The 262,643-nt window shown below is 45.6% G+C and overlaps 1 protein-coding gene across 3 annotated transcripts; it reads left to right on the top strand.

Moving 5' to 3' along the window:
* Positions 1-20,778: 20,778 nt before the first annotated feature.
* Positions 20,779-257,836, top strand: FGF12 (fibroblast growth factor 12). Of its 3 annotated transcripts, XM_030028511.2 has the most exons (6): positions 20,779-20,909; positions 21,075-21,235; positions 175,186-175,296; positions 183,423-183,526; positions 248,253-248,451; positions 257,104-257,836. In XM_030028511.2, the coding sequence occupies exons 2-6, from the start codon at positions 21,223-21,225 to the stop codon at positions 257,220-257,222; spliced, it is 546 nt and encodes a 181-aa protein (XP_029884371.1). In that variant the 5' UTR covers positions 20,779-20,909; positions 21,075-21,222; the 3' UTR covers positions 257,223-257,836. The 3 variants fall into 3 exon arrangements, with proteins under 3 accessions (XP_029884371.1, XP_029884370.1, XP_029884369.1); XM_030028510.2 differs by lacking the exons at positions 20,779-20,909; positions 21,075-21,235 and adding an exon at positions 109,237-109,540; XM_030028509.1 differs by lacking the exons at positions 20,779-20,909; positions 21,075-21,235 and adding an exon at positions 151,906-153,158.
* The last annotated feature ends 4,807 nt before the right edge of the window (positions 257,837-262,643 follow it).

The raw sequence follows: 262,643 nt of genomic DNA, 5'->3' as shown, positions 1-262,643 counted from the left end.
GCTTTCAGGAAGAGAGGCTGGATCTTATCTGGCAAAGATGGCTCTCGGGGAAAGCCTGCAGCGAGCCCAGTGATTCCTGTGCCTCCATACTCACTTAGGGAAGTCCTCAGTGCCTGCAAGGCCCTTCACTGTGCCTTACACCTTCTTTGCAGCCATGTAAACTAATGCAGAAGAGTTGGGGCAGTGAGGAGCAAGTACCAGCAACAGCGTCTCTGCGAAGGACACGGTTCCCTTCTACCTCCCATGGTGTCCAGTACATGCGCATTCAGCTGTGATTGTCCTGTGAGGATCCTCCAAATCTTCCTCAACTATTAATGACTGATACAGGGCTCAGAGGAGCCACTTTAGTCATGGAATTCAGCCACCACTGCAGTCAAAAACACCAACACTGGTGGTTTTGATGTTTAGGCTCCAGACAGTGTCTAGTCCACCCCCAGCCCCACTCTTGTTAATACCCTGTAACAGGCAAAAGGGCTGTAGCAAGAAAAACTCAAAGCTGCAACCTTCATTTAGTTTCCCTCAGAGGCTCACTCTATTTTCTAATGGTTCTGGCTGGTCTTGGTTGATGTACAGAGTGCTATATTCATTACATTATTTTGTTAACCGCTGGTGGCAAAACTGGGATTGGCAAGTGTTGTCTTTAACCCCTGGACTGCTATGAGTACATGTAGATGTTATCTTGCTGAATACTTGAACTGGTTGCACTAACATCATCTCTGCTACTCATTAAAATGGAGGGAACAATGGTGGGAAGTCCTTACAGAAAGGTTCCAGAAAAAGCACGAGCCCATCCATTAAAGGAAACTCTGGAAACTGAACCCAACAGGCCTGAATCTGACCAGCCCGTTGTTACTAAGGACTGATAAGTCCACCAAGGCATATGTTACCAGGTCAGTAGTAGAAAGCTAGTTTTTCACTTGTTCTTTGCCCAAGGCATGGCTCTATTCAGCATCAAACCCCACTGAAGGCAGAATGTGAAACCCAGCCCCCGAGGAGGCATGGAAAGAAGTGATGCTCAGCTGGTTCCTCCAGTCTGTTTCTCTATTGCACCCAGCCTGCCCCATGCCCCTCTCCAAAGCATCTTTAAATAAACTCTCCAGAGGTGTTCTGCTACACAGTAATGAACTAAAATGAAATAAAATGCTGCTGAAAGGAGCTGGATAAATGCCTTGTCATATTTTGTTATAATCACCTAGAACAACCTCATCGTCTGTGTCATCTGTCTCTCTCGCTTACTTGTGGAGCGGCAAGCATCATAGTGACTGTGCAAAAAAGGAAGAGAAATGCAAGTTCATGTGAGTTGGAGTAAATAATTCAGAGGCACTGGCTTGTTGTTCTGATACACAGTGCTACCCAGGGCTGCCAGGGCATCCTGGTCCAGCATGCACAGAAGTCATGCTCTCCCAAGTAAAAGCAAGCTACGGAGAAAACTAAGCGAATCCTCCAGCCTGTTAACGTTCCAGCTCATTGATCAGGTGGAAACTCAGCAGTGTGACTGTGTGGAGGGCTGGAGTGAGGCTGCAGGGTGTGGGAGCAGTGTAAGTATGAGCGGGCTGGTGGGCTCTTCAGCTGGTGCTGCTGTACCTGCACACGGGCACCTGCGGTTGCACTACTATACACCACTGTGCAACTGACTGAATACAGTCAGTGCTTGAGTTTGAAAGCCATTTCTGAACAACAGCTCAAGAAATGAAGGGCCAAAACAAAAAGAAGACCACCTAAAAAGCGGGACATCATGCACAGCCCTTCCACAGAGCAGAGAGTGAAAAGGAACTTTACGTGATCAGTTTCAATGTTGAGGTAGACTTGGATTTCCTGCCCAGCTGCCAGCTCACAAGGAACCTTACTGTATTGTGCTCTGCCTGGAAGAGAATTTGTTCTAGCTATACAGCTCTGATGATGACTTTGGAAAGATGCAGTCTTGGAGGCAAATGCAAACCCGTGTCCCACCGCTCCAGCTCAATGCTGAGCAACGGGCACAGTGGTGGTTTGTGTGTGGCTGCATATGTCAGGCACTTGAACTTCTAGTCTTCCAGTTTCTTGCTATATTAGTGTCTCAGAAGTTCTCCTGAACAGTAAAGATCTCCAGGAGCTGTTTCCCACCTTGATGCTTCTGTCTAAAATTAGAAGGAAGACAGTACAGTGCAACAGTCCAAGCACAAGGCACATTAAGTAATTCCCATACAATGTGCCAGGGCATCTTCATGGTGTTGTAGAACAGGGTCCTGCCTGGTTTGCCTTTCCTGCCCCTCTGTGCCTTCACACCCGTGCACACAGAGGAGAGGTCTCAGGTGTGGTCTGGAGGTGGTGGGGACAGCTCCAGCTCCCCCTCCCTGACTGGTCAGCTCGGGGTTCAGGCCAGCAGAGCAGTCAGTAGGTCTGGGTGATCATGTCGCTTTGGAGTCCAGCTGTCACAGTGGCCAAATCCTGTTAACTGCTCACCTTTTATTTCAGGCGTGAATAACTCCAGCTATACAGCTGCATATGCCTTGAAGAACTAAACATAGCTCTGCACAAAGCTTGGGGGTTATGAATTGCTGCGGTTTATGACTGGGGGTGGGATTTATCTATCACAAAGGACTGAATTAATTTGACTATTTGTGCAACCAGACCTGAGGTCTAAGGGACCAGCAAGGTATTTAGACATCTGAGTCACACCCCTCCTGCACCGCTGGTGCTTGCTGGCACAGACCTGGTCCTTCAAATGCTTGTTTAGTGGCATGATGCCACCATCATATAAGAACTTGGCCCAGTGGCTGGCTGGATCCACATGTAACCAGATGTATGCCTCTGACCTGACTGCAAAAAGGTCCTTCAGATTCAAATGCCATTTCTCTTTCAATAGTTAGCACCCTCTCACTGAACACTTCCCTCAACAAGTGCATCAGCAAGGCACCCTGCAAACCCAAAGCGCTCTGACCAGGAGCTGAGGGCCATCCCCAGCCGGGAGGAGACGGGGTGCATCTTGCTCCCCCTTCCCAGTGCCCTGTGCTTGGCTTGGAAATAAGACCTGGATCTTTTACTGACGACATTCAGCAAGCAGAGCTGATGCGCCTGCACAGCATAGCCCTGCACAGGACCAGCCCAGCACTCGCAGGCGAGGCAGCTCTGCACACAAGCTGATTTGCTCTTTCCTTCAGTGGCACTAATTAGACCACATGCAGCTCCTGTTTCTGGGAAGAGCTCTTTTAGAGCCGGCTCAGGTATCTCTCAACTGCATGGCATTTGTCAGTTTGGAAATATCGACTCTGCTTAGAAAGCTAAATAACATCTCACAGCAGTATTGCAGTCTCCCAGTTCTTACTGGAAATAACCTTCTGGTGTCATCTGCCCATGGCCTTGTCCCTTCACATGTCTGGCAAGATAAAACATTCTTTTAAGGGTCAGGGTGATGATAGGGAAGGTATCTGCTGTTCTTAATTTTACACACAGTACTTCAGCAAATGTCCACATTTGCCAGTCTGAATTCAAAAGACGGAGGGAGGGATGTGAGCATAGAATAGCAGCAGAAGTTAATGAATGTGTTTGTAAAATAATCTCTTGTATGCATAACTCACTTTTAGTACCTGATTTTCAGTCTCGTCACAGAGAGATTATGTTGATTTACACTTCTGCAACCACTGAAATTCCTTTGCAGACAGAGACAGGAATTTCTGTTAAATATATATATAGAATTTCTCCAGGTTCATTTGAAGAGAGTGATAATATATCATTGCTCCCAGTAGGGACATAGGTGCCTCCTAGCTTATGTCTGCTGACATGCATTAGAGCTGGGCTTGAACGTACCAATCAATAGTGGGAAATGCAGCGGCTGAAACTGCTAAGTGCAGCTCTAATGTTCCTTATGCAAATGTTAACACTCACCCAGAGAGCACACCTGCTCAAATGAGCAAAGAAACAAGATTGACTGCTCTATTTGCTAAATGATTCCCAATATTTCCTGGGGGGTTTTTTGTGGTTTGCATCTCTTATGAAAAAAAAAACCCAACCAGTTGCTGAAACTGCAGAGGGTAGTACCAGCCAAAATTAAGAAAAGACCACCTCTCTTTTTGGGCCAAACGTGTGTTGCCCACACACTCAAGGGCAGGTGGGCTATCCTGCACTATTGCCAAGTGCATCAGGGCACAGCTAGCTGGGTTCTGCCCCTCTCATCTGCTTAGTGCCTACTGATTCCTATCCTGATGCAGACCAAAGTGGACACACATGTCCCTGACTTGACTCTCAGGCAGAACTAGTGCATGGGTGTTACACCCTTTGGTGTAGTTCCTGGGAACCCCATGCTCCATCCAACCTTGTTATCCACTAACCAGCCGCTCAGCCTGAAGCTAGACCTGATTGCCCAAGTAGCTGAGCACCTGCTGCTCGCACCAGATTAACAGGAGCTGCATGTCCTCAGGAATGCCAGTGGCTAGACCTGGAATTTGCTTATGCTAAAAGCCAATTCATTTGCCCTGAACACACAGCTGATACATGGAGCGAGACCACTGTTATGACAGGCAGGCCCTGAGGGTCTGGGATCACCTTCTTATTCCATCTGCAAGCTGGAGTAATTGCAGCAATGACTGAGCTTCATAGCAGTATTGACCTCCTTCCCCCTCTGTAATATACAGAAAAGTGGAATAGGAGGAGAGAAAAACCTTAGTTTTCTTATTTCTTTCTGCACAGTAACCCTGACCTTCGTGGCACACCTGGCCATTGCTGTCTGGGAAGGTTTACACTTACCAGCTGGCCCCAGCACAGCTAACTGACTGCTCAGCAAGGCTGGGTGCAGCAGCAGCCCGGGTGAGGGGCATGTGCGTTAGCAGCCGTTTGGCAGAGCAAGTTTATAAAGAAGGAAAGGAGGCTACTAGGAAGGTTGGGCTGATGGGTCCCTGTGCTCTGAGGGATGATTGGATGGGGGCTGCAGTCAGAGGAATGTCAGTAATGGACTTAGAAGTAAGCAAGCCTTTATGTGGGACTAGTCTAAACCTGTGCATAAAGTAAGAAGCAGCTCTGGGTCTGGTCCCCTGAGGAGCTTCGGACAGACCCTGTGGTCACGAGGGGGCTAGATCCTGGCTGTGAAATGGTGGAAAAGGTGATCCCTCCTTTCAGGGGATGTGTGTCTTCACCTTTTCATTTCCTCTTATCATCTAGAGGTAACAGTAAAGCTGCAAGCGAACTTGTGAGCTGACTAAGATGAAAGGCCAGGGTTTGCTTGTGTGTGCCAGGAGCTGGGGTGCCTAGAGAGCCTGAGGCAATGTTATGGGCATTTAAAGCTGCAAGTGTCCTGCTGGCAGCTCTTTCACTGGGAAAGGATCAAGGTAAAAAAAAACAAGGAGAAGTTGTTAGTGTGACTGCCTTGTAGATGTGCTATCTGGAGGAGTTCGTTTTGGGAATTGCTGAGCAGGTGAGATCTGCTTGATCTTGAAGGCAAGGAGTCTTGGAAATGCTGCTGGGCTCAAGTTGTCTGAAGCTGTTGGTTCCTTGTGTGATAACACTGCCTTGGCCAGCAATGCCCGCACGCATTCATCCCCAGGGAAGTACGTGGTCAGACTGTAAAAAAAGGACATATCCTGGCACGCAGTCAGCTTTGTTTACTATTATCACTGGTAAACTGCACACCAGCAGGTATTTATCAGTGATTGTAAACCCTTGAGGTGTCACAGAGGGAAGGCAAAATGTTTCCTTGGCTTATGCAACAAATTGCTAGGAAGGGTGCGTTCTTTTACACTGTGAGTTGAGGGAGCATAAGCTTGCTAAGCTTTGCTGTCCATGTGCTTTGTATCTGTCCTATGGGGTGCTCACCTGAACACAGTTTAGGTGCAGGTATGTGTGAAGAGCCGTTTCTGCTATTGCTGGGTGCGTTGGGCTGCAGCACTGTTAGCCTTGCAGAGGGGTGCCTGCTGTGAAGCCAGGGGGGAGCCCAGCTGGGAAGACAGCTGAGCTCTCTGGGTCAAGCAAATTCAGTAGCTTGGTTAGATCCTTACCTGAGGAATGTGTTGTCTGCATGTTGACTTTGGATTATCCCTGCCTGAAATGCTTGCAGTAGTGACTTCACTGACCTGAACAGTATGAAAGTCATCAGCAGAGAGCACAGGTGTACTTTTTTAATGTTAATGTGTGAGTGTCCCAGGCTGTGTTCTCAAAGTCCTTATTGCCTCCACAAAGTTTCCAGCTTGTTAAAAGAAGAAACTGTGCAACAATGTGCTCTCCAGTGTACCACCACCAGTGAGTGCTTACCCAGTGCAGTGTGATTTTTACCCTATTGTGTTTTAAAGGTTATAATTCCTCACGATGCTACACCACCTCATTTCTCTACCTTTCTGAAGCAAGAAATATAGCCTGGAAAACCAATGTCCTGCTCTTGAGAAGGAGTATTGTTTAGACCACAATTTCTATCCCATTGTTATGTTGTTACAGCTCTGCTTGCCTGTGAGCGTAGCTGAGGGGTATGATTGTACTATCCATCTCTACTGACCCTAGACATGGAGATGAGAGCAGTTGCTGCCTAATTTCTTAGTAAAGCCTTCATGTGAGCTGTCTTGAGGGTGTGAACCCAAGGGAGAGCTTTTCTATGGGTATGTGACTTGTTAAAAGTGCAAACAAAACCCCAGAGAAGTAAAAATACCAAGTGCTGGAGAAGCTGGTTCTGTTGGTCCTGAAGTAAGAATTTCAGGCAGGTCTCTAAGCCACAGGTGGTAGGTGTGCTGTCATTGCTCTGTGCATAGCCTGATTAGCACATCAGTGGAAATAGGCAGAAGTCAGAGTTCTCAGCTTCAGAGTTTTAATGATAGAGTATGAAAAGAAAAGCCACCACCTTCTTTCTCCTGTACCTCCCTCCTATGAGGCTCTAGCAGCTGCCTTGAGACATTTTTTTAGCAAATTTTTAATCTTCTGTATAGGTATTTCTCTTACCTACTGGTTTCCATCACAGGTGGTAGGAGTTTCTTTCCTGGAGTCCAACTTCTGGATGAATCTGAAAATCTAATGGGAAGAGTGTTTCTTTATCTGCTCTTGTTTTACCTGGTGTGTATAAATGCATGATGAACAGTCTCACTATAAATGTGCTCACTCCTCAGTGTCTGACTCTAGCCAGCTGCTGTTCCTGTTTCCCATCCCTGATGCTTAGCAAATGAGGGCTGTTGATTTTGATATGGACATGGGCTAAATCAGCAGGGATGATCCAGATCTTGTGGCTTTTCATGATTGCTGAAGGATTTGGCTATTCTGGGTAGCAAGCCATCATCTCTGGTGGGAGAGAAGATTGTTTCATGCAACCATTTATATTCTTGAAATGATAGTGCCCTTTTACCTTTGAGATCTTTAACAATGCAGAAAGATAGTATTGCATGACCTTGCTTTTGGCAGTGAGTATGAACTGATGGCAGCCAGCAACATTTTCATCTGTTCTCAGCTCTAACTTCTTCCTTCCTGGTCCTCCTCTCTCTGTTTGCCCTTGTAATTGGAGATAAGCTGAACCCATATAGTTAGGCAGCATCAGAAATGTAATCTAGACATCCCTTCTGTGAATCGCATTTCTAACGTGCCCTTCAAACAGAAGTCAGATGCCTACAGTCTATTTTCTATGAGCTGCTTGGAAAAAATCTGAACTGTAACTATTGATAGATACATGTTTGAGGGACACCTGGAGGTGTCTGGTGTTCTCACAAAACCAGCACAATACTTGACTGAAAAGCAGCTTTGCTCCAGGACAGCTTTATCCTGTTCCTAAAAGGAGATCAAACTCTTCATGGGAGGGAAGGCAGGGGCCACTAGGGACTTTGATAAGGTGATGAAAGCCTCTAAGTGATTCAATTTTTGAGCAGAACAGGAGTTCAGGCTGTGCAGGTCTGCAGAAGAGATTTTAAAATACCCTCTCATGCTGTCTGGGAACAATGGAGGACTTGGTGAAAGATCAGGTGCGTTTTCTGTCTTTGTGCCCTATCCAGGCCATTTTGCTGTTGAACAAAACCCTGCTTGCTGTGCGATGCAGCAGCTAGCCAAGGCTCAGGTTCCCAAAGCTGGGCCGCCTTCTCAGAGCATTGCTCCTACCTTCTGTTCCAGAATGACAAACTTGTAGAAACATGGGGAGAAAAGTCTCAGCTGAGGGGAAGAAAGAGTGGAGGTGAGGAATTACATGCAGGTGATAGGCAAGAAATTCTGACAATTCTTTTGTTGAGCTATTGAAGTCCTCCAAGAGCAAGTTAATCCTTACTTCCTGACCCTGTCCCTGTCCTTGGGATCTCCCTTTCGGGAGACCTCATGGCTGTCTACAAGGACATATGTTGTTTGGCTAAGGAAATGGAAAGCTTGGAGGAGGGTCACAGGAGGTATCCAGACCAAAAAAAGCTATTTGGACAATGCCATTGTTTTTAGACAGATGAAGCTGCACCTACCTGCTCCTGACAGATGGGTTGAGATCTTGAGGCTTTATTAAAAAAACAAAAGTGTAGATTCTGGAGCCTCTAAATACACAATGAGATGCTCAGATAAGTGATTGCTCTGAAATCCTGGTTGTGCTGGAACTGTGCAGAACCACAGCAGTTAAGAAAACTATTGCATTTGACTGAAATTGTGAGTATTCCTTAGCCTTCCCCTCTGCCCAAGTCTCTTGGATGTTTGAATCCTTTAAGTGGTGGAAATGAGATGTAATGCTCTGGAATGCCCTGGCTGGGTGGTCAGTGAAATCCTGTGTTGTGAGGCCCAGTAATGCTGGGTTATCCAGATTAGACACTGCATCTGATTATCTTGCTGATAATCCTACCCTCAGTAATTTAATCAGGATGGGGATTGCAAGGCCAGGATCAGGCAGAAATAATGGGTGATTGCCCCCTTGCACATCTGTAGTACTTGGAACTCCTTGTTTGTGGCAATATCTGTAATGCATTTAAATAAATATACATGTGTGGTAGTGCTGTGTTGCCACTGGCATTGCCGCTGGAGTCTCCTGATGATTCTCACTGTTTGTAGGTGAGAAGTCAGTTATTTAGTGGCTTGGGGTGACAGTTTCCTGCATTTGCTTTCTTTGAATTCTCACAAAGAGTGTGTGTGGGAGGGAACTGATATGTGATACCAGTTTAAACAAATTGGGATGGCAAAGAGAATGATCCAGTCCAGTAAGAAGAACAGGTGCTGCTAACCTGCCTGTCAGAGGCAGGACTCCTTGCCTACTGCTATGGGAGAGCTGGGTGAAGTGATCCATGTCCTGATCCCTTCTCTGGCTTTCCCAGTGTGGGTTGGGAATGAAGCTCTTTGGGCATGTGTTTGCAGAAGTGCTTAAAGGGGGACTGTGTTCATGCTATCTAATTTGGTCCAAAAGGCAGTGATTTAGACTGCCTGACACCTGGAGCACCACGTCCTACAGAAAAACTGGTACCCAATGTATCCAGCTTCCCCAAACCTGAAATAAATTCAGACCTTATTGTGAGACCCACCTAAACATGTGCACATGGGAATAAGAACTGCTAAAGGGAATTCTTCATGTATGCAATGAACCTGACCCTAGTAACTCAGGAGAGTCTTATTCAAGGATGATTGGTAGTGCCTTAGGATTTGGGATGCATGCTGCAAGATACAGGCTAGAGGATAATGGGTGCGCTTGGAACAGCTCCGCGCGTAGCTGAGTGTCACAATTTATGTTGGGCTTTTCCCACAGTGCATATATGTGATCTATTGGAAAGGCATTTGAGAAATGCTAATATGCTTAGAGGTATAAAATATGTATCCTATGCAGACCTGCAACTTTGAAGGGGCTGTTAAAATAAGCCTAGAGTGTATATATTAACACTTGGGAAGTGCTCATGGTGTGTACAGCGCAGGGGATGGGGGGAAAACCGAGCTCGGCATTTCTTGTTCCAGCCAGGAGAGGGCAGAGGTTCATACACAACCACATGTGGCCTCGGGAGGCTGCTGATATTTAATGATGGCATTTAATGGTCACTGCCAGGGGGCTGAGCACTTACAGCTGAGGTGGTGTTTCCCTCCTAGATCCTAACAGCGGAGGGAGCATGGGGCAGCTGTGAGACAGAGCAATGCTCAGCTGTGCCTGGGGAAGGAGGCTCACCTTAGTGCAGGGATGAGAAGAAGCTGAAAGCAAGGGAAGGAGGCATGAAAAAAATCAAGGGAGAGAATGGGTGCTGCGGGAAGGGGAGGAATAGCAGATGGCAATGGCAGGCCTGGGTGCTGGGCAGGGAGATGAGAGCTTTCCTCTATGTGGCAAACGTGACTCGTGTCTGTGTGCAGATGCCAGAATTGCAATGCTTCGTGCATGTAGGAGGGCTGCAGCCAGGGAATGGGGGAGATGGCTTAGCTGGAGCTCACGGACTGGAGGGCTGCCTTGGGGAAGAGTCTGCATGCACTGGCCCAGAGTGTTTCAGTTCAGTGTGACTCCTACCTGGTGCTGTCCCCTTAGAGGTGGCACCCTGAGCACTGCATTGAGGATGTAATTTTGTTGCTTAGATATTCATGACATGGGGAATCTTCAGGATCAAGCAGTTAAGTGTTTCCAGCAAATGCTTTTGTTTTGGAGCTGTTTGCCAGTTGGTGCTTTCTTGGTGCTGGCGGGAAAACATCTCCCCACTGGAAAACAACCCCATTGCTTTTCCTGCTTGCTGTTGCTACTGGCTTTTTTTTTTTTTTTTTTTTTTTTGCTGCTGCCAGTTGGCTGCACATCCCATCACTTGGTGTTTCTACTGCTCTCAGCCTTGACATTGCATCTTCTTGTTTCCTTGCTGTCTGTCCTTTTGCTACAGCTGATCCCCTGTCATCCTGAACCTCTTGCCTTCTCATCCCACTGCAATGTGGAGCTTGTTGATTCCTAGTCCTGATTCACTCCAGCCTTGGCTTTCTCTGCTCCTGTTACTTTGGAGGGTCTCAAACCCTATTGCCGTGCTGACTGTGCTAAGCTTTTCCAGTTTGCCACCTTGCTGACTAAATAGTTTTCTTTCTCTAGCTTTCTTGCTGGCATGGGATTCAGTCACAACTGGCTTCCTGCCACCTTGAGTCAGTCCAAACCTTCCTCCTCTGCCTTCATTTCTTTTTCTGACCAAAATCTCTTCTACTTCTAAGTTTAAAAAGAAATGCAAGATTATGTGCTCTCCTTTCTTGTCCTTGTCTCTTGGATGTGAGCGCAAGCACCTTCTCCCATCTCCCAGACTCCCTATATCTATTCCTATCCATGCTGTTATTCTTCCCCTTCAGTCCACCCTCTCTTCTGGCAGCTCTTCCTTACAAAACAAACTTGCTATTCAAGCCCCCACATGTTTCTCTAAATACAGCCCATCTCTGCACCTTGACTTGCAAAGTGACTTCATCAGTCAGCCCTTCTTTCCTCTCATGTCCTTACTCTTATCACCTGGGCTGTTCCTCCTCTGTTCTTCCCTTCCCTCCCTAGACTGTCTTCCACAAAGTCCCTTGGAAGGTGCTGTTCTTCCCTTTGGCCTTTTCCAATCTAAATTTGTGAAACTGTCCCATATGACTCCGTCCTTGGGCTCTTTCTCTCCTCCCTTTACATCATATCTGATTGATCTCATCCAAGCAGTAGATTGCCTTTGTGGATGCCTTGTCACTTCTCAGTCTGAGAACAGGTGGAGACAGGTCTATCTTGAAGACCTCTGTGCAGATCCGGCTATCTGCTTCAGTCTAGAGCAGAGCTCTTCTGTTTCCCCTCACATCCAGTCCATTCCTGTTTCCTGCTTTTCCAGTGACAATGGACACTGCCATCAGGCCCCCAACCTGCATGTCACTTGCCTTGGATATGTCACTGGATTCTCAGGTCACAGGTATTTTAATGCATACTACTGTGTAAGGTTCCCTCTTCCACACTGCACAAGCCCTCCCTGGCACCTCTTCCATTACTGACACAGGTTGGTTTTTTTTTCCCCTCCTTTGATGGGAGTTATCTCGGGCTCCTCCTGTCTATGCTGAAAGTTGCTTCCAAGGTGGTCCTTTCCCTAGCTCAGAAAAATATCTCCTGGAGTTGGTGTTTCTGCAAAGCCAACTACTAATGCAGCAAACACTGGAAAAAAAAATGCCCATGGACCTGTTTTCTTCTTCTCACCATTCGTTCTCTGTGCAGCTGCTCCTCTGACGAGAGGAATGTCCTCTTAGCACCGTTTGCTAAAGCTGCTGCTTGGTTCTGGTATTTTAGTTTTGAAAGATAACCACTTTGACTAAGAAACAGAAATACCCTTTTACCTTGCCAGTCAGCTAAGAAGGTTCTAGAAATGCAGGGGAGGAAAGACTAATTTTATGTGCATTGGAAGATGAGATCCTCAGAAATGGCAATAGTGATTCTGTTCTGACTCTCCTGAAGCACATGGAGATCAGCTTTGGGCATGGCTGGGATGGGTAGTGGCAGGACTGTGCTCCTTGCTATAGCCCCTCAGCTGGCTATCATGCCAGCTCTCGTCTGCATGGCAGATGTGTGCAGCACTGACACAGCTAAAAAACTCTGCTAATTCCAGACCTTCTGGGCCAGAGCAGAATCTTCAAGGGCAAGGCTGGAAGATGGGCAGAGAAACAAGTCTTTCTGATCCTGTCTAGGTGGTAAGTTGAGTGCTTTCTGGACTTGGTTCTTGAAAAGACCTCTGAAACCCAACCTGGACAGCTGTCCATCATGGGAAAAACAACATTTAGTACTTGACGTGTGTTGGGTTCTGTAGAATAAAGGAAGAATCTGCCCAGGAGCATGTGGCTCTTCCAACTCGGTGCTACGTTTGCTGCAGTCCATTTGACTATCTAACTAGCAGCAGGTTACAAATGCTGCCTATGATCTCAGTCTTGCTTCATCCTTTGCTGAAAGGTCTGCAAAAAGAGCAAAGATGGAGAACTGCTGTAGAGTGAACAGGATTTTAGTAATTTGCTGGCTACCCAGATTCTTCCTTGAATCTCCACTGTTTTCTAAGTTTATATTTAACAGTCACTTGGAAGATGCCACTGCAATGTTTAGAAAATACTATAGGTTGCTATGTCTGCTCCACCTATGGCAAGAAGGAGGGTTGTCCTTACCAGGTAGAGCTGAGCTCCTTCTAAGGAGTCACGCTTTGAGAGTCTTGAGTTAAAGGTGTGTGGTTTGGTTGTGTGGATGGGTAATGCAGCTGAACTCCCCTGCACCTCGTGGCCACAGCTGCCAAGGCAGGAGCAAGCAAGAGCCTCCAACTGCTGTTCATCCTTTCAGGGTCAGGCATGCTGATTTTCATACTGTTTGGGTTGGTTGCAGCCCAAGCTTCTGGGATGGATATCAATCAAGGAAAGCAAGGCTTAAAGAAATTGCTATTTATGTATATAAGCAAAGCAAACAAACCAACCAAGATTTTCTATAAGCAAAACCTCAGCAGAGAAGAGCAGAGGCAGGCAGTATCTTGGCAGGCTTATTGAATAAGCCATTGAAGACTGCCTGTGCCTGGTGTCCAGCAGATCTGGGGACAGGTGGCAGGTCAAGTCTATTTCTGCATTCTGTGCTGACTGGAAACCAGGGTTCCCTCAGCTTTAAATTAGAGCCATCATGCATATTCTCGGCCTGACTGGTGCTTTCCTGTTGGTGCCAGACCCCTCTACCTCCAGGGGAAGTGTTATCCTTGCAGCTCAATCTAGGTTGCCACAGGGGTTAGTATTCTCACCACATAGTTGATATCCTACTTAAAGACACTGGAGCAGAAAGCAGCAGCATCTCTTCCTGCTACAGAGCTGCTGGAAGCTGGTGTGGGTCAAAATGGCTTTAGGGGTCACACTTCACCCAAGCAAGGTAGAACTTACAAAGTTCACTTCAGAGATCAAGTTTTTCCTACAAGCATGAACAGCTGTCTCCTTAGCTTGCAGCCTTTCATGTCAGGGATGAAGGTGCTCTGTGGATGCTGTCTGTTCCTGTGGATTTGATTTGGGGCGTGGAACTGAGCTTTTTTTCCTCAATTTCTCCCAGCAAAATGCATGAGTTTGTATTTCAGGTTAAGCATGTGAATATTTTTTTTTGCCTTTACCATGGCTGTTCAAGTGCTTAAGGTTTGTGTCGCTGCCTGATGTAACTGTCTAGTGTGGAGGTAGATAACTTCACACCTAAGGGTTGGTATTACCATCTTTGCAACTGAGAGTGAGCTAGTTTAGTTAGGATTCCCCTCTGCTTTTGTCATGCTCCCTTCGTCACTCCTCTTCCCCTTATTTTCTATTATATATCTCAATTTTATTTGAATTTCACTTCTGTTCTCAATATTTTTCATGATATCTGCCAAGAGGAACTCAAGCTCTGAACTAGTCTGGTCAAATGGCTGTCAGTGGGGCTGGTATCAAGCAGCACTTATCTGCCTCTTGTATTTGGACAAACTCTGAGTTTCAGCTTAAATTATCACAGGAAGATCCAATTCTCTGAAACATGGGAAAGCTGCACTATGAATACACTGATGCTGACGGTCTTGGCTCTGCAGGTTTTATTGCTTTTGTTATTTTCTAATGTTCTGGGAAACAGCATTAAAATGAACAGGGTAAAGATAAGCAAGTGGAAAAAATGTTGGAGCTGGATAGGAGACGATTCTTTGTGCCCAAGGCTCTGCTTGTCCCTTACCTCAGGGACACTGGAGCTGTCTGACATATACTTAGGATTTTGGTGGGTGTCGGTTGGCATTGAATCGCTGCCTTAGTGGGCATCTTGCAGGACTGTGGGGTCTGAGGGCAGAGTTCAGTGCTCTAGAAATGGCTCTTACATGGTAGGAATAAGGCAAAGAAATTGCCTCCTGGGATTTGGACCTTGGCAGAGGTCACTCTGCTATGATTTCTTGAAATAGCAGATAAAGAATATGAATGTTACACAGCCCTCGTGGCTGTAGAGTAGCGATGAGCTAATCATTTTTTGTTGTATGAAATAGGCATAGGCAAGTGGGATTTTAAGATAAATAGTCCATTCTTTGCAAGTATTTGAGCACCTGGCTCTTAGGAGGGCTGAGCTGCCAGCAGGAAGCTCCTTCCTGCCTCTGCCCTGTAAAGTTCTTTTTCCTTGCGTAAAGCATTCCGAATGCATGTAATTACCTTTTTTTAATCAGGTCAAAAAGGGGTTAGTGCTTAAGTAGCTCCATTCAGCAGCTTATTTTCAAATTTTCTCTTTTACATGAAAGTCTTAAGCTTTTATAATGGTATAACAATCTGACTTCAGACATCTTCCTCCCTGCCCCCACCTGCTGGAGGAGGTGACAAATTTATTTACTAAACTGAATAACTAGAAGTCTGTGGTGGGGCTCAGAGGGTCTGAGAGCTAGCCCTGAAAACACAAAGCATTTTGCTGCAAGGACTGAGAACAACCTCCAGGTTCCCTGGACTTTGAGGAGCTCAGGGTGCTCAGTACCCCACAGAAAACTAAAACTGGGAGTTGAGCTGTTTGGGTCAGACCCAACTAACATTAAAGTCAATATCAATACTCTTGTTAATGTAAATGGGTGTATATGGATGTTTATGAAGTATAGTAGCAGAAGAAAGCTGGTGGTACTCCACCAGCCCAGTGCTGGTGCTCAGAAGGACCTTCCTCTGTGTCAATACAAGGATGGTTCCCTCAATCCATGATTTTCTTCCATAGTAATTTTTTACTTACTTGCAAGTAATTGCAAAACTACTCCCTTGTTTCGGTACTTTTGTGACTTTAGTGCTTTTTCCTTTATTAATATAATACTGACTGATTAATCTCAACGTTTGATCAATAATTTTATGTAATTAAACTGACTGTGCTTGCTCAAAGGTTGTGACTTGCTTTGGTCTTTATTCCACACACCAGCTCCTAATGCACTTATGCTATGCTTCTAGCAACTACTTGGGTGATGCAAGAAAGTGACATCAGTTGATGATGTAGTAGTTATTGTTTTTCTTGTTCATAATCAGAAGCTATGCACATCATCCTCAGGGTGATGGATTACAGCTTGTAGAATGCCCTTTGTATTTTACCCTTCCTATATTATTAAAAACTTCTAGTCTCTGTTTACTCCCCCGTTCCCCCACTGTGTTCTCTACTTTTTCAGTAGTGTTAGAGGTCCTTCCTGCTGATGCTGTGTCATGGCCTACTTTCCTGGAACCTGCTGCTTTGGCTTGTGCTTATCTGAGCAGAGCTCATGGCACGTGGACATCTTCTGAGCATGGTGTGGTACAGAGCTGTTTTGTTTTCTGTCTTAAAGGAATCTGTTCCGCTGGCTAATGGCAGTTAGCTAATGATGCGCATTGGTTTTTGGGAATAGATGCTTCAGAGTCCAAAAAAGGACTTCTAGAAGCACTTTGAGTCCTGCTCCCCGTTGCAGCTGGTTTCAAGGGTAGACCCACACTGAACATCAAGGTTGGTAGTTATTCCTCCCCCTTGGTTAGAACTCAGGGCAGGTCCTTTCTGATTGGGCTGTTCATTGTCTTTAAGGAATACTGTTTTTAATTCTGGGCAGGACAAGTGCCTTTGTCACCTGCAGGGAGAGCAGCTCTGTCTCTAGCCAGGAAGTCTGGTCTGGATGCTGAAGTTGGCTTCTGGGCAGTTTGGGAATAGGCTGAGACATTGGCACCTAGATTCACACTCCCTTGAAATCAAAGTGAAGAACTGAAGCTGGCTTATGGCCAGTTTTGTGCAGAGCTTGGTACAGAAGCTAGGTCCCCTGGCCCTTAAGATCGTGCCTCTGTGCCTGGGTTTGTTGCCATTTTGGATGGTCATCACCAGAAACTGGCACTGAGCAGATGAAATCCCACCACTGGTGATCTGCTCCCTCCCGGCACATCCAGCCTCATGCAGAAGCGCCCCATGCAGACATGGCAGCATGCACGTGGCTACAGGCACAACCTTGCAGGCTGGCTGGTGCCTCTGCCTTTGTGAATGGTGGTTCCCTCTAGAGAAGGAGGCACTGTGCCAGGGTAGCAGATGGGCAGGAGCAGCAGCAGCTGGGAGACCATGTATGATCATCACGTGGCTTACTGTATGCAGCAATGCCAAAATGGCCACTTGGCTTTATCATGTCTGTGCTCAGGGTTGCTCCTAAGCCAGCTGCTTCCAGAGGCAGGGTGTGGAAGGGGGGCAGGCAGCACCGACTGCAGCAGGCAGTGGGCTCTGCCCACCATCCACCATCAGTGGGGGAAGCAACAGGTTCCTCAGGGGCTGGAGGCCTGGGTAATATTTCCATCTCTGTCCGGAGCACTGCAGGAGAGCAGCCAAGCTGAGCCCTTGCTGTTCCCTCTCATCTGTACGGGCTGAGCTTTTCTCTGCCGAGTAAAAGCCTTTCCTCCATATGCACTGTCCTGTTACAGCTGGGGATAGCTCTACAGAGGATAGAGGGGATAGCCCTAGGGACTGCTCTTGATGAAGTGAGTTGGTCTGGTGGGGTGGGCAGGTCTTCTGTAGTGCATGCTGGGCAAAAGGCCTGCTGGTCAAACAGCAGTGCAGGTGGCCCTGAAGAAGCCCCATGTTGGCAGCCCCACAGAAACCACTCAGGACTAACATCAAGGGTGAATAACTTTCCCAAATAGTCATGTCCTTGCCATGACTGGAGCCAAGGACACACTGAAGCATTACGAAGAAGAGGGTCTGCACAGGGTGGTTTGTGCTCGGACTGAGACACCTTGTTATTTGTACTGTGATTCCAGCTTACTCCCAAAGCTTGAACACGTGAGGAGAACAGCTGACAAGTGAGGGAAGCACACCTGGCAACCCTGTGGACTTGGTACAGGGTAGTGGTGCTTCAGAAGCTCTCCTTCCACTGTGGCTCAAAAGGTGTGCATGGGAAGGAGTCCAGGCTCAGCACATCAGCATCTCCTGAGTGCTGCAATGCTTTGTCTTACTGTGGTTTGGAGAACAACTTGATGCTTTACTGAGATGCCATTAATGTGTGTATCTTCATTTGATGTTTGTTACTTGCAAAGCCACAGTAGACGCACATCTGACTTTCCTGAGGGGCTAGAGGAGAAACCGTGATCTAACTCAAGCTGGTCCCATCTTGCTTGATACTTTAATGCAGGATGCATAGTTGAAATCTAGAGTAGAGCACAGGCAATATTATATTCCTTTCTCCTGATAAGTAGTTTGAAAGGTGACCTGTAAATGGCAAGGGAGGGAAAATATCCACTGGATTTGTTCCCTTGAATTTGCTGCTTTGTATTGAGGAGAGAAGCCCTGAAGGGGCTTCATCTGTGTTCTGCATAGGGAGGGTCTTCTCTCTTCAAGCTGGCTTTTTATTTTAAGAACATATATCTTAAGGCCTTGTGATGCTTTCAGGATCTGGAAGGGAAATTCTGATGTCCCAGGTGTGACCCAGAAAGAGATCTGATAAACTGTGATTGAAAATGAATGTGTGGATTGGTGGGTCTGGGTGTTTTGCTTGAACTGTGTTCCTACCTGCTGTTACCTCAGAGGAAGAAATACTTCAGCTCAAAAGCAAAACAAAAATTAACAGAAATGGCTTTTTGCCTTGCTCCCCAAGGGCGAACCCTCTGAACTCCTAATTCATGTCCTTCTCTGTTGAGAGGACGTCCACAAAGAAAACAAACCCTAGAAGAAAGCAACCTACCTTTATTAATGGGGAGCATGTTATGGCTGTCCCTTTCAGGACATAGGAAATATTTTTCCAATGTTTGGGAAACTTGATCTTTGTGTATTCCCATGGCAGTGGGGCTCAGCCTGATGCCTGCAGCTAGGAACTGTTCCCCAGCTTCTTCTGTGAAGCTGAATTATTGATGGCTGTTAGCTTACCAGGCAGCGCACAGCTTTGAAAGGAGTCTCGATTCCTTGGTCTAGTGCCTGGTATTACAAATAGTGCCTCAGATTACATTCTTGGTGACTAGCCTGGCTGTACCTTAAAAGTTAGGGTGTTTTCTTTGCCCTCATTTCTTCCTGTTGAAAGTTGTTCTTGAACTTGGATGCCAGGAACCTTAATGTCCTCTGAGAGTTTGCCTGTTTTGTGGGTTTGGTGTTTGGGGTTTTTTTCACCTGGTTTGGGTTGGTTTTGGTTTTTGTTTTTTGGGTTTTTTTTTTGTTTGTTTGTTTTTCCCCTCCCTTATCTGTGGGAGTTGATAACTTGAGTCCAAGAGTTTTAAAAGAACTGGCTGAGGAGTTATTGAGCACTCTGGTGTATATTCTGATTGCGTTTTGGAACATTATTAAGGACTAATAGACCTCAAAAGAGTTATTGTTTCATTGCTTTTCAGAAGAAGCACATGGGTTGACCCTGGAAGTGCAGTCTGGTCAGTTTGGCATTGATGGTGGGTAAAAACATAGCAATGGGGAAATAGGATCCCACCAGTTGATGAAAGAAACTTGAGAAATGACAAATTTAATTCTACCTCCTAGTCAAATCATAAAGTCTAAGTCTGCTTCGTCAGTTCTCTAGTGCATTTTGACTCAAAGCTTACCTACAATACCTGAATATTCGGTCCTGAAATAAAATAAAACTAATGTTATTTTTCATGATAATGTAGAACTTAGTAAATGGGTAGGAGCCAGTTAATATGTGAACTTTACATGGTGGGTCTTCATCCAGCTGGGCTGTTCCTAGCTGCTTCTCAGGGGCATTCAGTTCTTGCACTAATATGCCATCTTTAACTTAAGTGCCCTGCCACCTTGTGGGGTAGCAGCTGAGATTGGAGCAGGTGGTGTTCAGAACTGCCTGGACCATGTACTGAGGTGGGATCATGTGCACAATGTCCACTTCCATAACCAAGTTCAGGGTTCTGCTTTGGGAGGGGGAAGCCTGTAGGCAGTGTCTGCAGGATGGGTTACAGTAGCTTAGAATAAGGAGCATTAGGAAGCCTGTATAACCACTGACTGGTTTGCCAGTACTGGGCTGTAGGTGAGAAGGTGAATATAAATGCCAGGATGTGTGAAGAAACAGCAGGAGAGAGAAACTGCTGTTCCTGTATTTAGAAACTTACGTAGTGCCAGAGCCATCTATCCTCTACGTGTGCAGCTCCCAGCACAGTGGATGCCTTGAGCTGCTTTTTCAGTAACACAAATCATAAAAATAAGCACAGAACTGGGTTTTACCATCCCCACCATAGCAAAGTTGAAGAATCTGGAAAAACTTAAGAGCTACAGGAATAATTCCAGTGCGGAGAAACTTCCTTACAGGGATGAACTTAAGGAGCTCAATCTGTGTTCTCCGAAGAAGTGACTTGATCTTGGTATGAATGTTTTATCAACTTCGCATTAGCAGGGGACTGCTTGTTTTATTAAGCAGTGAAAGGGAGAACAAAATACCCCAGTGGCTGGCTGCAAAAGCAGAAAAGCACAAACTAGCCATGAGGTGGATGTTTTATGAATCAGCATTAATTAATCTTGAAACAACATACCCGGAGAAGGCCTGAACCCGAGAGCGGGCATCTCCGAAGAGATCCTCTCCGCGTCTGCAGGTGTCACGGGCTCAGTCTGGCTTACGTGCTGCGGGGAGGCTAGCTAGGGTGAGCGGAGCGAGCCCTCTGACCTGACCAACTCGAGCGTTGCGGTCCGGGGGCTTGCCTCGGACCATGTGCAACGCGCGCATCACCTGCGGAAACCCGCCGGTGCGTATGCAGCGGCCGGGACGCGTTCCGTGTTGTGCCGCACAGATGCCATCTCCGCGTACCCGGGAGACGATTTCCGCGCCCGGCTCGGGGAGGAGGACTCGGACTCCTCCAGCAGGACTCCCACGATAAATAAGCGGGTGCTTGCGCCCGCGTTGCGTAACCCAGCGCTCCCGCTGGCTGGGCGGCGGGGCGCAGCCCCCCGGGGGGGGGGGAGCGGGGTCGCGGCCAGCCCAGCCCAGCGCCCGGCGGGCGCCGCTCCTCCTCCGCGCCCCGCGGAGCCCGCAGCCGGGGGGGCCCCGGCGGTGCCGCGGTGCGGGCCGCGGAGGCGGGGCGCGGGCGGGGCGCGCATGCGGGCGGTGCCAGGCAGCGCGGCGGGCCGCGGAGCCACTCGCCCCCGCAGCACCGCTCCGCCAGGGACAGCTCCCGCCGGCGCCCAGGTAACGCGCTCCCCCCGCGGCTGCGCGCCGCTCCGCGCCGCTTCCCCCGCGGCGGGGAGGGGGCGCGGGTGGGTGGGGGGGGTGCGTGCGTGTGTGTGTGTGTGGGGAGGGGGGGGCGGCGGCGGCTGACGCCGTCTCCCGCGGTGGTTGCTTGCTTGCTTGCAGCTCCGAGGCTGTGACGGCGCCGTCCCCACCGCGGAGCAGGCAGCGGCGGCCGGCTCTGCCCGCCGGGCTTCTCGGGGCCGTCGGCTGAGGAGGGAGCGCGTCTTCCGGCAACTTCCCGGCAACTTCCCGGCGCTCGCAAGGCTCCGCGATGGAAGGGAAAGGTGGGTCGCAGGGGGGGGGGAAGAGAGGAGAGGCGAGGGGAGGGGGGGGCGGGCGGCGAAAGGACCGCAGTGGCCGGGCCGGGTGCGCGGCGCGGCACGGCACGGCCCGGGAGCAGCCGTGCCGTGCCGCTGTGGTAGGTACATTGCAGCACCGGCAGGGAAGCGGGCTCGGGGAGGCGCTTCCCTTCCCACTCCAGCGGGTGGTATTCAGTCAGCTGCGTAGTGGAGTGTGGGGAAGGGTGGGTTGTGGTTTGGTGCTGTTTTGTGGGGGGTTTGTTGGGGTTTTTTTAATTTATTTATTTTGCTGTAGGGTGAGACAGATGTTAGTTGGTGATTTGTTTTCTTAATGCTAAGGATTTGCATAATAAATGTGAGGTCTGTCCCGTGTTTTTTAGTCAGTCAGCGACGGGGAGATTTTTAAGAGATGAAAAGCATTTCATAATTAGAATGGCTTTTAAAAAAAATCTCGATTTTCTTCTGAAACGGGAAGAACAGGGCTGTAGAGCTCTGCCCTCATTACGTTGCATATTTAACACATTGGAACATCCTGATAAATTGGGAGAAAAGCAGTGAGTATTGTGCTATTGATCTATCCACCCTAGAAAGAGGAAATCATTAAATATTGCCTGCCCAGCTTGTGTGTTTGCATACAAAGAGACATATATCTAATCCAAATATATCCCTTCATGTTGGGCAGATATATTTTGGTTCCACACGTAGCTATGTAGTCCTGCACGGTTATTTACCTATCTACCTCTACAATTGCATCAGACATCACACATTCAACTGGTACGTGAACTCAAAATCTGTAAATGTTAATTGCCGATGAAATACTGACGGTAAATCAGTCCACGCAGCGGAAAGGCTAGTTGCCATTCCCACCTAACCCTAGCTGCCAGCTCTCCTCTATAACACAAATCTGGTAGCTGTTTAATTGATAGAGATCAAAGCAGTGGGAGAATATGGACTATAATAATTCAAGGAAAATGATGGTAGACTTGTATAACACAATACTACATACCTTCCAGGGAGCCGAGCAAGCTATATTTAAACCTCAGGTTTATTTTTGTAACTATCTTGTCAATCAGGGCTATAGTTCTCCTGTGTGGGAATATCTGATTATATGCTGATTAAGGAAGGAAGCTATTTCAATCATATGGAGGCAGTCCTATAAAGTACAGTTTCTTGTGGGCAGTGATCAACAGAATTACCAGGGCTTGAGGACAGGTAAGTACCTTTTTTGAAAAAGTGTATCTGCAAAGACTTGGCTTAGAGTAAAAGCTCACAGCAGTCCTGTTAGCCTTGATTTTTTTTTTTTTTTTTTTTCTTTTGGGTATCCACACTGTTTTCACAGTTAACCGGAGATGTGACACCTTTACCTTTTTGCATGCCCTACTGGTACATGTCTTGGTGTGAAACAAATAGACTGTGACTTTAGTATAACATTATGTGCCTTGTCATGCACTACACAAGCAGACGAAAGGCTCTCCGTGGAACTTCTGATGGACCTCATGTAGCTGGAGTTGTGTAGGGGGCAGAAAGGTAACATCTGCAATAAAGTAAAAGAAAAAGGGTCCAGCTAGCTGATGGCAGAAGCAGCACCTGCGAGAGGGTTACCCAATTCCTATCTTGTGCAAACGGATAGCGACTGTTACAATGCAGTCGCTGCTGGAGTTGACAATGAGCAGGTGAACAAGGAAGCCTTTTGGGCCACCGGTACTTGTGTTAATTAGTTGCAAGACGGGCTCCGCAGCAGTTCATGTTCCCAGGCTCTTGGCTTTGGTGGAAGGGTTATCAGGGGGTGAGACAACCCCAGGAGTCACTACTCTGTTATCTTTTGCAAAAAATTCTCAGCAGTTTGCTCTTAGCAGAGTTTTTTCTTGATGGGGTAGAGGTAGGGAACAAATACTCTCTGGGTTTCCTCTATCTGTGCAGAAAAAAGGGCTGTTCAGAGCAAACCCAGCAGAAATCAAGGCACCAGAATGGGACAGGTCCAAAGTAGAGATGACCTTAAAGGAAATACACAAGCAACTTTGGCATCTCAATGGGAAAATGAGAAGGCAGAAGTCCTCTGTTCACGGCAGGGGCCCAGCTGTGTCGGTACTGAAGTAATTCTTGAAACTCGCTTATTGTTGGAGTAGCGTGAGAAGGCCTGTGGTGCACAGATCTAACAGACTAATTTTGTGTACATGTATAGTGAGGCACAATGCAGGATGTCTCCCCAGAGTGGAGGTACGAGGCAGCCTAAACCCTTCACATCTTTAGCTTTTGTGACTAATCCTAGATGGACTTGCAACTGCATTGCCTTACTAGGGACTTGTTTACGTTTTATTTTCATTACTAACCAAGCCTCTGCATTGCAAGTCCTGTGTTATGAGATTGCTGCTTGTATACAGTGTTTCTCTGAAGTCATCGCTTGCTTTTTAAATGCTTCCTCCTGCAGCCCTTCTCCCACCCCTCCAGTCTTCCTCGGTGCAAATCTTGGAACATTTCAAACTCAGCGTTATGCAGATACTGGGGAAGGGTGTGTGCTATATTAAGCAACATAAAGTCTGTTTAAGAAAACCTACCTTCTGGTTCCTGAATTCAGCTGTCCCTGGTGACTGCTGTGGACGTTTCTGCCTACCATTTGCCATCCCAGGACAACTTGGTTGTCTGAATGTGGCCGGTGCTGATGCTTTGCAAAGCCTGCAGTCCTCTGTTAAAAAAACCGCAAAAACCAAAACCCAAACAAACCGAAACCCAAAAAAAACCCCAAACGGCTAAAGGCCCATCTCTGTTGCTGCTCAGAGCAGCCATAATGGATTGCACTGGTTGGACTTGTTAATGAGAATGAGGAGAGAAGGACATATCCTAGTTTTTGTGCAGGGGGGTGCACGACTAAGGACTTCACTGTTGTTGGGACTGTTGCAGTAAGAGTGCAAGCAAGAGAGTCCTGGTGTGGGCTGAGGAGGAGGTGGTGGTGCAGCCTGTGCCTCCTTCCAACAGTCAAACCCGGCTAGAGACAAACGTCTCTATCTCCTCCAGACTCCTAAAAGATAAATAATTGTAGCATTCTGTGGATCTACAATGTTACCAACACGTCTTGGTGGTCTAAAAGTAACATTTGGCCTCATCTAACTTGCAGCTTCTTTGACTTCCTCTGTTCTGCACATTCACTGTCTCCAAACCTTTTCCAGCAGTGAGAAGCTTAAAAGTTGTAGCTGCTCCCAAAGCTCATTAGGCAATGGGGGAAGGGAGGGCATCGTGGATGAGGACTCTGTTTTGCATCCGCTACCTGATCCCTGTTCTCTGAATCTCGCCGCTACAGCAGTTCCTGTAGGCTGCAGCAGTAAGCGATACCACACCAGGCATCCCAGGAGCTGGGCTTTGCCAAAGCTAACAACAGTTAATGTGGAGGTTAAAGAATACTTGGTCATTTGCCAGATTCTTCAGTCACAGTTAGAAAGACGCTTAGCAGCGGAAGGAACGTCACACAGTGATGTTCAGACTCGGAGGCTGGGAAGCAAGACTCAGCCAAGCGAGAGTCAAGCTGCACAGTGTGGAATGGATCCCTGGTCTTCTGGATGGAGCGGAGAGGGACTGCAGGCTAGCCTTGCTGCAGGGAGGGCTCCCTTCCCCTGAAGGTGCTATGCCCTTTTCTGTAGTCCTGAAGACACAGGGAAATCCGTTTCTGGCAGTGAGGCAGAAAAGACATATTACTACTTCTGTCTTGTCTGAGGTGAGGATTGGGAACTTGATGTGTCAATGCTGCATGGGAGGCAGGGGCGTGCTGCCTGCTGGGCCCTTCTGCAAGGGCCCAGCCAGTTCTTGATGCTCTCTGCTCTCCCTGGAGGTCAGTGCTGGGCACTGGTGGCCCTGGTGAGGTTTCACTGCGTGGGGGTGGGGCAGGCTGCTGACAGCACAGGATGCATGCTGTTAGCTGGGAGATACAGTGGGACTTGTCCCAGTAGACCAGCTGGTCTACTGGGACAGCAAAACTACAGCACGTTGTTGGCTACCCCACTGAGATCTGGAGGTGCTCTTGGTCAGTGCTGGGCCATGGCCCTCCTCTGTTGGATAACAGTGTCAGGCTGGGAGACATTCTCCATGCAGTGGGTCTTCCCTCAGGAACACCATCCTCGTGCTGAGAAGACTGTGTGGTAGAAGCCAGGGGACCTGGCCTTACGCCTCTCTTCTGCTGGAGAGTACCAAAGCAGCAAGGCTTTGAGGAGATGTCTGCAAAGGACATCTCTGCAGAGTGGCTGTCCCAGGCAGATGCTGCCACAGTAGTGCTATCTGAGTCATGTTCTCTTTCCAGTCACAAAGGCTGGGAGCAGGCTTTTTGCTTTTGCAGAAAAGCCACAATGCTGTTGTTCATAGACATGCAATGTTCAGGCCTTTAAATGAGGTCCTGTAAAACAGCAGTAAGATCCAGTTTGCCTAGGGCACAGAGTTGCCCTTCTTGAGACTGGCGAACAGGTCTGAGCTCTTTGCATCTTCCTGTCTTGTGGATATGCGAATGGGTAGGGTGGTTTGATCAATCTCTCCCCACCGGAGCTGCTCTGAAGTTTCCTTGGCCTGACCCACTGTTGTGGGCCAGCTTCCTCTGCGCAGCTGTCTGCGTGCTATGCCTGTAAAGGACAGAATCTTCACCTTGAAGAACTTGTGATCAAAACCCAACGAGAGCCGATGAATGTTAGGATTGCAGACAGGCTTTGTGGACAAGGTGAGAGAGGGTGGCAAGTGAGAACATGAAGTTCTGGAGATTGCTGTGCACTGTTCCCACCTTCATGGCTTTCTTCAATGATCAAAGAAAAGATCTTAGTGATCCCAGCTGTAGTTCATGTCCTGAAGCTGTTTGGGATGCTCATGTCAAAACCTACCTCGTCATGCATCTTCCTGACACGTTGTGTATTTGTTAGGGGTGAGTCTGCAGCACATACTGTTGAACACGTGTTGAAGAAATGCAGATTGCTTTGGTAAAGACTGGGTCACGCAAGTCATCTTGGTTACTTCTTTGTAATGGAAACCAAATAGTGGCACAGTTAGTTTTGTTATGAAACTGTTCCCTTTTTTGGGGAACACTTGCATCTCTGTCAAGATCGTCAGAGGCTTCTCTAAGCAGCTCATTTTCCATAGAGGAGATAGCTGCATGCTCTCTGCCTTTCACAGTGATGTGCACTGTGAGATCCAGGACATGTTACTGAGGCCAGCAGTTCTCAACCTGGCTGCTTGAAGTTTGACACAGGGGAGTCGTGTTTGGGGATGTAAACAAATGGCCTGATATTATTTTTTTTTTTTCTTAGTATCTCCACTGTGCCCAAGGCTGTGCATTTCCATATGGGTACCAGCTTTCTGTAGAGCAGGGAAACACTTTGGTTGCCTGACCTTAACACCTTATCCCTGAGGCTGGAGTGGGGTGCTGTGAAGATTGCTTTGTTCCTGTGCCTCAGACTCAATCTCCGCTGAGAGATGCGGGAGGGGAGTGTAAGGCACTAAGCTAGCACCTCGTGCATGCTTTTCTTTAATGCGTTTCAGAAAGCAAGTGAAATGTCTGTTTCTCTTACATTAGAAATCACATTAAACACAACACAAATATGACTGTGTCTTGGGAGGTCTCAAAGATGGTAAAAGCTTAGGTTGCTGTGTGGGTCTAGCAAATGAGCAAACCTTGGCTACGTGCTGCTACCTAGAAGAGCAGATAACAGTCTAATACCTTTATTAACCATTGGTTGGTAGCTGCTGAAATACTGTGGGCAGGCATCTGAAACTTCTGGATGAGAGGATGATCCAAGCCTATCTGATGCTGGGGGAAGTAGACATGGCACCTCAGAAAGCATTTGTGCTGTTATGGGCCTTGTAATGAGAAGGGAAAAGTAAGTGGCCATGCTCGTATTCCTTCATACCTATAAACCCACCATGTTACTAAAACAAAGGAGAAAGAAGACCCTAGTAATAGGTTTAAATGTTATAAAAATGGGAGGAGGACTTAGTCATCTGGCTAGTATTAAAATACCCAAGAAGCAGACAAATTCCTCCACCTCACTTCCACAAGTTACGTGGGAGCTGTGGAAGTTGCATTTAGCCTGAATGAAATGCTGGAGTAATTTAAAATGTTTTTTTTAACGCATTAAGTTGTTCTGACGTACCGTTTATACGTATAGTGGCTGGAAGCGTAATCTGTGGATACTTTGAGTAATGACCTGCATACAGCTGTTTCATCCTTAGTTCATTTAGGGTCCAGAAATTTAAAAAAAGAAACTTGATTTTTGTAAGCAGGTTTTTCAAAAGGCTTAGCTTACCGCAAGATTTTTTCTTATCTGCTTTTATCTCTCCCTCTCTATCTACTCAGCTATTCAAATCCTGTCTGAATTGCATTCATTTCTAATGTGCCATAACAGTTGATATGCAAAAGCTAGTTATTTAGGGAGAATTGCAGAAACTATTTTAGTCTGTGTCTTTTGACCTATAAATGAGATAACATGATTAATTTTTACATGCAAAGCTTGGTGTTTATTAGCATGGTAAAAGGCAATTTGACAATGAAAAATATTCCTGATGGGCATAATAATTAATGCTTTCACTCAAAGTATAAAGATTTTAATAATGCTGTTATACTAAAATGATTGAAGAAAGAGTTTACTATTTTCCTGTCAGTGATACAAGGATGTTTCCTTTTTTTATAGCTCCTATATCCCTGCTTTTTCAAAGTGTTCTTTATACTCAATAAGAGTACAAATCATCACGCTAATTCATTGAGTTTCTTTTCCCAGGTCCCAGGTTTGGATGAACCTTATGATTTGATGCTTATGCAGGATACACATTGAAAGCTACAGCTTTTTTCTTCAGATTGAATTAAACTATTTATGGTGTCGTCATGTTTCAGTAGAGATCTTGTGGCTTGAGATGATGGCCGCTCAACAGAGCGCGGGAGCAATACTGCGGCGTGCCTTGAGCCACGCGGCCGAGGGAGGGCTGTGTGTGCATCAGGATCTGTACTTTCAGAAGTAAGGCGTTTTACTTGCTATTTTTAATAGCATGTGCAAAACAAGAAATCAGGAAAGTACGGAATAGCATTTCTAATTTGGAAAACTGTTTTTCTTGAGCTGTGCTTCTTCCTCGTGTGTTTCACCCTTCCGTTGGAAGCTGGTTTAGACTGGCTTTACCCACCATCAGCCTTCAATAGGTAAGGTTAATTTACTGAATGTAGCTACTTGGAGGATTTATGAAGAAAAGCTAGAAGTGCTGAATGTTTTATTAGTATAATGAGGGAAAGTTGCCTTGCTTCTCAGTCATTGAGAATGTATTATTAATGCAAAAACACTTTCCTTGAATTTAATGCTATCTCCAAAAGAGGCTGACAATCAAGAAGGCCTCTTCAGGAAGATTGAAGCCTACCTGGTTACTAAGTCTCTTATGCCATACTTAGTCCAACATAAAGTGCTATCACTGATTTTTAATTCTATTTTTCTCTCCAAGTCCAGCCAGCCAAGGGCTATTGGTAGGATGGGCATGCTGAAGTGTTGTGATACTCCCTTCTCAAGCAAATGTTGGACTAGAGACCCTGAGGTCTTTTCCAGCTGACATTGGTCTCCAACATGACCCTACTGAGGAGCTTGAACTCTAAATCTGGTTCTGAATTCTGTATCCTGCCTCTTCCTCCTCCCATTCACATACTGGTCTGTACGCCCTTCTCATATCTGAGAGTTTATCATTACTTGGGCCATTGAAGAGCTGGGTCCAGATATTGTGCCTGGAATTTGGCTGTGATTTATTGGGGCAGTGTGTGTGTGTGTGTGTGTAAATTACAGGTTGCTGTGCAGTCTGAAAGATCAAACTTGTATGAAATTCAGCAGTGGAATAAAATTCTGCCTTGAAGGACAGCCCTTGGAGCTTCATCCTTTACTGATGTGCAGTCCTGAATGTGTATTTTGGGGGAGAGCTTTAGCGAGTATAAAACTTGGCCAACTTTCAGTTAAGAATATCTTGCAGCAATGGCTTTAGAATGGTAGGAAACAAATGCAAAACACCAAAATATTCCAGATGTCCAGAATTACTGTTTCATCATAGGTGATATTGAGATTCAGCTTAGTTTTCTGAAACTTTGTCTAGGAAAAGATGTACAGTATGAATTCATTCTTTACTTGAGAATCCTTGCACCCACTGTGCTTGCTACTATGCAAAAGTATCCATTTCACTGCCACTTCAGAATAACTCTAAATTCAGTCTTATAAATGCTAGTGGCTCCAACATACTGTAAGCGAGAGGGAAACAGCAGTAATGCCAACAAAATGAGAAAAAATGTAGAATCCAGCACCTTCTAGTATATGGAGAAAAAAAAATTACTTGTACATAAAGGAAGACTTGGATTTTCTAATTTGATATTAACAAGCCGTCGCAGCATAACTGGGTTGACTGTAGAATAAGCTTCCTCAGCAAGACCTGCTTTCTATACTATTTCCAGCTTATTTGATCTCTTTGAAAGCTGAATCTGAGCTATTGAGATTTTCTAGCCTGAAATTCATATTCCCTTTTAGTATTGACCAGTACTGCTGGTATTCTGAGATTGCCTGCTAACCAGTGCCATATATTATCAAATAATTACATTGATTAAGTCAGCTGTTAATTTTTAAACTTTTTACTCCTGTCAGTGTGTCCCAGTGGAGAAATTACATACTGCAAATTGTAGCCATTTTGTTGCCATATGAGAAGTGAGGGAGAAATCGGCAGAGAAGTTTAAAAATTGCTGTCCTGAGTCTCCTCTTCCAGTCAAGATTTTAAATAAAGTCTGTGGAGCTACTCTGGATTTGCACTTGTAGAGGTAAATGCATCATTTGGTCAGTAGGCAAAGGCCAGGTCTCTAATGCCTTACCTAACTGAAAACACAATGGAAATAATACTGATTATATGGTGTAAGACCTATTTAATTGCATTTAGACCTTCATTATTAACTACTTATGACTTCTTCAAACCTTTACTACTTCTTTTTATATTGGTTCAAGGGGGTGTTAATATAACAAACAGTATGGCTTATTTACCTTTTACTTTCTTCCTGCCACTTTGAAGGCAGTTTACTTTATTGGTACAAATTATATGACTTTGAGGCTTTTGTGTTAGCAAATGCTACTAAATTTACTATATAGTATCTTCAAAAGTCAGAATATCCACCCCATCTTAAAAATGACTATTAATTACACTTATAACAAGTGGCTCTGTGCTAAGACATGTCTCTGCCATTACTATTGAACAGAGTACCAGACATCTAGAATTACTGTCAGTTTTATTTGCATGATTCATCTCTCAGTAACATGCATTTCAGGCTTTCCTACCTAAACTGTATTTATAGTGCATTGCCCTCCCAAAAAATCAACATCCAGCAACAGCAAGACTTCGGGGGGGGGTGTGAGGGGTTTTTTGGGGTTTTGTTTGTTTTTTTTTTTTTTTAAAACCTAGGGTTGAGTTTTCCATCTCCTTTGATTAGAAGGTTCCCAGAAATAGTGAGGACAAGCCTGAAATACTGAAGCAATGCAAGCATGCAGCCGTGGGCAGTATACAGAGACAAAGAACAGAATGTGTTTTAAAATCTTCATTATTTATCGTAAGAAAATACTGGTTTTGATTAAATTGTACCTTCTGTGGCACCTATGGCTGACGACAGCAGAACTGGATGCAGGACTCGTGTTCTGCTGTCTGTGAAATTGAGAACAAGGTATTGCGGCTGATGCTGAGCTTTGCATGCATGGGGATCTTCTAGTACAAGCAATGCTCTGTGCTCTGCAAGTCAGTCAAATGGTAGGAATTTTTGGATTGGTGGCCTGTTATAGACATACTGCTATACATACGAAAACACAGGCAGTTCCTTTTTTTATTTAAAGGTTTTCAGGAACAGTGAGTCCAGAAGAGTCTCGCTGAATCTCAGCACTGTTAAAGCTGGCATCACCACTGAAATGAGTTTATGCTCATGTGGAGCATGAGTTTATACTCTCTAATCTCAAAGGCAAGGCTGATGCACAGCTACTTTACCGCTCTTGTCTTCCTGAAGTCATCTTTATTACCCAGAAGCTGCACAGCAATTTGGTCATCCAAACCAAACAGAGCGTGTCCTGAATGCAGCTTTCCATCTTATCTTGAAAGTGGCTGTGGTGGGCCATTGGCTTGGAGAATATGAGGAAGGACCATGTAGGTGGACATGTCCCACTACTGTCCCTGCCCTGTACCTTCATATCAGTTCTGTAAGTTGGACTTTGGTTTGAAGCTGGGGCACCTAGGAGGTGTGTTTAGTGCTTTGCTCTTCTCCCTGGCTCCTCAGATGTGTGAAGGCTTTGTCTTCTGCAGTTTCCCTGCCTGTGAGAAGTCCCTCTTCTTAGTGTCAGGGATTTCTGTTCAGCCTTAGGGGTAGTCTGTGGTCTAGCAAAGGATAATATATGACACTTCTGGGCTGTCCTCTGCCTGTCAGGAACACTGAAGTAAGCATCTGCGTCTTCTTCCTCCTGTTTGCAAAGGAGCTACCTAAAAATCAGGTCTCCTGTTTTGCAGAAAATCCCATTTCCTGAAGCTTCTGTGGTGAATTGGATTGAACCCAATATTTTTCTCACCATTCGGGCCAGTCAAGGGCTTCGTGGACTCTGCACTTACTGATGGGTCCTGCCTTGGATCCATGAGAGTTTGTCAACACCTGTGATATTATGAACAACACAACCGAGCTTAGAGACTCGTGTTTTTCAGCTAAGCAATTTTACTGTGTGATGTTTTTGTAAGGAGGTATTACAATAGCCAACTCTTACTGATCTCTGAAGGACTGTGGATTTCATGGGATGCTTTTAAGGCCTTTCCCGGTGGAGGTACATATGGACCATAAAGCTTTATCATTGTTTTTAGTTCTTGTATTATTTCCCTAATCAACCTTATAGCTCTTCTGTCTGTTGAAGTATGGAGGTTAAGTTGATGGGAAAAACGGTGGCTTCAAGCTTTCCATTTTAACTTTCTGTGTAAAAAAAGAAACAGTGCTGTTTGCCAGGAAAGGAGAGCCATAGAGTCAGGAAAGCCTGTATTTTCTTCTCTTCAAAAATGCTGTATTTCAGTCTTAAGTAACATGTTTTAGCTTGAAATTGGTTTGAAATTATTTCCTTGGTGGCAGGGGTGGGGGAGGAATATAGAACAAAAAAAACATTTTAAGCAGAACAAACAGTAATGCTTCATTTAAAACTTTAAAATTTATATTTCTCTGTGGAATTCCCCAGGGCAGTTCAACAGAACTGGTCATGAAATTCAAGTGTTACAATTGACTATATCAAGTGTTTCTGTTCAGATGTCAGCTGCAAATGTTCTGCCCATATTTTGCCAATGGTTACTGGCTCAAATGCCTTGCAAAGCCATGTGAAATTGTTTAGTTCCATGAAGATGGCTGATCTGGTCTCACCTGGATGGATTATCTTGTTGCTTTACCAAAAAAGCATCGCTCAAACCAGACTGCATTGTCTTGGTTTGTAAACTACATGGTTTTCACCCCATGTCCCAGAATAGCCCCAGTTGGCACCAATACCTATGAACTACGTATATTTATAGTGATGCTGCAGGGCACCTGAAATAGTGACCAAGGTGGCTATTGGCCAATGGCTGCTGAATGCCCTGAGTCTAATGAATTCAAAACCTCATGTGTCTCCTTGAGGGGAAAATGCAATCAGATTGTCTCTAGTTATGACCCCAGATGATGATAGAGCAATCCAGAAATAGCAAAGCATGGGCAGTGAACTCCTTTGATATAAGACAAACCTGGATGGGTCTAGTATTGGATCCTTCTTTTTTCACTGAAAGACCTATTTGACTGTAGGTTCTGTTCCTGGAGGGGCTAGTTACAACTAAATGAGGCAATAAATCAGCTCCTGCTCCTCTGGAAAAGAAACCCCTTGGCTCTTGGCTCAGCCCCTGCTGGCAAAAAAGTGTGGGGATGGAGAGCCAGAGTTTCACACAGTTGTGCCAAGTCCCAGACACCAGCTTGTAAATCACTTGGGTTCAGCTCCTTATGTCTGTACTCTGCAGTGGAGAATGGCTACAGAAACCTCTGGTTAATGGAGTTACTGTGCATGGGGACAGTATGTCTGTATGGCTCTGTACTTTATGCTAAATGGGAGGTTGGCTAGTGCCCGGACAGTATGTGTTTATGTGTACACTCCGGGGTTGAGGCATATCTTTATTACCTTATGTAGGAATTGTATTAGGAACCCAATGTGGTTTTAGTGTCTTACCCTGCTGACCTGAGACCTTGCCTGGGTAGCATTTGCAATTTGGGAGTGGTTGGATCCAGACCTTGATGTTGTGTTGCTGGCCAGAGAGCTTAGGGGGCTTCAGAAGGAGGTCTTGTTAGTGGTAAGGAAGTGGATGGTACAGAGCAGCAGGACTCCTGGGTCAAATCCTACCTCTGAATTTTCATGTATTGAAATCACTTTTAAACCCTCTCTGTGCTGCAGAATGGTATGAAGATTGGTAAGGTAACACAGCCCTGAAACCATGGCACTGATGTTTTGTTTTCTCCTGCTAATCCGAAAGGTTTTGAGCCATTTTACTACTAAAGTATCTGTTTAGCCTAGTAGGGTGCTGTTAGCTTCCCTTTCTTCCTTTTTCTGAAGTTCATAGCTCAAACGTGCTCCCTGAAACTTCTCAGATGAGTTTAACTGGAGATGCATCCCATGCCAGCTGCCATCATGACTAGCAAAGTTATTTACTGGTTATTTTTTGGATGACGGATCCTAATAGCTCTTCAGCACTTTAGCAACAAATAGAGCAGCAGTGTTTAATAACAGAAGGTAAGAGCATAGTGTCAAGCCTGGAGGCATGCATTAATGCTGCAGCATCCTAAATGGTGGTCAAAGACTGTAGAAGGATGAAAGCACATCCGATCTCTTTGGCAGGATAGACAAGGACATTAGGAAACCTCTGTTCTGTTGGGTTTTTTTTTTTTCTATTCCAGGTGATTGCTATTGTAACATGTTGTCTTGTTCTGTTTTTTCCTCTTAGCTGTTGTCAGGCCTGTATGTTTAGGCAGTAATCTGATGTGGGTATGATATGGTAATGTGTCCCTCCTGTGCCTCGGACAAAGGCCCTAATCTTGTCCCTAGTAAAGATGGTGATGCAGAAAGCATTGAAAAAACTAGTCATCTGAGAACTGTTTCTGTAAGTGTGCCGTATCCTATAGACTGACCTGTGTCCTCTATCCCAGAGGCTCATCCTTATAGAAACAAAGATGAAGGGACTGAAGTAGCAGTCTACATAACTACCACTTTTTTTTTTTTTATAATTGCCGATCACCTGGCATTTCATAACATCATCTTCTCTCCCTATGCTGTCAACTCCAATACCTGCTTTACAATCTTCCATTCGTTGAGATGGCAGAAGACTGGGATCCTATAACTGCTTTATAGTTGGTTTGCTGTGAGACTCAGCAGATGGAAGTTATCTTGAATGGTAAATGAAGTTACAAGTGCATGTGATCGAATGCCAGTGTGTGTCACTGCCCTCTTCACATTTTATACTGCACATCTAACGTTTCTATTAGCTATAACTGAAGGACGTGTTCATTTGTTTGCACCATTTTGCAGGATACATTAGACTTCTGTCTAAAAGATAATCCTAATATTTTTCCTACTGATAAGGCCTGATTGATGTGTACTTTCTGGTGGGATCTAAATCCTTCAGTATAAGAAATATTTCACTTACATTAAGCACTTCATACTTTTAAATATCAGAGAATCTTTAGAGCTATGAAAATGTTATGAATCTTGCATATAATATGACTCTTAATTTTAACATCTACAGATGTTTCATAAAATTATTATAGTAACCTTATTTTATTAAGCTTAGTATATTGTAGTTGGTTTGGAGTAATAACGTGTAAAGTTTCCATGCACAGTAAATCTCATTTTTCATGCAGAAAAAGATCTTCAAAGACAAATATTTGCAGTAATAGAAAAGGCAACATGGAGAAATGGTGTCAAAGAATATTATTCTTCGTATAATTGTTTCCTTTCTTCTCCTTATGGATCTTCACTGGAGGAAACTACCCAGGGCTGTGTGTGGATGTGTATGCCTCTAACAGATGGCTAGTTTTAATCACCTTTCTGTGAGAGGAGGGGATTGGGAATTTTAAATGACAGGATTTGAGAGTTGTGCTGCTTTAATGTTTGAGGTATCTCAGGTACTAGTTGGCTTGGTTTTGTGGGTGGTGGATGCATTTGGGACTGTTCCAGAGACATGAATGAGTCCGCCTCACCAAACCCTGCCAAGGGCACACCACTAGTTAGAGATACTTGTATAAAAGTGTCCACACCATTGAGGAACAAGGGACCTAAGTCAATAAGCATCTGTATCAGTGAGTGCTTTTCCTGTATTTGCTTTGTCATGTTCCCTTTGACTTCTTCTGTCATACCTGTCCTGGCACACCTACCTCTGCTAGTCAGTAGAACTGGCACATCTCAGGCTCTTATGCATTTGTATTTACACCGCTGGTACTTAAGCACAGATGCCTGTAATGCTCTATACCTGATATTGTCTGTTTGAATAACGTAACCATTTCACAAATACAGAGTAGAGTCCCAGGAAATCAAAATCCTTTTCTGAAAATGTTCCATTTTGTTCTTTTGCAAAGCCCAGTCGGGAACAGGCAGTGTCAGCTCCTTATGGTGTTAGAGTGCTTTTGGGGTAACATGGCTCACCTTGTATATTCAGCAACTTTCCCAGCAGCCAATTAGAAATATTGGCAAAGGCAAAGCCTTTCAGGCCTGGTATAGACTTGAATAGCCTTTGGAAGACTCATCTCCTGGAAAGTTCAAGTGTTTCAATATTAGCTTTCGCCCAGACTAATAAAAAATGGAATGGGAATTTGTGGGACATGGAAGAAGTCATTTCAGCAACACTGAATTGCTTTGTTTTGATACTTCTGTTCAAAACCAGCTTAACATATCAAGAATGTTCAGGTGACGTGTGTTCATATGACATTTAATGTTTTGCCAAAAGAGCTCAAAAGCTTCATTCTCATTGACTTCAGTATTTTCTCCTAAAGACAGATGGCTTCTGGAGCCGAGCCTGGCAGCTGGACTCCACTCCTCTGTCTCAAGTCAGTCTGCCTGGTGAAACACCAGCCTTTGTAATGTACAACGCTTAGGTTGTTGCATAGCTCTTTGCATTCATGGGTATCAGTGTTATAAAAAGGAAGCCGAGAGCTTTATTGGTGTTAAAAAGGAAAATGAGGCGCAGAGTAGAAGCAACTTGCTCAAGGCCACCCTCTAAAGTGCCAGGATAACTCTCCTTCTAGCACAGTTAACAATAAAACACCTTTTCTGTGACACTCTGAGTTAGAACATCAGAAAATTCATATCCTTAATGAAAGACAGGGAGACTCCTTATTGCAATGTGGAAGATGTAGTTCTCCAGGGACTTTCCCTCAATAAGAGAATGGGGGTATGAACCACAAGTTTGAAGCAGTGTGTTAGTAGGGAAAGGCAGCTGAATTAATTAAAAATATTCTTCAACTATTTTGGGTTAGTTGAACATGGCAGAACACTCTTATTTGGCCCTGTACAATAATTCACTGCAGTTACCCTGATGAGAGTGTCTCAGTGTTGAAAATGCAGGTTTTTTTCTTGCATCATGGGGAAAAAAATCCAAAAGACAATTCTCAATGGTGGTAATGAAGGAAGCCTGGGGGCTTGTTGAGGAAGCATCTGTGGACCAGGTTCATAAGCAGATGATTTCTCTCTGAGTGAGGATGGTATTTGCCCTCCTTTGGCATAAAGAAATAGCAGAAAGCTCAGCTTAGAACAGCAGGAACTCAGCACAGTATTTATGCCCACTTCTAGCACTTAGGATTCCTGGGGTTTAGGGCCTTTGAGGAAATGGGATGTTTTCCACTATTGACCCAGGTATGTAAATATCTCAGTGTATGTATAGAGAGATTAGAGGATGCAGTTATCCATCTTAAATGAAGATTTTTGTGGCGTTAAGAGAAAGCTAGATGTCTAAGGTGTTCTCTTTCTGCCTCCACCTGCCAGCATCCTGATCATACTCGCAGGAGTACTGTGGTCCTTATAAATCGGAGTTCAGTGCCCTACCTGCAAAGCTTTTGACTGCCTCCAAGCATCGGCCTCCCCGAAGGAGTAACACTGACACAGAAAAGGAGTGTGCTGAGGACAGAGCGATGCCTTTGCTCAGGGTGGCAAGCATGGGGGTTGTGCTCTCGGAGGCATAACCCAGCCTTCAAAGCCAGCCTTTGAGTTGCAACTTCAAAAACAAGTTACCTGCTGGAAAATCAGGGAGTCCAGGGGAACAGTTACATAATGCAGACTTAAATCTGTATTTTTTCCCAGAGATGGGTGTGAGCTGCTCAGTGATTTAGAGGTGAGTGCATGTTCTTTAGGATGTATCTTTCAGTAGGTAGCACCTGGGGTCCCAAGAAATTAATAGAAATGGAAGCACACGCAAGTATCTATATGTAGGTGACACTGCTGTCTGTTATGGAAAATGTATCAAAATACAGTGTTTATTTCTGTAGCCTACACATACAAAGATACAATTTGTAAAAAGATAATACTGCTTTCATGTTCCCCCAGTTTTTATGAAGTGTAGCAATTTAGTAATTTGAAAGCCTAGACTTCTCCGTTCAGAAAATAACATACATCTGTGTGGTTTTGGTTTTTGCTTTTACTCTAAATTCAAACTGTTCACTCTCAGTGGTTCAGTGTCTCATGGTTGATCGCTCTGTGTGGAAGATGGATATTTCTCAAAGATCTATGTGTAGTGTTCACAGTATCAGCTGCCGTCTAATCTCTGCTCAGATAGTACTGAAAAGCAACAAACAAATGGGAAGACACTTCTCAACACTTGAAGAAAAAGACTCAAGATAAGGACTGTTTTATCATGTGTACTTTCTTCAAAAAGCAATGTATGCCAGAAGAAATGATTTGTTAAGTTTGTGTAAATCTGTCCTGCTGGCTGGTTATCTTCAGGCATTGTACCCAGGTGACAGGCTGTTCCTTGTATAAGTCCAAAAAAACCAGTTAAATTCCACCTGGAACCTAGTCAGAAGCTCAGGGTGAACATGAGAATGTTATTGTAGTATATTCCCTGCATGAACTATTGCTTAGTAGGTTGGCAGGACTATGTGTCACGAAAGGAGAGGTTTCGATCACTTAAAGAATCACCATCAAAGATAGTAGCAAAAGTGATTTTTTTTTTAACGTGAATTTGTGGAAGTGCAACTCCAGTTTGATGGCAAGTTCACCCTTACTATGTGGAAGAAACATACAAAGGAAATCTGAGTTAGAATCTATTTAGAATGATTCACACAGAGACTGGAGATGCAAAAGGATAAGGGAGACCCTCCCATTGAGTCATGAGGTTCAGAACGGACCCCCTTGCTTTCTAAACTCCATCTCAGACAGGAGTCTAGGTGCAGCTGCATCCACGCTGAGTCTCAGACTTGGACAATGGTTTATGCCTAATGGAAGGGATACAAAGGGTAAGGAAAATCTGTTGAATTACTATGCCAATTTGTTGGGGAATGAGTGCTTATGGATCCTACATGACTTTGAGGTAGCAGCAATTTAAGATTTATTAACACTATTACAGTAAATCACAAGATTAGGTTATATGATTTTTAACAATACTTAATCATCAGCCAATTATCAGAGTGATTTAATAAAGTTTGCTATCGGCACTACAAAGTTTCCCAAATCAAAATGCATGCACACAGATATAGAGGTTAACCTGTAATCAAGATTTTTCTCTCTTGGCCAATTATAGTAAACTATTGGTACCAAATGATATTTTAAACCTTGTGAAATCTAGTTGTAGTGAATGACACACTTTTCTCCTTCATCCGCATTTGTCAGAAGATGACCTTTGTTGGCATCTCTCAGCAGAAAAATCTTGGACATCGTCACAAAATTCTACTATTAAAATTCCTTGTGAAACCTACCCTGAGAGGTGTCCCAACTCAGGGGGGGATACTGGGTTACAGCCTGCTCTAATCCTGGAGAGCTCAGAGGGTCTCACTTAGGATCCACTATTTATAGGATCATGAGATGATTTACTTTGGTCAGTGTATTTCCATTCTGGCCATAATTCTTGTCAGGTAGTTCTGGCACCCTTCAAGGCAGGCCATGATCCAAGCAGCAGGAGTTTTAGGTATGGTTCCAGGCCACAGAAGTTTCAGGTACGGTTAGGGAGTGCCTAATCATGCTAACTCACTGTACGGAATCCAGAATAAGAAAGTACCAGATTGTCCCAACTCACTGCACAAAACACAATGTTCCCTGGTCCTAACAGTGCAACGTGGGCTGGGGGCAGCTGCACCACCACACCACGGAGTATTAGTTTAAGCCCTGGATGCTTTCTTGTGATGGTATCTTAAAACAAAAGGGTAGTGCTCCCCACTCTGAGTGTGGGTGGTAGTCCTTGCTCCATAGGGACGGATGAAAACAAGCAGGTTTATCCTGGGCTACAAACTGAGCTACCTGAGTCAGTGCAGAGCTCCAGAGTGTTCCTGCTGCTGCACAACTAGTCATACACGTGACATGGTCCCAAAGCTGGTGCAATCTCACTTTTGCGGGGTTGTGCCTGCCTTTTCCCAGCCCAGAGACGTGTGAAACAGTGGTCAGTACTTAGCTGCTGTGGAGGCGTATTGCACTGTGGCAGCCCCATGTTGCTTGTGGGAGTACCTGGTTGGGAGCCTCTAGAGCAAATGCTGGGGTGTGCAGATAGAGACTGGGATGCTCCTGGGTTTTGGAGTTGTCTAGCTCATGGTTGGGTGAGAGAGCTGGATCCATGGCCATGCTGTGGAAGGGTTGTCTCCTCCCAGATCTGCAGTCCTGGTGAGACAAACCATGTGCGGAGCAGTGGGAGAAAAGCTATGAAAAGTGTCAGCTTGCTGATATGTGCTGTGGTACAGTGGAGTCCTGCTTCCATTGCTGTCTTGTCTTGTGTCAGCACTACTTTTGGAAAGCTATTTAACCATGTAGGGACTGATTTACTCTCCTGCCCCACGTGAACAACAAAAGAGGGTGCCAGCACTCCCAGCCACTGGGCACCAGCATTATAGATTAGCTTGCCTTTACACTTCATCCTTGGGCTTATTTTTGAATATGCAACACTACGTATAGCTATTTATAGATTTGCCAGGCCTTTTCTGAAGCTCAGTCAACAAGACATTAATGGATGTTTCTGTCATCAAGAAGTCCCTTCCTCTGTTGGTTACTTGGGTTTATTGAGTTATTTTGAGCCACTGCTTATTAGCATATTACATGAAAGGATTATATTGAGTAGTATCTGATAGATCTAGAAGTTCTCTCCTTTCAGTCTTTGCACAGTCTTTTGAGGCAAGAAGCATGACAACTCCAACCTTCACTCATCTGTAGGTCATCCTGTTTGCTAGCATGCCAGGCAATAGCAGGGATGCCTAGTGGGATGGGCACGCAGACATTTGGTATCCCTACCTGTCCAGTCCAAGACAGTTTCTTCCCAACTTGGGCTTTATTAAGGTGTGGGAACAGCTTGGCTTCTTTGGGGAGAGCCAGAGCCCTTTGGATGTTCCAGAGGGACCTGAAGGTTACTGACCAAAACCAAGCTGAGTTGAGGGTTGTAACCAGTAGGAGAAGGGACATTTCCTTTTAGTGAGAACCTGCAGCCCCACACAGAGCAGCAGTGCTCATAAGGTCTCTGTGTGTGTGGCTTTCCTTCAGCACATTCCTTGAATGCACAGAGAAAGGGGGCCAAGGTTTGGTTGCAAGGGGCAGGAATTACTGCATTGTTTGTTTTTTTTTTTATTGCAGGAATTTGAGGGTGAGAAGGTCAAGTAGATGAGATTTAATGGCACACAAGTCATTGCAGTTAATGGTAGGCTGGACAAATTAAAAACCCTATGTATTTGCTGTGCAGCTTGAGCAGCTCATGAGTTGCTCTTGGATGCATTTGGCCAGCAGAGTTTTAGAAATGACTTTCTATCTGTTCTTGAGGTAACTAGAGAAAGAACAGGATCAAATCCCTACCCTGAGTTTGTATTGCCTATAAGTCTTGTATGCACACATCTTGAATCCTTTTCAGATGCCTTAGAGGAGCTAAATGAATAATGTACAGTCTTGAGGAGAGTGGCACTAATTGTTTAAGAATAACTCTTGCTAAGGCAAATATATTTTAAGTACAGTCTCAAATGTCTGCCTCGGCAAGCAACTTGCTGTTGTGGTTTAACCCCAGCCGGCAGCTAAGCCCCACACAGCTGCTTGCTCACTCCCCCTGGTGGGATGCGGGAGGCAATTGGAAGAGTGAAAGTGAGAAAACTCATGGGTTGAGATAAAGACAGTTTCATAGGTAAAGCAAAAGCCACGCACGCACAAGCAAAGCAAACCAAGGAATTAATTCAGCACTTCCCATGGGCAGGCAGGTGTTCAGCCATCTCCAGGAAAGCAGGGCTCCATCACCCGGAACGGTTGCTCGGGAAGACAAACGCCATCACTCCGAACGTCCTCCCCTGCCTCCTTCTTCCCCCAGCTTTATATGCTGAACATGACGTCCTATGGTCTGGACTGTCCCTTGGGTCAGTCGGGGTCAGCTGTCCCGGCTGTGTCCCCTGCCAACTCCTTGTGCCCCCCCAGCCTGCTCGCTGGTGGGGTGGGGTGAGAAGCAGAAAAGGCCTCGGCTCTGTGTGAGCACTGCTCAGCAATAACGAAAACATCCCTGCGTTATCAATACTGTTTTCAGCACAAATCCAAAACATAACCCTGTACTAGCTACTGTGAAGAAAATTAACTCTATCCCAGCCAAAACCAGCACACTTGCCTAAGACAACCTGATGGGCAAGTGCTGATCTCCAGTAATTCTTTTGTGTGGATATGACGAGGTTGCTTAGGTCTGCTGCAACTCGCAGTAGGGTGCGGTCAAAGAAATTACAGAATCATCATTTGTCCTATGGGCTATGGATCTGTGAAAGCCTATTTTCCAGCTAGGCACTTTGGAGAAGTTTTAATGTGGATCTGAACACTGTCTTGGCATTGTATGTGTGTTTATGCTTTTGCACCCCACAGGTTTACCTTTGCTAAGTAAATTAGTGTCCCAAAGGTGACTCTTTGGAAAGTGAAGTCATCCCTGAGTGGTCAAAACCAACCAAAGATGCCCTGAAATAGAAGAAATCTGTCCTCGTTGTTCTTGGGTACTTCTGAGTTTCTTCCCCTCAGAGTTTTGTGCTCCTCTGGAAAGTCCCAGGGACTAGGGTACAGCATTATTGACAGTGACAGCTTGGCTTTTTTCAGAAGAAGGAAAAATAATATTTTAATTGATTTGTTAATTGCAGACCAGGGTCAGACACTGGAAAAGTCTTTGGAAAAGTAATTGGCTTATCTTGATCTCATTCCATATCGGACAAGTGTCTCTGTTCCAGCATTCATTAGCTGCTGGTACCCCTGTGCTACGCAATGAGACAGCGGCTTTAGGGAATGAAACAAGCTGGGAGGGGTGCATGGGCAGTGCCTATTGCTGATGGAGTACATGGTACCTGTCCCAGCAAGAGGGGATGGACTTCAGTCTCGGGGGGCTGCTGCTCAGACAGGCTTTGCCAGCACAGGATTCACACGTTTCCAAGGTGTTGTTTAGCGGAGTTTGATTACCAGGGATAGGTGTTGCTAAGCCTGTGCGGCTCTGATTCAAACAGCTGATGTCAGGACAGGCAGTCACAGTGTAGCTGTAGAGAGGAATATAGGAGGGGGATGGGGAAAGGCGACCAACTGATTCCCTGGTTTGAACTCCTAAAATAAGCCTGAATTCTATTTTATTCTGCTCTGAAAGAATATTCTCCTTGCCTGGGAATTAACATGGTTGTGATGCTATTCCAGCACCTTAAGTGGGATTGAGGCTGTGATGTTCTGTGCCCTAGAGAGTCACTGCCTCAGAAATCTGCCAGGGCTCTGCAGTTGTCACTTCCACATTGTATTGCCATCCTCAGCCTCATCAGTGTTTCAGTTTGAAGCAGCACGGGCTTTTGATCGCAAACCATTTTACTTTCAGGACAGCATGAAGGGAAGTGCGTTATGCTTTTCTTGGAGGATGGGAGGGAGAGGACCACGGCTTTGTGCGTGTGTATTTTTGCAGCACTCTGAGCCCAAACCTTCTAAGTTAATGGGACAGATTTGCAAATTCACACCTGCAAATTCCATTTTCCCAGGGTTTTTGTGCGTAAGCTCTTTATTGGTGCCCCAGAGAGCCGCCTGCACCTGCTTCATCTCGCCTGTGAGACAGGCAGCTCAGATCAATTGACAGTTTGCTCTCTCTGGTAATAAATGCCTCATCCTGCAGCACTGACCCCCTTTAGGGGGTAGCGAGGCTCGCGCAGGTGAGCAAGGGCCAGAAACGCAGCCCTGCCCATCCATACTGCAAATACTGTCACAGCACAAGTGCAATAGAACATGTATAAAGCACTGCTGCTAAACCCACAGATCTCCAAGCTGTCAAGAAAAGCTTTTTTTTATTCTGGTGCCTGCATGTAAAACATCAAGGAGCTGTAGTACACAGCTGCCCATAAGTCTGGCCTTGTTTCTGCTTCTTCCTAACAGTGGTTCGTGCATTGCATTTTTCCTGAGACAGGAAGCTCAGGCTCCCATAACCATGGAAACCTGGTTTGTCTTCCCTAATAGCTTCAGCTGTACTCAACATCTGTCTCCCTGGGAAAAGGAAGGCTGCAAGCTACAAGTTAGTTGTGTGCACTTCTAGGGATGCTAAAACCCTTGAGCACCTGCAGCAGGCTCCTGGCCCACCAGAACGAAGCAGCAATGCTGAGATAATGCTTGAGGGGCTTATAAAAGATATGCTAGGCAGGAAGGGAAAGTAGGGAGTGAAGGAAGGCTCTCCTGAGGCAGGAAGGCGTTACAAAGCTGAATAAGAAAACGCTGCTTTTTGGTTGTCTTGCTCTGCATGTGTTGGCTTGACGTGCTGGGTGTGTGGAGCTTTCTGTTGTGACTTTAATGCTTTAAAAAAAGCCGCTTTCCATTTTAAGTTAGCAACCCTTTAAAGAGCTCGTAGCAGAGAAGAAAACCTGGGTATAAGCTGGCGAACATCAAATAAGCTTTGAGCTGTGGTAAGTGCCTCTCTTTCGTAACTGCATCTCTCCACACAGCCCCTCACTTAGTTATTGGAAGAATGATTGCTGATAAATGTGTCTCATGGCTCTAATTTGGTGCTAGCAGTGTTGCCAGACTGATTAATGTGGGGAGAGGTGGGGAGAAGTGTTTTAAAAAGAGGCTTAAAAACTAATTCAAGAGTATTTTTTCTGCTGCATTTCTGCATAGACATGCATGTATCTCCCATGGGCTGCAATTTAAACTTTCCTCTTTCACTTTGAAAGCTAGACATGTCAAATAAAAGCTAAGCACAGTTATAGCCCCAGACTCCAGGCTTCCGGGAGAAGCCCTGCAGACTGCCAGGCTCTCAGAAAGGCATCGCAGGAGCTGGCAAAGCTGTGCTCCTTTCTTGATGTGCCGAATCCCGTGGCTCTGTTAAATGCAGGAGCAGGCCTGGTGCAAGCTTTTGGAAATGTGTGGAGAAGTGCTTTCCCGCACCAGGGAGGTGTTCGGTGCAGTGACCTGTGCCAGGGCACTCTGTAAACTGGAGGCAGAAGCAGAAATAGAAGCAACCTTGTCCACGGGCAAATCACAACCTCACTGTGTCCATCTGTGAAATGGAGGTGATAATATTTCATTGTGGATGCTTTAAGGCTCAGTTAGTGTTTATGAAATGTTCTGAACTTTTGGATTATACCTGCTGTAGAGGGCACTTATAATGGTCCCCAAATGTCTTTGTTGACACAGCAGACACATGAAAATACCGGCATCTTCCTAGTATACAGTATACAGAGATGCTGGAATTGCTCACAAGTGAAAATCAGATGTTTCTAAAACAAACCTATAATATTAATCTGACAGCTATCACCTGGAGGTGTCGTGAGCATGAAGAAAAGGAAAATAGTGGCAGGCAAAAATCCAGGGTTGAGGCTAGTGCCTGAACAATAAAAGCTGTTTGGGAAATGCTTTGTTCCTCTGCTTAATGTAGCTGTTGATGTTCTACATCTGAGCACAGAGTCACTGGTCTGTGTGATGGGTCCACATTTCTTCATGGACATGTGTTGTGGTTTAAGCCCAGCAGGCAACAAAGCACCATGAGACCACTCGCTCACTCCTCCCCCTCAGCGGGATGAGGAGGAGAAAATACGACCAAAAAGTTTGTGGCTCGAGAAAAGGACAGGCAGGGATCACTCACCAATTATGGTCACAGGCAAAAAACCAGACTCGACTTGGGGGAAAAAAAACCCAAAATCAATTTAATTTGTTACCAATCAAATCAATACAGGGTAACAAGAAGTAAAACCAAATCTTAAAACACCTTTCCCCCACCTCTCCCTCCTTCCCAGCTCAACTTCACTCCCGATTTTCTCTACCTCCTCTTCTGCAGCGGCGCAGGGGGATGGGGAATGGGGGTTGGGGTCAGTTCATCACACGTTGTCTCTCCTTCTCCTTCCTCCTCAGGAGGACTCCTCACTCTTCCCCTGCTCCAGCGTGGAGTCCCTCCCACAGGAGACAGTCCTTCACAACTTCGCTGGCATGGGGACTTCCCATGGGCTGCAGTCCTTCAGTCACAGACTGCTCCAGCGCAGGCTTTCCCATGGAGTCACGGCCATCTTCGGGGGCATCCCGCTGCTCCAGCGTGGGGTCCTCCCCGGGCTGCAGGTGGGCATCTGCTCCCCCGCTCCCTTCCATGGGCTGGGGGGGACAGCCTGCCGCCTCACCGCGGGCTGCGGGGGCATCCCCTCCTCCCCCGCTCCTCCTCCCCTCCTTCCTCACTGACCTCGGGATCTGCAGAGGGGTTCCTCTCACATTCCAATCCCCCTACTCACTACGGGTTCCCCTTCTTAAATCTGTTCTCCCAGAGGCGCTACCACCGTCACTGATGGGCTTGGCCTTGGCCAGCAGCGGGTCCGAGCTGGACCCAGGGAATCTTCTAGGAGCTTCTCACAGGAGCCACCCCTGCAGCCTCTCCCCCGCTACCAAAACCCCGCCGCACAAACCCCATACAACATGACAAGCATAAATCGCTGCTTTCTCCACAGCAGCCTGGTAGGGTTTTCATGCCATTTTCTGCAGTGTTAGAAGATTGGACCAGATCAGGGAGCCAGTGCTCCAAACTCGCCCTCTCAGTAGGGACTCTGGCCAGCACAGCCGTGCAAGATGTAGCCTTGTAATAACAATATGCTTCACTGAAACAATTTTTAGTTTTCTGGCTCCTTGAGTGTTTGGTGAGCAGGTAAACAAATGCCTGTGTCTTGTCTGCAAAATCCAGGTAAAGATCTTGAGAATTGATCCTGCCTGTGTGCATCCACATGCACAGCAACTGCTGTAGGTTATTTTACTGGCTGTTAGAAATAATTTTTCTTCCCTACAGCTTTTTTGGTATTATAGATGCTTTCCCACTCCTTGTCTACACAGAGTGAAATGAACTTTGATCAGGATACCTGGATCCCCATCTGTTCAGAGTACTAGTCCCTATTTCCAACCTGGACCTGAGGAACCTTTTCCTCAAGTAAACTTAATCAAGATTTTTACTTCCAATTAAGCTTCAATTAAAAGGCATTTATGACCACCCCCCATTTTTTTTAATGCAAGAGCCAGCTGGGAGCACTTTTTCCCTGTAGGAGCTCCTGGGAGCCAGCAGTTCCAGCTGTTGACTGTGTGAGATGTCAGAAGTGCACCAGAAGTACACTGAGCTGCTTCAGTGCTCAACACCGCTGTTGGAAGGTACCCTGAATTGCTCTAGGTTTGTAGTTGTTTTGTCCTCTTGTAATAGGGTTTTCTCTGGTAGTACCAAATAGCAGCTCTAGTTGTCCAGTGACTATGGACTAGAATATACATGCTCTGTGCATGTTTAATATATATATGTGTGTGTACATATATACACACACATATAAAAAAATGCACATGCTTATTAACTTTGCTACAACAGCAGCCTTTTACCACACTGTCTATGCAACCAATGGGATGTAGTGATGGCAAATGTTACCTGAACTATCTTTGGTAGCAAATTAGCTTAATTAGAGCAATATTGCAAAAAGTGCCTTTTTTGCTCTAAGTTGACTCTGGCATTTATAAATTAACACAAGTAAGTTCAAAACTAATCTCTGTATCAACATTTCAGAGTTGAGATTGTAGCTCTAACAATATTCAGCTGATCTAGCATAGATATTAGAGGGGGTGTGAGAGAAATAACCCCACCTGGAAGTAGACACAAAGTTGGACCTTCTCTGAGTTGTGCTAGAAAATATCTATTTTTCTGTCTCTACTTAAGTCAAGATTTGTACAGTGACTTTGATTTGGGTCTTAACAATGGAGATGAGATAATCAGTGGAAGGGCATTCATGATGAACAAGTCAGTATCGGGAACTGGGCAGGTGTTTCTTGTAGAACCATTGATTTGAAGTTGCCGGTGTGATTTTGGTTTGCTGGGGCTAGTGATAGGTGCTGGTTCTGTCTGCTGATTGCATTTTCCTGGTGACCTGTTTCTTGCCAACCCAAGTCTATTTATGGATCAAATGGTGAATGAGTGACTAGTGTTTGGGCTACGTTTGTGGAGCTGAGGACCCCAAATGAATGTGAATGCAGAAATGACAAATCATCCTGTAGCTGCTGAGGAGAATATCTGATGATGACTGCAGCTGTGGTGCAGGCTTCACTTGCTGTTAATATTTTTGCGTTGATAAGATAGGTCTGCAAAGAAGTTATAGTTGAGGGTCAAGTTCAACAGGCTGGCAACTGAGCAGGGAAGGAGAACAAGCTGCTGGGGTGGTTTCAGGACACCCTGGCATAAAAATCTTGCCTCTGCACTTATTTGCTCTGCGACCTTAGTCAAGTCTTGTCCCTTTACTATGCTTTTGATGTAGAGTCAGGTTTTTTTGATTTATGTGTTGAGACTGTAAATCCTTGACAGGCACTATCCCTTTTTGTGTCTGTGTATGATACTTAGTGCTTTCAGTCCAGATTCCAATCATTCCTTCAGGGTATTACTGAGCTGGAAATTATCTAGTAGCAGTTATGATATATGAAGGAGCTGAATGTGACCGTCTAGGGCAAGTATCCCCCCCTGTCTTTAGAGAGGCTGTTAACGGTTTCCATGTTTCTGTAATGTCTAGTAAGAAGCTCTCTAAAGCTGAGGGAAATCTGGAGGCAGTGGGTTGATCTTATTAATACATGAAAGAAGGGAGCATAGAAAACAATTAGGAACTGGGCAAAGCTGGACACCTTTAGCTTCCAGAACTGGTGCAAGGCTCAGACCTCTTCACTCCAGTAGCCTGAGGCCAAGTAGAGGTGGCTGTGGCTCATTCAAAGCAGCTCTAAGCAGTAGTGGTTTGTAAAGCTCTGCACGTGGCTTGGCTCCTCCTTGCAGATGTGCTGCCTCCTTTCAGTGTCCTTAGAGCTGCAGCACATGATTACATGATACTGGCCAAATATTATTGTTTATCTTGAATTACTACCTCTTAAATCATACTAAGAAATGACGGTGTAGTTACAGATGCTAAAGTGGGTGTGTCGCATCTGAGCCTAAAGTACGCAGGTGGAGCCACATGCAGAAGGGTGGAAACCTGATACTGTCCACGTTAGAGAGTGAGGACTGCAGAGAGCTAAGCAGGTATGTAGCCTTACTTGTGCAAAAGTTAGTGCTGATTTCAGGCTAATGGGATCAAAACACAGCTTTTCTTAAATATGTACGATTCAGAGATGCTGCGCTATGCTCTGTAGTCCAGGTTAAAGCAGATTACTGCAGTGGCTTCTTTTGGACTCTCAAGCTAAGAAGTGACTATGGGTTGGGTTTTGGTGTGTCATAGGCTTTCCTGCTAGAGGAGCATGTGTGCAGGTACTTACTATGTCAACACGCTATGTTGAAGGAGCATCCTTGAGTTGTCAGGAGACCTTTAGCTGGATTCTTGATCTGGCTTTTCAAATGATAATCTAGTCTTGATTTCGAAAGATCCAGCCACAGACAGCTTAGCTTGTACAACACACAAGGCAAGGAGAAAAATGTGAGAGCTTCTCTACTTCTGCTCTTGGCTTTCAGTTCCCCCAGAGTTTGGAGCTCAGCTGGGTTGAAGCCACACCTCTCCCAGGAGTGAGATGCCACCGATGGGCTGCTTGCCACTGGCAGCGGCGCATGGCTTTGCAGCATGGTAAGATCGCATGTGCCGTAGGGCCTGTGCTGAGCAGATGTAAAAAGCTGCTTCTCTAAGCAGGGGAAGTCAGGGAGTGAACCAAATGGATCTGAGTTGTAATGCCAAACTTTTGGCTGCTCTGAGATTTGAATTTGGGGTTTGGTTCCAAATGTAGAGATGCTTTTTTAGGAAGCAGGTCTGAAAAGTCTGAACTACCCTGTTTTTAAAGCTACCGCGCATGTCTCCATGGGGTTACTTCTGTCATTGCTGCCCTGTGTGACCTGGGTGTGAAAATGTACAATGAAAAGGTGGCAAGAATATGGGCAGGAATTTTCTAGTGGTTGGGGACTGTAGTGCCTCTTTTTAGAAATGAAATTGAAGATGCTTTGAAAGTAATACATTTGATAAATGATTGCACACTATTTTAAATGCAATTAAAAGCCATATGAAGAGTATCAATTTAAGGCATCCTCAATCACCAGTAGCTTCTGGAAAGTAAGTAATGTTTCATCTCATTAGCAGTGCATACAGAGCTAGAGCTATATAACTAAGCCTGGAAAAGGGCCTGATAAAAATCTCTGTATTGCTCCTTCCCCAAATCCAAAAAAGCCAGAAAAATGTCTCTCATTAAAAGGTTCCTCAGCTGGCCGGTTGCTTGTGTATTCCTTAAAATGACAGATTCTTTCCATCTCTTCCTCTGATAGATCTCTCACTACATGCTGTCAGTACCTCCCTTGCTTTATTCTCTAAGATGCTTAATATTGGAGAACCAAACCCCTATTTTCCTATTTGAGAAGGCTCCTACAGCAGCTGATGTTAATAAAAGTGAAGAGGATGTAAACCTAAGCCTATAGAGCTTCCATAGCTGCATAAAAGCTTAGTGTCCATGATTTGTGAAGTATATTTTGCCCATGTGTTTTGAGCTTCTAATAGTTAAGTTGCACAAAGCAAAACAGACCCTGAAAGCCCTGGATTTCCATAATTAGTGTGGAGGCTTCTGCTCAGACCAGCACCTGGAGGTGACAAGCATCCCTTGCAGGAGGGAGATCTGTTTCATGTTCTGTCCAGCCCCATGGGATGTGCTAAGGTGTTGCAGACCTGCATGGATCTTGGAATAAGTAGAGGGTAGAGTGGGCTCTAGACTGCAGCCATGCTGATTCAGCCCCTCATGTGTTTAATTGGAGTAATTTCTTCAGGCCAGGTCAGGACTAGGAGTTGGTGGTTACTCCAAAATAGAGGGAAAAGGATCAGCTCCAGCTGATCCAGCACAGCCTTCCTCTTCCATGAAGAGCTGAGGGTTGTGCTGTTTCAGATGACTAACAGGCTCACATGGACTGATTGCAGAAGCTGAAGCTTATGTGGGCATCCAGTGAGGATGCTCCAGTTTTGTTTCTAGTTATTTATGTCTGCTGGTGCTTTGGAAACATCTTTGTGGGTCTCAGCTACTATGGAGCCTTATCAAGGAGACAGATTTGAGTCTAAAAATTCAAGGGCTCTAGAGACTGAAGTCAACTTCTAAGGGAAATGCAGTTTTCCTCAGCTTAAAATAACTTTATTTATAACGTCCTTTACTCTCCAAGGTCTCTTTCAAGGCTCTGCCTGGGTTGCATTTTGACTTGTGCAGAGCAAAGCTCCTGTGAGGAAGGAGGGCCAGGAAATTCAGGGAAGGCAGTTTGGGGCAGGCAGGGGAGGGGAAGGGAAGGGGGAAATGCTGATAAGGGTGATGAACAGTTTCACCTTCAGGAGCGATGAACTGTGGGAGAGTTGGCTGCATTGAGGGTCTGGCACAGCTTCAACATGCGCACGTGGGGATGGATCAGCTGAGAGAAATGACTGCATTTATTCAATGAATTTACATGAGGTGCCTGCGTTGCCAGAAAGGGACAGGCTCCCTCCCCCTCCAAAACATCAGCAGCTCCATGCAGGAACGGCAGGAGTGGAGCAGCAGGCTCGGCAGAGGGACAGGGCTGGGAATTTTTCAGCAGAGCCTTTCCCGTGAAGGCTGCTGAATGAGGCACCCACACGCAGCATGGGGTTCAACTCCCCCCTGCTGTTCCTGGGGTCTGGCTCTTATAAACAGAATCAATAAATGGTTACGCATAGCCAGCCTGCTGCTGGCTGCTCTATAGGCTGCTTCTGCCTCTAGCCAAACTGTCTCCCCTTCTCTCCCAGGCCTCCATCTCTAGAAATCCACCAGCAGCTTCTTGCACATCTGATTTGAGGTATCAGCTTCTGCTCTGTAGTTGTGTTTCCCTTAAAAACGGTGCCTATATGCAGGGTGTGGGGCAGGAAGCCTTGATTTGCAGTAAGTGTAAGGGACAGAAGAGTAGGAATAGGTCTGTACGAAAAGGTTGGAGCCACAAGTGCTTTCATAGTATGTGGTGAGAGAACTGGGGCTTGAGGTGGGGCATGCCAAGGCACCTCATGCATCCTTTGAGGGAGCCCAAAGTATATCACACTCTGCAAAACAAACTCCACTTGCTTCTGTGCTCTTATTCCTGGCCCCGGGGAAATGTCCTGCCACAAACCTTTGTCACAGAGGAGTCAAAGAGCTTGTTAAGAAAACATGCTGAAGTGGTTAAATTACTTGTTCCTTAACCCTGCTGTGTTATTAACAAGGTGACTGTTAAATAGGCTGCCCAGGCCTGTGATTGGGGTGCAGTTATCCTAAAGGCCCCCGAGTGGCTGTTCTCAGCACAACCTGTTAAGCCAGAAACAGCTGGTTGACACTGGGACTGGGAACTAGTGGGGATCCTGCAGCTGATGCTCTGCTCCCTCAGCTTCCGGAGCCAAAGAGCGTTAGAAGGAAAGCCATCTTCTCCAATCCTTCTAAAAGAATTAAATAATACACAATAAACAATGAATATTTAATCTTAAATGGGATTTCTTTAAGTAAGGATTGGATTCTTCACTTTATACCTGGTTATAACTGTTGTCTTGCTGTGCATGGTCCAGGGTACTGCAGGATATGGGCCAAGCTGAAGCTCCATGGGGTTTGGGCTCCATGTGAATATGCATGTTCTACCCCCAGTGGTCATGTTTTGTGGGAGATGCTGAGGGATGAGGTACTGTGATAAATACCGGCTTGGCGGGGGAATGCTGGCCAGCCCATGGTACAGCAGAGGTGCTTCAGTCTTAAACTTTCATTCCTGAGAGCTGCCAAAGTGGCAGAGCCTGTCCCCAGTGGCACGCCACAGTCCCCACCTTGGAGCAAAGCTCCTGCTGTAGGCGCCTCATGGGACACGCAGAGCTGCTCATGCAATGTCGGTGCTATGAAAATAATTCCCTGGCTGCTCTGAATTAATTCATTTTTTAGCTAGAAAGTTGCATCTGAATAGGAAAGAAAAATAAAAATCCCATCATGTTTTTAATGTGTGATGGAGAACCCATGACAGCTGTTACTGTCCTGCATTCAGCCTCACTGACAGGTATCGGTACTGGTAATGCTGTCAACATGGGCATTAACTGATAGAGTTAACCGTCGTAAACGTGTATTGTTTTGGGCCCGAGTTTGTCTGGTTTTGTATTGCCTCTTGTTAGACTGGATTTGCTAAAGGACAGAGCTCTTTGATCGAATTTCTGTTCCTTATGTAGGTACTTGCAAACTGTGATCAGATCGTCCTATTAACCTTCTCCCTTCGTTAAGGAGAACAGATGGTGCTCCTGGAGCCTTTCTCTAAGCTGAGCTTTTGGTCTTTTAATCATCCTGTTGGTGGTTCTTTGCACTGGATCCAGTTTTTCAATATCCTTCTTGAATTGCGAGCATTAAAACTTACCATAATTTTGACGGTATTAATGTTAAATGCCACACACTGATTATTTTTTTTATTATTCTTTTAATTTGAGCATCCCCTACCAAAGCCTCTCTGAGCTCTCTTGACCATAGGACCACTCTAGCACGGTGTACTCAGCTGGTTTTTTTTCCTTGTTGACCAGGAACTTCCTGCCAAAACCAATGGCTTCAAGGGATGCTGTTCCCATCTTTTGTGTTGCTGTGTGTGTGGCAGTACTGAAGTCTATACTGTATTCTTTGGTGCAGCTTATTTAGCCACGCAGATCTGTTGGTCCTTTCTCAGTTATTTAGCAGTGCCACACTGTTTGTCATCTTCAGGCTTGATAAGTAATTATTTTAGGCTCTCTTCTACTCATTAATATATGTGTTTACACTATAGGCCCAAGCACCAGCCTCTGCCAAGTCCTCAGTAGGAACACACATGTATACCTGTGACTATTTAGTCACCGCTGCATGAGATTATTTTCATCCATTAATACATGTCATTATTTCCTCATCTTAATCAAGTCATCATGTAGTGTGAAGCTAAATTCTGTATGGAAAATCAACTGTGTCATTTTAATCAGTAAAGTCATGTTAGGTAGAAGTTTAATTGTTATTTTATGCTTTTTTAAAGTCAATAATGCTAGATAGGGCCAGTTCTGGACATTTTCCAGTTTATACAGATTAATTTTGTCACTCTCTTAGTTTACCGGAGATCATTGTTAGGATTTTCTATTTACTTCTTAAAATACTTGGCACATCAGCAGGTTTTGTTCCAGCCACTGCGACTTCCGTGTGCCCAAGATATGTTTAAAATTGATATCAATAATACAGAGTGTTTCAGGATGTTCTTTTAAAACTGGTGCAAGTCATCCAAACCTGCTGAATTTAGGTTCTGCTTAATTAGCTGCACTTTAAGGTTCTGCTTAGTTGGTGGTAGAATAAGGAGTGCAGAACTGATGACATAACATACTCATATACCACCTAACTACTGTCCCCCTGCAATGAAGAGTGTTAAAAACCTCTTGTAATTTTTTTTACCCCTGTCATGCGGAAATGGTTGAAATAGCGTTGGAGTAATCTTTAATTGCCTCAAAACCCATCTATATGGTTCTTAATTTTACTGGCTAGATCACCCCTGTGCCTGCCTTTATTTATAAACTTACAGTTCCTAGCTTTTGGCTCCTTGTCATCACCTTTCCCTTTCTCCAGGGTGATATGTGTTTAATCCTGTGCTTCTAAGTGGCTTAGTGTTGGACACAGCACTTTTGAGTTAGTACATTGTCATCTGGATGGTGGTATTAACGTTTGGAGGGCATTTCAGTAACAGCCATGTGGGATCTCCAGTTTTTCCATGCTGAAATCCACTGCAATATCTCAGTTCTTATTCTTATCCATTCTTGATGATGGTTAAAGAACAAGAGTAACATCTCAACTTTATCTTTTTCTGAGCTATCATTGACTCAAGGACAGGAAATACTGAGAATTGTTCCATTTCTTCTCTATTTACCATTTGCAAGTAGTTTTAAAGCACTGATTTATCCGTATTCTTGTTGTGTGACTGTCTGCCAGGATGCAGCAATGTTGAGTAGTGGAGTTTTCAGAAATGAGCAATCCTGGCTCCTCTGATGTGTTGTAGTCCTACTTCTGCTGTGTAGACAGATAAAACAAATTAACCTAATAGGGGACATGCAGAGAGGAAACAAATCCTGAGGTTTATTTGCTTCAGTGTTTTTTTTCTCAGGTATCAATGTTTTGCTATTGGTTTCTCACTGGTCTGGCCAAACCCAGAAAAAAAGATCTTTCTTTTGCCAAGACATACATCCCACTTCTAACAGTTGGTGGAGCATTACTGCACAAAGTCAGAGTCCTCTGTGCCCCACAGGGTTCCCTGGCTGAGCACTTGTGAGCTGAGAAAGATACTTTTGAAGAACAGCGAGGAGTTCTCTTCCAGTGAATTGCTCAGATGCGACTGTATGCGGTGAAGCACTACTCTTAGTCCCTCAGGATATTTGCCAGCCAACTTCAGAAGCCCTGAAATTTGCATCTTGTCTTGGATCTGGGAGGACAGCAGGCCATCCTGTTGTTCTCTTGCCTCCCTGAAGAAAGAACACTTTCCATCCAAGGTTCAAAGCTGTCAGTGTGGAGGGCTTCTGGGGATGAAAATCCCTCCCAAATGCATGCATTATGCACCGTTTATAGTTAATAGCTAAAACCAGAATTTGTAACGCTTTCACAAGGACAGAATAGTTTATTCTTCCCCAAATACGTAGCTTGAGCTCACCTCTATGCATAAGTTAGCGTGGTGCGTGGTGCAAAAATCAGCTAATCCATAGCATCTACTGAGTGCACAGCCTTTGGGGGCAGAGGAACAAATGTAAAGCAACTCAGGCATGCTCAGCTTGCTTTCACTGAAATCTGAACTGATTCAAGTTGTCTTGTGTTGGGCTTGAGCTTAGGGTTTCCTCAGCTCGGTGTAAACAGGGTTCCTTGATTATCTTGCTGCTTTGTTGTGCCTTATTTGTCTCAGTCTTATTCTTTGAGAAGGGAAGGAATTCTTTGATGGTTTGCGTGGCACTCAATTAATGGGATTTTTACAACTAGAATCAGCTGATTTGTAGAAACAAATAGAGAAAATATTTTTAAAAGGCTTCCTTTGAGAAAATGGTGTCTAAGTGTTATGAATGACCTTGATATCAAAACAACAGATACATCACACGGCTTCTAAGTTAGCCTTTCTGAAATCTCATCTGTACTCTGCATTTGAAGTAGTTCTTTCAAGGATTATCTCCTCCACCCTTAGCCTCTCCCCTTTGTAATTAAAAGTTTATACAGCAGCCATGTGATTTCGATATGGGCTGTTGGTGAATGTGACACCTTTAATTCTCTCCCTATGCTGCGATGCAGTGGGAATGAAGATGTGTGTTGTTACACCAGATAACTGTGCAAAGACTGTTAATGTGGAACAGCGTTGCCAGCTGAAACAAGTGTTCAAAGTTGCATGGGTTTTTTCCCCTATCATTTTGACCCTCCCACCTGAATCGGGCAGAATTGAGATGAGCTGAGCTCAGTAATTAGACCTATCTGCTTTTAACCTGCTTGATGTTGCAGAAAGATACTTATAAGTCTGAATGTCCCAGGCTTGGAAATTTAAGCGTTTGCATGTGACAACTGGCAGGTCTCTGTGAGGTGGTTAGTTCTGTATTATTGGTATGTATGCTTTCAACCTGTGTTCTGCTGTAATGCAGCTTTTAATCAGCAACTATATATGGAATGAAATATGGCCCTTGTCAATGCTGCTAGTGAGGTGTGCCCGCAAGTCGGAACCCTTGAGGTGTCACCAAGCTCATGCTGTACCTGCGGAAGGGAAGATGTCCTCTGCAAAACACAGTCTCAGATTATGGGTGGTTAGGAACCGATGCTTTAAATTGTAGTCTAGTGCAGATGGGAGTCACAAACAGCATTTTTCTCTCCTTTTGCTTTTTATTGTTTTTTCTGTGCTGTAAGTCTGCTTCATCTGAATGTGCCCTAAACTTCCAAAGCAGTAGTGGAGAGGGTAGCTACAACTGTTCTGTCTCCTAGCCATGGACTGGAGGTACTGAGTCTGTATTAATTAGAGCAGTGTGGCAGGATCTCTTCTTTCCCTGAATAGTGGCATGCACAGTAGTATGCTGTCGGAATCTTTCCTTCTACCAAAGACATAGCTACAAGCTTTAAACTTAATGTAGCAAACCCAAGACTTGAAAGATACCTTGGAGGTCTCATTTGTTATCGAAGATGCTGCCTCTGGTGTATGATGATTTCTGAGAGATGGCTACTGTCTGCTTTGGAGAAAGTACCCTGTGCCCATGAGCAAGTCTCTTTCTGAGACCCTGTTAGCAGTGGGGTGTGAATTCATTGCAGGGTAGATATTATTTGTGTCATCTGAGAAATGACTTATGGTAAATGATCTTGACTTAAGCTCGCCTTCCAGAGCTGTATTTTGCCATGCTTAATGCTATGTTTGAGATGAGATTTTCAGGATGTTTCCTGCTGGAGCTGAGAGCTGCCCCGGGATGCTCACAGGGTGAAGGCCGAGTGTTGTGCACAGGACATGCCCGGGGGCCAGTCAGCCCCAGCTGACGGGGCTGCTGCCTGCCTTCCGCAGGGAGCAGGGACGTTTGGTCCTGGGGTTCGGTCTCAAAGCTGCTGTGTGCTTGGTGTCACAAAGCTGCCCAACAGTGATGTTTAGAGGACTCTCTTGCTGGAGCAGCTATCAGGTCCAAGGACAGATGTCCTGTCAGCAGAGCAGCTGACTTTGGGGGTGACGCATGTTTGTCATCCCCTGGATAGAGTGGGTGTCTTTGAGCATCACCAGGGCTCTTGGTGCAGACCTGTGCTGACTATGGCCAGGAAACTTTACTCCTGTGTCCGCCGTCTCTTCTGTGCTTCTAAATCATTGATGCTACAGGGTGATGTTGGAGCTGAGATCCTGGTCTGAGATTGTTCTGGAAAATGGCTCAGGAAGGAAATTCAGCTCCCTGAGCTCCTTCACAGAGGGATGTGGGCTGACCTGTGGGACGTGATGTGGTGGTGGCTTCATCCCTCCTAGGGCAGCTGCACTTGTCAAGGGAGGTGTGGACGGGGTTAATGAACACTGAATTCCCTGAGTGTTGTTAAATAGAAATCATTGGTTCAGGAAACCCTGAAAAGTGGAAAATGATCAGTGAATATGAGAATATTAGGGGCAAGTAGCTAGTATTTATGGTGTGTACCTAGGTACCTTTCCCTGGCCCTGCTAATACCCTGTAGGAGACAGGGTACTGGTCTATGCAGCCCATCTTTTTGTTGACAATGGAGAAATCTAAACAAACTGGAGTTGTTTGTGACAGTTCACACTTTGTGTTAAACTTCATGTTCTTCCTGTGGTAATCATTAAATCAAATACCATGATGCTCTGTATTTTTATTTTAAGTATACCAATATCTCAGTTCCTTCTTATCACCCCTCCTCTTTTGTTCAGAAAGACAGTTCTTAGCATAAAGGATACAATGTATTTGTTCTTATTGTTAATAAACATCCAGTTATGTTCAATGACAGGACAATGAATCAGTGCAGCAACACACTGAATATGGTGAGGCCACTTCTCAGATACGTGATGCTGCAGTTCACTGTGGACCGAGCACAAGTTCCTCATGGGTGTATTGTTTTCTGCTGTCCAGCTCAGTGAAAATTAATTACAGAGGATGATAAAGGGAACTTTTCTGCAAGCTACGAATGCTGTGAGCAGAGATGAATGGAAAAAGGATTTTGAAAATACCTGAGTCCTCATTTTGGAAAAGGTGGAAAAATGATGTTGGCTAATTCATCCCTGGTGGAATTCTGCTGCTACGGAGTTAATCACAAGACAGATTTGTCCTTACAGTGTGATATTTCTGTAACAGCACAAATTTGCTTATTTGCTGGATAGAGAAGGTTTTACAGCTTAGCTATTAAAGAGGTTAGAACCAACCTGGCTGCACTATGAAAGAGACGTGCTAATGTGATTTCAGTGTGAAATGGTCCCAGACACTGTGCGCCATGAAAATATTTTAATGCTTTGAAACAGTTTCTAGCTTTAGGATTTGGGAGGAAAAGGTGACATTTTTTCACCTAGGTTCTCTTTCTTTCCTTTTTTCACTGTTCACTTGAACTAGACTGTAGGAGAAATTAAACCGTTTTGCTTTAATTGACAAAGAGGCAAATCTCTCTTCCATTTTGTAATAGACTTTTTCTTGTCATTTGGAGTAATTACATTAATTTATTTTTGTTTTCAGGCTAAGAATATTCTCCTGTAGAGAATGTAGATGTAGATGTATGTAGGTCCTGGAGTCTGTGTCTGTTTTTCAGCTTTTTCCCTATGGGCAGACTTTAGCATCAATAGGGCTTTCTTCCACTGTGCTACTTTGATCCACACACAGGTAATGATATCTAGGGCTCACCTCCCTTACAAACTGGAGCTTCTCTCTTCACAGAGAAGAATCCAAAAAATTACTTGTAGTAGGGAAATAAATTCAGTGAGGAGTTTCATGTCCAATTTCTTTTCAGCTGTGCAAATTGTTATCCTAGCAAAATTGAAGTGACTATAATTTGTCCTTAAAAACAATTACTCTAATTATTTTCTGCTATGCTGCGCTGTTCTGATGGCATATGTGGCCAGTGGGACTTATTTAAAATATGTATGCTCTTAATATCAGCTCAAAAAGAAAGCTATCTCAGCTGGAAAAAATTAATGTAATGTAAAAAATTAGATTATTTTTTCCATCTGACCTTGCTTCTATTTAGTTATCTCTGCTTTTGATGTTGAAATTTACAAATTAATAATTGTAGCTGCTTGAGCAAAGTCAGGGCAGAGAACAATTACCAGCTGCAAACAAATCTCTCTTCTGCTTTGCCTTTCTCTCTGTCGGAGTGCAGTGTCTACAGCACTGTTATAACTGTACACACGATTACTCACTTTCCTAATAACTCAGGGAAAACTAATTACTTTTTCGGGGCTGTTTGCTGCCAAAGGAGGGTTTTCCATTATCTGGCGTAGCTGAGGTCTGCCGGGTATGTTTACACTGCATCATTGTGATGTCAGGCCCCAGTTTATTTTATCAGAGCTGCCTCTGCTGGCAGCAGCAGCCCAGCCCAAGCAGTGCAGGGGTCTGGTTAGGGCTACACGGGTTTTTCAGGCTGGTTTTGCAGTCTGTGCTGGATTTTACTCAGTCCTTGCTAACCTGCTGTGCATCCCTCGCTCGGTGCTTTGAAGCTAGTTTGTCTCGCTCTGATACATCACAGTCGGGCTTTCGGTGCTGTGCAAGCGCATGCCCTTGCTGTGGCTGTGCGATACAGCATCCTGTGACAATACCGGTAACGCCAAGCCTGCTTCATCCTCAGAGGCATGTGCTTTGTTGTCATGGAGCTCTCAATTCATCTGCCCCTGGGCTAAGTTTGGCAAATACTCTGGTATCTGATTGATTCAGGAACACGGACTATAAGATGGTCCGGTTTGTATGAATAAGAGACACTGTTGCAGGTGCTGGCATGCTGTGGCTGAGCTATGCTTTGGCTACTGCATAGATAATGTTTAGAGATTGAAGTCCAGAGATATTGCAGTTATTGAGGCCGTTTAAGAGCTATAAAGGTCAAGTCCATGAGACCCTTTAACAGCTGATTGCATGTGACTGTAGGCGTGACTTCTTGGAGGTGCTGTTGCAGACTAGACCTTGCAGTGTGCATTGTGTTTCCAGGGTACATGCTGTTCTTGGAAACTAGACCTGAAACTGGCTTTGCCTTCAGGGTTTTGTAGTGGAACAGCCTGTTACAGCATAACTACCTGAATTTTGGACTTGGAAAGGCTCTTAATCATCTCATAAATCTAATCAGTGCTGTAATTTTCTTAAAACTCAGGGTTTAGTTTGGAGCTGAAGCCAAGTGTTCTTGGAGAAGACCTAAATCTGTTGGAGAAAAGGTGGATCCTTGAGCTAGAAGGGTGATAGAGAAGAGACACGTCCTCACTGTTGCTGACAGGAATCAAAGAGCTGTTCCTTATGCTAAGCTGTTTTTATTTTGCATCTGTAGGTTTGAGGGTGCTTTTAACCCAGAGCACTGCTCACCAGATCAAAATCATGATTGGGAAATTAGATGTTTATTGCCTTGTTAGATATATGGACCTGCTATACAGAGCCTCCCTACTCTGCCCCCAAACTTGTTTCTAAAGCTCAAACCTTTAAATATAGTGGTCCTCTGGCTACTCTAAGGTGTTTTTTAGAATTAAAGACCAGCTGATTTGCCTGTGCAATTTGCAGCCCAGCTCTCTGTTGAAGGCTAGTGGAGTTTCAAAGCTGACTTAGTGCTCTATCCAAGCAGGAGTGAAACCCTCTCAGAGTAAGGGGAGTTCTCCTGAGTCTTTCGTGCCTGCCTCACTTCATCTCTCCCTGGATTCCGTGACTGCAAAATGACTGATAAATTGTGGAGCTGTGAAGGTGTAGGTGCAAATAACTGCAGTGCTCTTTGAGAACCTTTCCTGTGAAGTGGTAGTGAAAAGCAGTTATACGGCTATTGCTCCTTTGCGCACACCAGCTACAATTACCACTACGCCACAGATAGCTGCAGTGCTTCTATAATTAGCTGATGACATGGTGAGTGCTGGTGAAATAAACTTTCCTTGGGAATACACCAGGTACTTACTCAAACATATATTGCCTTTTAAAAGATATCATAAAAGGGGGCTTACTCAGTCATAACTAGCACTATTTTACAGGTTCTGTATGTGAAAGGATTTCCATTTTCTAATCTAGTGATATAGCCAACTAACCACCTCACTAATAGAGCAGAAGGGAGTTAAAGCAGTGAATTTAAAATATCCTTTAAAAATACTTTTGTCTGATAAGTCATTCCAGGAGCTGAATTTTGCCATATGCCCATGTTCCTGTTCCTACGAGCAGCCTGTTGGATCTCACATAAATGTGGTTTTGCATCACGTCATACCCTGTCACAATGTATGACCCTTCTGTCTACCCAGTCCTATCATTGACTTCAATGTTGCTTATTCTTCATACAAGTGTGAATGGCTCAACATGGAGGAGCTCTTGGAGATGGGGACGAAGCCTGAACAGAAGGATGCCCGCTCTCCTCAGCTACTGACAGCCAAGCCATTAGAGGAGATACAACCATTTTTCTTTGCCCCTCTATTTGCTCTGAGTTTGCCTGCACTATTTCAGTGCAGCTGATCCCTGTGCTGAGCACACAGCCCTGTCCTGCCTGCATCTTGCCTTGTGCTGTTGGCTGTGTAGGGTTTGGGGCTGTGGAAATGACCGAGCTTTGATGCTGGAGGAAGACATTGGTGCTGGCATGGGGACTGTGCATCACTTGTGGAAGGCTGATGGTTCAGGAGGATAGAAACGTAATGTCAGCCCTGATAATCACAGCACTGCACTCCCCAGGGCCTGGGAGGATTCCCCATAGTCCTGCACCATCCACCTTGCTCATCCAAAATGGGCCCTGGGCATGGGCAGCAGCAGCTCTGCCTGCCCCTTGACTGGATCTGAGGGAAGAAATGAGTTTGGGTGTGAGATTTGGGTGGGAAACCCCAGAAGTGCTCACAAGGCAGTTAGCATGGCTATCTGCACCAAAAAAATACTTGGTATTCACTTCGATCTACTTCAAAGGGTGTTTCTTATTGAAGAGATGAACATGTGAAAAACATCGCTGTCCTGGTCAGAGGTCCCTTAACATATGCAATCAGGAGATAACACTACACATGGGGATTGAATCGCATCTCTGTCAGGAGCTGCTCAATTCTGAGGTCTGTATTACACGCCCCTGTTTCTGTAGCTTCCGCAAGCCCTAGCGGAGGCAGGAACTGCAGGACACAGAGGTGCTTGAGTTGGCAGGCTGGTAAAACACTTGAGTAAACACTTGCTCCTTCATATGGTCCAGGAGAATCTCTAATTTAAATGCTGGTGGCTGCAGAAAAGATGCTAATGAAGCGCACCTAGCAGCCTCATTTACCCATGTGAAATCATTACCGGTGGATAATTCATTCTCCTGGAAAATACAATAATAGTAATGTAATATACAGAACACGATACTACCCTCTAATAAGTCTGACAGGCAGATTGCAGTGTCTATTTAGACTGTATTAGCCAGCCAGCAATTTCAAATGCTTTTATGTGCAGACCCTTGTTGCTCAACTCCTGCTCTTTGCTGGTTGAGCTAAATTAATTAAAGAAAAAGGTACTATAGCTGGGAAGTCCCCCAAAAGCTAAAGCAAGCCCTTATAAACAAAATAACCCACCCAAATGAACAGCTTTCAGTTGTTTTTGCAGAAATAAAAGTCGCTTTGTTTTTCTTTGGGAACGGACAGGGCAATTATGCTATGTTTAATAATTTTGTTCAGGATCTTGGGTTCATAAATGTGGACCTTTACTGCAGGCTACGCACTCAAAAAGACTTGTATTACCTGGCTCACTTGCTCTTACAACATGAGGTGACAGTTCTGCTGAGACAAATGGTACTAGCCATTTAGTGCATGATATATGGACTGTAGCCTCTGAACACCAGCACTTCTGATGTGTGTTTAAAGCTTATTGTAGCTGAAGCTTGCAACGCCTGAGGGCTGCCTCAATAGACTTCTTAGAGCATGTAACCTCCAGACTCTCCTGCTTCTCCTTTGACTTGCATGCAAAATACTGCCCCTCTGCTTATGCTGATGCAAACTGCCAGGTAGAGGACACCCATGTCCTTGATGGCTGTGGTGGGAATATCTCCAGTTTCAGGTGCTGGAGGATCTGCTTTGCTCCAGGCCAGCAAACATATAAGGGCTTTTGCGAGGAGTGTGTTGCCAGTAGAAGTAACGCCAGTTGTTGGAGAGCTGTATTTACAGGCTGCCAATCAGTTTGAAGGCTTTACAACTATGGGACATAAGTTGCAGACCCTGAGGATGTCCTCTCCTCACTTGCACAGCTGCCCAGGGACCAGATACGGGCAAGGAGCATGGGTGGGATTGGGGTCTGTGCACTGAATTGCTCAGCAAAAGCACCATCCTGATCAACCTATTTGTGAAAGATGGTGATGGCCTCATTGGTGCACCCATATACCTAGAGGAGTCCTTTCTGCGTCCTGTGCCATCCCATGGGTTGGAAGAGAACCTCAAAATCCTGATCTCATCTGTTTATATGAAGATTGCTTGTTTCTTTTTTGGATATCTTGATCTGAAGAGTAGTTTATCTTTCTGAAGCAGTGAACGTGTGCTTTTGTCTCTCCAGATTGCAAACACTGCATGTAGCTGGGACTGTCTTGATGTGTTCACTGTTCATCTGGGTTAAACCATCGCAGGGAAGCTTGGGCAGGTTCAGGCTTCCTCTTGGTCTGTTTGAACTTGACTCGAGTAGCCTGTTCTGTTCATCTCAATGGTGAAAATTGGTCCAGAGTGGGAAAACTTTGTCTGTGCGTGTAATGTAGAGCCAATAACTGGTTACTATCTTGAGCAGTGCTCGAAGTCAAAACTTAGAAGCCGCAGCGTTCAGCCCGTTCACTCTGCAGCCCGAGCTTGAAAGATGCATACCTGTTTGGCGTTCGAAGAAATATTGGCGCAATGTGCTGTTGAATGCTGGCCCACTTCAATTACTGACGGAAAGATAAAACACATTTTGCTCTTGGCTGGCTTCCTTGCTTGCTGATGCTAATAACATCACGAGCTCAGCATTTCAGGGGTCATCTTGAAAGAAGCAGAGACCTAAACTCCCCTGGTCCTGCCTTCCTGCTACTGTTGCCACTGCAGGGAAACATTGCCGGGTCAGAGACCAGTGTTTGCACTTCAGCAAAGTGAGTGCCAGGTGACCGCAAGGGCTTCTGCGCAATGGGAGTCATGATCCAAAGCAGGGTGGTGGTGGTTCTCCTTCTGACTGGCAGGTTTCTCCATGCACACCTCTTCTTTTATTTTGCACTTGTGCTAAGATCAGTCTGGAAACCTGCAGGACTTCAGCTTTCACAACTACCTTTATAAGATAGAAGACTGAAGAATACCTGGTCATGTATGTGTATGTACATCTTTCTCGTCCTCTAGCAAGTTTTGTAGTCTTTTCATCATTTTGTAGCACCCCAGGAAGCTTCTCTGTCTCTGCCAATTAATTTGCTGTGGTTATTTCAATTTTGTTCACAACCTGCTTGACAAAAACTCTTTAAAGCTAGACTCTTCACATTGAGGGGGAAAAACATGACGCTGGTTTGGATCACAAGTAACAGTAGGAGACATAATGCTTAGCCATAAAAACTGCATACGTGCCTATAAGCTGATGCATGGAAAACTCAAGTGCTTCCTCAGCTGCCTGCCACTATGAATGATAAAGATGATAGAAATAAACTTTAACTTGTTCATTAGTGTGAAAATCAAACAACTGCAAAGCCAGCTTTTACTATACCTCGTTCATAGAGTGGTTTTGCTACAACTGCTTAATGTCAGTTATTTCTTTGCATGTCATTGTCCCACAGAAAAAGTGATGGCTTTCTTCTAGTCCAATAATGGGAAGTTGTGCTTTTAGCACCTGATGATGGAGACTTCAGTTTTGCCTGGACACCCAAGAAAGATGGAAGAGAAGGGGCAACTCGTGGTGTCACAGTGGGAAGTGTTCATTCCCGCTGAAGTGTGGTGGTAATTCTGAAAACATTTCGTTGTGAAATGAACACACAAAGTAGTGTCTAAATGTTCAACTACATGTATCCACTGTCTCACTTTTGTCCCTGAAAGAGGAATATTGAATAAAGAATTGCTTAGGAATTCAATGTGTATGCTGCTTCTAGCTGCTTTTCAGCAAATTGCACAAGCCCGCAGGTAGCAGAGAGCCAGGGAGGAGAGCCGCTGCGTAGTGCTCTGGCTTACCTTGGGGAGGCTGCTTCATCTCTCCCTGCTCACACTGTCAGGCAGGCTTTGACTCATGGATGTTAATTAACCCAAAATTGTTTTTCAGCCTTCACTGTGGAATTTTTCTTTCTCAGCACTTAAACTTCTGCATGGAGTTGGTTTATTTATCCCACATCCCCCCAGAGTGGAGAATTTTAATTCTGTAAGCACCAAATGTCTCCTTTTCCCCTACATATGGCCTTTTATTAGCCTGCTGCTGTAGCTCGGTAATTAGCTACACAAGTGATGTTTGCAATCATATTTTCTACCTGGAGAAGTTATGGTAGATGCAGTATGGCAGTCATTCAGCCAGTCCATATACAAACATTATATCGCCAGCTCTGCTCCTGCTAATGCCCTATCTCCTGGCAACTTTCTCTAAGGGTGCTGCATAATTGCTTTGCTGGAAACACTTTCATTAATAATGGAATTTAACTTCTTAACGTGCTATTAACTATATTTCCTTCTTTTAGGTTGACATCAGCTGTGGTGGTTCATGTGGCTTTTCATATGCATGCAAATGTAATTGTGTGCAGAACTTGGTCCTGTCACTCGGGGTGATGATTCCCAGGGCCTTCAGTGAACTTTGCCAGCTGATCTGAGGCAAGGCACTTGGATCCTGTAAATCTGATTTTTGCAAAAAGACTCCATGTTGTTGAACTTAAAAGTGTCAAAAAAGGCTGTTCTGGGAAAGGGTAGATGTCCTCTGCCTCAGTTTCCTCTAGTAATTTTAGTCCAGCTGATAAAGTAACCTCGGTCACCTGGAAGTTTTGATGCTTCAAGCTAGTCATAGCAATTTAAAATTGTATCACCTCTGTTGAGGATTTGCTACCATATAAAGATCAGCAAGCTCATCTCCCACCAAGAAAAGCTGGCTTGATAAAGCTTTCCCTTGCAGACCTGAGGAATGGTGAGGATGACCTGTGAATCCAAGGGGACCTCATGTCCCTTCCTGGGAGAGCAGCAGTAGGGAACTGTCCGAGTCCCACCGCAGCTGCTTGGCTCAGTCCCCCAAGGGAGTTGGTGTTTCTTAGAGAGCTAAAAGCCATGTCAGCTGTGCTTATGAGAAAAGGGATTTTTGACTGCTTTAAAGTCCTTTAAATTTATTAAAATCTGTTTTCCTTCTCCTAGTTATAAATTAAGGCAGTGCTTTCAAGACTGTTTAATTTGGGCTGTAACAAGGCTCATCATATCTTGCAGTGATGAATAAAGGGTTTGACTGGAGCATATGTTAATGCACAGAAAACAATGACACTTAAAATAAATGCCCCCAAAGTGCCATATTTGGCACTGGCTGCAGGAGATGTGTAGTAAATGATGCAGTGCTGCCGCTGTGCTTATGAGGGACAACAGTAGCTTCTGGCTGGTTCAAGGATTTAATTCTGCTGAGCTCCAGCAGTCGTGCGGGCAGTGACCTACAATGAGTGTCTTGCAGCCAAATTTTCAAAAGTAGCCACTGATTTGAGCTGTGTAAGAGGTTTGTTGCAAACCTCCCTGAAAAAGGCTGTGAATGCAAGGCACCTCCAGCAGCAGATGCAGGGACTTTGGGGCTCTGGGAGCTCAGTGGGTTTGAAACCTGGGCTGGAATTTGATTATTTCTTTGAGGTTTCTAGGCTGAATGTGGTCAAGGTGCTGAGTTGGAATACAGACCTCCTCTCTGCCTCTGCTACAGGGTACCACCTACCAAAAGGTGTCCCTACGTATTTATTTGCATGTGTGCTGTGTAGCTTAAATCATTTGGGTTGAAGAGCAAAGTGCCATTTGCACTATGACACAGGTTTTGCAGTAGCCTGGTGTTTGTACCACAAGCAGAGCTATTTAAGCATAACAGATGACGCTTTCTTTTGCAAGATTGCTCTTTTTCCTCTCTTTTGTTGTTATTTTTCCTGCCTTAATGTGTAACTGAAACAAAAAACTTACTTGTCACTTGCAAGCAGTATGATGCCCCTGGAAAAGCACATGTAGTAAAAGCTTGGGGGGGTTGTACGCTTTTTGATTAGTAACAGACATTTCTTGCTTGTGGGCACAAAAGTTTTGTTACACGTCAACTCATTAATCAGCTTAAAGAAAGCCAACAAAGTTTGCTAGCAAGTATAGTGCTGTTTTGAAATGAAACGAGGTCGGGGGATGCACAGACAATTAATTTACCATGTAGTAGGCAGCCTGTAAACTTCACCAGAAGGCTTGTGCCTCCTAGCGCTGCTTTCATTTTAGGTAGAGAAAAATAAAACCAAACCTGAAAGCACAGGTAAAGTCTGTAACCTCATTTCCAGAAAGGGGTTAATGCCGAGGTCGGGGCAGTACAAGGTAGAGAATAGGGCTGATTGAAGTGTGCAGGAGGAGTGGCAGGCTTCCCGGCTAGTGCATCTGGGGAAACACATCTGGGCACCAGAGCTGCAGGGCTGGAGGCTGAGCAGGGTGAGGGGAAAGGGAAGGGGGCTGCATTGGGCGTGCCGTGGGGGTCTGTGCTACGCAGCAGCTCCGTCACGGTCGATTTTGCCATTGCATAATTGTGTATTTGCACTTGCGGCATGACTGAGGCACGTGTTGGGCTGGACATGGGCAGGCAGCTCTGCCGTGGCATTGGAGCAGCTCCAGCACGCCCATGGGAAGTGGCATATGGGACAGCATGTTGTTGGATGCTCTCACACAGGGTGCTGCGGCTGGGCCGGGGTCCCGTCCTCCCAGGGAAATAAACATTGCAAACTGCGTGCTGCGGCTTAAACCAAGCCTGCTCGGAGCCTGTGTTTGCTGTTGTATTCAAGCTTTTAACCAGACTGTGCAGGGGCATATGTGACGGTGCTGAGAGCCAGCCACGTTTCTCAAGCAAGCGTATCCAAGCCCCGTGGCAGGAGCAAAAAGTGTGGCAATTATTTCTTCACTCTGACAAAGCAAGGCTGTTGCAGATGCCACAGAGAAGACCAGTGTTAAACAACTTGCAGCAACCCCCTTGCCACAACTAGAAGTGGGCTGTGGAAAGCTGGGTGGGAGAAATATCTGCATGTCTCTGTCAGGGAGCCCTTTTGCTTAAAGGAGTCAGGGGTGAATTTTTTCCTGAAATGGCTACAAGTTACTTACACAGGTAACTCACACAGTTATGGAAACAATTTGTGTCACTACCCTAAAGAACTGCTATGCTGTGGTTGAGAATAATGGGAATTTAGGATACTGTGAAGAATAGGAGAAAAGAAAAAAAAAAAGAAAAAAAAAACCACCAAAACAAAAAACCTGGCTGGTAGAGGGATTTCTGTTTCCAAACCTCAGCTGGGTGTCTTTGCATCGTGTTTCTTGTTGCTCTGTGTTCTGGGAGGGCTTATTAAACCAGCACAGTGCTGCAGGAGGTCTGGCAGACAGGTCAGATCTTCCTGGACCTGTTAACTCAGGCCAAAAGTCATGACAGTTGTGACAAACCCAGCCAGACCTGAACTAGCCTCCCAGGAGGAATCGGAGGTGCTGGTGTTGTTGATCTGCAGTCTAGGGAGCCTGCCCGTGGCAGTGGTTGGGTTTCTCTAGCGCAGCTGTGCAAACGCCAAGGAGACAGAGGCGCCGTTACTTAAGATGATCTAGAAAAAGAGTCTTTTTTCATCTTTTCTGAAAATAGATCTTCCATAAACAAACTCTCAGTACTTTAAAGAACACCTGACAACCAGCCTGGCTTTTACAGCACACTGGGATTTAATGCCGAATGAAGGCTTGGTTCGCTTTCAGTAGTTGTTTTCTCATTAGAATTGTGCTAGGGAAGTGCACTGTCAGTTCAGCAGGGAGAGAAATTGACTAATCCTTTGGGAATTTTCCCATTTTTACTCCAAGATATCACTTTGTTAATGAAACAGAGGAAAATACAGGATTTCAGAATTTCTTTTACAAAAACACTGATAAAATGAGCTTGTAACAACTTTTACTTTGAATGAAGAACTGATATGAATTAATCAAAATATTTATTCAATAGTCTTGATTTTTGACCTGTGTGGGAATGGTAACAAATACAGACCTATTTCAAGACTAGAAACCTGAGCTGGAAAATCACCTTTAAGAAAAAACCAATTTGTTCCCTAAGTTAAGCTTCCAACCCACCAAGGCTGATTAATAGCAGAAACACGAATATGTGTTTGTACTTGCCCACCCAGTTGCCTCTCACCTGTTGGTATGACATCTGCTCCCAGACAGTTGCTGTAAGCTGAAATCTCTGGTTTTCCTCATGCTGTTTCTAGCACGTAGCTCTAAGCAGACTTCACTGGCAACTTACATGTTTAAAAGCTTTTGCTGTAACTTATCTTCAGTTGTATTAATTGACAAAGTTCTTTGGTTCTTGCTAGTGTTTCACTGAGCATGGGCTGCATAAGAATGAAATAAATGTCACTGCCTTCTCTAGGACAGCGGGACTTTGCGAGCTTGCAGTTGAACTGAGACATCCCTTGGGATTGCCTTACAGGCAGAAAAAGTCCTACAGACTGCATATTAAACTTCCTATTTTTAACTTTATGTCAGGTTTAGAGAGCATAGCAAGACAACCCAATTTTCCCCTGAGGATTGAAGTAGAAATATCAGTCTGTCATTTCAGTTCACTACTTGGGGATAATTAATTACCGCTGAGGACAATTAATCATTTTAAAGAATTTGTTTCTTGAGAAGGACAGGGACAAATACAAGATAAAAGTCTCTGGCTGACCCCACGTGAGGCCAAGCCAAGGCACTGTGATATGTTCAATGTAATAGTTATTTGCTGCCCTGAGCCTTGGTGATTCAGAGTGGCTTTGGTGGTGTTTGGGTTCCTTGGTCCTGTCCTTGACGGATGAAACTGTAACTCAATTGGCATGGACAGTCTCTGACCAGTTTGTTCAGTACTGGTTCCTGATTTCGAGTGACTGTGGAGAAAGCTCAGCCAGTGGCAAGAGCCAGAAGAGCTCAAAACCATATGAGTGACTTGTTCTGCTGTGCTGTGTGGGCAGTTGAGGATGAAAGGGCCTTGTGCCTCCTGGCTTTCTTCTCCGTTGGGACAGCACCATGAGCCCATCTAGGAGGAGGTGTGACAGCAGCTGAGGTTGGCTGAATATTCTTTGCTGTAGGCGTGATTGGCTCTAGATTGAAAGATCTCAGAGTACTTAAACTTGTCTGATATCAGTTGCTGTTCTCCTACCTGTCATCCCATCTCGTACTGATGGCTAGATGCTCTGTGCGCTGCAGAGCCAGCCTCCTAATGACATGGTAAAAAAGGAGCTTGATATGAACTGCTTTTCCTCAAGTTCAGCTCGCTCTGTGGTCTTGGCAGGCCTCATTGTCATGATGTTTATCCCCAACTTTATGAAGACAGGGGAGTTGAGTGATTCTTTTCCCAGGGCTCTCCACCATTCCATAGGTTTGCTGGAAGAAAACACCAACCTTCACAGAGAGACCCTGCTCCCTTCCCCACACCACATCTGAATGTATGTTTGATCTTGGCAAAAGCATCTTTCCACTGGTGCTGCTGGTACAAATTTGATGCAGGTTTGTGGTGACACGGTCATTATAATCTGATGGTAGTTTTGAGCCCTGACAATCCTCCTAAACGTCACATCTGACACTTCTAGACCATGTTGGCAGAGCAGAGGGCACACTGATAAACCAGAGGGCACACATGTTCTTAGCTTCAGGGTTTTCCCTCTGAGCTCAGGACCACCTGCTCAGATCCTGATGGTGTTGGAGTCTGTGGAAGTTTTCCCTATTGTTCTTGCAAATATCTACCAGGGGTTTCTGAAAATACTTGCCATTCCTTCTCTACTGACTGCACTCGGTGAAGGTCAGGCAGTGCTGAGCAATTTTACATTTTCAGTGCTAATAAGCGCAGCTTTCACCCTGCAGCCTGGTGCCTTTAGTTTGGGGTGGCTGCTGTAGGCTAGGACAGTTTGGAAAAGTTGGCTGGGACGAGGAGAAGCAAGAGTCCATTCCTGATGCAGCCAATGAGACATTTGTGTTGTAAGAGGTAAAAGGAGAAACGGTTGGAAAACTTTCCTGAAACTCTGGTAGCTCTAGCTCTCCAAGAGGATGCTAGAAGGCATCTATTTTCCTGTCTAATCAGTGCATAGCCTCTATGTTAACCCTTTTACAAGCCCATGAAATCCACAAAAGCGTTTTAGAGTTTCTCAGGCTCTGTTTCACAAAACCTCATCATCACCAGAGGTTGCACTGTTGGGAACTGCTCATGGGGCAATCCTTTTCTGTCAGGAAGTGCAGGGAGCAGCAAGCACCAGCACTGCTGGTGACCCTGAGGAGGAGGAAGGAGGGGAGGCAGACAGGCATGCTTAGTGTGCCCGCAGAGGCTTGTCAGGGTCAGGTACTGCCCTTGAGTCATCATGGTGCCTGTCCTAGGCAATGTCACTGGTTTAATGGAGGATTTGCCCAAGGATGATGTAAACCCAGATTTTTTTCTGATTGTATATCCATCTTCTCTGACCTACTTGTTCCTGGATATCAAAAGCTACGGTATATACACAGGAGAGTGGGGAAAAGCAAAGGGTCAGTGAAGCCAATAGTATAAAGACTTGTTTGGTAAAAGTAATATTATAATTTATATAATTTTTAGACCATTGGCCCAGTTGAGCACTGGTCTGATCCAGTAGTGTATCTACAGTGTTTCAGTGCATGGCCCAGCCCATCATTCCCAACCATCCATGTTGTGAGCTCATCCCAGGTCTCCTGCTGAGGAAAAATATCATTTCCCTCAAGTGGGAGAAATCAGGTGCTGGTGGTACTTACCCAACAGGCTTGTCATGGCCATGGTTGCTTCTTTTTCCCTCCTTAGGCCATGATGCAGGCGTTAATATAAAACCACAAATCTCTCAATAAGTGTAATAACAGGACTTCCATAGGTATGTACAGGGCAATTATTATATATATTGATTTCCAATAAACAGATGTTTCAGAGCTAAGTGGAACATATATTGGAAACACGTCAGATCAAGTATGCTTTATAAATAAATCATAGCTGTGATACGTGGTATGAGACTATCTTATGAATAAGTTAGACTGCCTGGGGTCAAGCACACTTTCTTTAGGTCATTGTAAATGTGACAGAGAAAAGTCAGTTTTCTGTCTATACTGTAACATGCCTAGGAAAGTGGGGCAGACTCTACGGTGGGAAGGAGCACCAGCAAGTTGCTAATTGTAAAGAAAAGTAGTCAGATAATGTTGCCCTGACATTTCTTCAGAGAAATCTCTCTCTGGACTTAATAGGCAATACTTTGGTTTCTCAGCACAAGTCCCACAGGCTATGTCAGTGGTCAAATGAACTTATTTCTCAGTTTACTCTGTCCCCAGTTAACCTGTTTTTGTCCCAGTCTGGCTTCTCCTAAGGAGAATCATGATGGAGCTGTCTGATGGTTTAAATGTTCTCTGCAAGTGCAGCCTGTCGTGCAGCGAGATCAATTGCAAGGAATATTTGGGATTTTGAGATCCAGGTGTTTGGAAATGGTTCCTGAGGAAGCACAGAGAATAAACCTAGTGTGAAAGCATGTCTCCAAGTGGAAGATCCTTCATCTTGCAAGCACTTAAGTAGAAAATATGACCGCCTGCGTGCCCAGATGTCTGTCACATACCATGCAGCTGGTATCCTCTCTCTCTCGGGGAGAAGACTGAAGTGGTGCTTTAGCACCTGACCTGAGTTAGAGGTGTAGTGCTCCATGGGCAAGGACAGTGTCATAGCTGGGTCTTTGCTTCATTCATGCAGCAAAAGTCTGGTACAGCTCTTCTTGCTGCAGATGACTTCCTTAGCCATGGCTGCTTTGCTGCTGGCTGCCTGTATTTTGCCCAGAGCCAACAAGTACTGCTAACTGATGCAGCGCCTTTTTTTTTTCCTGTACAGGATTGAGGACAGCTGAGCTTTTACATAAGTAAAGTTTGCTCCTACATGCATGCATGCAAGCCCCAGTGCTGGCTCTTACTTGAAGCCGGCAAGTTTTGGCTCTAGCCCTCCATTAATCAAATTCCCTAGTTCCTAGTTTGTTCTTTTTCCTGTCAAACCTTCACTGAGCTGAGTGGGCATTTAACAAGAGTAAATCTGTAAAAAACCCTAATAGGAGCAGCTGTTATTATCTCGAGAAAAACATCAATGTGAATTTTCCCTCAAGGTATTTGTGTTTCAAAACAGAGAGAAAATGTTTAGACAGTGGCTGGCCCATAGGTGGGAAAATGAAGTATGTTTGGAGAGAAGAGACTGATTAAAATCCCCCTCTGCCTTAACAACCTGCCATTCTACCAGGCAAGGAGGGGCAAAGACCTCTCTGGCCAGCTGGCCTGGCTTCCTCCCATTGCTGAAAACCTTGTTGTACACCACATTCATGAACTTCAAGTGCCCTCTTAAAAGCCGTATTTCTGCTGGGAAACTGTTTCAGAGCCTCCCTGTGCCGATCAAACCTTTCCGATTTCTAGGTTATGTGTATTCTTGGCCATATTTATCTGCACTGGGCTCCAATGCTGTCCTATAAATACCTCAGGGATGATCATATTCCCTCTTGCATTTGGTTTTGCTAGGTTTAAATGGGCCAAGCTGCTTTAGTCTTTGTCACGCACAGCTCCGTTCGTTGGCCAGTCCTGCTGACCCTGCTCTGTACCTGTTCTAGATGGACTTCATCTCGCTCGAATGCTGTAATGCAAGCAAGCCACTTTCTTTAAATATACAAGTCTTTCAGGTTGACAAGCTTAAAGATCAACATCTTGTCTGGCATAAGGCTGGAGTCTGCAAATTCAGCATTTGGACTTAAATAGTTTTTCATTTTTCACACATTTTAAAAAAAATGCAGTATACACACTAAACAGATGATGCTCAGCAGGGCACTGTATAAGCTGCTTTCTGTTGTGTATTGCTCTCAGTGATGGATGAAATTAGGTTTCAAGAGTCACTGGCAACCTTTCTGCTGGATGTGGTGTATCCAGATCTATGGCAGGGGACATTTTTTGGTGATTTCATTTTCAACTCTTGTGCCAGCACTTCTTAAAGTGCCTGTTTAGCTCTGCCAACCTCCAGAGAGGCTGAGGAATGTAGAAACATTTGGATCCAAATACCTTGAAGGGTTTATGAAGTTCAGATCCAGCTATGAGCCTGGCAAGTGCCAACTAATGGAAGCTATCACACTGGCTAAGATTTATGGTTGGTTTTGTCCATTATCTCTCTGCCTGTGTCCAAGGGCCAGTGCTTCACAGGGACCTCTCACAAAGCAGCAGCAGATCAATGCTTCTGTAAGAAAAGTGTCTTCCCAACCTCCAATATTTGGCTTATTCCCTAAAGCACGAGTGTTACATTCCTCATAAAATGTGTCAGCCAGTACCAGTGGATGTTTTTTTCTTATAAATAGATGATCCTTTGTGGATTCTTGCCAGTCTCTTCCAGTATAAGGCACCGTTACAGTGAGTTTCAGAGGTTGTTATAGCTGAATTGTGCAAGGAGAAAATATTGTGAATTTTGGAAATGTTGGGATCCAGTTACATGTCAGGCTTCTTTGCATTTATGAATTGCATGGAAAACAGAGCAACATATGCAGTGAAGGCTGAGACTTTTGCAATACAAGTTTTCCTCTGGTCTTCAAATAGACAGTAGGAATTACATGAATTTATTAAGGCTTGTATTAATATCCTTAGTTCCACTTTGTTACTGAACCTTAAATTAAGCTCAAATAAATGGTAGAATAAAAGATTACCAGGAACATGGGAGTTAAATGACGTCTGATACATTTTTGGAATGAGTGTGGATGTGAATGAAGCAGCTGAGCAGCAGTTTTGAGGTGACTGGTTCCTGAAGCTGGTGTAAGCATGCTGTTAATTAACATTTTTGCAGTGCTTTGAAAATGTAAATTACTCCGGGAATGTTAAGTATCATTATTATGGCAGTCTTGAAAAGTAATAACTTAATCTATGAAATTATGAGTCCATTCTTCAGAATTACAAGTGGGACCATGATGGGGCTGCTAGAGTAGCAAACTGCAGTTCGGGACACTGGGTTCAGCTCTTGCGGCTTTTTAGTGCGGTCTGTCTGAGGTCAGCTTGTGGCTGTTCGCTGCTTAGTGATAAGTGACCTGGAAGAAGGTTAAGGAAGATGAGGACAGATCATTCATGGGGAGCCGTCAAGTTGCTTGGTGAATTAGCACAAGCAAATGATATGTAAATTGTTACTTGTAAAAGCAGGCATTTGGGTACAGAGAATTGAGACGGTGGCCTATTTCTGAGAAGGAGCAAGTCTGAAAAGGTGCAGGGCCAGCTGAACCAGAGCTCTCAGGGTTTAATTTGAGCACTCCCTGTTCCCATCCATCATGCCTGCACTTACAGGTGCAATATGGGTACAACTGCTTCCCCAGCAGTGAAGACCCAGCCCAGGGAGCTCCTTGCTGGTAAATGAATACAGGCAAATGCTGTCTGTGGGAGGGCAGACACAGAAATTTGGAGAAGTAGTAAGGTGATAACATTTTCTCTGAAATTAGCACCGGTGTGACCACTTGTAAAATACCTGGGGCAGTTTCTGATACCTGCAATCAAAAGAAGATATTGAGAGGAAAAACATATCAGAGGTATGTCAGAGAATATCATGAGAATGACCAGAAAACATGACTTACAATGAGAGGCTCCAGGAATTCGATTAATCAGAGTGATTTGATCTATCTGGTATCTAGATGAAGAACAGCTCTTTAATGTACAGCAAGATCCAGTAGTTGGAAATGAAACGTGGGCACATTCTGACCAGAAATAAATTGAAGTTTAACTGTGGAGCTAATTAGCCATGGGAACAGTATCTGATACTGAGGATTATAATGAACTCTCCATCAGTGGACGTGTTAAAATCAAGATTGAATGCTTTTCCACTTCAGCTTTCATAGAAATTGATTCAGGGCTATGTCTTGGTCTGTGTCACATAGAATACCCAAACAGATAACAATAGTGGCCTTACTTATTCATTCACTGTGCGGCTTTGGGCAGGTTTAATGGGAATGTTGCAATTCTAAGTACTATCAATGAAGTCACATCTCTAGGGGTGTTCAAAAGCAAAATTACGACTGAATTTTCCAGGGCCAAGGTTTCTCCTATGCTGACTTTTAAGACTGTTGAACACTCCAAAGTCTATTCATTTCAACTGGAGTTTGCTCAGCAGCTGTGAAAATACAGCAGTCAGCTGGGAAAATGAGTGTCTCCAGAAGTGAGGGGCAAGAAGATCTATGTCTTCAAATTTTGCCTTATCCTTGCTGTGAGGATGAGGTTAGTTTCCTGTAAAACAGGAGTTAATATCGACCATTATCTCCCAAGGACATATATGTGACCTAATGAGCATTTGGAACAAGTCTCACAGGAAGGTGCGTGCAGTTAAACCTGTCCCCCCCGGTGCTGCTGGGCGTCTGACGCTCACTGTGCTGCCTGACGCAGGGCGGCCAAGCTGACCTACCGTCTGGCCAGAAAACACGAGGTCTGTCTTGGGGAAAGAAAAAAAAAAAAAGACCTCAGGATTTGGCGCGTGTTGTCTGTATCTGAAACTTTTCAAACTCCCTTGTGTAAAACCCCGAGGAGAGGCTGTGCAGGTGACGCATCCGAGCACTGCTCCAAGCTGGGCAGAGCAGGACTCTGAACAGGCAGAGCTGCAGGAGGGAACGTGAGCATCACCTCTCTCTGTTTTTTGTTGGTTTTGTTGTTTTGGGTTTGTTTGTTTGTTTGGGGGGGGGGTGTTGTTTGTTTGCTTGCTTGTTTGTTTTTAAACCGTAAGCTCCATTTTTAACAGCAACTCCATTGAAAGAGTTTAGTTTGAATGAGTTGGTGTTTTCCAACAGTGGCATTTTTACCTAAGCAGTTCTTGGTAACAGCAGAATGATCCCTGGCCAAGGAGGACCCTTTGAGGTATGCTGCCTCTCACAGGGCTGGAGATGGGTTTGAGGCAGGTCAGCTGGGCAGGGATGGGAAGGTTGTTCCTTGCATTAGTGTGCATGTTCCCCAGTGCATAGTGAGGGGATAAAGGGGATTTGTGTTCTTGAGGTTTCCTTGGTCTGCCTGAACTCATCTCTGTCATCAGGATGTCTAAGTGAGGCACGTTGCTGTTAACTGCTCTCTGGTGGGGTACAGCAGACAAAGAACTAGTTGTCACCATTAGATGACAGTATCAAAACGAGACCCCTGTGCACAAAATGCTTATATTTGCATACAAACTGCCTAACCTGTTATTAATGGATACATCTTGCATATATGGGGAACCTAAGCAGGGCTAGTCACTCCAAATAAACAGGCATCAAAATTTGACCTATCCAAAGTCACACGTTGAAGCAGGAAGCAAAAGCCAGGAATAGATTCAGGGTCCTGAACTTCTCCAACCTCTAGAACGGGAGCCAAATTTCATCTCTCACTTGTAATTATGGTCAAAGCCTGGGCTGGAAATGAGAAGCACTGATTTCTGTTTCTGCTCTGCAGTAGATTTACTGTATGACCTTGGAGGAAAATACATGTCCTTCTGTGTCTCAGTTTACCTCCTCACTAATGGAGATAATTGTACTAGTATGCAGTAAGCTTTAATGGACTTTGTTCCTGCACCTACTGAAGTTAATGGCTCTCCTTGCAATGGGAAGACGACCAGATGCACCATTTGTAGAGTGTCTGGATGAAAGGATGTTGCAGAAGCGAGACAGATATTATTTGTTTTAACATATGGGCCCAGATAATAGCCACATATGCTTGAGAGTCGATTGCTCACATGGATAGTAAGGGATAACAATTCAGTCTTGAGAAGACCTGCCTCACCCCCCCTTGTGCTGCTGTGTGCACATGTGGTCTCACCTGGCCTGGGTGCTGCTGGAGCACTGGGAGGCTTGGGGGGGATTTATAAGAAATCCAAGACCCAAATCTGTCAATAATTCACTGAGCCAGGTGAGTGCTACACCTTGATGCTTACGCGTGGTTGTTGTGAACAAATACAGTGTGCAGAGAGTTCCTGGCTGAGCAGGGCTCTGCCTTGTGCCTTGTTTTCCTCATTAGGAAAACCAGCCCATGCATTCCTCTAAGCTAGCTGATTTTCAAGTATACAGAAATGGGACAACTACTTGCAAAGATAAAGCTGACACTGACTCACCATGGTTCATAATGCTGAGCTAGAAAAGCTAGCAGTCCCGGCACCATGGAAATGCATGCAGCATCAGTTGTTGCTCTGCATTCCCTCCCGTGCATTGCAGTGGTCTGGGTGCCTCTTCCAAAAACACTAAGCTGATGTTGCAAAGTGTATCTGATGTGTTTCCTGGTAACTGGTGTCACCACATGGAATATTTCTGGCAAGCGGAACCACATTTCTCTGTTCTACTGTTAGTAGATGAGGTCTAAGCACTACTATCAGTTTATATACCTTTTGTGCTGATTTTCTGTTTCCTAGGCCAAGGGGAAATAAATCACCATTCAATCTGCTGACCAACCAAAAGTCTGTTCAAGTAAATTATCCCACAAAGACTCTTTCTGTGCATTTTACTTTGAAGTTTTTGAGAACCTGATTAAGATGTCCCTATTTTGAAGTATATAGGTTGGACAGGTTTCAGCATGTTAATATTTCCTCAATACTAGCACTGGGGATCCCTGGAGCGATCACTTACTGATGAATACTTGGTTTCCATGCTCAGCGTGAGACTGTGGTTACATGATGGAGACATGTAGCTACATCCAAACCTGCATTATCGCCCTAGTTTGTCAGTAACTGCAATAGGTTCCTTTGAGATTTCACTAGGTGAACAACTGCATGCTAAAGACAGCCTCCATCCCAAAAAGCTTATAACTTGGAGAAGACAGAGGGAGATTTAAGTCTCCAAAGTTCCTGTGTCAAGTCACAGTCACAACGCTCTCCATTCCTCCTATCCAGGAGGAAGGACAGAATCATTTGCTTGCCATTATGAAGCTTTACACATTCACATCCACCCTCACCACCACTTTTTTTGATTCTGAAATGATTTTCTCATAAAATTGCCCTTGATCTCTAGCCTGAGACTCTGATGCATATTTATAACCCTTCCCCTTGTACTTTCTTGTCACTTGACTTTACCAAATCCCAGTCCTTGTCTGAGTTGACGATATAAAGCACAAGCTGCAGCCCGAGTGGGGATGAGGGCTGGAAGGACTCTCTTGCTTTGCCTTTACTTTGTTCTACTTTGAGCTCCAGATGTGTGAGGGGGCATCATTTCACTGCCTGCTAATGAAAACATGCAGTGGGATGTAACCTGTGCTTAGTCAAATCCCTCCAACTCCAAGACACCTGGTTGACTGCCACTGCACAGCTAGCTGAGGTCCTCTGTGGGCAGGCAATAAGTGGCAAAATCCCCCAACAGAGTCCTTCTGCTTCGAGATCCTTTCCAGATATATATCCCTACAACACTGCAAAGCAGAGGCCAACTCTTAGCCAGTGTTAATTGTCACAGCTCTGTCACCTGATTCAGTTTGCCCTCACAAAGGACTTGTGCCTTGCTGTTCAGCAGCAGCCAAGAGAATTCAGGATTTGTCAGACAGCTCCCAGTCTCTGGAGCCACACTGGGGAAATCAGGCATCTTGCACCTCAGCCCAAGCAGTGTGCGAAGCCTGCACACAACCTCCGAGGCTCAGACCACAGCAGTGAGTTTCCTTTGAAAGGGTCTCTCTTTTCCCTGAGAAACAGAGCACAAAGCAGGATGGCATCGGATCGCCAAGCTCTGGGGGTTATAATTCAGCAATTCAGTGCACCGTGCACCATAATTCCAGGGACTATTAAGACAGTGCAGCAAGCTGAAGGAGAGATTGTTGGAAAGAGCTGGAAAGAGCTGTAAAATGGCAGCATGTTTTACACTCTGTCCTTGGATGTGAGTCATGGAGATCTTTGTGCTGAGGGTAATGAGCATATGTGTTCAGATCATTTCCCAAGCTCTGTTGTTGAACGCTGGGGAAGAAAATGTGTTTACTGTTGTTTTCCAGGCAGGGACAAAGTGCAGGGTGGTCTATTGAGCTGCTTTCTGAAAACTGCTCTCAGAGATGTGTTTATTGGGCTCTTTTGCTTGTTCTCTTGCATGGAGACAGTCAGAGCTCTCCGTGCTTTTTCCACCCGCTGTTGGTGTGAGACAAAACATGATTCTCTGCACAGGTCTCAGCAAAAGGCCTAGTTATGGTTGGACAGATGGGTTCCTACCTGCTGATCTTTATAACTTAGATACTTCTGGTCTCTGCTAGATATGAAGCATATTCAGACAGAGAAACACTAGCTGCCTTCAAGTGTTTGTATTTTGGTTTTTGGGTTTGGGTTTTTTTTTTTTTTTTTTTTAAACTGCAAAATAGGGATCTGCTATGGCTTGGACAGGGGCATGACTTGTCCTTCGCTATCTGACCTGTCAGTGTCAGGGCCCTGGCGTCCTGTCTTCTGGGGATGAAAGAAAATGTCCCTCATGAGCTGTTCTGCAGAGCTGTCAGCCAGGAGATGCTGCATGGGTGTCCTCTCCTCTGCTTCTTTGCATTGCACTCTGATGGTGCCCCAGCAGAGCTTCTCTTCCTGGTGAGCCTTCTCAAGAGGTACTGAAAGAGCAGGGAGATCTCTGAAGGCATGGAGAGCCCTTTGTCCATTGATACAACACATCTTTTGATGATGCGGTGCCAATTCAGGTCTGGTGCTGAATGGGATGCTCCAGTGGGTGCCATGGGTCAGCTGTTGACTGCTGGCTGAAAGCACAGCTAAGGCCACCCCACTGAATTCACCAGCTGTGTCAGTTAAATGATGACTGCATGCTTCATCAGAAGCCACTGCTTTTTGAAAGCCATAGAAGCTATCATCTCTGCTGGGAAGACTATTCCTGAGCTTCTGCTGTAGAGCAGGTGTGAATTTTAAAGAAGTGGGGTCATCTTTAGTTAAGTGCCCTCAGCATCAATCAGTTACCAATATTTCAGCTCCCTTCCCTGGTGCCTTTGGAGGCATCTGACATCCATCAAATAAAGCAGCCTCCAGATGGCCCCAACATATGGTCCATGTCTCGGAATAGCTGAAATCTAAATGCTTGCCTCCTTGGGAAGCTGCGGCCCCTTGCTGAGTCTCGGCATCCAAGGGAGATGCCTGCTGCTTTAATCAATGTGTGTTCTGTTTTTTTCTGCTTTGTCATAGTCGTAATAATAAGCAAGTCTTGCTTCGGCATCCCTAACTGCAAGAACCTTTCTGTGCTTGAAATACTAAATGCCTATCAGTCCCTTTCTTTCCTCTTGTCTTTTCCCTTGTCACTAGGACCCTACTGATCCTCTCAATCCTAACAGTGCTAATTATCCTTCTCTCCTCTCCTGCTATTACTGCCTTTCCTTCCTTCTTCTAATCTCTTATTTGTATAAAGCACCAAGGGTGAAGGAAGAGTAAATATCAATAAAGCAATTCAAGCCACTCATGATGTTTCTAAGGGCTGTCCAAGCTCCCACCTGGGGAATGGCAAGTAGTGATGGCAGTTATTGGTCTGTCATCTCTTCATTCCTTTGTGCTCGCTCTGCTTAGCATTGTGAAATGGCAAAGCAATTTCTGAGCCTCCCGGGATATGCCTCAAAACTTGTGCTCCCTTAAATCTTCTACCTGCTGTTGATGCTGTAGTCCTACTGTGCCTAGGAGTGACATGGCATAAGTGCTAGGAGCTGGGCAGTACCATTGGAAAAGTAGTCTTCCAGCCTTTAGTCACCATTTTCCTTGTCCCTGTTGAAACCCATTTGGAGGTGAAGTTTCCAGAGGATGATGCACTTCTGTAACTCCTGCTCTCTGCCAAAATAGCAAGTAATTTGAAAATATTGTTTAAAAATAAGTTAAATTATGGGAGTTGGATGGGAAAAAGTGCCTGCACAAAAATTCAGACGGAAACCTTCCACCAATTCTGTAAATATGTTTATAGGACAAAAATATGGTGTTCCTTTAGAAAGTGGCACATGTGACTAAGCATGTGACAGTGTTGCCACATTTAGGATAGGTACAAATCGTAACTACTTACGTATTTGCTTTTTGTGCAGAAGTATTTGGCCAAGACTTACCTAAATCAAAACTTCAGTTAAAATTCCCATTGATGAAAAGTTCTATCTCTGCAAATACAAAACGTGAGGAGCAGTTGTTACTGCAGTGGTAGTTCTCTGTCATTCTGCAAGGTTCATAAACTTTACAAAGTTTACCTTGTGAGTGATGTAACTTTGTGTTGCACATGTCAGAGGCTGAACAACTTGCCTGGAACTCCAGCGTCCAGGTCCCTAATGGCCTTGACCCACTGAACTCTGCACAGGATCATTATTGCAGAGCTGCATTCACACACCCTCCAGACTCTGAGATTGTTATTCAAATGGTGCAATCTACTGGTATGAGATCTAGCCTTGTGTACTCGTCTGTGTAATCTGTGGCTCAATTAATTCAGCCTGTGGCATCAACTCAGAAGACCATTGCTTTTTATCGAGCTTGGTGGTAGTTCTCTGCCCTGTGTTTGAAAACCAAGGCAGATGCTTCCCAGACTGTAGCTTTGATTTTAAGTTTTTGAAAGTGGAGATGGGAATGAGATTCTGCAATGCAGGAAGGAGTTACTGGTACCGTGGTTTCTCTTTCACTTTCCATGAACCTTCATGCTTTGTGGAGCCCAAAATTCAAAGAAAGAACAGTCTCACATTCTGTGGCCCAGGCTAGCCTTGGGCTAGAGTCCCAGGCTAGAGTCTTGGGTCTTCATGTCCCACCAATGTGACACCGGACTGACAGCAGGTAATGTGCAGCCTGTGTCTGGGCTTTCTCTTGGGATGAGACCTTTCTTCAATCTGCCTATTGCTGATGCTTGTCCTCTCTGCTGCGCCTGCCAGCAGGGATTCCTGTTAGCCCCCACTGCTTTGGTAGATTAAATTGGATATATCAAATTTACGTTACCAAAGTCACCAAAGAGCCATCACGTAGCAACAGCTTCCCAGTGTGACTTTACAGCTGCCCCCACCTCACCCTCTCCCTTCTCAGGTGTAGCAACATATACACATGTGCTGTAGAGTGAGCAGTTCCTTTGTGTGCAGATGGCAGCATATTCATGACTCTTGTAAATTATTTACAAGTCTTGACACTTATGTGCAGGAGGTATAGGGCCTCATATTGTGCCAGTATTGGGATCACATTAATGAATTTAGGTTTGAAATTAGAACAGATTTTGCGATGAGGAAAAGGGCAACATTCTGGAACAGCTTCCTATAGGAATAGTAACCTGCTTGGCTTTTTCAGATGGTTTTTAAGCGTTTATGGTGAGCCTATGTGAAGTGATGATCCATGCCAGTGGGTGTGGGACAGGGCACTTGACGTTTTTGGGCCATAGCAGTTGTCTGTGGGCCTCATTCAACGTCATATTTGCAATGGCTTCACTTACTTTCTCTTTCTGAAATGAAGTTTCAGTAATCTCAGTTATCTGTGATCACTTTTTCCAGCTCACAGAGTAACTGTGTCTCAGGTGCAGTCACTGGGGTGGCTCTGTGCAGAGCAGCAAGGCTAGAGCCTAGCACAGAGCTGTGCAGACATGGCCGTTCAGCTTTGGAAATTCTTTTGTACCTGGAAGCACCCCGGTAGACATTTGTGTGAGCACAAGGCACTAAGCTCTGTGCGTCTGCACTGATGGTTACCTTTGTGCTGTAGACACCTGGGCAGGTTTGACTTCAAGGAGCCCCTCCTTGGCTGCGCGGGGCAGGCAGGACTGGCGGGGCGGCTGCTGAAGCAGACCGGGAAAGCGCCTGGGGTGTCTCTGCATCCCTAATCCCATGTTTTCCCTGTACCTGAATCCGCCCTCACTTTCCCCCTGCTGCTCCCAAATACTCCATCCCTTCCCTTTTCCCCCCTTCTCTTGCAGCTCAGTCGCACCTCTCTACCCGGCACCTCACTGCTGGCAGCAGAGTTACATAAGTAGCTCCTTTAAAATGTGGTGGTGCCCTCTCATCAGCGAGCAGTGGGAACTGCAGTAAGCACGGGCAGCCTGGGGCGCGCCTTCCTTGCACCTCATCATACCGGTCCCAGTTCTCCGTCATTGAAGGCAAATGCCTTTTATAATTGATGCTGATAATGGTCGTAAGACATGTTGTTTACAAGATGTGAGGCGGTAGCTAGCAGAGGGAGAGAAAAATCTTTCTAACCATATGGTTATATCAGCAGTCGTTTGATGCCAAGGTTGGCTCTTGGTAAAATTGGGATCCCACTTTGCATGCTTACGTCTGCTGGAGGGAAAAAAAAAGTTTGAGTTGGGGCCAAAAAATTATTAACTTTTTTCATAGTGTTATTTCTACGCTCTCTTTCTATATGCAAAGCATACAGTATTAATAGCATACAGCATAAAAAACACTTCTAGGTGTAATATTTTGGACTGACTGTGGTACTATACTAACACAAGTCAGTTCAGTCTCCACTGAGAAGTAGAAAGAAAATCTCCATGGCTGTCATGCTTCATCAGCTTTCCTAGTCACTTTGAACATGTATTTCTGAAGATGCCATCCCCATTGTCTCACACACCAAATAATTTATACTGTGTTTTGAAGACCACTGATGTTGTATGGGTGTAAGGGAGTGCGCTACATCTCCAGAAGGCACTCAGGAAGGTTTCAAGGGTGGCAAGCTCCTTATTTCTGTGGTTATTCTCTGTGCATTTGTTGGTAGGTTGATGGGTATGGATAAAAGCTTGTGGTTTTTTCATTGAGACCTTGTTGGGTCTGTTCAAGAAGATGTTGCATTAGGAGAGAGTAGCTGTTGTTCTTTTAAGTTCACCCTTGAATAAGAAAACATAAGAAAGTTGTTGCTTGTAGAAGCAGATACTGGAAAAGATAATGTTCTGGAAAACCTCATGAAGTAAAACTGGGACCTGGGGAGAAGGGGTGATGGGAGGTGCAGAGGGACTTTTGGCACAGTTTTTTCACATAGGTGTGGGGTCTGGGACTGACTTCCCTGTGAATGCAGTGCAACCAGGAGGTGCTTTTCCATGGATGCTCTGCGTCAGTTTTATGCCCACTGTGTGGTGTGCCAGACTGGCTCAGTATTCCTGGGTGGTCAGAGGTTGAACTGTAACTCACATTTTAAGTGACGCAGAGCCTTTTGCCAGTGTTTGAGACTGTGTTAAGCTGTATGGATGTGGCCAGTGTGTTTTATCGTCAAATTTTGGATTTAGGTCTTTTTCTGTCCCACTTTCTCTTTAAAATCTTAATTTACAAAGCTTTATATCACAGTTTTTATCAGTTGGAAAGTTATATTAAAATCAGCTAGAAAAAGAAGAGAGTGTGAACTCTCAACGCATCTGAGATGGGGTAAGCTAGGGATACCAATCACTTTAAGACAAAAAGGTTTTAATACATTAGAAGAACTCTTTGGGTGCGATCGGTCTCAGCCTGTGGCTTCTCCACTGCATGATGTGAATGCACTGAGGGCTGGTGTTGAAAGCATGCTCACAGCATGATGTTATTGTGGAACCTGGGGTCATTGCACACCAAACTTGGTACATAGATAGAATTGTGAATTGGATGTTTTTTTTCCTTAGGATGCTCTGTATCTTCATTAAAAATACATACATCCCTAATGTCCCCAAATGACAAATGTGTGAATCAGAAGATTATAGATACCACATTTTGAGGATACTCCATTTCTTATGCAGCAGTTAATCTGAAACACCATAGGAAAATCTGTATTCTCTCCTCTCTGAGAATTTGCAAGTAGGGCTTTGAACAAAAATAGAGGTTTAGTGGAGGCAAGTATCAGTTCTGCAGGTAATCTGACAATCCTTTCCTGTTATGCCACATGCTCTGCAAATACTCTTTTCCCACACAGTTTTTCTTAGTGGGAAATGTGAACTTTTTTCCCCAATCAGCCAAGCTACTGTACTTCTTCAAAACTGGGAAAAAAAAAAATCAGGCCCAATGGCATTTTTTCTAGAGAATGTCATAATGAAACAAGTTGTGTGCAGAGGAAAAAATATTCAACCTGCACTTGCCCACAGCTATGGCAGAGTGCAGACTAGGCACGTGTCCTTATTCCGCAGCTTGTGTAGCCCCCAGGCAGGCATTCTGGAGCTCCAGCCCTGAGACATGGGCTGTGCTCTTCTCTATGTGGATACCAGCCAGACCATGTCAGAAATGCTGGACTATTAATGATTATGGAAAGGAGATCCCTCTGTGAGAAACTGTATTTCAGGCGTTGCAAGGTCCCTATCAGTGCTGCTATTTTGGTGCATACAGAACAATTGAGAGAGAACTGCAGTGTTTTAGGGCAAGTACTGAGTCTCAAGGAGTACCCAGCAGTCGTTATTCCACAGCATGTCATCTGGCATGTCTCTGGCTCATTTCAGGGAAGGTGTTGGAATGGATGGGGCAGAGAATGGACGATAGATTTCTGAGGTGATGCTCTTAAAGACGTTTGGAGCTGGGCTAAGAACCGATATAGCAATTTACTGTTCAGCCTGACACAGGGCTTTTAGCTGGAGCAGAAGCATTTGCTGACGATGCTGGCAAAACCGCTGTAGTTGCGTGTTGTCTGACTTAAGGCAAAAACAGGCCTGTCCAGAAAGACTTTATGGGTGAGGTTCAGTTGCCAAGCACTGGTGTCTAGTGCCATTTCAGTCTCTCCAAGAAGCCCATGATATCCACAATAGTGCAGGCAGGTGTAGCACCAGTGCAGGCAGAGCTAGTACAGCCCGCAGGCCAGGCAGGACTCCTTAAGTGGCACTGGATACATATATTAGGTGATATAGGTGCTTGATTCCCCTTCTCTGTGTGTGCCACTGTGCAAGGGTGCGTCTGAATTTGCTACCTAATGTGGTCTGCCCCGGGATTTGGAGAGTAACTTGTGATGGCTGACAAGGCTTTCAGCCACAAGAGAAAGCAGAGCTGAAGAACTGAATGAATGAAGTAGAAATCTCCAAGCTCTGTGTAGACAGGAGCACATTTTTTGTGACTGTGGAAGCCCACCAGCAACACTTACACAGATACGATAGGAGCCAGAGGGACCAAACTGAGTGGAGAAGTGGTAATGGTGGTGGTGGTTGTTCATCTGCAGGGGAATGGCAGGAGCAAATGGGTAAAACCCCACCAAGCCACACACAATGCTTTATGCTTATGTACCAACCTCTCCCCAAAAGGTCTGTAAGCCATGTATGGCACTCACAAGGTTACCTTATGTGGTCCCCAAAGAAGGGGTGTGTGTCTGTGAACACTTGCAATGGAAAATACCTCTCAGGAGAGGAGGGCGCTTGCCCAGCCTCAACTCCCTGCTAATCCCTGCACCACAACTCTGGTCAGTAGGTGAGAAAAAAACCCCTCTTTTTCCTGGATAGCTCTTTGGGGATGAATATCCAATGAACTGAAAACTCATTGAAACCACATAGCTTGTTTTGTTTTTTTCTTGAACCATAACTGAGTCTGAACCACTGTTTCAGACCCTGTTGAACTCAGTCTGCAACAACACATGTCAAAACTGAATCTAGAACTGGAGTGAGATATTAAGCTGCTGGTAAGAGTTTTACTTGGAGAATCTTTATTAGTACAATGATGCAAAGGTGCAAAGACCAAAGGAATTGCACATGCTGTTTTCTTGCTCTGTGTTGTTTTGGGATTTTTCTGGTAGGATAACTTCCATTACGATGGGATCTCCGAAGTTTTACAGGGGAGGACTCCTATCTTCTTAACTGTGTGTCACTGTTTCCAGGACGGGGTCTAAGGGCTGAATGGGGAAGGTACAATACTGTATAGGCAGTGCTGTGTGTTTTATCACAGTCATTTTTTCTATACTAAGGCTTCTTCTAAGCCTAAGAGTGTTCTCTTTGTCTGAAATCTTGCCATCTGAGCCACCCAGGTAGGCTCCATGTGAACATGTGCGATCTAACCACTGTCAGCAAGCTTTTGCTTTTATTAGCCTTTGGTCCAGATTTCATATAGTTCTCACTTATTCAGATCTGAAAAAGAATGCCTTTGTCTTCCCACAGCACTTCTGTGTGTCTTCTGTCTATGTAAACTTGGGTTTAACTCCTCTGTTTCTGTTGATTTGATCATCTTTCCCTGCACTGCCTTGTCTGTATTTGCCTACTATTGATTTTCCACTTGGCTCTGCAAGAACTAAAAGGAGTTTAGGAAAAAATAGGTGCCTAGAGTGGATGTTTCTTGAGGGAGAAGCCACAGCTTACTGTGTTTATTAGGACATCATGAATATTGCAGGCAAGGGGTAGTCTCATCTCTCTGTGCCCCTAGAAAGCCATTATGTCAAGCTTGAGCCATAAAATTGCCAGTCAGTTGTGCAACAACACACCCTTGATCCTCTATAGAAAGGGATTGTTTTGCCAAGAGAGGGCATCTGCTGGGCAAGGACTTATTAATGTACAAGCACCTTCTGGCCTCTGTCCCTGCCTTCAGGGCTTGACGCAATGTCCTGCAGAAGTCAGTAGCAGCAAGACTGGAAAAGGGCTCTGGACCTCCTGACTAGGTTTCTTGTTTCCTGAGCTAAACTTCTGTCAGGCTCCTTTCCATCCCTGTTGTAATTCTATGTTTGTGCGGACATGTCAGTGTGGGGAAGGTCGTTACATAAAAGACTGTCAGTGAGGAGCTGTAACTACTCAGAAGTTTTAATTATGGCCTGACATGATGTTATTGTCCTGGCCTTACACACCTCTGTGGGTGTATTTCTGAAGGAGGTGGCTTTTGTTGCTCCAAGCTGACGACTCCTCCCGAGAATTTGTTCTCTCCATCAAGGTGACATTCAGGAATGGCAGTGCCACACGTCACCGAGGAGGAGAAGAAGTGCTCGAAAGGGAACTGTGACTTTGATGTGATGTTTCCCCATATCACCACAGTCTTTTCCAAAGAGGATATTAGTGATCCTCCAGTTTTTCCTGTGGCATCATTCCCAATAATAATCCTCTTGATCATGAAGAGAAGTTGTATCCTCCTAAGCCACTCTGTGAGCAGCCATAAAAGTCAGTGACGTGCAGCTTCCTTGTTGCAGGTACATTACCAATCTAGGGCTCCCAGAGTCCAGGGAAACTGAACTGCATCAGTAAACACCCGAACTGCAAAGAGGATGGACAAGGGGCTGAGAATGGCACATGGAGCCTTCTGCTTTGATCAGCTGATAGTAGCTGTCTCTGTTCTCTCTCCCCTCTTCAAACAGAGGTCCAAATCACATCTACTGGAGATGCAAAGTAGCATCTGCAGTTCCCCGATCTTGACCGGCCCAGTCTATCAAGTCTTTTAAGTCTGGACATTCTTCCCAGAAGTTGCATAGAGCTGCTGTCTGTATTCACACAGTAACTTCAGTGGGGCTCACCACGGTTTGGAAAGTAGAAACTTAAGACATGGGTTGAACCCCTCAAGTTAAGACGTACTGGCAGGAATACTACAGATGGTGCCGTGATAAGAAAGTAGCCAGGAGAGGACTTGGAGGGCTGCCCATCATACCCTTTGCCCACCTTTCAGCAAAAGGAAGATTTTCATTTGTGCTGTTTGCAGGCTAGAGAAGGGAGAGAGTTACCTTGTGTAGGTGTACTTAATTTGGTGTAGCAAAAATTAAACAGGTTGTAGCTTCCCACTGAAGGTGCTGTGCCTGCGACAAGAATGCTGGCAGTGAGATCAATGCAGTGCAACTGTCATGCAAATGTATAGCAATGAAATGCAGCCCTCCTTTTTTAAACAGGTGCTGCAGCTTGTTTTGCCAAGTATTTGTGACATTTTGGACTGTCAACAGCTTGCTTGTGTGTTATGAAACACACAAATATTACTGGGGCAAAAATTAAGAAAAGGAGTGACTTTGTAGTTGGAACCATGCACACCAAACAGTAAGATTGAGGAAGGGTCTGTTTTAGCTCAGTCTTGTCCCAGAATGTCTCATACTGAAGGTCAGGGAGAACTTGATTGAGTGATTTGTAATAACAGATTAATGCATATTAAACATCCAGACATATTGGACGGACAGTGGGGAATCTCAAACTGAGTTGCCCACACTCTGACTGTCCTATCAGGGATGCTCAGTGCTTCCAAAATACGTTGTCCTCTTGAGGTGTCCTGACCTCAGCTACAAGAAAATGAAAACATCTTTATGTATTGGATACTTTCTTTAAAATGGTTTATGAATGGATCTTGCCCAAAGTGTGCTCTTGCACTGAGTGTCTGCTGCTTCACATTTGTAATTCATGCAGAAGATGTAATGGAGGATTGAGCTGCTGGACTGGATTTAGGTGCTGCTAGAGATTTTTCATAGTGCTACAAGGTGGTGGTGCTTCTGATGTCTTTAGCTTTGATGTCTGCTTGAATGAGCCTGTGAGCAAAGGTGTCTCTACTATTGATGGGGCAGGACTGATAATCAAGTTCTCTGCAGGGGCAGAAGCTTTTCCCTAGAACTGGAAGTCTGAAAGAGCCTTTCCTCTACCTCCCATTGCTTCCTGAAAATGTGGCAAAGGGCTGATCCTCAGGTGTGGCGCAGCACCTGGGTAGAGCAAGTAGGATACTCCAATTTGGGGTACAGTTTGTGGAAAAAGTATTTAATGACTTCCATCCACCTGTAATAGTTAGTGAAAGCAGCTGCACTGAGCAGACTTGACAATCTTGTAACTTGACAATCAGTGCAAAGTGTCAGCTGCACTACTGTGTTAACCTACTGGGTGATACATACCTGTATTAAATAAATAGGATAGACAAGGGAAGGTTAGTTTGTCTTATTTTTTAGCAATGGGCAGATATGAAAGAATTTCTGATTTAGGGGCTTGAACGTTTCTTTGAACTTAGGTCTAAGTGAATGGAAATTTTCAACTCTGCAAGTACAGCTGGATGAATAATTTGTAGTGAATAATATATCTGATGGCTTTCACTGCATTTGGGATTGACAGCAAACACATCACAATTTTAATTATTGGGAATGATTTGCTGAAATATTCAGGAGCTATTTTTGGTTCCTGCAGACTGTGCATGAAAAAGTTAGCTATTTAAAAGTCAGACTCTTCTTTTTTTCCTTTTCTGAACTCCTGGCTAGTCTCCTTGCTCCATATAAGCTTCTCCAAACAGGGCAACAGGACTCCTTGGCATCCTGGCTTGAGAATTTAACATATAGGAACATTAAAATAAAATAATTATTAAAAAAAAAAAGTTAATGCAAGTTGTCCTACCCTAACACTCAGCAGAAAGCATGCGAGAGGGATCAGGATGGGGTTGGTTCGTTGGCTTCTTGAGGTGCTTGCAGAGCTCAGGGCTTTCCATGTATCTGGCGTGGGAATCTGCAAGATGGAGAATGGAGACTTTTGGAGAGGTGAGGAAAGCATTACAAAAATGTTATGTCTCTCTCCCTCTCCTGTACTTTTCACAGCTTTGAGAAAGTAGAAACCTCAGGACTGGCCATCAACAATTCAGGCTGGGTATTACTTGAATGCTGCGTAAGCAAGACTGTTGGGGTAATCCTGACACCTAATGTAGGGAGTTACTGACACAGCCCGTTTCCCCAAACCGCTCCAAACAGCTATTTACCCTTCTGACCCTCTTCACCTCCTGACACCTCCCCGTCATGTGGTACTATATCATTGTACTGTCGTGCCATCCCAGTATGATATTGCATGCTGCCCACTGCTGCAGGGGAGACTCGGCCTGGGGGGTGATGAGATACTATGAAGAAAATTAGGGAGAAACAAACTTGTTCCCAAGGAGCAGGGCAGGAATAATGTGAAATATAAATTTTCCTTCTCATCTGCAAAGAAATCAAGGCAGCATTTTGAAAAAGGAATGGATAGGGATGAATAAAAATGTGACTTTCCTGAAGAACTGAAATAACAACCAGAATGTAAGGAAGGTGATGCAGGTACAGAACACGCTGGTTTGCCTGGGCTTCTGTTAGCTGCTCTCTAAAATGTTTTGCTACCCTCTGGTGGCTTTCTGGGGATTTGTGCAGTCTAGTTTTCAGTCCTTGTACAATCTCCTGCCAACTTTTTGAGACGGATTGAGAAACCCAGATCTACCGATGGAGTTTTTTATTTTCTCCAATTCCAAAGCAACAGTACAATAATAATGGAAAGCGAGCTTTGTTTGTTTGTTGTTTTGTTTTGGGGTTTTGTTTTTTTTTCAATTTTTTCTTTTTCCTTTTGTTCATATGAAGTCTCTTTTGGTCTAGAGTTATAATCATAAAGGCAGCTTGGTTAGGAGGTTAAAATGAAAAAATAATAACTTTGTACCTAGGTTGGCTGTGTAGAGGGACTGTTCAGTGTTTGGGAACAACACAGGCTTCGCAACCCTGCAGAATGCAAACCCGTGTCCTCTACTTATCTGCAGAGGACACAAAGCGAGTACCAGTGAAGTCAATAATAGCAAAACTCCCATGATCTCCAGGATCCCAGAATAGGTCTTATTCAGCCTGGTGCAGGGGCAATGCTCAAGCCTCCGTCATCCTTTCACTGTGCCTTGGTCTCCATTATTCAGTAACTTCTTGTTTTTTCCCTCTTCCATCTTCCGTGCTCTTTAATTGATTCTGCATTGTGGCTTCATAGCAGAGGAGCTGTAGGTAGGGATTTAAAGGGCAGTGGTTTGATAGATTTTACAAGAAACTCCTCCCAGGCATTAATTCCTGGGTTATGGGGTCACAGAGGCTCTTGTGATCTTCTCAGTCTGACCTCCTGCAGAGAGCAAGTCACAGGACTGCCCTCAATTGACTCCTGCTTGAAGTGCAGCACTGAATATAGGAAACATCCCCTCTTGGTTTAAAATTTTCCAGTGATGGAAGATTCACCTTGTTAAATCGTTCCAGTGCTTTATCACCTTTGATGTTAAATACTTCTGCACTTTACTTTGTTTAGTTTCAGCTTCCAACCTTGGGTTTTCTTGTTACTTTGTGAATTTGAGAAGTCGTGTGTTGCTCAAACTGTGTCCTGTGTAGGGACTCATGGGCTTTATCAAGTTGCCAACCAGGTGGAGCTCCGAGAGGCACCTTGGTTGTAAGAAATGAAAAGTTGTTAATGTTATTGACTGAAAAGTTGCAGGGTGTGATGTGAAATCACAAACTCATTGCACAAAAGGCACAAAAAAAGCAATACAAGGGCACTGCTGGAGCATGTGCGCACTTCTCCCTAGTGCATGTCTGCACTGGATATTTCTAGGGTTCACATACTTAAACCATACAGTTAGTAAGGGAGGATTTATACAGGTTTTCAAATGAGATCTAATTGTAAAAGTCCTGCAGAGGTTGGGTTTCACAAGAGATGACTTGAAATATAAAAGCATTAGTTGTTTTGGGTGCATTTTTTTGTAAATCAGCTGTGCTGAGGTCCTTTGGGACGTAGGCTGCTACATTCAGCAGAATGATTGTTGTTGGCTTCTTACGCTGTTCCAATTCACGATACATTTTAAAACCAGCTCCATCCATCTCACAACCTCGCAGAGGTTTGGAGTGGAGAGCAGCCAGTGGCTTTTGTGCTGGATTAGCCTACAAAAGCCCTGAGAGAGAGTAAGACCGCAAGCCTGGTTGGGCAGTAAGCACAGCTAGAAGGCCACCTTACAGGAAAAAACAGTTTTTTGTGGTTCAGGCAGGGGAAGGGGATGCAGTAGGTTTGGGTTACCTCAACCACAGAATATGCTGTGACAGCAGATGACCCAACTCCTTCTGTGGTTTGACCTCCATCAGGCCAAACTTGCTGGTTTTAAAGCCACTCGAAACCCCACAGGAGATGATGGAAAGGCAGTCAGTGTGGAGGTGTGGAACATGCTTTTGGGTTTCAAAGTCTTGCCTCTTCTTGGCAGGGTGTCTGAGCCCAGCACGTAGGACCAGCAGTCCTGAGTGCAAAGCCACTTGTAATACAGTTCCTTTCACGGCCTTGTGGGCTGCTCGCGTGAGGCTCTGGGAGCTGCTTATTTCAGTCCTCCTGCAATATCCTGCTTGTGAAGAGGGGATGGAAATGCCAACCTTAGCGTCTCTGCCAAGGCGTACTGTAAGGATTTGTTAACGTATACAGCTGTTGTGGGAACAGCTCTGCTGTTGATGTTCAGCATCCCCAATCCATCTTCTGGCATTGATGCTTTCTAAACCAAAGAAGTGTTTTGAGCTGATGCCAGTAGCCATGGGTATGTTTTACTACACGATCTTTTGCAGCCAGATGCAAACTTGTTTGGGCTGTGTTCTGGACTGTCTGGACAAAGTCTGGTTCAAGACTGCAGGCTGTGTAATTGCCTGGGTGTCTGAGCTGTTAAATCCAGTCTCCCAGCAGACCTAAATAGCTAAGTGTAGTGCTTTGCTGACATGGTTACAAGGCTTTGGGACTGGAGACAGTTTACATCCATCTCTCTCAGGGAAAGTTCTCACCTGCCAAACAAAAGAGAGCGTAGACCCTTCTGAAAAGAGAGCACATGCACCAGCTTTTGAAACCCCTGTACCCTCTTCCTGGGTTCAGTGACCAAGTGGATGGCAGAGAGTGTGAAACTGAGGAGACTTCAACTGAGGCATTTTGCACTTTAAAATCACTTTCCACTTCCAACCTCCACCTCGATCCTGTCAGATCCACAGCTAGTTCTGGAGGAAGACAAGATGCAGACTGACAGCCTCAAAGTAAGGCAGTAAGGGAGATGCCAGGGATGTGTGTGAGCACCTCTGCAGCGGGGACCCCAGACTACTGCACTCCCCCTTATAGAACCTGCCTGTGTAGTAACAGAAGATTTTCCTGCAGGAAATCAGGATTTCAGGAAATGGGGATTTCTGCAGGATCAGCAGGAAAGCACTTTGCCAGCTGGGGTGAGGGTCTATCTGTGATCACTGGAGCTCCTGGAAGCTGTTGCATTTCCATGCACAGAGACCCTTTTTGTGCAAGGTAACCTCTTCCCCAGCTGTCTATATAAGAGGCCTCAAAAATGGAGGTGTGAAAAAGCAAAGAAAGAAGCGTTGCATCACCTACTGCTCCAAAAGGAGGGAGAAAGAGACAAAAGGGAAAGAGGCCTCTATGTCCTTAAAAAGTCAGTCTGTCCCACCAGTTTTGGGAACAAAACTGACAATGGCTAGGAAAGAACAATCCCATCTAAAAGCTTCACCACTGGGGTTTGGGTCCTCAGTAGTGAAGGGAAAAATACACTCTCTTAAAGCTATGCTCCTCCCTGTTTTCCAGGGCACTGCACCCTCAGCCTGTGAGCGCATCAGACAACTTTCCCAAAAAGGCACTTTGGGGATGTAGCCTACATGTCTGGAAGGAACTGAATGAATGGGGAGCATGTCTCTGCTAATGAAAGCTGCAGCCAGAAATAAGAGTTCTGGAGGTTGAAAACTAGGTTAAAAGCAGCCAGTAACGGAAAGCAGCTGAAGATGGAGTGGGTTAAAGAGCTCTTGAGTGTTAGACGGTGGATGGTTTTGCTTCACTCCCAGCTCCTGGGTAGTGCAGTCCTGGCAGACTGACAGGGCTTCTGGGGTGAGTTGTCACAAGATGCTTCAGCTTGCTGGGTTTTTTTCCCTTAGGTTTTTATTTTTAGTTGAATTCTCCCACTTAACGCACACTACAGTGACCCCTACTGCCGCCAGCAGTCAAGGGCCCATCTCAGTGCAATTATTAAACTATGGGAAGGTATTGCCTGTAGTCTTATAAACAGAGAGTATCATTTATAACCCTTAACTATGCAGAAAGTCTGCTGCTCAACCCTACGCCACCGAAGGGGAAAACTTCTGTAAACCCTGTGATGCTTAAACTGTGGTCATAGTGGTTGTGTAAAGAATAAGAATCAGCCAAAAACTTCACAATAAACCTTTTCTCACTTTTCCAAGTAAGCCTGGAGAGGACATGCTGACCAGTTGGACCTCCCACACTATAATACTGCTGTACTGCACCACATGCAGAAACAGCATCCTTGTTGCTCCTGCTTGGTCCCAGCTGCCAGGGCCCTCTCCCATTTTTCAAGAGCAGTTGTAGGGTGGGAAGATCCTGACAGCAGTACTAGCATGAAAGGGCATTCAAAGCTACTGCTCTTGTGAAAGTGGATGGCAGCTGCTCTACCTTCTGTAACTTCTTGTGATGAGTTAAGGGAAGAGCCTTATACTAGTCTACATGTAGCATTTTGAGTCTGATAACTACCTCTGATCATCACCTGCTTATGTGATCCCACTCTTTTCAGCATGATTTTTCTTAACAGGGACATGGAATTACAAAGAGATCATGAAAGAATATGAAATGTGCAACATGGAACAAAAGGAAGATGGAAAAGCTGAAATATTAAATATAAACAGCAGGGTCTTGGTGAAGTGCAGTGCAAACACAGCTGCTGTGCAGCACGCTGGCCAGGCCACCATGTGCCCATCTACATCAGTCCTAGTCGGTGTAAATGCCTCTGAAAGAAACGATAACGGCCTGTCGTGGTTTAACCCCAGCCAGCAGCTAAGCACCACGCAGCCGCTCACTCACTTCCCCCCCCACCCAGTGGGGGGAGAAAATTGGGAAAAGAAGTAAAACTCATGGGTTGAGATAAGAATGGTTTAATAGAACAGAAAAGAAGAAACTAATAATGATAATGATAACACTAATAAAATGACAACAGTAATAATAAAAGGATTGGAATACACAAATGATGCACAGTGCAATTGTTCACCACCCGCTGATCGATGCCCAGTTAGTCCCTGAGTGGCAATCCCCCTGCCCCCACTCCCCCCAGTTTATATACTAGATGTGATGTCACACAGTCTGGAATATCCCTTTGGCCAGTTTGGGTCAGCTGCCCTGGCTGTGTCCCCTCCCAACTTCTTGTGCCCCTCCAGCTTCTTGCTGGCTGGGCATCAGAAGCTGAAAAATCCTTGACTTTGGACTAAACATTACTTAGCAACAACTGAAAACATCAGCATTATCAGCATTCTTTTCATACCTAGCTCAAAAACATAGCACTATACCAGCTACTAGGAAGACAATTAACTCTATCCCAGCTGAAACCAGGACATGGGCCTCAGCAGGCATCCTGCATTAAACATCCCTTGGTGAGAATGACACTAAGAAAGAAATCATGGGGTACCAGAGACATGACCCAACAGTTTCTACGAGGCAAGGACCTAACTGGAAAGCAAGCTGGAGAAGAACAGAAGGAAGAAACTGTAAAATGAGATTATCCAGGTACTGCTGCCTGCATCCCTGACAGACCAGTGCAGGCTTTTCCCTATGACTTGTTCCCCAGGAATTGCTCTGTTCTAGTTTTAGCTGCTCAGAGACTATCCCACAGGCTGGAGCAGACGTCAGCTCAGAGATTGTTCCTGATTATTAATTTACTCTGTCTTAATGTAGGCCCTCTACCAGCCACTTCCCCTGATGGTGTGCAAGTAAAGCTGGTGTCTGTTCTGCCTCTCATCAAAGGCAGCTGCACGTTTTACCTGGAGACCGGGGGCTGTCACGCTTTCTGTGCTTGTGGAGAAATGCCCCCAATTCTTCTGGTCTGGATAAATGGGCAAAGAGGCAGCTCCAGTGCCCTCCTGCCTCAGCCCAGAGGTGCTCTGCCAAGGGGCAGGGTGGCAAGCATGGAGGTGGCCAAGCACCGGGAGGCATCCCCAGGTCTCCCCATGAGTGATGCCTGCTCCTCTGCATGGACAGCCTGAGTCACGGCCGCGCTGCATCTGGTATGCATCTATGGACTCTGGCAGCAAACACCCTTCTCCCCCACCGCCCAAGTTAGTGATGGCTTGGGTCTGGGAAACGGCAGCCAAATTACTGCAGCTGGGTAGAGGCCCAAGAGTCCCACTTATGCGCTCTTTCAGAATTTATCTTGGACAATCTGTCTCCTGAGAGCATCATCCTGAGGATGACCCTTCTGATTTTGCCTGCTTTCCTTCATGTAGTTTGCTGTTGGCATTAACCATCTTGGACATTTGTGGTCTTGCCTGACAGCTGTCACTGTAACCAGGAGGGTGACTGAGGGAGCAGGGTGAGGGGCAAGGCTTTTCTCTGCCATGCCTCGCTCTCGCTTGCCATTGCTGCAGTTCAGGGAGTGTAGCAAATAAAAATGGGGAGCCAAGTTCTTGATATCAGACTCTTCTCCTTCCTGCAATACTTCACACTATGCACTCCAGCTCTGCAGAGCTGGACCAGAGTGCTTTTGTACACTGCTGAGTGATGCTGGATTCCTTATGGTTTCATTATAGCTTGACACTGAGCACAAGGGAATGAAAAATAGATGATGTGGCTGTGACACTTGCTGTAACTCAGCAGGGGAAAAGGAAAGATGGCCCCCTGGGAACCTGCCTTTCCATTCCTCGCACCCTCAAATGTCGTGTGCTGCCTCACAGTGTGCCTGGCACCGCCCTCGGGAGCTTGTGGCTCTGCCATCATGAAAAGCAAATAGCTAAAATTGTGTTTTACAACAAGCTGCTCCCGCGAGACTTAAGCAAGGACAAGCTGAGACTGTGACAGAGGGAAGCAGCAGGAGCTGCGGTTCGGGCAGGAGGTCACCTGTTATGGGTCTCTTTTTCCTCACAAGGCAGCCATTGCTTCCCTCTCCCTGGCATGGCAGCCCCAATCCAGACCCATGAGGACCTTCTGGAGATAGGCAGTGATTGCTCTATAGCAGGAGAACATCGAGCTGGCATTCCCTAGGTCTGAGTCCTCCTGCTACACCGCACCTGGGTGAGAAGGGGAGTGGGAGATGAAGAATCCCCTATGGGATTGGGATAACAGTGAAGGAACCAAAGTGGTGGAGGGTGACTCAAGCCTCTGAGTGTTGGGATTGGAATGTGGGGTTGGCCTTCCAAATAATTAGGTAGAGCAAAGGGAGGCCTCGTTGATCCTTTCACTGTTCCCGGGGAGGGATGTAATATCTAAGGAGGGTTTATGTGAAGCCCAGTACCGCGTAGTTGAGATTGCTTCTGTGTTGGGGGTTTAAGCAAATGCCAGCTGGAAGGAAATAATTGTGGCAGTGGTCTGGGGATGGATATGTGACATGCAAGAACTTGCTCAGAACAGTTTTGCTTTAATTAGACATTTTTCCCCATCATAACTGCTGTTTTACTGCTGAATTGTAGGACACAGCTCTTTGGGAATGGAAAGTGATGGCTGTGTTTCCACTTGCTCATGAGCCCAGTATACCTGGTAGGACCACTTGTGCAGGGACAGAAATGGTACGTGGGGCCAGGCAGCACAGAGGACTCGGGAGGGCTCAAGCCTGCACTTGCGTTTTTTGATTGGGGCTTTCTCGTCTGAGGGTTGCAAAGCACTGGACAGATTTCCTAAAATTTTTCGCTGCCATTGTGTGGCACTTGTTTGGACAATGTCTGTGACTGTCCCGATGTAAACAGGCAGAAGGCTAACGCAGGACTAGCTGGAGGTCAAACATGTCCTGCAGCAGAGTAGATGCAGCGGCTCTGCCAATAGCCTCAGCAGATAACGTGCTGTGGTGACTTTTCTCCAGTAGCTGGAGAAGGTGCGTTGGCCACATGCCATTCACAAGCTAAGGTGAGAATTAGAAAAGGTGTGGTTTAGTGACTCATAAATAGCTTAGCACATGCTGATGGGGTAGCGGCTCAGCTTTATTATTCCAGCTTTGAATCCTTAAAGTGTCTGTAAAAAAAAAAATAAAAAAAAAAAATCAGTGCCTGAAATGTATGGGCTAAATTCAGACCTCATGGAGCAGTATTAGTTTATAGCAGGTCTGAATCTGCCCCCAGCTCTCTAACATTATTGGTAAAACCTCTGCAGCCACCTCTCTCTCCTCTAACCCTTCCTTGGTCCGTTCTGCTGCTGCAGTTACAGCTTTAGCTTGTGCTGAGCTGCATTTTGTGCTGTGCCAGGTCCATCACACGTGCCTTGTGTGTGGTCCAGGTTTTGAACTTTGCTTGCGGGAAGTAGACAACCACTGCAGTGATTGACCTTCAGGGCCTTTGGTAATACCTTGTGCATGTTTCCCTGCTGATAAAGTAATGTCTTGCTGATTTATCTGCTCGCACACAGAAGTATTTGCCTCCCATATTTTGTTTCACTCTTGAAATTTCACCCATTGCTCATTCATCTTTTGTGATTTCCTCTTTCTTGCTGTGCTCCGTAGGGATTTTCGTAGAATGGTGCTTCATCTTTCATGTGAACACTTTTCATTCCTCCCCAATTTTGCCAGATTATGCATGTTTTGGAATGGGACTTGCTGGAATTTTTCTTCCAGCATAAGTGAATTATCTTCAGCTGCTGAGGAAAGAAGGATTTTTGCCTTCTGATAGGGGAGCAGAACTTTCCAGGGGCTGATAATCAGTCTAAACTGCAATCTGGGCTGGCACTGCTCTGTTTTCAGCAGAAGCAGAGTAAGGCCATTACCGAGTATGTCACAAGTCAGCAATGATTCCTGTCTCTGGGAGCCAGCCACGTTACCTGTCACTGGTGTGATTATTGCAAACTGATGTTGCGAACTCTTAGAAGATTTGGGGCCTTTCTTAAATCCTCAAGCCATTATGTGAGAATGACAACTTGGTATATTTAGATATTTTCTGGTTCTAATGGCTGCAGAGAAAAGCTAACAACAGAAATCTTAAAAGACCCTAAACCATGAGACAAATGCAAGAAAGAACTCCAGAAACGTTACTTAGGTTCGTTTTTAATGTCATAGAAGAGTATGGAGGAAGTAGGTCTGCCTTGTAGCTGGCAGTGTTCTGAGCCTGGTAATATCAACTGTCTTCACCATTTGTACTGTAACTATGAACAGTGAAAAACCTCCTCTGTCCTGTGAAGCCAGTCTGTGGTACATGTGTGCATGGGGCTGGGGCTGCAGCAGCAGTGTGGAAGTTGTGGCCTAATGGGGTGGGCGTTAAGTTCTTCTCTGTTCACACCAGTGTCAGCCAAACACTCCTGGTATTCCTCAATTGTCAAATTTTTTTGAGAAACTTATGGAAATATTTGATTTTGATAAGGTCAAAACCTTTCCTTGCAACTTTATATTCATTATATTGTCAAAGTATTTCAGCAAAGTTGAAATACTTTAAAAAATGTCATTTTAGGGAAAAATAATGAGTGTATTGATTTTTTTACTTCTTTGGAGCATCTGCCCAAAAGCAACAGTGTTCTCTGAGAAAGAAAATCTGAATACCTTTTTCTTTCTTGCATTCTGGAGAGAACTACACTGTGTGAGACAGTCTCAGAAAAGGAATTTTCCCAGACAAAAAGTCCTCTTAACTAAGTTCACCTGGAAAAAATGTACCCAGTAGGAAGTCCTGTCCTAACAAGCCAGGATTTCAAGGTTGGCTCTTACAAAAGTCTTGTAAATCCAGTCTTCAATTCTCTTGAAACATGAATTTTCCTTTACATATATAGACACACTGTAACTACTCTGTAATATTATTATTTAATGCCTAGCTTTTGTCATTTTTTTTGCCTTCAGAACCAGCAGGGACAAACCTGTGTGTGGCTCTGGTAAAGACCCTGCTGCCTTAGCGATGCTACACTGGAGGACCTGGGAGTTACATGTTCCAGAACAGCAGTCTTGCCAGTGCAATCTGTGTCTCAAACATGTCTTCACCTGCTCTTCAGCCACGGTGGCCACTTAATGAGTTGAGGGTCTGAACCGTGGTGCCCCAGTAGTGGCTTTACTGTGATCGGAGCAGCTGTGAATTGGAGCAGAAAGCATTTCTTGTACCGTCATTCCCAAGGCAGGAGGTTAGGTAGGCAAGTACTTGCTTGTCTTGATGAGACTGTGCCACACGTGTTGTGTTAGTATGCCAGAATAAATACGCTTCAGATCTGGATGACAGTAAAAGGATCTGTAAGCGTCACTGGGAGTAGGCAGATGGGCAGGTTCATACTTCCACAGATGCTGCTTCTGACCTCAGATGCACTCCTGAACATTAGGAGTGAGTTTGCTGGAGGGGAAGGGGAGTTGGCTTCTCGCAGAGCTGGTCCTATTGTACTTGCCCTCAGAAAATCTCCTTTATTAAGCCTCCCAACTTTTCCCTGTGAGATGGATGGATTAGTTGCAGGCTTAGATGAGGGAGGTGGCCTGCCAGTTGTTCATGTTTCACGCAGCGAATCGGAGGGGAAAGCCAAGAGCAACCCCTGGTTGAATTTGGAAAATGCACCTGTTCGGTGCTGGCTTTGCCTCGGTGGCTGCCTGCTGCAAGCAGAGGAGCCAAGGGGCCGTCCGGTGGGCAGAGCCCGGCAGCTCTGCTGGCCAGCAAGCTTGCTTGCCTGCCTATCTCAAAAGCCTGGCACAACTGCAAGCTGTTTCCCTCTAAACCTGGGTCATGCCTCAGGCAAAGCCATCATTGCCTACTGTGGATTAATAACCTCAATTACTGGGGCCCTGTGGGTCAGATCTTCCCCGTGCTGGCTGCATTACAGCTCTTTTAATCTGCTTTCCTCTCTCATGACCCCTGACCCTGGAGGGATCAGCAGACGGGGAGATCTTCTGCCTTCCTGCATGTTTTCCCTTGTGAGGGGCTGCAGAGACTGGTCAGATGTGAAAGAGCAAGCAGAGCTGGCAGGGGAATTGTACCCGCCAAGGAGGAGCGTCTAGAATGTGCTTCTGCCACTCTCAGGTGCAAAGGACAAATGTGGCAACATCTGGGGGTCTGCCCTGAAATTCAGGAATCTGCAAAAAATCACAGCCCCAGGGGGCCTGGCAGTCAGGTTTGGTCATCTGGGGAAGGGGCTGCACGGCTCTTGCGGGGGGAGCATGCCCCCCAAATCTCTTGGCATTCCCTGAGCATCTGGGTAAAGGTGATGCAGAAGAAGTCATGCACTTGGATTTCTAAAATGCTTCCCTAACTGGGTGTTTCCTTTAAAGAAAAAAGATAAGGCCTCATCACTGGGGAAATTGCTAGTGGAGAGGGACAGGATGGTGCAGTCCAGCATGCTCCTAAATGATCTGCAAGAGCAAAGGAATGGAGAGGAGACAAACAAAATCCTTTGAAGTAAGAAAAACAGAAGTGGACAGGAAAGAGTTGCAGAAGGATCTCCTGATACAGAGTGTCTGGTGAGCTAACAGCAGTATAAACTGGAGGAGTTCAGGGTAATGCACCCATAGATAAAAACCAAAAGAATATGTATATATGGTCACTCATGGTAAGGGCTGCTTCTGGGGCCATTTTCTCTCTGGAAGAAGACCTCAGAGACAGTGTGGATCTCTCTGAAAGTGCTGGCTCAGCAGATGCAAGCAGAAATTATTGGGAAAGGTACAGAGAGCAAATAGGAGCTATCATCCTGCCGTGCTAGAAGTCCCTGGTGCACTCGCACCTTGAGTACTGTGTGCAGCTCTAGTTATCCTGTCTCAAAAAAGATGTGATAGAACTAGAAAGGCACAGGAAACAGACACAAGGTCGGTGGAGCGTGCAGAATAGCTGCTGCCCGGGGAGCCATGGAACACATTAGGCATTTTCAGGTGTCTTCAGAAATGAAACAATTGAGGAGGGAAATACGACAGAGGTGTATAAAACCATGACTGTCATGGAGAACATAAAATTACCATTTCACAGTATATCCGCTAAGGTGAGCATTAAATGGAACTACTGAGAAGCAGTTTTAAACTAATAAAAGCTTTTTCCTGGCACACGATTAACCCATAGAACTTCTTGCCAAAAGAGTGAGGAGACCAACGGTATTGCTGGCTTCAAAAATCAATTATAAAAATTTGTTGTGGAGAAATCCATCAAGGGTTCTTAAACATGTTGCAAGACATCCTGTGGATGACGAAATCACAAAGCTGCTGGGCACTGGAAGCAGGTGGAAGGAACAACGTACGGCTACCCCTTTTTCCAGAGCATCTGTTCCGAGCTGCTGGTACTACTACTACCAAAATACGTTTGGAGAAGTCCTAGAAGTTCCAGCTCCTGAGGAAGGGTCACTGTGCTGAAAAATATCCAGAACAACCGCTTCTCACTAATTAAGATTGGAGACATTTGATAGAGAAAGCCTTCTTTACACGTAATACTAGATTTCTTCCTAATGTCTGGAAATGCAACTACTAAGTACTCATTACTATGAGCTTTTTATGTGTCTGAGGATAAACCTATTAAGATGTCTCATAGCCTTGATCATTTTTCTTTTTCTCCTGAATCTGCTTTGGTGAGCTGAGAGGAGGCTGAGATTTTACCAAGTCAGTCTCTCCACCAGGAGCTGGAATAAGTGGTTTCTGTTCCTTCTTGTTCATATGATAGCATTGCTTTTTGACCACAGAAAGGCAACCAAGAAATTAGTCTTTCTCGTCTGATGTATAAAATCAAACTATGGTTTGTTTTTTTTTTTTGTCTCATTTTCTATTTGCTATCAGAAGGTGTGCAGTATACTTTTTCCATGGTAGTTTCCAGCAGAATCTTTGCCTTAGAACGAGTGCAATTTTATACTGATCAGGAAGAGGCTAATCCTCTCACTAAATCACCAGAATGAGGACTGACAGATGATTCCCTACTTGGCCACAAATTTATTGTCTGACCTTCAGCAAACCCCTGAACTTTGTGCTGCAGCTCCCACTGGCTCTGGTGTGAGTGCTTTGGTGGAGCTGGATGCGATAGAAGCTATACATGGTTACGATGTCTGTGAAGCAGACCCTGCCATCCTTCCTTGTCAGCAGTGCTCTGCTTCATAAAGAAGGGGCAGAGGGTAAGCAGAAATACTCAGAGAGCACAGTCATGACAGTGGGATAAGTACTTGTTTGTGCTGAAAAGGGCTGTATTTTTTGGCCCATTCCAGGGTAGATTTTGCTCAAATGCCTCCTGCAAATAAAGGTGCTTTGAAGTGGTTATCTGCCATCCCTGAAGAATATACCATCCCTGATCACAAATGGATCCATGGAGTGAGTGTCAAGAAATGAGCACCAAGTGCTCGCATAGGAGTTTTGTAAATTTACAGAGAAGGACAAGGTCTGAGATCTGCATCAGCACCAGCTTGGACAAAGCTGTCGAGGTTAATGGTCCATTTCTCACCATACCCACCTGCATTTAGCCAGAAAATACAAGGGCAAAGACTTGCAAAAAAAAAAAAACCCAACCCCAAAACCAACCCCAAAAAACAAACCACCTGCACAGGCTGTTTATCTGTGTACCAGTCACAATGTTCAAAGAACTACAGGTAGTCAATAAGGGTGAAAATAGGAACAGAATGGGCTCAGCATCTTGAAAGATTATTACTTGCTTTTGTCTGAATACGAGGAAATTACCTTTCCTGACTAGTGTCTTCTTCGAGCTTTCGTAGATTTTCCTTCTTTTTTGGCTTTTGTAACTGATGAACTCATGCACATTATGCTATTTTAATACCTAGCAAAGAGCCTTGTCTGCTAAATCACCTTATTTTTCTCTGATCAGAGCACAGTGCATTCCTCTTTTTAGTAGAAGGTATTAATTTAAATTCCATAATCCCAAACATATTCTCGTTTCTGTTCTGTGCTTCAGAAGGCCAATGGCATTTTAATTTAATAAGGGAGAAACACACATGACACTGTGTTCCCTGTAACTGTCTTCTGACCTCAATGAGTCTTTCACAGCTTTCTTTGTGTTCCAGTAAATGCAATCTCTGCTTTCAGTCAAGAACACTATCATTTCTAATACCCATGTTCTACTGATGGGCAAAAATTAAAATATCTATAGCATTTTCACAGTAACTTTTGAGATGTTATTTGCATTATTATTTAGTAGCACAAGCCCATCAATGGAGCCATAGCAAGATTTATGTGCCACTTATGTCTCATTGAAATATTGTTTGGGTACATGCTGTCTCTTTGCAGAGAAATAAATTTTATTTTGGTTTACCTTGGGTTTGGATTAAAATGAGTTAACTCATCTAACAGTGTCTTGATTTATGTCAGCTCCATTTATCTTTCCAAGTTCCATAAGCTTTGTTTACTGGGTTAAGAACTACCTAATATGGTACATGATATTACTGAGTATTTTGTGGCATGTAAACACTTGAGTCATCACAGTTCCTAAAGAATCATCCTTTGCCATTTTCATGCTTCCATTTTGCTCTTTAAACTTAACTTAAACCTACTCAGTTTGAAAGAAGAACATGTGCTTGTTGTAGTCCTCATGGCCCTTCTTTGGAAATGTCAAGTAACACTCGTTCATTCTTTTCACTGGTTTGATTCTGCTCTCCTTTACTCTGATGTGAATCAGGAACTGACCCCTTGGAGCCTTCCCCACAAAGGCAGAAGTCCTGGCAAGTTAAGCCTGGATCATCAGCCTTGCTGCAAGGTGATGGAAACCCCCCCAAAGTAATGGGGATTATTTTATTAGTGTTTTGTGGGTTATTCTGAGTAGATTTTCCAAGATCAGCTGCGTTTAGTGAACAGAAGTCTCAAAATTCAGCTGCCTGTTGCATTCTCATTTTTTTTCTTCTTACAAATATCTGTATCGTGTCCAATACACTTGCCCTTGCACATCCAAGTGATAATGCCTGCCGTTCCCATGCTAGCTTAATATGTATAATACCTAAGTGCACCTCTGTCCTTGTACCTGGTGCTGCACTTCAGTACTGGCATCTCTAAATCAGAGCCCCCTCATTTACAGCTCCATGTTGGCTGCTAAGGAAGGAGGGCACCTTGACTTCAGATCTCACTGTACTGTCCTTGATCTGCCAGATCCAGAATTGTTCTCATCTCTAACATGCTGCTGATGCATTTGCAGAATGAGGACTATTATTTTTTGTGCTATTACAAAAGTACCCAAGAACCACCATTTGTGTTTTAGGGCTTCACTGTGCAAACTACTTCTGGCCTTGTTCCAGAGGGGCTACAGGCTTGCTTGTTGATCCGATATAGTGGAGAACTGAAGGAAACAACTATGGGTCAAGGGGAGAGGTAACAGCTGTAATCTCAGTTTGATATCTGCCCTGACATGGCACGGTAGTCTTCTGTGATTGCTGTAGAGCAGGTATTGCTAAGGAGTGTAGCTGGAACAATGATCCTGGGTAAGTGGGGACATGTAGAGAGGAGGGAGAAGGGCAGTTTCCTTGAGCGTTTTGCTGTGACTTGGTGCATGTGCAGGGTCCTGTGTAAAATAGCTTATGCATTAAGACATACAGAGTGATGATTTTCAGCACAAATCACAGCAGACAACAAAAACTGAGTTTAGCATGGATCCCAGGGATTAGTTGTTAAAACCTTGCATCCTTCTAAGAGTCTTGAGCTGTATGCTAGTGGGTTTGCTTCCAGCTAAGTGCTGTTTTCAGTGTATGAAGTAGGGCTGACTGGAAAATAAGAGTTTCCATTTCATGAAACATTTAGCATTTTAACTGTTTTTCTTTTTTCTTTTTTTTTCCCTCTTCTAGGGGAAAGCTGAAACTGTAGGCTGTTTACTGAGGGCATGAAAGATTCCAGGTGCTCTCACAAATACTGGTTTTGCCACAAATCCTCAATAGGTTCTCATACTAGAATAGCATTTCTTTTGTTATGCCTGGTTTATGTTCCTTGGTACTGTGATCTCCATGTATTTTATAGCTTTTACTGTTCCATCCTAATGGAATTCCTAGTGAGCAAAGCATTCACCCTGTATCATGCTGACTGTGCCTCTTCTTTTTGTATGGACTTGAGAGACATCCTAGCAAGTGTTAACAGCAAAGTCTGTATCCCCTCTCTCGCATCCCTTTAGAGTGTTGGCCAAAAGCCTGTTAACATCCTAGACTGCGGTCTCTAAAAAAACTTCCATCTCATGCACTGGTCAGAGAAGCCTGGCCACTTTTGCCAGGTGCCAGGAGAAACAAAAGCAGAGAAGGCTTTGAAAGGTGGTGCATGGGTAGGTAACCCTGCTTGAGCACAAGGTAATACAGGTAGAAACTCACGCCGGTGCAAGGTTCAGATTTGTCCCAGAGGCAGCTGCTTTTTAGTGCAGTATCGGAGTCTACGCAGGTGAAAGTTCATTTGAGTGGTTTTTATATATACTAATATTATTTCCTTTGAGGACCTTTCTGTGCTCCTGTCCTTTCCAGCCTTGTGTTGTGGGTTTTGCACTGCGTAGTTTCATGAATCGAAGACGGCTCTAAGGTGACCATCTTGCCCCAACCTTCCTCGCGTGTGAAATATGGGCCCCACCTTTCTCTGTGCGGCGCAAAAACTGAGCCGGGACTTGGGTCTGCGACACTGTAACCGCGATAGTATAAAAGCGGGTAAGAAAGAATCAACCTTCAGTTTCAGTGGAGCGACCTTTGCAAGAAGCCGTCGCCTTAGGGTCTGTAAGTGTTAAGTAGGGAGCCTTGCTCGCTTAAAGCGTGCGCTTATAGGAACACCCCTGCTTCTAGCTTCTAGGCACACACGCTCCCACGGGTGATTTAAGACAAGAGGCGTGTCTTCTTCCCAGCCACGTTGCAGGTCCCGTGGTTTCTGCCAGGCAGGGAGCCCCGGGAGGGCCGTATTCGGTGCCCCCCGCACGTGGTGCCGCCTCTCGCTGGGAGCATCCGCGGCGCCCCGAGCCTGCCTTGCCCCGCAGAGCAGAGCATCCCCGGCGCCTGCGGGGGGCGGCCGGCGGGGACGCGGGGCCGCCTCCCGCCCTCCCTCCGCTCCCTCCCCGCCGGGACTCGGACAACTTCAGCGCGGCGGAGCCCTGCGGGCCGGCGGGACCGGGCTCTCCGCGGCGGCGGGGGGAAACGGCGAGAACCTCCGCCCGCCTCCCCGCCAGCGGAGCGGCGCGGCCGAGCCTGGCGGCAGCAGGGGCAACGGGAGGGGGGGGTCCCGGCGGCGGCGGCGGCGGCTCCCCGCCCCGGCGGGGGCTGTGCCGGCAGGGGGCAGGGCTGGGAGCCGGCCGCCCGTGTTTCTAGGGCTTGACGTCCTTCCAGCCAGCCCGCCCCCCTTCCAGGCAAAGCCTGCCCTCCCCCAGGCCAGAAGTCCCGAGAAGTGCCGGCGGGGTCCCCCACCCTCCCCCGGGCGCGGCGGGGCCGCGGCGATGGGCCGGGAAGTTTGGCGGCGAGGGGGGCCGGCGCCCCGCCGCTGAGAGCCGGCCGCTCCGGGGCCGGTCCCTTTTCCGAGGAGCGGGAGGGCGCCACAAAGTGAAATCCATGAGGATTCTCGGGCTTCTCCTGGAGAAAGGCTCGCATATGCTGCAGTGTCTCTGTGGAAGGCGCCTGAGATCCAGCCACAGCCCAGGTGGGGAGCGCGCGTCCTTGTCCCCGCCGCCCTCGCCTCCCCGCCCGGGCGCCGCTCGGCCCCGGCTGGCCCCGTTTCCTCGCCTTCCTCCTCTCCCCCTCCCTTCTCCTCCTCCCCCTCCCTCCTCCTCCTCCTCCTCTTCCTCCGCCGCAGCCGGCGCCGCGCACAGGTGGCCGGGATGGGCCGGGCGCTGTCCGCGGTGCTGACCCCGGTGAGCATCCCCCGATCCTGGTTCCCCATCATGCCGGGATCCCCCAAACCCGGGTCCCGTCCGCCTCCAGGTTCCCCCCCCCCCCCCCCCCCCCCCGTGGCACCATCCCCAACCCGGACCCCCCATCCACCCGAGGCCTCCACCCTGCCTGTCACACCACCTGCAGCCCCCACCCAAACAGAATCCCCCACATGGGTCCGTACCTCACACATGACCCTCACTAGAGTCCCCCATCCCACCTGCAGCCCACACCCGCACAGGTCCCTCTCTCCATATGGGACCTCTGTATCTCCCATCCCACCTGGGACCCCCAACCATGACCTCCATCACCACCTGGTCAGGATAGGGATAACCTTCCGTAGAGTGCCTGTGGCCCTGCGCAACTCTAGGGATTGGGTTGGACCCACTGTAAGACCTCCCTTGTGTTGTACCTTGTGTTTGTAGTAGCAGTGTTGCAACACTTTTCTGGTGGAGGGTGTTAAATGCATTTTTGAGTGGGGATGCCCCTAGAAGTGAAGGGAAATCCCCAGCTGCTCCTGATGGGGGGCTGGGAGACTCCCAGCACCTCTCTTGGCTCCCAGTCTGTTGCGGGGGGGAGCATTGCACCAGGATGGGGAGTGCAGTGGGGTGAAGGGCTGAAGGATGTGCTTGATCTTGAGCTGTACCTGAGCACTTTTTGAAGAGGGGAATAAATGCGTGAGTGCCTTGGTTTGGTGTGGCACCGCCCCTGAGTTTTAGGGTGATCTTACTGAAGCTTTTTAAGTGCTGTCTCCACAATTTCTTTTGTGCTATGTGCCTTTCATAAGTCTGACTTTCTTTCTACAATACTGGGTAAACACCTGTGGAAAGAAGCCCCATGTTATTAAGATCTACAGAAGTTACAGTGCTAACCCTACTGCTTTGAGCTTAACTGGGTTTCAGTTCCTACTTGGCTTTTGAGTAGATCTGCTTATCAAACCCTGACTATTGTAGTCTTTGGGCACCGAGTGTTTACAAGGATGTCTTTTAGAGTATTGCTTGCTAACACTTGTGTTGTTTCCTTATGTGAGATCTTGGTCTTAGAGGAGAAAAATTTCCATGCCTCCTGTGTAAACACTTGGTGTTGTCCATTGAAGAGAAAGGCTGTGCTTGGGGGAACACTGTTGCTGGGGTAGCCTGGATTCCCTTTTGGCCTTGCTAAGGAAAATTTGTTAGTGGTTATAGCCACCTGTGTATGCCTCAGTATCCTCTTCCCTCCCACGAGACTCGTTTGTGCAAGTTGTCTGTGACTGGCTCGTGACAACAGTGGACGTGCTGGAAATCTTTGAGAGAGTAGGCTTGGCTCCCTTGAAAGTATTTTCTGGCCTGCTTTGAAGAATGATGTGATAAATAAATAGAGCAAATTGTGGCTGTGCTTGGAAGCATTACACATATTGTTCTCTTTTCAGTGAAAAACTATACTGGAGTTTTCTTCATAGTGCTATGTGTGAATGTTTGCTTTGTGCCATTTGGAAACCTGGGGCAGTAAAGAGTACGATAACCTACTGGTAAAAATGGGGTGATGCTCAGGCCATAGGGCATGCCAGGCTGTAACTTCAGTGAACCAGAAGTTGATGATAGTGTCCTAATAGTTGCACTGATGAGCTGGGTTGGCTTTACTTGTGAATCCTGTGCTGAAGCATGCTTGATGTATATGTGGTGACTGAATATTTCTTTATCTCTCCCGCTCTGACGGACTGATACTGAACATTGCGTACTCTTTGTATTTCATGATGTTGTGCTATAAAGAGGTAGTCCATGGGAATGATCTCCTATTGTTATCTCCAACTGACCTTGTTCTCCAGGTACTAGCCCCATGCCACCACTAGCCTGAGCACTCCAGATGTGGTCTATTGCTTTGAATCAGGCTGCTAAAATACGTTCCCTCTTCTTGGCTGCATTTGTTTCTTTCCCGTTAAGGTTGGTCTTTAAGTTCTTGAAAAATGTGCAGTAAAAATGAAATCTTCCACCTATAAAGGGGTCACTGTGTGCTGGGCCTGCTGGAGGAGAGATCTCCTTCCAATATCTTCGAAAGGTAAGCATGCTTCAGGAGATGGGTATACACTCCTGCAACAGCCCTAAAGGTATAATGCTATGCCCAACATGGCACTGTGGGGACTAAGCCAGTCAGAGATGTAAACCAGAAAAAGGATTATAAACTACAGGAAAGGAAGGACCATGGAAACATGGACTACAACAGTGGTGGCATAGAGTGCTATGAGCTACTTACGTGCCCTTCATCCTCTGAATCTGAAGAGTTATCCTGATAGTAGGTGATTTATGCCAAACTATTTGGCACTTTGTGCACTTAAGTTGAATGACAGATTGGCCAAGCCCTTTGCCCTCCTCCTATCTAAGTTTTCTTTAATGTAAACAAGTCATAAGGATGTAAGCACATGTTTAAAGTCAGATTCATAATTGTGTGTTGTGCTGACTCAGAGCCTCAGACCACTCCTGATTCTGACAAACTAATGCATGATAGTTCAAAGAAAAACAGTGAAATATTGAAGATAGTTGTAGAGTACTGTACAGCTCTGTTGTGATGCTAGCAAAAATATTAACAAGATATTTGTTATTGTTATGATAAGACCTCCCACGTTTTTACTCTTAGCTAACTCTAGCCTGTTGTTTTCTTATGCTCCACTTCTGAGGTCTGCAGACACTCGTCTTTGTGCAGAGGCAGGCTTCTTTGGTTGTTTGAGCAGCACCTTGCAAAATGGGGCTTAATGGGTCTCTAAGGCACCACAAAAGTGCAAGTAATTCATAGTAATACAGAGCAAGAGATTTATTCCTAGTCCTTTGTGTATTCCTTTGCAAGTATTTTAGCACAGCAATTGTCCTGGTACTTCACTTGTTATCTTAGTTTCAGAATTTGTAAGCCGACTGATTGTATGGCACGTGCAGAGATATTTCCCTTCTTGGTGGTACAATTGACATTAATTTTGTTAAGTATTTTATTTTCTCTTCTAACACCTTTTTCCCCTCTGCTTGGGAGATGTGGTTTGTCAGTCCAGAATCTTTTTTGCTTTTGGCTTCTTCGTCAACGCTATGAAATAGATAGCTAATACACTGGTAAGGTTGAGGTAAACATCAGGTAATGATCATGTTGTTGATATAACTATGGATGGAGTTGTGAAAAAACATTTCAGGTGACCTGTACCTGGTCTGCAGCCATTTGGATGCAAAAGGCCCTGTACCCATAGACTACGTTAATAGCAGCATGGAGATTTCTGCTAGCGAGTGTTTCAGTCCTCCTTCGTAAGGACTTCCTATTTGTCTGTATGAGTGGTTCTGTCTCATGCCTGTTCTGCCTTTGGCTCCTGTACAGACCCTCCTGTGGGATGCAGCATTGCTAAAACCACAGATATTTCTCACATCATCACATCAACTAGCAACAACATTCAGCAGCAATGCATTTTCAGCTTTGTTTTCAGTAGTAGAGGCTCTGGTATCCAGAGACTGATCTATTCCCAAACATTCAGATACGAGTACTTCACAGTTTAAATCCCTATTCTGCAAATTGATGCCTTCAGTAGAAATTAAGCTCATATTGAAAGTGAACCCTGAACTTGGCTTCCCTGGGACTCTCACACTGGTAGAATTTGGAGATGGTCCTGGAAATATGCTGATTGATACTGGCTTTATGGCAGATTAAAATGATGTCTGGCACATATTTCTTCATATTTCTCTAGGCATCACAACACTGTGTTTCATATTTGGGGCAATAGGAACAAGCATTCTGTCGAGGTAGGCAGGGTCAGATTGTGGCTCTGCTATTAGCCTGTCTGTTACTGCCAATACACATCTTTGCATTTGTCCTGAGACTATCTGGGGCACTGTCATAATGTGTCTGCAGTGTCTGCACATGCAAGACATCTTATCTGCAGATGCAAATGGAATCACACAACTAAGAGGTACAATTGCATGTTCAAGATTAGTATTTGGCTTATGAGCAGAACAGCATTCCTTATTTTGCTTGTGCAGTGATCTATGCATTCATGTACACTTTACTTACATAAACCAGTTCTAGAAAATTTTCCCACTGCTATTGATTCAAGTAGACAGTGGGTTAGAGTGTATAGCAAATACCGTACAGTCAGCTTCAAATTAATGGAAGTGTACGTAGGGGACAGATAGTAAAACTTGCAATTCCTTGCTGAGTTAGGTAGCACTTCTGGTCTGTGGCAGATCAGAGTGCGGTATGTGCCTTGCTGCTGGGAGATGGGAAAGGTGGCTTAATGCCACTGAACTGGAGATGGGAGTGGGTCGCAAGGCTGAAAAGCAGTGGTGTTGCACTGGGGGGTCATCAGCACTTTTTCCTTCCTGCACCAGGTCCCTTGCCTGCTATTCTCTGCTACTGTTCAGAGTGTGTCAGTGTTCCTGTGTACATTTTGCTCAGGCTTCCTCTTCCTGTTGTGTGTCTTTAGAAAAGTAACGCTTGCTGACCAGTAGAAATTAAGTACGTGCTGTTCCAGGATAATGCCTGTTGTTGACACTCATATGCTAGTGGAAAGAATACCTTTGTCTGATTTAGTTTAATTCACCTGGGAAATGAATTAAGCAAAACTCTGAAAAATCTTTTTTATTGTAATAGGAGCACTCCTCTAGGGTATTATTCAAGAATAGCTATAGCATTTTAAATCCACACTTTCCTTTATTCTGAAGTAACCCTCTCATGTAGACATATGCGAAGCATCTCTCCTGGAAGTCCATAGTGCTTGTGCATCTTTGCAAAAAAATCTCTTCTAGCTGAGCTAGAAATGATGGATTTGATAGAGTTTTTTCTATCATAGAGAAGTTCACAGATACAGATTATAATGAACTTAAAGTTATACGCATATAACTTTTTTTAAGTGCTCACAGCCAGTTCTGTGTAGTTATGGAAAGGAAAGTCTTTGACATTATGCAGGATTTTATTGTTCAGTTTGCAGTAAAATACTTCATAGATCTTCAGAAGCAAATGCGGGTCCGGGGGCTCCCTGTGTGTAAGGTGGTTTAGTAATGCATAGTTGTCAGCCAGAGGTCTGGGCTTACAGAGCTGGGCATCTGGAATTGCCGGATCTTCACTCAGTCTTCCGAGTCTTGAAACTTGTCTGGGTCCTACCAGAGCGTCACTGATAATGAATCATATTTGTGAAATGCTTTACTTTCAGTGAATGAGCAAATTCAGGCAAAATAAGCTTCATCTGAATTTTCTTAAGTAGCTGTAATCAGGACAATAAACAGTACTCTGAAGCAGAGGTTGGCTGGTTTATGGCAATTCTCACCTGGAGGTTTACGTGGTTTTGCAAAGGAATAAAGTTCAACTTCCTTCACTTCCCAAACTAAACCAAGGAAAGAGGAAGAGTTTGTCTTGGTTTAAACACCATGTGCAATTCTGACACATTATGAACTGTAAGTGTGTGTGGGAAATGTTAATGAAGAATTTAATGAAAGATTTTTCCATTGGTTTTCCTGAATAACTCTCTATATAAAATACTGTCTTCTATGTTATTGTTTTTCCAATTGAAGAGTAACAAAAGAGTCCAAGTTCATAAGCAGATATTTAAAGCTGATGACTTTCAGAGCAAATGCTTTCAGCTTAAGAGCTGTGTGAAGATCGTTAGGTCATGTCCACTCAAAGACCAAGGAGTATTTCCGGAGGTAGGTCTCAGTTCAGTGAACCGTCTAAGTGCATATTTAACTCTACGCGTGCACCTAGTCCCATTTTAAGATGATCATGTGCTTGAATACTTACCAGAATCATTGTTTTAGATGAGTGGCTTTCAACCTTTTTTAACAGGTATCATCCCTAAAATTCTTTCTGTTTTCCCTGTCCAACAGATCATTGACAGCAGGCTTGTTTTCTGTTTCCAGCAGACCCAACTGGAGGTATTCACAGCCATCAGTTCCCAGTTGAAAAGCCCTGTTCATTAAAGAAACTCAAATCCTACTGCTTTGTTTGTGAGAATGATCTACTTCTGGCTTACTGAACTTTGTCTCCAAACCAGTCTACTTCTCTTCCCACAGCCCTTTCTACTGCTTTCCAGAAGTAACCTGTTCCTTTTTTTACCAAACTGATGCTAGTTGTAAACCTTTTAAGCCAGGTGCTACAGATATCATCAAAAGTTCAGCAGGCTCTGAAAGCTGGATGAGATTGCTTATAGAATCATGGAATCGTTTAGGTTGGAAAAAACCTTTAAGATCATCAAGTCCAACCGTTAACCTAGCACTGCCAAGTCCACCACTAAACCATGTCCCTAAGTGCCACATCTACATGTTTTTTAAATACCTAGAGGGATGGTGACTCAACCACTTCCCCGGGCAGCCTGTTCCAATGCTTGACAACCCTTTGGGTGAAGAAATTTTTCCTAATATTCAATCTAAACCTCCCCTGCTGCAACTTGAGGCTATTTCCTCTCATCCTATCTCCAGCCACCTGACAGAAGAGACCAGCACCCACCTCACTACAACCTCCTTTCAGGTAGTTGTAGAGAGCGATAAGGTCTCCCCTCAGCCTCCTTTTCTCCAGGCTAAACAGCCCCAGCTCCCTCAGCTGCTCCTCATAAGCCTTGTGCTCCAGGCCCCTCACCAGCTTGGTTGCCCTTCTCTGGACACGCTCCAGCACCTCCATGTCTTTCCTGTAGTGAGGGGCCCAAAACTGAACACAGTACTTGAGGTGTGGCCTCACCAGTGCCGAGTACTGGGGAACAATCACTTCCCTAAATGCAATAGTAGTACACAAAGCTTTCAATTGTATGAATAGACGTTTGCTTAAAAGGCCTTTAAATAGATTCTTCCCCTTGGAGGAAAAGAGATGTGTAACATTTAATAATAAAAATAGCGCTTCTTCCCATAGCCTGAAATGGCATGGAAGGAGGTAATCATGTTTTGTATGGCAAAGCATTTTTCTAAATGGCATGTTTATGCCTTTCTAGTATTGTGGCTGCGATTGGCTGCTGGGCCTATTTGCATGTGCTAAATTGCAGTCCTGGGGATCTGTGAAAACAACCCAGCAAAGCCAATCTCAGCTGGGAGCATAGAAGCTGCTGCTAATTTTGTGATGAGCCACCCACAGGCCCAGTGTGAGTCATTATCATTGTTTTGTTTTCCAGAAGTCGGCACTGAATGCTTCCAGGATCCAAAGTATGGATTATCTCTGGAATTGTATTTATTCCCCCATAGCTTTGTTTGTTCCAGATAAGAGGAAAGAATAGGAAAAAAATCCATTCTAAAAAACATGAAATAATTAATTGTTTCCTTATTAGTGTCTTCTTCCTGCTTTAATGTGCATTCACAGCCATTTGTTCATTTGAAAACTCACTTGTGCGTAGCCCGGCAATCACGCTGCTCGGTCCTAATCAGCTTGCTTTGTGCCACTGAGGGGATGGGTGGGCAACAGTAAGTACAGTGAGATGAATCGACTTGACTGAAGTCATTGCTTGGCTCTGGCAGAGCTGAGATGGGGAGTTTCTGCTCTCTCTTCTTGTATGTGTCCCAGTAGTTTCTCAGTAAGTCTTTTTATAAAGCCACAGCTGTGCATGGGACCAGCTGGGGCATCCGTTTGCTGTAGGTCAAGAGTCTTTCATGTGAGAAATGCACTGGCCTTATCCCCAGGGTCATAGACCTGATACCCACTTGCTGAGGTTGCTGGTCTTCCTGGAGATAGAACAAGGGGTTGAGAGAACAAGAAAATCTCCTGCCCCCTGCTGGGATTGTGGCAAACATAGTCAATTTGGTCCTAGTTTTTAGCCCTTCTTCCAGGGTGTCTTCTCAAACAGACTTCTTTGGTGTGCCACTGACCGTGCAAGTGTACCTGCAGGGACTGTGGGCAGGATGCAGAGGAAATGCTGGGTCCTTCAGGGAAAAGGTCCAAGAGTAGGAAAATGCATCCTGTGGGCATTCAGAAGCATAGAGAAGCGTTTTAATGCAAAACGTGGACACACAGTGGGTGGAAAAGACATGGACAGTGTGGGAGAGCTACATGAGCATGGGAGTGGAATAAGGAGCTGAGAGCACTAAGGAAGAGGAATGGAGAAGGGGGGACTTTTAATGAAACTGGCTTAAAAAGTGTAGCTAGACATGCTGCACTTTCTTTGTGGATAAAAGTACCCAAACGGCGCTCCCTGCTCTGCCTTAGTCTAGTGACTTTTCAGGATAGGGAATTCTGCTGGGAGGACCCAAAGTATGCTAGGAGGGAGGGACAGGCCATAGCAGTCTTCCTTATGGGGCTTGACGTATTGCTGGGCATACTTAAAACAGAGCATTCAAACTGGAAAAGCACAAGGATCCAAAGTGTCCATGATGCTCCCACAGTGACAATACTCAAGCGTCTCTATGAAGTTGGTGTGTCTACAAATGACCACTGGAAGGGGATTGCCAAGTCCTCCAGGCTGCAAATTCCTTCTCAAGTTCTGGATTTCCTCCTTTGTGGCAATGTGAAATGAAAACCAAACCAAACAAAATAATAATGATTATACTGCTGGTGGGACTGGGCAGCCAACGTGCTGCCACTGCTTTTCTGAGTTCCTGTGACTTACTGTTGCCGTTGCTTATTTTCTTCCATAGTTGTTTTTTGCCGGTGGAAACAGAAGCTTTTAATTTTATATGTGGCTAGCCCTGACAGGAGCATGCATGTCATGGGCTTTTATAAACAAAATCAAGTAGCAGTCAGAGCATCTTTAAGTGTATCTGTCCCTATATGGAATCGCAGCACTGAAAGTCAAGCACAGACCCTAATGGTTTGGGGACTTCCTATGTCCCGGTGCACAGTGCTCTCCTTGCTCCCATCTCCATGTGCCCAAGCCCTTTACTTACCTGCTTCTTGAGTTTAGAAATAGCTTAGGGATATTCTAGGTGGTGTATTGGTGAGGCTGGAGGAACTCTTAGGTGTTGCTTTTGAAAGGCTGATTTCCCCAGGTATTTATGTTCTGTGCAAGCAGGATATAATCTTTGTAAATATTCAGTTGGTCAATCAGACAAATATGTATGTAAATATTCACGTATGGCTTAACATCCTGCAGCTGTGCTAGGGTGTTCCTCTCTAATAACTGGGATCTACCTTTTATGGATAAGACAAAGAAACTCAATTTGCTTTTTCCTCTGTTTCTGCATTTGCTGGAGTTTCTGTGATGAATCCTTTACTGTTCTCACCCTTAACCTGAAGAGGCAGTTCTGGGGGTATAATTCATGTCTCCCAGCCACTTGCAGGCTGCTCAGCACGTGAAATGCACCTTCCCTGCCTCCACCTCGCCTGGTAAATGGCTGACACACACATTACAACATCTTGCTGGAGATCTGTTACTGCCCTGCAGCTCATTCACAGCACCTCGGCCAAGAAGGTGACGAGAATTTGGGTTTTAGGGTTGGTTTGGGGCTTTTTTTGAGCTTAGAAAAGGTCAATTAGAGCAATCAATTTTTTTCAGATGGTATGTGAAGCATGAATAAAAAGCACAGTTAAGTGGGAGCATGTCCTTTTCTGAGGAAACACTTTAATGAATGAATTTTGCACTTGTTTGGCATCCTTGGCAAGTGGTGGGTCTTGCTGAGAGCACTCCCATGACAGCTTCTCTCCTGCCCATCCACAGCCTGTGCCCTTCGGGTCAATACTTCTCTGTCTAACGTGCTGGCTGGCAAGGCAAGCTCTCCCCTCAGTGAGGGGTGCTCCAACCTCCCAGAGAAGGTGAGGAAACACTGGTTCTATATGATAGTCTGCTAAATATAAAAACACTCAAAACAGAGGCTTTCATTTTCAGTAGTGGAAAAAAAAAACAAACAAACTGGAAGAAAGATCCAGACAGGCACACTGCTTTGCGGAATAGCCAAGGGTGCCTCTTGGGGACTGTGCTAGGGGCTGTACTGGCACAGGGTGGCCCCTGCACTGTGGGGAGAGCTCATTGCCTATGTACAAGTCCACTGAGGAAAAAGGGGTTTAATATGAAAATCCTGTTTTGACAAGGGCCTGACAGGGTGCAGAGAGAGAAATGCAGATCCCTGAAGCATGCTGGAAAGGCAGGTGTGGGTCTGACACCCACCCAGAGCAGGGAGGAAGGGCTGGGTGCATCCCCCTTGCTCAGCCTGCAGGTGTCACTTCTCTTTCTCTCCTGTCCCCCTGCTCACTCGGGTGAGCTCCAAATTCAGTGCAAGTATCAAACTCACTACCCTTTCCCCGCTGTTTCGTTGCTCCCAGGCTGTAGAAGGGGAAGACAGTACAGTGCTGGGGAAGAGAGGAAGGCATCACGTCTCTATTATTTATGGGAATGTTCATTTGGCTGGTAAAACACTGCTGGGATTACACGTTAGAGAGGAAAGATGTGCTTGCTACTCAGTGAGCACGTGTTGCCCCACTAACTGCGAAGGGACAGTCTTCTGTTTGAGCACTTTTATAAGCCTTGAGACCAGGAGCCAGTGTGTCTTACTGCCTATTTCAGCTTCACTTTATCCACAGCACCGTTGTGTTATAGAGCCAGATCTTCACTGGGTTTAATATAGACTGGAGAGGATTATTTGGCAAAAAAGAAGCCTCTCTGAAAGAAGTCACCAAAAAAGACATATGAAGGCAGCATCAATTAACAGAAAAATATGAGAGCAATTAAACTGGGACAGAATAAAGTGTCCATCTAGCCCAGTAGTCTTTCTCCAGCCACGTTAAACAGATGGAAAAAAGTAAGAAAACAGCAATATGATGTGCCCCCCAAATGCTCTCCAGCTGCTAGCTATTTTCAGCTCAGAAAATTTTCTGAGTCAGACATGGTTCAATGTACTTAGAAATTCTCAGTGGATTTCTCTTCCATGTACTTGACCAGAATCCCCTTGAGTTCACGTACATTTTTAGCATCATAATGTCCTGTGGAAAGGATTTCCCCAGACCTGTTGCATGAAGAAGCTCCTCCTTTCCTTTGTTTTGAACTTGGTTCCTGCTAGCTTGGGTTGATGCTTTCCTGAGACCTAGTACGGAACGAGCTAGTGTATAACAGATCCTATGCTCCTCTCATGCTACTTGTGATTTCATGGAACTCAAGCACACCCCTGCTAAGCTCTCTCTCTTACAGTCTGAAGAGCCTTTGATTTTCTTTGTTGCCTTTCGCTAAACCATTCCCAGTTCTAGTAAGTGCTTGTTGCAATGAGAGGAGCACAACAGCACTCACAAACTATAGCTCGAACATTGCAGGGGTAAATGGGAAAAATGAATTGAATATGCTTCTTTCTATTTTTTTTTTCCCTTAAATGATTTTCTGATTCTTGTGCATGGAAGGGAAATACTCTCGGGTTTACTGGTGGCTCAGGTTTGCTGTATGTGTTCTTCCCCGTGACTTCTCCCCTCCCTGTGGCTGTCAGCTCCATGCCCAGCTCTCCAGCAGAGGCTGAACTAGAACTGAAGGGGAAAGTGGTTGCACCGTCAAACAGCCCATCTCTGAATTACAGTTCCATCAAAAAGCTCAAGTAGACATCTCACACAAACCAGTTTGCCATGGAGGAGAACTGAATCCTAGATAAATCCAAGTCGCCATGATTGCCTAAGTTCAGTGTGTCCTCCAGAATGAGAAGTCTCTCATTTAAAGAGCAGGAGGACCTGAACCAGACTGGCCTTCATGGCATGCCATGTGCAGTGGCACCGCCCTCCCCATCCTCACCTGGCAGTGCCAGCTGACAAAAGCAGCTCTTCCATTCTTTTCCTGGGGCCATAGGCAGGCATCTCACTCCTTCATTCCTTCTCTTGCCTCAAGCACCAAGAAAAACAAGGCATTTATTTGCTTTGCTTTCATTTACAATGGACCGGATGGGACCCTGCTCCCATCCTCAGGGGCTCACAAACAGTGGGGTCAGTCCAGCTGGAGAGATGGTAGTTGTCATGTGCGGTGGAGAAGGGAGAGCAGGCTGGTGAAAAGGCTATTATGGCCAAACGATGAGTTTCTGTAGCTGTCAGTCCCTGTGAGCCTGTGATTAAGCTGGTATCTCAAGCTGCGTGTGGACACAGCTGCAGTCAGCCGTTCAGCCACGTCAGGAGATGAGGATGGCTGTGCTGAAAGCTCTGTGTGTGACGAAGCATAGGAGATCACCTTGAGACACGGTTTTATCTTTTGGATGCTTCGAACTCCATTCTGCCTGACGAGCTGCGGTGGCGGTCGGCTGCCCATAGACCAGAGCAAGAGTGGGGGAGCAGGTTCCGTGCTGATGCGAGATGGTGGGGTGAGATGCTGCCCCTCCTGTGCAGATCTCTGCAGCTGATCTGGGCTTGCCCCGCAGCCAGAGGAGAGGAACCAGAATATCTGGGGTACAACTGAGCTCCTTTGTAGTACACTTCTCCTGCATGGTGTGATGAGCTGCAGCTTAAACCCCATTGATTGTATTGACAAGATCTCCACCGAGTGTAAGGGAAGCCAGGGAGAGTTGCTCAGTCTGACATTAAGGCTGTGGGTGTCTGCACGTAACTCCACTCTGGGTGCCACCACACCTCCTTCTGGCTTGTTCCCCTGTCTGTACGATGGAGACGATACTGCCTTCTTTGCAAGGTAGCTGTGGGACTAACCCAGGACCTGTATGGACCGCTGAAGAACTGTGAGTTTCAAAGCAGTGTAATATTACTCCATCTGGACACTGGAACTGGGGGAATGGGTTAGGATTTTAGGTATTTAGCAGAAGATGCACCGTGAGAATTTTAGAGTACAGTTGAGATTCCTCATTTGTGCTTTAAGAGGCATTTGAGACTCCCAGCCATTCAGTAAGTTCCCATTAAAAGCCCATGCATTATAAATTTCTCATGTAAAAGTATTTAAGGTTCAGTAGCAGTGCAGCTTGCTAGGGAGAATATGTTGGCTTCCTGTTAAAAGAAACAGATGAAGGCAATTGCTTTCTAAGGGTTAAGTGTGACCTGTAAGCCAAGGCCTGCAGGGTTAGCAAGTGGCCAGCCAGCAGCTGGGATAGTGCAATGATGGACGTGTGGATAACAAATGCCCTGTCCTTCCATCCCTCCAAAGAGAGCCTTGCTCAGTGAAGGTTTCTAACACTGAATCAGCAACAGCACTGATTTTAAAGTGCTCAGTTACAGCTTCTGCACACTAATGTTAATGGAAATGTCTCAGGAGGTAGATTTCAGAGAAAACAGGGTTTTCTCTGTTGTTTGAGGCTTACTTATCCTCTATATCACCTGCAGCAGTGTGCTAACGCATGGGCAAAGTGGGCTGTGACCTCAATCAGCTAGTTAATTTTAAGCCCGTGCTTAAGTGATTTGCTAAAACTGTGCTTATTCAGAGAAGGAAAGCAGACTGTATTTTCATTGCTCAAGATAGGTGAATTATAACATATAAGTGATTTTAATGATGAAAGGGTAAACTGCGCTTTGAAACAACTATTTAAATTTCCATAAAGAATATTAGTAGCAGTCAGGATGTCAGATGGTAGATAGTCATGTTTATACTTCGATAATAGCCCCTTCAAAGTTACTTGAAACTCTCTATTGTGCATTTACATTTTTATCTCTGTATTTTTAAGATGAGAGGAGCTCATTAAACCAAAGTCTTTTTATGGCTCATGTCAATAGAAAATGTTCTTTTTAAATGTTCAGAAGGAATTGGTTACAGAAGCGTGGGAAAGATGGGGAAGAGATTGTTTTCCTTTCCTGTTCCGTATATTCTTCGTCCTTTTGCTTTTTGATGACTAAACTGTTCTGTATTTGCGATTGAAAACTGTTGATTGGAAACTCTTGTAAGAGTAACACAAGTGGGGCTTGATTTTGAAAAATGCATTCGTGATTGTTTGCCTAATCTGTGTGTGCAATTAGCATGATTGCCACTGGAAATGGCCATCTGAGAACAAACTTTTGGAGATTTCTCTCTTCTTCTGATCTGTTTTCTCTCACTTCTTCTTAAGGTGCCAGCTTCTATGATGTCTGACTATTATCCATGGAGGTTTAATTTGGTAATATGTTTATTGATCTCCTTTCATCTCTTACGTCTCCACTTTCAAATGTTTGTTAAAAGGCTGAGGATGATTATTCCCTTCTGCTTCCTTCTCAAGTCCACTTGACGCAACGTAAGAGGTTCTTTCATCTAAGTGGTTGATCTTGCTATTTAGAGAGTCAGATCCCACCGGGGTCTCTATAGCTTCTTAAATGGCCATAATAATATTTAAGCAGTTTCCAGGCACACACAAAGGATTATGGCTCTCATCTGTCAAATCTCTTACTCCCTCCTGAGGAGACCTGTGCATGCAAGGGACATTTATTGGTAACAAGGTGGGATTTTTGTTTTGTTTTGTTTTAAATATGTGATGAATTAAAAAAGTAAGATAGATGAGTCTCTAGAGTATTCTCGTCAGGGAGGCCAAGAAATGTGGTTCAGGTTAGGGATTTGCAGGGCACATTCAATCTTTGAGCTGACTTAGAGGTTGTTCTTGTAGGAGCATGGTACCAAGGCTGCAGTTCCTCAGTGGCTTCACTGCGGTGCAAGAGAGGGAGACAAGCCTGTGTTCCCATCATCTGTTGGCACATACCCTTATTCCCTCCCTGTGCTGATGCTAGTACTGGGGGGGGTAAGCCAGAGCAGGAAACTAGCTCCCCCCCCCTTTTTTTTTTAATTATTATTTTTGGCAAGGTTAATTTTCAATCAAATCAGCCTTACCTGAGTCATCATGTGGCCACACAAGCACTGCTGCTATTGGGAGGGAAGCAGCAGGAACGGTGTAGCAGGAGGCAGGGAGAGGAATGGGTGGAATTGCCCCTGTTAGCAGCTACCCACACTTATCTGGGTTTGAAGCGATGGGGTACTGCCCCCCTCCTGGTGACATTTGCATCACGTTCATTGCTCCTGAAATATTCTCCATCCCAAGATAAGTCAAATTGAAAGATTAGGTGCCCCTCCCTTTTTGGGATGTGACTCAGACCTATAGTTGCAGAGGTGGGAGAGCCATGGTAGTGCTGCAGAAGACAAATATTCCCTGGATCATTAATCACAGGATGGAGAGCACACTGGCTGATTGCTTATTGGCTGTGGTCTTTCATTAAGAGTAAACTCAATTTTCCCAGTATTGACAGCTGCCTGATGGAGGGGCCGTGCTATGTGGCAGGCACTGAACTGCCAAAAGCAAACACCCAGCTATAGCCATATGTCAAGAATGATACCAGCAGTGTATTTCCTTCTTTTCTTCTGTTCTCTCTCTCCTTGTTGAGAAGAAACAACTTCTAGGGATGAGATGTTAAATATGCTAATCCTGGCCTGTCTGTTAGCTAGGAAATGCTGGGACGTTAATGTACTTTAAGTGGGGAAGCTGGTTCTTGTTTGTCCTTGCTCATTCCTGGCCTAGGTTGGGACTGATTTAATTATAGAAATGTAGTACCATTGTCAGAAGGTCCTACAAGCCAAATAAAACCATCGTTTTCTTCCTGACCAGTCCTTCTGATCCTTCCCAAAGCACAAATATTTATTGTGCTGTGAGGAATAACTTTGGAAAGAAACAAGCAGAGCACGTTTTGCTAGGGAGCATCAGTTGCTGCTGGCCCCAGCACTGCTCTTCCCCCTGCCTTGTCCAACCAAGGGCCCTGTCCATCAGCACAGCTCGCTCGAGCATCTTCTCTCCTCATACTGAGAGCTGCTCCAGGCCCTTTCAAACGTATAATTATAGATGTGAAAAAATAAACTTGTTCTTATTCAGCACGTGATAAAATGGTGACTCAGCCATTTTCATTTCGCATTGGAAATGCAAGTTCTCGCGCATTCAGAGTGCTCACCAGCGTGCCGTCTGAATCTTAAAAGGAGCTGTGTCTGCCCACTGGAAGGGCAAAATGGTTACAAATGCAAAAGGCCACATGGAGGCTTTCATAAGTAACTTCATTTGGCCACATGATGAAGCAAACCAAGGTCAGTTACCTGTCTCTGCACTTAACTATCTCTGCACTTACCCATCTCTGCACTTACCCTTGCAATGTAGTTATCTCAGCAAGACCCCGACTTGCACCTAGCAGTGGGCTGTGGAGATTTTATCTTCATACATTTATCCATTCCTGATAGTCAGGATAAATATCCCACCCTTGATATCGGACAGCCTGCAGTGGGTTTTGCCAGGCAGACCCCTGCTAAAGGCATCTATATTCTGCCAGCTATGCAGGAGAGCAAAGAAACTTGGTGTGTGCAGGGAAACACAGCAAAAGTTGGTAACTCGCAGCCCCTCGCTGTACCCACTAGACAGCACTTGTGCAGTACTTTTATCTTGGCAGGAGGGAGCACAGCCTGAGCTGTGGGAGGTCTGAAGAGCATCTACACTCCTGGGTGATCTTCTGGGCAGTGGGACTCCTACCACTGCAATGTCATGCTTCAAAGAAAGATGCCACATAAAGCAGAAGAGCAGGAAGAAGTCTTGGAGAAGGCAATTCCTGGCTTGTCCCTGCAGACAGCTTCATCCAGACTTCTGGAGGATTTACTTAAGCCAAACCTGCACACAACCTGTGGGGTTTCATTTAGGACTGCCTACGTGCAGCTGCGTGATCTTTTGTTGCATTGGCTATCAGGTTAAACACACAGGAACAAATGACAGGATTGAACCAGGCCAACCTGGCAGCTAGGAGCTCTCTGGCCACTGGGGCTGCAGGTTCAGCCCAGCGTTTGAGACAAATAGCGGAGCAAAGACACCTGATTAGGTTTAGGATGGCCCTTGTGAACAGGGTGATGACACCATGTTCCTAAAATAAAGATGTTTCTGTGCTGTGTCAGGACATCACTGGTATACAAGCTGGAAGCAAGGTACGTGCTGAGAGGCATAAATCTTTCTAACCAGCTTCAGCTGAGTTATTTTTAAGCTCAGGGCAGGCAGTGCTATGAATCCCATCCCATTAGGGCTGGAGGAGTATCAGCCAGCAAGATGGTCTCTCTGGAGCACGAGTCCCCTCTTCCTCCTGCCCACATGCCCTGTGCCATGCAAAGAAAGTCCCTGGGCCGTGTCAAGACTGAAAGGATAACAGGGGCAGTAACTGAAGCAGCCGTGCCCTATCTCTGCCAGGCTTTGTGAGGGAGGGCTTGAAAGTCCTCACGGTAAGCTAGGTAGGTACAGCACGTTATTTGATTTTGGTTTAGAATTAATTCATTAAATGGTATTTTACTCAATGCCTCTAGAGCAGCCAGAGTTGTAGGATAAATATCTATATAGAACAGGTGCTGGGTTGAGAACAGATGCAATAGATGTACAAATACATGGGTTTGCCCTTGCTTCTACCTGAAGGACCATGAGGACTTGACCCGATGATCTTATGGGTCCCTTCCAACTCAATATTCTATGATTCTATGACTTTTCTGGAATCAATTACTCCTTATACCCCTTCTGGACATGAGGCTTTTTTATGTTTTCATATAATTCAGGAAACAAATGCATTCATGAGGCAAAAACTGAGTCTGTACCTGCTTCTCCTCCATCTTGTGCCCAACCTGTGCCCAAACACAGCACCTCCTGGCAGCTTTTCACAGGAATATACTGAACTGAACCCAAATTGGTGGCTAGTCCCTCTTATTCCAAGCATTTGCACTTGCATCAAATGCTGATGTAGCTGAGTAAACAGGACCCCTCATGGGAAGCACTGTAACATCTCTGAACATGAGCCAAAATCCTTTAATCATAAAGAGATAATCCACTAAGTAATTTGAGCCCAGCAGTCTGCTGGGCATGGGGGATGCTTTCTGGCTTTGCTCCCAAAGATTCAAAAAGTTCTTTAGAAACTGCTACCCTAGTGAAGGGAACAGAGGGAGAGCCAGTAGAAGATGACATTTGGACTTGGAGTTTTGTTTTTTCCCATGATAATGTAACTTGCTAAGTAAAAAAAAAAAAAAATAATAATCTTTCTTTGTTCTTTTTTTTTAGTCTGTTGGGGAAAAGTTGACATTTCCCGTAGAAAGAAGGATCTTTCCATGGGATATTGCCTACATCTAATTCTCCTCTGACAAAATGTGGGTGCATTTTTACTGATGAAAAAGTCTTTCCCTAAGTGTTCAAGGACGTGAAAGCAGTGGTGCTTTACAAATCATAGTCTGTCATGAAATGGCAGGTGAGCGTGTGTGTATTTGTGCATGTGTTCCCACTGCCTGTAGTGCCAGGGGTGAGCTCTCACCGGCTGTGTCGTAAGCCCAGTAGCATTAGCAGAAATGCCTCCCCAGCTTGGGCAGGGGGGGATATATTTTGGAAGTGCAGGAGCCCAGGTTATCTGCCATGCGGTCCAGTCCAGGTTAATGGCATGCAGGTGATCTGTCACTGTGGCTCGTGTGACATGGAGCTGCAATAACTCTGTTGCTTTGGCTCTGGTGATTGAACACAGAGTTTTGTCCTTGTTTCTGGGAAGTCAGGTGGGGCTCACAGTGCGTGATCCAGCAGCAGGTGGGATGTCCCTGGTCCCTCTACAGACATCTCGGCTTGTCATGCGGACCTGCCCTACACAGCAGTTCAAAGGAGGTTTCTGCTTTTGCAGGGCCTAGCAGGAAATTTGCAGGCAGCCTTGCAGGAAAACTACATTTCAGCAGGACAGCTGTGTCCTTTGAAAGGCTTACAGGGTGGAGGAGATGTTTATCAGTGGCCCAGTAGCAGGATGTTTGTCAGACCTACAGTTCTTTGCAACTGTCTGGAGTCCCTTAAACTGCTGACAAGAGGCTGATCATGGGAGAAGGGATAGAGACTTGGGATGGTGCTACGGTGGGGTAGGGCCTCCCTTGACCCTGAGCATTGCTGCAGTCCTGTTAGGAGAGCAGCACGTGTTTGTCAGCAGGGACCTGAGGGCTACCTGGGGGTAATCGTGCCTCTTGGTTACAAGACAGTCCTTGCTGTTGCCCTCTGTCAGAGGCAGTTGTGGTGGTTGTACCTCTTTCTGTCGAAGGTTTTTGTGTTATGCTGCTTTGGGTGATCTTAGGTCAGCAGTGACAGCCTCCTTGGAGGCTCTGTCCCTGAAACCTAACCAGCCCCTCATGGTGCAGAGCTGGGACCTTCAGCCTAGGACTCTGTGTCACCTCTGTCCCCTCCTTGGGTGAGTCGCCTTTGTGAGTAACATCTCATGATGATGCTGTCTCCTGGAGTGTCCATTAACAATTGCTGGACTCGTTTCTCTCCCCATCTTTCTTGTAGTAGTAGTCCTTTTTTTCTTTTTTTTTCCTTTAGGATGTTTGCACTGAATTTGGGGAAGTGCAGAGCAGAGATTTGCATAATTTGCTTTAATCTAGCTAGGTCCGGCAGCAATAGTAGTGTTGATGTGTTCGTCACATAAGCACATACCCAGAATGGCCAGTGTGCTGGCATAAGTTATGCTGCAGCTCAAGCATTTTATTTTTTCTGCTGTTTTTATTATCCAGGATAAATAGGTTATAGTTAGATGTGCCTATCAATATCTCAAATATACCTTTGGTTCCTTTCAGTAACACTCTACCTCTGACCCATCCTCCATGGGACTTTCCAGTTAAACTTATATCTCATAAGAAGCATCAGGATTATTCTTGTCTTGGACCATAGTATTCTTCCAGTTAATGTGATCATCCCCAGAATAGAAAAATTTTAAGCAACCAGCTATTTTCAGCCAAGCCCCTGACGTGCCCAGCTTCTACCACTTGAAGTGAATGTCACATATTTTCACTTCTTTGACAGAAAAGCGTGGCCGGATTCTTTTCTTAAAAAATATTCTTAACTTTGTGGCTATTGTTTCTTCTCTACTGGATTTCAATTTCTACTTATTCTTGAAACTAGCAAGAGATACATATCCAAATCTGCTAGATAGTTTTTCAAACTATAACTTAGTTTAGACACATGTATGTGCCTTTTATTTTAATGATAACCCTCAGCAAGCTTGAAAATCAGTGATACGGACTGATAGCTATTCCTGGAGGCATCCATAGCCTTAAAATATCAGCCCATGTTTCTGTCTTTTATTTCCTTGGGGTTTTTTGTCTGTACAGTCATATTCATAGAGTGAAGCAAAATAAGGAACTGAAAAGAGCATTTTTATGTAATTGGTGATACCTGTTAAAGTGCTTTGCATGGTTATCTGAATCAGTTGTGCAAAATTCTGTGTTCGTTCTGCTTTTTCTGACACTCTGCAAATATCTACATAATCGGTGTAGGGAACCAAAGTAAGTACAATATAGGAGCAGAGATGCAGATGGGGAATATCTGCTATGAATTCCTGTGATGATCAGGAAAGAGGAGGCCATCAAGCCAGTTTTGAAGAATGTCCTGTCAGAGCTGGACTGAACTTGAATGTGTCCTGGTACATTTCCATAACGAAGCAAAAAATCCTGCAGCGAGGCAGACTGATCGAACCCTGCCGATGGCTTGCTCAGCCCGCGCAGGAGCAGCCTCCGCATCTCCCGTCTGCGAACTGGGTTTGATCAGGGTGTGAGCAGCCGTGGCTTTAAAATGTTCCTTGCCATATGTTATAGTGCTACTTGTGTTCGCCAGCCTAACTTGCAGCTGTGCGTGACGCAAACAAAATCTGAGTCCAAAATCTGCGTGCCGGGCAGAACATGGGATCCTTTTCTGTCTGCTCTCCAAAACACTCGTCACGTGCTTTTTGCCTTTTTGTAGTTTTCAGTTTTTCACCACCTGCAAGTCACTGGTGTTTTCTAAAGGCTGGAAAGAAAAAAAAAAAACCAACCAACCACCTTCTGATTGCAGTCTGTACTGTGGCTGCTGGCACCACGCAGGCCCACTGTGGGCATTAAGGCTAACGTCGCCTACACCATTACCCAGCCGGGAGGCAGCTGCTGGCAGGGAGAGCCGCTTTCTGCAGAAGCAGGGAAGGGCTGAGGCTTCTCAGTGCATAGATGCTTTCTGTGAACATATGCTTAATTAAGAGGCAAACTCGCTGCCTGCTCTGCAGCATGGGTATCTAGGCTCCTTTCAGACAGGTATTTGCTTTGCCGGGTGCTTGTGCTTTTTAAGGGGTCTGAAAACGCTGGTGGTTGTGTTTGTGCAGCCGCGCTTCAAACCCCACGCGTCAGGTGCTGTTAGCACGCCGAGCTGCCAGCTTCATTAAGGTAATTGCGCCCAAGTCCTTTCCTTCCTTCTCCCGGTTTAATGAGGAGCCAGAGCATCCCCTTGATGCCTCCCTGTGGCTGCTCGGCCGCACGGCTTCAGGGAGCTGCAGGAAGGTGGGAGCTGGAACCAGTTTGCCCTCTGCCCCTACAGCCATCACCTACAAAGGCCAACACCGGGAAGGGCAAGGTGAGCTCCTAAGAGCACGTTTTGTTGCTTAAACAAGTATCTTGGCTTCTAAAGCCGCAAAGAAATTTGTCGCTCCCTTTGGAACGCTCACCCCTATTAGAAAGCTGTGCAGGTTTGGAACCCCTCATCAGCCCTTCCCTAAGCCTCGGTCTCTCAATCAGCGGCCAAATCCCCGGCGGAGCTGGCAGCTGCGGCAGACCCAGCAGGGATAAACGGGCCATGCACTTTGCAGCGCGTTGGTGGCACGGCACGGCGGCAGGGACAGCTTAACCCTCTTTTGCAGAACGGGTGCAGCAATGGCAGCTGGCGGGCGGCTGAGAGCCCCCTCTCCCTGGGGGGGGACGGCCTGAAAATGGGCACGTGGCTCGGGGAGCTCCAAATACCCGTGCTTAAACAGAAGTCGCTTAACGTATCTGCCAAGCCCGGCCTGTTTTCTTTCTCTCCGCTCTTCTCCCTGCACCCATCACAGGAATGCCTTTTCCACAGGGAAATGCATTTTCTGTGCCCAGTTTGTGATGCATGTGACATCTTCAGTGAAAAATGAACATTTCTCCTGCAGCATTTTCAGGTTTCTGCATCCCAAGAGGAGGTAATGAATGGGGATTTCAACCTGCAGCCCCAGGATGTCTCACTAGGGAGTTCAGAGAACACCTGCAGAAATGCACATCTGTGCCCCAAACACGGAGCTGTGTTCTTGTGCCCGGCAGGTTTCCAGCCTTTTCATTCATTAAAGATGATCCAGGATGAAGACAATTAATTATTCACTAAGAGTAATTTTGAATTTTCACTGGCTGCAAGAGGTGCCTGTGGGACCACAGGAAAACAAGCATGGCAGCAAGGCACGGGCTTTCTCCACGCTGGCACACTGGGTCAGAGCCCCCCAAGAGCCTGCCAGACCAGTACCCTACTCCCCAGGGCTAGGCAAGCAGGCACTGGGGGGGTTGAAGCACCGTGCCAGCCTGTCATGAGCTCGCAGAGGCAATGACAGCAGAGTGTGAACCCTTCAGGGACCCCAGGAGCCTACTTGGGTTGCTATGCTGTGTTGCAAAAAGCAAAGCTGTCCCGGACCCGTGTTTTTCCAGCTGTGCAGACACACAGAGGAACCAGGGGCTTACTGTACTGCAAGACACATTTTTCCCTGCTGTGAGACAGAAACCACCAGCTCAGGTACTGCAAGGTGAGAGGAGGAAAGGGAAGCCCACAGCCAGCTTGTATTAAAGGATGTGATAAAGACACCACTGTGGTTCATACCTGAATGAGTTTTAGGCCAGCTGCTGAGAGCAATACCAGCCCACGAGGCTATGCTGAGCTGCAGGCTGCATGTCGGCGTTGCTGCCGGCACTGTGTCTGCCTGCACCAGACTCAACAGCATGAGAAATGTGAGCGGGGCTCGACTCGCTCCTGGCAGCCCCTCTGTAAGGCCAGGGTGACTCCCCAGATTTCAGCGTAAGTAGGAGAGGCATTTGCACCTCCTTCGCTTTTAGTGGGGCATTATGTGCCTGAGTCAGGGTTCTGCTCAAGCAAAAGTGGCTGCACTTTTTTTTACATTGGTGTAACAGCCATTGGCTGGGAAGTCTTTGTAATTAGTTAGCACCAAGAAAACTGGAAGAATCTTATAGAATGAAACTATCTCATAGAAACCCTAATTACTTCCCTAAGCAGAAAGCTAACAAGGTAGAGCACTAGCTGTGTTCTTTTCAGGTCATTTTATTCCAAATGGAGTTAATCTTATACCTGTGCTGTGCCCAGGGCTGTGCTGCAGGTACCCAGGAGGCTGTTCTGGCTGTTCTTACACCTTGTTCAAAACAAAATCTACTGGAAAAATTGCTAAGATGAGAGCTCAGTGTTGGCCCACCGAGACTTTGCAGCATCCTGCATGTACTTATTATTTGCTATGATCAATGACACTGCAAAGGCTGTGTCCCAGGGTAGGAAATGCCTAATTGTATAAACAGGCTATACTGGGAAGGAAAACAGTACCCAGGAGAGAAAGCAGTGGTGCATTAGAAATAATGGGCTCTATCAGTGTGATTTTGTTGGGCAAGGTAACCTCGAAGATTTATTTAAATAGGCCAGAGATGTGAGTGACTGCTACACTCTCACTTTGTAATACGTTTGCCAGTCAGAGAGCAGCTAGCAATAAAGCCACTGCTTTTTACAGCGTAAGTTCATTTAAACCATGGCTCTGCAGTACTTGTTCTGTGGTGAGTTAAAGCAATACCTAGCGCATTTCTCTGTGTAGGAGAAATGGGTATTCAGACAGGAATAGCTGCGTTTGTGGCTTTTTTCTGTTCGTTTTCTGCAAATTTCGAAGATCTGCTGAAGAACAAATATTGAATAGATCTGTTTCGTGAGAAAAAAACTTAGAAGATTTGCCCCTGTGATGTATTCTCAGTTCTTGCTGCGGAGTCAGGATGTGGGACCAAGAGGATTGTGGAAATTTCCTGTTCCCAGGCAAGCAACTAGCCCATAGAGCACAAACCCATTTTATTCTGTTAAAATAGAATATAGTGCTTGACATTAATGCTGCAGTGGAAAGCTGTATGCAGCCTCTTTCCTACGTTAATTTCCTATTTTATAGGACAAATTACAAATGTTGGGCTTGCATGACTGGCAGAGCAATAACTGCTCAAGGCAACATAAACAACCAGCTATGAATAACAGCGAGCAGGGACTTTCACAACTTGCTTGCAGATAAATGAACAAGCAATACAGCTAAGGCCAAACTAGTTAGCTAATGTTTTTCTTTGTAATGCATGCACCTGCATTACCCTGCAGGTTGTAATATCCGGAGCTGATGTGGTAGTACATCTGTGTGAGTGGTGTCCCTTATTGCTTGGCGGTTTACCCAGAGGCACTCACTAGATTTTGCTGGATGTATATTCAGACAGCTAAAGTGCAGAATCTAATCCTCCCAGCTCTTGCCATTTGTATAGGATGACTGTGCTAAAATGGATGGTCAAGGGGCAAAAGCTGCCTCCTTTACTGTAAATTTTGTGTATGAAACAACCGCAGGTCTGGATTTGGACAGCTGCCTTCTGCTTCTGAGTGAGTCCTGGCCTGCAGCGACCAGGACCAGGCAGGAGGGACGGAGTGTGTAAGAAACTGTTGTGTACCCCTTATGGGGTAGAAAAAAAGCACTGAAACCCATATGGTGTCTCTGCTTAGCTGTAAAACAAGGCCAAGGTGTTTAATGATGCCTGCTCCAAGGGTCTAGTCACCTTCTGACTCGGCTGCCTGTGGCTTGCTCGACAATCCCTGTCTCCTTTGCTGTGCTGTCCCCTGGCCGGCCTGGCAGGGACATTGCAGGGTGTTGCTCTGCACTGTTAAATGGGTGATTTGTTCCACCTTGTTGCTGGTTGCATTTTGAGCGGGGAGTGAAGGTGACCTTGGTACGTACTCAGTTTTCTGGAGTCTGTAAAGCAGAGCAAGATCAGTGGAGGCAAGTAGGCATTTCCAGTGTCTGTTATAGACCTTTGCATTTAGCAGCAAGCAACTTAGCATTTGCACTCGGATTTGCTAGGTACAGTGCACAAGGGCTGCGTGCTGTGAAGGGGGGAGGCAGTTTAACTTAGTGCTGGGAGGACAACAGATCTGGGGTTTCGTGCAGTGCCAAAAAATTTGGTGGGAAAGAATGAGATTTGAAACACTTAGTCCAAAACTCGAAGAGAAAGACACGCACTCTGTTTCTAACTTGTTAAAAATACTTAGAATAAAGCACCCTGAATAAAAGAATAGGCAAACGTTCGACTTGCAGAGAAAAACCTTTTCCTTCCTTTCAGTTCTCTCAAGTGTTTTTCAAACTAGTACTGTAAAATGGCACAAATTCACCAAATACTCTGGTCAAACCACATGCAGGTGTCTTTTTTTTAAACGTGGAGATGATGAGACAGATCACTTCATTGACCTGTCACCTGCAGCACAGGACACCTGCTGCCAGACACAGAGCTGCCAAGAGCGCAAAGGCTCAAGAGCCCTGCGTGAGCTGGAAGGGAAGAGCCAGGCTGAGAAGGACGCAAAGCCGACACACTTGAACGGGAGCGAGCGGTGGCCCCGGGCGGGCAGAAGAGCCGTGGTATTGCTGGAGAAACTCTTGCCTTAGGAAACGGCCGAGGATAGACGGGTCCGTCAGGGCAAGGTCTCGTGTGGGTTGCGGATGGGTTGCCGGACCGCTGCTGAGCCGTGCCACGGGTGAGAGTGTCCCTGTGAGCGCCAGGTGGCAGTGCTGTCGCAGGGAGAGCCGCGGCGGTGGCAGCAGGTCCCGTGTGTCCCCCCCCGGTGCCCCTGCAGGCTGGCGGGGTGCTGGAGAAAGTTCTGCTCGGGAAGCGGCCCGGCTTCCCCCGCAGCCCACTCCTGTGAAGGTGCTGAGCAACAACCTCTCCTTTCACTGATCTCCAGGGCACGCGTATTTTCCGAGTTTGAGCCGAAACTGTCTTTTTTCAAGTTTCTGTTCAACGGGAAGCCCCCAGCTTGCAGGGCTCGAGTCCGACAAGTTTTCCCTGGGATGTGGCGAAGGTGCTGATCTGCTGCACGCAGCGAACCGGGGCTGCAAATTCTGCCCGGTGGGAAGCGGGGTGGCGAGGTGCCTCGGCTCTGCCCCGGCTAGACCTGCGGGACCGGCGTGGATGCCCCATTTCCCTCCTTCCTCTTGAACACGGGCGTTTAGAGCAGCATTTCTTGGCTGCCAGCAGCCCCGTTTCCCTCCAGCAAGTCCTGGGCCCTGGTAAAATCTCCTGGGGCAGCTTTGCTGCCTGCGTGAGACCCAGCTCCTCGCTGCAGAGCGAGCGGACAGCAGAGGGGGGCCGGGGCCCAGCAGCTGTGCTAGCACATTGCTCAAAAGGTGAATGCTGTCAAGCTACCAGAGTGACTTGGGGGGGGTGTTGCTGTGCAGAAGTCCCAGTTTAAATGAATAAAGGTCTTCCAGACAGCTGTAAAAAAAACCCCTTCCTCTGCATTTACAGTCTGGGGGGGGGGGGGGGGGTGTCTTCTTTTTTCTTTTTTTCCCCCTTCTTTTTTATGTTTTCTTTTATCTTTTTTCCTTTTTTCTCTACTTTTTTGCTCTTTCTACCTTTACCCATAGTGTTTTACTTTTTTAGTATTTTGCTTTTTTCTTTGGTGAGTTTTATTGTCTTTTTCTTTTTCTGTGCTGGTTTTTCTTTTTCCTTTTTTCCTTTTTTTCTTTTTCCTTTGTTTCTTTTTTCCTTTTTTCTTTTTTCCTTTTTCTATATTTCCTTTTCTTGCCTTTTTCTCTTTCCCCTTTTCTCCCCTTTTCTCCCCTTTTCTCCCCTTTTCTTTTTCCCTTTTTTCTTTTTTTCCTTTTTTCTTATCTTTTCCCTCTTTTCTCCCTTTTCCTCCTTTTTTTTTTTCCTTTTTTTCTTTTTCTTTTTTTTTTTCTTTCCCCCTCCCTTTTCCCTTGAGTCGGGGGCAGGCCGCAGGCGACTCCTCGACCCGGGATGTTCATCTTCGGCCCCGCGGTGCCTGCGCGGCTGCGGAGCGGCAGTGCCGCCCAGCGGCGGCTGAGCCGCCGCTGGTCGGCACTGCCGCTCCGCAGCCGCGCCCCCCCATCGGCCTATGTGCTTGGTAGCTTTTTTATATGCTGTTTATATATGCTGTTTGATAATTGGTGCATTTTTTGGCAAGCATTTGCAGACGTTAAAAATGATGGAACTAAAGAAAGGGTGGGAGAGGGATGCTTCAGAAAGGGCATAGTTTAAGATAAAAATCATTAGTGATGTCTTTCCTGTGTAAATTCAGGGGTGCATGCCCTTATCTGGACTGATGTAAATAGGTAGTGATTTTTATCCTAATTTTCTTAAATTCGTGTGGGTTTGATTGTGGAGCCTCAGCATCTCTTACAGCATAAAGAGTGCACACTGCTGCGTAGGGTACAGGACTGGCCTGCTGCCAGAGACATGGCAGCAGGCTTTTTGTGTCTCTTGGTGCGGTAAAAGTACGTAGTACATGGTCAGCCCCAGGGGGACAGCATTGTAGCTTGGTGAAAAGAAACTCAAACTTGTTTTTTTCCTCGTTTCATTGGTGATTCCTGTATTTTTCTCAGTTTCAGGAGCAACGCTGGTGTGGTTGGTTCACCTTGCATGGCAGGCTCTCTCTCTTTCCAGCTCCCATAGCTGGCTGCTGTCCCCCTCTGTTGCATGTCAGTCTCTGGATCCTCGTGCCATGGGATTGTCCACCTTCATTATAAAAGGGATTAATCGAGCCCCTTCCAATCTTAATTGTAAATACCTGATTTGAACTATTCCATATGGAAAAACGAAAAAATAGACTTGCTTTAACCCGTAGACCACTGGAAACAAAACTGGGAAAGCTTTGGCTTAAATGCAGCGGTGATCAGGATGCCCCAAACAAAACCCACGTTGGATTTATGAGGTTAAATGAGGCAATATGAGATCTTCTCCCAATTTTAGGAAAAAAAAAAAAAAATCATAACCTGGGGAGCTTTACTATGTTCCAAATCATTATCTAATTCCACTTCAAATTTTTCCATGAGAGACAAATTTCAAGATATTTTGCAGTCCCCCCCAAAAAAAAAGATATTGGGAAGTTTAAAAAGTTTTGGGGGTTCCTGAAAATTAACCTTTTAAGGGTTAAACAATGTGGAAAAGAAACAAGATTAATTTCAAGCAAACCAAAATAGTTCTGTGAACCTAATATTGTTTTCCAGTTTTTTTTAATTCATTGTAGGAAAAAAAGATGACTCAGTGCAAAGCTGTGTATTTTTTCTTATTTTTGTCACTCTCCTCACATGCACAAAAAAAACCCTGAAAAAAATTCTGAAGTTGCATATGCTGAGAACTTTAATCCTACAACCCTGTGAGGTGCAGTTACTCTTGCCACGCTGCTGTAGTTGAATTCCTCTGTTGTTTATGCAGAAAGGAAAAGGATCTTTCTGAGGGGGAAACATCTCTGTGAAGCCGTGGTGCTTCCCAGGAGCTGGATGGAGGCTGCAGGACCGACCCCGGTTCAGCATGCTGGCAGAACAGGGCTTCCCTGAGACCCATGAGCAGTGTCTCTTGCCGGTCAAAATGATTTTGTTGGTGCAGCCCTGAGGCCCGTGGGGGTTTGGGTGGGATTAGCAGGTCCCTGCTGCTTGCCTGGTGGCTGTTGGGGCACAGGGTCAAGTGTGCCCGAGCCTTGCTTGGCACCTCCATCTTCTTCCCTGCTTCTGGGCTGCCGAGCTCCTGTGTCATGGTACTGGGTGTAGAGGGACTGTGGGGCTAAAATAATGAAGTCCTGGAGAAGCAAGGTGGCAACCTGGTCATTTATAGCAGTGCCACAGAAATCCTGCGAGCTGTAAATACGCTGGAAGAGCTGGTGAGGGGGGTGAGTGTGGCTGGTGGGGTCAAGGCTTCTCTGCAGCAGTGGTGCCAAGCCCTCTCCTTATGGCCTTGCAGGGGGAGGTAAGATATGACAGGGTCTCAGCTCGTGGTGGAGAGGAGTTGAGCTGGACGCCGAGGGGACACTATGAAAGGTGGCACCTGAAGAGTGTGTCGGTCCGTTCAGAAAGGAGGGGCCCTTCTTGACAGCTCCATCTATGCGAGCATGGGGAAAGTGGGGGCTCCTCCATCAGCACCCCTTACCTGCATTGCTTGAAAAATCCTACCCTGAAATCCGTCTGACCCCCTGGGAAAGTATCTTTGCAAGCTTTCCTATGGTGGAGACTCACAAAAGCAGTATCATCGCCCTCCTTTTGTGGATGGGAGGAATTCAAAGCCTGGGAGGAGGGTACGCATATGTGGTCACTCTGCAGGTTGGTGGCGGACGTGGGAGGTAAAATGAAGCCTGTCAACTCAGTGCTTTGCTCTTGGTATTGAGGATGATCTGCAATGTTTTTGTCTCAAATGCTTCAGTGCTGTGCTTGTGAATCAGACAGAAAGACTGCTTTAAAAACAGGCAGTCTAGTTTTAGAGCTGGCATAATCATAATTCCTATGCCACTAGGAGCAGGAGGGGAGGAGCAGATAAAAATCAGAAAATTAGAATTTATTACAATAAAAGCCAAAGTGCTAGAAGCCGAAACTGTCATTGTAATGCGAGCTCTATTTTGATAGTGTGCTATTACATCGTATAAGAGGTTGAACATGCGTAAGAATATCTTGGTTGGTAATTATCTGATTTGTGATATGTAGCTAATGTGTATTTGTTGTTCTGCCGTACATTATGCAGCAGCAATTCATTTCTAAACAACATTAACTGGCAATATAGCAGTTCAGTGCAGAAATTACAGGCATAAACATAAGTTTTACTTAGGCTGAATAATAGCTAAGTTGAGAGACCAGCAATCCTGGTCAGGGGAGATCTTCTGGGGTGAAGAGCTGAGGGTATGTCTCTCCCTAACTCACCCTGCCACCAGAATACTCCCTGCCAGATGATACTGGGTATCCCCAAAGTATCCGGCAAGCAGAAAAGACACATGCAGACAGATGTGGGTACCAGCTGGCCGGTGGACCCCACACGCGGGAGCTGACAGCTTCCCTATTCTGGAATAAGTTTGTGGAAAGTCGTGTCTCTGCAGACTGCACCAATCGATAGCAAAGATCTGCAGGAGTTGCTTTCAAATTAGATAAGCTTTGGAGCTGATGTCTGAATGATAGTAACAATATAAACACTTGACTGAATGCCCTCCTGTCATTGCATCCCTAACAACACTTACATAAGACCATTTGTATTTTATGTGATCTTATTTTCTTTCGCTTTATTTAACGACACCACTAAATAAAAACACTCAATAATTGCTGTTGCTTACCTTAATTCGTCAATTAAATGAGTAAGGCTATTAGGATAGATATATTTTAAGATGGAACAATTAGCAAAGGTTAAAGGGACAGCTCGTATTAAAAAAACCTACTGAGTGCACATCAAATGTCTCCCCATCCTTAGTGCATTAAAAAGGGATTTTTTTAAAGACCAAAAGTATTGGTGCTACAGATGAGGGAAAGGGTCTCTCGGCTCATGTTATTGCAGGCTGTGTCACACTGTCTTTTCACAAATGCCTGCAAAAATCCTCACTGGAAAGGAGGGAGCAGAATGACAGCAGAGATGTGCCCACTGGTCCTATTGGAAGTGTCTTACTCCTCTGATCGCTAGAATCCATGTCTAATTTCTAGTCTAAATTTATTCTTGGCCAGTTTCTACCCGTTTGCTCTTGTGCCAGCATTGTCCTTCAGCTTATCTGTCCTTTGGCTGCTGTAATTTATGCCCTGTTTACATTTCTTTCTGCCTGGGCAATGAAGATCTATGAAACATGTCCATTCTGCTTTAGTTTGTAGCCAGTTTCACTTTCTTGATTGCTCCAGTGCCAGGGTTTCAAGCAATACAAGGCAGCATCCTTTGTTTTAAAAAGAAAAACTTTCATTCAAGCTGTACAATATTGTGGGTGTATTTTCTGTTTGATTGAAGGTTTATGAATGCTCCTTTTTTTTATTTTTTTTTTTTTTTCCTCACAAAATTGAGAAGCCGGGCCAAATTCAAGCTGACAGAGTCCATGTGAAATAGTTAAATAAATAACAACAGAAAGAAGACTTTTCAGACTCTACATTTTGCCAGGGGTCAAGAAAGAAAAGTGAGAGGATTGCATTAGCTGCTGGAGCCATCCAAGTGCACGTAATAAGGCTGGAAGTAGCATGTAGCCTTTTCTAGAACAAATGCCTGGTGCCTCCTCCTTACGTCAACTTTTTTTTGAAGGGGAACTTTGCAGGAATCAGTCTGGCATGTTTAATTGGGGCAAGAGCTGGTTCATGCTGCACAGGGATCTCTTGCATACCCCACGTTCAGCACAGAGCATCGGTAGTGCAAGGGGCTGAGGCTGGAGCTTGCAGGGGGATCCCTGGAGCATCAGTGAGAGCTGGAAGTCTGGTTCATTTGTGTCCATTTTGATAATCCTAGCCCATGTTTTTTGGCTCATGACAGTTAAGACTTGCTGATGAATAAGCAAGGACCTGAAAGTTGTTGAAGGTAATGAAGTGTCTATGAAATATGCTCCTTCACAAGGACATGTTTGTGTTGCATATGCTCCTTTTACTGCCACTGTCTTCAAGCTTCTTTACCTGCATTTTTAATAAGGAGGCAGACACTGCCCTGGTAGCTACAGATCTTCACACTGAATTTCCTAAGTGCCTGAGTTTGTCATGAGGAAGTTGCTGCAGACTTAAAAGTAGTTCTATTTCTCAGTCACTTCATTGTCAAATCAGTCTTTTCATGTGAGGGCACCTTCTTGCATTCCACGTTTTACAGCATTTGAGGTGGGCTAGAGTGGGTATTAGAGGCACTGGTTTCTAGAAGTGTCTGCTACAATGAACTGAAGAAATACTATATTTGCCTCTTAACACTGGGAAAGCATTCTTCAACAAACAGAAGGATCCCCAAAGCCAAGCAAATGGGAGACAAAGCTTGCATGAGGCTTAAGAAAACAAGTCAGCGAAGACAGAGAGAGCATCCTTAGAGCCAGGTCACAACTAACCTGCCCACGCCACTAACAGGAGGCATAAACCAACCCTCCTCCAGGCTGGAACTGCCCAGCACATTTTGCTTCACTTCCTTTGGGTGGGGAAGTTTTCCAGGAATTCAGGGTCTCTGGGGCTGCTGAAGACAGAGACACCAGCAGGACCCACCTCTGCTGAGGAGCAGGGACCTTGAGAGCTAGGTGGCTTCGTAAAAATAATTTTGTGCATCCTTTTCCCTGGTGCAGAGGATCTGAGACAGGGAGAGTATCAGGATTTCAGCCCCTTTGTTGCCCTGGCCCTCTTTCCACTCTGAAGGATGCTCTTTGGGCAGAAAATCCTAACACGTCTCTGCAGCTAATGGATAGCCGGTCATCTCTGTGTGGAGTGCTGATGCTCTCCGTTGCCATATTGCCACCTGTACCCAGCACAAAGCCATGTTCTCCTTAAATACTGACAAAAATGTCTCTTCAGAAGCCTCCCAATAATTACTCAAGTACCCACTTAAGTGGCTTTTAATTTAGGCTCCCCACCCCCATATGCGTACATTTTGCAATTGCCAAGCACAGCTAGTCTTATGTATAAGCTTCTGCCAAAAGAAAATGCAAATAACTTGCCCCCTGGTTTATACTACCTCACATGAAGTATGGTGAGCCCATAGCATCTCAGAAGATGGTATTTCCAACAGGCTAGAGCAGAAGCATTCAATCATAATGAAAGATGAAAGCTCTTATTGTGAGTTTCCCTACATCCGACAACACTTGGCAACACTGCAGCATCTTTTGTTGGAGTGCTACTGGCTGCCTTGCCAGCTCGTCTCATTACCGGAGGCTGCCCCTTGCTCCTGTGCTGGGGCAGGAGTGTCGCACAGCAGACAGCTGCCCCAGGAGTGCCCATGGGCTCCTGCAAATGCTGTGGGGCAGGTAGTAAGGATAAGCCATGGCCATTGTGCTGGGTGCCACAGGAGGGGCAGCTGACATTGTCCCTGGGGCGGTGGGGAGGGAACATTCCCAACTTTGCAGTATTCTTTATGGTGGTAGAAAGGGAAACTCAGGGGAACCTGCCCTCTCATCCTGAAGGACCCAGCTGCATTCAAAAGGGAAGACTTTAGGACATGACTTTGGTGGGTAAGCAGTGTCTCTTGCCTGTTTCTCCATGCCTGATGGAAGGCATTGCGCTCTCTGCTTATTTCTACTGTTTTACTGGGGTAGTCTCTGGACGCCAGGTTCAATCAATGACTTGCTTGTAGCAGGCTCCAATAGCCCTTTAACTGAATTATGGGGTTTTTGTGTTACATCATGGAATAAGACCAAAGAGATGCTAACTCCCTGAAGTGGGAAAAGAAACATGCATATGAAGGGGGAGGACAGGCAAGCATGACCAGAGAGAAGGAGAGAAATCACCCTGTACAGGAATTCCTTGTCCAAGACAGGAGCTGTAGGAAGGTCATGAATAAAGGATATGAGGAAACAGGGTTGCCCATGTCCAAAAGCTATTCTTGGAAAGCCCCAGAAGAGCCCTACAAAGTTGCTAGAGCAGCTATTGCAGCTTCTGCTTTAAGCATTTCTGGAGTTCAGCAGCCTGAGGGCTGAAAAGGCCAAAACTGTAATTCATGTCAGAAAGATACGTATGAGTGATACAGGGTGGGAGGCTGTGATGGATACTTGCAGAAGGAGCAGCCAAACAATCAGTAGTGGTGCCTTTTTCCCTTGAAAAATGCCATTTTATGAAAACTGTGGGAGGGAGAAAGGAAATAGTCATTTCAGAAGAGCCTGTTGCACAGGGATTTAAAGACCCAGTTTCATGCTGCTGCTCTGCCTAGTGCAAAAGCAGAGGCTTGACTCTTGGTCTTGAAAGTTGGTGAGACTGCCAGTTCTACCACAGCAGTGTGCTTTCTTGCTCTTCTGGCATTTCATAGTGAGCTCCAAAAGGTCTCACTTTTATTCCTTGTGGGGAAGAAACATAACTTTGAACCCAAGATTTTCTGCAAAGTGGATTTCTGTTCATATTAGCTCTAATACTGACTGATGCCGGGTGAGTCTCAGAAGTAAGACGGAAGGGACTATTTGTGATTGTGCAGTCTGGTCTCCTGCTTCACTCAAGTCAGGACTGCACAGAGCAAGCCCATTAAGTCCTTTGTGGCAGGCATATCAATAGGGCAAGAAACTATAGATAAGTGGGATTTGGACTAGATGTTAGGAAGAGCCTTTCTTACCTGAGGGTGGTGCAGAGCTGCATTCCGTAGGGAGCTGTGGGATTTCCACTGCTGCAGGTCCCTAAGCAGCAATCGGACCAACCTTGTCAGCGATGATGAAGGTACTGCTGGCACAGTACAGGGGTGACCTCTCCAGGGTCCTTTGTACCCTGTGCGCTATGATATCAGTTCATCTATTTTTGAAAGAAGTTGGCTCTTAGGGTGAAATGATAGAGAATCCATCACAACTCTTGCCATATCATTCTCTTGATGAATTACCTTTGCTATTAGCAATAAACATGAGCCTTGCCTTGACTCATAGCCTCCAGATCTCATTCTGACTTTGCTGGATTGAAAGAGCCCCTCCTTTCAAAAATGCTCTTACTGAGAGGTGAGATATTTATCAGTCAGGGCCAAATCTTCTCTGTCATTCTCTTGGATACAAAAGATCGCAACCATTTTTCTTCTGTGGCCAGATATTCAGCAACAGCAAACTATCAGTGGTCACAGTATTAACAGGCTAAATACAACTGAGTACCAAGAGCATTTTCACAGGGTGGCCCCATGTGAATCCCCTGTAGATGTGCTTATTACTGCAACAAAGAGACTGAACTGCTCAAGCCTCTCACTATACCCGTATTCTTTGTAGCCCTCAGACCCTCTTGAAGCTATGTTCTGATACCTGCCACTTCTGAAGTGTAGCAACCAGACTTTGTGACTTTCATGATACTGGTGTTTACTGCACTGGGTACAAATGTGACAGAGCATTTCTGCTTCTGCTCCCTATTGCTCCACGCATGCACCCATGGGCTTGGGCTCTCCTAGCTGCAGTTCTGTGGAGAAAGCTGCTGTTCAGCTCACGCTCTCTTTCATGGGTCTCAATTCCCAGTCACTGCTTTCCAGGAAAAAAGAGAAGTGCCCAGTCTTGAAGTAATACGGACTGCACAACTTATCCCAGAGGTTTTATCTGGCTGCATTAAAATGAAACTTGTTTCTATAAACTCAGATGCCACGTCAGTTCAGTTTAGCCTCTTCACCAGACCTGCTGTGATCATTAATTACTACTGCATTAGTCTTTGTATCCTTGGCAAACTTAGATTTGCTTCCAGGCCACTGATACCTTTATTGGTGTCTGGATTGCAGTAGCTGTGTTAGTCTGGGGAGAGAGGACATGGGATTACATTTTACTGGGGAGATAGAAGAGTTGATTTATTGCTGGGGAGGGAAATAAATTACAATGGCAAGAGGTGTGTTTGGAGGCCAGGGGTATGTGGGGGAAGTGATGTATTCACTCAGGTCCTTTTTACCCAGCACTTCAGGTCAGCAGGGGATGAAGGAGTCTTCAAACCTTCTCCTAGCTGTATGACAGCTGTAATCTCATATTTACATTTAGTGTTGAGTGTGCCCTTGTAGTATGCGGGAGAAATAAGCAGGTTTGGTTAAATAAGATGCAATCTGGATGCATGTAACTTCAGAGGCGTCCTGAGGGCAGGATTAATGTCCCAGCACTCCTGTTCTGCAGAGCTTGATGGCAGTGGGACTACCAGGTTTTGTCAGAGTCACTGCATTTCCTGCGAGCTCTCCGAACTCCAAGGAGCCTTTGCTGAGTGACAGAGCAATGGGCTGCTCCTTTGAAGCATTGCTGTTCTGACCCAGCAGTATTTGAGATACGATCTGGCTCAGGCTGCAAATGCTGGGCTTCTTAGGGATTTGGAGGCTTGATGAAGGGATGAGCAAAGTTTGGGGTCAGGGAACTTTCCAAGGCCTCTTTAGGTCTGGCAGAATCCATTATGTGCAGATAGATTTCTGGGTCTGGAGGGAGTTTGTTATTTCTCCTTAACAGCTTCTCTCCCTTCCTCCCCTCTTGGCCTATGCTAGTGCAACACACATGCATTAAGGAGGCTGAATATCTTCAATCTCCAAGCCTTGACTTGCTGTGGAGCAGACAGTCCCACAGCCCTGCTGGACGAATGCGATAGGGGTTTCGTTCTCCCGCTCTTCTTTTTTATCATTCTCAATCACATAACCGGGCTGGTTTGCCTCAGCCAAGATCTAATCAGGAAGGATCTGTTTGACTTTCAGCAAAGTCAGCTTGATGGAAACTTTAAATTTTTGGGGCTTTTCCTGACACGCTTGAAAACGGTTTTGGTTGGAATCAGTGTCTGGCTGCATAGTTACAACGTGACGAGGTTTCACAGCTTGAGCAGCTTTCCTTCCTCCCAGGGTGGGGGAAAAAGCATGGGCAACCCATAAGACTTCCTGAGCCAAGGGGTTTGGAGGCCCTGGGCCTGAAACTGCGCTGTGGGGTCACACTCCCCTCTCCACCCAGACCACATCACCTTCAAGCAGGTGAGATGTAAAGCCAGACACAACTAGGTTCAACGTCCATGGGAATTGAGCACCTCTTGCATTATTGAAACTGTAGGCCAAAACGGGCTACAGGCTGTCATCAAATAGGATTCAAAGAGAACGATGGGGATGGCTGACCTGCCCTAGGGAGGGGAAGGTTGTAGTTGTCCTCTTGTTCATGACAGTGCCACTACCCTGAGGTCTGAGGACTAGGTCTCTGCTTCAGACAAGAGAAGGGCACGATGTGTGTGTATTCAGTCTCAGGCTCACTACTGGGGTTGTTCTGTGGTGGCTATTTCACCTATTTCAGCCTCAAGCTCCTGCTCTGCATTAAAAGCACAAGGGACGTGGTCTTTTCCTCTTTCTCGCATGCCGTGAATGCAGATGTAAGACCCGGGATGAAATCTCAAGTCACGCCCTCCCTCCCCTTCCAGTTCCTTGCAGTTCCTGTGGCTTAGGGCTATTAGATGGGTTGCCATGGCTGAAAAACTGCCTAAGGGGCGGATGGAGGGAGTTGCTGGATGTTCTTGAGAAGCCCAGTGAGGAAGAGGAGGTGGAGGAAGGGAGGTAGCGGTCTGTCCTGTCTTTTAAAGTCAGCTATAGTACGAGCAAGAAGATACTTGAGGGTTTTTTTTCTATGTGTTTACATGGGCACTTTTAAGCCTGGAGCAGCTGGTTGGCTTTATGTCCCTTGCTCAGGAAGAGAGGGCTCCTTGCCTTGCACAAGGTTATCTGCAAGTAGAGTACCAATCCTTTCATTGCTCCTTGATTGGAGACCCTTCAGTGAGGCCTCCTCCCTGCATTGCCTTAACGACTGAAGTGCCGTGTGGGAGCTGTCACTAGACAGGTGTTTGCAGGCCCTTTCCCTTGGACTCCTGCCACTAATGAAGCCACAACTGAAGCACATCACTGCAAGGACAGCAGTTTTTCATGCCCTGATGCCCTTGGGGAAGGCAATGGCAGAATGGCTGATGAAAAGGACTGGTGGGGTGGGGTGGTAACAGCAGCTTTGAGGTAAGCCCCATGTTGAACAAGCCCCAGGTCTTGCTCTGGCATGTGGGACAGGCACTGACCTGTCTGCAGGGAGTTCTCTCTTCATATGTGGGAACAGTTTCAGATGCCCCCTGCTACTACTCCTTTTCAGGCTTCGTTTCGGGGAGATGACTTTTGCAGCAAGGTGTAGGTAGCAGAATCGACCCTAGACTGTGTACCTTCCTGCTGTTCCCAGCAGGTGCTTCCAGAACCCAGGAGACAAAGTCTATTCAGCCATACAGGAGGCTTCTTGAAGAGAAATGCATCATGGCATTTTCGTTCCTAGACAGCTACAGTTCCCTTCAGTGAAGCAAAGCTTTCTTGTGTTCCCGTGGCTCCACCTGGTATAGGCAACAAGTCACTGAGGAGAAATAAAACCTTCTCTTAAGTAGAAATCCTCTCTTAAAAAGGAAAAAATGTATGTGAACATATAAAATCCAAGTAGAATTATTTCTTTTTCTGGGCTCCAGTTGGTTTTGTTGTGTTGGTGCTGCTTGTGGCCTGTTTTTTGCAGCAGTGGTTTCATTCTGCAATCTGCATAACTGCTTACCTGCCACTTGCTTTAAGACACAGGCAAGCCCAACTTCTCCCCAGGCTAGAGCTGTTTTTAAAGACACCGGGTAGGCTAATGAATACTCCTCGTGATGAGTTGCAAATTTTGTTTTAATTGAATCTTTGAAGCCAAAAAAGGGAGTGAGGGGCCCATTAAATAAATTATTTTAATATAGTAATCAGATGATACAGGCTCTTCTGTGTTTATTAAAAGGCCTAGTCAGCTCAGAGCTCAGCTGTGCGAGAAAAGCCCAGAAAGCCAGCCAGTTTTCATACTCCGCTGCTGTTTTAGGGCCAGATCTCTCTCCCCGAACAGCATATTTTTAAGTGGCCATATGAATTCTTATTAGGCATCCAAACATAGATATAAAACCATGCATTGTAAACAGAATTACCCTGCACATAAAACGAGCAAAATACTGTAAGGTCTTTTCTTTATCAGGTTACCCAGGCATGTTTTTTTTTTAAAAAGTCCACCCACGCAGAGAGACTGGGGAATGCCAAAGCTGCATGAATTTTAATTATGCTAGACATGCAACAAGGGGCTACCTTGTAAAGAATAAAGTTAATAAAACATGGATATGGGCTTAATTCTGCTTAATAAGCAGCCCTGGCAATGCACATTTTAGATGTAATTTACACAGCGTGGAAATTGGGTACAATTCTTAAGAGGTGTCTGCATGCAGACTTTCAAACTCAACAGTGCTTTCCTATTGGAAGAGATTTGTTGCTATGCTGCTGTAAAATGGTGAATTAGGCCATTCATGATTATTGGCCAGAGATGGGCGTCTTTCTTTTCCCCATTCAACTACAGCAATATGCATATACATTTTAAAGTGGTATTAAATTTAAATCTTTTCCTCAACTTTCATGCATGCATTTTCAGTAGCTATGCAGATAAAACAGCAAAAAACCTGCATACACTTCTATCTGTAGTTAGCTCTGTCTGTACAGAATTAGTTAAGCAGAGATATGCCTAATGACTGAATCTACAGAACATAGCCCATGGCTTTTGAAGGCTCTATGAAAAATAAACAGGATATTCTGTTAGCAACCCTGCGGGAATTATTGCACTTCACTAAGGAAAGATGCCAATAATCTCCGTTTTGACCTAGATAGATTGTTCTGTTTAGGAAGGTAAGGGAGTGCAATTCTAGATCTCTTCTCTGTTCAAGCCACCAAAGCCCTGAAATTCAGCCAGGCCTTCATTTTAAACCTCAGCACTGAGGACAGAAGAGTTTATTTATCAAGTGAACAAAACCTCAGAAATGACAGTGTCTTGAAATGTTTATGTTGGCCTCTTTCCATAGCGAGTGCCTAATGCATAGGCTCCTGTATGCTTAGGGTGGGGTGGGGATATTTAATAAACACTGTGAGTCTGATTCTCCAACAGCAGTGGGGAGCCTGACCCTCTGCCTGCTCCTGTGCACAGGATGCGGCCTTTCTCCGCAAACTGCAGGAGGAGCATTGGCATATCGCTCTAGCGTGATCAAAACACTGTCTTGCTTGTTCATTTTATGAATCAGTGCTATTCTCTCCTTCCCTCTTCATAGTGCCCACTGTGCAGCTTTCCAGGCTGGGACTGGAGGTGAGGAGAGAGCCCAGGGTAGAAGAGGCAGGGGAGAAAAATTGTCTTAATAAACATATAAGATAGAGATTATTTTATTCTATTAAATATAGCTAGATAAATATGTTAAAAAAATTATGTGCCTTAAGGAAAAATGCCATATTGGCCCAGTTTGGTCAAAAAATTCAGCTTCCATTGGCGGCAACGAGGAATGCAGCCCCTGGATTCAACAGGGGCTAGTTGGTATGGAACGGGTAGGCTGCACTACCCTCGAAGAGGAGTAGCTGACACAGATGAAAATGGGAGATGTTTTGAGCCCTGTTTACCCAAATGGAAGTTGAAGGAGAGAACTTCCACTGGCAGAGACCAAAGCACATGGAGGCTTTTCTGTTTCACTTGGCAGCCCACCAAAGGTAACATTTCACCTGCAAGAATGACAGTGCAGGAGCATGATGAGGTTGGCCTTCAATTCTCCAGCTCAAGACCGCTCTGGGCTTGCTTAGTGTTTATAAAAGCACGGGCTGTTCAGAAAATTGTGTGAAGCTGGGGCATGATCCAGAGTGGTGCAGAGCAGATGCGCATGCCGGTGATGTCACCAGGAGTTCATGGCACTGGGCCTGCGTTCAGAACCAAACCCTGTGGACTCCTTGGCCATCTATAAATACGGACAGACCTGCATGTTAACAAATGCAACATTATATTCAATTTCACAAGCTCTGCTTTAATTTAATTCCATCACTGCAGAAGCAGAGAGACCTGGGAGAAGCATTTCTTCTTAGACTTGCAGCAGCTCTCGTTTTAGATTCACAAATCACCAGAAAAAAAAAATACTGTGACCAACTTTATCACTGATTAGGATCATTTTTAAGCGCAGAGCTGCTGCCTCTAGTTTACAGCTACACAAGAAAACAAATTAGTCACATGTCAAAATAACTGAAACTTATCTAATATGGGGAGGGGGATAAAACAGCATTCTTTCACCACAGATTTGAAGACTACAGGCAAAAAAATATCTTTATATATAGATGGAGAACCTCTTTCTCGGGCAGATATCAGGTTTGCTCACATCCTTTGAAGATGAAGCTTTGGATAATTCACTGGCAGTTCAGACAGTGATTCTCTGATTGCAAACAGCTTTCTTTAGGCCATGCCTGTACCTTGTACTGCAGCATTCTTTGATGTCAAGTGTAATAATCCGGCAGAGAAAATTAAAATATGAAGCGTTTTAGTTACAGGAAAGGGAAGAAAAATCTTTATTGATTGGGACAGTGAAATCTGCTCAAAAAAGTTGGCAGCAGTTAAAAAGAGATCAACAGCCAAACATTTATATCTCCCAAATGGTTTTGAATATCTTTCTCCCCTGTTCTCTCCCGGAGAACCTGATTCTACCTTGTTTTGGCATGTGTAGGGATTAAGAGTGAAAATCAGGAAGTAATGCCAGAGTTTAGTTAATCTTTATGGACATAGTCGGTGGTTGTTTCAGTTGCCTTTTTTTCCAACCCATTAAAATAGTTTAGAGCTGAAGTTCTTGCAATGAAGTAGTTACAGATTATTTTGCTGAAGTTAACAGTTCCCAGGGGGTGTCACAAACTGGTTTAAAGTGCCCTCTTCAGCTGGGCACTTGATTCACCCCCACACCTTCAGGACCGGATTAGTCTTGTCCTGCCACTGGTACTGGCCAAAGCGCAGCTGGGCAGGTCTTCTCTTCCCAGCCGAGATCCCCTGTCCCTCCACCCTGACTGACTGCTGTATGCTCCCCCAAGTATCTTGCTCATCACCTCCTGCATATACACTCATTAGCTGTTACTTGAACCCGAAATCTGGAGAGCACCATTCTTATGGCAGCAACAGCAGCTACTTATCTGGATAAACAGGGATGCGTATCCGCACCTTAAATTTTGCTCGGTGCAGTTTTGTGGCTGGAGATACAAGGGAGCCCACCCAGCTCCTGCGGGCTGGCCCTAGCAGAGCACCTGCTGATAAACCGGCGGTCCGCCTTGGACCGCTCTAACCAGAGGCAGCCCGGTCGTGCCCACCGCTGCAGTCGGCTTGCACGCTCCCCAGACGAGGCACCGACCCCCCCCGCGGCAGCGCAGCCCGTGGGGGGCCGGGGGCTCTCGCCCCGTCTCTGCTTGCACGGAGAAGCAGGGAAAGCCATGGAGATGCTCGGCTGCCGAGGCTGGGTGCTCGGGCACCCACAGCAACGGCCGAGGAGGTGGCCGGGGTGGCTGCACGAGTGGCGGGCGGCTCCCTCGGAGGGGACGGGCGGGGCTGCGGCTCCGGGGAAGCCCGGCTCCCCGCGGGGGCGGCGGGCCGGCCCGGGGGCCGCCCGGTCGGAGGGGCAGAGCCGCCGCGGAGCTGCAGTTGCCTCGCTGTGCCTGCGCGATTTTTCTCATCCAAACCTCGATCACGTAGGATTGCGTAGAGGAGGGCGAGCGGGAGCAGCTGCAATTCTCCCCCAGCCCGGAGTCCAGCTCCCGGCCGGCACCGACCCGGCCCGACCCGGCCGCCGCGGGGCTGCGGGGCTCCCCGACGCCTTGGCAGCAGCCCCGCGCGGCGTGGGCGTCCGGGGGGGGGCTTCCCCGGCCCCTCCCTCCCCTCTCCTCCCCCCTCCTCGCCTCGGCCCCCCTCCTCCCGGTTCCCGGGCCGGGCCGGAGGATGCGGGCGGGCGGCGGGCGCGGCTCGGCTCCTCGTCGCCCCGCCGCCGTCGGGCGGCACCGCGGAGCATCCTGAGCCCCGCACGGAGCAGCAGCAGCAGCAGCGGCAGCCGCACCCCCCCGCCCTCCTCCTCCTCCTCCTCCTCCTCCTCCTCCTCCCCGCCTCGCATCGCTCCTCCCGCCGCCGTCCCCGCCGCGGCAGCCGGGCCCGGGGCCGCCCCGGTGCCGAGAGCTCCGCGGCCTCCCGCCGGGCCGGACGATGTGGGTTGCTGCTGTCGGGGAGAGCCGCTGCCGGGGCAGAGGCGGCGAGCAGGGCTGGGGGAGCTGCGCCAGCCATGGCGCTGTGAGCCCGGGGCGCCGAGCTGCGGCGATGTGAGCCCGCACCCGCGGCCGGGCCGCCTCTTTTTTTTTTTTTTTTTTTTTTTAATTTAATTTTATTGTATCGCCTCTTTTTTGTTTGTTTGCTGGCCTGGTGCTTTTTCCCGTGGCTGCTTTTTCCTTCCCCTCCCGCCCTCTCTGAGAGCAGAGTGGGGAGGGGGGGAAAAGAGGAAGGAAGAGGAGGAGTGCACAGAGAAATGCAGCGCGGCTCGCCCTGAGCCCGGCCGCGGGAGCGGAGCGGAGCCGCGTCCATGTGCGCGCACTGCCGCGCCGCGCCTCGGAGCCACCGCGCTGGGGCCGGGGCTGGCCGCGGGCCGGGGGGGCTCTGACTCATCCCACGGCCCCTCGCCGGAGGGCGGCCGGCGGGAGGAAGCGCCGCCGCTTGCGCCCGGGCGGAGCGGAGCGGCACGGCACCGCGCCGCAGGGACCCGCGGATCCTCCGCGCCCCCCACCTCCCCACCCCACCTTTGGACACAGCTGCCGCCGGCGGACCTTTGCAAGCGGGGCAGCCGCCTCCCGGATTTACAAGGCGCGGGGCCGCTGCCGAGCCCGGCCGGGGGTCTCGCCGACGGCCGCCCGCGCCGGGATTTGCGCTCCCCGGGGACAGACCCATGGGCGGCGGGGTCCAGCGGCCAGCCATGGTTGTTAGCCCGGGCGCCCTGCTCCGCCTGGCCGGCTGAGCCCTCCCCGGCGCCGGGACTCGGGGCTGCAGCGCGTTAAACGGGGCGTCCCCGTCCCCCGTCCCCGCGGGGCGCGGCGGCGGCTCGGCCCCAGCGCGCCCGGGCGGCGCCCCCCGGAGCGGAGCGGAGCGGCGCGGAGCGGCGCGGCGCGGGGGGCCCATGAGCGGCGATGGCAGCGGCTATCGCCAGCTCGTTGATCCGGCAGAAGCGGCAGGCGAGGGAGTCCAACAGCGACCGGGTGTCCGCCTCCAAGCGCCGCTCCAGCCCCAGCAAGGACGGGCGCTCCCTCTGCGAGAGGCACGTCCTGGGGGTCTTCAGCAAAGTGCGCTTCTGCAGCGGCAGGAAAAGGCCGGTGAGGAGGAGACCGGGTGAGTACGGCGGGCCGGGGCCGTGGGGACCTGCTCCGCGGGGGGGGGCGGCCCCGGACCCCCCGGGATGGCTGGCCCCGGGCGGGGGGGGGGGGGGCGGCCGGCCCCGGGGCTCTCCCGGCGCCGCCGGGTGCCGTGTGGGGACGGGCTTGCTCCGCGCTCAACTTTCGCCCGGGTCCCGGCGGGTCTCGTCCCCGGGCTGGTGGGATGGGTGGGCACCCACCTGCCGCTAGCATCCCTCCACCGCTGTCCGAAGCGTGGGCAAAGCGGGTGCTCCGGCAGGAGAGAGCCAGCGGCTTAATCTGTGCTAGCTTAACCCAGGATTGTATTTTTCCACCTCCCTGTAGATATGCTTTTTAAGCAGTCTCCTCTTATTTTCTGCATAGTGACAAGGAAATCGATAAACTGAGGATCAATTAGAATTGTGGCCATTTGATAACTAGATCCATCAAGTGCTACTTCACGAGCAGAGTTGCATAGGGAATTTCATTAGCTTAGAAGGCTTTCTAGATGGCAGCTGCACGACTGTTACACCTAATTCTGAGCTTGCAAGGACCTGGAAGTGCTTTTTAGGGCAGTCTTTTTTTCCCCCTTTCTTTCCTTTATCTTTTTGTGCGTGCGTGTGCTCAGTCTTGGTTCCTTGTGGAAAACTTCAGCCCTAATGTACGTGTTGCTCACATTTCCACAGTGAAGTCCCACCACCCACAGTTTCAGTTCTGAGCGGTGCTTTGTGCTCTCAGCTGTCCTTGGTAGGTGTGAAAATTCGGTACCTGGCAAGAGTAGGCCCTCCGTGATTTCTTAGTGGAATTATTATTTACTTCTTCCTTTATTTTTTCACTCCTATAAATCAACACTAAGGTAAGAAAACAGAGATTGGTTTGAGAAGCTGCTGTGAACATGTACTTTTCTCAGGTGTCCCTTAGTTTCATAGTTAAAAAAGAATGATACTTGTTCACTTGGCTCTTCGGGATGTACCATCAACCTGTGTAATCCTCCCATGTTTTCCATATACGTTACTATTTTGTTTGTTGATTAGTCTCTTCATGAAGCCCCTTCTCTGCATCTGAAGTCTGTCAGTCATGACTCTACAGCAAAGGTGTCAGAGCTAGCGGAGGGCTGCTCTTCTGTTCTGTAGATTGAGGTACGTGACCTGTACTCAAGTGAGGAACAAAAAGAAGTAGGGGGAAAGCCTCTCATCATAGAAGGCCTGTTAGTGTTGTCAACAAAGGGGAAAGAATAATTACTCTGGATTGCTGTCGGCACCCCTGATTCACAGGCTGTGGGGCAGGGACTATATTTAGCTAGCAAAATGCTTCAAGACTTGCAATGCACAGGTTAGGATGTGAAAACCAGACTCTTTAACGGTCTGTTTTAAAGCAGTTAACCAAAAGAGGATGCAAAATATCTGAAATACAGCATGACTTGAAATATTCAAAGGGAAAAAAGTTGCCTTTTTTTTTTTCTTATTAAGTTATAATGAGTGTTCTCTTGCTGGACCATCCTATGTATTAGTTAACCTGTGAGCCCAGACCAAAAGATGGTTCTTGCCCAAAAAGTGTGGACGTTCTGTCTCAGGAATCGCTCTTTGTGGGATAAAGAGTGGGACCTGGGAGACTCACTGATGAAATATTTTCCCATTCCTCTTTCCTCCCCATCTCCATCTGCTATTGAATGAGGTCCCTCAAGGACTAAAGGAGCTGAGAAGTCTAGACCTGTTACCTAGATTTCAAGATGCTTCATCTCATTAAAGTTTGAGTGACTTTTACAGCAGGGTGTGGTTGGTGAGGCTTTTCGTTGGTCCTACCACAGCACTCCCAGCTGCACAGGTCCAATTCTGCTTCCTCTGGACTCACTGAATGCCTGTGAAGAATTGATGAATTCTAAGAATTCCCTCAACTTGCGTGGACTTTCATGATGAGGAAGGTGTTCAATAACTTAGAGACCAGAGTGCTTTAAGGAAGACTTTTTATTGTCTTAGAAGAAGGATCAATGCTACTCACTGCTGTAAAAATAGAGCTGTTCAGTCTTTAGAGCTGTGAGTCAATCACTCATAAACACTACTGTATTCATTTTATAACATTAAAGAAGTAGAGAAGTTGAGTTGCTTTGAAAGAAATTCAAGTGTCCTTTCCTATACTAGGGACTGTGTCTGCTTTAGTTCCCTATATCCATCTTCTAAATAGAGATTTGTTTCACTGGTACATCCTATTCCTGGACTCAGGTGTGCTGCTCAGAAGGCAGCATGCCACTGCGTTTGCTGCTGCTTAGATTGTTTATTCAGGGAGTGTATTGTGCCCAGATAACTTATTCATTGCAGAGTCGCTCTTCTGCATAGAAAATGACATGCAAATGAATTGAAACTGGTTTAAAGAAACGTGCATACATTGTGCAGTGACCCACAACCCCAGTGATTATGTGCACTTAATGATATGCTGGCTCAGTAGTTTGCAAGTCAGTGAAAGGAACGTGAAAAACATCCATGTTCAAAAGGGTTACAATCTCATTTGGAAATGGTACAGTGCTAGGGGAACTGTCTACCTTTTTAAACATGACCTCGTTTTATGGCTATGAGGAGTAACTGTCAAAATACTTCACATTTACAGAGTGATTTTCATCTGTAGTACCCAACAAGCTCTACCAAATGGAGAGGATTCTTCCCATTTTACAGAAGGCGAGACCAAGGCACAGAGCAGTTACCTGACACACAGACCTAATTCCTGATGCTCCTTCCAGCGCTCTGGGCTTTCAGCCCCTCGCTGCCATTGAGCTTACAATGTGGCAGTGGTGGAGCTGTAGCAACTTGCACCATTACAGAAATATAACTCTGATGGTGGTTTGTGTTCCCTTTGCTTTTGTAAAAGTAACCGTGTGAGCTTACGTCAATTAAGTGTTTTTAATATGTGACTCAAACAGTGCTGTAACTAAAATATTCAGTAAAGATGTGCGTGAGTGGAGTTACATTGCACTGGTTGGCACCTTGTGCTCCACTTTGCAGCCTGTGCGAAGCGAGAGTGAAATAATCCTGCTCTTGTATGGGAAGGGAGAATTCGCACCCAGTAGCAGTTCAGGCTCGCTTGGCGGTGGGCATGAGTAGTCACAGGTTTTGGCAAGCTATGGGAAACCAGGTCTGCGCAGGGACGTCTTGTATAATCAAAGCTATCAGCTCCTAGGGAAAACAGACTGCAGAAACATCTCCTTTGTTGGTTGCAATAAGCACCATGTTGTAAAATGAGCACTTGTTTTATCTGCCTTTTCAGTGGGCAAAGGCAGCTCTCTCACATGCGCTCTCTATGTTCTTTTATATCTCTTGCATGTGTTTGGCTCTAAGATGACTTATCAGTTTAAGATAGGCCAAATAAGGACGCTGAGTGCTGTGGACTAAGCTGAAAATCTGGACACATGGGCTTAATCCCGTTATCGTGAATTAATACAGGTCATTGGCCGCAATTGTGCAGGTGCCAAGCAAAATATGTTGATGTTGAACAGCACTTAAATTATATATTTTGCTCTGACCACAGTAACTTGGTAGAGGATTCAAAAGAAATTGCTGAATAGCATGGCTTTTTGGTGCAGGTTCAAGAGATGGATCCTTCATCAGAGAATGATAGATCGAAGAGATGAATGCAGAAGACTAGACAAAGCAGCTCTCTTTACGTGACTTCTCTGCCAACAGATGGTTGAACCAAGTAGTTTCATCCCCTTTGTGGCTGAATTAAAGCATCCAGGCACGTCCCTTCTTCAGCTCTTTTGTAACAGGCTGGAAACCCTGGGCTGGTGGGTCCAGCTTGTTTGTGAAAGCTGTGGCCGTTGCTTCACTGACCATGTTCTCAGGCAGAGCTCACCCTGGGGAGCTGGGCTGGAGGTGGCCTTCCATCATGCCATGGCCACTCGATGGCAAAGCTGAGGAGTCTGGGGGCCTTGCACAGAGGGAAACAGGCTGGAGCATCAGGCACAGTATCTGTGGGGGGTGGTGGAAATTTTATCTCAGTGAAGCCCCCTGAAAGGGTGTCGTTACTTGGGGAAATCATATTTGAAGTCAGGCAGCTCTGGGTCAGGCTGTGCCAGGCACTGTGTAGCATCGTTTCTGTCCCTTCAGGCATTGCTTCTGTAGATGAGTTTCCAGCTCAGAATGCAGAGCTCAGTCTCAAACAGGTTTTTTACCCCAGGAAAGAAGAAAAAAATTCTGCATTGTTTTTTTTTTTTCCTTTTTTTTTCCCCGTCTGCTATATTTTGTGCTCCTCCAGGGATAGGATGCTTTTCCTTAAGGAGATCTAAAGGCTTCTTCCAAAGTGAAGGAAATGGTTCACACATAGAAAAAAAGCAGTAACTTAGAACATGTTTTCCCTTTGCGGTATTTCTCGTTTTGAATAATAAATGGAGATTTGGAATTTAAAATACACATATATAGATATTTTTGCAGCAGTATAAGTAAAATATAAGAGCAACTTTAGTTGAAGGACACAGAAGGACTTTGTTCATTCGGAGATTCATTTAAAACATTTGAGAAGTCTGTCATCTCTGCAAGCTGTTAAATTCCCCGAGTTAAATCTTGAAGTCTTTTCTGATTTCATGCAGGGTGAAAATGATGATTGAAGCTCATGGTAAAAACCACCTTTTTAGCTCCCCGTTAAATTTGTCATAGCCCTTGCCTGCTTTTATGGAGTGGTTCATCTCAGAACAGCTGTAATATCTGCCTAACCTGTGGAATTTGGCCCCTCTGTTGCTGTCCTAATGGCCCTTCTGTTGCTGTAGTGTCCTAATGCCGGCTACATTATCTCAGCGCATAGCTGCCGTCTGCAGTAGGATTCAGGCTGGACGGCAGCACTTTTCCATAGTGTGTGTATGCGTATCTGGGTGTGCGCCCAGCCAAGGGGGGTCCATCACGTTCTTCTCCTGCTCCTCTGCAGGAGGTGCTGTGCCCCATCTCTAAGGAGTGGCTGGAGGGAATGGAACTGCCTGGAAATCCTGGCATCGCCTTGCCAGCAAGAGCTGTTAGAAGTGCTCGCTGAGATGAGGGCATGTACGCCAAGTGGCCAGCCAAACATGAGCCTAGATAACGTCAAGGGGAAGGGGCACAGCCTCAAGGGTATGTGTCCTCCTTGTTTGGGGCAGTCTGTCATCAGAGGTCTGCTGCTGGTGCTGTAAGCTCTTTCTGCACCCGCCAGTGCTAATGAATGCCAAAATAATCAGGAGGGGGGAAAAGGCTCCCTCCTGCTCATGACAGCTTGGCAGATGGGTTTCATTTTATCAAATCGATCCCCGGGGGTGGTATCGCACACGTTCGTGACTTGCAGATGTGGTGACTGTCACGGTGTGTGTCTGTGCTCGGTTACTAGCGGGGGGGGTCAGATAGCAACCCTGAGCTCTCCGGCTCTGAAATCTGGGGAAGAACTGCAGGCTCCCGGCTTACTCCAGAGCGTGGAAAACTCAGCTGCCAGCCTGCTTCACAACACAGCTTGCGGGTGAGCATGTGAGTCAGTAAGCCACTTTGTACTAGTTCTGGACTGGATATGGTTGATGCCAAGAAAATCCGTGGAAGTCATCCAAGCTCCTAGAGGGATGGATATCTTCTCTCCCCATGGCCTCAGGGGTAGCTGTGCTTGTGAGAGCAGTGAAAATCGTTAGCCAGCAGAGGAGGTTCACCATTAGAGCAATACAAATGATTGATTCCTCCGTCACCAGCCGAATGGAAAAGTCAGGGTGAAAGGAGGTTCGTGAGTGATTATTTTCCCTCCCCGTAAAATAAAAGATCCATATAAATCAATTTATTATTGACTGATATAACGGGGTTTTTTTGGAAAAAAAAAAGTGCAATTTCGTTTGGAGGATTTTTATATGTGTATTTTTCTTTAACTTTCAGGTATACTTCTAAATGAAATGTTGCTTTGAAATAAAAAGCCAAAAGTTTGGGTTCCAAAAATACCCAAATGAAGACAAGATATTCTTCCTTCCTTCCTTGCTTTGATGAATTCAGCATGAATTTAGAATAATTTCAGTAGACCAGATACTGCATATTTTAACAGATAAGATATCTATTACAAAAAAAATTCAACAGCTTGACTCGGGCAGCGTGGAGAGCAGAGCTGCCACGGGAGCTGAAGAGATTGTAAGAATCTTACTCCTGTGAGAGACAAACATGATCGTGAGTCTCACTATGTTGAGGAGCAAGTGCAAACTCACTTGGGCTTATCTTCTTTCCTTCTTTCCCCTCCCCAAATGGGCACACCGTGAACTGCCAGATAGCACAGTGGCCAGGTAGACATTTATTCCATCCCTCTGGCGTTTGTTCCATTTGATCCATCCCTCTGAACAGTCATGTGCACATTATTTCTGGGAGTTTCCTACTCCTGCATGGTTGAAGCCAAGCTGTGATTTATTATTATTAAAATCAAAGCAAGAATTTTAACAAGCAAAACATGTAAGAGATTGACATCCCTTTCATATTTGCAAGCTCCATGGCTTGGCAGAAGGTGACCAAGAGTACAGAACAGAGCCGTTCAGGGAAAGCAGATCCAAAGAGCTAACCTTTAAATACCTGTACATTTTCATATGCTCCATGTGCTGTCGTAGCATCATTGCCATGGCTGCATTATTGTTGTGCCTTAATCTTGGAAGTCTCTTGTGAAGTGACCTGTAGCAAAATCATGTACCCTGTACCTAGGCTGCACACACTGCAGTCTATCAGGGAATCATACCTTTATACTCTGTTCTCCTGTTTAATACTTGGTTCGTCTCTATTCCCTAGCTAACACAGTATTCTTTGTATTAATACATTATCCTTTCTAAGCATAAAGCAAACTACTGCATCTATTGTTTTACCTTTGCCCTGTTCTGACACATAGCAGAATCCTGAAATAACTTGGCCTTTCCAGAGGCTGGTTTTACTTTGCATCTCTATTAAAAGCTGTAGTAGAGCCACGGACACACTTTGTGCCCCTCACCCAGCGAACACCACTGGCAGGGGCTCCTGGAATAAATAATTTTAAAGCAGGTGTTGTGCTTTGAGGGGAGTCAACGTGGACACTGAATTTTTGCAGCATGGTAGCAGGGCTGTAGGGCTACAGCTTCCTGAATGTACTGTCTCTGAAAATAGCAGCTACGACACATTTTCAAAACGGTAAACCAGAAGGCAGCTTTCTAGAGAGCTGTGGAACATGACTGTGGTATTCACTGTTCAGGCAGACCACTCCAGCTTTTCCAGCCCCCACGCTGCAGCATAGACAAATAACTGTGCGCTTGTTCCAAGCACTGAACTGGGGCTCTCTGAAACCCTGATGGAGCTTATGTGGCTGCTGAGAAAATTCAGATGGATGTGCCCTCACACCTGTCAGACACCTCTGCTGTCCTGTGCTCATTCCAGGATGTCCTGGCTGAAGGTGACAGAGGGACAAAGCCACAGGCTTGGAGGCAGGGTCATGGCCTGAGCCCTCAGCCCTTCGTGTCCTCAGGGACGAGCTGCTGGCTGGTTCCTGGCGTGATGGGGAAGGCTGGCTCCATGCAGTGACCGTGGGCATTTCTGATCTCTGCCCTTTCCCCATGGTGTGGGCTGGGCTGCGAGATGAGGGTTAATGCTGGAAACAGCATTATCACCAAATGGGGCTTTGCAGCTCTGGCCCTGCATCCGCTCTGTGGCTTTGGGTTTATCCCTTTCTGCCAATATCATGGGGGAGATGACTGCACCGCTGTGCCTGGGGTCCCGCTAAGGAGATGCTGTGTGGGGTTGTGCTGCTCCTGGCAGAGCTCTAAGTTTGGAGAAGTATTAAGCTCTTGTGCAGACCATGGCTTCGGTCAGGGCAGGGGGAAGTAGCAATAGAAGCTCCTCTCTCTTCTTGGCAGCATGGATTTTGTCCAAGGGACACCTCCTTCAGAGTCTGCCTTGGGTCGGTGCCCCCTTCTACTTCAGCATTACTGAGCACAAGGGTGAACTCTATTTTGGATGGTCCTTGGCACCATCATCTTCCCAAAGAGAAATGCTTAGCTGGGGAACTGTGACAGTTCTCTGGCCAGAAGGTGGGCAGCCGTGGTGAAAGGAGGGGAGCAGCTACACTGCCACCTGCCTGCGCTCCCCGTCTTTCTTTCTGGGGCCCTTTCAGTGCGATAGTTTGTGTTCGGAGTGCTTGACTCCATTGATAGATGTCAGAAAAGGGGAGATGTGAAATGGCTGGTTGCCTCCAATGGAGGGGGCTGGATTTGAGGATGAAGATCCAGGGCTAGATACAGCCGCTACGGTGATGGAGAGCACAGAGCTTCTCCCTCATCCTGCAGCAGCATCCGTGGAGCGCACTGTGCGGAGCTCTCTCCCTGTGGCACTCCTGTCTCACTCTCCCTCCAGCACTGTGCTCTGTTAAGGGGATGTGTTACATCCAGTGGACGGCTACATGCTGTGAACTGGCAAAATATCCACAGAGAGGCAATATAATTCTGTTACTTGTTCCTCTTTCCCAGCTGAAAGCTGATTGCGGTCGTGATAAAGATAAAAAACAAACCCCAAACGTTCATTTCGTGAAATATTTAGGCATTTTGGATTGAAATGAAGGAAGAAAAGAGCCAGGTCTTGGGGTTAATAGAACATGCTCACTTAATTGATATTTATCTAGAACAGCATAGCTTTCAGTCCCCTCCCCTTGCTGGCTGCACAGATAGTTTCTTTGCTTAGCAGTTGCCACCCATATTGCCTGAACTGCCAAATACATACATTTCCTTCATTCCCCAAAGCAGAACTGTTTGCAAAAGGTCAAGCAGGATGGGACTGCTGCAAGTAAAGCCAGGCTGCAAAAAGCCAGTCCACATCTTCCAGAAAATTGAAAAGCAGTAGAGTTAGCAAAAAGACAAAGTGGTTTTGGCTTCCAGGGACCGGCTTGGGGTTGGGAAGCACATGGCAGTTGCTAAACGATGCTCCCCGGGGACTTGGGAGCCGCTGGGCTGCAGGAGATGCAGCAATCACACATTGGCAGGTGGGGGGCTTGGACCGTCCACCCACTCCCGAGCCGGTCCTTTCCCAGGCACAGCTCCTGTAACTGGATCCAGGTCTGAACTGCTGGCTGCCTGCACCCTCTGCCACAGTTATCAATCTGCAGCCGTTCATGTGGGCATCCTCTGCTGACCGACATCATGCGCTTGTGGGGATTTTCTGTGACAGTGGCTAAAAGAGCTGGCAGAGCGTGCGGTATAACTACCAGTTCTCAGCTGGCTTTTTATAGTTTGGTTTTATGCTCTTCAGTACGGGGTCTGCCTGCTGGCTGACACACAGCATCGTTATTTAAAAATTTATAAACATTTGTTTTGGCTTTTCTTTCATTTCCTTCTGTGCCACTCCTACCTTCTCCGCTTCCTTAAATATTTCTTCTACTATTTTTCTTTCTGTTTCTTCAAAAACACAGCACTACTTTCCATTAAATAAATTTTAGGTTTTAGAGCTAGAGCCTGGTAGTGGCTCCTGAATGACTAGAAACCACCAGGTGAAGTTTGAGAGCTCCTTTGCCTCGAGCCCTCAGGTGGTGAGTGGCTCCTGGGCAGCTGGAGGAGCAGGAGCCGTGTTCGGAGACCTGTTTGAGAGGCAGGTTTTCTGTTTTCGCTCCATCTGCACTGTGTTATCCTGAGCACACGCACCCCTGGGGAGGGAGCTCGCTGTTTACAGCTCTCTCCTGTGATGGCAATGGGGTGGCTGGTGAACCTGCCTGTCTTGCTGGAGTCCTCGGGGCCGCCCGACATCAGGAATGAGGTGTTTGTAGTGAGATACGAACCATGAAACACCATCCTTATTTAAAACAGAGCTTTAGATGGAATGAAGCAGATGATGGTTTTCTCACACCGCGAGTGTTTTCATTAGGTTGAAGGAAACCTCTGGCTCAGATGAAAAATTAAAATCATTCTGCAGGTCAAAAAAGGTGTATTTTCACAGAGCAAAAGGAAAGAAGAAAGAACTTTAAGTCACATGGCAGGTTTTGGCCATTTTTAGCATGATCTTGCTCTTTTAAGTGTAATGTTGTTTCAAACCAGAGTGGCACAAGCAGCACATTTTCTTCATGCATTTGGGTATTGTGTAAGATTTGTTGAAATTTAGTAACATCATAATTTTGGGTCAAAAAATGCTTGCAAACTGCTACAAGAATGCTCAAGCTGCATTAGTGCAGTGAGCAAAAAAATTCTTATAATACAATCCCACTGATTCAAGCTTTAATTTTTCCATATCACAGGCTCATTACCTGTTAAATAAAGAAGTCTCACACCTCGCATCCCTTTGGAAAATGTTGCAGGAGTGCATGAGGAATACTGTAGCAAAAGGGGACGTTATTGCTTCGTGTTATTGAACGCTTGCAGAGTGACACCGGGACCCAAATTTTACCCTGAGTTGCCATCCAGTGATTACCCAGGGCTCTTCTGTGAGCTGGTGTTGGTAGGACCAGGTACCCTCCCCAAGACTGGTAGCATCTTAAGTGATTAATTTCTGCTCAGTGCTTGTTGATAGCATGTACCATCCATTTTCTATTTTAATGAATTTACTTTTCTAGGCATGCAGAGCAGGGTCGAAGATTGATGTAGTCGTTTCCGTAGTGTGTTTTGTTTGTGCGAGGGACTTCTCGGTGTTTCTGCAGTATTTCAGGCCTGTTGGATTAATGGGGGAAGCGTCTGAGAATAGCACAAATCACAGCGCTGTGGCAGGCGTGAACAGCAGGGATGGCGTCTGCTCTGCTCGTGTGAGGACTATTAGTGATCTGGTGCCTTGCATGGGGCACTTCAAGGTGAGGGGAGCTGGGGACTCTGTCATGGAGCCCTTCAAAAACTGGGGGTGCGGAAGTGTGATAATGTCACCAAGTCGTGGTCACCTAGCAGCAAGGCTGAAGGGACCCCCAAGGTTGACTAGTCCAACCGCAGCCCCGCACTGACACCAGCTGTATATTCCCCAGATGGATGTTTTTTAACCTGTTTTTTACATCCTCCCATGGAGCAAATTCTAAGTAGAAAGAATTTCCTAATATCCAAACCAAATCTTTGTAGGAAACCAGGAAGAAATCTGCTTAATTGAAGTGAAGAAGTTTTATGTTGCATATTGGAGTCAAAAAACCAAACCACAGCCTTTCTAACTGTACAAGTGGCAAAGCGGTGCCAAAAAATTGCCCAGGATTTCTGACCCATCAAACAACTCCTTAGGATACGTCTCTGTGACGCGTGGCCCTGTAGGAAACCTTCTCCCTCTCCATCCCCGTTTGTAGGGTGAGAGGTTCTGCAAGCATGGGGAGAGGGCAGAACTATTTTTCTATTTTTCCCTCCTGCCAGCTCCAGGCAGCAAAGCCCAGCAAGCTGCATCTCCAGGCATCATCCTCTGAGCCCATCTTTCCACCTCCCTTGGGGACACCATAGCTGTGGCCCCTTTTTTGCTGGTATGAGCTTTGGGCTCAATAATCCCTCAGCCCAAAAGCTCTGCAGGGTGGGGGTACATGTTTGCTAAATCTTCATGCAGCACTTGAGCTCTCATTGCTGGCATGGGGAAGGTCTGGATTTTACTCCTGATACTTCCCATTTGCGGGTGCCCGCTTGGGAGCTGGCACAGCCCATGGGGGCCAGGGAGAAGCTCCCGTGAAGGGGCACACACTGCGTTGATTCATGGAGTCACGTTTGCACCCAAATGAAATGCCGCTCTGTGATTGTGGGCTCACACATAATATTTATGCTATCCTCTGTTTCACTCTGGGTGAATATGCTGTAATTTTGGCTAATTACACAATATGTCCGGAATAATTGCAGGGTGTTCCTCAAAATAAATAATACATCTTGTGTGCTCTGCTATCCATACTTATGAGCATGCTTTAACCTTCAGTAGCCAAGGCACTGATTGTGCTGGAAAATGACAGCTTAGCAGCTGTAACTGCAACTTCTTTCCCATTAAATTTCTCATTTTTTAAATTCCCTTACCTGAAAAAGCTCACCCTTGTGCTGGTTTTGGCTGGGATAGAGTTTCTTCATAGTAGCTAGTACGGGGCTATGTTTTGGATCTGTGCTGAAAGCAGTGTTGATAACGCAGGGATGTTTTCGTTATTGCTGAGCAGTGCTCACACAGAGCCGAGGCCTTTTCTGCTTCTCACCCCACCCCACCAGCGAGCAGGCTGGGGGGGCACAAGGAGTTGGCAGGGGACACAGCCGGGACAGCTGACCCCGACTGACCCAAGGGACAGTCCAGACCATAGGACGTCATGTTCAGCATATAAAGCTGGGGGAAGAAGGAGGCAGGGGGAGGACGTTCGGAGTGATGGCGTTTGTCTTCCCGAGTAACCGTTCTGGGTGATGGAGCCCTGCTTTCCTGGAGATGGCTGAACACCTGCCTGCCCATGGGAAGTGCTGAATTAATTCCTTGGTTTGCTTGGGTGCGCGGCTGTTGCTTTACCTATTAACTGTCTTTATCTCAACCCACGGGTTTTCTCACTTTTACCCTTCCGATCCTCTCCCCCATCCCACTGGGAGGGAGGGAGCGAGCAGCTGCATGGTGCTTAGTTGCTGGCTGGGGTTAAACCACGACAGCCTGCATAAATTCTGGAACAGCCCTACATCTCTCCTTTATGCTTTCCGTTCCTGTCAGGCTTTGGTTTTCTCCTCATCGGAGCTCAAGTCAATACAGGTGTAGAAGTTTGCTCTTTAAAGGGAAATGTTTTGAAATTTTGACTGCTGGTAAAACACACTGGATCAACAGAGCAACAGAAACTGTGCCCTGGGGGGAGACAAAGACAAACCCAGGAGTGTAGCTGTATGAAGAATTGATTTTTTTAGTTCTCTGGTTAAATGGAAGAAGTTTCTGGGGAGGGGATTCAGATCCAATGCAATATTTCATTCTACTTAAAATGAAACTTTTGCTTTCATCTCCATCTCTTTTAACATCTTTTTTTTTCATTAAATTGCCAAACAAAGCGTTGTCTCAAAAGAAAAAATCAAAACTTGTACTCTTTTCAGATCTCCTTTTTTTCTCCTGTTAATGAGATGGAGTTTGTGTATAGCTTCAGCTGCTCTTACTCTGAATTTTTTAGCAAAATATTCAGCTAGGCAATTTCACGCAGAGGTAGTCAGCAATTCTGTGCCAAAATAACTGGTGGCCATCAGTCAGTCCTCTTCCATCCCATTGTTTTCACCTGCAGTGGTCTTGGGGACCTCTTTTGGCCCTGCAGTGCTGGAGATGGCTGTCTTTTCCTTAGCTTGTGTGCAGAGTGGGTAGCTGGTGTTATGTACATTAGTTTGGCATTTGCCTTCTAGGAAAACTCATCCAAGACTTTGGACCTCTTTTGTCCTTGAGCCTTGGACCTTAGGTGGCTGGCACATGGGATCTGGAGCCTGGGGAGCGAGTGAGCTTCAGGGTGACTTCTATAAGTCCTAACATCCATAGGGTCCTATAGGGAACAGGGTGGCCTGCAAGAGACGTGTAGCAGTGGTCCCATGTTGCACCCCCATTTTCAGTGCTTTATATGACTCCTTTCTCTGCCCCTTACCTCAGACTTCTATTAACATCTGTGTAAAGCTGATTCCCTTGATATGGGAGGGCCTGCATAAACGCCAGTGCCATGCAACCACATCCTTTCCACCTACCCTGCAAGTGAGAAATAAGACTTGCCTGGAGGGACTCATCTTTGTAAGAGCAAAGCAGGCGTAGTGCGGAGCTTTGCACATGTCTGCTCCTTGGTAGAGGAGTGCAGGCAGGCAGCTGTGCTCAGTGCTGGAGGGCTAATTACTATTCCTCATTGCAGGCATCAGCACAGGAAAGGAAATCACTTCTCTGGATGCTCTTTTTGCCTGCAAGGTGCCATTCTGCTCTAGTGACTCACTGATGGTGACAGGAGGCGATTGCTTTGATGGGTGCTGTCATCAGTTTGAGCCCATCATCCCTCCGAGTTAGGGAAATGTCATTTTTTGGAAGCTTGTCCTTCAAATGCAGAGGCCATCCCTGTCAGCACAGCCTGTTATTTCACGTAATGCATCCTGGAAACACCAGTTGTCTCTCTCTGTAGTTATTAGCCCTGGGTGGAGATTCACCCTTGAGATGAGTAAATACACAAGTGTGCCATGCAGCTCTATTGTCCCAGAGTCATTTTCTTCTCAAAAGAAATTCCCTGTAATTGGAGGGTGACACTAACCCTGTAATCACATTGAACTGGAGCTGGGCATGGCCTTCATTCTGCATCATCGGGAAAGGAGCTGGGATCAACTTTGGTGCTCCCAGAGTCACAGATCTCGGGAATAATTCTTAGCATCAGTCAGTCAGTCTGTTTACATCTCTCCATCCTACTCACAGGGTGGGTGATGTGCCCGTGTGTTAAGCTGAATGGCTGTATCTAAACTGAAGGGGTTTGTGGCAGCTTTGCAAGGTGGGGCTGGATGCCTGGCTTTGCTACAGAGCCCCTCCTAATGCTTGGGCAGCCGCCGTTTGCCCACCGTGACCTGACCTGTGTGTAGGCAGCCTGCGGAGGCATCCAAATGCAAATGCCCAACGATGCTGCTCACCTTCTTCGGCTCTGCAGTTCATTTGCCCTCTCCCTGCCTGTTACTTGGGATGCTACAGGCTGCACTGCCCAATCCATCCAGGCCTCCTGCTTGTAGGCTTCCTTGAGACAGAGTGTGTCCTTCTGCTCTGAACAATTTTGCTGAGTTTAGCCACAGAAACCGTGGAAAACATTTTGTGGGGCTGGGAAACGTCCTCCTTGCCTCCGCCTGTGTGCTTTTCTGCACTCAGTGACTCCTGTGGGAGCTGAAGATGCTCAGCACTTTGCAGCAGGGTTTCCTACCTCCGCACCTGAGTGACACCGTTGGAGTGTCCTCCAGGATCCCCGCATGTGGCTCAGGAGGCTTCGACCTGCTTCGTGCGTGACTCACTGCAGGTGCGGTCACAGACCCATGTGCAGTGTCTGCTAAAGGGTCACGCTCTGCCGTGGTCACAGCTTGGAAGAGTCGGCCAAGGCGTTTGGCTGGGGAAAATGCACCCCTGGTCTTCAAGGGCAGCAGCTCCTGGCACAGCTGCAAGTGCTGTTATTCCTGAGCTTCCCAGTTTGGGTGGATTCAGTGAATCATGGTAGTGAGTTGAGCTATTAAACTTATGCCAACAGTCATGCATTTAATTGGAGACAGCCACTTACTTCATCTTAACTCCTCAGGAACTTAGCAGCTCCTGGCTGGGAAAAAAACCCAACATTTTTCTCGCTCAGCTTTTCCTCTTTTTCCCCACCAAGTTCTGTGCTGATGCCTGTCACCCTAGTAATCTGCATGGAGCTCACTGATGCTTTTTTGTGCCGAGTTAATGCAAGCCTTCATTAATGCTGTACTTCCGAAGGAGGGATTTTGGTACCCTGCTCTGTCTGCATGTGTTTGCAGTTTTTGGCTTATCGAGTATTCTGGAACCCATCCTTTTCAGGGGAGGGGAACTGCAGTTTCTGTGGTGGCACTTTAAACGTGGAGTTAATCTAAGTAAATTAGGAGCAGTATACGCTTTGACTTGAATGCTGGTTTTGGTGTGTTAAGGATTTGAGTGCTGGTTGGGTGAGTCATAAATCAACCTCCCATTATGACAGCTGCAGCCTGAATGGGGGAAAATAAGAATAATGGAATGTGTAAATTCCAGGCTAAAATGTTTAATTGCAATAAACAAATGTTTAAAGAACATTTAGGTGAAATATGCTCCTGAGATGTATTACAGTTCCTGTGTTTGCAGTCAGATCCTCAGCAAAACTGTTGCACAGGCACGGAAGAGAGTTAGCAATATGCCCAGCCACGGTTCAGATCAGGGCTGGAGATGCTTTCTCCCTTTGCCAGACCAATGTCCTTAGCAGGTACCAGAGGGACTGTTTTGGGAGCCTGCTGCTGGCATCTCTGACAGCCTTGCTGTGCTAAGACCCCGCAGAGGCGTTGAGTTAGAGCATGTCCTGCTGCAGAAAAAGAGAGCAAACAAACAGGCAAGTCTCCTGTTGAAATCATGGAGCAGGTACCTTCCTTCTGCCTTGTTGCAGGTTGCTGAATATAAAATAGCTGCTTGCTGTCTGAGCTACCAGAGTCCTCTGTTGTTTCACAGCTTGTTATGTGGAGAACAGTAACCCCAAGAGCTTCAGAATTTACGCCATAACCAACACAGAGTACTGCTGGCACCCAGCACAGTAACTTCTGGAGTGGATTTAAAAGCGATTCTGCACCAGCAACCTCAAGTGGAGGCCTGCCTGCCAACCAGAGCATCGCTATGAGTTGCAAGTGGCTCAAATCCCTGAAATGTCACTAAGCCCTTCATCTTTCCAAGAGATCATTGAAAAGCAGCCCCTCTGAGATCCCTACCATTAACTCAGAGAGTTCGGATCAAGGTGACTTCTGTGAGTAGGGTCTTGTTGAGTCCCTTTACATTTCCCAGCCCAAGGCAAAGTGGGGTCTGGCTTGCTGCAGCCTCAGGTCATCGTATTGCCATAATAAGAAGTGTTCTGTGAATTGCAAGAAATGCAGCTGCGGCAGACTGCCTTCCACGATGGAGTCTCAGCTGGAAATTAGTGTTGTGCCCTATTCCTTGGTCAGGGTTTGGATCGAATTGAGCTACCATACAGTACTTGATAGAGTGTAGGGTTCCTCACCCAGGGGTTTGTGCTGCTGCTTTGCTGATGGGAATACACAAGAGTTAGTGCCCTCGGTGGGGCTTTGCTAAATGTGGCGCTGGTGCATAACGTCATAGCTCCTCTCTGCCTTAAGGTGAGTTATTCTGCTTGTGTGTTTTTCATTTTCCAGTTAACGGGGCGAGTTCTGCATTCACCTTAAATAGCAGAACTAAAAGAAAAGGTCATTAAAGAGCTAGTGATATATCTGATAAGAAACATTTCTGCCAGCATCCCTGCCAGAGCTCTTGCTCTTTTCCCCGTAGCACGCAAATACCTTCAGCAATGCCTGTGGTTTGAGGGTGAGGGATGTGACTCTGCAGAGTAGCTGATTTGGACATGATTCCCTGGCCTTCTGTGAGCATGTCCCTGGAGATCAAACAAAGTATGTGTGAGCACCCTGCAACTATCGTGTCCTGGGCAAGCCCCAGGAGAGTGAAAATTGCTGTACAATAAGGCAGGAAGCACAGCAGCTGATGGTGAACCGAGATGACTTTAAGGCTCAGCAGCAGGGCAGCTGAAATGAATAATAGCAGCATCACATTACCGTTTAAGTAGAGACAAGGAGATTAGCAATCAGATCATGATTTAGTTAGCCTCAGCTGTGTTAAAGGGCTCAGAAAGTTAAAAGCAGGGCAGGCAGAGCTGGTGAGTTTGGTCTGTGGAAGGAGGAGTAAGTAGGATGCTCTTAAGGGGATGTGCAGTGAGTTGGTCACTGGATGGCTGCTCTAAGAAGTGTGATCAGCTGAGAGCTGTCTTCACCCTAGGGAAAACTCCTAGCCTGGCAGATGCTGCAGACCAGGAACAGAGCCATGGCTTAGCTCTTGCTCCCTGTTACTCTTATTGGCCTGTGCTGTGACTGTGCCTGTTGTGTCGGGAATGCTTCCTGGGCATGATCTTCTCCTGCATCTTCTGGGAGCACCATAATTTGAAGGATTTGAGCTCACTGCATCTGCATAAGGAGATGGTCCACTGAGCTTTCTCCAGCACCGCCCAGCCCTGAACAGCTGTGTATGAGCAACCAGAACAGGAACTTTAAAGTAAGCATCCTAAAGTACAACAGTATTGCTTATAAGGGTAAAATATCCCTTTGCATATCATATGGGAATCCTACTAGCATGGGGTCTGCACTGGGAATCCATACTGCATGGAAATCTCGTTTAGTCGGTACTTTGGGATCAAGGCAGTTATAACTTCTTTCTTAAATCCATTCTGAAGTATTTGACTTTGTGTTTAGGGAGACACTAAGTTGGTGCTGAATTCTTGTATACATTAGTTCAGTTCCATTTCTGCAGGGAAAGCTGCTCCTACAGCAAAATAAAAGATTGTATGGAGGAGCCTGAGTGGGAGGAATAGGTTTATCCCAAGTGTGTTATGCAGTGTTGCTCCTTCAAAAGCAAGAGGATCTGAGTCCCCCTTGCTACATAGGGGTGAGGTTAGAGAGTAGGTTTGAGTTTGATTCCTGGTAAATTCTGTGAATTATAGAAAGAAAATGCTCATGGCAGGGTTTGTACTTATCTGTGCTGCATTTTTTTTTTCTTTTTCTCTGGTTTGCTTCTTTCTCTTATTGATTATAGTCTGGAGCAATATCATTGAGGGAACTTTAGACAATAAAAGTATCAAGGTTGTGGGGTTTTATTTTAATTCTGCCCCCTCCCCAGTGCCCTGGTAAGCACTGGGAATATTGCCTGCTGGAAGTTTTGTTCTCTCTTTTAATTGCAAAACTGTGAAAAGTTCTCAGTCTATTTCATTGTCTTTCTGCCTTCTGTTCTGACTTACCAGGGTGTCCCACCATCCTTAACTGACAAGGACACCTACTGGTTTTGAGATTTTTCTACAAACTGAGGTTTTCAGCATGATTGCTGCAGCATAAGGGATAGCAATGCTGGAAGACTGTGATAAAATTGCTCTGTAGATGGAAAGAAGTGGTGCTAAAATATATGATATGACAAAAGTAGGGAATCTCTTAAAAGTTATGTGCGGAGTTTTCCTCTGGGCTAGCAGGAAAAATCCTGTCCTGTGATTACACAGTTCCCTCTTCAGGTAGTAACTCTGTAGTGAGCTTTGGGGAGAAAGATGGGTAAGTCCTTGTTCCTTGTTAAAAGCTGCCTTCGCCTAAAATTTTGTCTATAGACCTCCCAGCCACACTGCTTGCTGTATGAATGACAAATCCCAATATCCCATTTTATGCCCAGACATGAGACAGGAGGTGGGAAGCAGCTACTCTGCTGGCTGCTGTCACCAGTGTAGCTGTGCTTGAGCTGGTCCCTTTGCAATCAGTGGAGAGATGCAGGTGGTTTCAGGACCCTGTGGACCTGGCCTGGCTTGCCTGTTGATTTTTGGGATGCAAAGGGAGCCCAGTTCGGGTGTAGAGACAGCTGTACTAGGTGATGCAAATCACCCATTGCCCTGGCAACTCCCTAACCCTCCTGGGCTGTGCTCTGTGTTAGAGAACTTGGTCCTGGCTATGCATGTCTCTATGCTGCTTTTGTATTTCATTCAGGTAGGTACCCAAAGGTGCAGCTGCTCACCAGTGCTTCTCTCCTGTAGAAAGAGACCCAAGGAAATGCAGAAACCAGGAAAAGAGATCTGTATGTCTCCAAAGGGCTTTCTGACCTTTTGGTGTCTGGAAAAGGCATTTGTTTGCTGGTGCTGCAGGGCATCCTAAATGAGGCTGGGGAGCAGGGATGCTCTTGCAGAAGAGGATCTGTGCAGTGAGGAGAGAGAGGAACACTGCTGCTGTCAGACTGTGTTAGGGCCAGGAGGAATGTGGTGGGTTTGTGTATGGCTGAGAGCTCTCTGCTTCAGTCCCTTCGAGTTTTACTTTGAATTTGGGCATGAGCCTCAAACTTCAGCAAAACCAGGTCAGGTCAGAAAAAAAAACACATGTAAGACAACATTTCTCCTCCAACCTGTCCCTAGGCAGGCATTGACTCAGAAAAGCCTGGGATTATGAAGATGGCAGTTGTTAAGCTTGAATCAGACCTGACTGTCTGTCTATGTCAGATCAGTAACAAAAAGGGACCCTGGGGCTTTATCCTGTGTTTTACTATGGTGACACTTAGCCTTCTGCTGCAATGGTTATTTGCATCTATAGCGAAGACGCAGGGGGACCTCAGGGGATCTTGGGTGCTGTTCTGATAAACTCTAAAAATGACATGAAGCTCCTAATGATGAGCAGATTTGCTCTATATTTTACTTGGTAGGCTATTTAGTAAAAGTGGGAGAGGTTTTCATGTGTTCCAAAGTGATTTGCATGATCAAAGTATAGTTTGCACCCCAAAGAAGAAGGAAAGGTCATTCTATCCTGTAGCTAAATTATCTTCCCAAGAAAGGGGAAAAGGTCAGGGGTTTTTTATATCTCCACTTCTCTTATCCTTGAGGGGCTTTAAGACAAGATCTCCCCCCTTCCCTAGCACACAGAAAGCCTCAGGCTGCAGGAGCATCTTCTAAATCTCTCCTGCTGGGAGCTCTTTCATTTTGTGCAAAGTACTTAAATGCTAAAATTTAACCAGAGTAAAAATGAGGCTAAGACTCATTCAGGGACTCAAACGTAGGTCTCGTATCAGAGAGTGCCTAGTAGTGCCTTTACTATTGTGGTATTAGATAAAAGGGAGGAAGGGGACAGGCTCAAGGAGGGTGGTGCAGTCATCTATGCCTGAGAATACAGCTTTTCATTGCCTCTAGCTTTGATGTGCTTGTTAGAAAAGCAAGTTAAATTAAGCTTCTGCCTTCAACAAAATAGATAATTCATTTTGGTGAGAAGAAAGCAAAACACTTAGCTCAATCTAAGGCTCAGTTTGACATCTGTTGGCTTGACCGACGCTAGCTCTTACTAGATGGCCAGTACAATTGTACTTATTCACTGTCCCAGAGTTGTCTTGCTGGGAGAAAGCCTGTCTGCAGTCTACAACACTCTTGTTGCTATGAAATCACTTTTTTAAGGCAGCATAGAAACCAGCTGATACTGATTGATTCAGTGGCTTTTGGAGCTGTGAAATAGTACCTGATTCTCCCTGACTGGTGGAGGGGTTGGTGAAGCTGAAATCCTTTGCACCTGCAGCCTGTCTGCATCCAAGGTCCCTGCTTGCTGCAGGGGGGTTTGCCTGTGCAGAAGTGCAGGCTGAGTGCTGTCCTCAAATGGAAGTTGTACAGCGCAGTGCAAAATCGTTAGAGATGAGGGCTCCTAATGGAAACACTTAACACACAACGTGACTGGAGTTATATAAGGACTATGGCTTATTAAACAGCCTCACTAGAGGCATGAAAGATGGGAGGCTGACAAGATTTTGGTATGCTACACTGGATTTTTTCCTGTCTATTGAGCCAGCAATAACTAGGTCTTATTTATTTACTTTTGGTGGGTGGTCACATAAAACCACAAACTGCTGTCACACAAGGAAGATCTCTGCCATTCAGCTAGTGTGTCTGTTCACGTGTAGCCAGCTAGCTTGCTTTCCAGAAGCAATGCCTGTGACAAATTGTAAGACTTGCATGATTAAAATTGAATTTATTTTTGACCACTTGATTTGTGTTTGATCAGTTGGACGGCAAGGAGACAGGCAGTAATGTTGCAGACCTCTGTCATGTGAAGTTCAAATTGCTTTTGCTTTTTTTTGTTTTCTTTTTCCTCTTCAGCACAGGTATAAAATGTTGCAGAGGCAATAAGGAAGTCCCTAGCCAGTCCGTGGCTGGCTCATGATGTACAGGGGCTGGGAAAGGACCCTGCTAGAGGCAAAGAGTGATTCTCATCTACCAGAGTGTGGCACATGTTTTGGGAGGGAGGAACATGCGGGATTTTGAAACAGAGGCGTTTTAAGGTGCCCATAAGTGCTTCAGAGGTCATTTTTGGAGGTGTCTTGCATCTGTTCCTTTTAGGATTTTGCTCCCTGATTCCCACACAGTTGGACTCATGCAGCCTGATTCAGCACTCAGTTACTTTGGTTTTACACCACTATAATACCAGTGATTTAAATAGATTTTCATTGGCATAAAACTGGAACTGCATGATAGGGAATCAACCATACAGAAAACAAGGTAGTTGGCTTCACAGGCTGAATAAGAAACAATAAGCAAATTCTTTCCAACACTGCTAGCAAATATTCTTCTGAACGAGTGGCATATCCAGAATACATAAGCTGTCTAAAGACTTTCATTTGGTAGCTAACTTTCAGTGAAGTGATGTTCCATAAATCTGTTACTTTCTGCTGCACCAACTATGCATTGCATTTTACCTGCTCATCTGATCTCAATTTTATTTGCCTGTACATCTATGTATATATGAATATTTTACAACCATGCTTGAAAGGAATCACAGAAAGCTGTCTTATCTGCCAAGCACTTCTACATTTACTCAGGGCTTAATGGGGGCCAAGCAAATTGGGTCTCTTGCTACTTGGTATATCTAATAATAATAATTTTTTTTGCAGAACCCCAGCTGAAAGGAATTGTGACAAGGTTATTCAGCCAGCAGGAATACTTCCTGCAGATGCACCCAGATGGTACAATTGATGGGACCAAGGACGAAAACAGCGACTACAGTAAGAAAAATTAGCCTGTTTTGCAACCCAATTACAATCAAATGCATCACCTAGTGGGTCTCACTTGTGTAGCTTTATTTTTGAAAAGATCAAATTAGGAAGAAGCCAGCTGTTTTCTGCACATTTTTTCTATCTATCCTTCCCCTTTAAATCTTGCCTGTATAATTTCATATGTTTCCTCTCCGATCTTCTTCCCTCCTGCCCCGATTCTGTAACTGCCATCTGGGTGGGGTGGAGAATAAAACCCATGATTTGAATTGCTGCCAGAAGAGAAAGGAGATTATATTTATACACATGCCACGTGGGTAAAGGATATGGGGAATTCTCTCTCCAAGGAGAAGAGGAGAAAATTGTTTTCACTATTTTATCCTGAAAAATTCAGCAAGCATCAGGAATTTCCAGGCTGGAGAAAACCAGCTGTTCACTAAAGTCTAGTGCTTTGAGGCTAGTGTAAAGGTTGAGGGTATTGAATGACCTTTCCAAAGGAACTCATCTTCCAAAAACGTGTTCAAAGGGGTTGGGTTCATGCTGTCCAACAAAGGACAGCAAAGTGCAGCAAAGTGATGCAGGTTTAAAAATGATGCTTGTGTGCAGGAGCCATATTGGCTTAAAAAAAAGGCAAAGCAGTAGCCAGTCTTCCTTTTGCAAAAGAAGTAGTTTTGTCAATACCAAAGCTCCTTCAAAAGGTTAAAAAAGGTTCAGGATATTTTCTACAGCATCTCTTAATTTTGTAGGTGTCAGACTGATGCTTCTGAGTGGACAGTAATAAGCTCAGATCCTTGGTGCCACAAACTGCACTCAAGTCTTCATTTGTGTCATCCTATGTTGGTTTGAAGCTCCCTGTACCGCTGCTGAAGGGACATTGTATCTAGCCTGTCCAGCATGGAAGGTGTCTTCCTAGTCATTACTAGGGATGAACAGAAGTTCATCTGTGTGGTGGGATTGATGGAAGCAATCTTCATGTACTTTGTGAAAGGAGGAACCTACCTAATTTGGGGACAAATCTTGTTCTAACTCAAAGAAGGTCCTAGCTGGATTGAAGGCATCATTCCTTCAGGAAGGCAGGGCCTGGGCTGCAGGTGAGGGCTGTCTGCAGTGCTGCAGCACACATAGCAGGGCATTGACGTTGTCCTGTGAAGATGCACTTGGACAAGGGTGCAAGGTGGCTGCAACCCTACATCCATGGTGCTTGCCCTGTCCCCAAGAAGCTGGCAGAGTGCTGTGGCAGGAGTGTTATGTGTGGTGGGGCTGCTCTGCTGCAGCCAGCTCAGGGCTCGTGTCCATGCATGAGAGGAGTTTTGGGAAGATGGCAACTGAAATTGTGGGAGGCTGGCAAAGCCCTTGTGAAATGACCCGAGAGGCTGTGTTCACCAGAAACTCAGCCTGTAGCAGATGCGAGTGTTGGGTTTTAGTCCCCTTTTTCATGTGCTGGTGTTGAACAAATGAAATACCACAAATTGCAATGACAGCAATTGATGTTGGAGAAGGAGAATCTGTGGACCTCTACGCATGTACTTTTACTCCATGAGAGACTGAGCAGGTCTCTTTGTGCAAGAAGAGTCTGGCCTTGTGATTTTTCTCAGGCAGACACCAACACATGGGATGAGTTCAGTGGGCTTTAGTGGGTGAGTAATGACCCAGTGTTGGGTTGTATTAGCTGCTTTTTCTTAAAGAAAGAAGGTATAGAGTGTTCTCAATCTGCAGAAAATCCCATTGGAGGCCTATTTGTTAATGACATGGGAAGAGCTGCTAGAGATGACAGGGATTCATTACCCTCATCTATCAGTGAGGACTGAACAACACAGTAATGGGCTTAAGTGGAAGCACGGATGAATTTAGGTAAACAGTGGAGGAGAATAAAATGTAAGAGCAGTTCTGCAATATTTCAGGCTGGGAGGGAAGATGAGGGAAGCTGCTGCTGGCTGCACCTTGGTGGGTGCAGGGGAACCTCCCAAGTCCCCATGGTTAAGGTTGGGCCCCAATTGCCCAAACAGCTCTTATTTATATATCCCATCAGAAATGTTAGAGGTCAGTTTGGCAAGGTGCTGAGTACTTGTGAGTCACTTCCACCCAGTCTTCTTAATCGGAAATAGATGGGCTGAAGGGCACTTCTAGAGTGTAAATTTATCTGGTGAGATGGCAGCCCTGCCTTGGCAGCTTGGTGGGACAGGAGGCATCTAGCTGAAGTGTGCCAAGCCACTTGCTCAAAGTCATGGGCTATGTTGGAAAGTTTAGTGAAGTTTTTGAGAGAAGACTGAAGCCAAAGAATTACCCATCCCCTGAGATCAGGGGATATCAAAAGAGTTAAAAATCCAACCTGATAATATTTGGCTCCTGAAAATGAAATGGGGAATGTGCTTTATTCAGTTTTGTTTAACTTTTTACAACATGCTCTCTTATAAATCTTCAGTTTGAGTCAACATTTTATATTATATGAAGCTTCCAGTTATAGCTTCAAAACAAAATCACATTTTTCACTTTTGAAATGACAAAATAAAGCATACTGACTTTTTTTTTCCTTTTCTGTTCCTCCAAACATCTCCATTTTTGACCAGAAAAAAAGTCAGAACTTGCTTGTCTAAGTGAGCAGCTTACAGATTTACTTCACTGATGTTTTCTGTTTTAAAATGCCTCTCCAGAAGATTCTTGACTAGCCAGTCAGAAGTCTGTGCATTATTTCTGTGCAAGGGCAAAACTCAAAGACTAGATAAATAATATTTTCGTATCCTTGGAGAGGGGTTGCTTAACTTGCATCCACTGGCAGAGAAGGGCAATCTTGATGGCTACAGCAGGATCTTTCCCATCCTGGATGATCATCTGTTCTCCATGCAGAAGCCATCTTACCACAGTTAAATACACAGCGAACACCGTGTTCCATACATTGCTCTGTGTTCTGTAGCCACACACTGATTATTCAAATTAGCATTACGAAAGGAAGCTTAATTTTCATGGAATACATTAGGTTGGTTTACTCTGGCAAAATAAATGTTTAAAATGAGACACGACATGTCCCTCAGATACGTCTGATGCAATTAAAAGTTCTAATAAAAATCCAGTTATTTATATAAGAGGAACTGCTAATATTTAAGCAATTTTTAAATTAATTATTTGGTGCCCATTTTATGTGTGTTCTTGAGAGGCTGATGGCATTTATTTTCCACCTCCTCTCACTTAAAGAAAAAGAAAAAAAACCCAGAAGCCAAGTTCTAATGGCATTTGAATGGGCATCCAGCCAGTTTCCCGCGAAACAGCGCTTGGGACATCTGTTCCTTATACCATGCAGTTAAAGGCACGCCATCTTAATGTTAGCAAGAAGACAGATTCTCTGCCTACTTGGATTGGGATATATGAAGAATTTTCTTCTAATCGGAGCATAGTTTCATGGTGTGTGAGGCACTTGTTTGTGTTCTTAGTAATGTTATATATGAACTTGAATTTGGGGCAATATCTCTTCCTTCCAACTCCAGTGAACTCAAATAGTCTTTCAGGGCAGACTGTTGCTGTCTGCTTGCATTGTGATGGCTCTTTCCTGGGCTGAGCAGGGTAAGGCCCCTTCTTCTTGAGAGCAACTGGACTTCTTTGTTTGCCAGCATAATCCTGCTGAATGTCTGAAAAGCCTCAGCAAATGGACAGTACGTAAAGGATAGGTCAGCTGTACTGAGCAGGTGGAAACAGCCCAGCATATCTAGGATATTGTTTGGGGCTTTCCAGCCAGAAACACGAAAAGATTGAGAGTGGGGAAACCTCTGGATGTCTCCAGTCCGACATCCTACTTGGAGCTGGGTTATCTTCAGTTGCACAGAGCCTTGTCCAGTTGTTTCTAATGTCTCCAGGAATGAGCTATTCCATAGCTTTGTAACATCTCTGGTTCCAGTGCTGCACTATTCTCATTCTAGAGAATTTTCTTTATATCTAGTCATAATTTCTTCCTGAGGCTTTTGTCTAATGTCTCTTGTCCTTTCATTGTGTTCCTCTGAGAAGAGTTTGTCTCTGGCTTTTCCCTTCTTTGAGCTAAGCAAACCCAGTTCCCTCAGTTTCTTCTCTCATACATGTTGCAACGCATCCTCTTGATCATAGCAGCCTTCCTCACTCCCATCAGGATTTTAAACCTCCCCATCTCATGGTGCACTGAGGCTGCTGTTGCCTATTGCATCCTCCATTAGTTCTTCCTTATTCATGTGCAGCACAAATATCTTGCACCAGAACAAATCACCTGGTATAATTAGTTTAGTGCCTCTGGCTTACTACTGCTTAAATTAGCTGAGCATATGGACCACGTCTTATAGATCACATGACTTGCCTTACTCTTCCATTTTTGTAAAAAAGTTAGCACAGACCCATAGCTAAGTATGCTTTCAGATTTTAAAAACGGATTATGCAGCTGGTAAACTGCCATAACATTAACAGTGGACAACATACTTATGACCAAAGGGTTTAGAACTGGAGCATGCTAAAAGTAGGATCATCAATAAGCAGGGTCAGGTGTAAATCTACTGATGGTTGAAAATGGTAAGATTTAATGAAGGAAAATAGGCAGAAATATTCAATGTCTTAATTTTTTTTTCTCTTCTGCCCATGAAGTAAAAGCATGTCCTTACCATGCAGTTGCAGATGGCATAGAAAATGTACCATTTGCAGTAGAGAGAGTTTTAAAAGCATTTGTTAAATTTTCTCCTTCACATCAGCATACCCTGTGTCCAGTCCAACTCTACCAGAGTTAGTCCTTGTCCCCTTTTCTAAATCTGCTGCTTCATGTTAACCAGAATTTTTTTTCCTGACAAAAAGAGACCTCTTGCTTTCAAGGTTGGTTGAGGATTTCCCCCCCCACATTTTTACATGCTTACAATAAAGCTTATAAGCTTTTAAATCTGTTCTAAAACAAGATGAAACATTCATTTGGAAGCATGATAACAAAAGGTTTCAACTTCTTCGAAGATATTTCTGGATTTGAGTGCAGAAACTGCTCTGAGAATTTACGAAGTCTTGATTGACCCAAACAGCTTTTTTCATAGAGGGAGACATTTGCTTCCAAAAACTTCTTTGGCTGTTAGTTACCTATGTCAGATGCATGTCCTTCTGTTTGCCTGCCCACTTGCTCACCCACTGTGCAGTATGTTGCAGGAGATGCTCTGCCATGCCTAAAAGCCGTGATTGTGGATGTTGCTACCACGGTCTGCAGCAGGGTCCCAGGGAGCTTGGGAACTGGCAGCGGTCTTGGTACTGTAACACAGAGCACAACAGGATTGTTCCTGTGCTCCCTTAGCATGTGTAGGTGGAAAGAGAGAAATTTGGAGACATGTGGGTGTTTCCACGCAGAACTTCTCACACAGTAATTCTGGGTATTATCACCTCGCTGCCTAATGAATGCTCTGAATGGTCTGTCACAAGTTTTCTATGCAAGACAAATTGGCTGTAGGGAATGAATGATGATGCCCATTTTGTTTCATTATTAGCAGTAATATGCTCCATTTTTCAGTGGGGGGGGAAAATTATGGAAGGGGAATTGCTTATAAATAGACTTGTTAACTGCAGAGGGTTTTAGACCTTCGTGGTAGTGAGAAAGTGATAGAAATATAACTTTACTTTGGTTAGTGAGCTTTTCAATGATAGAACTACACTATAACGCAGCTCTCCAATGCTGAGTAGCTAACGCTGGAGTGTGTGTGTCTCATCTGGGGACAGTATCAGAGTAGCACTGTCCTTGACTCCAGTTGTTCACAGGCCAATACCCAGGCTGGACTTCATTTGCTGTATACATCTGTTGACATCCTCCCACGAAATCACAAATACAAGCACTGGCTTTTGTAAGACTTCAGCGCGTGCTTTGATTTTTTACTTAATGTGGTGCTTAAAAGCATGAAAAGGGGCTGAGAGTAGGGTTTCTTGTCACCAGACTCGAGGTGCCTCCCTTTTAGGCAGCTCACTGAGGGAAGTCATCTAGGCTTCTTTGGGAATTGAGTGAGAAAAAAGGGCATTCATGTGAAACTGGGACTCATTAATCCCTTTTTGGAGACAACCCTGAAACCAGCTCAGCCAAGGCACCTGTTAGATATCTTGAGCAAAGTGGCTTTCTGTCTCCTGTGCTTTTTTCAGGTTTTACTTCTGAAAAGGTATCCACCTCTGACCTTTAAGCAAATCCACCAAGAGTTCAGGTTGAAGGTAAACAGTTTCCCATTACTTTTCACATACCTTTTGGGCTCTGCTTTTTCTCTTAGAAATTGTACAAATCCTGGGACTTCAGTTCAGACTTAGTAGTCTGAACCACTGGCTCTAATGAAAGAATCAAGCCACAGAGCCACAGTTTCAGTTCTTCTCCCCCCCCCCCTCAGCCCTCCCCCCCCCCCCCCCCCCCGCCATGTTGGCTATAAATGTTGTTCTTCCTTTGGAAAGGAATCCAAACACACTTCTGTCTCCTCCACTCTGCAGTAATTCACAGGCTGTACATGAGGGAGGTTCTTGGGAAGCATCTTGAGGTTGAGTTAAATCCGTGTGTTACCTGGTACACATATATTTAACTAGTTTCCTTGGGGCGGGGGGCTGATATTGCACTGGACTCAACTCCCTCCTGTCATACCAGGATTAACACTAGCCTGGCCTGAGGAGCTATAGTATTTTGAACAGGCCATTTCAGCAAAAGCTGCTTTATCCTTCACAGCTGATATTAAATCAGCAATGGTCCATCTCCAAGGGAAGGAGAGACTGGGAGATGGCACAGTGAGAAGGAGGACCATTTCTCCTAGAACCATTATGTGAAGACCCCTTTGTGCTGTGCTTTCTCCAATGTGATGTGTCAGGCATAAAACTTCATAAATGATCTATAAAATGAATCAGCTAGAGGATGATGTCCTTAATGGTCAGCTGGGAAATAGGAATGCTTCACTGCGTGCTCTGACACTGCACTCTGCCCATTCACAGGTCTCCCCTGGGCTAATTTGAACACCCCAAAGCTCTTGAGACGTTTCAAGCAGGCTTTTGCAAATAAGTGAGCATTAACAAGCCATGAGAAATGCTTCATGAATGTGGAAGGGCCAGTCTGACCTCATGACTAGGGAACCAGAAAAAATACTCCTTTCAGGGCAGTAGTGCAGGAAAAGACCTTGAGTGAAGTATTTCCATTGCATTTGTGCTCACATTTCTGCCCGACCCTGTGCCCATCTTTCTATATCCTGAGCTCCCTGGGACAAGGTCCAGTTAGCTCTCTGTAAGCTGAAGCACAAGGGATCCTACAACATCTGGATACTCTTATCCTATAAATCTCAGTGGAAACAAAGCCATGCTAATGCTTCAGTGCTCAGTCTATCAGTGCTGACAGTCCTCTCCTCTTTGAGCCCATTCTGTTAGAAATGTAGCAAAAGCCTGACAGTACGTAAATGTATATGCTCATGTGAAAGGTCTTTCAGTGAGATACAGGGTCTACTTGGAATCAAGCAATAAAGTAATTAATTGGGAGGAAGTGGTAGCAATGCTTTCATCAATAAGATTGCAGTAAAATTGACTATTGAAAGGTCTTGTCCTCTTCTGTCTTATCTAGTGCTGCTTCTGAATGAAGAGCAGTGCTCAGGTCCTGGTGTGGAGCACTATATCTTCCTGAGTTTCTTCATTCCCTTGACAGCAGGGATCACAGGGGCAGACACACAGTCAAGTTAATTTGCATCCTTCTGGCCATGGTTGCTGTCAGTATACTCTCTTAGCATATGGCAAATGCAAAAAAGTGTGACTAGGCTTAAATCTGTTTCAGGGTGAACTAAACTAAGTTGTGTTTGCCATGGGCAAAGACGTGTATGTGTGCAGTTACCACAGCTCAGCTGGCCCACGGAAAGCTGTTGAGATGCGCTAGCGTGAGTGCACGTATGAGCCCTTGGCATTGCAAAGGCAGTGATCAGACAGACTGAAGGGTGTGTTAAGGCTTTTGGGAGGCAGCCACATTCAGTACTTTTAAAAATCTCATTTCAGCATTGGCCCTGTGGCTGCAGACCTTTCCTCTAGCTGGAAGCAGGACGTTTGATTCTAGTTCAGTATCTTTTGTTAAGAGTCAGGAGTGGGGTGGGCTGGCCCTGCGGGAAAAAGCAGCAGTGACCATGCAGCGTCATGTCTCCATAACCTTTGCTTTTCTTTTCCTTCTGCAGCCCTTTTCAATCTAATTCCTGTGGGTCTTCGTGTGGTGGCAATCCAAGGGGTGAAGGCAGGTCTGTACGTTGCCATGAATGCTGAGGGATATCTCTACAGCTCAGTAAGTATTTTGCACTGTTGGGTTCCTGGAGTGGTTTGTAGGTGGGAGGGAAAAGACTGTATTAGGACTTGAAGCTTTTTCTGAAAATGGTCATGTATCAGCAAACCTTTAAAAGCAGGAACAGGGGAGCTGCTGCAAGGCCATGCAATATTCACTTTAAAGTGTCTCCACAGGGATTTGTGGCAGTATTTCCTGACCTGTGAAGATATACTTTGTGTTCCTTTGAGTAGTTAATTAATGTAGGTCACGTTGTAGAGGAGGTTGTGTGGTTGGCTGGTTATATTCTGGTTTCCCATTTGTGAAATGGCATGGACTGAATGGAATTGCTTCTGAATTGTGCCTGGATGACTGATCGTAGGTGGTGCCCCAGTGGGTCATACTCTGCTTTTGACTGCAGTGTAAATCCACAGCAATACCCTGACTTCATTAAGATGGTTCCGGACTATTCTGTTGGCAGAGTGCTTCAGCGGAGCAGAGTTTCCCTGTATTTGTGTGGTCTTTTTAATGCACATAAAAGATAAGTGAGGCATTTTTTACTGACTAATTCCCCTATAACTTTCTTAGATGGCATGAAAGGGCATGAGGTTATTCATAAGATTCTCATTTGAAGTAAGTAATTGATTTTCACAGTGAATAATTGATTCAGTGATTTATTAAATATGGCAGCCCTTTGCCAGAATTTTTTATGCATCAAATAACTTTGCTCTAGTTCTACATAGTAAAAAGTGATAGCTAATAATACACTTCTCATTTCTGTAGTTATGATATCTTTAAAGTGTATAGCCAAGATTCTAATCTCGTCTGCCTTTGTGTAAACTTACAGTGCAGCAATTCTACTCATCTAGGCATTTACTTTGCTTTAAAAGCGTATGTGAGAATTGAGATAGGACCACTGAAAGGACAACAGTTTCAGTTGCTCCTACGCAATTTTTCCTAACTCTTACCATCCATCTTCTTTTCTGGTCAGTTTTAAACTACTCACATGGTTGGGATTTCCCCCTTTCCCTCGGGAGGTAACAAAGCTCTGTCTCCCCAGTGGCTCAGGGTAGAAAATGGCAAGTGAATGTGTTAGTATGCCTGGCGAGATAGGTCTCAAAACTGGCTGCTTGTCAAGAGAAGACAGAGAGATCAATCTGGATCTCTGTGGATGCCAGACGCTTCCTGTTCTTTCATAGCCCAGTAAACATAAATGACTGCTTCTAAATAAATTACATTGTTTACTAACAATGAAAACTTCCTCTTTTTGTAAAGCTATCAGAGTCCTAAAGGTAATACCAAGCATGGTGTGGTACTGCATTATTGTGTGTGCTTCCCTCTAGGCACATAGTTGGGGGGTCAGGACCAATGTTTTAGCCTGTGCTGTGCAGTGCTGGCATACAGGGTTTTGGCCCAGCACTGAAGCTCCTTGTACCACTGGTGCCCCAAAAATGAGGACTGCAGGAAAGCAGTGTATGTCACAGAGCCACATCCAGCCTGGCGGGGGTCTTTTTGGAGCAATGTGGGGTCAGCATTTTCTGAGCAAATAGTGCAAGGGTGGGAAAGGTGTGGGGCTCAGGCAGAGGGAGAAATGAAGAGTTGGAAACATGATGTTTGACAGCTGAGAGGTTAGAGGTGATGCAAAGTATCTCTTGCTAGCAGTAGTGAGATGATACTGAGGGTGGGGAGGATGTACCAAGAGATGGTGGGCAGCAGGAGGACCATGTGTCCAGGAAACACATCTGCTAGTCATATGAAGTCTCCTAAAAGGCAGCAGATCATACATGTGTTCAAATGAGGGTGCTTTAATGGGGCCTGCTTATTCCCAGCAAGTGTGCCTGTCTTAAGTAGGACAGTTAATCGGCGAAGGCTAAGGATGTACCGTGATGGCCAGTGGTTAATGAAGTGGACCTCATGGCTTGATGGCATTCAACTCTGAACTAGTAAGAGTTAAACTGTTCATTTCACCAACATGATCCAAGGTTTCTGCTTGCAGTAAATGGATGCTACTGGCCCATCTCTACTCCAGGGAGGTGGAACTCACTGGACACTATTTTCTTCTTGTTTTGACTAGTGGCTCTGTCTCTGTCTTACAGCAGTAAATCAATGAATTCACTGTGCTTTGGTGCAGACCACAAGGCAAGAAAAAAGAAAATTTGTGGATAAAGCCTGTTAGGAGCAGGGAGTGTGGGTCAAGCCACTCATAATGTCAAAGACGAGGGATGAGACTAGGGTCCTATACATGAACTGGATATAGGTGAAAAGAGCTCAGCCTTTTCAAGCAGTCTCTTTTGGATGCTGCAGCTTTCTTTGTGGTGCTGGGATCCCACTCCAACATTTGGCATGGCTGTGTCAGTCTTGAAGACTGTGCTGGGGAATTGCTTTGGCAGGACTTGACAGTCTGTTCCTCTCTAGGGTGAGCAGGGCCCCCAGCCCTGCCGCCTGGACCTGATTGCTGCCCACACCAAAGGACACATTGTCCCTGTCCCTTTGCTTAGCAGATCCTAAACTACAGCTTTGCTCTGTCTCAGCCCAGTTTCTGTTGGTGTTGTGCATGTACCTATTTTTTTCACTAGCCATTTCTGAAGAATTTCTGAAAAAATGGGTCAATATTCCCCATAGGTATTGTTCACTCACACAGATCCATTGACAAATGAACTTTTTCTGCTGCTTGGCTGCCTCCCCTGCTCTCTGTCCCAGGCCTAGCCCTGTGAGGACTTCTTGTAACACCCTCAAGCCCAGGACTGCTTTCAGATAAAATATAACTGTCCAGGGAAGTGGGAGGTTTTTTGGGTGGTGGTTTTTTGTTTGTTTTTTTTTCGTCTTGAGCCCAGATTGTGGCTGAAACTGAACACATCAGTGTGTGTTTGTTTTGGTTTTGTTTGGTGGTGGGGGTTTTTTTATGATATTTAATCTGTGTGTGTCAGCTGAGACTTTGGCTGACGTTCTCTGCCCTGGATCAAACCAGAGGCTATTATCAGCCTGGTCTCAGAGATGGTTTGTGCCAGCTCCTCCTGAGTTTGGGCCAATGGGCTGTTGAATGAATGGGTTTAGAATAACCAGCCCTTGGAAAAAGTCTTCCTGGTGCCAATCAGCACAAAAGCAGGGCTGAGTGGGGTCCTCTAAAGCCAAACTTGGTGAGAAGGCTCTTTGCAGAAACATGCAAGACACTGCTATGTGCTCAGCCACATCGATACCTTTAACAATGAGTTTCCTCATCTCTTCAGTTAGGGATAGGTAGGGACAGTGTGGGGTTGGGTTGCTGGGTTGAAGCCAACCATAGATCCCCAGCCAACATCAGAGTCCTAAATGCATTAGATAGCAAAGTCTCCTTGCTTGGGAAGCAGATGCTTGTGACTTTTGTGCATTATTTACTTACACTAGATACCTGATTTTTTTGTTTGTTTGTTTTTTTCTTCCCCCAGTCTAGCTTATTGCTACTTCTGAGGTCCGCTGGGGAATTAGGTGCTTAGTAGGGAAGAAAATCAGGTGTTGGTCTGAGGCACCTGACTTTGCAGACAGTAGGATGCAAAACACAGTCTTCATAGCAAGCTTGCAGAGTCATTGGTGTGTTCCCATTTGATTTCTTGTAATGTAGAGCAGCTGTAAATTCCCTGATGGTGCACAAATGTTTTTATCGGCACCTGTTCTGCGGTGTGACATGACTCTCCTGAGGATCCACTGCTAGCATTTTATGCCAAAGTAAAAATATACAGAATGAATGAAGAGCAGTGGGTATTATTTGTACTGTCTTAGGGCTTGGGAAGCTGAGACCAAAGGCTGGTTGTTGCAGAGGAGAGAGAAACAGGATAAAGAGGTACGTCCTGCTCCAGTGAGTTTACAGCCTAATCGTAACGGGAGAAGACACAGAACATGCTCTCCTGTCTCTATCTGGAGTTAATAGTTCCACCACCAAATTAATTCCTACTCTGGTATAACCTTTCTCTGTGAAGTTTCTCTCCTTGGAGCACAGCTTTCTCTCCGTTACCCGTGCTGCAACAACTCACAGGGGCATGGGGAAGGGGGTGCCTGCAAAGTGGTTTGCCTGAGAGGTAAACCTGGTTCTCCTGAAGCAGCCTCTACAGGCCCACCCAATCACTCCAAGTACACTGAAATTGCAGCTCTCAATATGATGATATGTATAATTCAGTGGTGGTACAGCTGGGATTGGTTTTGCCCCAAGTGCATAACACTTCTCTTCCAAAATGTACTGCGCTCAGATATTCCTTGTTGTTTAACTTGGAGTTCTAATTATTTTTGAAATGGCAAATCGTGATACATAATTTATTGGAAAGACTGAGAAAACCCTAGCAGAGATACAGAATACAGAGGAAAAAAAATGGGTCGCTTACAAGAGCTCAGTATGGCTTTACAGTATAAACCTTTGAGTTTGAAATGCTGAAATTAGAGCTTGAATCACTTCAAAGATTCCTGCTAATAAGGGAATGATGATGCACAATAAAAAAACAAAAAAACCCAAAAAAACCAAGGCAGCATTGAAAAAACCCAAGTCATGTTAAGAGCTCAGTGTGTCTTTGCATTTTCTTTTTCTCTGCTTTTTTTTTTTTTCCTCCTCTATCATTTTGCATAATAAACATGTCTTGCATAATAATAAACAAGCATCTGGGAAAGTATGTATATTAACTGTATTTTTTTTAATCTGCTTGCAATGCTTATAACTATTTTGCTACAACTCCTCTAGGGTTGCTGTGCTCTTATTTACATCATTTCAAGGTCAGGAGCTGGAACCAATAGTGCTGCATTCTCTCCCCTAATAAGCTTGGGGTGTTAAACCTGCTCCTGCCAATGCCATTTCTTTTAATTCCTATTTGACCACCAGTGGTGCTAGTTGATTCAGTCAGAAGTACCGATAGGCCAGGCAGGTATCCTGGATGTGTTCCTTTTGCAAACTTTGCAAGCAAGCACACTTGCTGGGGGGATTCCCTAGTTTACATGCCTCATTAGGGAGCCAGGTCAGTGGAGAGAATGAAATGTCTCCAAGGGCAAAGCACAATGTAATGTGCTTTTAATTTCCCTCCAGAGTATCTGCTCTTCTGCTGTTTAAAGGGGCTCGCTGAATGAAGGCATTAACTGGGTGATGTAAAACTCCTCCTGTCCCCTGGCTTATTCATAAATATGGAGGGAACAAAATGGATGCTCAGGGAAGCAGCTGTGCTGAGGACTGCCAGCCCCTGGGAGCAGATTCCTGCCTTGCATCGAATGTTCCTAAAATACAGCTCCTGGCGGGCACCCTGGCATGCCACGCTTGTAGCATGGAAACTTGTAAACACGACTATCAATAGCAAAGTGGTCCCTTTTCCCTTGGTGAGGTGCTGCTGCCCACATTGCTCTGCTTGGCTCTCGGGAGCTCTTCGAGGGTGCAGTTTCCCTTTCACCCCAGCGGAGCGAGCTCCCTCGTCCTGTGTGTAACTGGTGGAAGTCGGGCAGGACCAGTGCTGGCCCGCACTAGCTCAGGGGTTATTCAGGATGTTGTGAGAGCTAGCAATGGGTACAACCTCGCTTAGCTGGACTGCTTGTCAGATAAGGAGAGCTGGGACAGTGCAGTACTGTGGCTTTTTGGGGGCAGCTTTCCTGTCTGGCATCCTGATGAGGGACCTGTATTCTCTGAACTTTCCTAGCACAGCACCACAGCGGGGCTCCCATGGGGAGGGTGCTGCTCTGCACCTTGTATCGACGTCTGGAATATTAGGTCAGACTTAGCTTTTGCCTATTCAAGCAAGAGACAGTTCAGAGGACAAAATCAGTAACAGCAGGGCCTAATCCTGTTTTCCTAGCCAGCTGTTCCTTGTCTTATGTGATAGCAGTGCAAATTACAAAGAATAAGTATGCTTCAATAAGAAGTGCCTTCTCTTAGCCTTGGTTGCGTGGGATATTTAGGAATGTGCTATGTTCCACCTAACACCAGCTGGAAGAGCAGGCATGGGACGTTCCCCTTTGTCAGCAGTGGTCTGTCAGTGTTGGGATGCAGTATGATCTTGTACTGAAATTTCATTTGGGAGGAAAATTGGGGAAAAATGCTCCAGTGATGCTGACTCATCTCATTTTGACACTTCCCCAAAGAAATGTTACAGATTCCCATTCTGAAAGAACTTCAGAGTGTTTTATATTGCTTTATTGTTCCTAATAAAATCAGAACAAAATGTTTAGATTTTGGCTGAGCATTTTGATCCCACATGATTTCCTTGAAGTATGGAAGGGGGAGGAGGGTAAAATGCTGGTGGGGAGGGGTTGCTCTAAATTGTAAGGGAGGCAAGAGTAGAAATCACAGAGATGAATCAGTTGTAGCTGCCATCTTACACACAGTGTTCCTTCTGCTGATTTCCTTGAGGCCAAATGTACAGGCCTAACCTTAGATAAGCAGGTAGGCAAAGTCTTTGGAGCAGGTACTAAGCAGCAGTAGCATTGCATGGAGCTTGCCCGTTTTTCTCCTGCGCGTTGTGTGTGATCGATTAACTAGTATAGAGGAAATGATGAGGTTAAAGCAGAATGGTTGATAGCAATACAATATTTGAGTTGGATTTTGGAGGAAACTCCAGGAAATGTCTAGACTGAGGATGGGACAGTGTGCAGGGAAGCCCCTAGTTAGCAGAAATTATGTGTGAGCAGAGCACTTGTCCCAGAAAACAAGAACCAAAAGCTGACTGTCACGATGTCGCTCTAGAGAGGCAGTCACAGCAGAAGTCCCTTTCATTGCCTTCCCTTTGCATCTTGCTGACAGGGGGATGCAGGAGCAGCCAGTAACTGAGCTCTTCTCTCCCTGGGCTAATATTTTGCTTTTCCTCAAATTCGCCAGTCTGGTTTGCTTGTTTTTAATGCCATTTATCCAGTGTCTGTTTTGTCTGTAAATAGTGCCATTGTCTGTTTGCCACAAGTGAAACCCAGACAAAACTCCACGACATCAAGGGTGACAGCGGGACTATTATTAACATTTTATTTTGTGGTGGAGGGAGGACAAGGATTGTCCTTCCTGGGTCCAGAACTCTGATATGAAAAGAAACGAGGAAAGTTTTGAGTGAGGACGTGTTTGGCTGAGGTCAGGTGTGTGTTAATGAAGTGATTCGGATCTCCTTTTTGAGAACACCAAACTCAAATATAGAATAGATAAAACTAGTGAATGGTGTGCCTTTGCCAAACAGTGACTAATGGGTCTGGAGGCGAAAGCAGAAGATATGACAGCCATAGGCTAAGAAACCCAAGGGAGAAAAAACCTTACTGACTGTGTGCATGTAATTAGAATTGGAAGCCAAGTGATAGAAAACTTTAAAAATGGGGAACATTGTTGAAATGTAATGCAGTTTTCCAGGGGAAAGGAAGAGAGGTTCAAAGTACCAGGGCTATTTCAAGCCAGACTGGCTGAATCAGTGGGGAATGTAGTGTACTGTAGCGGAAAGGCCTGGATAGGAGCCTGAACAATCCCTGCTTTGCTATGAAAGGATACCGTCCTGACTAAGCACTTGCAAAGCAAAAATAATTTTCTTGAAGCCTCTGAATCACAGGAACTGAGTTCAGGTCCCATAGGTTTTTGTTACCATGAGTCCCATGATATAGGGCTGGGTTCTGGCACCTGTAGTTACATGGCACGGTGCCTCACAGGAGCCTCCTGAAATCGGTGGAGTAAATGTGCTCGGTGGGAGTTATGAACCTGGCCTGAGATGTGCTTGTACAAGATCTAGTTCAGCAAAGCGCTGAAACTGCACCTCGATGCTTTGCTGAATCTGTACTCCCTGGTCTCCCCTGCCGCAGGAATGCGGGCCCTGGGGATTACCAGCCACTTTCAGTTGCCTCTTCTGGCGTCTTTTCTGGAAGAGCCACTCCTTACTGCAAGGAAAACTCCAAATCTACCCAACTTCTCTTGCCGGGAATTCATCTGTGAAACAGAACGGGGTGGAAGGGATCTGTTCGTACTACCGGCAGCCAGTCACTGCTGTGATGTGTTGCATGCTGACAGCGTGCTCAGCTCTGCAGAGCGCGTGGGATGGCCGGCATGCTTGTGCCAAGGAGCCTGCAATCTGTGCGCGAGCGGGGAGGAGCGGAGGGGCACCTTGCCAGCAGCATTGCCCAAAGGCATCCTGGCAGCAGAGCAGGCAGGCAGGACACAGCTTTGGGCCTGCTCCAGGGCCTCCTGAACCATGCCTGGTCCTTGCGTCTGGCCTTGTGGTGTCCAAGGTGCACCAACGAGGCCCTGCGAGGTCTGTCGTCCGTATGTGCTAGCTGAGGGGGAGCCCGGTTCTGGCCTTGCGACGGGAGGGTTAGAGGGTAGCCGCAAAGCGGTGGGCGTCAAAGGCAGAGCCCATCCTTCCCCACCCACTGCGTCCGCTGACACAGGGGCTGACTTTGTTTTAAAAATATGCCTGGCCCTCCTCGAAGGCTGGAAACGTCATCCCCGAAGGGAAATGGCTGAGTGCTTTAGATCTTCTGGTTTTTTATTACCGGGGTATTTAATTATATTCTCCAACTTGTAAATTTTGAATTGAGTATCTGCTGTAAGACCGTTTATTTTCTCATTAGTTTTTTCTCTGGAACGGTACAGGAAGCTCTAGGATGGGGCCCGCAGGGTTTTGAGACGCTGCCACCCGGCACTGTGGGGACAGGCAGGTTCTTCAGGGATCCTTGGCAGAACGATGACACAACGGCATCGTCACTACGATAAAAGCTTTACTTTAACCTGGGCCCTCTGCAGAGCGGGTTGGTTTAACAAACACCCGAAACCTTCTGCAGAGCGGGTCTGTTTAACCAACGTCCTAGACTCTCTGCGGAGCGGGTGGTTTTACGCATTAACCATAACTTGAGCTCAAACGCACACACAAAGCCCGCTGGATGCTCGGGGGCCGCAGCGGGGGATCTCTGGCCCCCGGCCTCAGAGCCGCCGCCACTGCCCCAGGCCGCGTCCCGCCCCGGCAGCCCCGTGGGCTTATGCGTCCCTGTGTTAGTGATGTCGGTGATTCCCTGTGCTCGGGACGTCTTTAAAGGAGAGGTGGGTATGTGACCAACCCGCCCACGGCTAATGGCCGCCTGCCCCACAAGATGGTGCACGGGGGTGGGAGTAGAGGGCACAGTCACGGATGCAGGATTATGAGAAGATAGGATCTGAGAATTCGGTAGTGAAGTCGTGGCCTCTTCTGTGTCATGAATGGGAGGAGGAAATCCTTGCTTTGCTGGAGGCTGAGCCCAGACAGGGTGGTTCAGACCAGAGTTTGGACTCGTGGCCTGGCCCTTATTTTCTAAGCTTAAATGAAGTTATCTCTGCTGCACCAATAGTGATCTGTTGACTTCTCGTAGGACTAGAAAACCAAGTAATCATGGTTGGAGTGGTACCTATTAGTCCCTTTATGGTGTATCGTCTCTTTCTGCATGCAATTAGGTTACACGCTTGATCTTTTGTGACTAATTTCACTTGCTTGCAGTTTTGCTGTTCTTTAGTTACACCTAAGAGCTGCTGCTGCTTGTCTTGTTGCTGTCGTCCTTTTTTCTTTTCCTTAACCACTTTTTATTAATCTCGCAGCATTGTGTTTCAGACAACATACCCAGACCAAAAGATTCATCTTGGTGGGTGAATGCTATGTAGACTTATGCCTGTGGCCTCCCCTACAGCTTTTGCTTGATTAAAAAGGGAACCTTCTTCCCTGCTGATGAGCTACAGAGTGCATCCTTTGTTGTGTGGAGGTGGCTACTCTTCTGTGGAAAAGCCTGACAAGCCTTGAAACTTTTAAACAACATTAAATTAATTGTCCTTCTCTGAAATCAATAAATCCCTTGCATACACACACGAGTCACAGGTTAATTTGGTGGTTTGACGTTTCAGGCATCGAGAAGGCAGTAAAGAGACCACGAGGGTGTCCTGCCACCTCTGACATACCAATGGCACCCAAGGTGCGGAGGAGCTGTGCTTTGGGAGCAATGGTAGCCTTTCATGCAGCTTTTCTCTAAGCTGAATCCCAGAAAGTTGAAAGTATTTTAATATTCACAATGTGCTCTCTAATCCCCAAACACATACCTAGGCACCAGCTCCACGCTAAAAGCTTTCTGAAATGTGAACACCCTCTTGACATAAATAAGACATGGCATGACGATGGTAAGTCTTCCTATCTCCTCACCACCTTCCTCCTGAGAAGACTGAAGGACTGACTTCTCATTCTCTTTATAAGAAGCTTCCTTGGTGAGCTCCTCTGAAGGCTGCGCATCAAATGCATTATTGATAACAGCACTTGGGGGTTGCATGCACACATGCACACGTTACAGGCTCCCAGATGCTGTCTGGAGCACTGCAGAGGAATTACTGCAGCTGGACAAAGATTGTCTGCTTCTCTCTAAAGCCTCTGAGGTAGTAATCAGCATGAATCTCCTGTCTTTTCTCTTCCACCACTAAATCATTGTAAGCATGAAATAGAAGAGAGGAAAATAGAACCTCAGGGATTTTGAACAAGGCTGTTAGGTGAGGAGGCACTGAGAAAGATAATGTCCAACTTTCTAGGCACGTGCAAAGTGAGATGAGGACCAAGATTTAGCCTAATTTTGACATTCCCACAAGCGCAGTGGCCATGCTAGGCTATTGCTTCCCCCAGCAGGAATGTCTCCAAAGCAAGCAGGGGTCGAGAAGGGCAGTTCTTGGTATTCCTGCTGCAGTGTTCAGAGCCCTTGCACTTATGCCAGATATCGTGTGCCTTTTAAAGTGACTTGTTTCCTGCTCCTGGTGGGTTGAAGAGTCACCACATTGTCCCGTAGTGCTCTAAGTTGATTTATGTGCACCATAGAGAGGTTCCCCCCTTCCTCCTGACGCTGGACAACTACTGTTGGCGGAGCTGGGGCAGCTAATGGGTTTTAAGTTTTGGTCTGTACTCAGTGCCAAGGAGAACGGTCACCATCTGCAGTTAGGGGTTACCATCTATTTCCTGTAGCCCCATCTCTTCTGTACTGTGCCTGTTCACATGTCAGCTAGATGGCTGCAAAGAGGCCCTTGCTTTCCAATAGGGCAGAGCAGACTTTGGCTGGAGGAAGGACCTTTGACGGGATACAGCCAGCTCGGGAGAAGAGCGCTGTGCAGGTATGCAACCAGCCAACTCCAGTTGGGATTCATAATGTTGGTTGTTGCCTTCCTAGTTCTTAGAGAAAAAAGGCTCACAGCTGTTATACTGGCTTGTACAAAACACCTTCTATCTTCTTGTACCTCTTACTGCTGCTGTGGGCATTTTAGCTGGGCAAACCCCTTCCTTTTTCTCCTTGCCTCTCCTGGTGTGCTCTGAGAGCTGTAACTGAACAGCACTGGCCGTGGCATCTTGAGCGATGGTCTGTGTCTTTCTTGGCTCCTGCCTGCCTATCCGCATCTGCACAGAGGCTTAGCAGGATCTTGTCCACAGGGGATGTCTATGGATGTCCTGTAGACACCTGGTGTTATAGGAAGGCATCTAAAATGCCACTGCCATCCAGTGCTTCCAACTTGTAGACCTGTCTGGGAACTGACATGCCCTTTTTCTGGCTTAGCATGGAAAAAGCTTGGAGACCTTGTGTAGGGACTGCCCTTCGTCCTCCTTTTCCCATTCCTCAAGTGTAATGCAGTGCTCTGCCCTAGCAAGCAACCTGGAGGCATTGAACCCAAAGGCAGACATGGTCTCCAGCTGGAGAAAGTGGAGGATCACTGCAGGAGTCACATCTACGAACTTTTCTTTGGGGGGAAAAAATATAAAGGACCTCTAAGAGCAGACCACAGCTTGGCCAACCCTGTCATGATACTTATGGTCCTGTTGCACTCGAGATTGTTTCCGGTTTAAACCCTCTCACCTGGTTTATGATTTATGTTTACTGCCTGTAGCAGAATTTCCCGGCGGATGCCGGGGAATCCTACCATGCACCATGGTGAGCAGGAAGGGAACAGAGCAAAGGGAAGGACTCTAGAAGTACTTGAGGTGAAATCAGAAGCAGGGTAGTCTGGTGATAATGGCCAGGGTTGGACTAGGAGGAGGAGCGAGAGTTTATGCCGAACACCAGCTTTTGATGGGAGGCCAGATCAGAGAGGTGCTGTGTCGCTTTAATCTCTGATGGGAGCACCACAGAAATACTGTCAACATAATGCAGGACCCACCCTGTGGCTCTCGCATGTCTGGTAGATAGACAGTCATTAAAATGCAGTTCTTTTGCATAAAGGTACGTCCCATGATTGGTCTTCGGGGATGTGCTGGTCTGAGGGTGTCTGGGTCATCTGGATCATTCGCAGTAGGAGGAATTATCTCAGCTGGGGCTGCAGAAGCCAGTGGTGTGGGCCCTGAAAAGAATCTGTTATTGCTTACCTGTGAGTTGCTCCTGGGTTCTCCCACGCTCTCAGATAATTTTCCACTCATGCTGGGAAGCTTCATCATATCGTTAAGGAAACTGAGCATAGAGGAGTGATGTGACATGCCCAAGGTCATGCATGGAGACTGGATTAGGCCTTCTGTTCTTCCTGATCCTAATTCTTTGCCTTAATCACAAGCTTTCTTTTGTATCACTGTGATTATTCAGGGAACTGGTGCATCAGCAGCAGCACAACTTGTTTGTGTAGTATCTCGTGTCTGAGCAAATCAGTTTGCTCTGAAAGCTGTGTGCTGTGTAGGCAGGGCTTGCCTCTCCCTCTCTGTCTTCCCATTTCACTTCTTTTCTGGCTCCTCAGCATTTATGTCCCTAGCAATCTTCATTGAGGATAATGGGAGCAGGCAAAAGAACCACAGGAGAGTCGTACTCTGCCAGCCATCTTCCCTTGCACATCTTAATACCATATGTCAAGTGCAGTTGCTCAGGCTCCACAGATATCTCTTTTTTCAGCCACCCAAGGAGCTGGGGCTGTTTACGGTGTTGGCTTCACAAGATGGCAGGTGGAGAATTGGAAACAGCTCCTGAGAAGCTCAGGATTGCAGCAGTGCTCTGGAAAGAAGCACTTCTAATGTGCTGAAGCCCCCAGGAGCTGAACAGCCAAGTCTTGCGAGAAAACCTTGCAGTAACAAAATCGGGTGTTGATTTTCAGACAATTTAAAGCCCTGCTTTCAGAGGCATTGGGCACGCAGTATATCCCCTTGCTCTCGCTGAGATGAACGTAAGGGTGGTCCTTGTGGGTCCATTTTAAGTCGGTGTCCAGCTCCAGTAGATGCTACTCATAGTGACAGCTAGGAGAAACCAGTAACAGAGACAGTAGCTTAGCGAGCTATCTGACCGCTGAGAAAACATCTTAGGCTGTGCAGAAATACCTGGTTTTTCAGAGCTAGGATGGGTACCAGAAACTGTCTGGGTGGATTGCTGGGCAGTCTGTCCAGCATTCACGGTGCTTCAGTAGTGCTTTACAGCCCTGGTATGGTGCCATACACTGTGTCTTCCTCTCTCCAGGACGTCTTGTGCCCTCCAGGCATGACCAAGAACTTAATGAGAGTGGTGGGCCAAACTCTGTGCTGGCAGTTTTGCTTGGAGGTGGACTGGGTGTGACTTAACAGAAAATGTTGTTCCATAGGTTTTTTTAGTGGTGGAAGCATGGCTGTAAATTATCACATAGCAAGGCAACAGTGGAAAGACCAGTACAATTTCTGTGGTATTGAGAGATATTTCAGTTTCTGATGTCTCTGCCACTGGGTTATATCTAGAGCAAACCAACTGATGTTCATGTAGTCAGAAAACTGAGATGCGTGTATTTACCCCAGCGTACCTGAGACCGTGGTCTGCTCAGTTATTTGGGTAATGTTGTGAATGTGTGCATGCTCATACTACTACATATGTAGGAAACCAATTCCTTTCTGAGGCACTGGAATATGAATTTTCAATGAATTTTCTTTGTTAATAGTGTTTTAGGATGTTAGTGAATAAATGGTAATCTATTAGAAATAGTGCCTGTTTTGGAAACTGGAAATCATCATATCTTTCTGCGAAGTCATAGAAAGACCTGCTTTTCTGCCAGAAAGCTCAAAGTGGGTTCCAGAAGAAGGAGAGAATTACCCACTTTTTTACACAAGAAAACAGAGGTGTAGAAAAGGGAAAGATGCCTGTTGGTCACACTTTGGTTTGTAACTCCTTAGTTGCAAAAGCAGGCAAAGCACCCAGATTCCTATAGCCTCAGTTTCTTGCATGACACTGGCTAATCTCAAGTGTTTTTTCAAATTTTTCTGCACCCCCATGAAAGTGTTGGCCACTGGATTCCAAGTGTGAATGTCTCAAACTTTTTACTCTGCAACAACCTCTATTTTTGTAAGGAGCTCTGAGAGATGACTTATTAAAGTATTTTAATTACAGTTTCTTGCATCTCCAGGAGTTTCTTGCAAAGAAGTTCTTTGTGAAAGTTTATTATTCAAATTTGGAGGGATGGAAGGAAATCAATTTCCTCTTTCAAAACTACATTTTTTTCACCTACTCTATTTGCTTATCACTCTCTGCCTTGCCAGGATTATTCTAATCAGATTTCACATATAAAAGAATAACAACATGAAAATAATTCTCCTCTTTCAAGTATTTGGGAGGCTTAAGTAAATTAAGACATTGATCAGATTCTGCTCACTGTTGTAGCTGTGAATACAATGGAGGGTACCTGGTGTGGCTGGGGAAAGAATTGTGTCTGATGTGTGTCTTTTATCTTCAGAGAGAGGCCAGAAAGGAGGATTGAAACCAGCCTTGTCCCTAGGGATTGTTTGGTTAAACCTGTGTTTCTGAGTAACAGCTGGGTTGTAGACCTGCAAGGCATGTGGACACAGCCCAAACCAATGGGGGCAAATGGCAGAGAAGAGATGCTTGCGTGGCTGCAGGTTGCACTACAGTAAGCTGCTCTAGCAACCAGACCTGCCAGGCTGGTGCTTCGCCACCACCTCTTTCACCGAGCTGTTTCAAAGTGGAACCAAATGTCTGAATTGCTCAAGTGGTTTTGCAAATCTGTCCTCAGCCTAATGCACCAAAATAACAGCCTGCAGCAAGGCCAGCACAGCGTCTCTGCATACAGCTTATTTCTGATTTGGCAGCTGTTTGAGAACCTTATTTGCTGTACATGTCAAGACTGATAGCGCTCCTGTGGGGGCTATGACCTTGACCATCCTTTCATTCTTCCTCAGTAAGCTCATTACAAGCTCGTAAATCATCATCAGGGTTTTGCCACGAGCTAAAATGAAAGTGTCTTTCTGTAAATACTGCCACAAGGAGGTAGACTCACCTTTCAGCTTGAAGTCTGGGCTTGTGGATATGGTGGAGGAAGGCCACTCTGGTACTGATTCTGGCTCCTCGTATTACAAGCTAAGTGTTTCTGTTGAGTTTGACAACAAATAACTCTGTATTCCATAGGTGGGATCTTGATAGTAGCTGAAAGATGATATGGATGTGCATTCATACTTAGCTGGGAAAAAGACAACGCACAGGCTCCTGACAGCAGTAGTTATTTTGGAGGTCCCGGGCACATGAAACTTGGCTTTAGTAATACAACAGGCCTGCAGTCAAAATGTGAAAAAAATGTTGTGTCCCTCTTTGTAGATGGAAAGCAATTCTTGTATTTAGGGTGCTAGCAGGGCAGTTCATAGGGTTCAGCTCCCTGCTCTGCCACAAATGCCTTGCCTTGACTGCAGAATTCAGTTCAGTTGCCTTAAACCTGGACATTTGTCTCCCTCTGCAATGTGCCAGTATATCCTGCCGGGCCTCCAGAAGACTGTGGATGTCCCTTAGGTCCTGTGTCCCACCTGCCAGCCCTGTGCATGTCTTGCATGCCCCAGGACATCTTAGATGGCACGAGGAACTTATGTTTAGGTAACTAGATCGAGCCCTTAATTTCTCTGCCTCAGCTGCTCATCTATATGGTGGAGATAAGATTTCTTTCCTACTCCCACCGAGACAGTGTGGAGATAAGTGCATTGGTGATTGACAGGCACTCGGATGCTATGTTGAGGTCACTGTGTAAGAGCCTGAATAGATAAGAGAGTGACTACATGACAGCATGAGGGTTTTTTGCTTTGTTTTTTACCTCAAAAGATTTTCTCCTTCACATGTCCTTTTCCTATCAGGTTGTTAGTGCTGTGAAAGAGAGATGAGGTCACATGAGCCTCTCACACCTGAAGCCTTCCTGGGTTGATATTGCTCCAGACCTAGCTGTGTTTCTCTCTGAGTCCAGCCATGCTGGCCCTGTTTGACCTATTTGCCCCACGTTACTGAATGAAAGAAGTGTGTGTATATCTCAGCAGCATTTGGAGGCAGCTTCCATTTGGGATATCTCTATTATTCATTAAAAAAAAGAAAAAGGCAAAAGGAGGCTCTTGGTTTTCAGGTCTGCCAAGTTGGAATGGTGCAAGGAAGTAGGGAAATCACTGTTTGACTTCAAAAGGGAATAAATTGACCTGGCACCACCTGAGAGAATAAATCCAGAACCTAGCTATCTTATTTTTCAGCTAAATCACTGTTCTGGCACCTAGTTACTTCATTGCCAGTGGTGCTGTAAATACTTGCAGCTCCCTGTGGTTTCAGCGGGATTTCAAAGTAATCACCATCCCTGCAGTTCTTTTGCCTTTTATTTACAGACTTCAAAAGCTCAGTTTTATGCTCATCATTTAGGACTCTGTTTCCTGACATCCATTTGGAGACTGTCCGAAAGAAATCTTCTATTGCCAAGAGATCTTTTCGAAGTTTCCCCTAAGGGAACTGAATACTGGAAGTCTCTGGGACATAAGAGACCAAACTAGCATAGGCGCTTTAGATAGTCACAGCCATAGACCACACTGAAATCTAGGGCAGGGTATTAGGTGATCTCCTTCCTCAGGTCTCCCCTGAAAAAAATCAAACCGTTGTTCTCTGCAGCAGAGGACTCCCATGCACAGTGGGAGAGGTCAGTGCATTGAGGGCAGCAAGAGGAAGCTGTGAAGACCTCCGTGCTCTGCAGCACAAGCTTTAGCCACACAACTCTCAGAGAAGAAACTGAGTAACCACATACATTTTTCCAAAGACCCTGTGAGAGACTCTGCAGCATGCACTTTTTAGTTCATTATGTCCTTTTATTTATCTGCACTTTCTCAGTGTCCCCTTTCTTTGTGCCTGTAGTCGTCAATCATATGTTCAAATACTTGGGTACGATCTGCTCTCAGTAGTGTCACTTCAAATTGTAAAATTTTTTACAGTTAGCAGTTTCTCAGTTTCTGTGAACTGAGACTGATGTAATTATCAACAACGTACTTCCCCTCCTGCAACTCCTGAATCTTGAGTCATTGCAACCTCCAGAAAGTGAGCGAAAGCCAACAGAGGCCTTCTGAGTGTATTTGTAAGTCACTGGCATTGCCTAGATTCTCCATTCACTTGTATCCTTTGGGTTTTTACTGAAAACACACTTAAGAGAAGGCCGTGATGGCCATCGCTGCAGCCCTTCATGTCCACCCAATTCTTGCTGGATATTTCTCTGGCTGGTTCTGTGGCCTTATACAGTAAATAAGTCATCAAGGACACAATCACATCCTTAATTCAATAGGAAAACTGTTGTGTCTCCAGTTACTCCTCTGATCAAGTACTTGGCTGAACTGAGGAACTATTTTCCTCCAGAAGATCCTGGGGGACTAGCTTTTGATCTAGACCTCAGGGCACCTCTTGTGCCCTGCAAAACTTGGCAGCATCCATCTGGTGAAAATATCCCTCCCTGCATCATTCTAACTCATCTCTCTGTAGGAGCCATCTGTCTGTCTAATCTTCCCAAGCACTAACGGATGACTGTACTTAAGAGTTTGACCATCCAAATAGAGTCCTCTAATGATGAAGCCAATGATGCAATGATTGCTAGTGCATGGTGAGCTCTGTGGAGCCTTCCTATAGCTGCTTGCTTGCTACTCAAATCTGCAGTGTAATTTTTAAAATTAACATCCCAGTTGCCCCTAATCTTGTGATTATAATGCAAATATTGACCACTTTTCCTTTGAAAGATTTGTGGAGGAAGGAAGAAGGAATGCCTCAGCGGAACTAACATTGTCAGCTATACAAAGCTAAATCCACATTCACTGGGACAAAGATTAATTTACATACTCAGAATGGGTAATTGCATAGTGAAGAACACAGTGTGCATGCTAGGTAGGTAAATTATAATACTCTGAGGCTGTCGTAACGATAATGGTGAGGGGACAAACCAGATTTACATATTTGAAAAAGTGGGCTTACATATGATTCTCGTTCATTTAGATAAATCAGCTAATGTATTAGCTTAATACATGGTGGAGACAATAGTCTGACTCCTCAAGTATATATATTCAGAGAAAAATAAAGGTTTAGAAACAATTCTGTCAGTAAATAGGGGGATTATCCACAAATCCAATAAAAATCTGCAGTTTTTATTTCCCCTGTTACAGTATTTTCTGGCTTGAATGCATTTGAAACGATGCTATTTCCTGATTAGATACCTTTTTAGAATTCCCTATCAGCCATTTTCCTATTTTATTTTTTTTCTTTGAGCCTTTTCTGGTTTCTAGGTAATAAAAGCCATTGAATAGTTCTTTATTGTGCAACTGTGGAGTCAGCAGAAAATAACTGTCCAGACTGCAAAGGAGAACTTATTTAACCTGGTCTTTAGATTATGGTGAATCAATGAAGATAAATGTGTTCTTGGATGTTTTCAGCCTTCAACAATTCAATAACCATTCCCTTTTCAACCTCAACTGACTGAAATAAACACTCCTAAGGAAGTTCTGCCATTCAATTGTTTTCATGTTTGGGTTTTTTTTAGAAGATCTTCATTGCCCAGAACAACGGCATCTCAGTAACTTTGTCAGTCTGTCCCTTTTCTGCTTAGGACATCCCATCACCTTTGGTGTTAGAAGACCTGCAGATTTCCTTGAGAAAGCAGCTGCAAGTTAGAAAATGTGGTTGAACCGCCCAGTTTGGCTTTCTGTGGAAAGGAAGCTGTGAGGCCTCTGTCAAACTTGGTTGAATCATTTTTACCTAGAGCAATACTTTAATGAAGTGACCGGGCCAGGACTGGAGGGTTTTCGTCCATCCTTTAGGGAGGATCGTGTATGCTGAGTGACTGCTTGTACTCTCGCAGCGTTTTGGAAGGTACCTGGAAAGTTTCATGTGATGTGACAGAGCAGAGCAATAGGAGACTAATTACATGTAGGCACAGAGTGGAGCAAAGCAGGTGCTAGAGTCAGTGAAAGTGTCATATGTGTTTGTGTGCAGGAAAGAGAAAGAGGAGAAGGAGAAAGGTTCAAGCCTAGAGGTGAGTCCTCGGAAACACAGCCCCGCTGAGAGTTTCAGAGGAGGGTGAGCCTTGTTCTCTGAGTAACCCTGCCAACATCTTCCAGGAGAACATTAGCAAGATTAAAACAGAGAAAAAAATATTCTTCACATAATATGTGATGGCTGTTAAAGACATAGATACCACAGATTGCTGGAAATTCAGGGCTGTAGGCCATGTTCTTACACTCTTCACCAGTACATCCAGTACTAATCCCTCCCAGCAACAAAATACTCATCTAGATGGACCTCTGGCAGAAGGGAACCTGTGTTGAAGAGGGTCTAGGAGCAAAGGGGTAGAAAAGCATGCCCTGAATGAAGCTTTAGTTTTCTATAACCTCCAAGTATCCACTCTAAAACAGTGATGATGTATAAGCAAAGCTGGCTGTGACAAAAAAGCTGACGACTAGTCCCATTTGAAAGTAGGAAGCAGAGTTAGAGGAAGTTAATGCAAGGCCACCATTGCACATGGGATGTCTGTGGAAGACCTGAGCATATACTTAGAATCACGATGAAAATTCGTCAGTCTCCTGCCGTAACTATTGGACTCTCCTTCCTCTCTAGCTCATCATGTTTCATACAGTTTTTTCTCTTAGCGTCATGTATGCTGGGGGCATTAGCCTGCAGGCCTGGGAAACAGTGGGGTAAACTTTTTTGGCAGAGCTGGATTTTTCAGCTGGCTCCAGGGCTGGAGGCAATGGGCACAAACTGAAACACAGGAGGTTCTGTCTGAACATCGGGAAACATGTTTTTACTGTTGAGGGTGACTGAGCAGAGGAACAGGCTGCCCAGGGAGGTTGTGGAGTTTCCCTCCTTGGAGGGATTACCTCCCTCTTTGATTTCTCCCTTCCCTGGTAAGCTTTAGTGGTCTTTGCAGATGGCTCTAGAGATGGTTTGTAAAATTCAGCTGAAGTGGCTTCCTGGCTATGGAAGCTAACCAAGGACCACAGAGTAGAATAAAACTATGGAATGTCTTTAGATGACTTTAAAGTGCAAATGCAAATACGTTGCCAAGATTAGACCCAGTGAAACAAGTGCAGCAGCAGAGCAACCTGCAACAATAAGCTAGTGCTTAAATATCCCAGCAGAAAGGTTCTGAGCCATCTGCAAAGACCACTAAAACTTACCGGGGAAGCCAGAAATCAAAGAGGGAGGGTAATAATCAGTCTTCAGTGTCTCAGAAGCATACGGGCCTCTTTCCGCATTATGCTACATGAATGTCTTTTGTATTGCAGTATCAGCCTTTAGGTGATAAAAAAAAGAGGGAGGCACAGCAGTTTTAATAGAGAGCTCAGATATAGACTGAAGCTATTAACTTGCTGAAAGACCTGGTTGTTTTGAAGGAGCAATCTGGTTACCATTAAAAAAGTAACAATAAAAAAATCTTCCTCCCCCCCAAAACTTTGCATGTTTGCATTTGTGTTAATAGTTTCCTTTTTCTGCTCCATAGCATGCCTTTTTTCCAAGGAATAAGAAAAAAAGTGACAGGAAGGACACTTTGGCAGGATAGTAGAGAAGACTTGGTAAGGGAAGGTGGGTGGTAGAGAAGATTCGTTATGTGATGCAAAACCTAACACTTCTGTATCCAGATTGCTCTCTGTCCAACTCAATACCACCCTAATAAATCTCCACCTCTTGGCTAGTGTCCGCATGCAGGCCAGATCATTAGTCACGGGTGACAATTACTATTAGTCATTATTGCCAGTATAGAAATTCAGTCTGAACAGACTGGCTAGGACAGGAGAGAAACCAGTCTCTCTGTCTGTGGTAAGAAGTGTTTGCTGCCAGTGATGTGTGGTCTAGGAGCTGGTACAGCTGACTGTTGCCCAACGCTATCCCTGCAGCATTTCCATTTCTTGGACAATACTTGCTGTTCTCGTGTTACCAAGTTTTAATGAATAACGTGTTTGTATCTGTTTCGCTTCCCTTGGTGTGTACCAGCCCTCCTCCCAGACACTCCAGAAGCTCTGAGATGATCCTGCAATCATCGGTAATAAAAATGTTGCCACTTAATTTGCACTCTCATTTCAGAACAAGGAGATAATGTTCCCAGTGATCTGCCTTTAAAGGGAGCTCATTTGTTGCTGTTACTCCGCGAGAATCCGGGGAGATTATCTTGTTCGGTTTGGAAACTGCAGTGTTAATTAAAAGGTCTCCAGAAACCATCTGTGAGTTTTTATTACAATTTGAGATTTGCTCCCACTGATTGCTGTAGTGGGGGGAGAGCAGGGGTTACACGCTGATGGCTTGTAATTGCTTCCACATTTGTGTATTGATCACTGTGGGCACGTTCACAGTGGAAGGTATTAAGGTCAGTAGTGCCATCTCACTGTTTTCCCTCTAGGCGTTTTCCCCCAGTCACCCAAGTTCTCCGTGTAAGGATGTTTCCTGCTATTATGTATCTGACATTTCTGCAACTGTGAGTTTATTCAGCAAAATTTCTCCAGACATGCTGTCGTGGATTGTTCCAAGCCACAATCCAACAGGACAGAAGGTGCCTGAGTTAACTTCAGCAGTGAAATTATACAGCAGAAGGCATTATTAAAAGTGGATCTTTAGTCCAATAAATCCTCCTTTATGAGTCAGAGATTGGAAGGAATTCAGAGAAGGGCAACAGAAACAGTTACAGGGCTGAGGGTTAGGTTAGAGGGGATATGTTAAGAGAGGGAAAGTTATCAGCATTTGATAAGGGAGAAAATTGAGCATATAATGTGCTGTACTGACTAAGAATGGGGATGTTTCCAGGAAACCAGCAATGAACATAAAACACTGCAAGAGTTACATAGGAAGTTCCAATCTGGTGATGGCCAGTGCACTAGTTCAATGATTTTAGCTCTGCAAAATGGATGTTTGCAAGTGTGTAGTGAATATAGATACAGGTATGTTATTTAAATCGCTGTCTTTGTACTCCTAGGGTTGTGTCCTTTGACTTGGCCCATAACCAAGGGTGGGAAGGGCAGGGGTTACAAGTATCCTCCCTTTTGATACCTGTGTGCAAGGGACATTTTTGTTCCAACCAAAGAAAAATCCCACTCATTTGCAAAGGATAACAAGTAATTTGGGAGCTGAAGAAAGCTTTTCTTTTCCAATGAGTGTGTGTTAATTAACTGTCTGTCTCACAAATGAACTATTAGTAGAAGGTGCTTAAGTAAAATGCCCTGAAGCTGCCACTTTGCTTCTTAACCATCTTCTCTGGAAAAAGATGTTGGGATCTGCTGTGAAGCCCAGTCACAGAACTGAGGAGAGCCTGCAGCAATCCTCCTGCAAGAAGGATGCTGGCAGCATTTCCATCCTAGCTCTGTTAGGTCTCTTGTCAGCTTTTCATTTCAGTGATGACAGTATTCTTTTAACTCACCTTCTATACCTGTTGGGTTTTCCTGGAAGCACCTTCTCTGCTTTGCGCTGCATATATTCTAGGCTGCTGGATTTTGGATTCATTGTGCATGTCTAATATAGGTGCATCTGATCTTAAAAACTACTAGTTAAAGGAATTTCTAGACTTCTGCCTCAGAGGTGATGCTGATGTTTTCCCAGCTCATTAGGGGAACAGCATGTGCCGTCATCCTGACTTTTGACTAGTGGTCTCCAGCGTGGCAGGGAGGGGAACGTGGCTGTTTTCCTTTTGCTCTATTTGTGGCTGAAGGTCGCAAGCATTTCCTTGTGCCTGCTTTGAGTGTTGGCTCTGCAGCCTCTATTTATGACTTTGCATGAGGATTTTTTACTCTTCTCCTCAGTTACTGCCTGCTACTTACCTCCCGTGCCACTTCTTTTCTTGTGACAGCATCATAGTGACTGTGGCAGTGGGGACTGCTCTGCGAACACCCCCAGCTTCCCTTTGGGGGACAGGGCTTCTCTGTGTAGGGCACGTGAAAAAGGCAGCAGGGATGCGGGCAAGGATTTGTCCCAGCTTGTCAGCTACCCATCAGAACAGATGCAAGCAGTGTGTTTCAGTCTGATGCCTCGGCACCTCCTTTCTTCATCTCCCCGGGAAGGCAGAAAGGACAACCCCAGCTCTATTTTCACCAGGGGAAAGTGAGAATTACTCACCGCAGCACTGCACGTGTCAGTCTGGATTTATATCGCTGTGATTGAACTGGGCTCATAATAACATTGGGGGAGAAGGGGAGTCCGAATTGCTTTGCTTCCAGCATAGGGTGGCCATGCTGTGAGGCGAGTGTCCTTGCCCTGAGCCTTCGAGCGGATTTCCATCAGCAGCAGGATCAGACAGGGATTTCTGGCACGGGGTGGGTACATCTCCCTCTGCTCCTAGCGGGGACTGTTTGGTTCCCAGTGTTAGCAGCTGAAGGCACCAATAATGCTACGGCATACAGAACTTTGCTAGGGCACAATGGCTTGCACAATTTAATTATTTTAATTGGAATTAACTGGGAAAATAATTCCCTCTTTCAGCAGGAATAAGCAGGATGTAGAATGTCAGAATTGTTTCAGATGAGCTCTGCTGAAGGCAGAGGTGCAGAGATACGTAGTCAGCCTGCTTTAATGAGATTTGGCTGTGATTTTGTGATGAAATTATTCTAGGTTAAACTCAATCACAAAAAAAATGTGTTTCATTGTATTAAGGCGTATTTGAGACTTAAAAATCTCATATTATTGGTGAGATAAAAACTATCAAATTATGTCATTTTGAGAGATTTTCATTCTCCAAATAGATGTTGGAGAACAAATACTGCTCCTAATGCTAGGCCCAGATATACCAGGATGTGATAATTCATGGATTTCTTTTCCAAATAGTTATTAAACTAAGAAAAAGCAATGCAGATTTGCAAAATATTGAGATTATTATAGAAGACTCAGAGATAGAAAGCAACCTTCAGCTGAGAGATCATGAGTTGTTTCAATTTAAATTAAATGGCAGGCTAAACATTCAACTGTAATTTAAGATTTATTATTTCATAAAAGTGAAGGAAACTAGTTATAGAGGCAAACTAGGCTGTAGAGCTCTGGACCTGAATGCAAAAGTGGCTTGGATTTTTTTTTTTTTTTTTCTCTGTGAGAGAGGAAAAAACCTGTAGAATTAATATACCAGACAAAAGAAAAATCTGGTAGGGAAAGACACTTAGTCTAACAAATTAAAAAAAAAAAACAACAACAACAAAAACACCAAGAAAGCTAAGAAAGAGGATATTTGATGCAGGCAGGAAGTCCACAAAAATGCAAAATGCGATTCAATGAAGAAAGCTATTGCTTTCTGGTCAGAAAGCATAGGGAAGAAATGAAAAAAAGAAAAAGTAAAATGCTGTTTAGCCATTAAAACCAAAGCGGAAAGAAGGAGACCTGATTTGCAGTGAGGGGCCAGCAGAGACTGAAGGTGATTTAAAGGGAACCCCAAATATGGAAACAGAAGGAATAGTGCTTTTCATTGCTTAGCAGTAAGGGTGTTGCCAGAGAGGGTGGAGAAAGTGAGTATCTAGGTTGAAGAATGAAGCAACTGCATCTAAGGAGGAAACGGTGCCCCAGACTGCTGAATGATCTGACATACCAAATTGCAAGTCTGTTGACATACAGTTTTATGAAGGCTATTAAAATGATGGAGATAATGAGATAAAATGTAGCCTAAGTTTAATAAAGGTAGATTGTGCAGATTACTCTGTTACTGGTCTTTGTAAAATAACTGACTTTCTAGATATGGGGAATGCGGTAAATCTCATTTATCTGGATTTCAGTAGAGTGTTTGCTGTCGTGTTACTAGTCCAGTTGGGATGTGCAAGATGACCAGAAGAGAGGATTGCAAAGGGAGTGAGGATCCCTGCAGTGGAGATGACAACAGGTTGTGCTGCAAGGGTAAGTCTGGCCTGGCTGCAAAGCTGCTGAAGTTTGGGTGAGGGAAGCGCATGGTGAAGGCGGATCTAGGAGATGCTGTCACTGCAATAGGCAGCTGGAATATCACATAGGAAGAACAGGGTACTTCTGGAGGACTGGAGTTACAGAAACAGCAGTTACACAAAAAGTTGTCTTATTAACTGGATATTAGAGAATTTGGCCTAATAATAAGAATTTGTGCTTTGAGTTATTTAGTTTGCTGGAAACAACAGCTTAAACCTTGGCTGTATTATTTACATCAGACAACTGTGAACCATTCATGAAATGCAACTCGGAAAATGCCAAATGACCATGCAAGTTGTAATAGGCACAGATTACCTGTAGAGAGCTAAGGGCATACTGGAATGCTAAAGACATCATCACGGAGACCCAGTCTAACTTGTGCACGCACTTCTGATTAATTATATTAAAAAAAGATTGAGCAGAGCAAGTTCAGAGAAGGTCTTTTCATATGATCTGCATTCAACTGATTTGTTTAGTCCCCAGCAAAAAGGAAGAAGAAAATCATTATAATTATGTATAAATTAACACCAGGGGGTAAATACCAGCAATGTTTATGCTGAAGGCCAAAGTTGGCACAAGAACAAATGGTCACTGCCTGGCAAGGAATCCAACCCAATAACTCATTTAGAAGTGAATCTTGATGGACTTATGGAAGGGATGGTGAGATACTGCCAGGAACTGGATGGTGTGAACTAGGAGGGTGCTTTCTCTCTAGTAATTTTCCTCTGTCTTGGAACAGCCATTTTTTACAGCTGAAAGTCCAATTATGGTGAATTTTTTTTTTTTTAATGGAAGTAATTTATAAATGACATTGAGGAGCAAATTGTAAATGGCGAAAGCCCTGTAAGTATTCCCTTGGAAATTGCAAAAGTGCTTATAAATGCACCTTTGTAGGATAATGCCTAGGAATTGGAACATGCAAAAGGAAGGAAATTATAAAACATGGGTCACAGTGCTACCAAAGGACATTGCAATATAAGCCTCTGTAAATGGCAGAAGTTTTCCTGTTGTTAAACATATGTATCACTGAGGGACTTTTCCCAGCCGTGCCCCGGCTGTCTCTGGTGTGCAGGACACTCCTGGGTGCCCAGAACGTGCCAGTTGTGCCCATGGCACAGCCTTTGCCAAGAGCGGTGGCCGGCAGTCTTGGTCCATCAGCCGTGTCCACAGTTACGGGAAAGGGCTTGTAAATCCTTCCTCAGTCTGCCATGTGGGAGAGCTTTCTTCTTGTTAGGTGAAGGCAGAGTGGAGTCCCGTGGCCTGCCAGGCTGCTCTCTGGTACCTGAACCCAACCTGTTTGTTAGAGCTCCTCAGCAAGAAACCTGTGGGACCTCATGCGTGTGCCAGACCTTTTATTTGTACAGCATCAGGGACTTACAAGGGGAGATGTTGTCGGCTGGGAGCTGTGCTGGCAATACCACCTGAACACTATTTCAGAAAACTCTTAATTTTTCCCATAGCTAAATGAAGTTAATCACCTGTTCATCTCTTTGCATCTTCCCTGGTTCCCTTGCACTTTGCTGAGAGATACAGATGTTTATGATGTTTTCATCTCACTTGTGGCTCTGTGATTAATATTCTGCAAGTTGCTGAGCTTATGGGTACCAGCTATTTCCTGCTCTACTTAATATACTTAAGTCAGCCTGGTTTGTTTTTCTTCCTCTGCTAATATCCACCTGGTGAGTTAATTGTGTAGGAAAGCAGCCAGTGAAGACTGAAAATGCAAAAAACATGACATCAAGCTCAGCTGGGAGTATTCTGCAGACCTACGTGCATTAGAGAAGAGAGTGTGTAAGAGGCTGGATGGCAAAGTTTGCTGTGCCAGAGGAAGCTGGTTTTGGTGATGTTCCCTTGTTACGGTCCTGAATTGTGAGCAGGAGTGATGGGCTCTGTCCTGACCTGTCCTGGTTTGACTGCGGCAAAGGGCAAGCCGTGCGTGGATCGTGGTCTTCTTCCCCAGAAGCTTGTATAAGGGCTGGGTGTCATTCTTGAAGGTGAATAGATAGTAATTTAAAAAATTTGTGCCTTTCTTCCTCAATATCTCTTGCTGTTCTGTGAATTGATGGGAATTCCGGCTGTGTTCCTTGTTTTACCTGACATGGAAAAAGATTTTACAAGACTAGATTAAAGCCAAAATGCTGGAGAAGAAGCATGTGACAGTGTTCACTTCTTGTTGGGTAACTCATTATCAGGGTAAGGTAGACCCTTGTCTACTGAGAGCATTGAGACTTGTATCTCCAAGCAGATCATGTGAAACAGCAGCAGTTGGGAGTGCTGGACCCAGTACTTTGGTTGCATACTTCCACTTGGTGTCAATAAATATCCAGTGGATCAGGGTTTTGAGCAAAGGCCTCAGGACTTGCGGTGGAGTGGTGTAACCACCAGGCGGTGTGGTGTATTGACGCTGGACTGTTTTGGTGTCTCCTGGGGGAAGTGTTACAGTTCATGGAAAGCATTAGTGGTTGGACTAAGAAAGGTAATGGTCTTCCCTTCCAACCCAGCCCTGCTTTCTTCCTGGTCTGGTTTCTTTCTTCCTAGCAGTCCCTGTACTAATTCTTCCTTTGTCTCACCCTCTGAATTTGGATAGTCTCAGTAGCTGCCTTTATTGATGCCTGCCCAGTCAGTCCCAGTTTACCTCTTGCCTTCCTCCTTTTCCCACATTTCCCTTTGTCTGTCTTTCTGGTTGCTGGTCCAATTTTCTCTCATTTGTATTCAAATTGGCCAACTCCTCCATTTTGTCAGGATCCAGCAGAGAAGATAGATGAAAAGAAATCTCTCTGCTGTCAATTCAGAGCAGTCCTGGCACAGCCTGTAACCATCCAGAGTTGAAATTGCCAGGAATTTGTTCACTGGAATGCATTCAGTTTGGACAGAATCAGTAGGAAATAACAGCTCTTGCACTATAGCACATCTCCCCTGTACTCATGTGTGAACTGCTCATTTTCACAGATCATCAGCTTAGCTAAAGCTTGGGTGAATATTCTTTACTCTGAAGGATGAGGATGAGGGATGTTTCTGCAAGAAAACTTCACCAGAATTAACATATTTTTTCTTACTTTTTTTCCTGGAAATGTATGAGCTGTGATGGCTGAAAGTTTCCAGGTGAATTCATCTTGAAATAGTTGAAATTATCAGTCAAATGGTTAAAACTTGGCAAAGTTATAAGCATCTGAAAACAGGGGGTTATCATGGGATTTGTCAGACAACCTTAATAATAGTTTCACCTACAACAGCAAAATTCGTAATGCAATGTAATTCTGAGGCATCAGCACTGCACAGATGAACACCATTAGATAAATGGGACCTAAGAGAGTGCAAAACCACTAGCACCCTGGCACTTAAGGCTGTGGTTCTACTTTTATATTTGTAAGGGTTGTATGAGCATAATAACAAAGTGGAAAACAGCTTGTTACTGCTGGGATGCAAGTGTAGCAAAACCCATGCTGCGGGTAGTCCCCGGCACTGTGTCACACCTTAGCCTCGTCACCTGTCCCACATTTCCACCTCACGGCTCAGATTTGAGTGAGATTTGTGGCAGTGCCAAACTGATGGATCGCCATCCCATTTTCTAAAGTGCCCTCCCTGACAGCACGAGCTGTGCCAAGAAATTTAACCGAGAAAGTCCAGGATAGCAACTCCAGGCCATTTATCAACTCAGTTTGAGGCTTGCAAGGTAGAATTTCTAACTTCTCCCAGTGTCAGTACCAGGACTACAAGATATCCATCCCTGGCAGGTTTCCTCCTTGTGTACCTCTCTCCTCTGCTCAAGCGTAATGAACAGATTAATCCTGGAGCCTGTGTGTCAGTTTAGCCTATCTTTGCTGAATAGACGGAAGAGAAAAAGTGTGGGACAAATGGAGTGTACACTTCTTAGTCGTGCTCACCCTCTCTTGCTTGGTTTCTTGACAGTTTATTTTGTTGCCCTTGCTCTGCCCTGTTACAGATAACATTGACTTAATATGAGTTTGGTTTCTGTGTTCCAACAGGATGTGTCTAAAAACGTGAAAGTAGAAAAGTGAGGGTGACTCTAGCAAAGAAAAGGGACTTTGTGAGTTTCCACCAGTGGGGCGGCTGCCTGGGGCTGTAGGAAGGATGTTTGGGGCTCTTCTGCAGATTTGTCAAGTCCAGTTTCTGCTTATGAGCTGAACTAAGACAGACCTGTGGACTACTCAGTGACATGTAGCAAGATACTATGAAAGTGCATTGAGCTTTAAGGTGTTCTCTAACTGCTAGAGATCAGGATGAGACCAAATATAGGGTACTTCCCTTTCCGATTGCTGTCAGAGACCTTGGACTTGGCCAACTCCCATATTTTCCAAAATGTTCTGCAAGGAGGAGATTCCATGAGTCATCCTGGTTATGGTGATGAGCCGAACCCGCACAAAAGTGTTGGAAGTGCTTTGCTGTGACATTAGCTTATGACTTTTTTCTTGCCGCAGGGAGCCAGCGTTGCAGTGGGATAACATTTGTGGGAAATACAGAGTTGTTTCCACTCGCTCTCCTCATTAAATGGGCTGAATTGCGCTGCGCGGTTTGGGGAGTTCAGCCCAGGCTCTCCTTCAGCTGGTCTCCTCTTTAGAAACATTGCTGCCTAGACAACCAGACAGCTTCTGCATATGTCCGATAGTTTGAGCAGGCAGGCAGTTGTCATGGTTATGGATCATGCATAAGAACCAAAATAGATGTATAGAAAGACAGTGATAGAAGTTGGCACAGATCCTGTCTTTTCTGTACATGAGCTGACAGGATGTAGCATGGAGGAACCACCTGTGTCCTGGCTCCCTCCTGCTCCCTCAAAGACAGGACTAGCCATGTGTTTGGCCTTGACTGCTGCAGACGGCAGAAGAAGCTGAGGTGTCTGAAAAAGGAGAAGTCATCTCAGTGAAAATGTTTGGGGAGAAAATAGACAAGTGAAGATGTTAATTTGTTAGAAAAAAACCACATTTCTTGAGTTTTAGATTGGAGGGAATGAAAAATATCAGTGTCTGAGAGTGTCAAACTTTCTCTTTCCTTCAGTTATTTCTCTTCTCCCTCTTGGAGGGAAATATCAAGACATAACACTGCCTTTCCTCCTCTCAAACTGGCTGCCAAATGCTATTTGTTTTTAGCAATATCTTCTTTACTGTTTCTCATCATCACAAAACACTTCCTTGGGCTTTTCTATACAAATGCATCAAAACTCAAAGGCGTGGAGAGTTCCACTGAAGACACAGTGAATGCTCCTCAGTGGATGGCTGCTTCACGTGGCCAGCTGAGTGCAGAGGGGAAGCAGAGCACCTCCTTGGCTCCTGCTGCAAAGGTCCATCAAGCCCCTGGAAAAACCAGCCCAGCCTGTGCAGCTGCACCGCTTTGTGAATCATGCATAAACCACTGCAGGCTGTGAATCTCAAGTCACAAGCCCCTGAGAAATAGTGGGCAGAGTGGTTCGTCTTTGCAGTAGGCAGGTAGGGAAGCAGCCAAGAGGTTGCATAAGTCCATCTTCTCTGGGTTTGCAATTGTACCTGGGGGGCAAGGGAGGTCAGAAGATCAAAAGCAAAGGCACTGGGAGGAGGTGCTGGAGAGCCTTAGTCAAAAGTGGTACAGGGTTTTGGACAGAGCCTTGGTTGAACTCTGCACCTAGCTCCTCACAGGATCCCAAACAACAAGAATTTTGGTTGAATTCAGGCTGCTAGCATCAGGTCCTGCACGATCATGCCTTACTCTAGTGCTTTTCCTCTGTTCTCTTTCTGCTACAAAGCCTAAAACTACCTGGACATTTGCTTGTAGCGCCACGGGATAAAGGGTAAAAGCAGAGAGGTTATTCTGAGTGCTTTTTAACCCGGTTCTCCCTTTTGAAAGCCTCTTATAGTAGGGTTTTAAATTGGTTTAGGGACAGAGCCTGAATGTGATAAGATGTTAGTTAACACGATGGCATAATCAAGTCACTTTGATTTCTCCCCAGGCAAACCTCTCTGCAGTCTATTAAAATGAAATATGATGCCACTGCCATTTCCCTCAGCTGTAGTCAAGGAGATATTTGTTTTAATTCAGCACAAGATTGCCCCACAGGCTCCGATTTCTACTATCCGTATTGACGTTTGTAATTTATTGCCCTTTTACAATACACACTAAAAGGATGTTGTATTTGCCAGGCTGGCTTTTGAGAACTTCATCTCCAAATCAGTCTGTATAGGATACACTGAAATTGTTCTCTGTTGTTAATGTACTGTGTCATACAATATTAACTCAGGCTCCATTCGTTTCTCAGGCAGCCTTGGGTTTAGTAAGGGACACAAATAGAATATAGCATATTCACACAATATAGTCATACCATCCTGGCTATGATTAAAACAGAGGGGCCCTCTTGTCCCAGCTTGGATAAATGTTCAACATGTTTCTGATTAGCTGGCACTTTACCTTCAAATATAAATGAGCTGAGAAGGTACGAAGAACCAAACCATAGATGATAGTACGTGTTACTGTCATGTTTTATCCAGCAGGGATGCATTTCATTAAAAGGTGTATAATTTATGAGACATGTTGGGACGAAAGATGCTGCAAAAGTGCAAAACCCTGTTTTAAACTCCCAGTTTAAGCAAGCCCATGAGAACTGGAACTATCTGAAGGTTACATGTACCGATGCCATGTGAAGCGGTGCTCAGCGTAATCCACAGGTCAGAGTAGGTGATGCAGGCAGCTACTTCCACTCTTTCATCTAATACATTTTCTAGTTGGCAAATCTGAGTTTTGTAGAACTAGACTTTTTCAAAGGGAGAAAGACAAATTGATAAGATGTTACAATTTTTCAATTAGATGAATTGAAACAATAAATTCATTTTGGCATTGATATGTCATAACATTATGATTTGATTGAAAGTGTCCTTTCTGCTGTGACTGATTCCACTTTCGTTTCTCCCTTTCCTGATTTTTTTTTTTTTTTTTTTGACTGGTTAATACATCAGTATCTTGTCCTGCTTTGAACCCAGAACATTCCAGACATTCCCAGAAAAACAAACTTTTCCTAGCAAGGCTGGTGGTTCACTCCCACTGTCATGTACGCAGTTGTTCAGCCTGAGATGTGAGGCCCTGCAAGCCGGTGCTGTGTTATATTCTGGTGGTTACATATCTCACCGTTTCTTTTGGAGAGCAAAACAGCGGCAAAATCTGGCCCCACCACATCCCTTGGAACCAAAGTATTATTGCGACTAAGTCTTGTGCAGCATTTTATATTTCTTAAGGCTAAAGAGTAAAGTGAAAGAAAGGTAAAACCAAAATTGCTGGATGGAAAAAGAGCTGTTAAACTAATTCAGATCAGATTCCTTTGAGACATGGCTGAGGATTTATAGCTGGATCTCATTGTATCTCAGTTTGTTTGAGATACTTTAATGAAGCATCGAGGAGATGCATAAAACCCCTTCATCTTTCCTATCCATCTCCTCTTACTCTTGCCCATCTCAAAGGCTTGGCTTATTAGAAAAATACAATAAAAGACTAATTGCAAAGAATGGGGGATTTTAATGACTTCATTTACATATAGAGAATTAGTCTAAAATCAATATTAGGCTGTCAGAAAGGAGAACTAGCTGAATGTTTTTTATGGGTTTTCGTGTCAAGGAAGAGTAAGTTTAAGCAATGCTCTTTGGGATTACTTTCCTCTTCCTTCCCTAGCAGCTCATCCGCATGCATTTCAAGACTTTTTTTTTCCCATGAAAATTCAATTATAAAGGGAACTTTTAATGTTTTCTTTGTATTTGTGGCAAAAAGCTGACCAGTTTTATCTGCAGATCCGATTGTCAGATGGTGTCAGGAAGGGATAGTGCTCGTGTACTGAGAGCCTAAAGTCAAGGCTGAGAAGGAAACACTGAAAAGTATGTTGACTGTTTTGGAGGAACAAGGTTGTCTTCCCTAGATGTGGCAGTTGCTGGTGCCTAGAGAGGCAGATGGACACATCCTGAAGACTGGCCTCAATAAACCTGTTGTAGTTTACCTTTCATCACCCTGTGAGCAGTACCTGGCTTAAGTTTCCAAGCAGAGCACCAGTGAAGTGACCCACCGGTTTGCAAAAGTTACACATTATTTTCAATTATCTTTCTTTACTGCAAAAGCTGTTGCAATAGCCTTTTCTCTCATCAGCATGGGGTTCTGTCCCCCTCCAGGGTAAAATCAAGTGGCAAAGTGAAGTGCTGTCCCAGCTGCAGGACACTTGCCATGTCCTGATGTGGTGGGCTGGCCATGCCTTTTGCATGCAGCAGGAATCGGCGAGGGCCTACACCATCCCATCAGTCCATCTTGCCGAGCCTGAAGGGCAGCCAGGTCCCCTCCCTGCCTCGGTGCAGGATAAACTGTAGTTCGGGTCCTCTGTCTCTTTGTGCCATGTGTAAAATGCCATACATGCTAATGCCATTGCCTAAATAACAATGAATTCCTGTAATTTCCATAGAAGTCTCGGGAGGCTTTTTACTGCTCCTGGAAGGGGCCGCTGGAGTCTCCGTAGTTAGTGCCAGTGATTGAGCCTCTGGGATGGGATGCGTGTTTGCTCCCTGCTTTGCCACCTTACCAGTCCCTCTGACTGCTCCATTCCTTCTCATCCACTGCTAGCTGAGAATCCCAGTTCTCCATTAAAGCTACTTTCCTATTTAAAATACAAGATTAAAAAGAAGTCATAAAGAGCCTAGAACTCCCACTTGGTCAGATGCAGTGAAAAAGGGAGTTATTTTATGTAAAACATTGAAGTGAATGGACAAAATGGACAGGAAAAAAGCCTCTGTGACCTCGAGTGGGTAAAAGAAGTCACTTTGGATGATCAGTGATTTGATTTTCTTCCTGAGGCTTAACACAGCCACTGGATTTAGAGTCTTCTTGTTTGAGGAGATGTTCAGAGCACAGGGAGTGGATCAAACTGTTACTGACTTTTGGATGAAGAGGCGCAAAGAGCTTGTTTCAGTTTAGGTGATATATGGAAAAAATCTTACCAAGTACCCCAAACAGACTTACTAAGGACCCACAATATATGTCTTCCTGCTGTCTCTGTTCCATGCTGGAACTGACTCTACTTGCCCTTCATACCATCTCTGTCCCACAGCGTGGTGGTGCGGGGGCCTCCCGTGGGACTGCTGTGTCTTTGGCACAGTGCTCCAGATGGGAAGAGCCCTCCCACTTCTCCCTACAATTTGAGCTTCACCTGCACTTCTGAGAGATGGGAATTCACATTTCACTGGGCCACCCTTCAACACCTTCCAGAACTCAAGCAGCTGGCTTGCATGCATCCATTTGTACTCAGTTCATGCTCCTGGATTTGAAATATACAGGTCGGGGGGAAGGGAAACCTGAGATTTTGGAGAATGCAAAGGCCATTTAAAGAGTTGCCATCACATTATAGTGATATTGATCTAGTCTAAGCTGAGAGAGAGGTTGTGGTTCTGCAGAGCTGCTGCTATACAGAGCTTGTATAGGCCTCATTTGTAGAACATGAACATGGACCCAGATGCTGAACGCCCAGATTTCTGCAGCGCTTTGGCCCAGCTGTGCAGTGGCTGTTTTTGCAGGTCCCTCTTAAGCCATCATTGAAGTTCTGTTGATTTGAGATGGACAATGTTGCTTTAGATTCATCATACAATTCAAGAATATTTTCCAATCATGATACACTCTGGGTTAGTTTTAAATTATCCAAGCTTAAAGACATAAAGAAAAAGTGTCTTAAACCCAAAGATATTTATTTAGTTGTACATCAAGAAGAATAGTTTTTCATCCTGTGTTAAGATTTCTCCCAATACATACTTAACAAAGCTCAGCAAAACAAAACAGTATCTCTTTTCATGTGCGCTAAGGCTGATTCATCACTGACATGAACATTGTTCCCCTTCCTGCCAAGGGAGGAGATAGCTCAGTCTTTGATCTTCAGAGTGACTAGGGATGGAAAAGCCCTCAGAAGTCCATAGTCGTCTTTTTTTTTTTAGCCTTATCTGCATTGAGAGAAGGGTCCTGCAGGTTTTTCTATATCAAACTGCCTGTTAAGCTTGATCGAAGGTTTTGATTTCTGTCCCCCTTCTTCTAGAGGTCTTCCTACCCTGTGGTGGATCTACACGTATCTGTACACAGGTGTTCCATGTCAGGATGAAAATTGGCATTTGTAAAGCCTTCAAGAATGATAATCACAAATCTAAGAAGAGTCAGCTGGTTTCCCTTGTGTTGTCCTGACCTGGCCTACAACTCCTATGGTTGATGGAGGCTATGGATTACCCACTAACCACCATAGTGGTTTAACTGGGCAGAAATGAGTAAGACATCTAGAAACCAGAGTGTGGCTTATCTCCAAGTTGGGAATACAGACATAAGGTGCTTCCGTATCACCTCTGATGAGGCATCAAAGTGTCCTAGGAACAAATAGTGGGGAAGCATATACACCATGTTCCTCATGTCTGCTCTTCTACAATTACAAATAACTATGTCATTGACTTTTATTAGATACAGCATCACAGAATATCCACCCTGAGTCCCACAAAGTGCTTCTCGAAAAAGATCAAACTTAAAGGACGTAATAGGAAGTGCCAAAGGCCACAATAACAGTGTTAATTTTATGACTACAGGGGATAGAAATGAGACATCATGTTCAAACTTTGCATAAAGAAACGATATTTTTATATAAATGCAAACCAAAGCTCAGAACATTTTGACCGAATATTATTTAGTGGCTCTTGTTCTCTCCCAAACAGGATGTTCCAAACACAGACAGATCCTTTATCTAGAAGAATATATCCATCAGAGAATCCACTTGCCCACCTCTTCTGTTCATAAAATATGTAATTTCTCAGTCATCATTCACAGTCATATTATTGCATTGATCTCCTTGTGTGTAGCTGATGAAAATGGTTCCATTCAGGCTAAATTTGAGAGGAGAAGCGAGGACAGGCATGTGCGAGGGGAACTGAGCTCATATAGTGAGCCATAAACCATGCTAATGCCCAGAATTTTCTAGCTGTACAGCTAAACTATGTATATGTGGACCAAAATGATGCTAATAGTTAATTAAACCATTGCCAGCCTCCTGTTGTTATAATACATATTAATCCCTACTACTAAAATAGCTGAATGCACCTAGACACTGCAAACAACTTTACGAATTGTGAATTAACTCTCAACCCACTCTGTATGGCTAGAGGGAAATTATCGCTGCATCTGTTCTATATCACCCATGTTCTGAGTCCTGGTCCTCTGCACTATCAGTGGACAGGAGACCATCCATTACTTGTTGCTGACAGGTTTATGGATAGAACATGAAAGCATGAGTAAAACTGGTATGTTTTGTACTGGGAAAGCCTCTTAATAGGTGTTCCCAGCAGCTGTTTGCTAAGTGGAAAAAAGAATAAGGAAAAGTAACCAAAAAGATCTTCTTAATTAACAGTCTCTGTTGAAGAGGAGCAGTGTGATACATGGGGACAATACTTTGGGACTAACTGATGTCCAGTGGTTACTCTCGTGGTCAGGACTGTTTTCATCTCCATTTTTCTTGCCTCATCTTCCAGGCAGTAGGTCAGGTTAGGTCTTTGCCTAGAGCATCTCTGCTACGCAAAATCTCCTCCCTGTGTGGGCTCCTCCTGCCTGTCGTTGAGCTGCTTTCCAGACTTCAGTGAGCAAAGCGATAAGGGGCGGCTGGGAAATTGTTTGGGGACAGCAGATGAGATCGGGGTGCCCGCTCTCCGCTGGAGCACCCAAACCCGGGGAGGGCGTGGAGGTGCAGACCCACACCTCAGACCTCCCACTGGAACTCTGTGCAAGGCACAGATATTTTGATTTTGATTAAGCACTTTTCAATGGAAGAAGTTTCTTTTAAGCTTTGGGGTTTTTCAGACAATGCTATGCTTTGCTTATTTGCCATTCATTAGCTCCACCGAACAAGAGCCTGAGAAAATGAGATGTGTATGTACTCTGGAGATCCTAAAGTCAGTCATACAACCCACTTTCTCAGGCAGGCAGGGCTGGCTGTAGCCGTGGTGGGGATGGGAATGGGAGGGTGGATGTGTGGGTGTGGAGTGTGCACTGCAGAGGCTTGCCAGATGTGACCTCCCTCCCTACCAAGTTAATCCAGCCCTGCTGTCTCCAAACTGGTGAGCACATCTGGGGAGCTGCTCCTTGGCCTGTCCTCACCAGCAGATGGAAAGACTGAACAGGGAGGGAGGATCCTCCTTGCAAAGCCCCAGTCCAACTCCGGGGCAGGGGCAGAGGAGAGGGTTTAAGGCACTGGGAAGGAGGAAGGTGCCCTGCCAGCACGTGTGGGTGTTCTCCTGGGAGGATTTGGGAAGATTTTCCATAGGTGACAACCAGCTACCTGTGCAGGCTGTGATTCTCAAACCCTTCCTATCAACTCTCAGATGGGAGAGATCACAGCTAGTTCATTTGATGTTTGAATCAAATGAGGCTACATTCAATAAAACAAATCCAGGGAGCATCACAGGCCCCCTTCTGCTGCTGCTGCCGCCTGTGGGTTTGTTGTCAAGATTGTTAAACAACCTTGACAAATGTTCTTAATAAGTGACAGGCTGCCTTGGCAGGGTTTCCATGCACATCAAACGTGCTGCTCGAGGTTAATCCAGCCATCCCGCTCGGGAAGGATGGGAGAAAGTCCTCAGGCAGAGCCTCATGTTTCACAGGATTGGGGCCACCCTGCAGTGGGGACGTCCACATGGAGCCACAGAAGTCACAGTCCTGTGGACACAAATGGCAGGTCTGATGGGGTGGTAGCATTTCTTTGCTTATTTATTTTTTTTAATCCTTGCAGCTGCAATGTGTCAGGGCAGACCTGCCAGTGTCTTTTTCTGTCCTTGGTCAGTATGTGACATTTTTTATGATGGCCCTTTATAGGCCACATTATCTTCCCTTCTATTACTTAAAAATCTATTACCTTTTTATGCATCAGTTCAATCTCCTCTTCTGCAGTGAACTGCTTTGTGGTAGGACATGGAGGTTCAAAAATGCTGCGGCTGTGGATTTGGCTTCCCCAGGAGCTGAATTGATGCGATGACTTTTTATTTAAGCCAACCTTTAAATTTTGAGGCTACAGAGGAAATTTTCATTGAGGCAAGTTACGCCATGGTGGGAGCACTTGCATGCTCTCTGAAGCAGCTTGTGCTGCTCAGAGAGGGGATGTTTTGTTGGACACCCCCTGGTCTTATCTGATGTGGCAACTCCTATGTGTAGTAAGAGAACTTGCATGCAAAAAATAAAATCTGTGGCTGGAGTTGTCTGCGTCCAATACAGATATTAACTGGGACTCGCTGATGGCAAATAAAAAAGGGGAAATTCAGTCTGAAGAAGTCCTTGATGGTTTTGACAGTTTGTGCCCTTTTAGACATGAAAAAGATTTTCTAGTCTGTCAGGATCAACACTGAGCTGAGCTCTGCACAACTGGTCATGCTGTCATTCATTAGCACAGCACCCAGAGGCAGTAATTTGAAATTACCATGCCACTAGATTTTTGCAAGTATTTTTTCCTTCCTCGCCTGCCCTTGGTTCAGTAACCAACATCCTCTCAGTCTCAGCAGAGCCCAAATATTAGTTGCAGATAATGGTAAAAATTATCAAAAGCTCAAAGGGCATGCTTTTCCCTTTGTTCTGCCCTGACAGTCGGTGTCTGGTATTAAGCACTGTTGTCCCAGCTGAAGGTTGAGACTGCTGGAGGATGAGAAACAGGATCCCCGGTCTCCTCTCTGATTGCAGAGCCCTCAGATTGCAGCTCTGCGGTCTTATGTTCAATAGTATAATTTATCTACTATTTAAGTCTGCAAGACTTACACTGAACAGCGGCATTGTAGTATGTATTTGTGCAAATACACATTTTCATGCACTTACAGGTTAAATTTTTAGTGGTTGAAGTTGGTGTAATCATTTCATTGGATTTACAGCCCTCATGACTAGTAGATAACTGTCACTGTGGGAGTGCCTGTGTAGCACATGGGTGTATCCATGTATGTTTCCCTGGCTTGCACAGAGCCTGTCCACTCGTATGCCAGTGCTAGTTCCTATTTCAATCTCAAACAAGGATTTAGCAGCCGTGGCAGAGCAGCAGTGAGGATTCCTGTTACTGAGAATTAAATTACTTTTCAGAATAAGCTGCGGTGGAACAATCCCCAGCACCCTGTGAAGCAGTGGCATGCATAATTAAAAACCAAACTACTTGTGTCAAGTAAATGAACAGAGCATGTCTTGTCAGCTTTCTCCTTTGACTTTTTATTTTTTGTTATTATATGTCAACCCTTGCTTTGGAGTCTGTAAAACTCAGTCATTTGTGGTGCCTCTCGCATCATTAGTATGGCAAACACAGCAAGAATCAGCTTTCTTGTGATAATAAAAAAACAAAGCACAGCAACTGCCAGACTGGGTCAATCCTGTATTCCTATCTCATCCTGTATCTTGCCCATTCAGAGTAGGCAAAAAAATATTCTCCAGCACATAGGATTGAGATAATCTGCCAACCCTACCCCATTTGTGTACTGTCAGAAAATTTAGCTCTCTGTTCTGCTCCCTGGCCCAGTTCCCCCAGTTACTCGTACTGAATGGATGGCAGCTTGCTCCCATGCTCTATTTTGGAGTGAACAACCTGGTTCCCCTGGGGCTGTCAGGGTAGCAACCGTTCCCCAGGAGGCGGTACGGAGGAGAGAGCCGGACAGGTGTGGTTTCTTCCAGTCCTTCTGCAGTCCTCCAAAATTATCCTGGCAGGTCTTGTATCCTCTTACACTCCCCCAAGCTATAACCCAGGGCAGGCAACGCTTGGTCCCATGCTCTAAAAACATCACCACTGGACTTCACCGTGACCCTCTCGTTATTTCAAGGACTTTGACCTGAAGAAACATGCAGCAAATAATGATGGTGTGACAGAGCCACAGGAGCACCTCGTACAGCCTGGACTTGTGGGCCAGGGACCATGCAGACACAGCAGTGTGCCTTTGCTGGGGGTTGCCACAGCAATTTGGACACAAGCCCATCTCTACAGGTCTGGGTGGACTGGGTACATGCAGCATCCTGCCTCTTGCCTGGGCTTGAACGCTCACCCAGATTTCTCTTACACAGCTCTCAAGAACATGTCATCTCTCTCCTGTCTCCAGTCCTTCTGCTTGCCACGTGTGCCACGTTACATGTGTGTCAAAGTGAAACTTTAGCCCAGGAGAGAGAAAAATGCAAAGAGAGAATCTTAGGTGCTGGGTGGGGGAGAATCCAAACTGATCAGCAGTCCAGCATGTCCCCTAAAATTGCTCAGAATCTCACAGAAATTTCTCTTATCCTGAAAATCAATAAAAGCCAATTAGCTAGAGGTTAGAAAGGGTCCTTGCTGATAAGCCAAACAGACACTTGGCTTCCTCCATTCACCTGCCAGGCTCATTAACAAAATCTGAACCAGTTCCAGGGACCTGCTTGCTGCTTTCCCCTTCGGGCTTGCCCTTCCTCCCAGCTTTCATAGCCCACCTCTGTCAAACGGAGCACTTTGGGCAAATCACTTAGCTAGGCAGCTTTCAAACCCACTCTCAAAGGAGAGCTAGGTTGGGAAGATTTAACTGAAGATGGGTTAGGAAAAAAAAAACGGAAAGCAAGGACACAGAGGGGCTGTTCCAAGGGGAAATAGTTATTAAGCTGCTGGAGAATACAGCAAAGAAAGCTCTGTATAAAGAATTAGCTGCATGAAAGTCCATCCACTTTTTATAGACTTACCTTGATTTTTTCACACTCCAGTACCATTATTAACTGCCTGAACCCATATTTCTGAACAGAAAAGATTTATGTATCTAAAAAGCATACAAGTTTGAAAAACTCAGGCCTTATTCTGCTCTCAGTCTCATTACGTCTACGCAGTGACTGCAGTCAGGATGCAGGGTGACAAGCTCTGCTTGCTTCTTCCAGGACTGTGGGCTTGCATTAGTATAAAGCACACGAGATGCTACAGCAGATCATTTCAAACCAATGCAACTGCCTTCTTTGGCAGAGTAGCTAACTGACCTGACAGACAAAAGGGAAGGAATGGGGATAAGATGCACTATAATATTAGTAAACCTTTTGAGAACTCTCCACAAGGAACTCCCATCTGGGCAAAAGGGGGCTGGATTAAATTAATATAAGGTGGGAGGACACATACTTAAAAAAATCATCCTCTGCATAGCAGTGTGTTGCACTTAAATGGGGAACAGACTCTGAGGAATGTTGAGCAGTTTGCCTTGAGTCTGGTTCAAGCCAATGTTTTCATTAATGGTGCATGTGATAGGAGACTGTACTCCCAGAAAAATGTGTGGATTGTGCCAAATTCAGATTTATTTTGAAGAATATAGTCAGAATTCAAGTATCACCTTGATACATTGGAGAAGTAGTCCAAAATCAATAGAGTAGAATTCAGTAAAGATGAGTTTCTCATGAGTTACGCTCTAGAATGAAAACTTAAGTGCACAGATACAGATAGAGAATGAAAAATATTGAAGGCAGCAACGCTGCAGGAAAGAAACGGGGGCTTACAGCGGACCACAAATTGAACATGAGTCACGATTGCATGGGAAGCTTATAAAAAAGGCATCTTTCATTTGCGCTCTGAATGGATGCTATTGGGGAGGAGGGGTTGTTATTCTGCTCCTCAGGTGGAGGACTAGAGCCAGTTCTGGGCATTGTGCTTAAGAAAACTACAGGAAAACTGGAACAAAAGCAAGCAAGGAGCAAAAAAGAGGTCCAGAGGAAAACCATAAGGTTTAGAGGGAAAAATATGAAACATTGAGAGGATGGAGTGCATTTATTTTGTTTTTTCTTAGAAGAAAAGGTCAAGTATGGCACAGAGGCATGAAGGTTGACAGGCAGGAGAACAGCATTCACAGACACAGAAATTGTTCCTAGCATGGTTGTGACCAATTGTTCTGTTTGACCATTGTGGGAATGCCAAAAAACAACAGGTTTAACTCTCAGCAGCAAAGGAAGGAAGAACTTCACTAGCTAGGGAACCACTGGACCAAGTAGTTAGGGATATTGTGTACGTTTAAGACCATTTTAAACAAATATCTATAAGGATTGGTTTTGGTATATTTGCTCCCGCCTCAGAGCGGATAGATAGATTTGAGGTCTCTAGAGATAATTCCTGGCCCTGAAGTCAGTGATTTATATGACAGCAGTATTTTCACATTAAAATGATGCTTGACTGCTTGGGTGTCTTCTAAGCAAAGACATTTGGAATCATATTCTATCCTCATCTGTACATCTGCAGCCACTGAATTAGTTTCTGTATATGCGTAGCAGGCTGTAGGCACAGGCACATTGCTGACCTGGGATGGCGGGCTGTAGACAGTCTGTGTATTTTAATTTATTCAATTTCTCTTCTTCCACTTTTTGAGACCTGTTTGATTACCAATGGCATTACAAGTCGTTGAGCACTGTTAATAACCCCAGTTAATCACAGAAGCGCATTTCCCCTTGAAAGACTTCAAATGGTGAGAGCGAGCACGGCCAAGTTTAATGCCTCCACTGCAGAGATGATGTGCTCCTGGCCCTGGCTGCTGGGTTTCGCTGCGGGGCTGTCGGGACCAGGCAAACAAGAGCTGCAAATGCTTAGCACCTCTGCAAGTTGGCTCTCCTGTAGTTCAGTTGCTCAGATGAGGCTGAAGATTTCACATGGTTTAGCACCAGGATAATAATTATCATCCAGTTTTGCACACAGAAATTTGTTTTCTGTATGGTCTTTGTTGCATTAGAATTCAAGCCTCATCCCACATCCTGTTATTATTAATGAGCCCTGTGTATATAACGTATCATAGCCACTTGAAAGTCTTTCAGAGCACTAACAGTTAGATTACTTATAGCTCTTTATGCGTCTTCTGCTTCATCTACATTGCAACACAGATTTCCAATAGTATTTGGATGTGGAAAGATGCTTATGGAAGCTTTGTGGGATTTACAGATGTGCCTAAATGACTTAGGTGCCTAATTCCCTTTGACGCTCAGTGGGAGGTAGGTGCCAAAGCTGTTTCATAGCCTTAGTAAGTAAACTAACTACATGTCAAAACTGCTAAATATCTGCCTTGGGAGATGGGCATCCAAGCACGTACTGTACTCTGGTATAGTCTGTCTATGACAGTAATTAAAGTAGGAAAGACTGATGCTTTTAGGTCCAAAAATCCAGGGCTAGATTTCCACTTGTGGGCATCCACTGTGATATTACATATACAGATCTGAAGTCATTAAACCTGGGGCTTATTACTGAACTGATGACAAAATTTAAGGAACCACTCAAAATCAATTAATTTTAATGCCAAGGGCCTCTGACCCTCAAACCTGAAACCACATCTGGCACAGAAAATGGCATGGATTCGTTCCAGGCCAAACTTAGAAAGATATGAGCTGTGAAGCAAAGTAGCTGCAAAGCAAAGGAAAGGAAAATGTTACGTAAAAAATGAGATTATTAATATTCATGCAGGTGCTAAGGAGTGACATTTTGATTCCCTAACACCAGTATTAGCATTTTGCTTTTTGTCAGCAAACTTGAATTGATTTTTGGCTCAGTTTTGCCCTTTGAGGTAAATCCATGGTAATAAAGTTGTACTTTCACAGCTTACTGAGTGTGCATGCATGCGTTAGAAAAAGGTGGCTGTTTCAATGTAAAATGAGAGTCTGTATAAAAAGTAATGTAGCAAGAAGCCTTTTAGTAATAGCCATTTCTGTTAGCTGCTGGTTTGTATTTTCATGGTAGCTGGATAGCCTGGGGCCAGGAACATGCAGGATAAAGAAAAGTTAATCTTCCCAAATTTGGATGGAAACTCAAACAGGTAGAGGGACCCTGGAAAGCGGCTGAAAGGATCAGCAGGATGCTTGGACAGGCAGCGCCGGGTGCCGTTACAGCTCCGTCCCGCAGGAAAAGGCAGCTGCAGGGGCTGTGCCTGGAGTGGGGCTGTCACAGCACAGAGGTCCCCAGAGTAATTACTTGGGAGCCACAGCTGTGAGAGGTTATTTGCCCTGCTGTTGAGGTTATTTGTCTCGGTTTAAAGAGCTGCACAGTGAAAATACCGTTATTGGCAAAAGATCTCAGAAGAATGAGTACCTTGCAGCGCAGTTGAGCATTCACTGCCTGCTGATCAGTTGTGGGACCTTTACGCTCGGATTAGAAGCTGAGTGTGACACTTTTTGTTTTCAGAAACTCCCAATTTAAATTAATCAAGCACAGGAGCACACTCTGGCTGGCAGGACACTCAGGAAATCAGCTGGGAGCCGGGTGATATCTCCAGCTCTCATCTTGTTTCACTGTTATTGCCATTGCTTGGTGACTCTTGATTTGAAAAATATTGGCTTAGCAGAAATGGGCTTGTCACCTGTCCAAATAGCCAATCTCCGATATTCTGAATGTCTAAAGGATTTTCACTAGGCGTGACTGAAGGGTTCATCAATAATATAGAAACAGCATTTAAAATACAGAGGAAAGTTTTGTCAAGGGATCTTCAAGGTCAGGGGAGATCAGAAAAGTTTTACCCATCTGTGGGTAGTGTATTTGTCTTCTTTGAAGGCATAGAAAATTGCAATTAATATTATACCTGTATTGACAGAACAGCAGGGAAATCCTGCTGTCAGCCACAGCCAGCCACAACCTAACCCCTCCCTGGCAGAAGTGGAAACCTTCCAAGAACAACCTCTGGTGTCTTCACCAGACACCGAAGTGGTTGCAACTTTGCATAGGCACCATCCGACCAAGGTGAACGTTCAGAATCTGGTGAGGTCCTTGATGCTTCCTTCCAAGATGGAGACGATGCATATCGGTGTTTTTTCCAGTATCCACAACTTCATTAAAATATTCAGACTTTGGGAATCATTGCCCTAAACACTCCCTCACTTACAGGAGACATGACTGACATCATAAATTCCCTGGAGAGTCTGGTCCCTGGTTTCTGTGCCCGGAAGTGACAAGGAGACATACACACTGCAATGAAATCCTCACAGACAGACCAAGCTGCAACACCACTTCCATTCTCTCAACGAGTGTATGAATTTGGACAAAATCAAACCTAAAAAGCACAAACCGTGTAACCCACTGGCACCAAACTTGCTGTCTGTGCAGAGAGCCTCTGTTAAAAATGTGCCTTTCTCCTGGAGCTGTCAGGTCCCCTGCTTTGTCACAGAGCCACCCTGGTGTGACGGGACATGGAGGCTGCGGCTCTGCCAGCCACACTCCTTCCTCTTTTCCATCCTTACCAGGCTCTCTGTCCAGATTATTTGTTAGGATTTTTTTTTTTTTTTTTTTTTTTTTTTTTGTGGCTCATGGCTTTATCAGTTTTAGTAAAGAGAGGACAGATGGGAAGCAAGGACCTGGATGCATCTGCTGGACCCTGAGCTGGCTTAGGAGTTTGCTGCCTCTTGCTTTCTCACAGCAGTGGCGGTATTGCCTTTGCCAAAGTCTAGTCTCTGTGTGGTTGCCCTGGGAAGACTGTTGCTTGGATAAGGTGGGAATCGATGTGCAAGAGTAACTGAAATTCTCTCTGGTCACCTGCTTTTAAATACAGGGTTAAACAGAAGAGAGGAGATGCCTCTGTCTGCTTGCAGTAGTCCAGGCACATTTTGCATATCTGTGTATTTTTAGGCTAAAGACGTGATGAACCCAGTAGCTGAGGGGGATGATTATATGACAGCAATTTCCTACTAAGAGAAAAAAAATGCTTTTGCTACTCCATGTGTGCAGGTGCTGTGGGGTAGTGGATGTAAGTCCACATTGCCTGACCAGTGGGATTGTCTTTTGGGGGAAGGGAGGGTTGAGGCTGCTTTGTGTTTCAATTTCTGATTGTCTTTTCCAGGTGAGCATGGGGCTGCCCATAGTGCTCTCCCAGCTCTGGGATTGCCATCAGTGCGTGCTGCAGAGGAGAGCAGCCAGTCCATAGCGCGCGAGCTCTGCTCTCCTGCTCTTTCCTTTTCTCCCAAGAGCGGTGACAGCCTCCTTGCACCGGGGCCATTATGTGCAAACCCCATTCAGTCCTGGCAATACACTCAGGGTCTGAATTTCTGAGTACGGTTGCTCCTGACCATGAATCTCTGCACGCTGCCTCTAACTCTGTCCTTCCTTGAAAACAGCTTTTTCATGGAAATTAACCTGTTTGGCCAAAGATTCTCACTGTTGCTGTTTGGATTATTTTCAACTGAGTGAGTTGACAGCAACAGCAATACACTGTCATGTGTTTGGGTAGGAGCCACGTCTCTGCACCACTTACCAGCTGTTGCAAGGGTTGCGTGTGGTGTGGAGGAGTTGGGGGGTAGACCCGGGGGTTCCTGGCTACAGAAGTGTGGCAGCAGGACAGGACACTCCTTTTTCACACCAAAATTTCCCCCAGGCAGAGGCGGAGAGGTTTGGCCATTGCTGAGGTTTCATCCAGGGTAGCAGAAATCCCACGCAAGCAGCCGCTGCACATGTGTAGGCAGCACAATATATACTTGTCAGCCTGGTGTATCTAAAATGCAGCATGTGTTGAACTCATCCAGCCTTTTTATGCAGCACCTGTACAGTACTGATGCACTAGGACACGCTGAATATACGTCTGCTGCGTGCGTTTCTATTTCCCGCAGGGGAGTGCCGGGAATGGGTAAGCCTTAGCACAGTGCGGCAAGCACTCCCACGTCCCGCGAGGCAGTAGGGATGGCGTAGCTGCGGGGCCGCCCTGCTTGCCAGCAGGTGGGTCAGGGCTGTGGAAGATCCCCCCAGGGGGATCCCTGCTGGCTCTCAGGGTGGTTTGAGAAGTGCAGAGCCTGAATATCTGCTTCTGCAGAGGCTCTTCCCCAAATTCATACCATTAGCACTAAGGGGAGGTGGTGAGGGCTGTTAATGGCCCATGGTCTGCATGTATGAGAGCAAGGCGGGGATGGGAAACCCCTGTGTCATCCCATGGTGGGCACAAGGTGCCGCCTTAGCCCAGGCTGGACCAGTTCACAGTTCCTAGCTCCAGTGTTGTCCCGTGTGATTAGGCTGCCAGCCAAGGGGCCTCTCTCTGTCACTGCTCTGTGCTGTGATGCAGGATTGCAGCAGAGAGAGGGTAGTAGATGTGCCGAAATCAGTTGCATGAAACTTAGTTCACATGTGCAGGACTTGGAGATTTCTTGCTGACTGCCAGGGCTGAGGCTCTCTGCGTTGGGACGAGAGGTTGACAGTGACCTTGGTCCCGTTACTTTCTTGCTCCATCATGCCAGCAAAGTTTCCCTTGGGAGAACAGTAGGTCCCTTTCTCATTACTCTTAAAAAGACCTTTTCCTGTCTTACATTTCTGTATGGTGGAAGTTACCAAAGAGAAGTTGCTTCTTACAGTCAATTGAAGTTGAAATGGAGGGGGTTTGTGTCTAAATGTATAGAGTACGGATGGCATAGTGTGTGTGACCTGTGCCTGAAGGACCTGTCAGAGCAGCTGAATTTCTGGGTGATCTCATTTGTCTAAAACTGTGGCTCAGGAACAGAAGCTTGCTGTGGTGAAATAAAGTGCCAGGGAATAAAGAAGGAGGAATCAGAAGTGGGGAAAGATAATGTAAGTTATGAATTGAAGGAAGGGGAATAAGTTGGTATGATGTGGCATTGCCCATATTGTGAGACTGAAGAGACAAGTTGTTTGGGGATTTTAGAGCAAACTGGTATCCTGAAAAGCATGGGAGACAGCACATCCCTTTCCCAGTCCAAACAGCCCTAAGAAGAAACACCCTGCAGGGTCATCCCTGAAAGGGCTAATGTCAGATATAATGAAGATGAAATCACTGTGCTTCCCTGCTGTCCCCAGCACATTTCTGCTGAAAGTGCAGTCAGTGCAGTTGTTCTGCATGACCTGTGAATGCCGACGCATCTCCCCGGTGCCCTGTCCCTGAGTGCACACCTTTAGCTTTCAAATGCCTTCTTGGAGCTACAGATTGCCTGCCACACCTCAGGTGTCCACGGCTGCTCTGTGGTCATCAGATTTTCATAAACTGTCTAGTTTCAATTCCCCTTATAAACACTCCTGAGTATCTGCCCACAAATTTTCCTAACCCCGCAATATTCTAGTCACTGTCTGCACAGATTCATCCTTTGTCCCAGCTTTGCATAGGAGTGTGGAGCAGCTAATACAGGGGGAATTTGCTTTAGGAATGAGTCATGCTGGGACGACCCTCATCCTGTTCAGTTCAAAATGAACAGCAAGAAATGGCACAATTAGAACTGGGACAAGAAGAGGCCCTCGAAGCACTGTGGCCATCCCGCATTGCCTGTCATCGCTTTCTCTGGTTTGTGTCGTCACATGGAGCTGAGAGATGTCACAGCATCTCATCTCAGGGCCTTTCGAGGAGCCACAGCTTAGAGGGATTGTGCTGGTGAAGCTGTGAGCTGCATCCAGCTCTGTTTTGGCTTTTGATCACCAGGAGATGCATGTGTCGAAGTGCAGCAGCAAGAATGACAGCGTGCTTCATTCTTTTGCCTACAGGGACAGCAGCCCACTGCTTGAAGCACATGGTGTTCAGGAGCTTGCCACATTGATTAAGGGAAGGCATATCAGGCTTTGACAAGTTACACTGGAGGCGGAACATTGTCAGCTGTAGAGTACATGCTAGCACATATACTGCATACATAAAATGCTATTTATCTTTGCAAAGGGAGAAGCTGCTGCTGATGATAGGGAATTCATTTCCATGGACCTTTCGGGGCTTTTTGTTGTGCATGTGCTTGGCATCACTGCTGAATGACTTTATGTTTCCCAAACATTGATGCTACTACTGCTAGAGTCAGAAAAAAGAGACAGGCTACAGCAATGTTGAACGTCAGTGCTGGGGCTCTTGGGCTCAGAAGGGGATGTAGAATGGAGCTTTCTTGCAGACTGGACATAAAGGGCAGCATTTTGTGGCTGCAGTGGATCCTGCTCTGTCTGGCATGCCAGTGCTTTCCCATACTGGCCTGAATCTGGCCGAGAAAAACTTTTACACTGAAAGCATTGGGCTGGGATTCAGAAAATCCAGATTCTGACTCTGACACAACCTTTTCAAGGATCTTATGCAACTGACCTTGTTTCTCTGTGTCCTTTACCTCCTCACCATGGTGGGACTTTCTCCATCCTTTGGAGGACCCTTGTGTAAGTGAGGTGAATGAAAATACTCGGTTGCTCTGCTGGTAGGCACTATTTGTTTCCCTAAAGGGACAAACCTCCACCCTTACTTGTGGCATTATGGGGTTGATCCTGCTTCTGTCCCACCAAGCTGCCAGTGTGTGAGTCTAGCAAGACACAGACAGATATCATGATGGTCAAAATTGCATTTGGCAATTTCTTTTCTCCCTAAAATATCACATTTTCTTTTGCTATTTCCTCCCACCCACCTCGAAATCTCGACACAGGTGAATTCTCCATGGGCTGAGACCTGACAGGGGTGCAGCCTTCCCTGAGCTGAGCAGCAAAGTGCAATCCTGGAGCAGCTCTTCCAAGCTGAGCCCCATCAGGAAACCTCCCTCCTGTAAATGTTTCCCTGACGCCTCTGCTGGCTCAGACCCTTCTTGCCTCTCCTTGGGGAGCTACGTCAGTTCCCACACCCTGCTCTGAACGCTCAATGCCTGCCACGCTTTGGCCCTCCCATGGGAAGCTGGAAGCTTTCCCTAAGCACCAGGACACCATCGCTGGACCCAGCAGGCACAAACTCCCCGCTTCTGGGAGCGCGGAGGAGCTTTCACTATAAATTTGCCCCGGTTTTACACCTTTCCCTCAGCACTGCTGCAGGCCACTGCCAGACTGCTGGTCTGGCTCAGTACAGCTGTTCTTAAGTCAGTTTTAATAAGTGTGTTGGAAACAGAGATGGCTGGAGAAGTTGGTATCCTCAGGAACGCCACCTCGTCGCACAGCATGCCTGTCGTGAGCGTATGTCTGGCGTCGAGATGAAACCCACAGTGCTGGCTGCGAGGCTGCAGCACGGAGAAGGCTGCCAGCTGCCCGCAAAAAGCAGCTGATGGATCAGCGTTGCCAGCGGACATTGTCCCCTGCATCATGGCCAGTAATTGGAACATGGGGCTGCGCTGTCCTTTTATAATAATATCTTCTTTTATCACCCTCTTCAAAGGTGGCTTTGCATACAAGACCAAGAGCAAAACCATAGCTCATTACTTGATTGCATAATTACATTTTGCTACTGTGTAATTTGGTTATGGAGGTAATTAAATGGATCAAGGTCAGCAGTAGGGCTCGGGACACAAGAAGGGAGAAAAAAAGGCTGGGAACTTTTTAGAGCAGAATACCACCTTGTTGGCCTCTTTTGCAGCTCGGGTTTTTGTGGCCCTGCTGCTTGTCCCTCTGGCCTCGCAGACGTGATGTGATGCTTTTCACATGGCTTTTCACACGGTTGCGAGGTGGCCAGCAGCAGCAGCACCGTGGCTGGCTGGCTGGCTGGTGGGGTGCAGGCGGTTGATTTGTTTGAAGAGTTCACTTGCCTTCCTTGCGGAGCTTTTCCACAAGAGTCCCTTGAGACCCCTAAACCTGACACCTGTGTCACTGGGGGCTTTGGGCTAGATTTTGGCTGGAGCGCAGAAGGTTTGTAGCTCTTGGAGCAGTTGGCTTCCAAAAGAGCTTTGTAGAATTCATCGTAGGCGAAAGAAATCAGAGGGTTATAAATGGAGCTTTGTTGAGAACTGGTAGTGTGCCGTAGCAAGGACTGGGTCAAATAATTCAGGGAGCCTCTTCCACACTGCACACTCTCTGTCCTGCTGCATTGGAGTGTGGGCTGTGCTGCACCACGGCAGCTGCTTCTTGGATATGGGCATTACTTGGTGCACAGACTTTTTTTAGCCATTCACAAAATCGGGGGAAGAAAGAACAAAAGGCTTTAGTGTACGTCAAGACTTGTAAAAATGAATGTACATCCCTCAGAATGGTAACTGAAAGTAAGTCATGCAACAAAGTTTATGAGAGTTGAGCCCTTCAGAACAACCTAGTCTTTCTACAGGCTTCCAGAGCCTGATATGAATAAATAATTTAATGGCTATTAATGTGAATGCTGCTGATTTTGAATCTCGGTTCCTACCGTATTAAACCCTAGAGCCAGCTCTGCCCTTAAGGAACATTCTTTCTGTAAGGGCTTTGTTTCCATGCAAATGTTATCTGCACCCTCTGAAGAGGCTAGAGCTAAAAAATGGCTTTTGAAAATGTGTAGCGCCAGGATTATCACGCCTCGTTTTTTATCAAATTTACACTAATGAAAAAAAACAAAAGAACAAAACCCAAGACTTTTCAATATCAAAGTTAAATTTAGAAAGTGGACTTTTTAAAGCATCCCTGTCAGTTGAAAGCTTATTTTTTTTTATGACCAGCTTAAAAAGCAAAATCTCACAGCTCTCATTATTTTTCTTTTGTGCCTCATATGCCTCATATTTTTTTACTGCCCTCTTCTACGTAAAATTATCCCCATGGTGCTCTTACTTTCTGCATGTTCCTCTAAGTGCACGGGCTTGTTGCATGTATTTCTGTGTGTATTAGCAGTTTGCTAATATGCTTTGGTTAGGTCAGTAGAGATGCAGTAGTGTAAAACTAGTAAATAAAGTCCACTGATGTTATAAGGGTTCTGCCACTTGTCTGATTGAATTTCTGCTTCACAGGTTTTCACCTTCGAAATGCTTTTGTGTTGTGAAGTACGCTGATAGTCATTCATGGCTACACTGTTCTTTGCCCTGTGTGACAGATTTGGACAGGGTGGGACACTGTGTGCCTGTGGCTGACCCCAACACTATAGGGGCAGAAGTGACTGTTCAGGTCTGTTAGTATGAATACACGGTCACATAACAGACTTTTGCTAAATCATTCTGCTTGCCTGAAGTCCCTGCCTTTGGTTGAGTTATATCAGACACTTTGGGACAGGTTATCTTTGTGTCTTTTCCTCCTAGCACCAGAAGTTATGTTCCCACAGGACTCCTAATCTTCTCCTTCATTTCCCTTGTTATGAAAGTGATCATATCCATTTTAATTGAGACATTCATGAATCAGTGTTTATTCCTTGAACAGAATGTGTAGTCCAGCTTTAGTGATTCTTAGAGGATCCAATTCTGCTCTTGTTGCTGCACTAATGATTCAGGACTTAGCATTGATGAAAACATACGAACACTATGAAATATTGTGTATAATAAGAAAGGACTGTTATGCCATGAGCAAATGGTTTCTCTTTTGTGGGTTTTTTTTGGTTCGTTTTTTATTTTTCTCCCCCTGTTCTGGAGTAGCACAGAAGAAAGTAGTAATGACACGTTCCTTCAGTGATATAGTCAGGACAGCCCCTAGGTTTTTTTCCCCCTCTCAGCGTGTTTGCTAGAACAGATGAACAAGATTTCTTTAAAATTTATCATGCTAAGAAAAATATTTTCAGACCTCTGAAGGATCCAGCTGTGACATGTAGTAAACTCCAGGCTTTCTGCAAGCAAGGTACTGAGATTCAAATAGGCAGGCTTAACAACTGACCTTTTTTGTTATTATTGCTAATGTAGCTGTTTCTCTTTGTGGATGTTGGTGATAAGTGCTTTTGGGAAGGCTTCTTGTTCCTATATCCAGTGTGGCTGTGAGGCATTTCAGATCATAGAGGAACAATCTGAAGTGCAAACGCCGCACGGCAGGAGAAGAGGACCTTGTGTACAGCCACCACCCAGGTTACAGCATGCTGCTCACATCCCTGTTTTCCAGCGTGTGTTTAAATCAGAGTGCACACAGGGCCCTCGGCTCCTTTTAAGGATCCCCAATGTGCAGTAGGTCGCTGACATTTCACAGCCATCACATGCCTACTTTATTATACCCCGTTGCAGTAAGCCAACTATCCCAGCCATCTCTGGAATTAATGTTTTAGTTCAGACCAGGACTGCATGCACTTCTGGAGCAATCCCTCCAGTCACCCTCACATACAGCTCTTCGATTTGCACCCCAAAGTGGTCTTAGGCTGTGGAAACTAGATTTCTTTTGGATGAAGCTAAACTGAAGGTTGCCTTCTGGAAGTGCCCCTAAAGTGCCAGACATTCAGACCATGGGACCAGGTGGCAGTTAGACCAGACTGAACCCATCCTGAAATGTGTACAGTGCGAGTGTCCGGCCCTTGCCACCAACAGTTTCACTCTACGCATTTGGTCCTGCATTGTAGACCCAGACTCTGTAAAACAAAATCAAGTATCTACAGATATGATTGTAAACCCCAGATCTCACTGAGACTGCATGCTGCAATAAGTAGCTACAAATAGGAAATCACAATTTTTAACTCTGGATTGCTTTGTTGATGTATTTTGGGTCATATAATTTAAAGACCGTTGCACAGTCTTCTGTATACTAGTAACACAATAAAATGGTCTCCTGCTTTACTGTGCATTGTGCCAAATAGAGTTAGTGTATTATATTACTCTCCCTAGAGTGACTATATTATCTTAGATTGGAAGTTGCAGTCATTAGTTGGCTTCTGAACAAGATCAGATGCCAAAGCTAATCTGAGTTCTCTAGCAAAGTGTGCAACAGAGTGAAAAATTTCACTATAGCCACTACTGCAAAATCCCTGATGATATACTTCCATCTGTCTGATTCCCGGGAAGCAAAGCGTCAGCTACGATGGGTCACTTGGCTGCATACACTGGAACAGTCAGATCTAAGCTGTGGCATAGTTCGGGTCCATTCAAAATGTTTGTGCATTGTCCACGGGTTATTTCACATCAAAAGGAAACTAACAGAAAAAGAACAAGTCAGGTTGTCAGCACATACATATTGTGGAAATTCATTCAAGGTATAAATAAGCCCAGTCCTGCCTGTGAAGTTGTTTTGGGCTGTGAGATTTGTCAGGTGCTTCAGGCTATGCAGGGACACTGTGGTGAATATGTGGATGGGAATTCTATCACAGCAGAGCTGGCTGATTTTCTGAATTCCCAGAAAATAAATGAACAAAGGGCTGTCTGCACTTCATGTCAAACACTTTCTTTCTCCTCTCTTTCTTTCCCAAAAACGTTCTGAGGACCTGGAGGCTCATTCATTCCTCAGGCTGAATATCCCTCTATTGTATACAACCAAAGACAGCCTCTTCATACACAATGAGCAATATGAAGAACATTAGATGGGACGCTAGCCCAAAGTGTCTGGCTCAAGGACACGGAGCCAGCAGGAGTCGGGACCAGCAGAGGAGCCTGCTCTCAGGAATTAACATCCAACGCCTCAGTTATATGACAGGTGTTCGCCAACAAACTCTCTCCACTGGCATTAAGTGATGCTCAGGACCAATAGAAATGTGCCTGCAACCACTCTTCACAGTCTTCCTTTATAGTCGGTACCCACCTTCACTGGTGGTTGGGATGATGAGCAGAGGGGTTTGAAGTGTTGGGCATGTGGTTTGCTTGGCTTCAGTAAAGCAGCCCCCAGCAGAGATGGGGCAGACACCTCAGGGTCACCCTGGCAGGTTTTAAGGAAGCTCCATTGACCTTTTTGCTGGCTTTGTCAGCAGTAATGTTGCTGGGACCCAGGGTTTGAGGCGCAGATCCTGGTGGGTTCCCTTTGGCTCTCCCAGTGGGCAGCAGAGCTGGCCTCCAGCCAAGAATATGCCATGAACCTTTTCTTTCTCTGTGTAGGCGCCACAGCAGCTGGTACAAGGAGGAGGGAAAAGCCACATAAATTGTCACACTTCGTAACATTTCGCCTTGGTTGTAAGATCCAACACCAGCTCACCCCAGCCTCAGTTGATGCTTGAGACCACAGGGCTTGCCGTTAATTGGCCAGTTGTAGCCAACCTGTCAGAAAGCTGTCAAAATATTAATAATCTAGCACCACTCATTTTCAGGATGAAAGTTTTAGCAGCAAAGAAATTGAATTTCCAGCCCTGGTCATGACAGTTCTGAAATTGGTTTAGTGCAGGAGAGATCTTTCCAGCATTAGGAAAGATAGGGAGAGTGTCGGAGATGGTGTGTTTCCACTGAGTCTCGTGGTTTGAATTTAAGAGTCAAAGCAAAGAGGCTATCTCAGTACATCAGCAGCTTATGGTTGTAATAGGCCTGGTGAGCTCCTTGGCAAGTCCTCTTATCTTCTGCCCACGTGATGTGTTACTTCAAAAAACGAACTACACAGAAAATTGGGCTAAGGCCATTTTCTTTCTTCGGACCTGCTCTCTGTGCAGGGCTGTACCGTCGGGTAAGAACAAGCACAGTTTTGTCTGTGTGCTAAAACACCGACCACCAGAGACTCTGCCTTACAAGGACTGGGACTCACTTGCAGTCCCCTTCTCCCTGACATTGTTATAACTGCATTATTTCATTTATGTCAGAAAGAGAGGGTGTTTGCCTAAGAAACGGAACTGGAACCCTGGGGAAATAACTTTCTCTGCTAGCTCTGACACCTCTTGTTTTACAGAATGCCCAGCAAGCTGGTTGGTCTTTCAGTGTGCAGGATCTCAGCACAAAAATGTAGAAAATAAGAGGTCTTCCTTGTACTTCTGTCATGGTGAGGGCATTTTTATTAAATGCCCAAAGCATTCGTACTCTGGTTTGAGCTTTTGAGGATAATTTTAATGTAAATAATAGCATGATAAATCTAATCTTGACTGCTAATTTTCCACTAAGAGGTTTCTTTTGGTTATCAGAAGAAAATAGTGTCACGTTTATAAATGCGTAATCATTATTTTAGTTTATACATTGTTATTATTATCAACCATAATAAAAATAGCAGTATCACAAAAGTAAACAAAGGCCACAAATCAGTTTATTGTGCCCTGTGCTCAGGCTCAAATTGATGCCAAAAAACTCTCTCTGGCCCCATAGAGAGATCACAGGTTCAAAGCATCCCATCTGGCTGTGTTTCTAGGGTTCTTACATTATTATTTTTCTTCATAGTTATTTCAGGCTTTAGCAGATGAGGCAGTACGATGCTAATTTAGGAAATCTGTTTTTCTTATATGCAACTAACAGATCTTCATCTTGTCCCATCTCGTCTCATGATCATTATCTCTGAATGCAAAGATGTATTTCTGGATACTGTTTTGGAGTAAGCAGAGTTGATAACATTGTTACCCATTTCAGACACTTTGTCAGAAAAAACAGCATGTAGAGAAGACAATGGATGAGTTGGGATTCCCAGGTTAGAAATTATCCTGGGGTTTCGCCAGATCCCCAGGCTGCCAGGAATGCAATACCAGAGACAATGCTGTCAGAAACCCCCCCTTTGTAGGAAGCAGTTGCTTTCCTAGAAGAGTGATGCTGAACTGGGTGGGCCAAGTGCCCTGTGAATGAGGTACGCTGCTGTCACTACTCCAGTTCATAATAGCTCCAAATTTTAAAAGGCTTTAAAATTCCAGCATGAAATAAGATGCAAAATTAAAAACCAAATCGATCCATTAAAATGCAAATATACCTTATGTTTTAAAAAGAAGGGATGAAAATTTATTCCATCCAATCATGAATTTGAATTTGGGGTCCATCATTAAGAAAAAGTGAAGCAAAGGACAAAATACGTCACTTGCTCTGTGTGCCCCATCAGTGAGTTGCTTGATGTGCAGGCTTTCCCAGATAACACTGTACGCAGAGCTGTGCAGTCATTGGTACCCAAATCTTACTCCCGGAGCCTGTTCTCTCACCCAGCCTACCCAGGCTCTCCAGGGAGGTGTGGAAGTGAGCAGCCTGGCTTGAAGAGCTGTCCCAAGTTACGTTCTTGTCAGCACTCATTAAGTTGAAAGCTGTGTTGCTATCAGGATTGCCTGAGCAGCTCACCAAAGGCCAATGCAGTGAATTTGGGCATTTTTATCTTTATGAAGTACTTGGTAAAAATGTGCCTGCATGGTGGACAGGCCAAGAGCTGAAAGCAGGACACCACAATACTGAGGTATGGTGGGATGGACAAGTCTGAATTTGGATCCCAAAACTCATTAGGTTCATCTGCTTTGTAGCCAAATGTGAGACCGTAGCTTGTGTGGATCTATATGGGCTTGTTTTGATCTGGGTAACCAGTTAGCCAGGGCAGAATGGAGCTCAGCGTGTCTTGCAGAACCTGCCACGGGTTTTGGTCAATACTCTGCTGTGTCCCCGGGTAGATGTCCTTGCTGCTGCAGGGTTACCTTGGACATGTCCACGCTGCAATCACACCTTTGTCTCCAGCATTCACAAACTTCCTCTGCGGTGATAGTGGATAATTTAATCAGTCCTTGAACACGAAAAGGTGCTTTAGGACAGCTTGTGTCCACATATAAAGATCTGCAGCTTAATTACAGAGGCTCATCCAGCACTTGATTTTTTTGCCTGTTCAGGAATATTAGGTCAGCTCGCAAGACTTAGCAGACCTGCACTCCACCTCATTGCTAGGGTGTTTTAAAGTGAAGCCAACTGAACAAGCATGTATCTTGAGCACAGAGAGCTCCCACAAAAGTGAGGACAGATAGCCCTCTAGTTATATTTTTCAGAGGCAGTAAGTTATGTTGCTTGCTAATGCTGCTTCTCAGCTCCCAGAGCTGGGGACCAGACCTGCATGGATGGTAATTTATTTGAAAATGTGCTCCCTCCAGCCCACAGATGGTCCAGGCGGAGTCAGAATACTTGCAGATACCATATTGTCTCATCAAGTGAATCTCTGCTTTGCAGCAGGGCTGTACACTCCCATGTAGCAGCTTGTTATTTTAAAACGTAGCTACTCTCTCCTACTTCTAAAAGGCCACCGAGAAGACTTGTCACCAATCTCTTATGGAGCTGGAAGGGGGAGGAAAAGTGGAGTGTGAACAGTAGAATATCACCTGCCATCTGGACAAAGATGTGATGAGATGTAAAGTTTGGATGCACATTTGAGGTTCTTGATCACATGCCAAGAGAGAGCTCAGCTATAATTATTTTAAAGCATCTCCAGCCAGATGCAACCCTAGGTCGTGGAAGAAGCTACACTGAGGCAGCAGGACACTGAACATCATCAGGCTGTATGCAAGGCAGCATCGCCTGTGGGAGCGCTGCTGTGGTCTGCATAGGGCTTATCCTGCGAACGGGACCTACATGGTTAAAGACCTGTCCTAGGAATAAAAGTATGCCAGGATCAAGTGCTGTGGTATGAGGTTTGTGGTCACAAATTCTCAGATGCTCAAAGACATGTTTAGTCTCTGAACTTTCACAGGTTAAATGAGAGCTGGGCATTTGCATTTCATCTGGGAGCCCAAATGTCTTCGAGAATCCAGTGTCTTTGTTTATCCACACAGGTCTACGCACATTGATACCAGTGCTGAACTTCTTGGTGCTGTTGGCATCGGGGGTGTCGTGGTTTAACCCCAGCCAGCAACTAAGCACCACGCAGCTGCTCACTCACTCCCCCCCCACCCAGTGGGATGGGGGAGAGAATCGGGAAGAAGAAGCAAAACCCACGGGTTGAGATAAGAACGGTTTAATAGAACAGAAAAGAAGAAACGAATAATGATAATGATAGCACTAATAAAATGACAACAGCAATAATGAAAGGATTGGAATGTACAAATGATGCGCAGTGCAATTGCTCACCACCCGCCGACCGGCACCCAGTTAGTCCCCGAGCGGCGATTCCCCGCCCCCACTTCCCAGTTCCTATACTGGATGGGACGTCCCATGGTATGGAATACCCTGTTGGCCAGTTTGGGTCAGGTGCCCTGGCTGTGTCCTGTGCCAACTTCTTGTGCCCCTCCAGCTTTCTCGCTGGCTGGGCATGAGAAGCTGAAAAATCCTTGACATTAGTCTAAACACTACTAGCAGCAACTGAAAACATCGGTGTTATCAACATTCTTCACATACTGAACTCAAAACATAGCACTGTACCAGCTACTAGGAAGACAGTTAGCTCTATCCCAGCTGAAACTAGGACAGGGGGGGAGTTGATTAAACCCTGCTCTGGCTGAAGGCGGGGTGGAATGTAGAATGGGCTTTACTGGGTAAAGAGCACCATAAAGCAGATGCTCTTCTGCAGTGCCATCCTTTCCCCTGTGATGGAGCAGCAGTTACACAGACATAGTGAACACGATCCAGTTGTTCCATGGTCTGTCTCTGCAACCACAATGAAATGCGACTGCTGATAGCTGTGTTGATATTTATGATTCCTACTTAATATGTTTTAAATGACTTGATGAGCTCTAAGTATTAACGCTAACATCGGTAAGTATCCTGAGCCAGATTCTCTGAGAGGGAAGCCTTGCCGTGCCATAGACTTTGGTGCAGTTTAGTGCTTTTATCCCATCTGAAGATCTGGCTCAGTAATTGTGCAGAACATGAAAGAGAAACCCGTAAGTGCTGTAAACAAAGGGAAACTGTTACTCTGGGAGTGTGTTAGTTAGATATTTCAACACTTATAATTAACATCCCTTTCCTAAACTGTGGCACAAACTACTTGTAGAATGGGCTTTTTCTTTTATTGCTGCTAGTTTCAGTGACTAAATTTATTAAGTCATTAGGTTTGGATGTGGATGTGTATATTTGCTGTTCTCCTTTGGGCTATAATAAAAGGAGATCTTGAGAGAAAAAAAAAAAAAGAGAGATCTTTATTTATCTGGCAATTTTGAGAATGTTTGTAGGGAAATGGCAAGCAATACAAACAAGTGGCCCAGTCCGGGGGGATGCTGAGTGAGCAGCTGGGTTTGAATACAACAGCTAGTGACAATCTTCTGCTGGCTTCCTGGCTGTCCCTGAGCATTGCACATGGAAACCTGTCACTATTTCTGCCATGTTCTGGGGACATCAGGGGCTTCTGTGCCAGTCAGAGCTTGGACTAAACAAACAAGGGAGCAAATTGCTCACTTTCGTGATCAGAACCCAGGAGCACCATGCTGTTTCTTATGGGGGACCCTTTCTTTGCACCTCCCGGCTGAGGATGCTTAGGGTGCCAGTGGCAGTGATGCTTCCAGCCTGATTCGGGCAGGGGCTGGCACTGCTCTCTCTTGCTCAGAGCAGAATCAGGGCTGTCCACTGCCCTGGCAGCACTATGACTGTCCCGGGGCTGTGACACCATTGGATCGGCATTTTTTGAAGGAGCTGAGACGTCCAAGGGTGGCAGTGCATTCCCTGAATACCCTGCAGCCTCACATCCACAGGTTTGACAGCCGTGCTGCTCCACCGACGTCTGTGCAGCTTCTCCAGCTTTACAGAAGTGCAAAGGAGAGTCCAGTCAAACTTAGTATGTTCAAGGCCAAGAGGCTGGGTTAGGTTTACCTGACCAAGGCAGGTGAAAGCTCAGGTAGATTGGGAAAAAAAAAAATCTGTCCTCTCACAAATCACCCCCAGCTTGTGCTGGGGTGGGGCAGATGGGGCCAGACATTGCCAGCACCTCTCTGAAGGATCAGACTGGCCCAAGTGGTACAGAGATTGGCTTGTGCCTGGAAGTCCCATCCACATTTCCATCTACAGATAGCAGGAGACGCTACTAGGATCAAGGATAAATGAAACATCTTGTTTTCTTAAACCAGAAATAGCTTTTGGGGCAATCCGTGGTACCTTATATACCTCTCTGAGCAGGTCTGACACACTGAATCCCTGCAAATGGCAGTTGCATCCATTTAGCTCCCTTTGATTCCAAGTGTCATTGAACGCAGTCTTCCTAATTTTCTGTGTGTTAGCTACCATTTTATTTTTTTCTAGACTGTGCAATTTCCAATAAAACTAGAGTTAGCACAAACCAGACCTATGTTTGTTTTTCAAAGCAAATCTAATTACTCTTCTTACTGGAATTGCCTTTTGTTCAAGGGATTGGATTGAGAAGCAGAAAACAAGTTGCAGGCAGATGCTAATCATTTTGCATGCAAATTACTAACATTTCTTTTGCAAATATTTCATGTAGGTTTTTAGTTCAACAATTAAAAAAAGATCTGTTTTTTCAAACTGCTTTCAGTAATATCTATAGACATTTAACAAAATACTGCAGGCTCTAAATCTCCAAATAGTAAACAAATAAATGTATTTATTTACTTTGTATGCAAAAATAATTTAGTCAAAGACACATATTTCACATGAAGATAAAACCAGTCAAATTTCCTTTTTTTTTCTCCAAATCACAAGCATACTCTTTAATGAGGAGAACTGAGTGGGTTTTCTGAGTGAGCTGAGTTCATGACAGCACTGACAGGGGACCAAGAGCTCTATGGAGTTTGTGCAGAAAATAGAGTCATGATTTATTTCTTTGTTTAAAGACTGAAAAAAGTCTGGTGATTAAAAGATGAAGCCATCTGTCCTCTCACTGTCTTGTACCTGGTCATGTTATTTCTGTCAAGGAGAGAGTTGGGAAAATAATTGAGTGGGGTTCGTTATAAGCCTGTTTCAAAAGGTCCCTGCACCAAGTGAGAGTGTGAAGTGGTGCTCCTGACCCCAGGGCTTACCATACCATTACCTCTGGAGGAGGATGTCCTTATGTCCTGTCAGAAGCATGTGGGGGGGGACAGCCTGAGGATCCCTTCACTGGTTTTACCCATTTTGTATCTGTGGGATGAAGAGAAAGTATTGGACTCCAGGTCTGCCCATCTAGCACATTTCATCAACACTGAATTCGTCTTTAAAAACAAAACAAACAAACAAACAAAAAAAGCTTGCATGTCCCAGAAGTCTGGCCAATAGATCAGTGATTTTCCAAAAATACCTTCAGTTATCTCAGTCTGCAGCAGTGGCTGCTACAAACTGCTTTATTAATGTGAAGCCTGTTATGCTCACCTGCACTTTCCTCTTTCTTCCCAGCTCTTCTCAGCCCAAGACAACTGAAACAGCAGTTCCCACCTGATTCAACATAATTGCCACAATTAATTTTGACAGTAAAGCTTGTAGAGAGGTTCTGCCATTAATATCCCAATAGCCTTTTGTTATTGGTATCCCCAAAGCCATCAGCAAAAGGCACGTGCAGAAACTAAGTGACACAACGTAGCTGAAGGCTTGATGTTGGCCACTAATAAGATATCAGTGAAGAAAACCTAAGGGTTCGCATATAATAGATTTAGAGGACAGTCCAAATATCCCCAGGTGGTGCTTGGGAGAGAGGCCTGTGTCCTGCTCGTCTGCCCCATCTCCTTTCTGGTCAACTGGTTTTTCCTTCTCCATCCTCTTGCTCATTGTGTCACGTCTGCATGTGGTAGTGCCCGCACCAAAGATTTCTGGTGCTCAAACCTGCGAAGACCCTGCGGCTTGTCAGTTTGGTGGCAGGATGAATTGTGTCCCAGTCTGTTTGTCCCTACACGGCACAGTGCAACACCAGCTGTTGCTGATGAGGTGATATGCATAAGAAGGATGATAATAATGAATAAAAATGGCATTATTTAACTAGAACTTAACTGTGAAATCTGTGGGTTTTCTAAACCGCCGAATGGACAGAGCTGGGATGTTTCTTCATGGTGTTGCCGTGGTTAGTGTCCTGAAGTGCTATTTCAACTGAATTGTGGGGGATGAGGAATCAACCAGCCAACTCACGAAAACAATGGGACAGTTTTGTTTGCTTGTGAGGGAGCTTAAACACTTAAAGGACATCACTATTTTTTCTTTATTTTCATTAGGTTGATGTCTTTAAATACATTTGCTTTAAAAGAATATAATAATTTTGCTACTTTATTGGTACAAGTGGATATACAATACGGCATCTGTTTTTATGAACTACTGCTGCATGTTGTAAAATACTATACTGCGTTAATTTTAAAATAGCTATTTATCTGAAAACTTTATTTTCAATAACTTTTAAATAAAATCTAGATTTTTTTTTTTTCTGAAACAACATTTTCAAAATGCGTTAGCTTTTGTATTTCTTCTTCACTAAAAATAAAAAATACTCTTTGTTCCACGCTGGTATTAAAACAGGCGTTGAAAATCCAGATAGCTCATACACAGTAAACTCCAGGTTTTGGTCAAGATGGTAGCTATCCTTCACAGCCTATCAACTTTTCAGTCCCCCTAAAGGGAATTTTCTTGATAAGTTTTTACTGGGGTAACGAAGGCATAGGAAAGCGGATTGAGCTGTCCAGTTTGGTTTTAGAGATGCTCTCCATTGCGGGGCTTGCTGCCTGGCTGGGGCTGATGCCAGGGAAAGCCCCCAAGCCAGCTGGTCGCAGGCAGCCGCTGCAAACTGCCCGGCTCCTGGGTGAGCTGCATCTTCCAAGGCAAGACAAAGCCTGGAGATAAAGAGCAGATTTAAGGAGCGCTTAAACACTGATCTTTTGGGAAGCTACTTCAAACACTGTTTTATAGTGCTCTAAGTCATCTAGATCTCTCTTAACTTGTTTCACTCTCTTCTTAAAATATTTATTTCTCCAGCAAGGAAGACTCCCTCAGATAGGGCAAAATGACCTGTTGGGCTGACGGTGGTTTTATCTGTGTGGTGCTATTGATTGATGCAAAATTCACGTGTGCAGCACAGCTCCGTGCTTTCTGCTGTGCTTTATCTTCTGCGGCTTCAAGCCTGCCTGGCTCCGTAGGTCTGTTGCACGCTGGATTTATTGTCAGACCAGCAACACTTTATATAATCCCCAAAGCGCTTGGGAACATATACCTGAGTGTTGCTGAATGTTCAAAATGTTCACTCTTAAATGAGGTCTGCAGCAAATACGTGGCATTACTCCAGATGCTTTGCTCAGATGTTGGTCATGCGTTTTCCATTAGCAAGGTTGAAGAAGCTCCTAAAGACTTTTGAGTGGCGAGGGCTTGGGTGAGAGCATTGCTTGCCTGTAGCAGCACCTGCCTTCACTCACGGGGCTCTGAGATACCTTGTCTGGGTCCTACAAGAAGGGATTTTGTTAAAACAGTTCTTCAGAAAATGCATATTCATTGTGGCTTGAGCTTTTTTAGCAAGAATGTCATAGTTTTAAGGAACCCAGTGGGAGAATTTCTTTGGCCAGGATGAATTTTCTGCTCAAAACGAAAGTCTGGGAAGAAAAATAACCCACCAACAGCCACATCTGACTCGGTGAGGGTTTGGGAGCCCACTGCCACAGAGTCCCCTGGCTAGCCAGCTCTTTTAAAAGAGGTTTAATATTTCCCTGTTGTTAAAATCTTGAAAAGTTACTGAGACATGACAAGTTTTGGTCTATAGCTGAGTGTAGTTTCTTCTTTGAGACTTGATGCAAAGCCAGCACAAGCGACAAAGGCACAGCCACCCCCACAGCCGGCACAGGCTCAGGGGATGTCTTGGGCAGACCCATGTGTCCTCTGTTCCTGGGTAGGTGTGGGACCAGTTCTCAGTATCTGAAGAAATACTTGTATCAGAAATACTTAAAATTCTTTCTCTTTATTGAAAGATTTCCAGGCTTTGTGCCAGCATTGCCTCCCATCGCTTTTGAAAACAAATAAATTGTTAGCTTGCTTTTGTACTCCCATTTCTCTGAATCTACTTAAATTCCCCTGATAAACTGCCTTTTGCCCATAAGAATTTGAAGAAGCCTCAATATTTTAGACTACAACCATTGTACATTTCTTGCCCATCACAGGGAAGGTAAGAGCAAAGCCAGGGGAAGGCATTGGGAGCAGCAGATGAGCAGCAAGGCTGTCTCTGCTTCTCAGCTCTCTTTTTTTATTTTGCTTCATATTTCACTCTAAATCCTGGCAAATTCCTGACTTTTCCTGTACATTTTCTATGTCCGTTCACTGTAGGCTGTTTTGCAAACCACAGCTCTGCCGGGGAAGGAAAGCCTTCCCTTTCAGTGGGGAGTTTTCTAGATGTGTGTTATTGCTGGGAGCTGGTATTGCTGAAGCCTGTTGTTTTCTATTGTTAAACTAACTGCAATGCGTGACCATCGTGTATCACTCAGTGATGCCTAATTTAGGAGATCAGTGATTAATTCCTTCCATTGCTTTTTCTTCTCTCTCTCTCTCACTGCAGGATGTTTTCACACCAGAGTGCAAATTTAAGGAATCCGTCTTTGAAAACTACTACGTTATTTATTCTTCCACGCTGTATCGGCAGCAAGAATCCGGACGAGCGTGGTTCCTGGGACTCAATAAAGAAGGTCAAATTATGAAGGGAAACCGAGTGAAAAAAACCAAACCCTCATCACATTTTGTACCCAAACCCATTGAAGGTATGGAATGTGCCCACTCCCTCCATCGGTGGGGTATGGCGAGGGGGAGTTTGCAACTTCAGATCTGGGGCTTCCCGGATGGGCGTGTTGGGCTGCAAGACCAGAAAGCAAGGACAATATTTGTGGCATTTCAGAAAGGTGCTGGGCTGCACTGTTAGCATTTCATCTGCTTTCCTTCCCATATAATAAACTTTGCACGTCGTCCCAAAGGGGTTTCTCAGCTTTGGGGTGCTAAAGGATGAATTTAAAAGCCCAGCAACATGAGAAGTTACTGGGAAAGGAAAGCAGCCCTTGAGCAGCCAGCAGTTCAAAAGGAATCTGATCCAGCAGTGACCGTAACATTGGGTTCTCTGTGAGAATTTTCCCAACATCATTCAGTGGGTTTCCAGTCCCATGTAGAGTCAGTAGAGATAGGATTTATCTCACCTGAATTTAGACTTTGACACTGTTTATAGTAACAGAAGATAAATGGGTCCTACCAGCACAGCTGTGGATGTACTTTATATGTCTACCCTAAGATGACTTAAATCTGTTTTTTCTCATATGTAAAGACATCTTAGTTAGTCACTGGGGGGTAGAGAAACCTTATCATAGATGTCCAAAGTTAGATGAGATGCTGTCACGCCATATGTTTTCATCACAGCATGAAGCTTCGGTGAAAGTCATGGAATTGAAGTTTTGCCCTTCTGCTGCTGACTGTACGCTACTGAAGTGTGCCACAGGCTCGTGCCAGGGCATTTTGCTTTTTGTGGGCTGGCCTCTGATAAATGGAGGGATGTAGTGTGATGAGCAGTACTTAACAGGTACTAACTTGATTCTGGAAACAAGGAGACCTCTTTTTTTCTGTTGCTTGGAAAAAGCACTCCTATTCGATCCCCAAACTAGGTATGCCTTTCTGACCTATCTCAGACCTGCCAGTGGCCACCTCAGGGACACAGCAGCCTGGGGCTGGCCTTGGCTGCCTGGCTCCGTGCCCCCTCTCTACCCCCATGTTGGCTGTGGGGTCAGGGCTGGACACGTGGAGAGAAGGAATGAACTGATGCTTTCCTGACAGGTACCACTCACAGGTGGTGGAGGACACAGCTAAATCCATGCACTAGTAGCTGTTTTAACAGCTTCCCAGCTAAGGCACAGAGGCAGACGAGCACGCGTGTGTGAGGGAAAGGCCAGTTCAGGAAGGCAGGCTGAAATCGTCTGTTGAACCACTGAAGCAAAGGGCGAGGAGAGAAATTCAACTCGGCATTCCCAGAGTATCTGTGGCCTTTGCACAGGAGATGGAGGTGTTGGAAGAGCAGAGAACGGCCTGGAGCCTCTTCTCCTGTGCTTGTTTTCAACAGCAGTTTTTCTGCAGTTGGGAGCCTTTTCTTGTTTATCTGAGGCATTAGTGGGATTGGTGCCCTATGCCCTCATTGAGTTTTGCTAAGGAACAGGGCCTGCCTCGGGCATGGGGTCTGTCACCAGCTTCTCTTCTGTCTCTTCCTCTCCTGCCTTGGCTGGGAGGAGAATCTTTTGCAAGCGCTAGCTTTCACAGCTGGGTTTCCAGCTCCTTCTGGTATTTCTTTGCTGCCTGGCTGGGTGTTGGCACTGATCAGTGCATTGCTTTGAATCCAGGCTTCTTTTTTGATGTACCGTGCGTGGTGTCAGCTGAATGGCTCAATAGTTGTCTTCTGCATACATTAAACTAGGCCATTCCTGTGGCTCTCCTCGTGGAAAGCCTTGCCTTAATAGAGGTGCCTGACCCACAGCAGAGTTCTCAGTGCAGCAAATGCAGCTCTGGCTTTCATTTTGAAAAACCCAGCCCAGCCCGAGAGCTTCCCTTTCCTGCAGTTGCATCCTCCCACGCTTGCTTCAATCACAGCTGTCACATAACCTCCCGAGCGAGTGAGCGCTTTGGAAGCTGGCAGCCAAATTAAGGGCTCCTCCACCCATTCCCTCCTCCACATGCTTTGCAGTCAGCCTCTGTGAGCGCTGCTGCATCAAAGAGCTGGCAGTCTCCCAAGCTGAGGCACGTGTCAGCTTCCCAAAGCATTCAGCTGTCTGGGACTGTGACTCCAGACGGAGGACTCTGTTCCCAAGCCTAAGATTCATTGTAGGTAGCAGAGGCTTGTGGGGAGGGCTGGAGTAAAACACGCTCAGCTCCACGTGACTTCTCTGTGCTGCATCCCTCCGAGTCTCTGCGAGCAGAGCTTGCAAGCAGAGATGTTTCAGAAAAGGGGCAATTCCTGCCCTGTTTTAACAGCTTCTTTCTCTTTGTCATCACTCTAAGGAAGTAGTCAAAGCACTCCCCTGCTATATTTGCATGTCCCTTCTGCTAAATGCTGTGGCACGCCCCAGCGTGTGGACTTTGCCGCTTATTCAGGCCAGTTCTTCGCAGCTTCTGTCTGCAGTAATGCACCCAGGTTTCCTTTTGCTCCGGTACCACCACCAGCATTAGCCCTGCCACATGATGGCTGACACAGTAATGTATGCAAAGAGAACTCTGGTCCCTTGGGAAGCAGAGGTGTTACATACATTGCTAGGAATCACTTCACCCACCGCTTCAATGGCAATTACTTCTGAGATGAAACTTCCCAGTTGTTTGCCATGTGCAGAAAAATTATGCAGCAGCTTAGTGAAGAGAGCGGTCACGGGGAAAGGAAACAGAAAAAAGCTCAGATTGTTCCCGGAGCTCATTTAACTCTCGTGACTTCATACTGCTTTCTGAATTCAGAAGTCCTCAAAATTGCAAATGGGCAGTAAACTAATAAATAAATATTAAACATCCTCCCAGATAATTTCTAAGGTCTGCATATGTGTACATGTGCATATATATACAGTGGTATCTGTGTATATACGTATGTGTGTTACCTGTGGCTTTTAGCAGCTACAGCTTTACGCTGTGCTAATCCCACAGAGTGTTTTGATTCCTGTAGATTGTCAGGATGCTGGAGGTGTTCTGTGCGAAAATCACTAGATACCAACTGGAAAAGTTTTGGGTTTTGGTTGGTAGGAGGGGTTTTTTGGTTTAGTGTAGGTAGGATTTGTTTGGTTTTGGAAATAGCATTAAGCTTGATCAATATGAAAGCACAAAAAACTTACTAAGTAATAACAGGGGAAACATTAAGTTTCTCTCCCATCTGTGCACAGGCAAAGCCAAGGCAAACAGCCTGGCAGGCAGCCGTTAATGTACTGTGTGGTGCCAGTTTTGGTTAAAAACACACATATGCAACACATTTCTTTTGATATTTTTATTTCTGATCTCTGATCATTCGAGCTAAATGAGCCCTTAAAGTGCAGACATATAGATTGAACCGGACTGCACAAGAAATTAGCTTGAGTATAATTGTCATTTAGACACCAAGCAGTCTTTTAAAGCAATTTCAGTCTCTTTAAGTGTCTGTAGTGATTAGTGCTGGACAAACATTGCCGTCCACAGTGCCTCTTGTTCTTTTAAATATCCCGACCCATCTCAAACAATGGGAGACTTTTCCAGTCACTTAAGTGAAAATTTTATCAGATGCTTATTGTGGACGTGCTCTGTTACTTGTATTTCCTTCTCCTTGAAGACATCATTTCCAGATTGCTCTCCCAAAGAGCTACATTTCATCTCGCACCTGGCCCAGGCCAGAATGCTTGTGGGGTGGCAAATCTGGCCACAGAAAGCAGAAGACAACTATTTCTGCATCTGAGTCAGCAGAGGTGCCCCTAACTCCAAACACATGGTGCCTCAGCCCTCATGACGTGAACACGTCTCAGATATGAAGGTGACCTGTTAATGACTGGTCTGATCCATTTATTACTGCTGATGAATATCCGTGTGCAAGGAACAGCAGCTAGATCTTTCCCAGTGTATTTTCCCAGGGATGCGACATCCCAGTTTTGTGATAGCAGAGTCCTCAGATGTTGCAAAGAAGTACAAGACACTGTTGAGTAGGAAGATGTGGTAGGCCTAGTGAAAATGCTTCAAAGGTGTCACCTTAATCCACAAAACATCCTAAAAAGTGTTCTTTAAGAAAAAACAACAAAACCCCATACTCTTTATCAGTCTTTATTAAGACAGCTCCTCTTTTGGGTCTGTCTTTCAAGTGGGCGGGCTTTGGTATGTTTTCTGTCCCACACTAACTCACTCGTTCATCTATCAAACTCCTAATCATCTTCTTAGATGGCAAATGCAACGTATTTTAACCATGCTTTTGCTTGGCTTTTTGTCATCCTATGCTGCGTTTCTTACCTGAACAAATTGTGATTCCATCTGGCAGCATCCTGCACATTTAGCCGCCAGATAGACGGCGAGATCAAATGCCTCTGAAATGCATCAGCTGGGACTGGGTTTAGAACACAGTAATTAGAGGCAGAAAACAAGGGTGCATAATCACTTGCTCCCTCCTGCCCCTAGCTGCTGCTCAGACAATTAATTCTCTCCATCGAAGCATTAGCTAATGCAGCCGCTACTGCAGATACCGACACCCGGAGCTGTGGCATCCGTCAAGGGAAAGAGCCCATCTCCCGGGCTGCCTGCCAGAGGATGTGTGCCCAGCCCTGCCCAGACACCGGTCCGGGCTGCCGTCGGGGCACGCGGCGATCCCGCAGGGCTAATGACCTGCCTACCTGCTAAACGGCAACTTGGGAAAAATTGGGTTCCTCCTAACTCGCTAGGGTCTGGAGCAGGGAAAGCCAGGAGTGAAGCTGGGTGGAGGGATATATCTAAGGTCCTTCAATAAGCTTTTCCCCATATTCTAGAGGAAGGAAATGGAGTTTGTTGCATCCCCTGAAGCTCCTCAACTTGCAGCCACGCCGAGTGAAAAATACTAGGATCAGGTCAGAAATGGTGCGTGTTTCCCAGACTCAGGTGGTCCCTGAGGCCCGGGGAAGCGGCACAGGGTGATTTTGGTTTCACTGTTTGGGTGGTGTGCCAGTGCCACGCCTGGGAAGCAGAAATGAGGCTGGGATCCTGTGCCGGCGCATAGGCAAGAGATTGAGCTGTTCCTGGGTGACAGGCAGCCCCCTCCGTGCCTTCGCCTTCGGGAAGGATGCTCCCCGCCCCCCCCTTCCCCCTTGCTTGTACCCCCGGTCTCTTTCCTGCCTAATTTGCGAGTTGTTTCTTTGTGCAGAATTGTTTCCTTGTGCGTGGGAATGGCAGGCACTGCTGCTTAGCTGGGAAGCAGGGAGTCGAAAGCCACAAGAACCAGACATGGGCACAGCTCCACTGCTGCTCACCCCCTTCTATTTACGCCTGTGGCTCTTCAGCAGATCAAGCTAACGGCACTTTCCAATTAAAGCATGAATATGGATGTGTTGATTAGAATCTGGGACATAGGAGCTGATTATCTGATTGAAGCTCCAAAGCATTAGCTTGGTTTCCAGACATTAAGGGCTGTATTTGGCTTGGTGTGTGGGTGTGGGTGGGTGGGAGAAGCAAGGCAAAGCAGGGAGGGGACTCTTGTTCTAGCCAAGTTGCTCATCCTTCCAAAGCTGCCTTGTGCTGCGTGCACCAGCAGACCTCCCAAGCGTCTGGGCGTGCCGACTGTCACACTGCTGCTAGTTTACCTTGATGCAGGTGACAGGGGAGGTGTGTTTTCACACACACACACACACACAGGGACCCCAAACAGACCTGTCAGTGAGTGCTGCTAGTCCTGAACCACAAAGATGTACTTTAAAGCTGGGAAGATCTGGGAACTCACGACAGTCCATTTGCAAACGTCCCCCCCTCCCCGGTCCGTGACTAACATCTCCGCGTGTGAGTCACACTCAAGCTTCCTCAGTACAAGGAGTAACAAACTGCAGTCCAAGAGCCTGTGTTGCACAACATGTCACACCGTCCCGAAAAGCCCGCGCGTGTGCAGCTGTGTGCATACGCACCCGTGTGCGTGCACACACCTGTGTGTCGCAGTGCACACGGGTTTGCAGCTGCCGCTGAGCGATGGCCATAGCTTAGCACACGTGCGCAAGCCTCTTGTGTAGGAGAATACCCAGGCACTATCTTGTGCCTGATGCCATATAAATACTGCATACACTGATACTGTAGGTGTATCTAAATACTGAAAATACACTTGTCCTATGCTGCTGCAGATTTTCTGGCATGGTCTGTTGGCACAGCCTGTCTGGTACAGAGACTTTGACAGCTCTGTCTGAAAAGCACAATGTGAGCAGACTCCAGCCATGCCCCATGTCAGTACTTGTATCATGCACTAGACTGGAAGATAAACTTATAATTCCTGCCCTGTTTGCTAGCTAGGTACAGGGTTTCCTTAATTTTTAGCTGCAAATGTTGTTTACTTCTGTAGCCTAATTTATATTCATTACTCTGTGGGCCGCCTTAGCAGCTCAGTGGTTTTGCCCAAAGGCCAAGGTGAGAGGCAGGGAGCTGAGGAAAGGCAACGTGCCATGGTGCTGCTGCTGCGGGCTTTGCTCAGGCTCAGCCCTTGTGGTTAAGCATCTGGCCCAGCCTGAAGGGGTGTTGGGGATGGATGTGAGCGAGATGAGCTTAGTACACGCAGCTGCCTGCGGGAAGAGCTCATGGAGGTCCTGCCAGCTTGGGAACCAGAGAGGTCAGGGTGAAGACAACACTGCACTTGAGACAGAGCTTTGTATATGGAATGTCAGGGGCACTGGGGCAATGCTGGCACAAATACCCAGCTCTGCTGGGCAAACATCTCATCAGAGAATAAGGTCGGTCACAGAAGTGATGTGCATCCTCAGTGTCATCAAAAGGCTCTGCAGCTCAGGCTAAGAAATCAGAAGGGTACAGGTTTTTCTCATTTGTTAACCTTTGCATACTGTTCTTTAAGATTTCATTAGGTGCTTTGCCACATCAGGCAAATTTGCCATCACCAGGTTGTTGAGTGACACTCACCAAGATATGAGGGGCAGCTCAGCAGCAGAAAGGGGATGTGAGAGCCCTTTTTCTTCTGTTGCCGCTGTGCTACACGCTTTCCTTGCAGCATGCAGACAGCATCAGTAGTCTGGGCAGCTGACGGGCAGTCCTGGCATTGCTCATCCTGGCCCAGACCCATGGGACAAGTCATTCATTTTCTCTTTTTTCTCATTTTCATCAAAAAACAGCTCCAGTAGCAGTAACAGTTTGCAGAGTGGTACCTGCCTTGCAGCCACACTGGGAAGCCCAGCTAGTGTGTGTGTTTAAACTGCTTTGAAAGCCTTGCATGAAAAATGCTCTATGGGAAAAGTAGTATTTTTTCACTGCACATATATTCAATGCAATATCCCTCCTATTAATACACAGTTGACCGCACTTTATCTCTGTCCTGTATTGTTACGCACTGCTATAACTGTTTATCTAGCTAGGAGTAAAATGCAGAGTAATAATGTCATTTGCAGCCTGCCTCTAATTGCCAGGATTTATTTGCAAATAAGGGGAGGTTATAAATATAAGCGCTTACATTGCCTTTTTACACATGGAGTATTTTTTTCACTTCTTCAGATAATTTTTGGAATTTTGTTCTTGTTGATTACCTGGAACCAAAACCTGATGGGCTCTATTCCCTGTGTTTGAGCTCTGTGCCGCTGTTTGTGACATGACAGCTGTACAAAATGAAGCAGTACACGATCATTTTTTTCTGTCCTAATTTTTGCAAAGATCCGGGCATGACATTTGCAGTCTGGACCTACCTCAAGTTCTCAACTCCAAGGTGCCTGCCCTTGAGATGCCTCACTATTTCAATCACATCTACACCCCACCACATTTGCAATGAGCTCATCAGAGATGCTCTCTTTGGTGTGAGACACTGAGCTGCTCAGCGTGTGCCGCTGCTCTGGCACACTTCACATGGGACAAGGACAGCCATGAGGACTTAGTCCACATGGTGAGTTGGATAAATGCTTTATGCTGCACAGGACATGGGGATGTGCCATGCCTTGGGCAGACGTTGCCTTCTCAGGCTGTCTAGGCTCCAGCAAGTACATTTTTATAGGACGTACATTGCTTAGCCAGGGTCTGGAGAGAAGGTGCTCTCCATCCACCTTGCTCTCAGGTGCTGCCAGGTGACAGCACAGAGCTGGGATGGCTCCTGGCTCGCTCTCACTGAACTCATCCCCATGTGTCTGCTCACGGCCTTGGCCTTGGCTGGCTGTCCTGATTTACAGGGGATAAAATAAGAAGTGCTGAGAGCAGACTGCGGCTTTTGGTTGAAGGAGCCAAATGGGCTTGAGTCACCACTTCCAGATCCAGAGCTTAACACCCAGAAGGCTTGGATGGCTCAGATGCAAGTGTAGTTTTGATTCAAGACTCTCTAAGGGCTTCTTCTTGGAGGTTAAGGGCTGGGGACCGGGTAATTCTTGGACCTGTTATTAGATGATAATCAGCATCTCAAGACAATACGTGGTGCTGTGAACTGGAATGTTTATTTTATATATATGAATATAACATGAAAAAACAGTAAAGCACAGAAAACCTAGAAAGACTTCTCTGTGAGAAATCCCCTGTTTCTATCTGTGCCTTTGGAAGACTCCAGAGACAGTAGCATCTGACTGGCAGCAAGGGCAGGTAACAGATCCTGCCTGGTAACAGGATCTACTGCTGGGTCACGGAAGTTTCTGTAAGTGTGTGTTTGTATTGGGGCTGGGATTTCAGCCTCATATACAATGAAAGAATTCATTGTGGTCACTAATGTCTGTGACATCAGGGTTGTTAATGGGTTTCTTTTCTGTTTGCAGTGTGCATGTACAGAGAGCCATCGCTGCATGAAATTGGAGAAAAACAAGGACGCTCAAGAAAAAGTTCAGGGACACCAACCATGAATGGAGGCAAAGTTGTTAATCAAGACTCGACATAGCTGACAAATACCCTCCCTTCTTCCAACTCCTCCCCTCCCACCCACCTACCCACCCCACCTGGCGAAACCACACTGAGACGACGACAACTGAGCAAGGCAGGACCTACTGGTAGTGGCTAGGAGTCCGAACTCCAGAATCTTTCTTTGTGTAGGACGAGGAAATGGGATCCCAGATCCTGCCTGTTGCAACGTTTTAAAAAACAAAAACAACAAAAAAAGTGAAGAAAAAATGTTTTAAATCAGGACTCCATTAACATTTTCAAAAGCAAACTGTTTGCTCTGTGATCAAAGGGGGAAAAAATCTCATCTCTGCATAATAATAATAATAACAACTAATAAATATAATAATAATAATAATAATAATAAAGATGTTACCTTTAAAAATAAAACAAAGCTTTTGGAAAATTGAACTTAGCATATGATGTGCGAGAAACACGTGGGAAACGCAGCCTGGGACTGTGCTTTCTGTCTTATACTTTCACCTCACGTTCACACCACTGTTTTTTCCATCCCTGCTTCCCTGGGGATGGATGGTATTTTTCACAAAGGAGGAAAGGTAGGGATGGATTATGACTGTGTTTGCTCTGCTATCAATAAAATATGGCCTGTCCGAATTAGGAGTCTGACAGTTATGGGCAACAAACTAACTACTCTGTATTCAGCTTTTTCCATCTACATTCAAACACTGTGTAGTTATTTGTTGCTAGTGTCACTGTGTGAGTATGTTTGACCCAAGTCTGGCATTTTATGCCTTTTTATCATAATTATTTATATTTATGGGCTTGTTTTACTGTATTAGTTGCCAGGGGAATTTTGGAAATGGGTTTTCAGGTCTCGCAGGATGAAATGATCATATTTATTAGGGAGAGTTAGAAGATAAAGGGAAGGAGGGATGGCTGCTTGCTTTAAAATACGAAACAGAGCAAGAAACACTACTGAAATCCTTGCTGTCAGATGGAAACCACGAGGCATGTGCTATGTGAGAGGGTGGCAGGGATTTCAGTGATGGGAAGAGGGGTGTGGGGAGGGAGTAGGTGGGGTGTGCAGAGGAGGTGGCAGCTATAGGGGACTGTGGGTGGTTGTGCCTGTCCAGCAGTGCCAGGGCGAGGAGATGTTGCCGTTTCCTTCTAGCAGCCGGGCTCTCCCTAAGTGTAAGGCTCCACACGCATCTCATTTTACACATGTTCAAAGCCGAGACTACAAACTCCTTTAATCCAAAGCCTTACCGCTGCCAAGCCTGTTATGGGATGAGAACCCCTGCGATGCTGCAGCAGCCTCGGTATGGGTGTGGGTACGTGTCTCACAAGTGCCGGGCTGCAGATGCTGGAGACACACTTCAGAGGTAACGAATTCACAGCTAGGGAAAGGCAAGGAAGAGGGCGATGGGGTGATATATGCTCAGCACTGAGCCCACCTGCAGCAACTAGAGCATTAGTGGGGCTTTGCAAGTCCCTCCCTGTCTGGCACTTTCTCTCCTTGTAGTTTGGGGGTCAGCAGGGACCCACACACCCTCGCTCCTATGGTGCTACTGAAACAGGGCGATATGGGCAGATGCCCTCTGCCCACACATATTAACTTCAGTCTCTGACCTCTTTTGACACCCAGGGCCTGCAGGCAGGAGCAGCAAATCCTAGAGGTGATACAGTTGCTGTTAAAAAAACAGGCACTGCCCTGTCTGTGGTGTCCGGGAAGTTTTTGCTGCTCAGACCATGGTTATAGCTCCTGTGAGAGGTGAAAAGCAAAATGAATAAGCAAATGCCCAAGGGCCTGGAAGAGGGGTAATGGGTTAGAACAGCTTGTTATATGCTGGGAAACAGCCTAAAGCCTTGCTATTACAAGCCGGGCGGGAGCGTTTGTGTCATTCATAAATTATAGCCATACATGAAATACCAAATACCACCTTAATTCTTGAGGTTTCTTCGCGATCATGGCCAATGCCTCAGCTGGCTAGCAGCTACACGCTGCAAAGCTGCTGTGGCTGTGGGAGATGGGGAGTGCCTGGACTGGCCGTGGCTCTCCCTGCAAAGTGGCTGCTGACCTGGGCACCTCCAGCCCCACGGCACGTGCCAGCGCGGTGTGCGGCAGGGCTCGGTGAGCGGCTCCGTACAGGCGCAGAGCAAGTGGGGAAAGCTAAGGAGAGCGCCAAATTTCAAGGTTATGGAAGACTCCCAGGATCAGCATGAAGGAATGAATTTCAAGCATGTCCTTTTGTGTTTCGAAAAGCTGAAACCTTGAAATAAAGAGCCTCTTACCATGGCTCTGCCGCTTAATGCTGCACATATGGGCAGCCCCTCCATGCTATAGGGACACAGAGGGTACCAGTGCCTGTGTGCCACCAGCAAGCACCACCAAGGTTTATCTGGGGCTGCCAGTCACGTCAGAGTGACTTACTCCTGCCCTCCTTGGAGCCCGCAGTCCCACAACACTGGGGCAAGGTCACTAATACATGGTCAGCTTGGGAACATCCCCCCGCCCCCAGCCCCATCTGGTAAATCCATTGCCTACATTTCAGCTCCCTCACAAACTAAAGGGCACCCCAAATTAAGGGGGGGGGCACGGGGGTGGTGGTGGTGCTGCTTACTCAGAGAGTAATGTACATTCAAAGAAATGGAGCCTCAAGACCAATATGTTGAGCTAGCAGGTCCCTGAATTAACCAAGCCACCGAACACCCAGGCCATGGTTTAGGCACTAAGGCACAGCCTTTCTCAGCTGCCCTCCTGGCAGGAAAGCCCATCACCTACCACAGAAGAGAACATCCACAGCACACCTTGGTATCACAAGCCTCTTCTGGACCCAGCCATGGGCAAGTTGCCAAGGTCACTGATGTCATCTAGAGCAGATCCAGCATGAGAGACCAGAACTTGCTGTAACCATGTGTGCAGGATGCCCTTTGCCTAAGACCCCAGAAAGCCATAGGCAACAGCAGAGCCAGTCCTGCCATGTGCTAATTTTTCCATTGTGTATATATCTCATCACTTCCCACATTGGGCTTTTGCCTTTATAATTGTCTTTGGCCAAATCATTGCAAGAGTCCCTGGAAATGCCACTTACAGGCCCAAATGTCAAAATAATCTGCTCCCTCAGTCCATTGTGTTTGAGCTAATATCACCTTCATGCAACACTCTCTGAGCTGACCCGTAATGAGAGCGAATTAATCCTGCTCACACCTAGAGTCTGTGCTACCGCAGAGCAGGTCTTCTGCCACGTATTGTAAGTGCATGCTGGCTTTCCTTGCTGCCTGCTTAGCCCTGGCAAACCATGAGCCACATATGATGGCACACACCACCATAAAACCCTCCCACATACCTTAGGAAGTACTGTGTGCTGCTTGACCTCTAAGGAAACTGCAAAAATCAGCTCGTGGTGTAATGCAGGGACTCTTGATATCAGGATAGCCCAAAAACCAGTGAGGCTGCACAGCCCAGCTCCACAGTGTCCATGTGCACCAGCACCTGACTGGGAGCTGCTCAGCTCTGGGTGGCCCAATACCCTCCAGATGCCTCGGACAGCCCAGGGAGATCCATGGCTTGCAGGTACCACACAGGGCTTCAGGCTTTTTTTTTTTGCTCAAGTGCCTTGCAAGCTTTCTCCCCAGGCCATATTTCGAAGAGGTGCTGTGGGTTTTGTTGATTATCCATCTACCACCTCCCAATCTGCAGGGAAAAGGGAGTCCACAGAGATTTTTCCTGCTTTGAAGTTCATACAGTCTAGGCATTGTGTCTCGCTGTTATTGTTCAGTGTCAAAGAAGTCCTGATGAGTGACGTTTCTTATGTTTCTTTCTTTAGCCACACATGCCACAAGCATTTAGGGAGCTTTGTGACTCAGTTTAACATTATAGTGACTACAACCCTGGTTTAACCTACATGTGATACTAGCAGGACAAATTCCCTTCCTAGCTATGTTGGCATGGCACTGGGCAAACATCTAGAACAGAAAATGGCCAAGAAAAGTAAATGATAAAAAAGAAAGATGTTTTCATCTTACCTGGCCCATGGTAACTGTTAACTCTACTAAGTCTGCAGCAAACCTTTGCCCTCTGAATAACGGATGCTGCTGTAGAAGATCTTGGATGTTAGAAGTCCAGCAGCAGAAAACACTTCACAGCACAGAAATATGGGTACATTTAAAGCATTCATTTTGTCTCACCCTAGTTTGGTTTTTAATAATTGTGATGTTGGCAGTGTTCTGGCAGTACATGGTACGCAACACAGCTCTTCTCACCTATGCATCAAAGGCAAAACCTGATAACATGGCTCCAGTTTGGACCATCAGGAATTTACTAGGAAAAAAAAAAAAATGCACAAAAAGATACCGGCATCACAAGCATGCCATACTGCTCCAGCAAGTTATGCCACAAGTGTCAGCACTGGCGTGTGACAACATGCCAGTTGAAAGTGAAGTTGACACTCAACAAAGCAATTTATGAAAGTTGTCTGTCAACAACATTTTTTTGTTTATGCTCAGATAAGGTCTGGCTGATAGAGCTCCACACAATCCTTCAAGCCGCCACAGGCCTCACTTTACACCTTTACATCTTAAACTGCACTGATTGTGCACCATGAGTGTTACTGCCCCAGAAAGACATCATTGCTGTGCTCTCTGGGCAAAGTTGAAACAAGCAGTGGTGTAAGCTCCCCGGGCTGATTAGAGCTTGCAGGAAATGAAGTGTGCAATCCTTCCTAGTCTCATGCCGGCAAAACTGCAGCATATATGTATGGTAGACATGAAAAAACTGTCTTTTTGAAGACTACAGTTCCCCCCAAAAGAAGGCACAGAATTACAGAATTCTCAGTAGTTAGAGCAAAAAAACCCAACCTTTGCTAGTGGGCACACCCTAAAATACACTACTTTTTGTCATGGGGGGGGGGGGGGGGGGGGGGGGGGGGGATGTTGGCCCCCAAACATGTCCAACACTAGACCTCTATTAACTGTGGCATAGTTTAGCCCTGGTCCTAGAAGGAAGGGCTCAGTTTGTATGTCACTTTGCATGAAGGGAAAGAAAAAAAAAAAAGGACGACAAGAAAAGACACAAGTGAGTGTCTTCAGGGACAGATTCCTCTCCCAAAACTGGAACAAAATCTTTAGTTGCTGCTATCAGAAGACCCACTGCACACACCTAGGAGTAAAATCAAAAGAAACACCACTGTAGTTCCTCAGTGAAGCAGTTTTCCATGTCATTCATGTCTTCCCTCTCCCACAACAATGCTTCAGCATTTAGGGTAATTGAAGGCTGTTTCCATGGAGTAAAAGGCAGCAAGGCTTACATCTTCCTCACCAGCATGGAGTAAAGCTTGACTCTCCTGCTTCAGCTGCTGAGCAACAATCATGGCATCAACCAATTTCCCCATGTTCTTCTTAGACACCTTGATTAAGGACAGAAAAGAATCCCATAGCCAGGCTGATGATACATTTTTAGCAT

This window comes from Aquila chrysaetos, chromosome 10, assembly GCF_900496995.4.
Source record: "Aquila chrysaetos chrysaetos chromosome 10, bAquChr1.4, whole genome shotgun sequence".
Classification (NCBI taxonomy): Eukaryota; Metazoa; Chordata; class Aves; order Accipitriformes; family Accipitridae; genus Aquila; species Aquila chrysaetos.
Note: the sequence above shows the minus strand (reverse complement) of the source record. Positions and strands in the feature narration are given on the sequence as shown.

Coding starts and splice junctions, on each gene's coding strand:
- FGF12 (XM_030028509.1), top strand. CDS start 152,960: ATGGCAGCGGCTATCGCCAGCTCGTTGATCCGGCAGAAGCGGCAGGCG. Junction 175,297..183,422: donor GGACGAAAACAGCGACTACA/GTAAGAAAAATT, acceptor TTCCTTCTGCAG/CCCTTTTCAATCTAATTCCT. Junction 248,452..257,103: donor TGTACCCAAACCCATTGAAG/GTATGGAATGTG, acceptor TTCTGTTTGCAG/TGTGCATGTACAGAGAGCCA.